Source organism: Chiloscyllium plagiosum, unplaced genomic scaffold (genome assembly GCF_037043375.1).
Source record: "Chiloscyllium plagiosum isolate Xiang-an unplaced genomic scaffold, Cpla_swu_hap1 HiC_scaffold_13, whole genome shotgun sequence".
NCBI classification, from domain to species: Eukaryota; Metazoa; Chordata; class Chondrichthyes; order Orectolobiformes; family Hemiscylliidae; genus Chiloscyllium; species Chiloscyllium plagiosum.
In genome coordinates, this window is record NW_028270151.1 from 77,371,863 (window position 1) to 77,588,315 (window position 216,453).

Below are 216,453 nucleotides of genomic sequence, written 5' to 3' on the forward strand. Positions count from 1 at the left end.
GGGGAGGGAAAACTATTTCTGGTGGTGGGGTCTGTTTGTCGGTGGCAGAAATGGCGGAGGATGTTGCAATGTATACGGAGGTTGGTGGGGTGGAAGGTGAGGACCAGGGGTCTTCTGTCTTTGTTGCGGCTGTAGAGGTGGAGTTCGAGGGTAGAGGTGTAGGAAGTGGATGAGCCACACTGGAGGGCATCATCGATCACATGGATGGGAAATTGTTGTCTTTGAAGAAGAAGGCCATCTGGTGTGTTCTGTGGTGGAACTCGTCCTCCTGGGAGCAGATACAGTGGAGGTGGAGGAATTGGGATTAAGGGATAGTGTTTTTACAGGAGGCAGGTGGGAGGAGGTGTAGTCCAGGTAGCTGTGGGAGTCAATGGGTTGTAGAAGATGTCCATGTTGAGTCGGTCACCGTTGATGGAGACAGAGGTCCAGGAGGGAGGAGGGTATCCTGAGTGGTCCAGGTGACAACCTCATGGGAGCACGAGATGGCGCCCAATACAGTCATCAATGTAGCAGAGGAAACGGTGGGGGAGTGGTGTCGGTGTATCTCCGGAAGATGGACTGTTCCACGTAATCGAAAAAAGAGGCAGGCATAGCTGGAGCCCATGTGGGTGCCCATGGGCTCCCCTTTGGTCTGGAGGAAGTGGGAGGATTTCAAATTATCAAGGGTAAGGACCAGTTCAGCCCAGCCTGATGATTTTGGTCCTTCTAGCCTCCCCAAGTTGCAAATGGCCTGTATGTGAATGCTAGCATATTCAAAAGATAGTGAGGACTGCAGATGCTAGAAAGTCAGAATCGATAAAATGTGGAGCTGGAAGAATGCATGACAGAGGAGCAGGAGATTTCAAACCCCAGCCTAATGAGTTTTGTCTTTCTAGCCTTGTCTCTTTCTTTGTACAAATATCTGTCGAATCTCCCCTAAAAAAGGTACAACTTTCTTTTCCCTCAACTACTCCCAGTGACAACATTCCATGACTTCCAACAAACCACTGTCTGGCAATTTCTCTCATCTTCCCTCTTGCTCTTATTTTGAAAATCTCTGATGAGCTTTAGTCAATAATTCCCAAGGAAATAATACAATCTCCCATGTTAATGATACCTTTTATCTTCCACAACTCAAATGGGAATATTATTAGTTTTCATCACAACTCCTCAGTATTTTGGTTCATGCCTACAATCATCCTGATGAATCCACAGTGCAAATTTAATACACTTGCTACAACGTGGTGCTCCATTCAGTCTTTTAAGTAAGGTCAAACATTTCTCCTAAATTTTCCCACCGAGATGTTACACACTTGGAATTTTTCATTGGTGATTACCAGCTTGTCCCGAAGACCATGGACGAATGGGAATAAATTATCAATCGCAGAGGAAATGTCTGCTTATAGTTGCAAAGCTTCTGCCTGAGTTCTTCATCAGTAAAAAAAGCCAAGGAAGACATACTGTAGGAGAAGATAATGAACATATTCCTCAATTGGCATCACAGTATATATCATACCAGCAAAAAATTCTTTGAATTGGGCAATATAATTGTATTTATACATCATTCAAATGTGTATCAAGGGAGAAAAAGATAGTGGAGTTTAACTTTTAAGAAAAAAAGACAGACTTATTGGCAATGATTTTAGGCCTTGTCTGGGAAGTCCTCAGAATCGGAATTCCGATTACAGATGTAAATCACAGCTGAAAATTCAACATTTGATTCCCAGATTTTGCATCCGATCTGCCATGCATCAGAAGTAAAGCAAAAGCAACACTAGATCCAGGCAAACGTTTATTTATCCAACGTGACTGAGTCATTAAATGGTGATATTTAATGGTGATTAATAAAACAAATTCAAGGTCAGAGCCGGCTTGCAGGCCACAAATGTGAGATCCAACAACAATAAGAGTAAGCAGCACACTCTACCTAGTGATAACTCGGCATAAAGACATCAAACCTGTCACCATTAAAGAACAAGGATGGACGCCTTAAGATAACTCAGCATTTACGTTCATGTACCCAGGAGAAAGAAGGCAATTAAGTTAGAGGGAGGTGCTCCCTGAATAGACATACTGTATTTCTATCTTTAGTTGCAGTCTGGTCAGATTGTAGAGCTTGCATCTGATGGAGGTAGGTTCCTAACCTATCTCCAAGGAAGGCAAAGAGAAGGGGTTGACTCTAAAGGAACAAGATACTGGCTCCTGGTCCTGTGTTCTGAGCATCTTGTTGCTTGGTTTGGAATGGATGACTTGTAGCGATTAAGATGGGCAACTCAACAATTTCCATCTCCAATGCTTGTGGTGCGTTCTCAGCATCTCCAGGAAGGGCAAGAGCGTGAACTCAACAGCCCTCCCATAAGCAAATTGCTTCTGCCCTGCTCCCTTGACTTTGACTTAACCTATCCATCGGCCTTCCCACCCATCTGCTCCATCCTTCCCACTGATCAATATCAATCACCTCCTATCTGCATCCACCTATTGCCATCTCTACCCTTCCCACAGCCTTTACTCTTCCCTCTATTTATTTATCAGCCCTCTTCCCCTCCCCAGTTCTAAATGAAGGGTCCTGCCCAAAACATTGACTCTCCTGCTCCTCTGGTGCTGCTTGACCTGTTATGTTTCTTCCAGCTCCACATTTTATCTACTCTGACTCTCCAGCATCGGTAGTCCTCACTATCTCTTGAGTATGCTAGCATTCACATACATGCCATTTACAAGCATAGTGCATATAGTGGTGTAGCCAGAAGCAGAAAACAAGGAGGATGCCCAAATCCCTGCATTACAAGTGATTGGAAGCACGACATTGAAGGTCATAATCGTTAAGTTTTATCCTGGGAGATAATAGTCACTTACAGAGGGAAATGCTGACATCGCCTGTGGCTGCTGCTGCTTAGCAACAGGTGTCAACACTGAAAACAATACTTGACAATCAGGTTGCCTGCTGCATTCAGAACAAAACATGCCTCTTACAGATTTAAAAATCACAACACCAGGTTATAGTCCAACTCGTTTCTTTGGAAGCACAAGCTTTCAGAGCACTGCTCCTTCATCAGGTGGTTGTGGACTTTAACAATTGGTGTCATGTTCAGCCAAGTTAATGCATTTAAGGTGTGAGGTGCCCTGTGTGAGACTATCTATGCCACAATGTTCAGACTGATTCAAATGGATTGACAGAATCTTACATGGATTTATGCAGTTTTTAAGCAAAATAAAATGTAATTCTGCAAGTAAAAATTCAACCCACAAACTTAGGTGTGTTTGTGCATGTGGGAGGGGTTATGAGTGAGAGAGTGGAAAGGGGTAGAAGTGTGTGTGAGAGAGAGAGAGAGAGAGAGAGAGAGAGAGAGAGAGAGAGAGAGAGAGAGAGAGAGAGAGAGAGAGAGAGAGAGAGAGAGAGAGAGAGAGAGAGAGAGAGAGAGAGAGAGAGAGAGAGAGAGACACCGAGCAGAGGCTACAGCAACAGATGAATGGACACATCACGACAATCAACAGACAGGAGTCTTCCCTCCCAGTCGATGAACACTTCAACGGTCTGGGACATCGACCTTGGACCTTAGGGTGACCGTCCTCCAAGGGGTCTTCGGGACAGGCAACAATGCAAAGAGGCCGAGCAGAGGCTGATAGCCAAGTTCGGTACCTATGGGGATGGCCTCAACCAGGACCTTGGATCTATATCACACTGCAGGAGGTCCCACTTCGTTATACACACACACCTCTCTCTCATACACTCCCACGCGCACCCTCTCACAGACATATACCCCTTTACACTCACATTCTCTTCACCACACACGCACACACACAAACAGTCACATGCATATATACACATAAACGTTTGTGGGGTGAATTTGTATTTGCAGAATTATGTTTTATTTTGCTCAAAAACGTCATAAATCCACGTAAGATTCTGTAAATCTGTTTTTAGATTAGAATCAGTCTGAACATCATGGCACAGATAGTCTCACACAGGGCACCTCACACCTTAAATGCATTATCTGGGCTGACATGACATCAATTGTTAAAGTTCACTTGAGAATGTAACTTTAAAAATGTTTGCAATTTACATATGAAAGAACTGAAACCAACATGTTCATTCTAAAAGATAAGAGACTTAACAAACAATCCAGGTCTTTTCCAATATATAATTTCAGTTACATCATATTTTATCTTACAATCTTAAACTCCAGAACCACCTGATGAAGAAGCAGCGCTCCGATAGCTAGTGCTTCCAAGGAAACCTGTTGGACTATAACCTGGTGTTGTGTAATTTTTAAATTTGTTCCCCGGGGGATTCAAGATGGCGGCGACCCAGTAGGTCTGGGTCTGCTGAGCTCTGCCCATGACCCAGACAAAGTGGGGTACCTACCCTCCCCTCGCTTTTAAACTATTAAAAAAGCTTTATCCAGCTGCTATAGTCATTTTGCACCAAACTTTAGCAGTTTGGTATATTCTAAAATGACTAAAGGTACAGGATCATGGAGTTTACAATAGGCAGGGACCCCACACCCTCGTCAGCAACAGATGTGTCCGCGGCCGCCCCGGAGGACTTACCTGCAGAGGCGAGGCTGATTTTGGAGTTTGTCAAGCTCCAAGAGTAGATTGACGCTTCGATTGAGGTGACTCAGACCAGATGGGAGTCGATCTCGGTCATGCTGCAGAAGCATGTCTGGGGGAATCGAGAAATTTGGGCAGCGTGTTGAAGGGGCGGAGCAACGAGCTGCGGCCTCCGAGACCACTGCTGAGTCATCCATGGGTCAGGTCCGGGCTCTGGAACGCCGAGTTCAGGCCTTACAAGAGTAGGTTGGCGACTTCGAAAATCAAGGTTGGTCGGAAGAATATTTGGTTGCTGGGCCTTCCTGAACAGGGAGGAGGAAGGCCAGCTTGTTGACATCTTGGAGCAATGGCTCCCACAACTGCTGAAGCTGGAGTCTGAATTAGGCCGGGTGCGGGTTGAGCGGGCCCACCGGGTTGCTGTGTGGACAAGCACCCCCACCCGATCCTAGTGCAATTCCAGCACGACAGGGATAAGCAAATGCTGCTGGAGGCCTCAGAGCTTTGAGGAAGAATCCCCAAGCTATAGTATACAAGGGATCCAAAATAATGCTGTTCCAGGATTACTCTTTGGTTGTGGTACACAAGAGGAAGGCGTTTGACGAGATAAAGGAGCTTCTGAAGGACTTCAATATTTAGTACTCCATGAGATACCCGGCAACATTGCACCTCCGTCATGGAGGGTCTGTGTATAACTTCGGATCGCCGGAAAAAGCAAAAGAATTCTTGGATGCTCTCAAATAGACTGAAGGACTTGAACTATGTGGGCAATTATTTTATTTGACCCCTTTTTTCCTCCTCCTCCTCCTCCTCCTCTCCCCTTTCTATTTTTCATCCTTCCTTGAGGAGGGGGGGTTCTTTCTTTTAACTCTTATTTATTATTTGCCTGGTTTATCTGGTTTTTGGGGAATGTTTTCTGAGTTTCCTTTAATATTTGCTGGGATTGTAATTTTATATGTTTTATTTCATGTTGCTGCCTTGTTAAATATGCCGAGGGTAGTAATATGGAGGGGGCGGCGGGTTGGTGGCCCACTTTTCATTTCTGCATTGTAACACATTGGTAGTTGTTTATCTTACTTTGCGATGTCTGGGCCGAGGGCATGGCTCTAGCTGGAAGGTGTTATGGCAGGATTATTGGATGGTTGGAGAGCCCCTGTAGACAATGGGGAAAGTCGCCTTTTAGTTATGTCTTATGTTATTATTTCCGAGGAGTAGTTCTTCGTAGTTTTGATCTAGTTGTTTCAAAGGTTGCATTTTTAAATTTGTGAATTGTTTACGGTCTCTACTCAATTGAGTGGAACTTTTTGAGTGGGGTTCTTCCTCCTGGGCAGGGGGGGGGGGTTCTCTTGAACTTTCTTGAACGATCATGGCTAGCCATTCGTTTAAATGGTGTACCTGGAATGTTAATGGGAGCCACTCGCCAATTAAAAAGAAAAAGATACTATCAAGTTTTAAAAAAAGACAGGGTTGATGTTGCCCTTTTGCAGGAGACTCATGTAATTGATAGACAGCATTTGAAGGTGCAGCAGGGAGGATTTGGCCATGTGTTCTTTTCCTCTTTCAATTTGAAAAGTAGGGGAGTGGCCATTCTTATCCGGAAGAATCTTCTGTTCCAAATGTTAAGCCAGATAAAAGATGAGTAGGGACGGTTTATAATACTTAAAGCTCTAATATATGGAGGGGAGTACTGGATTTTGAATGCATATTGCTCCCCCAACCCCCAGCACATCCTTTTAAATTCATAACAGATGTGCTCTCCAACTTGATGGCCCTTGGGGTGCATCACATAATTATAGGGGGAAATTTTAATTGTATCATCAAACCCGAGGTGGACAGGATACCTAGGAGCTCTGTGGGTATATCTTTGAGATATAGGCAGTTAGCCTTGAGATATAGGCAAGTACCATACCAGAATCGATATATGTTTTTTGTTCCTTCAACCTTTCTGAATTGGATATTGTCTAGTAAAATAGGGAATATAGCTATTTCTGATCACGCAGCAGTGTATATGGAGGTCAAGGCTAGTCGTGACAAGACAGGCTCCCTGCACTGGCGTATGGACCCTTTCCTATTGAAGGATAGTAAGTTCATAGAATACTTCTCGCAGGGATTTAAAGCTTTCTGGGACATTAACTCAGGTATGGCCAGTAACCCATCGGTGATGTGGGAGACTGCTAAGGCATATGCACGCGGCTTGATTATCTCATATTCTGCAACCCGGAAAAGACAAAAGGGAGATCAACATCGTCTGCTCGAGGCTCGCCTGAAGGCGGCTGAGACAGCATATGTTGATGGGCCGTCCATTACTAAATTACAGCGGATTACAGCCCTTAGGGCTACTTTGAATACCACACTTACTCAAACAGCAAAGAGGGACATGAAATTTGTGAAGCAGAGACTATTTGAGAACGGCAATAAGCCAGGCAAGTATCTAGCATACTTTGTCAGAAAGAAAAATGCTCCCCAATCCATTACATCTACTAGAGAAGGTGCTGGTACTTTGACTTGTGATTCTAAAAAGATCAATGTAGCTTTTAGAAAGTTCTACTTTGAGCTGTATCAGTCAGAGGGCTGTGAGGATAGAGCGAGGAAGATGGAGTCATTTTTTAAGAATCTGATCCTTCCGGGCATAACCTCGGAGCAGGTGTCTCTTTTGAATGCCCCCCCTGACAAATTCAGGAAGTGCAGGAGGCAGTGAGGCAGCTCCAGAGTGGTAAAGTACCCGGGCCAGATGGATTTCAGGTTGAGTTCTATAAAGAGATCATAGACGAATTGGTAGGACCACTTATAGATATGTATAACTATTCATTTAGTCAGGGTAGTCTCCCGCCCTCTCTGAGAGAAGGAAATATCTCTCTCATTCTTAAGAAAGGAAAATTCCCAGCTGACTCTACTTCGTACAGACCTATATCCTTATTGAATGCGGACTTTAAAATCCTCTCAAAAATGCTGGCATTAAGACTGGAGAGGGTTTTACCATTTATTATAAAAGACGATCAGACAGGGTTTATCAAGGGTGGCAGATCTATTAATAATATCAGATGAGTGTTAAATATGGTACAAGTCTGTCAGCAAAGAGCGATACCGGGATTAGTCGTCTCCCTAGATGCAGAGACTAGGTGGGATGGCCGTACCTTTTTTATACTATGGAGCAGTTTGGCATTGGAGAGGTTTTTAGCAAATGGTTCACAGTGTTACATAACGACCCAAAAGTAGCGGTGATTACCAACGGTATAAGATCAGATAGTGTTCACTTTTGCAGAGGTTGTCATCAAGGATGGTGATGGCCTCTCTCGTAAACTAGTGAACCGCTGGCAGGAGTTATCCGAACTGACCCTAATATAACGGCCCCAGAGGTAGGGTCGGGCAAGCATAAAATTACTCTTTTTGTGGGTGATGTCCTTCTTTTCTTAATGATCCATCGACATCTGTGCCCCGTTTAATTCAAGGGGTTAATTAATTTGGTATGTTCTCAGTGTACAAAATTAATTTTACGAAATCAGAGGCCATGTCGCTAGGAGGTCTTATCAGCATATCCAATTTTGCAGATGGATCCCGCTTCCCCTTTCATTGGTCCCTGGGAGGTTTTCTCTACTTAAGTATTTTTATTACCCCCGTATTTGGTCAGTTATATAAAAGGTAATTATATGTATTTATTAGAGAAAATAAGGCAGGACCTCCAACAATGAAAATATCTCCTAATATCCTGGTTAGGAAGAATAGCTTTGGTCAAGGTGAATATTCTCCTCGCCGATTATACCCCATGAGAATGCTTCCTTTGATGTTGCCAAGACAGACGCTATGTAAGCTTTATGGTTGGCTCAGCTCCTTTATTTGGAAACATACACGGCCCCTTATTAAATTTGATAAGTTACAGCTCCCACAAGTAAGGGGAGGTCCAGATTTTCCGGATTTTAGGAAGTACCAACTGAGTACCCTGCTATCATATGTGGCTGATTGTGGATCACAAGAGACCCAGTCAATTTGGCTGGACATTGAGGCTTCCCAAGCAAAATGTCCCCATTTCAATCTATTATTTATGAATAAGATGAGAATTATCAAGGATCATTGTAAAAACCCGATTGTACTAAATATAATCAAAGTTTGGAGAATGATGCGACAGGGTGAGGGTAATTTACAAAAAACTTCCCTTTTACCCCTATAGTGGGAACGTTGGGATTTCAGCCAGGCTTGACAGATGCTGGATTTAAAACTTGGGAGTCCAGAGGCATCTCCTGCTTGGGAGATCTGTTCGATGGGGAGGTCATGATGTCCTTCGAAAGTTGTGTCAGGAGTTCGGGTTGCCTAGCAAGGACCTCTGGATATTTTCAAGTACGAGACTACATACAAAAAAAAAACCACATTGATGACAAATCCTTACAAATCAGGTTTGGAAAGGAGAGTGCTTCGGCCGATGGGTGCACCCTCGTTCAGTACTCTCTACCCCTCGCTAGGTAATTAGGTATCAAAGGGCACGGAACGACTCAAGAATTAGGGATGGAAATCTCCTTAGAGATGTGGGAGGATATCTGGGAAAATGCCAGGAAGATCTCTATCTGTGTTAGGACTCAAGCTATTCAATTGAAGATACTTCATTGGGCTCATTTAGCACTAGAGCAGCTTGTCAAGTTTAAGGCAGGAGTGTCCCCAATGTGCCCTAAATGTAAAATAGAAGGTGGTACTCTCACTCATTGTTTGTGGACATGCCATAAGATTCGTAGACACTGGGACAGTGTAGCGAATGCCTTGGCAAAGATTTTGGGAACGGAGATTGGGTTGGACCCGGTGTCTCTTCTTTTGGGCTTTCCAAATCTTCCTGCTCTAGATGCATACGGGAAAAAACTGTTTACTATCCTCTCCTTTTGAGCGAGGAAAAACATTTTAGCAAGCTGGGTATTGGAAAGGCCCCCAGGACATTCGCATAGGCATAAAATAGTTATGGAACATATTCCCCTGGACTTCCTTATGAACATGGTGCACCAAAAAACAGAATTGGGTTATAGAACATGGCGGACCTTCTTGAACTACCGATGCAGCTGTATCGGCCATACTGCCTCGGGCTTTTGTTTAGCCGTGAGGAAGATGTTTGTCAGTTCAGGGGCCCTAGGAGGAAGAATTCGTATAAATACGGGTTTTGTTATGATTTCAAATAATTTTATTTTGAATGCTTATTTATTTACCTTTTTTGTTGTTAGTTATGTACTATATTGTAGTTTTTTTTTAAATATAAATATAGTCTTTTTTATATCTTACTTTAAGTTTTGGTAGTCTGTAGAGTAGATTAGTAACTAGTCTTCTTAATTCATATCAATGCTGTTATTATTTTGTCAAGTGGTTACACTATTTTGTATTAGTTTTGTAATTTTTGAAAAACAAACCCAAAACCCTTTCTTTTCAATAAAAATATTTCCAAAAAAAAACTGTACACCCTAGCCCAACGCCGGGATCTCCAAATGACTCTTACAGATTGGTCTCTTCAGTCATCAGCACACTCTGTCCCATTCCCAATGGATTTGCTGCAATACTATCATCATATGCAGATGGATTAATGTGAAGATAAGGAGAAGGAAGGGACTGCTTCCCCCGAGTTGATAAATATTCTGGCCAATTCAACATCCACGACAGACCACCACACTCCCCACCATAACACCAAGCTGCCATCCAGCTTTGTGTAGGAACAAGTGAATTCACAGCTGCACCAATCCCCCGTCTAACCTCCCAGACTGGCAAGCTGCTACCAAGGATCTGTGCCCACAGCTCACCAGTGGGGTGTAAATAACCAAATTTCATTCCAATCTCAGAGCAGTGGCTCACTTGGGTTTGGGCAATTTGTATCCCGCAGATATTTTCTCTCGTTTTAGTTCTTGACGTTTTCTGCTCCAGAGGAAGTAGTTGGAGTTTCTCTGCTAAAAAATGTTTTACTTCAACACTGTGCAGTCACAAACGTTCTCTATGTAAAGCACACCATTCTCTCAGAGTGACCAAACGATTACAGCATTGGACAAAATATTATGAAGGGACAGGCAGGGCGTGTGTGGTGGTTCATTTGACTGAAAGAAAAGTTATCAACCAGAAACAGATGTGGAAGATACCCATAGTGCACTGTGGCCAGGTTAGCTCAAAGGCTAGTGGCCTTGCACACCCGCCACCCATTGCAGGGAGCTCCTACAATCCTGGCCATGCCTGAGCTCTGCAGATCAGCTCACAAAAGATGCTCAATGGATTCCGGAGTGGGATGATTTTGAGGGGGATACTTTAGGCAGGATGGGATGTTGAGGGTGAGGATTGCGGTGGCTGTTGGATTTTGCAGTACAGGCAGGAAGGAAAGGGTTACCATCATCTGATGGGCAATGGGTACCCACCTGTAGACAGTGACACACTCCTTCTCCTCAGTTTTAACACTCTCCCCAAAAAAGCCCATGCTATCAGGCAGTGTAACACTGGACATGTCACTTACATGTTTCTGTTGTTTCCAGCCCCTACCTTCCCTCTGTACTTGAAGGATGAGTCCACAACATGATCACCCAACTCCATTACGGTGGCTCAGTGGTTAGCACTGCTGCCTCACAGTGCTAGGGACCCTCATTTCCCCTTCCCCCACCTCATCCTAGTTTCTAACCTCCAGCAACACAATCCCCTTGACTTGTCCGGACTTGTCCGACCTGCCCAGCTTCTTTTCCACCTATCCACTCCACCCTCTCCTCCCTGACCTATCACCTTCATCTCCTCCCCCACTGACCTATTGTACTCTATGCTACTCTATCCCCACCCCCACCCTCCTCTAGCTTATCTCTCCACGCTTCAGGCTCTCTGCCTTTATTCCTGATGAAGGGCTTTTGCCCGAAACGTCGATTTTGCCTGTCCTCGGATGCTGCCTGAATTGCTGTGCTCTTCCAGCACCACTGATCCAGAATCTGGTTTCCAGCATCTGCAGTCATTGTTTTTACTACCCTGGTTCGATTCCAGCCTCAGGCAACTGTCTGTGTAGAGTCTGCACGTTCTCCCCTTGTCTGCATGGGTTTCCTCCCACAATTGAAGGATGTGTAGGTTAGGTGGATTGGCCATGCTAAATTGCCCATAGTGTTAGGCACATTAGTCAGGGAAATACAGAGAAATAAGGGAATGGGTCTGGGTGGATACTCTTCGGCGAGTTGCTGTGGACTTGCTAGGCCAAAAGGCCTGTTTCCACACTGTAGGGATTCTAAGTACTCAATGCTCTGGCCAATAAAGGAAAGCATACCAAATGCCTTCTTCACTATCCTATCTACCTGTGACTCTACTTTCAAGGAACTATGAACCTGCACTCCAAGGACTCTTTGTTCAGCAGCACTCCCCAGACCTCACCATTAAGCATATATTAAGTGAGTTGCCTTTCTAAAATGCAGCACCTCACATTTATCTAAATTAAACTCCATCTGCCACTCCTCAGCCCATTGGCCCATCTGATCAAGATCCTGTTATACTCTGAGGTAACCTTCTTCACTGTCCACTCCATTTCCAAAGTTAAAAATCACACAACACCAGGTTATAGTCCATCAGGTTTACAGCGGATAATTGGAAGTACTAGCTTTCGGAGCACTGCTCCTTCATCAGTTGGTTGTGGAAAATAAGATTGTAAGACACAGAATTTATAGCAAAATGTTTACAGCGTGATGTAACTGAAATTATATATTGAAAAAGACCTGGATTGTTTGTTAAGTCCCTCAACGTTTATAATGAACATGTTGGTTTCAGTCTTCATATGTAAATTGCAAAACCTTTTTAAAAAGTTACATTCTCCAATTCTGGTGTCATATGTAAACTTGCAAACTATACGTCCTTTGTTCACATCCAAATCATTTACAGTATATAAAAGGCGAAATGTAGTGGACCCAGCACCGATCCTTGTGGCACACGACTGGCCATAGGCCTCCAGTCTGAAAAGCAACCCTCTACCACCACCAAGTTGCCTCTCAAGAACCAGTCATACTGAACCTTTGCTTCAGTATTCGGTGTAACTTTGGACCACTATTTCTTTAGCCCTGCGTTACCCAGTATCAGATTACAACGGGAAGGACGCTGTAGAAATGAGACCTCCGTCTGCTCTTCAGAACTGCGAACAGGCTGAGGCAGACGTGACACCTACCTTGTGTATCAATGTCTCTGTAGATCAGTGATACATGGGATTTGAAGACAGAAACCACATTTGAAGCTTTACTGTGTGAAGTCAGAAGATTCTGGTATTTGAACTGCCTGGTTTCGATTGAAGGGGCGTAGTCAGCACACAGTTGCGGAAGTCATTTGCAAAGGGAGCGTCTCTAAAGTTCTGACCGTTGCTTCACAGGCTCAAAACCAGAAAGGCATCCTTTTTCTACTTGCCCTGAAAGAAAAATCACAGTACCCTAGCAAACCTCCCCCAGCCCCGTCCCAAACCAGTATTCCTTTTAGCAGGGACTGTTTTTTTTTATCATTACCAACACTCTGCATTTGGGAGTATTTGACAGGGCACTGTAACCAAGCTGGCAATATTTCATAGAGCAGAGTGGGCTTCATTTTGTTTTCTCAACCCGTGCTGAATCAGTCAGGGAATAAGCTGTATTATCCCAAATATTTCGACATCGAGGTAAGCTCGCTCTAAGAATGTTTGATGGGCGGGTAGAGAGGTTGCTTTAATCTATATTTAATCTACACTGAATACAATCTGAAACGCATGAGAGGTGAGTGGAGGTGGCACTTTACTCGGTATTTATCTCAAAATGTACTCAGATTGGGAATCCTTTATTGGGGCAACACACAATGACCCAGCTGCTTTACTTTATGAGGACTGTGCATTCAAATTTGCAATCAAACCGTTTCTTATTTTTCAAATATAATAAACAGTTTTAAAATCTAGATTTTTTTTCCCATTAAGACGCTTTTAGATATGGGTGATGTACTCGACATTCGCAGTGTTGTTTGTGTGGAAGGAATTTCGTCCTAGAGACAGCATAGCGTTGGTCGGAGCACGACCCTTTACATGAACCTCATCCTGATCCTGACCTGGGAATATTCAGTAGGATTAAACTATTCAAAGCTATTCCTCGCCTGGGATATTTGAAGCTGACAGAAGGAGCATGGCCTTTCCAAAGTCTGGCTCATCCCTGTGTTCAGAAACAAGTATAATTTAATCAGAGCCCTCTACACTGGATATCATTGCAGGCTTTTGTGGTGATCCCTAATGACAGTCTGGACTGAAAATACAGTTGGAGCATTGGCGGAGTGCCGAGTGTGATATATCCCAAACATTGGGCTTTCGGGCACATAGCCCGCTAAAAATATTTCACTTCAGTCATGCAGAAAAGTGCTTTTGTTTGTAAATTTAAACCTGATGATTTCTAAATAATCCCTTCAAACTGATCAGTGCTGAAGGAAATTCAGTTTTTACCACATCCGAAATGGAACACTTTGCTTCAGTGAAGCAAAACAAATCACGTTCGCGTCGAGTCTGGCCAACACTAATCTATTTAAAATATTGGAAACTTGATCCAATGTAAACTAAGAGAGCATAAAGTTGCTGCATGCAAACCTTCTGTCACCAGACTTATTATTACGGAGGTACGCTGATTAGGTTCACTTTGTCCTTCCCTCAGGGACCTTTTTTGGTTAGTCTCTCTCAGTTTGTCTCACTCCTGGAGACGTGTATGAATTAAGCAGTGTTCCCCTTCCCCATGGAGAAACCGTAGAGCAATGCTTTAATGTTCACGTTAATTGGACTGTGAAGCACTGAGCCACAGAAACGAGAGGAAGGAGTTTCCATTTGGCCCCTCGAGATGCTCTGCCATTCAATGTGATCATGCCTGATCCTTTATCTCATTCCCATATTCCTGCTTTGTCTCCATACCCTTGATGCCTTTAAAATATAAAAATGAATGGGCAAGGTTCAATTAAAGAAGGCAGAAGGCAGTCTTATACAGACTAAGTTAAAAATTGCACAACACCAGGTTATAGTCCAATAGGTTTATTTAGAAGTACTAGATTTTGGAGCCCTGCTCCTTAGTCAGGTAGCCAGTGGGGTAGGATTATAAGATACAGAATTTATAGCACGAGATCATAGTGTCATGCAACTGATACGATATATTGAACAAAATGACATCTCGGCTCAGACAATGCATTAAAGGTGTGAGGTTAGAGTCTGTCGGCATTCCAATCTTGAGTCAGACTATTTCCAAAGTAGGAATTTATAAAATGTCACATGGACCTTTAATGCATTGTCTGAGCTGAGATGTCACGTTTTTTATAAAACTGGAAGTTATCTCAGGAATGTGACTAGAAAGAGGTTCTGGGATTTACATATTAATGAATCAAAACGTGCAATCCATTTTAAAAGATAAATACTTAACAGCAATCTAGGGTTGTTCAGTATATTATAACAGTTGCATACCACTGTGATCTGCTATAAAATCTATGTCTTATGATCCTGCCTCACTAGCTACCCAATGAAGGAACAGCACTCCAAAAGCTAGCACTTCCAGATAAACATGTTGGACTATAACGTGGTGTTGTGTGATTTTTAACTTTGTCCACTCGAGTCCAACACCTGCACCTCCTCATTATACAGACTATTGCAAGCAGTGCAGCTACCAATTATTTAAAATGGACTAATTAGTGAAAATGTCATTGTTGGCACACTTGATAAAGTTCTGGATGTAGGTTTGCACATCTAGAACCTCAACCTGTGCTACAAATCTTCTCAAGTCTTGCTAACTTGGTAAAGTGATATAAAACTTAAAGTTATAGAGTCACAGACATGTACAGCACAGAAACAGACCCTTCAGTCCAACTCGTCCATGCCGACCAGATGTCTCAACCTAATCTAGTCCCATTTGCTAGCACCCCGCCCATATCGCTCTAAACCCTTCCTATTCATATATCCATCCAGATGCCTTTTAACTGCTGTAAGTGTACCAGCCTCCACCACTTCCTCCACGCACACCACCCTCTGGCTGAAAAAGTTGCCCCTTATGTCCCTTTTATATCTTTCCCCTCTCACCCTAAACCTATGTCCTCTAATTGTGGACTCCACCACCCCAGGAAAAAGACCTTGACTATTTATCCTATCCATACCCCTCATAGAGTCATAGAGATGTACAGCATGGAAACAGATCCTTTGGTCCAACCCATCCATGCCGACCAGATATCCCAACCCAATCTAGTTCCACCTGCCAGCACCCGGCCCATATCCTTCCAAACCCTTCCTATTCATATACCTATCCAAATGCCTCTTAAATGTTGCAATTGTACCAGCCTCCACCACATCCTCTGGCAGCTCATTCCATACACGTACCACCCTCTGCGTGAAAATGTTGCCCCTTAGGTCTCTTTTATATCTTTCCCCTCTCACCCTAAACCTATGTCCTCTGGTCTGGACTCCCCGACTCCAGGGAAAAGACTTTGCCTATTTATCCTATCCATGCCGCTCATAATTTTTGTAAACCTCTATAAGGTCACCCCTCAGCCTCCGACGCTCCAGGGAAAACAGCCCCAGCCTGTTCAGCCTCTCCCTGTAGCTCAAATCCTCCAACCCTGGCAACATTCTTGTAAATCTTTTCTGAACCCTTTCAAGTTTCACAACATCTTTCCAATAGGAAGGAGACCAGAATTGCATGCAATATTCCAACAGTGGTCTAACCAATGTCCTGTACAGCCGCAACATGATCTCCCAACTCCTGTACTCAATACTCTGATCAATAAAGTAAAGCATACCAAACGCCTTCTTCACTATCCTATCTACCTGTGACTCCACTTTCAAGGAGCTATGAACCTGCATTCCAAGATCTCTGTTCAGCAACACTCCATTGGACCTTACCATTAAGTGTATAAGTCCTGCTAAGATTTGCTTTCCCAAAATGTAGCACCTCGCATTTATCTGAATTAAACTCCATCTGCCACTTCTCAGTCCATTGGTCCATCTGGTCCAGATCTTGTTGTAATCTGAGGTAACCCTTTTCGCTGTCCACTACACCTCCAATTTTGGTGTAATCTGCAAACTTACTAACTGTACCTCTTATGCTCGCATCCAAATCATTTATGTAAATGACAAAAAGTAGAGGGCCCAGCACCGATCCTTGTGGCACTCCACTGGTCACAGGCCTCCAGTCTGAAAAACAACCCTCTACCACCACCCTCTGTCTTCTACCTTTGAGCCAGTTCTGTATCCAAATGGCTAGTTCTCCCTGTATTCCATGAGATCTAACCTTGCTAATCAGTCTCCCATGGGGAACCTTTGATTTTATCAACCTCTATATGGTCACTCCTCAGCCTCCAATGCTCCAGGGAAAACAGCCCCAGCCTCTCCCTATAGCTCAAATCCTCCAATCCAGGAAACATCCTTATCGATCTTTTCTGAACCCTTTCAAGTTTCAAACATCCTTCCAATAGGAGGGAGACCAGATTTACATGCAATATTCCAAATTTGGCCAAACCAATGTCCTGTACAGCTGCAACATGACCTCCCAACTCCTAAACTCAATGCTCTGTGCAATAAAGGAAAGAATACCAAGCACCTTCTTCACTATCCTATCTAACTTAAGAACATTTAAGTTTTGAACTAACTGTTCAGTATGGGAAGCAATGTGAGGTGCAGAAGAAAATGTAAAATTAAAGTATATGGGATTGGGGTTAGTGTACTAACATGGGTGGAGAACTGTTGGCAGGCAGGAAACAAAGAGTAGGAATAAACTGGTCATTTTCCAATTGGCAACCAGTGACCAGCAGGGTACTGCAGGGATCAATACTTGAACCTCAGCTATTCACAATATATATCAATGATTTGGCTGAGGAAACTAACTACAATATCTCCAGATTTGCAGATGACACAAAATTGGGTGGAAGGGTGAACTGAGAGGCGGAAGCCGAGGTGCTTCAATGTGATTGAATGGGTAAATGCATAGCAGATGAAGTTTAATGTGAATAAATATGGGGTTATCCATTTTGGTAGCAAAAACAGGAAGGCTGTTTTTGCTGAATGCTGATTGATTGGAAAACGGGGCGGAGTAATGAGACCTGGGAGTTATTGTACACCAGTCACTGAAAGTGAGCTTGGAGGTGCAGCAAGTGATGCAGAAGGCAAATGGTATGCCGGCCTTCATATCAAGAGGATATGATGACAGGAACTGGGATTTCTGCTGCAATTGAACACGGCCTTCAACCTGAGATCTTCAAGCTCAAAATGTCCAACATCCTTGAAGGCAGAGATCAAGCCATTTGACATACGGAGGATAAGACATTTTTGGTTAAGGAGAGCACTTCAATGGAAAAGGAGGATGTCTCAGAGGGTTCAAAGATGGAATGGATTTGATTACAGTTAAAGAACAAATAAAAATATGCAATTAGTTTGCTTGATGTAATCTACAGATCACCCATTGATGGAAGGATACAGAGGAACAAATCCACAAGGAAATTACAGATAGGCACGACTATTATAGAATAGAATAGCTATTATAGCGGACTTTAATTACCCAAATATATACTGGGACAGTAATAGTGTAAAGAGCAGCAAGTGGCAAGCATTCCTAGATTTTGTGTCCATGAGAATTTCCCATAGCAGTATCAACAAGATCCAATAAGAAAGCAGGCACTGCCAGACCTGGTTCTTAGGGAGTGAGGTAGGCCAAGTGGATCGAGTGATAGTGTGGGAATGTTTATATCATTATGTAGGGGCAAATTACTGCTGTAATCTGGACTGAAAACAAAAAATGCTGGACATCACAGTGGATCAGGCAGCATCCAATGTTTCGAGTCTGGATGACTCTTCATCAGCACTGGTGTGGTGTGGAGAGGGCAGCATTTATGCAATGGTGGGGGTTGGAGTGCTGGGGGAGAAAGGGTGTAAATAGTGCAAATTAAGTGCTCGGGATATGAGAATGGCAGTTTAGAGTGGATGAGAGGAACAGAGAATTTGAGATGTCACGCTGACATTTTTACCTTTCTTCGATCTCTTAATTGAAATCTCTTCATTGTTGGCATAACATTGGTCATCTAAATTTCCCTGCTCCTCTCACCCACTCTAATCTGTCCCCTTCTGAAATTTCCACACTTTGCTGTCTCAGGTCCAACTCTAATTGTGTCATCAAACCCACTGACAAGGGTGGTGCTGTTGTAGTCTGGCACACTGATCTTTACCTTGCAAGAATACAATGTCAACTCTCAGGCACTTGTTCCTACCTTCCCCATATCTGAGCATCAACCCATTGTTGTCAGGACTGCCACTGATGACATTCCTGCCAGAGATCTTCCCCCCACTGCCTTCAACTCCCAAGCTTCCACAGCCTGCTTCTACCTCTTTCCCAAAATCCACAAGCCAGATTGCCCTAGTAGGCCCATCGTATCAGCCTGTCCTGAGTGCATTTCCTCCTACTTTGACTCCATCCTCTCTCCACTTGTTCAGACCCTGCCCACCTACATCTGCGATTCTTCTGATGCCCTCTACCATATCGACAATTTCCAGCTCCCTGGCCCTAACTGTCATGAATGCCCAAGCCCTCTATATCTACATTCCCCACCAGGATGGTCTGAGAGCTCTCGGCTTCTTCCTTCAACAGAGGCCTGAACAGCCCCCATTCACCACCACTCTCCTCTGCCTGGCTGAACTTGTTCTCTCATTGAAAAATTTCTCCTTGAATTCATCTCACCTCTGCCAAGTCAAAGGAGTGATGATTGGCATCTGCCTGGGTCCCGGTTATGCCTCCCTCTTTATGGTGAATGCGGAACAATCCTTATTCCAGTCCCACAACTCTTTTCTTGGTACATCGATGACTGTTTTGGTGCCACTTCATGCTCCTGAATGGACCTTGCAAAATTTGTTCACCTTGCCTCCAATTTTCACCCCTCTATAACTTTTACATCACCCATTCCTGACACTTCCCTTCCTTTCCTTGGCCTCTTCGTCTCCATTTCAGGGAATAAACTGTCTGCTGCCATTCACTACAAAGTCACTGACTCCCATAGCTACCTTCATACCCCATGTCCTGCAAGGACTCCATCCCATTCTCCCAGTCCCTTCACCCACAACGCATCTGGTCAAATGATGCCATCTTCCAAACCAGCACTGCTTTCTTCTTCCATACAACTCACTGTGGTTGACAGGGCCCTCAACCGTCCAACCTATCGCCCATGCTTCTGCCCTTGCCCCATTGCATCATTCACAACAGAGTGATCAGCTTCCCCTTGTCCTCACTTTTCATCCCCCAGCTTCCATATTCAAAGTATTATTCTCCACTATTTCAGACAACTTTAGCAGAGCGCCACCACCAAACACATCTCCCCCTGTCTGTATTTCGCAGTGTTCCTTCCCTTTGGGGCATGCTAGTCTATTCCTCAACCACAACGCCATCCACCCCATCCCATGGGGGCTTCCCATGTAACCGCACAAGGTGCAACACCTGCTCCTTCATCTCCCATTCAGGTGCCTAAACGTCTTTCCAGGTGAAGCAGCATTTCACCTGCACCCCTTTCCAATCCGGTGTACTGAATTCACTGCACCCAGTGAGGCCTACTCTACACTGAAGAAACCAAACACAGCCTGGGTGACCACTTTGCAGAACTCTCCGGCATGACCCCAACCCCCATGGAGCCACTCATTGTAAAACAGCGTCCTGCTCGCATACCCACTTGTCTGTCCTCAGCACTCTGCCGTTTTCCAGTGAATCACAGTGCAAACTGGAGGAGCAACATCTCACCTTCAAACGAGGCAGTTTACAGCCTTCTGGACTTAATATTGTATTCAACCCCCTTCAGATTGTGTACTCATGCCCATTCCTTCCCTTTCTTTTAGCTTCACTTGTTACATTCTCTGGCACCATGTCCTCTCTCTCCTCCCCCTCCTGCCAACTACTCCAGGGGACTGTCTGTTCTTTCCAGTCTGGCAGGTAGACACACCATTGTTCTTCCAGTCCCACAGTTTGATCACTTAATCTGAATTATCAACATCCTTTCTCCCCCTGCACTCTCTCCCCTGCCAACCACAGCATAAATGCTGCCTCCTCCACATTTCACACCAGCTCTGATAAAGAGTCATCCACACTCGAAATGTTAGCTTGCTTTCTGTCGCGGATGCTGCCTGACCCACTGTGATTTCCAGCATTTTTTGTTTTCAGTCATCATGTCATGATACTTAGGATGATAGTGAAAAATGACATTGGACCATCCAGAGTACAAACTGACACCTGGCGGAGAATTGACTTCAATGAGGGTTTGATAGGTTCGAAAAAAAGAACATTGCTTTGGATTTAATCCATGCTGTGTCTGCCCCTAAGTGCACACAAGTAAAATGAATTTTATTGTGTTGAATTTGAGCTGTAGACCATCATTACCACCAGATGTCGCTGTGACTACATTTTGGTTCAATAATCAGACTCAGGGTAAGAATTCAGTGATGGAGTTTCCAACAGTGTGAAAAGGAGTTCAATTTGATTTGGAGATAGGGGAGAGTATTACGGATGTATGTACCACATTGGTTACCTCTCCCCCTAACGATATGAGTTAACATATTAGCAACAGACAATATTCAGAACCCAGAGTAGCTTGGTCTCTCTGAGCTCTGCTGTGAAAAACTGATCTGTAATCAATACAAAAAATCCTTTGGGGGAGAAATATGTTTACCCATTTAATAGACACTGTGGCAAAAATAATTTCATTTTCAAATGGGGTGCTCAATGTGGGAAAGGAAATCTCAGTAATTTGGTGGGGTTCCAATTAAAACAGATATCAGTCATAGAGATGTACAGCATGGAAACAGACCCTTCGGTCCAACCTGTCCGTGCCGACCAGATATCCCAACCCAATCTAGTCCCACCTGCCAGCACCTGGCCCATATCCCTCCAAACCCTTCCTAGTCATATACCCATCCAAATGCCTCTTAAATGTTGCAATTGTACCAGCCTCCACCACATCCTCTGGCAGCTCATTTCATACACATACCACCTTCTGCGTGAAAATGTTGCCCCTTAGGTCTCTTTTATATCTTTCCCCTCTCACCCTAAACCTATGCCCTCTAGTTCTGGACTCCCCGACCCCAGGGAAAAGACTTTGTCTATTTATCCTATCCATGCCCCTCATAATTTTGTAAACCTCTATAAGGTCACCCCTCAGCCTCCGATGCTCCAGGGAAAACAGCCCCAGCCTGTTCAGCCTCTCCCTGTAGCTCAATTCCTCCAACCCTGGCAACATTCTTGTAAATCTTTTCTGAACCCTTTCAAGTTTCACAACATCTTTCCGATAGGAAGGAGACCAGAATTGCATGCAATATTCCAACAGTGGCCTAACCAATGTCCTGTACAGCCGCAACATAACCTCCCAACTCCTTTACTCAATACTCTGACCAATAAGGTAAAGCATACCAAACGCCTTCTACACTATCCTATCTACCTGCGACTCCACTTTCAAGGAGCTATGAACCTGTACTCCAAGGTCTCTTTGTTCAGGAACATTCCCTATGACATTACCATTAAGTGTATAAGTCCTGCTAAGATTTTCTTTCCCAAAATGTAGCACCTCGCATTTATCTGAATTAAACTCCATCTGCCACTTCTCAGCCCATTGGCCCATCTGGTCCAGATCCTGTTGTAATCTGAGGTAACCCTCTTCGCTGTCCACTACACCTCCAATTTTGGTGTAATCTGCAAACTTACTAACTGTACCTCTTATGCTCGCATCCAAATCATTTATGTAAATGACAAAAAGTAGAGGACCCAGCACCGATCCTTGTGACACTCCACTGGTCACAGGCCTCCAGTCTGAAAAACAACCCGCTACCACCACCCTCTGTCTTCTACATTTGAGCCAGTTCTGTATCTTGTTTAAATATTTTCCATTGCTGCCAGTCCTGCCCATCCCTGAGCCATGTTTCTGTAATTGCTATGATATCCCAGTCCCATGTTCCTAACCATCCCTGAGTTCATCTGCCTTCCCTGTTAGGCCCCTTGCATTGAAATAAATGCAGTTTAATTTATTAGTCCTACCTTGTCCCTGCCTGCCCTGACTGTTTGACTCACTTCTGTTCTCAGCTGTACCAGTCTCAGATCGATCTCTTTCCTCACTATCTCCCTGGGTCCCCCCCCTTCCCCACCCCCACCTTACTAGTTTAAATCCTCCCAAGCAGTTCTAGCAAATTTCCCTGTCAGTATATTAGTCCCCTTCCAATTTAGGTGCAATCTGTCCTTCTTGTACATGTCTCTTCTACCCCAAAAGAGATTCCAATGATCCAAAAATGTGAATCCTTCTCCCATACACCAGCTCCTCAGCCATGCATTCATCTGCTCTATCCTCCTATTCCTGCTCTCACTAGCTCGTAGCACTGGGAGTAATCCAGATATTACTACCCTTGAGGACCTCCTTTTTAAATTTCTGCCTAACTCTCTGTAATCTCCCTTCAGAATCTCAATCTTTTCCCTTCCTATGTTGTTGGCTCCAATGTGGACAATGACCTCCTGCTGGCCCCTCTCCCCTGTGAGAACATTCTGCCCCCTCTCTGAGACATCCTTGATCCTGGCACCAGGGAAACAACGCACCATTCTGCTTTTTCTCTGCTGGCCACAGAAATGTCTGTCTGTACCTCGGAGTACAGAATCCCCTAACACAATTGATCTCTTGGATACCGACGTACCCCTCATTGCATTAGAGCCAGTCTCAATACCAGAAACTTGGCTGTTTGTGCTACGTTCCCCTAAGAATCCATCAACCCCAACATTTTCCAAAACAGCATACCTGTTTGAAATGGGTATATCCACAATAGACTTCTGCCCTAGGTGCCGACCTCTCTCACCCTTCCTGGGATTAACCCATCTATGTGACTGTATCTGAGACTTCCCCCCTTCCTATAACTGCCATCTATCACATACTGTTGCTGTTGCAAATTCCTCATCGCTTCTATCTGTCTCTCCAACTGATCCATTCGATCTGATAAGATTCACATCCAACAGCATTTATGGCAGATATAATCCGCAGTAACCTTTAAACTCTCTTTAAACTCCCACATCTGACAAGAAGTACATATCACTGCAAAGGCCATTTTTGCTCCTTCACAATCTACAGACCCAGAAAATAACACCGTCTTATTCCTCTACAAACACTGCAACAGGTTTAATTCATAGCCAAGGCTTACATTTTAAGCTTAATCAAGAGACTTATCTCCAAAAACATATCATCAAGAAAGAACCCACTGTACTCACTAATACAGCCTTTCTCTTGGACAGACTTAAAACAACAATTAACTTATCTGATTCTGTGTTGTGAACTTCGCCCAACAGTTCCTCCAAGATTAGTTGTGAATTTCATTGTTTGTTAATTTTCCCAGATGCACTCCGATGTCCAGCGATACACGAATTCAAACAGCAAAGGCAGTTTGATGCTGTGAGATAGGGTAGTTTTGACCAATGGGGAGGGGCTGGGTGTCTGACGGTGGGTGGCTGAGGAATCAGGGAGGTTACAGATTGACGTGGTTGCCTTTTGCTTGTAGGGCTTCACAGAATCACAAATCTATTACAAAGCAGAAGGAGACCATTCAACACATTGTTTAGAGGCAAAAACGCTGCAGATGCTGGAATCCAAAGTAGACAGGCAGGAGGTTGGAAGAACACAGCAAGCCAGACAGCAATAGGAGGTGGAGAAGTCAATATTTCGGGTATAACCCTTCTCCAGGACTTCAACCCATCGTATCTGCACTGACTCTCGGACTGAACATTTCACTTTGTGCAATTGACCCGTCTTCTCCCTGTAACTCTGCACATTATTTCCTTTCAAATAACAAGATGATGCTCTTTCAAATGCTTCAATTGAAACCACCTCCATTACACCTTCAGGCAGTACATTCCAGACCCTAACCACTTGCTGTACGAAAAATTGCATATTGCATATTTTTTATTTTGTCTGTTACTTTAAATCTGCATCTCTTTATTCTTGATCCTTTCAGAAATGATTGTTTCTCCCTATCTTGGTCCAGATACCTCATGATCCTGACAGTTTCTGGTATCTAAGCTATGTTGGCAAAGTCAACACATGTTGCTTCTCCTCAATTGTCTTGAGATGGTCTGGAAATTGGGATTATGTCAGTGCAGACTCTATGGGCCCAAGGGCTTTTTCTGTGCTGTATGAATCTATGAATTTATTTAAAGGTTGTGGTGAATCACCTTCTGAACCACTGAAATTTATGTGGTTCGAGGGATAGAGTTGCAGGATTTTGACACTCAGGAGGTGAAGGAATGGTGGCGTGATGGCTCAGTGGTTAGCACTGCTGCCTCACAGCACCAGGGACCCGGGTTCGACTCCCGTTTTGGGCGACTGCCTGTGTGGAGTTTGCACGTTCTCCCCGTGTCTGCGTGGGTTTCCTCCCACAGTCCAAAGATGTGCAAGTTAGGTGAATTGGCCATGCTAAATCGCCCATAGTGTTCAGGGATGCCTAGGCTAGGTGCATTAGTCAGGGGAAATGTAGAGTAATAGGGCTAGGTCTGGGTGGGATACTCTTTGGAAGGTCGGTGTGGACTTGTTGGGCCAAATGGCCTGTTTCCACACTGTAGGGATTCTATGATGAGGAATGGCAATAGTTCCAAATCAGGATGGTTTGTGGCTTGAAGGGGAAATTGCATATGATGATGTTTCCATATGTCTGCTAGCCTGATCCTTTAGGTGGCTAGAGGTCCCAGGCTTGAAAGGTACTCACCTTGGTGAGTTACTGCAGGGAACCTTGTAGATTGTACACACTAGTGATTCCCTAGTTTAAGGAGTAAATGTAAGATGGTGCTGGAAAAATATCGACTCCTTGCAAGCTCCTGTGCGCAGATCTAAATTTCCTATTTCCTACAATCATTCTATACTCTTTAAACCTAATAGCATACTTTTAAAATTACTAATTACTATGTTTTATCTAAGCTCACAGGTTTGAAGATCTGTGTTTTGGTTTTGCTGCTGTACACCCATTATTTACTAATCTACTCTATTTACTATGTGACCTGCCTGTAATACTCGCAATACTCGCTTTTCACCGTGCCTCGGTATACGTGACAATAAATTCAATTCAATTCAATTCAAATCAAATGTTATTGATGATGAATGGGGGTGCAATCACCGTGTGTGGCATCACTGAATATTTTCAGGAGGAGCTAGAAAGATGTTTCTTAGACAAGGGGCTCAAAGATTATCAGGGTTTGTTGGAAATGTGAAGTTCAACACACAAGCATATTACTGAATGGTGGCGCAGGCTCGATGGATCAAATGGCCTACCTCTGCCCCTCATTCTTGTGTTCATAAAAAATATGTCACATTGTTTAAATGACCAACTCACTGCCTCCAGTAAGATTGGTTGCCTATCCCTCATCCTAGCTGATTAACAATGGAAATGGATGGTTTTGAGGTGAATAGGATTCCGGCTTCAGATTTTTGATTTTCAATTATGACAGATCGCAATTCATCCATTCTTGGAAGCTTGGATTCATTTCAGCTGGTCACCAAGCTTATAATGGGGAACTAAATTTATACCAATTACATCGACAAGCCACATACACATTTATAATCCATAATCATAACATAGACAATCCATACCCATTACATCTATAATCCATGACATTTATATCTTTTCTGAAGTGTGATGCTCAGAACTATCCACAATATTCCAGTTGACAACAAGTAGTTTCAGCAGAATACAGTTTTGTAATTGATTCTGTTTATAAACTCAAGCAGCCCAAAAGCTTTTTTCACCATGATATCAACCTTCCATGTTATCTTTAAGCATTTATGCATAGGGATACTAAGGTTCTGATGCTCATGTACTCTATACTTTTCAAAACGGTGTCATTTAAAGTCTGTTGGCTTTTTGCATTAGTCCACCCAAAGCACATGTGACATAAAAAGGCCATAGAGGCAAGCTTCAAACAGAGTCAATTTTCCAACAGCAACTTCTCTCATACTAATAATTGTTATTTCCTTTTGAGATTTGGTATTCTTGCAATTATATCCTAATGATTGACAATATCGTCAACAATATGGTTTTTTTTCCAGCAATACTCAAAGCTCTGCACTACCAAATGATTATTATTGTTTCGCACTTCACAGAAAATTCCTTTCATATAATTTTCTAGCCTTCTTAATATTCTCTGTTCTTCCATCTAATTCTTGTTACCTCCTTACTACATTTTAAACTATTGAAAGACAGAAGTATACTGCACAGGAAACCACCTAGCCCACGACCTTTGATCTGGCTTCATATTAGGCAACCCATAAATTGATCATGCTTGTTTTGCCATTAGCCCTGAGTCATCAAATATTCAAATATTCATCCACTTTTCCCATGAAATTTGCACTCATTTCTGCTGGAGCCACTCAATCTTTTCTCCAAAAAATATGATACTAGACATTAGATTCTTAGATTTGAAGAGTCCTCTGTGAATGTTTGGGATCTTGTGTTTCCGATATTGATTGAACAGCTAATATTTGGCAAGACACCTAGGATACTTCTGGATCAGTGGTGCTGGAAGAGCACAGCAATTCAGGCAGCATCCGAGGACAGGCAAAATCGACGTTTCGGGCAAAAGCCCTTCATCAGGAATAAAGGCAGAGAGCCTGAAGCGTGGAGAGATAAGCTAGAGGAGGGTGGGGGTGGGGAGAGAGTAGCATAGAGTACAATAGGTCAGTGGGGAAGGAGATGAAGGTCAGGGAGGAGAGGGTGGAGTGGATAGGTGGAAAAGGAGCTGGGCAGGTCGGACAAGTCCGGACAAGTCAGGGGATCGAGTTGCTGGAGGTTAGAAACTAGGATGAGGTGGGGGAAGGGGAAATGAGGAAACTGTTGAAATCCACATTGATGCCCTGGGGTTGAAGTGTTCCGAGGCGGAAGATGAGGCGTTCTTCCTCCAGGCGTCTGGTGGTGAGGGAGCAGCGGTGGAGGAGGCCCAGCACCTCCATATCCTCGGCAGAGTGGGAGGGGGAGTTGAAATGTTGAGCCACGGGGCGATTTGGTTGATTGGTGCGGGTGTCTCAGAGATGTTCCCTAAAGCGCTCTGCTAGGAGGCGCCCAGTCTCCCCAATGTAGAGGAGACCGCATCGGGACATCTCGAACATTCCAGAAGATTCCCCTGGCCTCGGAAATGCCATTAGCCACGCTGATTGATGATGTCACTTCTGCCCCCATCATGGCCACTCCCACAGCCACTTCCAGCCCTCACATCATTGCTGATGCCATACGCTCAGTGACTTCCGCCACCCCTACTGCCGTGTCTGCCACCACTTCCGTCCCCACCAACGCCACTCACCTGCATTCTGCTGACACGCCCCCCACAGACCCCACTGTCACTATCCCCACCCCCCAGAACCCCGAGGGGAACACTACCCCTGCTCATGACTCTACCCCCATTCCCCCCACCATCACACCCACTCCAGGTATTGGCTCCGACCCCACTCCCAGCTCTACACCCACACCAGCTCCCAGCTCCCAGCCCTGCCGAGTTTTCACCATCCCCAGACCTCCCCCTCACTGAGGACGAACGATCAGTCCTCAGCAAAGGACTCACCTTTGTCCCCCTCCGTCCATGCATCAATGAATTTAATACACGCCGTGACATCGAACAATTCTTCCGTCGCCTCCGCCTCCGAGCTTACTTTCACAATCAGGACTCCCGCCCACCTTCCGAGGACCCCTTCGCCCACCTCCAACACAATGCATCCACCTGGACACCCTGCGCTGGCCTATTACCTGCCCTCGACCTCTTCATTTCCAACTGCCGCCGGGACATTAACCGCCTCAACCTGTCGACCCCCCTCCCCCACTCCAACCTCTCACCCTCACAACGCGCAGCCCTCCAATCCCTCTGCTCCAATCCTGACCTCACCATCAAGCCAGCGGACAAAGGGGGCACAGTGGTAGTCTGGCGCACTGACCTCTACATCGCTGAAGCCAAACGCCAACTCGAGGACACCTCTTCCTACCGCCCCCTTGACCATGACCCCACCCCCCATCACCAAACCATCATCTCCCAGACCATACAGAACCTCATCACCTCAGGAGATCTCCCACCCACAGCTTCCAACCTCATAGTCCGGGAACCCCGCACTGCCCGGTTCTACCTCCTTCCCAAGATCCACATGCCTGACCACCCTGACCGACCCATTGTCTCAGCATGCTCCTGTCCCACCGAACTCATCTCTACCTACCTCGACACTGTCCTATCCCCCCTAGTCCAGGAACTCCCCACATACGTTCGAGACACCACCCACGCCCTCCACTTCCTCCAAGACTTCCGTTTCCCCGGCCCCCAACGCCTCATCTTCACCATGGATATCCAATCCCTCTACACCTCCATCCGCCATGACCAGGGCCTCCAAGCCCTCCGTTTTTTCCTCTCCAGACGTTCCCAACAGTACCCCTCCACCGACACTCTCATTCGTTTGGCCGAACTGGTCCTCACCCTTAACAATTTCTCCTTTGAATCCTCCCACTTCCTCCAGACCAAAGGGGTAGCCATGGGCACACGTATGGGCCCCAGCTATGCCTGTCTCTTTGTTGGCTACGTAGAGCAGTTGATCTTCCGTAATTACACCAGCACCACTCCCCACCTCTTCCTCCGCTACATTGATGACTGCATTGGCGCCACCTCGTGCTCCCGCGAGGAGGTTGAGCAATTCATCAACTTCACCAACACATTCCACCCTGACCTTAAATTTACCTGGACCATCTCTGACACCTCCCTCCCCTTCCTGGACCTCTCCATTTCCATCAGTGACGACCGACTTGACACTGACATTTTCTACAAACCCACCGACTCCCACAGCTACCTGGATTACACCTCTTCCCACCCTACCTCTTGCAAAAATGCCATCCCGTATTCCCAATTCCTCCACCTCCGCCGGATCTGTTCCCAGGAGGACCAGTTCCACCATAGAACACACCAGATGGCCTCCTTCTTTAAGACCGCAATTTCCCTTCCCACGTGGTTAAAGATGCCCTCCAATCCATCTCATCCACATCCCGCACCTCCGCCCTCAGACCCAACCCCTCCAACCGCAACAAGGACAGAACGCCCCTGGTGCTCACCTTCCACCCTATCAACCTTCGCATAAACCAAATCATCCGCCGACATTTCCGCCACCTCCAAACAGACCCCACCACCAGGGATATATTTCCCTCCCCACCCCTCTCCGCCTTCCGCAAAGACCGTTCCCTCCGTGACTACCTGGTCAGGTCCACGCCCCCCTACGACCCACCCTCCCATCCTGGCACTTTCCCCTGCCACCGCAGGAACTGTAACACTTGTGCCCGCACCTCCTCCCTCACCTCCATCCAAGGCCCTAAAGGAGCCTTCCACATCCATCAAAGTTTTACCTGCACATCCACTAATATCATCTATTGTATCCGTTGCTCCCGATGCGGTCTCCTCTACATTGGGGAGACTGGGCACCTTCTAGCAGAGCGCTTTAGGGAACATCTCCGAGACACCCGCACCAATCAACCAAATCGCCCTGTGGCTCAACATTTCAACTCCCCCTCCCACTCTGCCGAGGATATGGAGGTGCTGGGCCTCCTCCACCGCCGCTCCCTCACCACCAGATGCCTGGAGGAAGAACGCCTCATCTTCCGCCTCGGAACACTTCAACCCCAGGGCATCAATGTGGATTTCAACAGTTTCCTCATTTCCCCTTCCCCCACCTCATCCTAGTTTCTAACCTCCAGCAACTCGATCCCCTGACTTGTCCGGACTTGTCCGACCTGCCCAGCTCCTTTTCCACCTATCCACTCCACCCTCTCCTCCCTGACCTATCACCTTCATCTCCTTCCCCACTGACCTATTGTACTCTATGCTACTCTCTCCCCACCCCCACCCTCCTCTAGCTTATCTCTCCATGCTTCAGGCTCACTGCCTTTATTCCTGATGAAGGGCTTTTGCCCGAAACGTTGATTTTGCCTGTCCTCGGATGCTGCCTGAATTGCTGTGCTCTTCCAGCACCACTGATCCAGAATCTGGTTTCCAGCATCTGCAGTCATTGTTTTTACCTAGGATACTTCCCCTATCCTTCTTTGAAATAGTGCCAAGGAGATCCTAATCATCCATCAGGTTAGGCTGATGAGGTGTCAGTTTAATGCTTCATCTCGAAGATATCATGTCACAGTGCAGTACACTATGAGTATCACACAGGAACACTAGCTTTGAGTTCTGGGCTCAAGTCCTTGAGTGGGTCTTGAACCCAGAATACTATAACTTGGAAACAAGAGGGCTACAATTGAGCTACAGCTAACATTCAGAAGGCAGCTTAAAGCTGTACATCCACTTTCTTTGGGTGGTTCTGTCGACAACTTCAATGCAAGTGTTGGAAAATGAGTGTAAATGAGGGATGATGGTTCCTTTACTCAAAGAGCTCTGGAAGTCATGTTAGAAGGAGACAATGGATATGAGTGACAAGCCCCTCACCAACACGGAGTGAGGACTGCACAGCAAGAATGGTGAGGGTGGATTAATGCAGTGTCTGAAGCTCATTGGACATATGAGGAAGAAAAACGTACAAGATGTCGCTAGCGTGAATGAGACTTTGCACCTTACTAGTTTTTGGTGTCATGTTGGTAACACACAGATGTTTTAACCTTCATCAGCTACAAATTCACTTGGAAATGCTTCATCTTGCAATTAAGCCCTGGTGGTCTCCTTCACTGATAATTCCCAACATTCACTCACTTGCCTTTCATACGCGATCTGTTCAGCAGGACCTCTTTAGCACAGAACAAGTTGCTCAGTTCTGACAGGTTTCAGCTCATTCATGCCTGACCCCCCACTGCCTCTAAGGGAGCATTCTACAGAGAAAATCTAAAACTGAAGATTTCAGCCCAGATTTGCAGGTGGTGAAGCACCTTCATATGGCTAACATTGCTGATGGGTCATCCAAAAACATGAATGAGGCTACCATCATTTGCAAGAGCCCCAGCTCTCAGCAATGGACAGGCTGAATACGCTGGGGCTGTTTTCCCTGGAGCATCGGAGGCTGAGGGGTGACCTTGTAGAGGTTTATAAAATCATGAGGGGCATGGATAGGGTAATTAGACAAGGTCTTTTCCCTGGGGTGTGGGTGGGGGGTCCAGAACTAGAGGGCATAGGTTTAGGGTGATGGGAGGAAAAAGTTTAAAAGAGACCCAAGAGCAACTTTTTAACACAAAGGATGGTGCATGTATGGAATGAGCTGCCAGAGGAAGTGGTGGAGGCTGGTACAATTACAACATTTAAAAGGCATCTGGATAGGTATATGAATAGGAAGGGTTTACAGGGATATAGGTCAAGTGCTGGCAGGTGGAAATAGATTAATTTAGGATATCTGGTTGGCATGGACAAGTTGGACCGAAGGATCTGTTTCTGCACTGTACATCTCTATGACTCTGTAACTCTCTCTCATTTTCTGCTCAAATAGGGTAGCACTAAAAAAAAACACTAGATTAGGTAGCAGGAGACCTACATTATTTATTAGTCACCAGGGGAAGCAGCAGGGAAAATAGCACAATAGAAATGCAAGCACAGTTCTAAGGATTGTGGCATTTGTATTTCTTTGCAGGAGCGCTTCAGCGGTACACATGTGAATGCCCAGCAATGGTTACTGTGATTCCTTTGATTACACGTATCTCAGGGCTCAAGTCTCACTCCACAGTTCAAGCTGATACTCCAGTGCAGGGCAGAGAAGTACTGCCTGTTGAAGGTGCAGTCTTTTGATGAGATGTTAACCCAACACACCGCCTTCTCTCCTGGTTAGATGTAAAAGATTCACAACATTCTTTCGAAGAAGAATAAAAGAGTTCTCCTTGTTGCCCTGCCCAATTTTTATCCCTCAATCAGCATCATAAATCCAATGATCTGATCATTATAAGGTTGCTATTTGTGAGAGTGTGCTGTGTACGTTATTCACTACAATTCCTACATCACAGCAGTGATCACACTTCAAATGGCTGTCATTGATTCTAAAAGGCTTTGCAACGCAATGGTCAGAAAGTGCTGTTTATATTCAAGTCTTTCCTTTGCTATTTATTTTTTCTGATTAAGATTATATAGTGCAATGGCATTTCTTCCACATAACAGAGCCATGTTTTATTCACTCGTATATGGACATTTATATGTATGCCCCTCCCTGGTTGCCCATGGGAAAGTGATGGTGAGCTGCCTACTTAACTCCATTTGCAGTAGGTAGACCCACAAAGCCATTACAGAGGGAGTTCCAGATTCTGCTAAGTCTTCTCAAAGTAGAGAAAGAGTGGGAAGCAAAGCATCAAAATTAGCCTGTACCTGTGTTTTTGTTTTTGCCACTGTTTACTTATTATTTACATATCTATGCTACTTAATTATGTGATTTGCCTGTAATGCTCGCAAGACAAAGCTTTTCACTGTATCTTGGTACACGTGACAATAAATTCAATTCAATTCAATTTAATAGAGGAAGTGGCTGTGGGAGTGTCAGAAGAAGTGCAAACATATACTGTACTCCCTCCACCAGCATCATTCAGTAGCGGCAGTGTTTGTCATCTACAAGATGCACTGTAGAAATTCACCAAATATCCTTTGTGAGTACCTTCCAAACACACAACCACTTCTATTCAGCAGGAGAAGGGTAACAGATACCTGGGAACACTGCCACCTGCAAGTTCCACTCCAAGCCACTTGCCATCCTGACTCGGAAATATTTCACTGTTCCTTCACCGTTGCTGGGTCAAAATCTTGGAATTCCCTCCCAGAGGACATTATGGGTCAACCTACAGCAGGTGGACTGCAGCGGTTCATGAGGCAGCTCATCCACCACCTTCTCGAGGGCAACTCGGGACAGGCAATAAATGCCAGCGATGCCCACATCTCATGAGTTAAGAAAATAATGCAGAGTTTGTTACTAAGCCATAGAAGGAGATATTAGGATAAATGGCTAAAGGCTTATCCAAAGAGGTAGGTTTGAAGGAGTATTTTAAAGGTGGAGAGAGTTATCAGTTTTCAGCAACAGATGAACTGAGACGTAGTCGGGGAATGGTGATGTTATGGGACTAGAAATAGGAGGTTTTAGCGTTGGCACAGAGATATCTCCAGATCAATTATAGCACCAACACTACGAGCAGTCTGATTCAGCCTTGGGCATTGGAGATAATGAAGTCAATAGTTAAGCGTCTAGGGACTGAAGACAACAGCTGACTATCTGTCCTTTCTCCCCTACCTTGATGGTAACACTAAGGCAGCACAATCTGGAGGAATTTCTCAACCAGCTGGCCTGCATTCCACAGATCAAATCCTCTAATGTCGCGATTTTGAGCTTTGAACAATGCGTGTTGCTGACGATCACTTTCAGGCAGTTAGAACTAGATTTATCTGCACTTTTATCTGCTAGTTAAGCTCGCATCGAGTTGGATTTTTGTGGCAGTTTGTGCAGCACTGCTACTGAATCACAGCAGAGGAATTTCTTTTTAATCTGGCTTGCATCTGACCTGTGTTACTGCAGACACAGACACTTCTCAACCATAACCCAATGTGCTGCAGGCGTGCTAATAGCACAAAACTGGCACAATAATCTCATTACGAATGGTAAAATCAATATATAGAAAGTAGTCAGGCATTCGAGACACCCTGCAGCCTTGCAAATTCTAAAGGAGGAGCAGAATAGCTAAATTCAGATACTCTCACTGATTTGAACAGCTACAAAGAGGCAGGAGGAGTCAGCCCTTCTGTTTGCTATCGCTTGATCTATGAATGGACAGGGAAGACATTGGATGGTATGATGGCTCAGTGGGCAGCACTGCTGCTTCACAGGACTAGGGACCCGGGTTCAATCCCAGTTTTGGATGGTTGTGTGAAGTTGGGGGAGGGGACAAGCTGGATGTTTGAAAAGGAAATTGAAGGGAAAGTTAGAACAAGAGAAGTCAAGAAAGACAACTGTATTAATGAGGCAGAAAACTCGGAAAGGCATCATGCTGTAAGGTTGAGTGAAATAAGGGCTGATGGGAAGGGTGAGAGCAGTAACAAATTAAAAATACTATACATGAATGCACAAAGCATTAGACATAAGATGGATGAGCTTGAGGCCCTTTTGGAAATTGGCAGATACAATATTGTGGGGATAACTGAGACGTGGCTTCAAGTGGACAGGGCCTGGGAAATGAATATTCAAGGCTACACGTGCTATCGTAAGGACAGACTGACGGGCAGAGGGGGTGGGGTGGCCTTGTTAGTAAGGGATGATATTCAGTCCCTTGCGCGGGGGGACCTAGAGTCAGGAGATGTAGAGTCAGTGTGGATAGAGCTTCGAAATACCAAGGGTAAAAAGACCCTCTTGGGAGTCATCTACAGGCCCCCAAACAGTAGTCTGGATGTCGGATGTAAGTTAAATCAGGAGCTGAAATTGGCCTGTCGCAAAGATGTCACTACAGTTGTTATGGGGGATTTTAACATGCAGGTAGACTGGGAGAATCAGGATGGTATTGGGCCACAAGAAAGAGACTTTGTGGAGTGCCTCAGAGATGGATTCTTAGAGCAGCTGGTGCTGGAGCCGACCAGGGAGAAGGCAATTCTGGATCTGGTATTGTGTAACGAACCAGAATTGGTCAGAGACCTCGAAGTGAAGGAGCCATTGGGAAGTAGTGACCATAATACAATAAGCTTCAATCTGCAATTTGAGAGGGAGAGGGTACAGTCGGAAACGACAGTACGTCTGTTGAATAAAGGGAATTATGGAGCTGTGAGGGAGGAGCTGGCCAAAGTTCAATGGTGCAATACCTTAGCAGGGATGACCGTGGAGGAACAATGGCGGATATTTCTGTGTATAATGCAGAAGTTGCAGGATCAGTTCATTCCTAAAAGAAAGAAAGATCCCAGGAGGAGGCATGGGCGGCCGTGGCTGACGAGGGAAGTAAAGAAACATATAAAGTTAAAAGATAAAAAGTATAACATAGCTAAGTGGGAAAACTGAGGACAGAGAAGCTTTTAAAGAGCAACAGAGGATTACTAAGAAGGAAATACGCAGAGGAAAAATGAGGTATGAAGGTAAACTGGCCAAGAATATTAAGGAGGATAGTAAAAGCTTTTTTAGGTATGTGCAAGGCAAAAAAATGGTTAGGACAAAAATTGGGCCCTTGAAGACAGAAACAGGGGCATATATTACTAGGAACAAAGAAATGGCAGAGGAATTAAATGGGTACTTCAGATCTGTGTTCACTTGGGAAGACACAAGCAATCTCCCTGAGGTAACAGTGGCTGAAGGACCTGAACTTAAGGGAATTTATATTTGCCAGGATTTGGTGTTGGAGAAGCTGTTAGGTCTGAAGGTTGATAAGTCTCCGGGGCCTGATGGTCTGCATCCCAGGGTACTGAAGGAGGTGGCTCGGGAAATCGTGGATGCGTTGGTGATTATTTTCCAGAGTTCAATAGATTCGGGGTCGGTTCCTGAGGATTGGAAGGTGGCTAATGTTATACCACTTTTTAAGAGAGAAAGCAGGTAATTATAGACCAGTTAGTCTGACCTCAGTGGTGGGAAAGTTGCTGGAGTCTATTATAAAGGATGAAATTACTGCACATCGGGATAGTAGTAACAGGATAGGACAGAGTCAGCATGGATTTATGAAGGTGAAATCATGCTTGACTAATCTTCTTGAATTTTTTGAGGATGTAACTATGAAGTTGGATGAGGGAAATCCAGTAGATGTAGTGTACCTGGACTTTCAGAAAGCTTTTGATAAAGTCCCACACAGGAGGTTAGTGAGTAAAATTAGGGTGCATGGTATTGGGGGCAAAGTACTAGATTGGATTGAAAATTGGTTGGCTAATAGGAAACAAAGGGTAGTGATAAACGGCTCCATTTCGGAATGGCAGGCAGTGACCAGTGGGGTACCGTGCTGGGACCACAGCTTTTTACAATATATGTTAATGATATAGAAGATGGTATCAGCAATAACATTAGCAAATTTGCTGATGATACAAAGCTGGGTGGCAGGGTGAAAAGTGATGAGGATGTTAGGAGATTACAGGGTGACCTGGACAAGTTAGGTGAGTGGGCAGATGCATGGCAGATGCAGTTTAATGTGGATAAATGTATGGTTATCCGCTTTGGTAGCAAGAACAGGAAGGCAGACTACTACCTCAATGGAATCAATTTATGTAAAGGGGCAGTACAGAGAGATCTGGGTGTTCTTGTACACCAGTCAATGAAGGCAAGCATGCAGGTACAGCAGGTAGTGAAGAAGGCTAATAGCATGCTGGCCTTCATAACAAGAGGAATTGAGTATAGAAGCAAAGAGGTGCTTCTGCAGCTGTACAGGGCCCTGGTGAGACCACACCTGGAGTACTGTGTGCAGTTCTGGTCTCCAAATTTGAGAAAAGACATTCTGGCTATTAAGGGAGTGCAGCGTAGGTTCACGAGGTCAATTCCTGGAATGGCAGGATTACCTTACACTGAAAGACTGAAGCAACTGGGCTTGTATACCCTTGAGTTTCGAAGATTAAGAGGGGATCTGATTGAGACGTATAAGATTATGAAAGGATTGGACACTCTGGCAGTAGGAAACATATTTCCACTGATGGGTGAGTGCCGAACCAGAGGACACAGCTTAAAAATACGGGGTAGACCATTTAGGACAGAGCTCAGGAGAAACTTCTTCACCCAGAGAGTGGTGGCTGTGTGGAATGCTCTGCCACAGGGGGCAGTGGAGGCCCACACTCTGGATTCATTTAAGAAGGAGTTGGATAGAGCTCTCAAAGATAGTGGAATCAAGGGTTATGGAGATAAGGCAGGAACAGGATACTGATTAGGAATGATCAGCCATGATTATATTGAATGGCGGTGCAGGCTCGAAGGGCTGAATGGCCTACTCCTGCATCTATTGTCTATTGTCTATTTACATGTCTTCCTGTGTCCCTGTGAGCTTTCTCTGGTTTCCTCCCATAGTCTAAAGATGCACAGGTTAACATAGTAGCTTATCACAATGTCTTAGAATACATTTGATCATGTCCTGGGGATACATGTGCTTTGAGCTCTCTTCTGTAATGTAGACTGTCTCCAAAAAGTGCTGTTTATTTCCCAGAGTGTTTTAGTCTTTCTCCACAGTAAGTTCTCAACATGAAATATTTGTTTAGGATCTCACTTATCTCCTGTGACTCCACACATCGATGGCCGTGTTGATTTTGAAGGGGCCCTATTCTCTCCCTGGTTACTCTTCTGCCCTTAATATATTTGTAGAAACTCTTATCTCCCAAAGCATGCCCATTTTTGCCATCCTGATTTCCTTGTTGAGTCTATTCCGACACCCCCATTGCTCCTTAAGGGATTCACTTGACCCTGCTGTGCCACATTTTTCTTGGCCAACGCTTCAACATCATCAGTCAGCCAGTGTTTCCTGTTTCTGTCAGCACTGTCCTTCACACTATCAGGACCCTACTGGCCCTGAACTCTCATTTTATCCCACCTTTGAAAGCTTCACACTAGCCAGACATTCATTTACCTACAAATAGCCTCCACAAATCAATTTTTGAATGTTTCTGTCTCATACCATCAAAATTTGTCTTGCCCCAATTTATAACTTTAACTTGTGGACCAGGCCTATCCTTTTCCATAACTATTTTCAAACTAATAGCATTGTGGTCACTTTGCCAAAGTGCTCCCCATTAACACCTCAGTGCCTTGCCCTACCTTGTTTCCCAACAGGAGGTCATATTTTGCCCCCTCTTCTGTCGGGCCATTTACATATTGATTGAGAAAGGTTTTTTGAACACGCTAACAAATTCTTCCCAGCCAAGCACTTAATACCATGTTAGTCCCAGTCTAGGTTTGGAAAGATTAAACTCCCCTACCATTACAACCTGATATTCCTTCAGATATCTGAGATTTCCCTACATATTTGTTCCTCAATTTCCCACTGACTGTAGTACAATCTGCACATGGGTAATGCAAGGTTGGGTGGATCTGGGTGCAAACTTGATGGGCTCAACGGCCTGCTTCCACATTGTAGGGACTCTATGATTCTGATGGGACCAGCGAACAGGCTTGCACATGGGCTTTGTCCAAAAGGCACTGAGTTCACGAACAAGACAGTGTGCTACAATTCAGCAATTCAAGGAAAACCCTAACTTGAAAGCTCCTGGTGTCTGCATCCTTCTTTATTTCCCCATTTTCTGCCAGCCAAAAACTCTCTCCTTTTTTTGTTGGAAACATATCATCTTTTCTTCTTCATCACTGAGTAACCTATCCTAGGACTCCCTGCTGTGCTGGGGGTGCAGTGTTACCACAGGGACTTCACAGGTACAAGTTTAAGGCTCACTAATGCTACCTCATGGCAATGTGAAACAAAAACAGAAATTGCTGGAGAAACTCAGCATCTGTGGAGAGAAAGCAGAGTTAATGTTTTTGGCCCAGTGACTCTTCCTCAGACCCTGATTCTTCAGCATCAGGTTTCAGATCATTAATATGTAAATCCCAGAACTTTTTTCCAGTCACATTCTCGAGATAACTTAAGATTTTATTACAAAAAGTGACATCTCAGCTCAAGCAATGCAGTAAAGGTGTGAGGTTAGAGTCTGTCTGTATCCCAATCTTGAATCAGATTGGTTAAATTTCCAAAGTGACAGCTTGTATTGACTGCCTGCAGATTGTGCGCTTTTTGGGCTCACACACACTCATAATTCTGTGGAGTGAATTTACATTTGCAGAATTATTTTGCAGATACATTCTGTTTTGCCCAAAGAGTGCACACTCTGCAGGCAGTCAATCCATGTAATACTTTATAATTCCACTTTGGAAATAGAACCAGTCTGACTCAACACTGAGGTACAGACAGACTGTAACTTCACATCTTTAATGCATTGTCTGAGCTGAGATGTCACTTTTTTTTTATAAAACCTTAAGTTATCTCAATAATGTTTAGATTAGATTACTTACAGTGTGGAAACAGGCCCTTCGGCCCAACAAGTCCACATCGCCCCGGCGAAGCGCAACCCACCCATACCCCTACATTTACCCCTTACCTAACACTACGGGCAATTTAGCATGGCCAATTCACCTGACCCTGCACATCTTTAGACTGTGGGAGGAAACCGGAGCACCCGGAGGAAACCCACGCAGACACGGGGAGAAAGTGCACAGTCAGTTGCCTGAGGCAGGAATTGAACCCAGATCTCAGGCACTGCGAGGCAGCAGTGCTAACCACTGTGCCACCGTGCCGCCCACAATGTGACTTAAAAGTAGTTCTGGGATTTACATATTAATGAACCGAAACCTGCAACCCATTCTAAAAGATGGAAGACTTAATAGCAATCTGGGTTTGTCCCATATATTGTATCAGTTGCATTACACTGTGATCTTTTGCTATAAAATTTGTATCTTATGATCCTGCTCCACAGCTACTTGATGAAGGAATAGTGCTCCGAAAGCAAGTGCTTCCAAATAAATGTAATGGACTATAACCTGGTGTTGTGTGATTTTTAACTTGTCCACCCCTATCCAACACTGGCTCTTCCACATCACTTCTCCACACTGCCAGTGGCTATACTTGTCATTTCTGCTACCTCAGATTCACTCTATCCCTGCTCGCTCACCCACCTCGCATCAAGGCTTCTGCCCTGCCACTCTCACTGCTGCATGGAACACTTTTCCTCACTCACCCTCACCCAGCCCTGCCCCAAGCCCTGCCTGAACCTCCCACAGCAATAATCCTGCTTGACCTCTGTTCTCATCTGGGACCCTACACCACCTCACCACCACCGGCACTCCTGCACCTTAAAACTATGCCAACCACATTCATCTCAGTCAACACTTCCCATTTCAGGTGAAGACAGCCCCACAACAGGGCAGAAAGGGCTCAGATGGGCAGAAGGCTGCCCAACATCCAGCCCCTCATCCTGTCCCTCACAGAAGAAGACTGCGGGGATACCAAGCTGTCCAAGACCAGTTGACCATGATAATGCCTTTCTTCCTTTCACAGCACCTCTCAGAGTCATCTTGCTGTCAGCCTCATTCATTGCACACCACTTCTAAGCTTTGGCTGTGATGTCTTCTCTCTCTTGGGTCTTGCAGGTAGTAGTGGCAGACCTACAGCTCCTGTAGAGAAACAGCTAGCTCCTCAACCTCTCAAGAAAAAGAGTTTAGAGGCCTAGCCAATGGTCCTCAGGACTGAAGGTATGGTGAAAGGGGTATGGGGATGCCAGTGCGTGCTCCGGGTGCCCTTTCCTCCAAGGAGGCACTGCCGAGCCAGCAGGCATTCAACTGGAGGAAGACTCACACACAGAACTTGTAGAAATTTCTCCTAGAGGACACTGCAGAGGAAGCCAGGCCCTCTCCCGCCAGCCTGCCTGCTCCACTCCAACCCTTGGAAGTTCAAGTTGAGGAGGGTCCAATGCTTCTGGCAAAAAGCCCCTCAGCAGGTCTGGGTCATCCAGGCACAAAGGCTGCCAGAGTCGCTCAGCTCAACCTCAAAGGCCAACAGGCTCCACAGTTGAGCAGGACACTGTCCAGCCCAGCCACAGAACCAGGGGCTACACCCACACTGATTGGGAGGGAAAGGAAGAAAAATACCATTTGATAGCACTCTGTTGGCACAGTTGACATAACACTGGATGTTAAAACGCGCTTGGATGAATGTGATTGGATTTGCACTACATCTATGAGAGACTTTGCATAGCCCTGAATATAACTGATTTCTAACTTCATGTCCACACAGGATGAGTATTTTGCATCAGTATTTACTGTGGAAAAGGATATGGAAGATATAGACAGTAGCGAAATAGACAGTGACACTTTGCAAAATGTCATATTACAGAGGAGGAAGTGCTGGATGTCCTGAAATGCATAAAGGTGGATAAGTTTGTGATAAGATTTGTAGCTCAGGTGCTTGCTGTTGTGGTTCTGTTCGCCGAGCTGGGAATTTGTGTTGCAGACGTTTTGTCCCCTGTCTAGGTGACACCCTCAGTGCTTGGGAGTCTCCTGTGAAGCGCTTCTGTGATCTTTCCTCCGGCATTTGTAGTGGTTTGAATCTGCCGCTTCCAGTTGTCAGTTCCAGCTGTCCGCTGCAGTGGTCGGTATATTGGGTCCAGGTCGATGTGCTTATTGATTGAATCTGTGGATGAGTGCCATGCCTCTAGGAATTCTCTGACTGTTCTCTGTTTGGCTTGTCCTATAATAGTCATGTTGTCCCAGTCGAATTCATGTTGCTTGTCATCTGCATGTGTGGCTACTAAGAACAGCTGGTCGTGTCGTTCTGTGGCTAGTTTCGTGACCAACCAGCCACAAAATGACAATAACTTGTCCACTCCCGATGCGAGCATAAGAGGTACAGTTAATAAGTTTGCAGATGACACCAACATTGGAGGTGTAGTGGACAGTGAAGAGGGTTACCTCAGATTACAACATGATCTGGACCAGATGGGCCAATGGGCTGAGAAGTGGCAGATGGAGTTTAATTCAGATAAATGTGAGGTGCTACATTTTGGAAAAGCAAATCTTAGCAGGATTTATACACTTAATGGTAAGGTCCTAGGGAGTGTTGCTGAACAAAGAGACCTTGGAGTGGAAGTTCAAAGCTCCTTGAAAGGGGAGTTGCAGGTAGATAGGATAGTGAAGAAGGTGTTTGGTATGCTTTCTTTTATTGGTCAGAGTATTAAGTACAGGAGTTGGGACGTCATGTTGCGGCTGTACATTGGTTAGACCACTGTTGGAATATTGCGTGCAATTCTGATCTCCTTCCAATCGAAAGGATGTTCTGAAACTTGAAAGGGTTCAAAAAAGATTTACAAGGATGTTGCCAGGGTTGGAGGATTTGAGCTATAGGGAGAGGCTGAACAGGCTGGGGCTGTTTTCCCCAGAGCTTCGGAGGCTGAGGGGTGACCTTATAGAGGTTTACAAAAATTATGAGGGGCAAGGATGGGATAAATAGACAAAGTCTTTTCCCTGTGGTCAGGGAGTCCAGAACTAGAGGGCATAGGTTTAGACAACTTTTTCACACAGAGGGTGGTATGTGTATGGAATGAGCTGCCAGAGTGGTAGACGCTGGTACAATAACAACATTTAAAAGGCATTTGGATGGGTATATAAATAGGAAGGGTTTGGAGGGATATTGGCCAGGTGCTAGATTGGGTTGGGATAACTGGTCGGCATGGACGCCTTGGACCGAAGGGTCTGTTTCCATGCTGTACATCTCTATGACTCATGACAGGATGAACCATGGATGTAGCATGGACCAGTGCCTGTGTTGAGAGTTTGCTGTAGCATGTGGAAGCAAGAGGGACAAAGTGTATATGGAGCAATGGGTTTTTATGATGTTATAGAGTCATATGGCACAGAAACAGGCCTTTTGGCCCAATTCATCCATGCCGAACAAGTTTCCCAAACTGAACTAGCCTCATTTACCCATGTTTGGCCCATATTCCTCTAAATATTTCCTATTCATGTACTTGTCCAAATGTTCTTTAAATGTTGTAATTGGGCACACCTCTACCACTTCCTCTGGCAGCTCATTCCAGATACACACCAACCTCTATGTGAAACACTGTCCTTGAGGTCCCTTTTAAACTTTTCCCCTCTACCTTAAACCTGCTGTCTAGTTTTGGACACCCCTACCCTGGGAACTGACCTTGGCTATTCACTTCATTTGGAGGTGTAGGATTTGGTATGATGTGACAAGTGATGTTTACCCCCTTGTTACTATAAACTCACAAAGCCTTATTCGTCTCCTTATTGTCTGAGCTTCAGGTGATTTGCCACTTGGTCAGTGGAGAGAAAACTCCACAGTAATGTGCAGCTTGTTTGTGAGTCTCCATAAGCGCAGAAAGGGCTTGTTTTGATGTCTCTGCAATGGACGTTGACTATGTTGAAGGTCCTGGCCTGTTATCACCCTGCTTAGCAAGAACCACTCTCATTGCGGTAATTCAAATTTCAAATCAAAGCCATACAGCAGATAGGGTGTGTCACCGGGAACTTGTCAGTGATTTTCCGTTCCCTACTCCTTGAAGCTGTCGTATTGAGCTCCAGTTTACAAAGCACGGTTATTGTGTTACATTGCTGTCACCAATCCTCCCTTCCACCATTTTATTCTGTTGATACCATTACTCTTCACGGTGAAACATCCCTATTCTTTCCCTGCCTTGTGTGTGCAAAGTTGTTGGTGGGAATGAAGTCGTCAGTTATATGTGGGGCAGGGAGTTGATGCTGTGAGCATCCACTTATGAACTTAGTTGCCACTGTCTGTGGACAAGGGTTGCTTGTGGCTGCTGTACCCTGGATCATGCCCTGAGATGTTGGTACCAATGTAGAGGTACTTTGGCACCGGGGAGAGCTGAATTATCCACTCTGACTTCAATGTTTTGTTCTGGAGGGTAGAAAGCTATACATTAATGAGGCAAGATGTGCAGTCAATCATGTCCTTAACGTACAATAATTCCCTCAATAGGCAATTTGCTACCCACTAGTGAGAATATCACTTCAACACCTGGAATTTAGGTAAAAGATGCAGTGAGGTGCTCCCCACATTGAGACATGACTCATTGGACTTCTTGTGTGATTCTGCCACTTCTCTTGCCCTAGTTCATGTTTCCCAGGCCCCTATAAAATTCCACCCATGGTTCATTTAGATAGTAAAACTCTAAGGCCAGCTACATGGTGAGTTAAGTGTAGAATAAAGCTTCCTTTTTACTGTCCCATCAAACAATTCCAAATGCTGTAAGGAGGGAAAAATGCTCTCCCCGTTCTAAGCTCACCTTATGTATCATTCTTCATAACACACATTTGAAGCTATCACAGTTTGGTGGCCACGCATGAAATTCTCTAAACTTGTTGTAGATTAAATTCTTGCTGCCCGGGGGGTGGGGGGAGGAGAGAGAGGGAGGAGGGGTGTCATCCCGTTAGATTGATTCGGATTTAAAGAAAGAGAGATTTGAAGCAGAAGCCATTCAGTTCGACAACCTCGTGCCAGTCTCCTACCTTTACCCCATGTCCCTGCACATCATTTCCAGCCAAGCACGCTCCAGAATGTTTCGATTATCTTGTCTCTGCTACATCTCCAGATTGTGCATTCATAAATATTCACTGTGTGAGCAATTTATTTCTTACATCACACCTGCTTCATTTGCCCATCGCTTTAAATTCATGTCCTCACTTTTTGTTTTCTTTTATGAGCAGGATCAGCTTCTCCTTATCTATACTATTCAGCCGATTCATGAATTTGAAAATCTCAGAAAAACGATTGGAAGTAAATCGTCAATGTGATTCCAGTGAATTCAAATTCAAAGTAAGCAAAGTTAGTGGCAATCTGGATCCAAACTAGTTGACATGACATAAAACCAGGATACTTTTCTTTAGAGTGGGGAGAGTTTGTTAACTGCTCATTGTACAGTTCCTTCCACTCACCAGTCAGACAGGTGCTCTTTGGATATGTATAATGCTCGGACAATTAATAGCTGCTGTCTGTTTTTGCTTAAACTTAAATAAAGGCATAAACAAATGTAATAATTTGATTAACCAGACATTAACAATTAAACATGATGAGGAAGTTCCTGTCCTCGGCACTGCCTAACTTTCCCACAGACTCTGTAAGCCTGGCTTCATTGTAAATGTTCCTATTAAGTCTCCTGCCCGAGTGCACTCATTGTTCTTAATATGGCAACTTTGCTACTGCCGACTCTGGGATCTCAATCTAGAGTTAAAGGCAATGTTAAAATCACAATTCCGCAATCAAAATATGGACTGTAGATGTAGTAGAGGGATCTGTTGTTGATAACGTTTTGCTGTTCATAAAACTCAGAAACTCTCCTGGCCTCACCTGTCTGCTCCTGAATTCTGTTCATTGTTCAATAACATTTTTCAAATTCCTGACGCTGGAATGAGTTTGTGGAATTAAAGCACAGGACATTTTTTTTAAAGAAAGAAACCTGTTTTTCTAATCAGCCTGTTCAGAGATATTATTACACACCTCCGGAGCAGGTGTGATTTGAACCCATGCCTGTCTGGTCCAGGGCAAGGGCACTATCACTGCACCACAATAGGGGCCTTATGCAAGAGGACAGTGCTTCAGTAACAGTGCCACCAACTGCAGTGAGTTAAGCCACTTGTTATTCTGTGAGGCTGCAGTGGTGCTGGCCTGGTTGCAGTCCCACATAATTACAGCTGTGGTGGTGCTCCTTTCAAGTTCTTGCCATCCATTTTCAAGGAACAGATTTGTACAGGACTGCATTTTCATACGATCAGAACATCAACATCAAGTGCAAGTGGTTGCCATACCAAGGTATTGTCTGATTGTGTAAAAAATCATATCATATCATATCATATGAGTGGAATTTCCTGCACACAAAGTTGCCATTCTTTACATGCCAGAAAAAATAGTTGCATTGTCTCTCGCTGCTGCTGGCTTCTTTCCAGGGAGTATCAGGTTTACCAACTTATACCACATTGCACAACCAAACCAGACTCATTCTGTACCCATGCACACCTTGAATCTATTTACTGAGTCATAGGAGTGTGGAGATATCAGGACTGCATTCTGTGATATTTCTCTCTATTCTTTTTCTATATGTCCTAACCTTACATTCAGAAAGGTAACATTTTAAAAAAATTATCATTTTCTTCCATGGCCATCGCATAGTCTATCTCTGTGAGTCATACGCTGCAGCACAGAGGCCATGTAGCCCATGGACCCCACCCCTCCAACAGCAACAAAGATAGAACCCACTGTGTCCTCATCTTCCACCCCACCAGTTTCCAGATACAATGCATCATCCTCCACCATTTCCGCCACTTACTGTCAGACTCCACCACCAGAGACATATATTCTTTGCCCACCGCTATAAGCATTCCGCAGAGACCATTCCCTCTGCGGCACCCTCATTAATTCCACCACCCCCCAGCCCCTCACCAACCCACCCTCCACCCCCATCACTTTCGGTTGCCACCGGAAGAGGTGTAAATTGTGCACCCACAACTCCTTCCTCACCTCTATCTGAAACCCCAAAGGACCCTTCCACATCCAGCAGAGATTTTCCTGCACACTCAAACATCTCATCTACTGTGTCTGTTGCTCTTGATGTTGTCTCATCTACACTGGGGAAGCAGGATGCCAACTTGTGGAACATTTCAGGGAACATCTCTGGCACACATGCACCAAATGACCCCACTGCCCTGTGGCCGACCAATTCAACTCCTCCTCCCACTCCGCCAAGGACATGCAAGTCCTGGGCCTCCTCCACCACCAAATTGAAGCCACCCGACGCCTGGAGAAAAAATGCCTCATCTTCCACCTTGGGATCCTCCAACCATATAGCATCAACATCAACTTCACCAGTTTCCTTCTCTCTGCTCCCCCCATCTCATCCCAGATCCAACCCTCCAACTCGGCACCGCCCTCTTGAACTGTCCTACCTGTCAATCTTCCTTCCCACCTATCTGCTCCACTCTCCCCTCCAACCTATCACCTTCATTCTCCCACCTGCATCTACATATCGCCTTCCCAGCTACCTTGCCCCCTGCCAAACTCCACCCTCCTATTTATTTCTCAGTCCCCTTCCACAACTCACAATCCTGATGAAGGGCCCAAAACATCACTTCTCCTGCTCCTTAAATGCTGCCTGATCTGCTATGCTTTTCCAGTGCCACACTTTTCAATTTAGCACATAGTGTCCATGTCTTTAAAAAGCTATCCAATTATCTCATTGTCCTGTTGTCTCCCCATAAGCCCACACCATTTTCCTTTTCAACTGTGTATCCAATTCCCTTTTGATTTCACTTGAACTGAATCTGCTTCCACCACTAATTAAGACACCCTCAGTTTGCAAACTGTAAACCACTGAGAGAAGTCTCAAAACAGTTCAGATTAAACATTTTAAATTTTAAAATGGTGGACTGAGAATAGTGTGGATCTTGCAGCTCCTGAGATTCAGGCTTATTTCTAGATTTATTACAGTTATTTAAAGACATTTAGATAAGTACATGAATAAGAAATGCTTGGAGGGATATGGGCCACTTGCAGGTGTGTGTGTGTGTGTGTGGGGGGGGGGGGGGGGGGGGGGGTAGTCAAGTACAGGCAGGGGGGACTACTTCAGTTTGGGTTGGCATAGACTGGTTGGACCGAAGGGTCTGTTTCTGTGCTGCATGGCTCTATGACTCTAGATGCTCAGCCTTCAATTCCTTTCCCCTTTTTATCAGGCACATGAAAGTGACATTACTCCCATCAGTCTGGGTAGGCAATAGGTTACTTTTCCAAGGTAAAAAGTCAAGGCTGTTCTTCCCTTCGCTAATTTAAAGATTTTCCCTGGCTGTCTCTCCTCCTTGTTTCTTGTGTCAGCCCCTTTTCTTCCCAGAAGAAAAAAAAATTGGCTGGCCCTCACTTACAGGTATTACGGTGTTCCATCTGAGCTGTGGCACTCCCAAATCCCGCCCAAAGCTGCTAAAAAGTCCTCAAGTTTTTGTTAACTTTACACTTTTACACACCTCGGGCTGCTCGTAGGAGGACGAGAGACACTCAGAAAGGGCCACAGGTATTCTTCAGGACACTGCCAGCATGTGGTCTTCAAATAGTGACAGGCTGGGCTGGTACCAAAGATACTTGTCAGGGATAAAAGCCTACCACGACATAAAGGTCATTGATATACAGAAATGTGAAGACATACTCTTCACGATTCTCGACAGGGTCCAGCAGCAGGACTATAGGTTCCAGGTGGACTACTCAAGAGCGCATGCTTGCTTTGACTACACCATCAGAACACAGTTTGATGAGCTGGATATGGAGGTGTGTCTGTGGTTCAACGATTTGTCCTTGCGAGTTGAAGAGAGCTGCGACACCCCTTATATTGCAGATGGAATCAGCCATCAAGCCGTCCCGAAGAAAGGGGTGGCTTACCTGACTGTCCCTAAGGAGAGTGAAAGCAAATGGACTGGGAGTGACATTTTCCATCCACTTCCAGAGTCGTCCCAGTGCTGTGGGCACATCATCCCTGGCAGAGTCATAAACATCCTGAAGGAGCTTCTTAAAGGAGCCATTGTTTACTGTCAACAGAACAATTTTATTAACCCAGGTAAGAAGCAGATGTGAGAGCTCTCGGCCTCTCTAACTAAGTAACTGGCATAAAATTACCAACTCTATGGTGAACACATGGCCTGAAACATTACAAAGTTAAGGACTCATGGGTCAGTATAATACAAACTTGTGCTCCACTCAGAGATCAGATAGACTATATAATGAGGGAATAACAACCAGTCGTATTATGTAGTGCACTGAACTATTGAGCTCCTGAATAGTGTATATGGAGAGTAATGAATACCGTCAGTACACTATTGAGCATCGATCCATTGAAATGCTCATTGGTGAAGGTGAACCCTAAGTATGCAGATATTTGTGTTGTGGAGGTGCTGGTGTAGAAAAAAGTAAAATAAAATCACATGACACCAGGCTATAGTCCAACAGGTTTATTTGAAAACATAGGCTTTCTGAGCTCCACTGTTTATTCAGGTGCTAACAGAGCACCCAATGTAGAGTCTGTCTATCATTTATTTTATTTATGTTATCCTTCTCTATCAGCTGTTTACAGGTATATTGACAGTTGATTGAACTGCAATAGGTGTTTCCTTCATCTCTGTTATCATTGTTCATACAGTTGAACTGTAACACCTCTGGTGCAATGGATCTACATAAATGTAGGGTGGCATTCTGTTCCATCACCTAAAATAAATCTACCTCAAAATAAGCTGTCAGACTTGTCCCTTATCTCTTTTTTTTTTGCTGTCAATCAAACCACAATCCATTGTTGCCAGTCACAAGGCTGGACAAGTGCTGCTTGTGACCCCACAGCGTATCAAACTATTGTAGGAATGCCTCATGCAGTTAGCCCTCTCTTTCAGTGACCAGCTAATGCCAACAGTAAAACAGAAATCCTTAGCTCTGGAATTACCTCCCTCTTGGCACAATGGGTCAACCTACACCCATGGACTGCAATAGTTCAAGATGACTTACTGCTACATTCACAAGGGCAGTTAGGGATGGGCAATAGATGCTGCCCTTGCAAGTAACACCCACAATCCATGAACAAATACTTTTTTTTCTGCATAAAACTTAGTAAGAGAAAAGAATTGCCATCAAAATGGCTCCAGGCCAGATTGAGAACCATTAGGCTCATTTGTCAGTGCTCTCTCTTTGCTACAACAATGCAGAACTCATCCTATTGTCCTTTACTTCAAAACTCTTTTAAAAGTTGTAACGATATTTACTTGAAAAACAAGTGAAGAAGATTATCCCATACTTGATCAGAAAATACATTTCTCTTCAGTGACGATTTTATATTTGGCAACTTCATGTTATCAACTCCTGATTCATGCAATCAAAAGCATGTAGAACTGGAATATCATCTGCCAATTATCCTTTTCGCCTTCTGTACACCAATGTAAGAATCTAAAGTCTCTCATTATAGCTATAATTTAATACAGAACTAGAATCCATACAGTGTGGAAACAGGCCCTTCAGCCTATCAAGCTCACATCATATCCATCCGAAGAGTAACCCATCCCCCTACCATATATTTATTTCTGAGTAATGCATCTAACCTACACATCCATGAATACTTTGGGGAATTTAGCATGGCCACCTCACATAACCTGTATATCTTTGGACTGTGGGAGGAAGCCCATGCAGACACAGGGAGAATGTGCAACATTAAGCTAAGGATTACTGTTTTACTGTTGGCATTAGCTGATCACTGAAAGAGAGGGCTAACTGCATGAGGCATTCCTACAGTAGTTTGATACACTGTGGGGTCACAAGCAGCACTTGTCCAGCCTTTGTATTTACAAACGAGAGGGACCGTATTGTTGAAGAGGAGAATGTGAAACGGACTGGTAAGCTAGAAGAGATACTTGTTAGGAAGGAAGATGTGTTGGACATTTTGAACAACTTGAGGATAGACAAGTTCCCCGGGCCTGATGGGATATATCCTAGGATTATGTGGGAAGCAAGAGAGGAAATTGCAGAACTGTTGGCAATGATCTTTTTGTCTTCACTGTCAACGGAGGTGGTACCAGGGGACTGGAGAGTGGCGAATGTTGTGCCCCTGTTCAAAAAAGGGAATAGGGATAACCCTGGGAATTACAGGCCAGTTAGTCTTACTTTGGTGGTAGGCAAAGTAATGGAAAGGGTACTGAGGGATAAGATTTATGAGTATCTGGAAAGGCACTGCTTGATTAGGGACAGCCAGCACGGATTTGTGAAGGGTAGGTCTTGCCTTACAAGTCTTATTGAATTCTTTGAGGAGGTGACCAAGCATGTGGATGAGGGTAGAGCAGTGGATGTAGTGTACATGGACTTTAGTAAGGCATTTGATAAGGTTCCCCATGGTAGGCTTATGCGGAAAGTCAGGAGGCATGGAATAGAGGGAAATTTGGCCAGTTGGATAGAAAACTGGCTAACCGGTCGAAGTCAGAGAGTGGTGGTAGATGGTAAATATTCAGCCTGGAGCCCAGTTACAAGTGGAGTTCTGTAGGGATCAGTTCTGGGTCCTCTGCTGTTTGTAATTTTTATTAATGACTTGGAAGAGGGAGTCTAAGGGTGGGTCAGTAAATTTGCAGATGATACGAAGTTTGGTGGAGTTGTGGATAGTGAGGAGGGCTGTTGTCGGCTGCAAAGGGACTTGGATATGATGCAGAGCTGGGCTGAGGAGTGGCAGATGGGGTTCAACCCTGTCAAGTGTGAGGTTGTCCATTTTGGAAGGACAAATAAGAATGCGGAATACAGGGTTAATGGTAGGGTTCTTAGTAAGGTGGAGGAGCAGAGGGATCTTGGGGTCTATGTTCATAGGTCTTTGAAAGTTGCCACTCAGGTGGATAGAGCTTGTAAGAAGGCCTATGGTGTATTAGCGTTCATTAGCAGAGGGATTGAATTCAAGAGTCGTGAAGTGATGTTGCAGCTTTACAGGACCATGGTTAGGCCACATTTGGAGTACTGTGTGCAGTTCTGGTCGCCTCACTTTAGGAAAGATGTGGAAGCTTTGGAGAGGGTGCAGAGAAGATTTACCAGGATGTTGCCTGGAATGGAGAATAGGTCGTACGAGGATAGGTTGAGAGTGCTAGGCCTTTTCTCATTGGAACGGCGAAGGATGAGGGGTGAATTGATAGAGGTTTATAAGATGATCAGAGGAATAGATAGAGTAGACAGTCAGAAACTTTTTCCCCGGGTACAACAGAGTGTTACAAGGGGACATAAATTTAAGGTGAAGGGTGGAAGGTATAGGGGGGATGTCAGGGGTAGGTTATTTACCCAGAGAGTGATGGGGGCATGGAATGTGCTGCCTGTGGGAGTGGCAGAGTCAGAATCATTGGCGACCTTTAAGCGGCAATTGGATAGGTACATGGATGGGTGCTTAAGCTAGGACAAATGTTCGGCACAACATCATGGGCCGAAGGGCCTGTTCTGTGCTGTATTGTTCTATGTTCTATGTTCTATGTTCCACACAGACAGTCACCCACTGCTGGAATCGAACTTGGGTCCCTCGTGCTATGAGGCAGCAGTGCTAATCACTGAGCCATTGGAGCCATTCTAATGAATCTACATTGTCTATTCCCTCTGGTATTAATATGTGTATTATACTGAAGTAATCAGTCTTCTAGTTATGATTAAATCATTGCCCTCCATGACTTTTTAAAAATCTTTTTCCTCTTGTGGCTTATACAACTGTTTTTGAAACCTTGAAAGCCTTTACTTAATGCTTAATCAACCTGCACTCTCACTTTCTGAATATTAAATATTTGAAACTGTAATTGCTTTGTTGTTTACTCTCAAAATTGTTATTCCACAGAAACTACATGTTCTAACCCGCCTGCTTCATCCCTCTGGATCCTTCCCACTGTGTGCTGATCATCCCAATTTTGTGCAATTTGAGAATGTCTTTGCCATGCTGAAATATATTTGTGTGGTTGTGCTTATATACTTTTATGACCTACCAGTAACCTCTAATTTACATCACTTTCAATTCCTATCTAATTGGAACAACACCCTTGTCATTCCCTGCCCATCAATCAATTTACCATTCATCCTCCCTTTAACTTTATGTCATATAATTGAATTCTTGGTAACATCAACTTAGTACAACCACATCGAAGCAAATTATCTAATAACATTCAACTCCTAGCCACAGGACAATGCATCAGTCAATAATTTAAGCAGTGAAGTAGGTTTTAGAGAGCAACTTCAAAGGAGGAGAGACAGAAAGGTGGAAGAGTGGAGGGAGGGAACTGCAGAACTTAGAATATAGGCAGTTGCAACCACCAGTGTTAGAGTTATTTAAAAACAAGGATCTGCAAGAGACCAGAATCGGAGGAATGCACAGATCTTGAAGGATTGTAGAACACGAAGGTTATATACAAAGACAAGCCCTTGGAGGGTTTATTGCAACAAAGATGAGAATTTTAAAGTTAAGGCTTGTCAACTGGAAATCAATAGATGTCAAGCTTCAAGTCAGGTAATCTTTAAAATGATGCTTATAAATAAAAGCAGCATGCATTAAATGCCTTTGGAATGCAATCACTGCTCAATCAGATTATATCTGCATAGTTACTGCAACCACGCAACTCGAGAAGGTGCAACCAAGTGGTGACAAAAATGAGAAATTATAGCTATTAAGTGAAATGAAAGCAATTTGGCTTTTTTCAACAAAAAAATTAAAAATGTCTAATAGGGATTTTAAAATGACAAACATTTTGACAAACAAATACAGTTCTTCCATTCATTGACAAGTGATAACAGCAGATTGAAGAGGGGGTTGTTTTACACAGTGGTGTATTGGAATGCAGAATGTATCAGCACAGAAGGCCATCTAAGGAAGAGGTTACAGCCTAATAGAAAGGTGCATTGGGTTAGTATTTGAAAAGGATGAATGTATGTGTGAACATGAGTAGATAGCTGAAACAGATAGAAGCAACACTAGGTATGAGAGGCTAAATGACTGCCTATTGTATTGCAAGTTCCATGATACTATGCTTCTTGGACACTGATTTCTCAACTATTCTCCTGGGTTAATGTGTTGATTAGTTTCAATTTTGGGTTAACTTTTTAAAAATGGAATGAAGGAAAACTCTCTGTATTCGTAGCTGCTGTGTAAACGTTCCTTTCCCGCCTCCAAAGTCCCTAAACGAAGTTAATGCTTAGCTTTCTTTTCAAGAATTCCAGAAACAGGTTGGGCCAGACAGTTTGCAAAGAAACTTTGTAAAACTGGTTTATCTGCTGGGAGATGACATCACAGCACGGCGAGTGGGAGTTTTATCTCATTCAGTATTGTGTTACTTGAGTACTCACCTGATCATAATGTACATTACACCTAAAACGTTTAAAAACTGAATCACTTTCAACTAATTTGAGAACAGTTCATTTGCATCTGTCTTTCAATGACCTCTCAGTGTTGAAATAATTCAGTTTTAATAATGAAGCTCATTAAGCTTGAGAAACAGCACCTCGTTTTTGTCAACTTGCAGCCTTCTGAAAACAGCAGCTTTAGATTTTAACCATCATTCACATTCCTGTTGATGTTCTGTAACCATTTTCAATGCCCCTGGACCTTATTTTACTTCCACATTTGTTCCACCATCTTCCTTTGCTTAGTACACCACCATAGTTTCATTTTCTCTTCTTCCTCCCTCTCACAGATGTTTCTTCATCTATTGTCCCATACTATTGCTAATGTACTGATCTTGCTACAAAATTTATGAGTTCGCAATTAGTCTTTTTTCCTCCCCCTTGCTACCTGACCTGTTGAGTGTTTTCCGAATTTTCTGTTTTTATTGCACAATTGAAGTTGAGATTTACTAATTCATCCAGTGACTAATTCAGCTCTTGTCAACTATCCCAGTTTCGGCATATGACTAAATGCAATTAAAGATGAGAATCTGAATTTTTCTTTAATTACATAGTGCTTTGACTAATTATCATTCTGACAAAACAGGAGAATGAATGTCTTCCAATTTTAGTCTGAAGAACGAGAGGTCAAACTGGGTGAAGCACGGTACTTCAGGTGTTAACTTGGCAGTGTGTTGGTGTGGTTGTAATTAATTCATAAATGCCAATAATTCAACCTATCCTGTCTTCCCAGCCCAACCCAAATAGAAATAATGTTACGTTGTCTGAGTGCAGGTTCCTAAAGTGTTCCTATCAGCAACTTGGAAATGGAGGTTTGGAAATGGTGTGCCTTCCCCAAATTCTGCACTGGGAGGTGTACGTGTTGCATTATAACTTGGGGATGGCACGGTGGCTCAGTGTTTAGCACTGCTGCCTCACAGCATTAGGGCCCTGGGTTCAATCCCACCCTTGGGCAATTGTTGAGTTGGCATGCTCTCCCCATGTCTGTGTGGATTTCCTCCCACGGTCGAAAGATGTGTAGTTTAGGTGGATTGGCCATGCTAAATTTCTCATAGAATCTCCGGATATGGTGGGTTGGTGTGGACTTGATGGGCAGAATGGTCTGCTTCTACAGTGTAGAGATTCTCTGAAATGTCATTTCCCAGTAGCTGTCTAAATTAAAACAGATTATTAGCTACCTTGTCACTACAATGAGTATCTACCCTTATATTCACAGTGCGACCATTTGCATCTACCGCTTACATTGTCTGACCTCACCCCTCTCACAGCTCATCTGCTGTTGAAACTCCATCATATGAGCATGTGAAAATAACCACAGCCAGTAGGTGGCTAGCCAGATAGACACCACCATCCTCCTTTTCTGACTGGATCTGCCAGCTTGTTTGGTCTATAGCAGTTAGAGGAAATCTATTATATAGTCTAATCAGAATAGGCTGTCACCATAAGCAAAATGCGCTTTATTGCATGATAGCAATCAGGTACAAGTTACATTAGTGAGTTGCTAAAACTGTTTGGAGACCTAGGATAACAGATCTATCCCCTCTGAGTTCCTAAGTTATTCTGCCTTTCTTCAATCAAGTCCTTTAACATTATCAGAATGGTTGGCGCTTAATACAGTCTTCAGCATTAACCCATTCAGAACATTTTACAGTATTTAAAGTTTGTGCGAAGATTTGTAGCTCGGGTGCTCGTTGTTGAGGTTCTGTTCGCCAAGCTGGAAGTTTATGTTGCAAACGTTTCGTCCCCTGGCTAGGCGACATCATCAGTGCTTGGGAGCCTCCTGCGAAGTGCTTCTTTGATGTTTCCTCCGGTGTTTATAGTGGTCTGTCCCTGCCGCTTCCGGTTGTCAGTTCCAGCTGTCCGCTGTAGTGGTTGGTATACCACTGACAACCGGAAGCGGCAGGGACAGACCACTATAAACACCGGAGGAAACATCAAAGAAGCGCTTCGCAGGAGGCTCCCAAGCACTGATGATGTCGCCTAGCCAGGGGACGAAACGTTTGCAACAAAAACTTCCAGCTCGGCGAACAGAACCACAACAATTTTACAGTATTGTTTTAACTAAAATTAACATTCATGTATATAATTACATTTATCCACTATTCCAACAAAAGTCACCCAGGACTGTTTGTTTTGACAAATTCAGACAGTTTGTTGGTTTCATAATTCTTTCAGAATACATACTTTTCAGACTTGGAGGATCAGTGGGTCTTTGGCCTGAGGATTGTTGAATTTGATTCTGTTCTGGATCCCATGAGGTTTGTTAAGTGGTGAGTGACATTTTATCTCTTGGACGTCCTTTGTGGAAAATGTCATTTCTGCTGAACCAGTCTGAAATAACTGCACAGAGGATGGTATCCTAGCACCAAGTCACCCTTTATTTACTTGTGCACAGTACACTGGCTGTAGCCAGTCAGCTTGAAGTCAGCCAAATGGACTGAGGCAATTCTAAATCCCTAATTAATATTGATCAGCTGGTGCCTTTTGATTGGGGTTGTTAACCTGACCCAATCAAGGATCTCATAGTCAATGATGTCTACCCGGTCTTAATCACTACACAGACATTTGGTCCTTTATAAAAACAGAAAATGCTGGAGAAACTCAACAGTGTCCAAAGAGAGAGAAGCAGAGTTAACATTTCGAGTCAAACTGTTTCAAGCCAGAGCTGCTGTGAAGAGGAGTCATACTGTAAACAAAATAATATATTTTTCATTTAATAAATTGGCATGTTTCCTTACTCCAAGGCATTGAGACTGACTCTTAGTAACTGCACATCTGGCTGATGGTCTGTATTGCTTTATCATGTGCATCTTTCAGGCTTTTATACATGGAAGAACTCAATGGATTCTGTTGCTTTCCTGTGATCGGTTTGTCCTTCTCCACTGAGGACTGATCTGTGCTGCTTTTGGAATTTTGCTTCACTTACCATTAAAATGGCTTTCTCCAAAGCTAAATCTTCTTTGGAATGGAATAAATTTGACAAAGACTCATTAGTATTTTCAACAACAATTCTATCTCTTTAAAGTTTCATAGTCACAATTTTCCACTCATCTGTCGAGGTCATTAATGAAATTATTTATCAATTCTCCTGCATGTCAAATTCTTCAATTAAAATTCTTCAAGGAGTAAAGTTTCTAAGATTAAAGTAACGATCAAAAGCTTATAAAACTTAATCAAATGTACCTATGTATTTTCTTATGCCTTGGCAAGCTGCAGTGGCATCAGCTGCAGTCTCAAATTAATACAAAATGTTTGTTTACCAGTTCATCATTTAATTTAGTATCTAGTTTGAAAGCAATTCTATGTGTCAAAATTTGTTTTCTCCAATTCTGTGTTCTTTTTGACCCATCTCTGAAAATAAATCTTCCCAACAATATTATTTATGCTACTATTTCTTCATATTGTAGTCTACTCTGCTTACTTTAAAGCTTTTCAGTTCTCCAGTGATTCAGTGCTACTTCACTCTCATTGCTCTGAAGGATTTTCATTCTTCAGTATATCAGTACTGCTTTATTCTCTTTGTCCAAAAGGGTTTTAAATCTGCTGACATCAATGATGTTTCACATTCCTTGTCTTAAAGGCTTTTAATAGTGTAGCAGAGTGATGTTGTTTCCTATAGTGCTTATAGTTGGGAAGGGGTGCATAATTTTTCAGCCATAATAGAGAGTTTGTGGCTAGCATTGACAATCTTTCGTGCTTGCTCCAAGGGTTAATATAACAATCAAAGGAAGGCAGTAACATACGTAGGGCTGGGGAAGTTATAGGCAAGTTGCTGCAGTCAATTCAACAGCTTGTTGATCCAGCTTCCATCAAGGGACAAAAGATACATAAGGTCTTTTGGAACAGTGGTTTACTTCTGCTCTGTGGCAATACATACAAGAAAGTGTTACAGATCAACTCCCTTTGAAGTGATAAGTAAGGAAGAATGTGAAAGGGTCATAGCTCAGCTCCTACTCAGGGGTTTAATACCTCTCCACCTCGCTACCACTCCCTCCTCCAGCAAGACCCAAACTCAGACCCAGTTTTTCTGACCTTCCCCAATACTTCCTTCCATGGCTTGGTGTCAAATTTTGTTTGATAATATTGCTGACATAGATTATTGATATGAAGTGTTTCTATGATGTCCATTCATATCCAGACAATAGGAAACCCTGATGACAATGTTACTTGATGTCAAGAGTCTTATAAAAACTCTACTTCAATACACGTTTAATCCAATATCTCACTTTGTTTTGTGGGATCGCATTCAAATGATGACTGAAATCAGTGAGTGGCAAAAGTAGCTTCTTTATTCAACAACTGCAGTAGCACAACATCGAGGCAGCAATAGAATACCAAAATACAGCTCTTACAATAGCCTCTTTAGTTCTTAGAAATATTAGAATTCCATTACTATGGTGTTACATTGTTGTATCTTATGGGTTTTTACAAATACATTTAAGGACAAAAGAATAACTAGGGGGAGAATAGGGCCCCTCAAAGATCAGCAATGCAGCCTTTGTGTGGAGCTGCAGGAGATGGGAGAGATACTAAACAAGTATTTTGCATCAGTATTTACTGTGGAAAAGGACATGGAAGATATAGAATGTAGGGAAATAGATGGTGACATCTTGAATAATTACAGAGCAGGAAGTACTGGATGTCTTGAAACACATAAAAGTGGATAAATCACCAGGATCTGATCAGGTGTATTCTAGAACTCTGTGGGAAGCTAGAGAAGTGATTGCTGGGCCCCTTGCTGAGATATTTTTATCATAGATAGTCACAAGTGAGCTGGAAGACAGGAGGTTGGCTAACGTATTGCCACTATTTAATATTGGTAGTAAGGACAAGCCAAGAAATTATAGACCAGTGAGCCTGAGGTCGGTGGTGGGCAAGTTGTTGGAGGGAATCCTGAGGGATAGGATGTATATGTATTTGGAAAGGCAAGGACTGATTAGGGATAGTCAACATGGCTTTATGCGTGGGAAATCATGTCTCATAACCTTGATTGAGTTTTTTGAAGAAGTAACAAAGAGGATTGATGACGGCAGAACAGTAGACGTGATTAGTATGGACTTCAGTAAGGCGTTCGACAAGATTCCCCATGGGACATTGGTGAGCAATACAGGGTGAACTCGCCATTTGGATATAGAACTGGCTCAAAGGTAGAAGACAGAGGGTGATGGTGGAGGGTTCTTTTTCAGACTGGAGGCCTGTGACCAGTGGCGTGCCACAAGGATCGGTGCTGGGCCCTCTACTTTTTGTCATTTACATAAATGATTTGGATGCGAGCATAAGAGGTACAGTTAGTAAGTTTGCAGATGACACCAAAATTGTCAGTGTCGTGGACAGCGAAGAGGGTTACCTCAGATTACAACAGGATCTGGACCAGATGGGCCAATGGGCTGAGAAGTGGCAGATGAAGTTTAATTCAGATAAATGTGAGATGCTGCATTTTGGGAAAGCAAATCTTTGCAGGGCATTTACATTTAATGATAAGGTCCCAAGGGGTGTTGCTGAACAGAGACCTTGGAGTGTGTGTTCGTAGCTCCTTGAAAATGGAGTCACTATGGTAGATAGGATAATGAAGAAGGCATTTGGTATGCTTTTCTTTATTGGTCAGAGTATTGAGTACAGGAGTTGGGAGGTTATGTTGCGGCTGTGCAGGATGTTGGTTAGGCCACTATTGGGATATTGCGTTCAGTTCTGGTCTCCTTCCTATCGGAAGGATATTGTGAAACATGAAAGGGTTCAGAGGAGATTTACAAGGATGTTGCCAGGGTTGGAGGATTTGAGCTACAGGGAGAGGCTGAACAGGCTGGGGCTGTTTTCCCTGGAGTGTTGGAGGCTGAGGGGTGACCTTATATAGATTTTTAAAATTCTGAGGGGCGTGGATAGGATAAATAGACAAAGTGGGAACTCTAGAACTAGATGACATAGGTTTAGGGTGAGAGAGGAAAGATATAAAAGTGACCTAAGGGACATGGAATGAGCTGCCAGAAGAAGTGGTGGAGGCTAATACAATTGCGACATTTGGATGGGTATATGAATAAGAAGGATTTGGAGGAATGTGGGACTAGATTAGGTTGGGATATCTGGTCAGCTTGGATGAGATGGACTGAAGGGTCTGTTTCTGTGCTGTACATCTCTACGACTCTACGACTTTACATGCTGACTGCTACTTCTGATAGGATTAAGAGTGTCTGTCTGCTCTGCTTGCCTAATTAAGAGAGGGTAGTCCTTTTGTCTTTTAAGTTAATAAATGTTAGTAAAACATACTATGCTTATATGCTCTAAATAAATTAGAAATTGTACTTGTACTTAATGAAAGAGTAAATGATATTAAACTGATTCCCGCAGCGAGGTTGTGAGATTTGTCTACTATTTTCCTGTGTGAGTCAAAGAGTGTGGTGCTGGGAAAGCACAGCAGGTCAGGCAGCATCCGAAGAGCAGGAGAATCAATGTTTCAGGCATACGGTCTTCATCAGGAATGAGGCTTGTGGACCAAGGGGGCTGAAAGACAAATGGGAGGAGGGTGGGGCTGGGAGAAGGTAGCTGGGAAAGTAATAGGTAGATGAAGGTGGGGCTGAAAGTTATAGGCAGGAGAGGAGGGTGGACAGGTAGGACCATTGGGACTGGGATAATTTGGGGGAGGGGAAATGGGGAAACTGGTGAAATCCACATTGATCCTGTGTGGTTGGAGGGTACCAAGGCAGAAGATGAGGCGTTTTTCCTCCAGGTGATTAGGGTTTGGCGATGGAGGAGGCCCAGGACTTGCATGTCCTTGGTGGAGTGGGAGGGGCAGTTGAGTGTTTAGCCGCAGGGTGGTGTGGTTGGGTAGTTTGGGTGTCCCAGAGATGTTCCCTGAAATGATCTGTAAATTGGCATCCTATCTCCCCAGTGTTAGGTTTTGCTGTGTGCATTTCATCCATTTATGCAATTTCACATATACGCTGTTTTGATAATAGGTTTCTTAAAGGGATCGTGGTCCAGTTAGTACATACAAATTGGGGAAAATGTTTGGTGTTCTGTAATTTATTCAGGTCTGTGTTTGATAAGGGCTGATTAGTATAATAATCTTTTGTGGAGACATGATGGTGGGGTTGGTATTGTTTTGAATATGTTACACTTATTCAGAGGTAAATAAGCCGAAACACTGCTTGTAGCAAGGGCTGATAAGAATTGAAGATGTGAAAAGGCAGTAATGGTTGAAAGGGTTGTTTTAATTTGGTCTACCTTATAATAAGACCATAAGACCATAAGACATAGGAGTGGAAGTAAGGCCATTCGGCCCATCGAGTCCACTCCGCCATTCAATCATGGCTGATGCGCATTTCAGCTCCACTTACCAGCGTTCTCCCCGTAGCCCTTAATTCCTCTAGACAACAAGAATCTATCAATCTCGGCCTTGAAGACATTTAGCGTCCCGGCTTCCACTGCACTCCGTGGCAATGAATTCCACAGGCCCACCACTCTCTGGCTGAAGAAATGTCTCCGCATTTCTGTTCTGAAATGACCCCCTCTAATTCTAAGGCTGTGTCCACAGGTCCTAGTCTCCTCATCTAACGGAAACAATTTCCTAGCATCCACCTTTTCCAAGCCATGTATTATTTTGTACGTCTCTATTAAGTCTCCCCTTAATCTTCTAAACTCCAACGAATACAATCCCAGTATTCTCAGCCGTTCCTCATATGTTAGACCTGTCATTCCAGGGATCATCAGTGTGAATCTCCGCTGGACACGTTCCAGTGCCAGTATGTCCTTCCTGAGGTGTGGGGACTAAAACTGGACACAGTACTCCAAATGGGGCCTAACCAGAGCTTTATAAAGTCTTAGTAGTACATCTCTGCTTTTATATTCCAACCCTCTTGAGATAAGAGACAACATTGCATTCGCTTTCTTAATCACGGACTCAACCTGCATGTTTACCTTTAGAGAATCCTCGACTAGCACTCCCAGATCCCTTTGTGCTTTGGCTTTATTAATTTTCTCACCATTTAGAAAGTAGTCTATGCTTTTATTCTTTTTGCCAAAGTGCAAGACCTCGCACTTGCTCACGTTAAATTCCATCAGCCATTTCCTGGACCACTCTCCCAACCTGTCTAGATCCTTCTGTAGCCTCCCCACTTCCTCAGTACTACCTGCCTGTCCACCTAACTTCGTATCATCGGCAAACTTCGCTAGAATGCCCCCGGTTCCCTCATCCAAATCATTAATATATAATGCGAACAGCTGTGGCCCCAGCACCGAACCCTGCGGGACACCGCTCGTCACCGGCTGCCATTCTGAAAAAGAACCTTTTATCCCAACTCTCTGCCTTCTGTTAGACAGCTAATCCTCAATCCATCCCAGCAGCTCACCTCGAACACCATGGGCCCTCATCTTGCTCAGCAGCCTCCCGTGTGGCACCTTATCAAAGGCCTTTTGAAAGTCTAGATAGACCACATCCACTGGGTTTCCCTGGTCTAACCTACTTGTTATCTCTTCAAAAAATTCCAACAGGTTTGTCAGGCATGACCTCCCTTTACTAAATCCATGTTGACTTGTTCTAATCAGACTCTGCTCTTCCAAGAATTTAGAAACCTCATTCTTAATGATGGATTCTAGAATTTTACCAACAACTGAGGTTAAGCTGATTGGCCTATAATTTTCCATCTTTTGCCTTGATCCTTTCTTGAACAAGGGGGTTACAACAGCCATCTTCCAATCATCCGGGATCTTTCCTGACTCCAGTGACTCTTGAAAGATCTCAACCAATGCCTCTGCTATTTCCTCAGCCACCTCTCTCAGAACTCTAGGGTGTATCCCATCGGGGCCAGGAGATTTATCAATTTTAAGACTTTTTAACTTTTCTAGCACTATCTCTTTCGTAATGGCAACCATACTCAACTCAGCCCCGTGACACCCTTTAATTTTTGGGATATTACTCATGTCTTCCACTGTGAAAACTGACGCAAAGTACTTGTTAAGTTCTCCTGCTATTTCCTTATCTCCCATCACTAGGCTTCCTGCATCAGTTTGAAGTGGCCCAATGTCTACTTTTGCCTGTCATTTGTTTCTTATGTACTGAAAGAAACTTTTACTATTATTTCTAATATTACTGGCTAGCCTACCTTTATATTTGATCCTCTCATTTCTTATTACACTCTTTGTTATCCTCTGTTTGCTTTTGTATCCTTCCCAATCTTCTTATTTCCCACTGTTCTTAGCCACTTTATAGGATCTCTCTTTTTCTTTAATACATTTCCTGACTTCCTTTGTCAGCCAAGGTTGTCTAGTCCCTCCCCGGTTAATCTTTCTTTTCTTGGGGATGAACCTCTGTACAGTGTCCTCAATTATACCTACAAACTCCTGCCATTTTTGCTCTACTGTCTTCCCGGTTAGCCTCTGCTTCCAGTCTATTTTAGTCAGTTCCTCTCTCATGCCCTCATAATTACCTTTATTCAACTGTATCACCATTACATCCGATTTTGCCTTCTCCCTTTCAAACTCCAGACTGAACTCTACCATATTATGGTCGCTACTTCCTAAGGGTTCCCTTACTTTAAGATCTTTTATAGAGTCTGGTTCATTGCAAAGCACTAGGTCCAGAATAGCCTGCTCTCTTGTGGGCTCCATGACAAGCTGTTCCAAAAAGCCATCCTGTAAGCATTCCATGAATTCCCTTTCTTTAGATCCACTAGCAACATTATTTACCCAGTCCACCTGCATATTGAAGTCTCCCATGATCAATGTAACCTTGCCTTTCTGACATGCCTTCTCTATTTCCCGGTACATGTTGCGTCCCTGGTCCTGACCACTGTTAGGAGGTCTATACACAACTCCAATTATGTTTTTTTTGCCTTTGTGGTTCCTCAATTCCACCCACACAGACTCCACATCATCCGACGCTATGTCATTCAATACCATAGATTTAATTTTGTTCTTAACTAACAAGGCAACCCCACCCCCTCTGCCCACCTCTCTGTCTTTTCGATAAGTTGAAAAACCATGGAGGTTTAACTGCCAGTCCTGACCCCCCGTAACCAAGTCTCTGTGATGCCTACTACATCATAATCATTCACATAATAGTAACATATACTACAGAATCACAGTTTTATGAATGAAACCATGTTATAATAAATAACGGGATAGAAAAGGGTTATGAATGAACGAACAGGGACCCGGTATTAATGAATATTGTGAACTAGTGAGTGAGTTAATAAAGGTAACCTATAACACAACATCTCACGGTTTATTTAATCTCTCACTGTAGTATATTTCCTGTTCTCCACAGGAGATGTAAATGCTTTCTTGTTAAATTTCGATGGCCCTCGGTTAACACTGGTTCTCAGAAATGTGACAAAGCCCTTACGAGTTAACATCATTCCAGTACTTCGGAGAGCCACAGCAAAGTTACTTGAAAATGGATTTCAGAATGGGCACAGCTTTCCAGAGACAACTAGCCAAACAACCCCCGAGAACCTTGACATCAGCAATGGAACTTATTACCGATGGAGGTATTGTATTGGGCTAGAATGAATGATACTGCAAGTTGAGCTACTTTATTTAAAATTGTCACATTTTTTGCCAGTGTTTTGGGGCATCTAATTCTGGGATTCTTTTCATGTTCCCCTGAAATTAAACTTTTTTTGCCATTTATGATGCAGATAAAACTTTGAAAATAAATTGATGCTTATATTTCAATTCCATCAACTCAGCATGGTTTGGATTTGAAGTAATGTGCTAGAAATGAAATTATGTTAATCAATTACGACAGTATTAACCTTTCAAGGGATCTTGCCCTATGCCAAAGTCAAGTTTGGCTTTTGACCTTGTTTGTTTTCACTGACATTTGTGTTTGTCTTCAGTGACAGGAAGCTCAGTTTTGAACAATTTGAACTTCTTGGTTGGTTGCATCAATATAAGGAATACACTATTTAAAGTAATTATTAACTGTGTTAATGGACAAAGTGTGGGTTGTCCAATTTGGTAGATATCCATCTCTCAGAAATCATGGGGGTTGTTTCTGAGATGTTGAGGCCAACACAGCTTGAGTGACTTCCTGTGCTAGCACACATTGAATCCAGTGAAGGTCTCAACATATTTCCAATTCAGGATGTTGCATTGCTTGGAGAGGAACTTGTAGGTGGTAGTACTCCATGTCTGCTGCCCTTGTCCTTTGAAATGGAAGGAGTTGTAATTTGGAAGGTGCCATCTAAGGATTTAACTTATGCATATGTAAAGCTACCCTGAAGAAATGATTTCCCATCACCCCCCATCTCCACAGCAATAACAAATCACCCTCAGATATAATATCTGGATGCTGCTGAATGTCAATACTTATTAATCACAAATTCTGCTATCAAGGACACTTCCTACCTCATGTCTGCTTTTTAAAATTTTGTTCATGGGATCTGAGCATCATGCATTTATCATGCATTCCTAATTGACCACAAGGTAGTTAAGATTCAACTACATTTCTGTCAGTCAGGAGTCACATGTAGGCCAGACTGGGTAAGGCCAGCAGTATCATCTCATAGAACCATACAGTACTGAATAGGCCCTTCAGCCCATCATATCAGTACTGCCAAAAACTACATGACTACCTACACTGGTCCCATTTGTCCAACCTTGGTCCATAGACTTGAATGTTATGACATTTCATGTGCAGTACTTACAGTCATAGTCATAGAGATGTACAGCACAAAAAACAGACCCTTTGGTCTAACTCGCCAACTAAGTCGTCCCATTTCCCCCCTCAGTCGAAGCAAAACGCTCAGAGAGACAGTGTAGTTTTACCTCCTTCACCTTTTCTCCGGGCCCTGGAGGGAGAGAGAACAATCACCCATGCGCACAGGGACATGAGTTATTGGTCTTCTCTCTGGAATAGCAGTTTCTTAATGAATTATATCATAATTTTACAGGGATGAGTATCCAGATAAGGCAACATACATATTGATAGGGTGACCATTACAATCAGCGAGTGTCAGTAGGAAAAATTAAGCCATCTGCTGTTACACAACTGGTTTCACATAATTAATACTTTTCATCTGGTTAACTGACTTTACATACTGAATGCTTCTAATATTGTTAAATAGTTCTACATAGTGAATGCTTTTCCACCGAATTAACCCATTACCCTTGCCTCCAGCACACCATTGTTAACTGCAAATTCTTATCTGATCTGAATCATGCTCAGCAGAACCTCAAAACTTAACTCTTTCCCTACCTGCTCACACCCTGTACACATCCTCAACTAGATATCTTAAATTAGATAGTCCCATTTGCCAGCATCTGGCCCATATCCCTCTAAACCCTTGCTATTTATATACACATCCAGTTGCCTTTTAAATGTTGTAATTGTACGAGCTTCCACCACTTCCTCTGGCTGCTCATTCCATACGCACACCACCTAAGCGTGTAAAAGTTGTTCCCTTTTAAATCTTTCTCTTCTCACCTTAAACCTATGCCCTCTAGTTCTGGACACCCCCACCCTAGGGAAAATTCCTTGTCTATTTATCCTATCCATGCCCCTCATGATTTTATAAATATCTATAAGGTCACCCCTCAGAGGTTACCCATCCCAACTACCCCTTTAAGCATTGCATCCCAGACCCTCACCATCTTCTGGGTGAACATGCTTTTTCCTCAAATCCCCTCTAAACCTCTTCTCTTTCACTGTAAAGTTGTGCCCCTTCTTACTGACCCTTCAACTAAGGGGAATAGTTGCTTTCTACTCAGTCTTATAACCTCTATCAGGTACCTTCGCAAAATTCTCTAGTCCGAGTAATCTAACCTAAGTTTATCCAGCCTCTTTTCAAAGCTAAACTGTTCCACCCCAGGCAACATCCTCTGGAGACTTCCCTCGGCACTTCCTCCAGCGCAACGACATCCTTCCTAAAGTGCAGGCACCAGAATTGCACACACTACTTCAGCTGTGACTTAACTAAAGTTCTGTACAGCTCCAACATAATCCCCCTGCTTTTATAATCTATGCCATGACTGATAAAGGGCAAGTGCCCTTTTTACCTTTCAAATAACCTATTTGCCTGTGCTGTCACCTTAAGGGATCTGTGGACAAGAATTCCAAGATCCCTCTGTTCCTCTGAGCTTCCTAGTCTCCTGCCATTCATTAAGTAATCTCTTGTGTTGCTACTTCTTCCAAACTGCATCACTTCACCTTTATCAGGTTTAAATTCCATTCACTACTGATTTGTCCATCTGACCAATCCGCTTATATTCTCCTCACTGTCAATCTTCCCTAAAGGACATTGGTGAACTTGATCGTTTTTTTTCCTGACAACCGATAATGATTTCATGATCATCATTAGATAATCATTCCAGATCTTTATTGAATTCAAATTCCACCATCAGCCATGGCAAGCTTTGGACCCAGGTCCCTCAAACATAACCTGGATCTCTCATGAATAGTCTGGTGATAATACATCTCAGCCATTGCTTGCCCTTTGCTAAGGAAGAACTAAGCAACTTCACTGAGGGTGATCCATGTTGTATGTTGCAAGCAGGTTTTGTTTTGAACGACCGATGTGGAAGTTGCTGGAGAAAGCAGATGCAGATGGGGGCCATCGCCTGGACAGCCTGTGCCTCCTGGACAGAATTAAAACTGACCACTGGCTTCCGGGGGAACACAAGCGGGGACTCACATTTAACATGCTTAAGGTGAGCGAACTCTTTTTCTGTAAGCTCTGTACAGGCATCTGTAAAGACTGTCCTTCACCTTTAGATCCCGGTGAGGAGACAGAAGGAATTCTTACCCTAATGAGTGAAGTCATTTGGATTTTTAATTCTCCTCTTTTCTAAGCATCCAATCAGTGAGTTTTGCATGTCTACTAGTCAGGTAGGAGAAAGTGAGGACTGCAGATGCTGGAGATCAGAGCTGAAAAATGTGTTGCTGGAAAAGCGCAGCAGGTCAGGCTGCATCCAAGGAGCAGGAGAATCGACGTTTCGGGCATAAGCCCTTCCTGAAGAAGGGCTTATGCCTGAAACGTCGATTCTCCTGCTCCTTGGATGCTGCCTGACCTGCTGTGCTTTTCCAGCAACACATTTTTCATGTCTACTAGTCACTCAATTATAACACTAACACCAGGCAATACAATTTCAATCTATCCCCTTGCTTCCTCAGCTGGGTAGACTGGTTGATGGGTTTAAATAAGTCATGACTCGGATGGCAGCTGGATGCTCTACACAGATCCCCGAGATCTGGAATGAAATGTCACTGCATTTACTCAGAATGATACCCCAAGAATCTTCAGGGTTCTGTCAATTTGAATTACTTTACAGCCACTGTGTGCACAGTCTGCTAATACTATGGAGGCATGATCAGGAATGGCTAACTAACAAGGACAGGAATGTAACAGAATTGATGGATCGGCCTTGTTTCACATTGTAAATTGAGCAATACAGAAGCTACTCTACGTTCACAGAAAGACTGATCCCCAGTGGGAAAAAGCCAGAACATAATGAGCAGACTTTTACATTTACTTGCGGACAGGTTGTGGGGGAGTGTGGTGGTGAGCACCATGGGGTGTGGTGCCATGTCCCCATGGGTGTTTTATCTATGGCAAAGATGGCTTGCCATTATCCAAATGTAATTATCCAGTGAAACCTTGCAGCACCGTGACTGGGCTGGATGAGTGTGCCCTCTGTTGGTCACACTGCTCCCATTGGAGGGTCCACTCTTCTCCTCACACAAGGTATATCCCCTCCCATGTTTATTCTCACCCTGCCTGTCCCAGAACCCACATTTCAGATGTCCTTGTCAGGGCCTGTCAGCTCCCAGTCCATAGGTCTTGGGGACAACATGCAGTGCCAGGAGTGACGACCACCCCTGGTGGTAGAATCATAGAATCCCTACAGTGTGGAAACAGGCCCCTCAGCCCAACGAGTGCACACTGACTCTCCAAATAGTAACCCACCCAGACCCATTCCCCCAACCTATTACCCCACATTTACCTCTGACTAATGCACCTAATCTACACATCTCTGAACACTACGGGTAATTTAGCATGGCCAATTCACCTAACCTGCACATCTTTGGATTGTGAGAGGAACCCATGCAGACATTGGGAGAATTTGCAAGCTCCACACAGACTTTTGCACGAGGCTGGAATCGAACCCAGGTCCCGAGTGTTTTGAGACAGTAGTGCTAACTCTGAGCCACCGTGCCGCCCCACACGGGGAGAATGAGGTGGTGCTGCTGAGACAACAGTGTCGCTACCATTCTATTGGCTTGCAGATCATGGAAGCAGGCTTTCCTCTCCAGTTGAAGGGAGAGTTTCCCCTCAAGCCAAATCAAGGCTTGACGATTATAAATGGTCACAGTGTGAGGCTGCCAAACAAGGCAGGCATATCCTATTACTGTATCAGGGAAAGGGGGTGTCCGATCTGCCCATTGGTCCTGTTGGCTGTCATGTATCACAAATGATAGGGTCAGAGGACAAGCACATCCATTGTTGGAAAAGCCCAGCAAGGTGAATTACATACTGAAAATCCACTACATAAACGTCAGGACCATCAATGGGGGGGGAGCTACTGAACTCACTTTCCATATCTAACTTCCAACCATCTGAACAAGAGAGAGTGGGAGATAGAGACAGAAACAGATGGATAGACAGACGGACAGACAGATAAACTGATGGATGGCTAGATAGGCAGATGAATAGACAGACACAAACACTATTAAGGGAAGGATACCTGGGATAATCTTATCTCCAAGATTGTTTCTACACTGTACCTCACCATGACCTGAAAGTATATTGCCATTCTTTCATTGTCACTGGGGTCAAACACCTGGAACCCCCTCTCTAAAAGTACCCACACCGTGTGGACAGCTGTGATTTAAGACAGCAGCTCGCCACCACTTTCTCAAGGGCAGTTAAGTATTAGACAATCCTTATAGCCATAAATGAATAGAGAGGGGGAAAATGTACCACCCGAGCTTGTGTATTATTTGCAAAAATCTATTAAATATCAATTTTGGCATAGTCCTTACATTAGACTTATTCTAAATTTTCTAATTTTCAATAATTTCTCTTTTGCTAAATTTTATCAGATGGTATTACTGTGGGCCATGAAGTTTTTCCCAGCTCCGGAAGACTGGATCGACCTGGAATCATCGGTTTATCGGGTGGTAGTGGTGCTGCTCCGGTGTCTTGCCCTCCAGAATCTGCCCAACTACTTCATGCACGAGATCAACCTGTTCCAGGAAGATTTTCAGGCCCAGTTTGACTTCCAAGCCATTTACGAGAAGGTGGAACAATTTGCTGACACTCCTGAGAAATTCCTGCAGATACACCTGACCCACCTCCTGCCTGCCCCCCGCCAGCACATTGACAGCTACCTGAAGATGCTTCTGCAAATCCAGGACAATGAGGGCCTCTACTGGAACACAGCCTACTTTGACATCATCTTGAACAAGGTAAACCTGTGGGCCTTGTTGTGGAGGGGATCGCGCAGTGAGTAAGGTAGACTGATGAACAAATCAACGCCTCTATTTAATCAAAAGTCCCAGGTCAGAGACATTATGGGCGTTTAATAGAGGACACTCTTATCACTTGCTGCCAGGGGAGCACAACAGAGCTCTCCCAACACTCTCTCAAACACAGGCTTTGTCGCCAGTTTGATACCCAATTTCTTCCATGGTCTCTTGAAAAAAACAGGAAATGCTATGTTCGCTGCAGCAATTGTATTTGGCACCTCACTTTCCATATAAACATTTCTTGGGATTGCACTTCAGAGATGGGGAAAGCCATCCACAGCCCTCAGGATTATGTTAATGATGTGTCCGGTATGGTCAGAACCTGTTGTTTGTCAGTGGAATGTCACTTTCTTTCTTAAACTGATGGTAACATGATTAAATCACTCCCAATTTACAAACCTAGCCCCATTTCCCAGCACTTGGCCCATATCCCTCCAAACCCTTCCTATTCACATACCCATCCAGATACCTTTTAAGTGCTATAATTGTAACAGTCTCCACCACTTCCTCTGGCAACTCATTCCAAAAAAACACCACCCTTTGTGGAAAAAGGTTACCCCTTAGGTCCCTTTTAAATATCCCCCATCTCATCTTAAACCTATGCCCTCTAGTTTTGGACCCCTGATGAAGGGCGTTTTGGGTAAACGCCCCTCCTGCTCCTGGGGTGCCACCTGACCTGCTGTGCTTTTCCAGCATCACACTCTCGACTGGGAAAAAGACCTTGTCTATTTATCCTATCCATGCCCCTCATGATTTTATAAACTTCTATAAGGTCACCCGTCAGCCTCCAACGCTCCAGGGAAAATAGCCCCAGCCTATTCAGCCTCTCCCACTTAGTAAAATGCAAGCTGATTAAAGAGACAGGTCATGTTGAACAAACCTAGTTGGATTTCTGAGAAATTGCTGAAAATAGGTAGATCAACATCTACGGACATCACATGGACTTTCAGACTTCCTTTCACCTGGAAGATTGCCATCGAAAATTAAAGCTTATAGACTCTAGGTAAATTATTAACCCATCAATCCATAGGAGATGATGTAGGAATTATTGGTATGTGTACAACTTGGAAAGTGACTAGTATTGTCCAACAAATGTGGGGCCTCAGCTTTTCATAATATTGATTAATATGTTAGTTAACACAGTGTAGAATTATATATTAAACTTGTCAATGATGCAACGGTTGGTGATCTAGTAAGTCACATAGATGGGAGCACAATCCATCAGTATCTCTTGTAATTGTAAGTGAATGGATATAGCTGTGGCAAATGAATTTTAACAAGCAAGTGTGCAGTTAGCCTTTTTGGATCAAAACTGACTAAATCTAATACTGAACTAAGGAACAGTGGATGTTCCAAGTGCACATCACAGAGTAAAAAATGTAAAAGTCAGGTTTTGAATAAGATCAAAAAGCTGACCAGAATATTAGCTGTAGAGGGCTGGGATACAAGGGGAGCTTGCTATGACAGCAATACAAAGCCCTAGATAAACTCCATCTGCAGTAGAATGAATAGACCTGGGCTTGGAAGGAAGACCCAAGAATCAGATTATGAGGAAGAATTACCATAAACTAAACTTGTATTCTCTGGAATATTGAAGGTTAAAAAGGTTTTGATTGAAGTATTAAGGAATGTGAAGGAAATTTTAGGGTAGATAGAGGGCAACATTTTTCTGCTGTGATGGTCACGTGTGACAAGAATCATAACCTTAAAATCAAAGCCAGGCCATTCTGTAGACAAATTAGGAGACAAATTGATAGATGCTTGTTTAAATTAGTTGCGGGAGGGGCGGGGGGGGGGGGGTTACCCAGTGTTGTAACAGTTTGGAGGCTTGTCCGGGATTTGAACCCAGGACTTGCACCTCAGTCAAACTCATAAGCAATTAATTACCAGATCTCATATTTATATAATCATTCAAAGCCAATTAACTCTTAGTTAATATATGTACCACCTAGTCATTCATTCCTTGAAGTCTCAGGCATTCCTTCAAGGCTATATTAAATGAAAACACTCCATCTGTCAGATTTTATGACAACTCATTAAACTTGTCTATATCTTTCAGCAAAACCCTCCAGTTTTATTTACAACATATGTTCCTACCTATCTTTTTAATCAAGCAATGCTCCATGCCCTTGCTCCACTTAGAATAATAGAACCCCTACAGTGTGAAAGCAGCCGTTCAGCTATCCACACCGGCCTTCCAAAGCGCATCTCTATCATATCCCTGTAACTCTGCATTTCCCATGGCTAATCCTCCTCACCAGTACATCCCAGAATTCTACAGGACAATTTGGCCAATCCACTTAACCTGCACATCTTTGGACAGTGGGTGGAAACCGGAACACCGAGAGGTAATCCATGTAGACAGGGAGAGAATGTGCAAACTCCACACAGACATCTGAGGATGGAATCAAACCCAGGTCCCAGGTGCTGTGAGGCAACAGTGCTAACCACTCAGCCACTATGCCATCCATCTAAATCAAAATCATGATGAAAATTGTGAAAGGGTTGACGCCTCAGAAGAGACTCCACAAAGACTCTACTTGTCACATCCTGCCAATCAGACTAAGACCATTTATGCATTCTGTTTTCTGCTAACCAGCCACTCCTCTATCCATGTCAATACACTAGCCCCTATCCCATGAGATTTAATTTCTGCAATAACCTATGTGAAACCTTATCGATTTCTAAGCCTTGGGAGTCCTACGAAATCACCAGCTTCCAGACCCATAAGAGAACAAATGAATTAATTAATGTTTATTGACTCCCACAAACTCAGGTCGAATAAAAACAGAGAGAGCTAGCTGAAGGTTATGAATCTGGCAGCACCTCTGGTTGATGTTTCGCATCTAATTACTTTGGAACTGAAGAGGGGTGCAAAAGTCAGGGTTTTATGCTATTAGAAAGGGTGAAGGGGCAAATGGAACAGCAGAGTGGGCTAGGAAAAGGTGAAGGAAGATTTCCTCAAGAGGTTATAGAGAGACAAGGCTTTGATCCAGCATAGATACTAATTACAGAATCAAAATGAGCTATGACTGAAGGCAAACTCTGACAACCATTAGCAACATTCTGGGGAGGTGGTGGTGGAATGGTGGATGAAGTAATATTAAAGCAGTAGACTGATACATTATCAACATCCACAAGATTACCTAAAGTGCTTGATAACCAAAGTACTTTTTGTACTGTGATTACTGTTAAAATGTAGAAAACACAGCAGCTAAGTTGTGCACAGAAATTCCCATTAACAGGAATTACAAATGGTCAACCAGTCTGGCTTAGTGATGTTGATTGAGGGATAAATATTGGCTGGAACACCAGGGAGAACCACCTTGCTCATTTCAGAATAGTGCCTTGAGATTGTGTCATGCGTTGATCACCATCAGAACCTTTATTGTTCTTCCACCTTTGCAGCAACAGCCTGCTTCATCACATCTGCTGTGGAAACCTTCATTTATTCCTTTGCCATCTCTGGAGTAATAATTTCTATTAAACTTGCATTTGCCCATGGTCTTGCACTTGCCTTTTGCTAATGCCCTGCAGCAGGACTATTTGCTCAGATTTTGTCCACATCCCCCCCTCCCTTCATCTCACCACCTTTAACCACCGAGGCCCTCTCTTTAGACACACCTTTAACGTCAATGATTTGATTAGCTTTTAATCAAGCATTGCTCCTAAAATCTTCCATTTCCTTTAGTTTTTTTTGAGTGCTAGGGTAAATATAGATTGTTGCTGAAAATGTGTTGCTGGAAAAGCTCAGCAGGTCAGGCAGCATCCAAGGAACAGGAGAATCGACGTTTCGGGCATAAGCCCTTCTTCAGGATTCCTCGAAACGTCGATTCTCATGTTCCTTGGATGCTGCCTGACCTGCTGCGCTTTTCCAGCAACACATTTTCAGCTCTGATCTCGAGCATCTGCAGCCCTCACTTTCTCCTTAAATATAGATTGTTGCCAAGAATATAAAATCTATACATTAAGTATTAGTGTCAAAAGAAGATTGAGTATATTCAACAACTCACAGTGTCGCAGCTACACTGGCACCACTCCCCACCTTTTTCTCCGCTACATCGATGATTGTATTGGCGCTACCTCGTACTCCCACGAGAAGTTGAACAGTTCATCCACTTTACTAACACCTTCCACTCTGACCTCAAATTTACCTGGACAGTCTCAGACTCCTTCCTCCCCTTCCTAGACCTCTCCATTTCTATCTCAGGCGACCGACTCAACACAGACATTTACTACAAACCGACCGACTTCCACAGCTACCTAGACTACACCTCCTCCGACCCTGCCCCCTGTAAAAACGCCATCCCATATTCCCAATTTCTTCGCCTCTGCCGTATCTGCTCCCAGGAAGACCAATTCCAATACCGTACAACCCAGATGGCCTCCTTCTTCAAAGACCGCAATTTCCCCTCCGACGTGGTCGACGATGCTCTCCACCGCATCTCTTCCACTTCCCGTCCCTCCAATCGCCACCTTGACAGAACCCCACTGATCCTCACCTTCCACCCCACCAACCTCCAGATACATCGTATCATCCTCTGTCATTTCCGCCACCTCCAAACAGACCCCACTACCAAGGATATATTTCCCTCCCCTCCCCTATCAGCATTCCGGAGAGACCACTCCCTCCGCGACTCCCTCGTCAGGTCCACACCCCCCACCAACCCAACCTCCACTCCCGGCACCTTCCCCTGCAACCGCAAGAAGTGCAAAACTTGCGCCCACACCTCCCCCCTCACTCCTCTCCAAGGCCCCAATGGATCCTTCCATATCCGTCGCAAATTCACCTGCACCTCCACACACATAATTTACTGTATCCGCTGCACCCGATGTGGTCTCCTCTACATTGGGAGACAGGCCGCCTACTTGCTGAACGTTTCAGGGAACACTTCTGAGACACCCGCACCAACCAACCCAACCATCCCGTGGCAGAACACTTTAACTCCCCCTCCCACTCCGCCAAGGACATGCAGGTCCTTGGCCTCCTTCATCGCCAGACCCTGACTGCATGATGCCTGGAGGAAGAGCGCCTCATCTTCCGCCTAGGAACCCTCCAACCACACGGGATGAATGTAGATTTCTCCAGCTTCCTCATTTCCCCTCCCACCACCTTATCTCAGTCCCAACCCCCAGATTCAGCACCGCCCTCTTGACCTGCAATCTTCTTCCTGAACTCTCCGCCCCCACCCCCTCTCTGGCCTATCACCCTCACCCTCACCTCCTTCCACCTATCGTATTCCCAACGCCCTTCCCCCAAATCCCCTCCCCTCTACCTTTTATCTCAGCCCGCTTGGCACACCAGCCTCATTCCTGAAGAAGGGCTTATGCCCGAAACGTCGATTCTCCTGCTCCTCGGATGCTGCCTATTCTGCTGTGTTTTTCCAGCACCACATTTTTCAACTAAACTTAACAGCCGTAAATATCAGTTGCATGTGACAATCTGGATGAACTGTAAATGTATTGACAATTGAATATTCATTTTCCTGCACTGTCTCTAGTTTCAGGTTTATCACGTCCCAGATGCTGATAGAATTGGAGCCATGCAACTTGCCTGGGCCAAGACTACCAAACTAGTGACTGATGAAGGATGCTCATCATAAACCAGAATGAAAGGCAACACATACCTACACCACCTGCAGATTAGACCAAAGACTCTTCTCCACATCAACTGTAGACTCGATCACAATATCACATTCACACTAGCTATGGACTGGATCACCACTTTGTGTTCACACCAATTACAGACTGGATCACAATGTCATGTCCACCTCAACTGCAGTCTGGATCACAATCCTGTGTCCACATTAATGTAGATTGGACCACAACTTCATGTTCACTTCAATTGTAGAACTGCATCATAACCCTGTGTCCACATCAAGTGCAGACTGGATCACAACCTCATGTCCACACTACCTATAGGTTGGATCTCTAAAAAACGGTCTTTCAATTCCAAGGAAAAGAGTAAAGAGACCGGGGATACAACGAGACAACACAAATTAACCAGCTAATTCTAGACAAACTTCCTGTTGATGAAAATTGTTCTTTTATTTTATACTTCCGTGGTTTGCAATTGTGAAATGTTTTGTAGCAACAATCTATGTCGCTGCATTCAACTAACTTGACAAAAGATTTCCAAGTACTCATTACAAGTCTTTTATCTGAGCAAGTCCATTGTCTCATCCTAGTGCCAGTGTCAACAGGCTCATGGCTCTCTGGGAAGCAACAGGCTCTGTGGTTTAATATGACTACCACAGAGGGGTATGACTGGGTTGTGTGCTGTTGAAGAGTCTGACGGCAGACTAGGGAAATGGTTCTTCATATGACGTTTGATTATAGAGTTTGGCTAAGTGAAGCTTCAGTTAGAGGAAGGGGGAGCGGGGTTTGTATTGATCAAATACCCCATCTGATTATTATTATGAACCGTGATTTTGGGAATGGAGGCTGCAGAGGGAAGGAGAGTATGGGTGGGGACAGGAGTGGGCACAGCAGTTTCAGCTTTGGAAGGAACAGCAGCAAAGTGGTGAGTGGGAGGAGCACTGACAAACCAGTTAAAGGAGTCAGCAAAATGTGAAGACTTTACTGATGGGAAATATTGAAGAATTATCTCTGCTATTGGGTGATGCTGTATAAAGTAATGATACTGAAAGGGTCCATGGTGAAAACTCCAATAAGCTCCACCCAATCTGATGCTGGCAAGGGACTCAGTTGGGCAAAGGCAGAATATCTTAGGATCTCAAAAAGGATAGACCTGTTATCCTCAGTCTCTTCATAGTCTTAGGTACACAATTTATCTTATAGATGTAACTTGTGTCTGATTGCTATCATGCAATAAACTGCACCATGTTTAAGACAAGATCCTTTTCTCATCAAGTGCCTAGTGGTTTTCCCTACCACTTTAGACTAAGTTAATCCTGTACACCCAGTCAGCAAATGAGAACGGTAGCAGCAATCTACCCAATGTATGTTGGTATTGCACACTCATACACCAGGCGAGTACAGAATTAAAGAAGAGAAACCAAGCATTACCACTGGGAAAATCACAGAGGCATATTTCTTGAACACGGGACTATTAATCATCTGTGGTTTTGAAATAGAAAAGGGATAAGCATTTGAAAAGGAAGAATCTAAAAGGATCTCACAGACCTGATCCAAGTTCCCTCCCCTCTCGAAAGTCTTTGAACACATTGTCACTTTTCAAAATAAAAACCGAAAGAACTGTGGTAAATCAGAAACAAAAACAAATTGTTGGAAAAAGCTCGGTAGGTCTTGTAGCATCTGTGAAGAGAAGTCAGAGTTAATGTTTTGGGTCTGGTGACCCTTCCTCAGAACTCAGATAGGGTCACCAGACCTGAAACGTTAACTCCAATTTCTCTTCACAGATGCTGACAGACCTGCTAAGCTTTTCCAACAATTTCAGTTTTTGTCACTTTTCAAATTCCTTTCCATTTTTCCAACAACTACATTGCTGAATCCCCCAGTCAAGTTTCCAATCCTGCCACTGTCCTGAAATAGCTCTTATTAACAATACAGATGATATCCTCTGGGAATGTGGCCATGCAAAACTATCCCTCCTTTATCCCAGAATGTCTACAGTGTTTGACATGGTTCACCATTGTCCTCCATCATCTCAATTCCATGGTAGAGCTAGATGGGACCATACTCACCTGGTTCAACTCTAATGTATTCGGTCTCAGCTGGAGAATCAGTTGAAATGACTTCCCTCTGCCCTCTCACAGTTTTATCTTTGTTAACCCTAAGTGGCCATCCTTGGGTTTGCGTACCTGCCTGTTTCTCACCTACATACTGCCCCTCATCTGAAAACACAACATTCACATATATACTCATGATGCCCAGGTCTACCTCACCACCTACCTCTCATCATTCTCTCCACTGTCACTAACTTGAATTAGACTGCTTGTCCACCATCTTATACTGCATCAGCAGAAACGTCCTCCAGCTGAACATTGGGAAAATGAAAGCTGATTCGGCCGCAGTTTGCCAGCAAGAAGAATGGGGTAACAGATGGAGTCATGTTTGGCATCAAGACGAGTTTCCAACTGCATAACAGTGCAACCATCATCAAAAAGGCCTACTTGCACCTCCATTACATTACTGTACCCCACTCTAACCTTCGTGAACCTAGTGCTGAAATGCTCATCAGTCTGAGAATCCCTCTTCTTTGTTATCTTTAGTTTTGACAAGACCAATATCATGGTGGTTGGCATGATGGTGAAGCTTCCATGCTTCATAATCCTGAGCTTACCTAAAACCCAGTTGGCCATATCAAACTTGTGTTACTTCACATACATACATCACCCCTGTGTTCACCAACCAATATTGATCTATGGATGACAACTCAATTTTAAAATTCTATTCATCACAATCAGTTCCTTCCACAACTTCACTCCTTTATAACCTCCTACAGTTCTTGCCTCTGGGGTCCTCTATGCCTACCTTAACTAATTTCTTGACAGTAGCGACACATTCTGCTTCTTAGGCCTTCAACTCTGGAATTCACTCCTTAAATCTTGCTGTGTCTCTTCCCTCCTTTAAGGCCCTCCTTAAATGTAGTGATTTGACAACTGTTCAAATACTTAAACATCAGTCTTCAGTTTGTGTTCTGCCATTCAGCTCCAGACTTCATTACACTCTTACATGGAGAAAAGAGTTGAACTGCTATCATGAGGGGAAAACTATTCTGACACTAAGGCAGCAGTTGATCAAATAAGTCATAGCAAAATTAAGGCCAATGGGAATTAAGGGGAATTTATGCACTAAGAAGGCACAAAACAAGATGGTTGTGTTTTTTGGAGGTTAATTATCTCAGGCAAGGAGCATTGTTGCAAGAGTTCTTCAGGGCAATCATCTCACCCCCAACCAGTTTCAGCTGCTTCATCAATGACCTTCCCTCATGAAATAACTCTGCAGAGGCCGTTATCCCATCATCAAGAAACACTTTATTTATTAATGCACAGTACACTGGCTGTGACCAACCAGCTCAGAGTCAATCCTCAACTGAGGAGATTCTTACCTCCTGGTTATATTCTAATCTTCAAGGCTTTCCTGGTTGGCCCAGGTTAACTACCCCAATCATGAACCTTGTAGTCATGAAGTCCACCAGGATCCAATCACTACACTTCATAAGGTCACCATGGAAACAACACCACCACCTGCAATTTGCCCACTAAGCTACTCATCATCCTGAACTTGGAAATACATTAATGTTCCTTTACTGTCACTGAGTCAACTTCCTGGAACTACCTTCCTAACAGCACTGTATCTCCAGCCCAAAGATGGTAGCGGTTAAAGATGGCAGCTCACCACCACTTTCTGCACAGCATGTAGAAATGGATAACAAATGTTGACCTTGCCAATGATGTTCATGTCTTGTGAGCAGAGAAAAACATTCTTTATGCGGCTCGCTGTCAAATTTTCTTTGGATAACATTCCTAGGACATATCTTGAGATATTTTACAGCATTAAAGATGCCATAAAAATGCAATTTGCCTTTACAAGAGAACGTCAGCCAAATGTCCAACACGTTGTAAATACTGTAGTTCTTATTGATGCTGAGTGACAAACTGGTTTATAATTGTTGATGCTGAACTGAGCTTAGAACAGGGTGCTATCTGAAAAGAGTTAAGCCTAGAGTTAACATGTACCACACCTAACGTTGGATTATACCTACCCGCATAGCTGCGGTTAGCACCCAGCAGTGCAGACAGACTTCGTTTAAGTTCACCAACATGGGCTGATTAACACAAGTTTCACGGTCAATCCATTTATTAGATTTAAGGTGCACCAGTGAGGAGACTGCAACTTTGGGCTAACATTCAACATTGGAGGTCGCTGCAATCTTCATTTAATAACATCACTGGATGGACCTGCAGTTTGGTTTACTTTCCATCGTCACCTTCAAGTTTACTAAGGAACTGTACCACCCACAGAGGAATGCTGGAGTGTCAGTCTGTATGATAAACCTTTATTACTGTGGAATTTGAACCTGTACGATTCTAAGCTGGCACCAAGCAAGGCTTCTCCTGGTGTTGATTCTCCTCCCAATGGATAGGAATTTGTGAAATTATGAATAGTGTATTATAGGTGTAAAAAGGGCTTGGAGGGAGGGAAGGTAAAGAAATTCTACCTGCTTAAAGCATAAGGTGGGAGAATTTTTGGAAAAGAAATCCACATGGTTGGATAATTTGGCATCTTCAATGCTGTAGTTAATACTGTCAATATTCCTCCATCAAAATATATTTCAGTAATCTTTCTGAGTTTGTCTCACACTGCATTGAAATCTATTTTGCTTTCTCCTTCCTCAGTCTCAGTCTATCTGGCTTGTATTTTCTCTCCATGTCCCACTAATTCTTGTCATTTTCTCTCTAACCCTTGTTCAAGCCTTTTAACCCACAAGTGAACTTATTCAAAAATAAAACCAGCCTTTATTTTTACTTGGTTTGGAAAATGTCAAACAATTGGATCAGTTTGAGACTGTCAGACTTGAATCAATTTGCGGAGTTATTCATTTTAAATGGGCTCACGTCTATTGAAGTTACGAGCACAGGAATGCCACATAGTGAATTCAAGTGTCTGCTCTTATCTCTATAGTCATTTCTAGATGTTTGCAGTTTCAGTTTCAAAAGCTGGAAATGTTTAAAACTTACAACGGGGCTGAATTGAATTATCAAATTGGGTGTGACGTGGAGCAGACTCCATTCTGCAAGTTTGTTGCATTGTTACTAATCTCACCTGGTTTAAAAGGAAAAGTCTCCTGTTTAAAATAGTGAAAAAAAACCTCAATTTCAATTCTGGCAAAACCTCCTCTGCCCCATGGGACACTATAGTTGTGAGCCAATTCTATCTGGCTCAGGTCAAGTGGAGCACCAGTTGAGATTACTGTAGCTGCATTCCTTTGAAAAGGCTTTGCTTCACCAATTAAGACAACAATGTATCAGAGCTGAAAATGTGTTGCTGGAACAGCGCAGCAGGTCAGACAGCATCCAGGGAACAGGAGATTCGACGTTTCGGGCATAAGCCCTTTTTCAGCCCGAAACGTTGATTCTCCTGTTCCCTGGATGCTGTCTGACCTGCTGCGCTCTTCCAGCAACACATTTTCAGCTCTGATCTCCAGCATCTGCAGACCTCACTTTCTCCTCAACAATGTATCATACTAATTTGTGAATAGTGTCTGATTTCCAAAAGAAGAAACAGGATTCTTAAAATTTACTGCAGTCCTTACAACGACTTCAATGCTCAAATTGTAGTATTTGGAAGCTTTGAAACAAAATCTCACCTTTGAATATCTCCCAAATGCTGTCCAAAATGTAAATAATAAAGAGAGTGCAGTTCTTTGGGAGGTGGAGTGGAGGGCTGTTTCCTGCTCATCCACCTTACTTCATTAAAAGAACAATGAAGTCTCAGAAACATCTTGCTTTAAAATGGCTGACCCCTTATTCTGAGATGATGCCCTTTGGTCCTGAACTCTCCCACGAGGGGAAACAACTTTTCTGCAGATCGTTTCTCATTGTTCCAGATTTCAATGAGTACGGACCCAATCAACTGAACATCTCTACATAAAACAGTCCCTCTATAGCTGGTATCTGCCCAGTGAACTTTCTGTGGACTGCTTCCAATTCCAATATATCTTCCCTCGATAAGAGGCACAAAACGGTTCACAATATTCCAGCTGTGGTCTGACTGGTGCCTTGTATAGTTTATAGCAAATCCTCCCTACTTTTACACTACATTCTCTTTGAAATAATGACCAACCTTCCGTTTGACTTCCCTAATATCTGTGAACTTGGATGCTAGCTTTCTGCAGGGACTTCCAAGTCCCTCTGTTCCATAGCATTCACAGTCTTTCTCCATTTAAATAATAGTCAGCCCCTCTATTCTTCCTGAGTGTCTAACTTTATATTTTCCCACATTACATTCCACCTATCAAGTTTTTGCTCACTTGCTTAACCTGTTTATATCCCTTTGCTCACTCATTCTGTCATCCTCACAACTTGTTTCCCCATCTATTTTTATATTATCTGCAAAGTTTTCTCCAGTTCATCCACTTTTCTCTTCCAAGTCATTATTATACATTGCAAATAATTGTGGCCCCAGCACTGCTTCCTGTGCCACTCCACTAGTTACAGGTTGCCATTATGAAAATGCCTCCCTTCACCTAACTCTCTGTCGTATAATAGTTAACTAATTCTTATTCAAGCTAATACACTATCTCCAACAACATGGGCACTTATTAAGTTGTGTAATATGTGGTACTTTTATCTGAAAATCCAAATATATTAGATCTACTAGCTCACTTTTATCTATTCTCAAGGAATTCTAGTAAATTGTCAGACATGATTTCCCTTTCATGAAGCCATGTTGGCTCTGCTTGGTCATAAATATATTCCGAAATGTTTTGCTATTACATCCTTTATTAACAGACTGTACCAATAACAGACATTAAGCTAACTGGCCTATAGTTCCCTGTCTTTTGCCTCCTTTCATTCCTCTTCACTTGAAAGCTTAACGATCTGGGGTATTCATCTGGAATCATGATAAATTGGGAGATATCGCTTACAGATATGTGAAATGTTTATATCTGTCTTGATGCTAAACTAGCCCTAACATTTCTTGGTTACCTCACTTTTCCCTAACTGTAAACCCAACATTTAGCTTAGAATATCTCAGATGTAACTGGATAAATAGTAACTGGCAGAGCAGTATTGTTACGAGACCAGTATTTCAGAGCCCAAGGCAAATGGCCAAGGGACAATGTGTTCAAATAACCCTATTCCAGATGGGGGAAACTAAATGCAATCAATTAAGAAATCTGGATTATCATTTACTGGAAAACTTATAGTTCTCCTAATGTCCTCTAGAGAAGGAAATCGGCCATCCTTAGCTTGCCTGACCGACCTGGGACTCTGATCCCACAGCAGTGTGACTCTTAACTGCCCTCAAAAGTGGCCTAGCAAGCTACACAGTTCAAGGTCAATTAGGATGGGGAATAAATGTTGGCCTTGCCAATGATGCCCACATTAAAATTAAACTTATCACCAACCTGATGGTAGCATTCTAATACTAATAGTAATGAATGACTGTGTCTTCCAGCTCAGAATGCCAGAGTGGCGCTTTTTATAATTTTCTCTGTTTCATGAATTTTTTTTTAGACAAGTTCCTTGTCTTCTACCCTCCATGTGCAACATGTGATGTGGGTAGACTAAATATGGGGAGTAGGGTTGGGAAGGGCTTTTGTACAAAAGAATGCAGCTGTGTGTCACTATAGAGGTCTTGAGGTGAGAGAGGTATATGTACAAGGTAATGCCTGAATCAGTCTCCCAATGGGAAGGTTGAAGTAATGGTGCTGGAAAAGCACAGCGGGTCAGGCAGCATCCGAGGAGCAGGAAAATTGATGATTTGGGCAAAAGCCCTTCATCAAGAATGTTGATTTTCCTGCTCCTCGGATGCTGCCTGACCTGCTATGCATTTCTAGCACCACACTCTTGACTCTAATCTCCAGCATCTGCAGTACTCACTTTCGCCAGGTTGAATGAATGGTCTAAAGTCTTGCCATTGTGCTAAATCCTACACTATCTGGCTGCATCAACACTGGGTTTGTGAAAATACACAGGGGAGTGCCATTGCCCTGCGTCTTGGATTCACGTTGTGTATTTACAGTCCATCGGAAAACAATGCCAGTCTTACAGGTTCTGTTCTGTACAAACATTTCAAATTGTTTAAACACTTTAGTTGTCAAGTATGGATCATGAGGCTGCAAATTTATTCGGCAGACTTTGACCTCTGACCAGGCTGTGGATATACAAATTTTAATCTTATCATTATTGTTGGGTAATAGTCAGCAATTTTACAATAAAAAGTTGATTAAATATGTGGGAATGCTCTCTTAATTATTAACGTGTGGAATGAGATCATTCTCACTACCTGCAATGAACAGCCCAAACATTCACTTTATGGTGTTGTGAGGGAGGAACTGGTGTACATAATAAAAAAAAATTCACTGCTGATTCTCTCTGTATCTACTTGATAGAAAATGAGGACTGCAGATGCTGGAGATCAGAGTCGAGACTATGGTGCTGGAAAAGCACAGCAGGTCAGGCAGCATCTGAAGAGCAGGAGAATTGACTTTTCGGGCATTAGCCCTTCATCGGGAAGCCCTTCATCATCCATTTCTGATGAAGGGCTTACGGCCAAAATGTCGATTCTCCTGCTATCAGATGCTACCTGATCTGCTGTGCTTTTCCAGAAGCACACTCTTGTCCCTGTATCTACTTGGTGATCATTATAAAAAATGAACACACTTGCCCAATATAGTGGGTCAGACATTGTCCTCCCATAGCTACCTGCACTATACATCCTCAGACCGTTTCCTGTAAAAGACTCCATTCCCTTCTCCCAGTTCCTCCATCTCCATTGCATATGTCCCGATGAGGCCAACTTCAACAAAGGAGCCTCCTAAACCTTCTTCCTCAACCAAGGATTCCCCAGTACCATTGTTGACAGAGCCCTCAGCCAAGTACAACCCATCTCCCACACGTCCGCCCTCACCCTCTTGCATTACAACAGGGTTCCCCTTGTCCTTACCTACCATCCCACCAGCATCCACATCCAGAAGATCATCAGGCACCATTTCTGCCATGTCCAGCAGGATGCCACTGCCAAACACTTATTCCCCTCCCCTCCCTTGTCAGCCTTCTGCAGGGACCATTCCCTCTGGGACACCCTAGTCTACTCTTCCTTCCTGCGTTCTGCTTGTAAAAATGACCGTAAGCTTCCCATTGCCTGCCAGTTTAACACACTACCTGTTCCCTGACCAACATCTCTGTCACAGACTTGCTGCAGTGCTCCAGCGAAGCTCAGCGCAAGCTGGAAGAACAACATCTCATTTTCCACTTGGGAACCCTGCAGCCCTCTGGACTCAATATCGAGTTCAATAATTTTAGGGCCCGAACTCTCCCATGTCCAAGCACCGAATCCCACACACCAGGCCTTATTATCAGTTAGTCTGCTATTATACACTACCTATTTTTAGCCACTAACAGTCTCCATTAACAGCTATTCCCTCTCCTCGCCAGATTGTTATCGACTCCTTTGCCTGTCCAATCCCCGCTTAACGATTACTCCTTACTCCCTCACTTAGCTTCTGTGTTCTGCACATAAAAAAACATTTTCCTACCTAACATCAGTTCTGAGGAAGGGTCACTGGACGTGAATGCTAACTTTGATTTCTCTTCACAGATGCTACCAGACCTGCTGAGTTTTTCCAGCAATTTCTGTTTTTGTTTCTGTCTTACAGCATCCGTAGTTCCTTTGGCTTTTATCGTCCTTTCACACTCTGGGACTGACTGGAACAGTGGGTCAGACACTGTCCTTTCACACTCTGGGACTGGCTGGGACAGTGGGTCAGACACTGTCCTTTCATACTCTGGGACTGGCTGGGACAGTGGGTCAGACACTGTCCTTTCACACTCTGGGACTGGCTGGGACAGTGGGTCAGACACTGTCCTTTCACACTCTGCGACTGGCTGGGACAGTGGGTCAGACACTGTCCTTTCACACTCTGAGTCAGACATTGTCCTTTCACACTCTGGGACTGACTGGGACACTGGCTCAGACACTGTCCTTTCACACTCTGGGACTGACTGGGACACTGGGTCAGACACTGTCCTTTCACACTCTGGGACTGGCTGGGACAATGGGTCAGACACTGTCCTTTCACACTCTGGGACTGGCTGGGACAATGGGTCAGACACTGTCCTTTCACACTCTGGGACTGACTGGGACAGTGGGTCAGACACTGTCTTTGCAGATGCTCAGACCACGAGTCAAATGCAGTTTTAATTGATAGATGACAATCAGTTCTTCAAGCAGTCAGTCCAGTTTCTGGTAGAAATGGGTCCACATTAAAAACGATTGCCTCTAAGCTAGCATCAACAATTTCAGACAACGTATTTGACAAATGGAAAATCTCATGTTGGTGTTCCATGGAGTTGCTAAAGGGACAGTGTAGAGGATCTTCTCTTTATATCTAGCTGGTGTTGTACTTGGCTTGGTGCGAGATGATGAAATTTGTTCTTGTCTTTGGAATCAAATGTCAGCATTTCTCCTGAGACCTGGTTTTGCCTGTGTGGAAACACTCACCAAGATTGGTGGGTTCTTAGCTGTCTCCAATAATCTTGCTGCTTTCTGCAACCGTGATGTAAAAATGACTGAGACCAGCCATGATCATTCCAGCCCATTATTTGGTCCAGACTGTATCAGATGTTAGGCTGCATGAACCTCTCCATCCTTTCTCCAGCTTTATCAGTGTAAAGATAAAGCTGAAGAAATTGGAACTATTTCAGGTAACACATCTCGACCTCTTCCTGTGATCTCTAGCATCACAGATGTCAGTTTTCAGCCATTTTGTTTTACTCCCTGTGACATCAAGAAATGGCTGAAGGTATTCAATATAGAAAAAGCTATGGGGCTGGACAACATCCTGACTGTAATACTAAAGATATGTACTCCAGAAGTAGTTGCACCCCTTAGCCGAGAAGCTCTGACATAGTTACAACACTGGCACCTACCTCACAATGTGGAAAATTGCCCAGGTAAGTCCGATAACCACAACCCCCAGGTCCCTGGTCCTTACTCTCTCGACCCACTGTCTGTCCAATCCTCCTCACACTCTGTTCTTCCCTCTCTCACACTCTCCCCTGACCCAGTCCTTGACCCTCAGTCTCTGGTTCCTGGACCTCACTCTCTTCACTCCACCCCACCTAGAACCATGTTTCAAAATTGCACTTCTTCTTTGTGCACGGCATCAATGACATTTTACTTGTTAACACCTGGAACTGCATGCATGCATAATTCCCGCAGTTGCAGCCAACGCTATAAAGATAACGAGGGGTTGATGAACCCTGCAACCTCCTGTGAATATTTTTTTCTCGCTCTTATATGTATCAGTCTGAGTTCACTGTGAGGATCACAGTGGAAGAACTACCCTCGAGTCACCCCTCTGTTACAGGAAAAGGAAGATCCTCTGACTCCGAGTGCTGAAAAGTAGACAAAAGGAAACATGACAACTAAAGGACACTCTCACCCTGAACGCTGGGATTCAATTATGTTCCAAAGGAATCCAAACGACAGAATCTCAACCAATCTGCAAAACTAAGGATCATGAAACTGACTCTTCAGCTTCCACTCTCCATGCTACCTATAACGTCCACTGCAACGGCAGCACTATTTAACTATTCATTCTTTGCAAATAATTCAAACATTAATCTGTATTTCTTAAACTTTTATCCTTTGGAATACTGTGTCCAGTTCTGGAGAGAGTTCAGAAGAGATTTACCAAAATGCTGATGTGATTGGAGGGTTTTGGTCATAAGGAGAGGCTGGATAGGCTGGGACTTCTTTCAATGGAGCATAGAGGGTTGAGGGATGACCTTATGGAGGTTTATAAAATCATGAGGGGTATAAATAAGGTTTAAAAGCAGGTGTCTTTTTGCTAGGGTGAGGGTTTCCAAGACCAGACGGCATATTTTTAAGATTAGAGGAGAAAGATTCTAAAAAGACATGAGGGGCAATTTTTAAATGCAGACTGTGGTTCATGCATGGAATGATCCTCCAGAGGAAGTGGTGGATGTGTTAAAATGTTTAAAAGGCATTTAGATGAGTATATGAATGAAAAATGTGTGGAGGGATATGGGCCAAGCGCAGGCAGGTGCGACTAGTTTAGTTTGGGATTATGGATTGATTGGACCGAAGGGGCTGTTTCCGTGCTGCATGATTCTATGACTTTAGGCTTAATATTTAATAAACTCACTCTTTGTCAGCTCAAGAAGGCCTGGTTAAATTGGGTCATAGAGTCATTGAGTCATAGAGATGTACAGCATGGAAACAGACCCTTCGGTGCAACCTGTCCATGTCAACCAGATATCCCAACCCAACCTAGTCCCACCTGCCAGCACCCGGCCCATATCCCTCCAAACTCTTCCTATTCATATACCCATCCAAATGCCTCTTAAATGTTGCAATTGTACCAGCCTCCACCACATCCTCTGGCAGCTGATTCCATACACGTACCACCCTCTGAGTGAAAAAATTGCCCCTTAGGTCTCTTTTATATCTTTCCCCTCTCACCCTAAACTATGCCTTCTAGTAGTGGACTCCCTGAGCCCAGGGAAAAGACTTTGTCTATTTAACCTATCCATGCCCCTCATAATTTTGTAAACCTCTATAAGGTCACCCCTCAGCCTCCGACGCTCCAGGGAAAACAGCCCCAGCCTGTTCAGCCTCTCCCTGTAGCTCAAATCCACCAACCCTGGCAACATCCTTGTAAATCTTTTCTGATCCTTTTCAAGTTTCACAACATCTTTCCGATAGGAAGGAGACCAGAATTGCACGCAATATTCCAACAGTGGCCTAACCAATGTCCTGTACAGCCGCAACATGACCTCCCAACTCCTGTACTCAATACTCTGACCAATAAAGCAAAGCATACCAAACGCCTTCTTCACTATCCTATCTACCTGTGACTCCACTTTCAAGGAGCTATGAACCTGCATTCCAAGGTCTCTTTGTTCAGCAACACTCCCTAGGACTTTACCATTAAGTGTATAAGTCCTGCTAAGATTTGCTTTCCCAAAATGTAGCACCTCGCATTTATCTGAATTAAATTCCATCTGCCACTTCTCAGCCCATTGGCCCATCTGGTCCAGATCCTGTTATAATCTGAGGTAACCCTCTTCACTGTCCACTAAACCTCCAATTTTGGTGTCATCTGCAAACTTACTAACTGTACCTCTTATGCTCGCATCCAAATCATTTATGTAAATGACAAAATGTGGAGGGCCCAGCACCGATCCTTGTGGCACTCCACTGGTCACAGGCCTCCAATCTGAAAAACAACCCTCCACCACCACCCTCTGTCTTCTACCTTTGAGCCAGTTCTGTATCCAAATGGCTAGTTCTCCCTGTATTCCATGAGATCTAACCTTCCTAATCAGTCTCCCACGGGGAACCTTGTCGAACGCCTTACTGAAATCCATATAAATCACATGTACTGCTCTGCCCTCATCAATCTTCTTTGTTACTTCATCAGAAAACTCAATCAAGTTTGTGAGACATGATTTCCCACACACAAAGCCATGTTGACTATCCCTAATCAGTCCTTGCCTTTCCAAATACATGTACATCCTGTCCCTCAGGATTCCCTCCAACAACTTGCCCACCACCGATGTCAGGCTCACTGGTCTATAGCTCCCTGGCTTGTCCTTACCACCCTTCTTAAACAGTGGCACCACGTTTACCAACCTCCAGTCTTCTGGCACCTCACCTGTGACTATCGATGATACAAATATCTCAGCAAGAGGCCCAGCAATCACTTCTCTAGCTTCCCATAGAGTTCCCGATTACACCTGATCAAGTCCTGGGGATGTATCCACCTTTAACCGTTTCAACACATCCAGCACTTCCTCCTCTGTAATCTGGACATTTTGCAAGATGTCACCATCTATTTCCCTACAGTCTATATCTTCCATATCCTTTTCCATAGTAAATACTGATGCAAAATACTCATTTAGTATCTCCCCAATTTTCTGCGGTTCCACACAAAGGCCGCCTTGCTGATCTTTGAGCGGCCCTATTCTCTCCCTAGTTACCCTTTTGTCCTTAATGTATTTGTAAAGACTCTTTGGATTCTCCTTAATTCTATTTGCCAAAGCTATCTCATGTCCCCTTTTTGCCCTCCTGATTTCCCTCTTAAGTATACTCCTACTTCCTTTATACTCTTCTAAGGATTCACTCAATCTATCCTGCCTATACCTGACATATGCTTCCTTCTTTTTCTTAACCAAACCCTCGATTTCTTTAGCCATCCAGCATTCCCTGTACCTACCAGCCTTTCCTTTCACCCTGACAGGAATATACTTTCTCTGGATTCTTGTTATCTCATTTCTGAAGGCTTCCCATTTTCCAGCCGTCCCTTTACCTGTGAACATCTGCCTCCAATCAGCTTTCGAAAGTTCTTGCCTAATACCATCAAAATTGGCCTTTCTCCAATTTAGAACTTCAACTTTTAGATCAGGTCTATCCTTTTCCATCATTATTTTGAAACGAATATAATTATGGTCTCTGGCCCCAAAGTGCACCCCCACTGACACCTCAGTCACCTGCCCTGCCTTATTTCCCAAGAGTAGATCAAGTTTTTCACCTTCTCTAGTAAGTACATACTGAATCAGGAAATTGTCTTGTATGCACTTAAGAAATTCCTCTCCATCTAAACCCTTAACACTATGGCAGTCCCAGTCGACGTTTGGAAAGTTCAAATCCCCTACCATAACTAACCTATTATTCTTACAGATAGCTGAGATCTCCTTACAAGATTGTTTCTCAATTTCCCTCTGGCTATTAGTGGGTCAACAATACAATCCCAATAATGGGATCATCTCTTTCTTATTTCTCAGTTCCACCCAAATAACATCCCTGGATGTATTTCAGGGAATATCCTCCCTCAGCACAGCTGTAATGCTATCGCTTATCAAAAATGCCACTCCCCCTCCTCTCTTGCCTCCCTTTCTATCCTTCCTGTAACACTTGTATCCTGGAACATTAAGCTGCCAGTCCTGCCCATCCCTGAGCCATGTTTCTGTAATTGCTATGATACCCCAGTCCCATGTTCCTAACCATCCCCTGAGTTCATCTACCTTCCCTGTAAGACCTATTGCATTGAAATAAATGCAGTTTAATTTATTAGTCCTACCTTGTCCCTGCCTGCCCTGACTGACTCCTACTGTTCTCAACTGTACCACTCTCAGATTGATCTGTCTCCTCACTATCTCCCTGGATCCCCCGTTTCCGCCCCCCCCCCCCACCACCACCACCACCTTACTACTTTAAATCCTCCCAAGCAGTTCTAGCAAATTTCCCTGCCAGTATATTAGTCCCCTTCCAATTTAGGTTCAATCCGTCCTTCTTGTACAGGTCACTTCTACCCCAAAAGAGATTCCAATGATCCAAAATTGTGAATCTTTCTCCCATACACCAGCTCCTCAGCCATGCAGTCATCTGCTCTATCCTCCTATTCCTGCCCTCACTCGCTTGCAGCACTGGGAGTTATCCAGATATTACTACCCTTGAGGACCTCCTTTTTAAATTTCTGCCTAACTCTCTGTAATCTCCCTCCTGCTGGCCCCTCTCCCCCGTGAGAACATTCTGCACCCTCTCTGAGACATCCTTGATCCTGGCACCAGGAAAACAACGCACCATTCTGCTTTTTCTCTGCTGGCCACAGAAATGTCTGTCTGTACCTCGGACTACAGAATCCCCTAACACAATTGATCCTTTAAAATGCAGGTTTATTTGGGTTTAGGAGGAAGGTTTCCAAAGGAAAGGGATCCATTTTTAAATTCATCTTGTGATCAACTGAGAAGATGGGTGAATAAAGACAGGGAGGAGGTCATCCCTCCACACCTGGGGTATCCTCTCTCAAAATGGGAAGCATCATCGGGATTTGGTGTTAAACATGAATTAAAAAACGAATTGCAATTTCTCAGATACTGTTCAGGTCATGTCCATATGTAGCGAAGTCCTAGGAAATATTCAGACTAGAGCTGATAGGCAGAAAGTAACATTTTCGTCACACAAATACCAGGCAGTGACCATCTTCAACAAAAGAGAATCTAGGCATTTGCCTCTGACAAGGTTGGGGCTGTTTTCCCTGGAGCGTCGGAGGCTAAGGGGTGGCCTTATAGAGATTTACAAAATCATGAGGCGCATGGATAGGATAAATAGACAAAGTCTTTCCCCTGGGGTGGGGGAGTCCAGAACTAGAGGGCATAGGTTTAGGGTGAGAGGGGAAAATATAAAAGAGACCTAAGGGGCAATGTTTTCATGCAGAGGGTGGTGCATGTATGAATTGAGCTGCCAGAGGAAGTGGTGGAGGCTGGTACAATTGCAACATTTAAGAGGCATTTGGATGGGTATACGAATAGGAAGGGTTTGGAGGGATAGGGACCAGGTGCTGGCAGGTGGGACTAGATTGGGTTGGGATATCTGGTTGGCATGGATGGGTTAGACTGCAGGGTCTGTTTCCATGCTGTACATCTCTATGACTCTATGATTCAATAGCATTACCATTATTAGACACCCTACTGTCAACATCCTGGGGGTTACCTTTGATCAGAAATTGAATTGCACCAAATATAGGTTGGGATATCTGGTCATCATGGACAAGTTGGACCGAAGGGTCTGTTTCCGTGCTGTACATCTCTGTGACTCTATATAAATGCTGTGGCCTCAAGGGGAGGTCAGAGTCTAGGAATTCAGCAGTGTGTAACTCACCTCATGGCTCCCTTAACCTTGTCAACTCTCTACAAGACAGTAATTAGGAGTGTGATGGAATACTCTTCACTTGGCTGTATGAGTGTAGCACCCTGCAACAATGTTCAGGAAGCTTGAAACCATCCAGGACAAAGTAGCCCATTTGATTTTTCCACATGAATAAACGTTCATTCCCTCCATTACTGATGAATAGTGTCCAGCAGCTGCAAGATGCATTACAGAAACTCACCAAGGCTCCTTAGACAGCACCTTCTAAACCCACAACCTCTGCCAACTGTGTGGACAAGGGCAGCAGAGACATGGCAATGCCACCTCTCGCAAGTCCCTCTCCAAGCCACTCAGCACCATGACCTATATCACTGTTTATTCAGCACTACTGGGTCAACATACAGAGACTCCCCTCCCCTGTAGTGTAAGTGTACCCATACCACAGATTGTAACAGTTCAAGTAGGCAGCTCACCAGCACCTTCTGCAGGGTAATTCACAGAGAGTGATAAAGACTGGCCCAGCCAGCGATGACAACAAACCACTGTATATGTATTTTTTAAAGATGCAGATGCTCTGGCACCCCGTCCCCATATTCCACCGTCAAATAAAAGCAAAATACTGTGGGTGGTGGAATTCTGAAAGATCAAAAGAAATCCAGCAAGCTATTTCAGACTGGAAACGTTAACTCTATTTCTCTCTCTCTCTCTCTCTCACTCACACACAGATGCTGCCATACCTACTGAGTTTCTGCAACATTCTCTGTGTTTGCCCTTGACTTTAATAGCTGGCTTATAGAACCAGCATTGAGGGGCATCATTCCCTCTTGTTCAGCCTGCACTCAGAGTGACAGGTCAGCAGCCTGTCAGAGAGACAGAGAGGGAGGAGGGAACATCAAGGTGATATCACAGAGGCAAGCCAGAAAATGGATCCATTGGAGAAGGCGAACGATGAGCTTTGAGTTGGTCAGGAAGGCTGACGTTTATTCACAAGGGCAGAGGTTAGGCACATTGTTAATGTCATGCGTTTTACAGCGAGTTGAGTGAACATTGCACTTTAACCTGAGTACTTGACAGCAGCCGAGCCAGTCACGGAAACAGCCAGTGTCCGTGCTCTGACAGAAGCAGCTCCTCAGTACGTGAGGGGACCAGGGAGCCGGCACAAGGACAAATGCTTCATGTTGCTCCCCCAGCCATGGTTTCTCAGCGCTGCCTGCTTGCTGCGAAGGATGGTGACCTGGAGACTCTGAAGAGCCTGGAAGCCAGTGGCAAGCTGACCGAGAGCATCGAGGATCAGCTGGGGGCTAGCCCGGTCCATCACGCCGCCAGGGCGGGCAGGTTGGACTGTCTGAAGTTCCTGGTCACCCAGGCGAAGCTACCGGCGAACAAGCGAGCGAAAAACGGAGCGACTCCCGGCCACGATGCCGCGGCCACCGGGAACATCGAGGCGCTGCAGTGGCTGACCCGGGTCGCTGGCTGTGACATCAATGTAGGTGACCCCAGACACCGCGAGTAAACACTGCAACAGTTAGTTACTTCCAGCCAGGCTGGTACTCCCAGCAAGTTGGACTTACGGTCAGTAAGTGACAGGCAGAGAGGGTCAGAGACAGTAAACAGGGAATGGACCGTCCTGTTATAGGACTCTCTGCAGGAACTAGACCCTCAGGAGCTGCACCCAATATGTGGGAACGTTTATTACTGGTGTAGGATACGTACAGGAATTGTAAATTATACTATATATAAGATCTAGACCCTCGGGAGCTGTATCCAATGTATGGGAACGTTTATTACCAGGGTAGGAAATGTTCAGGAATGGTAAATAATACTATATATAGGATCTAGACCCTCGGGAGCTGTATCCAATGTATGGGAACGTTTATTACCAGGGTAGGAAATGTTCAGGAATTGTAAATTAGTGTATACATAAGAACTAAAACCACTGGAGCTGTACCTTATGTATGGGAACGTTTATCACTGATATAGGAAATATATGGAAATTGTAAATTATATTTCAGAACTAAAGCTGCAGGAGCTGCACCTTATATAACAGAACAGCTATCACTGATATAGGGGATATACAGGAATTGTTAATTATATTTCAGAACTAGACTTACAGGAGCTGCCACCCTATGTAAGTAAACAGTCCAGTCCCGCTGATGCAGCTGTTTAGGGATTTAATATGGGTCAGACATTGCATTTACGTTTTAATAGGATATAAACATAAGAACGCTGTGGAAACCCTGCAGGTCTGAAAACATTTGTGGAGAGAGAAAAAACGTGTTAAGTTCGGAGTCTTGGGAATTTGCATGTTATTGGGATATGTTCAAGCAATGGCAACAAATAAAAAGCTTATTTAAGGAAGGACATGTTCAGAAATGGGCCTGTAGATTTGAGAGAAAGTGTGACAGTAATCAAAGGGAAGACCTTGGGAATGAGGAAGCTGGCTGAGGAAGCTGGTCAGGACTTACATTGGCTGGTGTTCTGAAGGACTGGGGTAATAGAGAGGAATGGGGCCTAAGAGATAGAACCCAATCTGATTTTACAGCAGGGGACACACTCTGAAGTTTCTGGTGGGGGTTTAACCAACCTTAAACACCTTTACACACAGGGGAACTCACCTGAAGCTTTGGATATCAGCAAACACTTTGCTCTAGACTGGGGACACATAGCATCAGTGGATGTGAAGGGCCATCAGGAATCAGGGCGGTCTTAATATCTCCAAATTCAAGACAGAATCATAGCCAGTCTATAGACCGTTCATCAAACTGAGAGGGATGAACTGGGAGACAGTGAGGACAGCAGATGCTGGAAGCCAGAGTCAATAGATGTGAAGCTGGAAAAACGCAGCAGGTCAGACAGCATCAGAGGAGCAGGAAAACCAACGTCTTGGGACAAAACCCTTGGTCAGGTGTGGGGAAGGGGAGGGAGCCCAAAAATACATTGAGTGTGGGGCGGGGGTAAGGGTAGGTGGGATGGTGTTAGATGGATGCAGATGGGGGGCTATTATGATTGGTCAGTGGGAAGGTTGGAGCGGATAGATGAGTAGGAAGATGGACGGGTGAGGTCAGGAAGGGAGGTGAAGAGGAGAAGGGGTGTGGCTAGACATGGGATAAGGGTGGGGGAGGGGGTTTTGAAGGTGGTGGGATAAGGGTGTGGGAGGAGGGTTTTGAAGGTGGTGGGATAAGGGTGCGGGAGGAGGTTTTGAAGCTGCTGGGATAAGGGTGTGGGAGGAGAGTTTTGAAGGTGGTGGGATAAGGGTGGGGGAGGAGATTTTTGAAGGTGGTGGGATAAGGGTCGGGGAGGAGGTTTTGAAGGTGGTGGGATAAGGGTGGGGGAGGGGGTTTTTGGAGGTGGTGGGATAAGGGTGGGGGAGGAGGTTTTGAAGGTGGTGGGATAAGGGTGGGGGAGGAGGGTTTTGAAGGTGGTGGGATAAGGGTGGGGGAGGAGGTTTTGAAGGTGGTGGGATAAGGGTGGGGGAGGAGGGTTTTGAAGGTGGTGGGATAAGGGTGGGGGAAGGGGTTTTGAAGATGGTGGGATAAGGGTGGGGGAGGAGGTTTTTGAAGGTGGTGGGATAAGGGTGTGGGAGGAGGGTTTTGAAGGTAGTGGGATAAGGGTGGGGGAGGGGGTTTGAAGGTGGTGGGATAAGGGTGTGGGAGGAGGGTTTGAAGGTAGTGGGATAAGGGTGGGGGAGGGGGTTTTGAAGGTGGTGGGATAAGGGTGTGGGAGGAGGGTTTTGAAGGTGCTGGGATAAGGGTGGGGGAGGAGGTTTTGAAGGTAGTGGGATAAGGGTGGGGGAGGGGGTTTTGAAGGTGGTGGGATAAGGGTGGGGGAAGGGGTTTTGAAGGTGGTGGGATAAGGGTCGGGGAGGGGGGTTTTGAAGCTGGTGGGATAAGACAATACACAATGGACAATAGGTGCAGGAGTAGGCCACTCTGCCCTTCGAGCCTGCATCACCATTCATTATGATCTTGGTTGATCATCCTCAATCAGTATCCTGTTCCTGCCTTATCTCCATAACCCTTGATTGCACTATCCTTGAGAGCTCTATCCAACTCTTTCTTAAACGAATCCAGAGACTGGGCCTCCACTGCCCTCTGGGGCAGAGCATTCCACACAGCCACCACTCTCTGGGTGAAGAAGTTTCTCCACATCTCTGTCCTAAATGGCCTATTCCTTATTTTTAAGCTGTCTCCTCTGGTTTGGGACTCACCCATCAGCGGAAACATGTTTCATGTGTCCAATCCTTTAATAATCTTATACGTCTCAATCAGATCCCCTCTCAGTCTTCTAAACTCAAGGGTATACAAGCCCAGTCGCTCCAATCTTTCAACATAAGATAGTCCCACCTTTCCAGGAATTGACTTCGTGAACCTACGCTGCACTCCCTCAATAGCCAGAATGTCTTTCCTCAAATTTGGAGACCAGAACTGCACACAATATTCCAGATACGGTCTCACCAGGGCCCTGTACAGCTGCAGAAGAACCTCTTTGCTTCTATACTCAATCCCTCTTGTTATGAAGGCCAGCATGCTATTAGCCTTCTTCACTACCTGCTGTACCTGCATGCTTGCCTTCATTGACTGGTGTACAAGAACACCCAGATCTCTTTGTACTGCCCCTGTACCTAACTTGACTCCATTTAGGTAGTAATCTGCCTTCCTGTTCTTGCCACCAAAGTGGATAACCATACATTATCCACATAAAACTGCATCTGCCATGCATCTGTCCACTCACCTAACCTGTCCAGGTCACCCTGTAATCTCCTAACATCCTCCTCACATTTCACCCTGCCACCCAGCTTTGTATCATCAGCAAATTTGCTAATGTTATTATTAATACCATCTTCTATATCATTAATATATATTGTAAAAAGATGCGGTCCCAGCACTGATCCCTGCGGTACCCCACTGGTCACTGCCTGCCATTCCGAAAGGAAGCCGTTTATCACTACTCTTTGTTTCCTGTCAGCCAACCAATTTTCAATCCAAGTCAGTACTTTGCCCCCAATACCATGTGCCCTAATTTTGCTCACTAACCTCCTACGTGGGATTTTATCAAAGGCTTTCTGAAAGTCCAGGTACACTACATCCACTGGATCTCCCTTGTCTATCTTCAGAGTTACATCCTCAAAAAATTCCAGAAGATTAGTCAGGCATGATTTCCCCTTCATAAATCCATGCTGACTCTGACCTATCCTGTTACTGCTATCCAGATGTGCCGTAATGTCATCCTTTATAATTGACTCCAGCATCTTTCCCACCACTGAGGTCAGACTAACTGGTCTATAATTTCCTGCTTTCTCTCCCGCTGAAAAGTGGTACAATATTAGCTACCCTCCAATCCGCAGGAACTGATCCTGAATCTATCAAACTCTGGAAAATAATCACCAACGCATCCACGATTTCTAGAGCCACCTCCTTCAGTACCCTGGGATGTAGACCATCAGGCCCCGGGGACTTATCAGCCTTCAGACCTAACAGTCTCTCCAACACCAATTCCTGGCAAATATAAATTCCCTTTAGTTCAGGTCCTTCAGCCACTGTTAACTCTGGGAGATTGCTTGTGTCTTCCCCAGTGAACACAGATCTGAAGTACCAATTCAACTCTTCTGCCATTTCTTTGTTCCCCGTAATATATTCCCCAGTTTCTGTCTTCAAGGGCCCAATTTTAGTCTTAACCATTTTTTTCCCTTTCACATACCTAAAAAAGCTTTTACTATCCTCCTTTATATTTTTGGCCAGTTTACCTTGGTACCTCATTTTTTTCTCTGCATATATGGGTGGCATAGTGGCACAGTGGTTAGCACTGCTGCCTCACAGTGCCAGAGACCAGGGTTCAATTCCTGCCTCAGGCAACTGTCTGTGTGGAGTTTGCACCTTCTCCCCGTATCTGCGTGGGTCTCCTCCAGGTACTCCAGTTTCCTCCCACAGTCCAAAAATGTGCAGGTTAGGTGAATTGGCCATGTTAAATTGCCCGTAGTGTTAGGTGTAGTGGAATCGGTCTGGGTGGGTTGCTCTTCGGAGGGTCAGTGTGGACTTGTTGGGCCAAAGGGCCTGTTTCCACAATGTAGGTAATCTAATCTAATTTCCTTCTTAGTAATCCTCTGTTGTTCTTTAAAAGCTTCCCAGTCTTCCGTTTTCCCACTTATCTTTGCTATGTTATACTTTTTCTCTTTTGACTTTGTATGTTTCTTAACTCCCCTTGTCAGCCATGGCCACCCCTGCCTCCTCATAGGATCTTTCTTCCTTTTTGGAATGAACTGATCCTGCATCTTCTGCATTATACCCAGAAATATCTGCCATTGTTCCTCCACTGTCATCCCTGCTAAGGTATTGCACCATTGAACTTTGGCCAGCTCCTCCCTCATAGCTCCATAGTTCCCTTTATTCAACTGAAATATTGTCACTACCGATTGTACCCTATCCCTTTCAAATTGCAGATTGAAGCTTATTGTATTACCGTCACTACCTCCCAATGGCTCCTTCACTTCGAGGTCCCTGATCAATTCTGGTTCGTTGCACAATACCAGATCCAGAATTGCCTTCTCCCTGGTAGGCTCCAGCACCAGGGTGGGGGAGGGGGTTTTGAAGGTGGTGAGATAAGGGTGGAGGGGGTTTTGAAGGTGGTGGGATAAGGGTGGGGGAGGATTTTGAAGCTGGTGAGATAAGGGTGGGGAAGGATTTTGAAGCTGGTGAGATAAGGATGGGGGAAAAGGGTTTTGAAGGTGATGGGAGAAGGGTGGGGGAGGAGAGTTTTGAAGGTGGTGAGATAAGGGTGGGGGGAGGGGTGGTTTGAAGGTGGTGAAGTTGATATTGAGGCCACTGGGCTGTGAGCTTCCCAGGCAAAATACAAGGTGTTGTTCCTCCAGTTTCGGTATGGCTTCACTCTGACAGAGGAGGAGGCCAAGGATGGACATGTCGCTGACGGAGTGGGAGGTGTATTAAAATGGATGGCAATCTGAAGGTTGGGTTTGTTAATGCTTGCAGAGATTAGATGCTCTGTGAACTGGTGCCCACGAATCTGCATTCGGTTTCCCTAGTTACCGTCCATTTCAATTCCCCCTCCCACTCACCTGGCGACATGCCCATCCTTAGGTTCCTCCACTGTCAGAGTGAGACCAAATGGAAACTGGAGAAACAGCACCTCATACTTCGCCTGGGAAGGAATGGACCAGGAACAAAAATGGTGTTGGCAAGCTGCACTGATCGATGACAAATTGTTCTGTTTTCTTTGAAGATTGAGATTGTGCAAACTGACCTCTCTAGAAGTCACAGGAAGAGTTTGGAGACATTGGCTGCTAATCCCTACCACAGCAAGATTAGGCTAAACTAAATAGTTTCAAGTGGTTCAGTCTCAGAGACAGGACAATGTATAGTTCTGGTCCCGATGTAGTGAAAGAGGATCCACTGAAGAATAGCACTACGTTAAACACTGACCTTTAAGAAGGGGAACAGAAGCTGGGAATATTTACACTCAAACACTCAATGGCTGTTGTGTGTTGCAGTGCTTATGTCCCTAAAGGAGGCCAGGGTTCAACTCCAGCGATGTATCATAACACACCTGAAGAATTGGATTTGAAACTAACAACACTGCAACACTCAATGCTGATTGGAGTACTCAACAGCCTAAAGACTTGCAGAAATTCCTCGTGCTCATAATGGCTGTCCCTGTACCACAGCAGCTCACCACAACTACAAATGGAAAATATATGCCATCGATAGCTAGTACAGGAATGTAGTTGCAGGGTGACCAGGACTGAGCAATTTTAAAGGGTATTTAACTTGCCCCAAAAGTCAGCAAAAAGGAGGTGGAGCAGCTTCATTAATAAAGGAAGGTTGCAGTGTTGCTGTGATTAGTGATCTGGGGCAAAATGTTCTGGTGTGGAATCAGTTCTGGAGTCATACAGCATGAAAGCAGACCCTTTGGTCCAACCAGTCCATGCAAACCATAATCTCAAACTAAACTTGTCCCACCTGCCTGCGGCTTGGCCCATATCCCTCAGTAATGCTTTGCCAACTGATTCTTAAACCTCTAATAGTGCTGATTCTGTTCTGGTCCCTCAGTTTCCCCATGTAAATGGCTGTTTGTGTTGGAGATTGCAGAAAATCATCCTGATCTGAAGATGCTCAGGTTAGGTTTGGGGTCAGACTAAGAGAAATTATTAAAACGGTAATGAACTAACACTCAATTAGAAGCAATATGGAGCTGCAGTTCAACATGTTCCCAGAACTGGATTCAAACTGAGCACATTTCCCACTAGAATCAGCAGAGGTAGTATATTAGCCTGCATAGGAAGAGCTGGGAACTCTGGTGGGGTCTCGTGAAGCATGCTGACCAACACGTTTCCTCTCTAGGCCCGCGATGACTATGGCGCGTCTACCCTCCACCTGGCAGCTCGGTTTGGCCGACCAGACACAGTCCAGTGGTTGCTACAGGAGGGCTGTGACGCCACGATGGAGACGGACAATGGTGCAGTGCCAGCGCATTACGCAGCAGCAAAGGGAGACTCGTCATGTTTGAAACTCCTCGTTGCCCACTCCCCAAGGTAAGAGCGGTGTCCAAAGCAAAAATCCATTCGTTCAGGTTTTGCACCTGGCAGTATTTAACGTTGAATGAGTGCAGGTTCATTCCACACCCCTGCTTTGGAAGTGGCGCATTCCAGGATTCCTGCTCCTGATCTCTGCCCATTGACTTTTAACCTGAGGCACTGTTCACCGTCTCAGGGTAGTAAAGATAAATATTTCATGGCACTGTTCCAAAGAAGAAGAGGAACGTTCTTTTTGGCATCCGGGACAAAATTAATCATTAAATCAATTTGAAGATTAGCCAACTGCAAATTATATTGTAATTGTCATAATAATGTTTATGGGAGTTTAATGAGTGATAATCAGTTTTCATGTTTCCTAAGTTACAAAAACTATACTTGAAATGAAATTGAATACAGCTGAAAAAAGACACATTTTGTGGAAGACGTTCAAATTGCACTCTTCAGGACAATTCACGAGAACTAACATTATAAAAGGAAAGCAGTATCTATACTGCATGAGAGGATGTTGGTTGGCAACTGGATTCTGATAAATTAAAGCATTGCCATGGAATGTGCAACAGCTAATGATGAATGACAGTTAACTACCAAGTTTGGTTTCCATTTTAAACCAGGCAAATTGTCTCTGATTGGTCAAAGATTGACCTGTTGGAAAAACACAGCAGGCCAGGCAGCATCCGAGGAGCAGGAGAATCGACGTTTCGGGCATAAGCCCTTCTTCAGGAAGAAGGGCTTATGCCCAAAAGGTTGATTCTCCTGCTCCTCGGATGCTGCCTGGCCTGCTGTGTTTTTCCAGCACCACATTTTTCAATTCTGGTCTCCAGCATCTGCAGTCCTCACTTTTCTCCAAAGGTTGACCTGATAAATTAACCCAAGAATGGCCGCCACATATTTTGTTGAATCGAACGAGATGCAGTCTAAGTAAATGCAAATAAAATCAAAATAGTGCAACTGCTTATAAGTTGAAATACAGACAGTGATGGAGAAACTCAGCAAGTCTGGCAGCATTTGTGAAGAAAGAAAGAGCTAATATTTCAAATCTAATATGACTCTTCTTACAAGCTGAAAGGAGCTGGAAAATGGTGATTCATATTTTTAAAGGCAGAGAGGGAAGCAAAGCCCAGAGGAAAAGACAATAATGATGGTAAAGGAGTGATAGAGATGTAAACTAGGTGTAAATGCTGGCTATAAAGAAGGAGAAAACAAGTCTGCTGTGTTGAAAGCAAAGCCAACAGGAAACAAACAAGACACAGCTGGAAGAAGATGGGAAATGTAAGAAAAGTGGAGGAAAAATGTTTTACTGTGAAGTTGCAGAACAAAATAGTCAGTTCTAGAGGGCGTTGTATGTATATCACAATAGGCACAATATTAATTCAAGCTTGTTTTCATTTAAGTGTGTGCGGGGGATGCTCAGGTATGATACTTCTTTTCCAGTATGATTTGAATGTGTCAGCTTTGGACTGGAGTGTACAAAGTTAAAGATCACACAACACCAGGTCATAGTCCAACAGGTTTATTTGGAAGCAGTAGCTTTCGGAGCACTGCTCCTTCATCAGGTGGTCATCCTGATGAAGAGGCAGTGATCCGAAAGCTAGTGCTTCCAAATAAACCTGTTGGACTATGACCTGGTGCTGTGTGACTTTTAACGCTTTTCCAGTATGTTGTGGATCACAACTGTTGTCCCATGTTTATCACCTCTCCCCTCACCCTGACACTCCCAAAACCCCCCAGCAGTGAGAGACTGATGGTAATCTGGATCTCCTTGTAGCTGATGGTTGAGGGGTAGTAACTGGCTCAGCAGAACCCTTCAGCAGTTCTGTCTGCTGGAAAATATTGCTGTCAAAGGAGCTCTGTGTGGATACTCATGAGCTTAGGGAGTGCAAGGGTTTCGGTGATGAATGTTCTATGGTACTTGGTCACCATGCAGGGAGAAAGAGGCACTTGAATGTTGAACAGGGAGGGAACTGCAAGTTCTGATCCATCACTGTGCTCCATTGATATAGCACAGTGGGATCAATTCCCCTTTCCCTGCAGCTTGACTCTGTGGAAGGCAGCAGCTTTGTCTCTGAGCCAACAACTCTTGGGTTCGAGTCCTACTCTGGGACATGGTGGTCGTAGGAGTCTTCATAACATGTTCGTTGTGGGGCTCATAAGCAGGGTGCTAATCATTCCAGCACTTCCTCACCTACACCTTCCCCCATCCCTTCCAAAGAGATTCCTTATTATTCAAGAAGAATTGAGGGAAAAGCCAAGGCCTTTTCCCCAAGGGTGGGGGAGTTCAAAACTAGGAGGTGTACGTTTAAGGTGAGAGCAGAAAATTTTAAAATGGACCTGAGGGGCAACGTTTTCACGCAGAGGGTGGTGCGTGTATGGAATGAGCTGCCAGAGGATGTGGTGGAGGCTGGTACAATTACAGCATTTAAAAGGCATCTGAATGTGTACATGAGTAGGAAGGATTTAAAAGGATATGAGCCAAGTGCTGGCAAATGGGACGAGATTAGGTTAGGATATCTGATGGGCATGGATGAGATGGACAGAAGGGTCTGTTTCCCTGCTGTACATCTCTATGACTCTAAGGAGGGAAAAAAGTGCATGTAAAAGATACAGGAGAAACAAACTGACTTAAATTCAGTTCAATTGGTCACTGTGAAGAAATTGTGAAGCAAATGATTTTGGTAAGGAAATGTGAAAAGCTTTCTTTTTGACAGACTGATCTCCGATAGCTGCAGGACATCTGCTAAGTGGCTCCCTTGCTTGCTGTCTTTGTCTTGTCATTGTAACATGTTACTCATCAGCTGTGTAGCTGACTAATGATGCGTGGGACAGCTGTAGCCTCTCACAGATCTGATGCCCCATTCTCGGGTGCTGTCTGTTCAGGGATCAATCAATGCTTCATATCTAATGCAGGCTTTTCCCTTTCAGCCACTTGCTGATCTATTTCAGCGGCTCCTTGTGCTTTAGAATGTGGAGCAGCACAACTCAAAGACATGGAAACATTGCTATTCTGCCACAAATACTTCATGGCTTGCCTTTGAACTATCTCTGGTAGGCAGGCAGGAGGCTGGAAGAACACAGCAAGCCAGGCAGCAACAGGAGGTGGAGAAGTCAATGTTTCGGGTGTAACCCTTCTTCTGGACTTTGATCACTCTTTGAGCACTCTGGTCTTAAACAAAGTGCTTCAGTAGGGTTGAGAGAATGCTCACAGTTTCCCTGAGGCTCACACTACCTTATCTGCACCTTATTGCTTCTGTGAACCCCTGTCCAGTGAGCCCGAAGTGTGGCAGACCCAGGACATGCTCCTTTTGCCCTTGTTGGAATTACATTTCTTGCAGTGTGGTATTGGTGGAGGTTTCATCGGTCTTTATGTCCCTAACCAAGAAATGATCTAACTAATGAACAGAAGCAAGCAGCCCAATGTCTGATTTCTGTAAGTACCTGCATTGGCCAAAATATTGTGCCTGATGAATTTAGAGGCGGCCAGAACATGCCTGTCAATTGGCCACAGAGTTAACCCACTGCCAGTGTGTCAGCTTTGTGCCCCACCTCATTTCCATACAATTCTACTGCAGGGAATGTGGATAAACTAATAAGCAGTGGGGAATATTGTGGCTGAAATTCATCGAGTCCTTGCTCATTGTTCATAAGAAGCATTCAGTTGTTTTATATTCTTCCCACTTCCTCTTAAGTCAAACTCTATGTCCCTCCCCTCTTTCCTGGGACATTTATACATCCACATGGATCGGGAGTGGGAACTGAAGTTCCCTCGACAGATCCAGATGAGATGAAACTTTTCAGGTTTCTGACCTGAGGTAGGTCCAAAGATTTTCCTGTTTAATGGGTCCACTTTGAGACTGGTTCCACTTCAACAGGCTCATGCTTCTCACAGACTTTAAGTAACAACATGGTGATTTCCACACTGCCTCTCAGTGTATAGCTTTCTCCTTTTTTTTATTTTAACAGTCGTTTACACACTTATGCTCTCTGATAAATCTATTAGACCGAATCACAGAATGGTACTGCCAGCTGCTTGAATTAACTCTTCAATCATTCCCTTTCCTTTGTTCTGTCTCCGTAATCCTGTAAATATTCCCTTTCCAAGAAAGTGTTTAATTCCCTTTTGAAATACCTACCATTCTTTCAGGCTTTACACACCAAGTCAGAATAACTTGCCATGCAAAACAGTACAGCAACTTTTTTAGCTAATCTGGTCTTCTCCTGCCACTTGGAGCTGTTCCTCCCCATGCAGCAGCCTATATTATTTGAACACTTTTACTAAGTCACTCTGAGCCCCCTCTGCTTCAAGGGAAACAGTCCTCGCTTGTCTCCAGCTCAGTAAATGTTCTCATTTCAGGTATAATTCCAGTAAAATCTCCCTGCAGCATTTCTAAGATATGTGGAATCACACATAGACCTTTTAAAGTTGTATGAAACAAGCTTTGCATTTATACATTGCCTCTTGTGACTTCAGGACACCCCAAAATGCTTTACAGGCAATTAAGTACTTTCAAAATGTAATCACTGTTGTAACACAGGGAGCTGAATTCAACCGTAAACACCCTGCCCATTCTCAACAGGTACTCAGTTTGTGTCCTGAACATTCAACACTTGCACAAACAATTGCACATGAAATGTTGATTTTTTTTGAGGTTCTAACCAGTGTGGATAGGAAATTGTGGTGCGCTTAGCACACATGGAACCCCAAGCCATCCCCACCCCCTCAAAAGGATAGGGCAAATTGGAGTGGTGTCAGGGGCCACTCTGGTGGGAACATAGATCACCTGCCAGGGTGAGGGATGACCTTTCAGTAGGTGGGAATGACACAATGTGGCTTTTTCCTGTGTGTGTGTGTGTGTGTGTACATGCTTCTGAGAAACTAGGTGACCTTCTCGTCTTACTGTTACCCCGATGAATCAACAGGAACTTGGACCAGTTAGACTTATCCTCATGCTATTGATCAAATAACTACACAGCTCCTTGCTGAGGTTGACTGGCGCCCATGTGAGCAATTATCCAAAATGTCCGCACGTTTTGGGTCGAGACAATTTCCAAGCACTGTCAGGCGCCACTATCTCCCTGTCATACACTAGGAAGTAGATCTCATTCCAAATCACTCTGTCTATGTGGCCAGCTAGCTCAGTTGGCTGGATGGCTGGTTTGCAGTATGTTGCCAACAACGTGGGTTTGGTCCCTAGCTGACATCACCATAAAGGTCCTGTCTTCTCAGTATCACCCTTCACCTGGGATGTGGTGACCCTTGGTTTAAACCAGCCACTAAATTGTAACTCTTTCTAAACAGAGAGCAGCTGTGGTCCTTTGGGACTACGGTGACTTCCACTCCCATCATCTTCTGTGTCTTGGCACAGACAGTTTCCTGAATCCTCCCTCTATTTCTACCTTGATGGTCTGACCATTTGACTGTGAGGTGCCTCACAGCTTGTTTCCAACCCTCCTCACCTGACACCCACAGGGAAATAAATTTCCCAGCAAGAGTCCCTAGAAAGTGCCCGGGAGCCAGGATCCTATGGTTGATGTCCATATTCTCCATGTCTTTCCCCCTGACTCGACCGACCAGCCAGCTCAGCATGGAGCAGGGTCTGCACAGAAGTAGGGTCTCCAGAAGGCACTGGTCTACCATTAACACGGATTCGAGAGAGAGAGAAACACCTTCAAAATAACAAGGATTTCCCTAAAGTATGCTTTCACCAGAAGTGCAACACATGGTTATACTGAGAAAGTTTTCCATAGTTTCTGAACACACTGGCAATAAAGGTCTCAGCTTCAACTGCCGATAACTGCCACTGGGCTGCAAGGTGACAAATGGTGAGCATTGCCTTCTCTTAAAGAACCTGGTACATTTGCAAATCACCTTTAACATATGGAAATGACCGGCAGACATAGAGCAACTAGTCCATCAAACCTGCCAGCCTGGTAACTCTTTGAGGGAATCGATAAAAGAGAGAACACCAGGGGGCAATAATGCAAATTCCTCTCCAACTGCCACACCACCTTCCTCCCCTCTTCCTGGAGATGATCAAAATCAGTCCAGAACATTATTTGCATCAGATAATGCCCAGGATTCCCAGACGGGAAATCCGTAGCAGAGTCCTCTTCAGCAATAAGTTTCACCATTAGGCTAGATTTTAAAAAAAAAATTGATATATTGCTATTCCTGACACACCCTTAGGCTGCTATCCATCTCAAAGTGTGGAGTTGATGTTCCTATTCATGTAAAATATCCGAAGCACTTTGTTGAATCAAGATCAGACAAAAGCTGACGCTGGAACAAAGGGGGCAATATCAGGAAGGTTGGACAAATGCTTGGCTTTCGGGAGGAGGGCGGTGAGGTTTAAACAAGGTGGGGCAGTCAAAACCCAATCCAGGCTCACACAAGCCCTTTCTTTACCCAGCTTACTGTGATACAATGCACTCGCGGCTGGGTTGAGTTCCCAGTGCAGTTGCAGTAATTTAAGGAGCTCAGCATGTGGCCTGGTTCAACAAGACTCTCAGGGAATATGAGATGCCACTATCAAGTCAATTAACTCTCAAGCTGCCATGCTCCAACTTCTGAGGGAATGAATCGGTCCAGGGATTTGAGCTTTTCTCCTTTTACTTGCCAGTGTGGTTTCGAGCAATTTACTTTTGAACCTTACACATTGTTTGCAGTTGTGCTATCATCATTAACAACCCCCAGCCACCCCATTCCTCCCCCTTTCACCACTCAGGATGTTCCAGTCTGAGTGCTGTGACAGGATCGCGAGGGCAGTGCTCAGCTCCAACCAACTGTAGCAGATCTCTATGTGCTGGCACCCAGTGAGTTGTCAATCTTCCCAGGGCTCTTTGTAGGTCATGCTATTCTTTATGTAAATCTATATGTGCTTTCAGGAACTATACACTGTAACTTGAGTTGCATGAAACTGTTGGAGTTTAATAGGGCATTCGCATTGCATGCAGCGGTCTGTGTTATATATTTGGTCATGTTTTTATTTGTTTGTGGGTGTTATTAACTGCTCCTAATGTCCCTCAGCAAGGCGATGTTTAAGCACCTTCTTCAACCACTTTGGATCAATGTGGTTGACTTACACCCACAGTGCTGTTAGGGAGGGAACTCCAGGACTCTAACCCAGTGAAAGGCAGGCAATATATCTCCAAGTCAGAATGTTTTACTGCTCAGAGATAGCCTCTCTTGTGTCTGCCACCCTCGTCCTTTTAAATGGGTAATGATCAGGGGTTTGGTAGATACATCCTGTACACAATATACACCATAGTCCACCTTCACCAGTGGCAGAGGGAGGGACCACTTGTCTAAAAAGCGTAGCTGTTACACTCAACTGTTTGTGAAAACTACTTCCAACACTGAATGTGAACTCATCCATGACAGAGTGATGGTGAGGGATGGAGGTCTCCTCTACTTTGGAGAAATGAAGCGTAGACTGTTTTGCAGAACACTTACTTTCCGCCCGCAAAAAAGACCCTGAGCTTCCAGTTGCCTGTCACTTCAACACCCCATCATGTTCCTTGGTCAATATCTCTGTCTCAGGTTTGCTGCAGTGCTCCAACAAAGCTCAGTGCAAGCTGGAAGAACAGCTCTCATTTTCTGTTTGGAAACCTAGCAGCCTTCTAGACTCAGTATTGAGTTCAATAATTTTACGACTAAGGCACCTTCTCCCATGTCCTTACCCAACTCCCCCACACATCAGGCCTTGTTATCACATGGTCTGCTATTACACACACACTATTGTTAACCACTAATAGTGCCCATTAAGAGCCATTCATTCTCCTAGCCTGATCATTATCCACTCCCTTGTCTGTCCAATTCACCCTCTCTCTTTAGGCTCTATTTCTGCCTATAGTTTACTCCTTCCCCGCTTCCTCCACCCTATTTTCTGCATAAAAACTGACATTTTCCCTAGTTCTGAGGAAGGGTGAGTGGGCGAAATGTTAACTCTGCGTTCTCCACAGATGCTGCCAGGTCTGCTGAGCTTTTCCAGCAATTTCTGGTTTTGTTTCTGATTTTCAGCATCCGCAGTTCTTTTGGTTTTGAATTGCTAGCAAGGGAAGTTGTGGAATGTGCCTGTGTATTTGACAGAGCCTGGCATTGCTGCAAACATTTCCAGGTGAGGTGGTTAATGCATATGAGCATTGAAAAATGCAAGTGGGGGGTGACTGGGGGAGTGCAAGTAACTATTAATCATTATTATATACTGGAGGGTGTCAGTTTTTGAGCTAAAGTGTTTAATGTTTCTTTGTGGTTTTGGGGTTTTAAGATAGCGTCTTACTCAGGAATACTGCACTGTGAGCTGGAGCCTGGGATTCCGTCCATACTGTGATGTAGAGGTGCTGGTGTCGGACTGGGGTGTACAAAGTCAAAAATAACACAACACCAGGTTATAGTCCAACTGCTCCTTCATCAGGTGGTTGTGAGCTTAGTTCAGCTTCTGTGGACAGTTGCTGGATGTTCCCTACACTCAAAAACAAATTGCTGAATTTTTGACAGGAAGGAAAATAGCTTGAATTTTTTGTAACGTCTTTTTGCAAGCTCAGTATGTCCCAGGAAACGTGGTGTTGGCCTAATGCAGCTACATTTTGTACAGTAACCTGATAATTACTAGACAGTTTGTTTTAATGATGTCAGTTAGCAGAGAAGCAATGGCCTAAACCCCATTGATAATTCCTTTGAAATAATGCAATGGGACCTTTTATATATGCCTGAGAAGGATGGTCGAGCCTTTTAATATCACATTTAAAAAGAGGGCATCTCTGACAGCACGGAGCTGATGAGCTGAAGTCTGAGATCCGATCACCATGGATACATCACGGAGGGGAAAGTGATGGTCACGTCCTTTGTTATGTACCTCAGGGACGGGAGGGTGTGATGGAGAGGATACAGAAGGTAAATGGCGAGCAATTGTCTGACAGCTTTGAAGATTGTGCACTTTGAATCAAGAAATACAGAAGCTGCAAGGAGGATTAACAATCTGACCACTCAGCTTTGTGGTGCTTGAGACCATTCAGCTCGGGGCGGTGATGGGGAATAAATAGGAATATTGTTGTAGCATGGACCGTATGGTGAGGGAGGGGCTGGGGAATAGAAACTGTAATTGGGAGGGTGAGTCCCGAAGGCTGTGTTGCCTGTCCCATGCCTAGGGTTAAAGACATCTCCTTGAAGCTGGAGGGGACCGAGAGAGAGGGAATGCATCCAGTTTTAATGGCACCAGTGGCATTTGTAAGGCTAACAGAAAGGTTTTGCTGACTGAATGTGAACACCTAGGAACTAAGAAAGCAGAACCGCAGAGGGAATGATTTCTGGTTCAGAGAGTTGAATATGTGGTGGGGGAGGACTGGGATTTGGTTCTTGGGGAACTGGGCTAGGTTGCTGGGATAGTGTAGGCTTGAACTATACTGGGACTAGAGTCCTCGAGAATTATAACAAGGACTGAATAGACTTAGCAACGTTTTCCATCCAGAAGGACAAGGGAGCAAATACATGGCAACATCACCATCAGCAAATTCCCCACCAAGCCACACACAATCTTGACTTGGAAATATATCAAACACCCTGGAACTCCCTCTCTAACTGTACTATGGGTGCCCCTACACAATATGGGCAGCAGAGATTTAAGAAAGCAGCTCACTAACACTTCTCAAGGGCAAGAATGGGCAGGGCAATAAATACTGACCCAGCCAACAACACCCACATACCATGAATGAAGAAACAAATCTGTAGATGCATCTACGAGAAAGCTAGAGAAACTCATGAAGGTAAAGGAATACAACATTATACTAATGAGAGGAGATTGACTCAGAGCAGACGCATCTGCAAAGATTGTGCTTTTTTTGCTCTCCATGTTTACTGTAAAAAGTCTAAGTTTTGCAGGTCACAACCAGGCATTTTTTGCCTGGTGTTTACTGCCACCTAGTGTCAGTAGCAATGTTTGCATCCACTCCCATTTCCTGGTGTTGTTTCAAATTTAAGATTTCCTCATATATTGCTGTCTATTGGCCTCAATCTTCTGTCTCCGGATTGTTGGCGATGGGGCATACATTGGGAGATTTGGTCCAGAAACTGTGGAACCCCTTACAAGAAACACACGTGGAGGATTCCTAGGGAGTTTAATCGCACAGCAAGCTGATTCTCCACTGGAACTCTCCCCAATGGGCAACGACAATTACCTCAGAGTGGAGACCCGCCATAGACACATTTGGATACACCAATGTGAAATGTCACACAGTTTACTGACAGATCTAATGGCCAGCTCACTCAATGTCGCACCACAGCTGGCCCCGAGGACCTACTCCACCGTCCGCGCATGCCTCAACCCAAACTATTCACCCCGAACAGATCCAACAAAACAATGCCCTCCCCCAAAGTCACCCCTACCCAAACACAGACCTGACTATCACACACCCCAAACACAGACCTGACTATCACACACACACACAAACACAGACCTGACTATCACACCCTCCCAAACACAGACCTGACTATCACACACCCCAAACACAGACCTGACGATCACACACACACACAAACACAGACCTGACTATCACACATACCCCAAACACAGACCTGACTATCACACCCCCCAAACACAGACCTGACTATCACACACACACCCCAAACACAGACATGATTATCACACCCCCCAAACACAGCCCTGACTATCACACCCCCCAAACACAGACCTGACTATCACATATACTCAAACACAGACCTGATTATCACACACACCCCAAACACAGACCTGATTATCACACACCCCCCAAACACAGATCTAACGATCATACACACACCCCAAGCACAGACCTGGCTATCACAACCCCCAAACACAGACCTGACTATCACACACGCACCCCAAACACAGACCTGACTATCAGACACACTCACTGCAAACACAGACCTGACGATCACCCCCCAAACACAGACCTGACTATCACACCTACCCAAACACAGACCTGACGATCACCCCCCCAAACACAGACCTGACTATCACACACACCCCAAACACAGATCTAACGATCATACACACACCCCAAGCACAGACCTGGCTATCACAACCCCCAAACACAGACCTGACTATCACACACGCACCCCAAACATAGACCTGACTATCAGACATACTCACTGCAAACACAGACCTGACGATCACCCTCCAAACACAGACCTGACTATCACACATCCCCAAACACAGACCTGACTATCACACCCAGCCCCCAAACACAGACCTGACTATCACACACCCTCAAACACAGACCTGACTATCACACACCCTGAAACACAGACCTGACTATCACACACACCCCATACACAGTCCTGACTATCACACACCCTCAAGCACAGACCTGACTATCACACACCCTGAAACACAGACCTGACTATCACACACACCCCATACACAGACCTGACTATCACACACCCCCAAACACAGACCTGACTATCACACACACACCCCAAACACAGACCTGACGATCACATACACACCCAAATACAGACCTGACTATCACATCCCCCTAAAACACAGACCTGACTATCACACACACACACCCCAAACACAGACCTGACGATCACACACACACACCCCAAACACAGACCTGACTATCACACACACACACCCCAAACACAGACCTGACTATCAGATATACTCACTGCAAACACAGACCTGACGACCACCCTCCAAACACAGACCTGACTATCACACATCCCCAAACACAGACCTGACTATCACACCCAGCCCCCACACAGACCTGACTATCACACACCCTCAAACACAGACCTGACTATCACACACCCTGAAACACAGACCTGACTATCACACACACCCCATACACAGACCTGACTATCAACCCCTTAAACACAAACCTGACTATCACACACACCACAAACACAGACCTATCTATCACACACACACCCCAAACACAGACCTGATGATCACATACACACCCAAATACAGACCTGACTATCACATCCCCCTAAAACACAGACCTGACTATCACACACACACACACCCCAAACACAGACCTGACGATCACACACACACCCCCCAAACACAGGCCTGACTATCACACACACACACCCCAAACACAGACCTGACTATCACATACACCCCCAAACACAGACCTGACTATCACACACGCACCCCAAACACAGATCTGACTATCACACAACCCAAACACAGATCTGACTATCACACACACACCCCAAACACAGACCTGACTATCACACACACACACCAAACACAGACCTGATTATCACACACACATCCAAACAAAAACCTATCACCCACCCCCAAACACAGACCTGACAATCACACACACCCCAAGCACAGACTTTACTATCACACTCCCTAAACACAGACCTGGCTGTCACACACTCCCCAAACACAGACCTATCACACACACACCCAAAGACCTGACTATCACACACTCACTCCCAACACAGACCTGACAACACCCCCCCAAACACAGACCTGACTATCACACACAGACCCAAACACAGACCTGACAATTGCACACCCCCCGAAACACAAACCTGATGATCACACACACACACCCAAACACAGACCTGATTTTCACACCCTCCCAAAACACAGACCTGACTATCACACACACAGGAGCTGAAAATGTGTTGCTTGAAAAGCGCAGCAGGTCAGGCAGCATCCAAGGAACAGGAGAATCAACGTTTCGGGCATAAGCCCTTCACACACACACAAAACTCAGACCTGACTATCACACACACATCCCAACACAGACCTGAAAATAACACACAGCCCCCAAACACAGACCTGACTATCACACACACACCCCAAACACTACCCTGACTATCATACACCCCCCTAACACAGACCTGACTATCACACACCCCCCAAACACAGACCTGACGATCACACACACCCCAAACAACGACTTGACTATCACACACCCCAAACACAGACCAGACTATCACACACCCCCCAAACACAGATCTATCATTCACCCCAAACATAGACCTGACAATCACCCCCAACACAGACCTGACTATCACACCCCCCCCAAAAACAGACCTGACTATCACACGCCCCCAAACACAGACTTGACTATCACACACCCCCCAAACACAGACCTGACTATCACACATGCACCCCAAACACAGACCTGACTATCACAACCCCCAAACACAGACCTGACGATCACACTTATACACCCAAACACAGACCTGACTATCACACACATACCCAAACACAGACCTGACTATCACACCCCCCCAAACACAGACCTGACTATCACACCCCTCAAACACAGACCTGACTATCAAACCCCCCCAAAACACAGACCTGACTATCACACACACACCCCAAACAATGACTTGACTATCACACACCCAAAACACAGACCAGACTATCACACACACCACAAACACAGACCTATCACACACCCCAAACATAGACCTGACAATCACGCCCCAACACAGACCTGACTATCACACACACCCCCAAACACAGACGTGACTATCACATGCCCCAAACACAGTCCTGACTATCACACCCCCCCCAAACACAGACCTGACAACCACACACACACCCCCAAACACAGACCTGACTATCACACCCCCCCAAACACAGACCTGATAATCACACCCCCAACACAGACCTGACAATCACACACACCCCCAACACAGACCTGACAATCACACACACCCCCAAACACAGACCTGACTATCACACACACACCCCCAACAGAGACTTGATTATCACCCCCTCAAACACAGGCCTGACTATCGCACACACACCCAAACACAGACCTGACTATCTCACACATACCCCAAACACAGACCTGACGATCGCACACACACCCAAACATAGACCTGACTATCACACACCCCAAACACAGACCTGACAATCACATACACACACACCCAAACACAGACCTGACTATCACACACACACACACACACCCAAACACAGACCTGAAAATCACCCCCCAAACAAAGACCTGACGATCACACACAGCCCCCAAACACAGACTTGACTATCACCCCCCCCCCCCCAACGCAGACCTGACTATCACACATGCACCCCAAACACAGACCGGACTATCACACCCCCCAAACACAGACCTGACGATCACACACATACCCAAACACAAACCTGACTATCACACACCCCCAAACACAGATCTAACTATCACACCCCCCAAACACAGACCTAACTATCACACACCCCCCAAACAAAGACCTGACTATCACACACCCCCCAAACACAGACCTGACTATCACACACACACCCCAAACACAGATCTATCATTCACCCCAAACACAGACCTGACAATCACCCCAACACAGACCTGACTATCACACCCCCCCAAAAACAGACCTGACTATCACACGCCCCAAACACAGACCTGACTATCACCCCCCCCCAAACACATACCTGACAACCACAAACACACCCCCAAACACAGACCTGACTATCACACACACCCCCCAAACACAGACCTGACTATCACACATCCCAAACACAGACCTGACTATCGCACCCTCCAAACACAGACATGACTATCACCCCCCCCAAACACAGACCTGACTATCACACCCCCCCAAACACAGACCTGACTATCACACACACACACACCCAAACACTGACCTGACTATCACACACAACCCCAAACACAGATCTGACAATCACACACACCCAAACACAGACCTGACTATCACACACAACCCCCAAACACAGATCTGAAAATCACCCCCCCAAACATAAATCTGACGATCACACACAGGCCCCAAACACAGACTTGACTATCACACTCCCCCCAAACACAGACCTGACTATCACACATGCACCCCAAACACAGACCTGACTATCACACCCCCCAAACACAGACCTGATGATCACACACATACACCCAAAAACAGACCTGACTATCACACACATACCCAAACACAGACCTGACAATCACACCCCCAAACAGAGACCTGACTATCACACCCCCCCAAAACACAGACCTGACTATCACACACACCCCCCAAACAACGACTTGACTATCACACACCCCAAACACAGACCAGACTATCACACACACCCCAAACATAGACCTGACAATCACGCCCCAACACAGACCTGACTATCACACACACCCCCAAACACAGACCTGACTATCACACCCCCCAAACACAGACCTGACTATCACATCCCCAACACAGACCTGACAATCACACACACCCCCAAACACAGACCTGACTATCACACACACACACCCCAAACGACTTGACTATCACACACCCCAAACACAGACCCGACTATCACCCCCCACCCAAACACAGACCTATCACACACCCCAAACATAGACCTGACAATCACCCCCCAACACAGACCTGACTATCACACGCCCCAAACACAGTCCTGACTATCACATCCCCCCATACACAGACCTGAAAACCACACACACACCCCCAACACAGACCTGACTATCACCCCCCCAAACACAGACCTGATAACCACACCCCCAACACAGACCTGACAATCACACACACCCCCAAACACAGACCTGACTATCACACAAACCCCAAACACAGAGCTGACTATCACACACACACCCCCAACACAGACCTGACGATCACACACATACACCCAAACACAGACCTGACTATCACACACATACCCAAACACAAACCTGACAATCACACACACCCCAGTCACAAACCTGACTATCCCACACACCCCCAAACACAGACCTGACAATCACACCCCCCAACACAGACCTGACTATCACACCCCCCCAAACACACACCTGATTATAACACACACCCCCAATTACAAACCTGACTATCACACACACCTCCAAACACAGACCTGACAATCACACCCCCCAACACAGACATGACTATCACACACAAACCCCAAACACAGATCTGATTATGACACACTCCCAAACACAGACCCAATTGTCATGTTCTGAAAGCCTTTGATACTTCCATAAATAAAATTATTGAATGAATAAGATTTTTTAGAAGAGTTTGGTATCCAGTTCAATCCGTTGTTTCCTTAATTAATGATCTCTGCTGGTTAATGGAAATATATGACCGTAGAGTTTTAAAATCGGAATTCATTACAGATGGAAGTTTGTTGGAATTGGTCATGAATCTTTGTCAGATGCATCGTCCCAAACAGAGCAAACCATTCAGGTACTGAGTGAGGTTGAAACTTTATTGCTGGAACAGCACAGCAGGTCAGGCAGCATCCAGGGAACAGGAGATTTGACGTTTCGGGCACAGGCCCTTCTTCAGGAATGAGCAGAGAGTGTTCAGCAGGAGAAGATAAAAGGTAGGGAGGAGGGACTTGGAGGAGGGGCGTTGGAAATGTGATAGGTGGAAAGAGGTCAAGGTGAGGGTGATAGGTCGGAGTAGGATGGAGGCGGAGAGGTCAAGAAGAAGACTGCAGGTCAGGAAGGCGGTGCCGGGCTGGAGGGATCCGGCTGAGACAAGGTGGGGGGAGGGGGGATGAAGAAACTGGTGAAGTCCAAGTTCATCCCCTGCGGTTGGAGGGTTCCCAGTCGGAAGATAAGACGCTCCTCCTCCGACCGTCGGGTTGTTGTGGTTTGGCGGTGGATGAGTCCAATGACCTGCATATCCTCGGTGGAGTGGGAGGGGGAGTTGAAATGCTGTGCTACAGGTTGGTTGGGTTGGTTCGTCCGGGTGGCCCAGAGGTGCTCTCTGAATCGCTCCGCAAGTAGGCGGCCTGTCTCCCCAATATAGAGGAGGCCACACCGGCTGCAGCGGATGCAGTAGATGATGTGGGTGGAGGTGCAGGTGAATCTGTGGCGGATATGGAAGTTTCCTTTGGGGCCTTGGAGAGAAGTGAGGGGGGAGGTGTGGGCGCAAGTGTTGCACCTCCTGCGGTTGCAAGGGAAGGTGCTGGGAGTGGAGGTTGGGTCGGTGGGGGGTGTGGATCTGACAAGGGAGTCGCGGAGGGAGTGGTCTCTACGGAAAACTGATAGGGGAGGGGAGGGAAATATATCCTTGGTGCTGGGGTCTGTTTGGAGGTGGCGGAAGTGACGGCGGATGATGCGCTGTACGTGGAGATTGGTGGGGTGGTAGGTGAGGACCAGTGGGGTTCTGTCCTGGTGGCGGTTGGAGGGGCGGGGCTCAAGGGCGGAGGAGCGGGAAGTGGAGGAGATGCGGTGGAGGGCACCGTCGACCACGTCGGGGGGGAAATTGTGGTCCTTGAAGAAGGAGGCCATCTGTGTTGTACGTATTTTGAACTGGTCCTCCTGGGAGCAGATGCGGCGGAGACCAAGGAATTGGGAGAATGGGATGGCGTTTTTACAGGGGGCAGGATGGGAGGAGGTGTAGTCCAGGTAGCTGTGGGAGTCGGTTGGTTTGTAGTAGATGTCCGTGTTGATTCGGTCGCCTGAGATAGAAACAGAAAGGTCTAGGAAGGGGAGGGAGGAGTCCGAGACTGTCCAGGTGAATTTGAGGTTGGGGTGGAAGGTGTTAGTGTAGTGGATGAACTGTTCAACCTCCTCGTGGGAGCACGAGGTACTGAGTGACGCAAGGTCTGGGAGCAGCTTCTCACTCTATAGAAGAAACACATGCCCTCAACATTCTTCTACAGATCAAAATGGTTAGACAGCAAACAACACATAGCTTGTTTGAACAGCAATATTCTACATTATTGCATGGATTAAGGATGCTCAGTACTGAGTGCAGCATCAGATGAAAGACTGATTCTAAGCCACAATGTCTCTATACACCCAGGATCCTTTAATGGAAGAAGTTACGAAACAACTTGAAGAATAAGTATCATTTCCCCTGTAATAAAGCCATTTGCATTGTGTTTGAGCCTGCTTCTTGTCTCCAAACCCAATGGGTTCCTCTGACTTTGACGATCCCACAAAACTCAACAAGATAGTGAAGAGGAAGATCCACCACATGCTTACAGCCAAATCACTTAAAAGTAGAGCTTTCAGGAAATGCGATGCACACTCTGCATTCCGGTAGATGCCATTAGATGAATGATCACGACTGCCCACCACATCTTGAATCACATTTTGGAAGTTTTGCTCCACCTAATGGCATCACTTCAGCCCTAGAGGTTTCCAATGGCCTGTCTCCAATATTCTGTCAGATCTGTAAGGTGCCGTATACCTGGCTGACACGTTGGTGCACAGTGAAGCAGCAGAGAAGCAGGACCAGAGACTGCAAGCAATGTTTAAAATGGCTACCAGCTGAAGGGCTCGCCCTTCATGACCAGTGTGAATTCTGCAAGGAATTGATTTGCTTCGTGGGACACAATGGTGACAGTGATAGAATAATGATAGATCCACAGAAAACAAAGGCTGCTAATCAGTTGGTAACTTAAAAAAACACTTCAGGGATAATAAACTACTCGCAGAAACACCCACTTCATTTGGCAACCATGATGAAACCCTTGAGGTACCTCTAGAAGAAGATGCAGAACTGCAGTTGGCAAGTTGGGATACATCATTAGTGATGCATGCTGGTGTGAGACATTGAGTCATAGAGATGTACAGCAAGGAAACAGACCCTTCAACCCAAATCGTCCATGCTGACCAGATATCCTAACCTAATCTAGTCCCATTTGCCAGCATTTGGCCCATATCCCTTTGAACCTTTCCTATGCATATACCCATCCAGAAGCCTTTTAAATGATGTAATTGTACCAGCCTCCACCACTTCGTCTGACAGCTCATTCCATACATACACCACCCTCTGCATGATAAAGTTGCCCCTTATGTCCCTTTTATATCTTTCCCCTCTCACCCAGAATCTATGCCCTCTAGTTCTGAACTCCCCCACCCCAGGGAAAAGACCTCAAACAGCAAAAGCAGTAACTGTGCAGATTCACTGCGGTGTCAGTTAGCAGGTTTCTTTCTCTCTCTCTCTCTCCCTCCTGACCATGTGCTTGCTTTCTTTGTCTGCCTTTCTTCCTTTTAAAAGTGTCGTCGTTTTGACTTCTTTTTTCTGCAAAGATCTAAAACAGTGCAACAGCATATAAAACAGTAATTTATATGAGGAAATCACCTCCAACACCTAAAATACCTCAAAAAAGGAGCAGGTCTTACAGCTACAACTTTTCCCGTCCTCCACCTTGGATTACCAAGAATCCACCAAGGATTTAGTTGCAATGATCTAGGAAGGCTCTCTCCCACCGACTCATGTCTATGGTATAAGTAGTGAAGAAAAGTTCATGTTCATCATTATGAGCACAGACTAGTCTCTCTCTGCAGGCCTAAGACTGAAAAGCCTTAGTCTGCACTATCACAATTCTGTAATTCCCTCTTCAACCTCACAACAGGTTTACACAGTATTTTCCGTAACAGAAATCTATTCAATGTCCCAAAACCAATGCTCTCCTGGCTACAGAATTTCAAACACTAGCTATCCTACAGTAGAAGAAATTCCTCCCACCCTCCTTTATTTCTAAATAATTTATCTTTGTTCGACATTCATATGCAAGGGGAAACAGCCTCTCAGCATTGATTCCACTGAAACTCTGGAGAGCTATCCTGGAGTGCCTAGATTGTAGTGCTTTGTCATTGTTCCAAGGTATAACTTGAAGCTTGCTGTAGGATTTGTGTTAAGGGCTGTCTTTACTCTTTCTCCATAGGGCTCTGAATAAACAGACTCAGAATGGTGCCACCCCTCTCTACCTGGCCTGTCAGGCAGGCCACCTTCACATCGTTGAGTACCTGGTGAAGGAGTGCAAAGCCAACTTGGACCTCCGGGCCCATGATGGTATGACAGCTCTCCATGCAGCTGCCCAGATGGGGCATTGTGCACTGGTGGTCTGGCTGGTAAGTTGATACCATCCCTGTGACTTTGCTCCACCACCTTATTGTCGCTGCTCCCTGTGACAATATCCCTCGCTGGGACTGGGGGATTATCTCCCTGTGACAATATCCCTCACTGGGACTGGGGGAACTCTCTCACTGAGACTGGGGGAATGTCTCCCTGGGACTGGGGGCTCTCTCTCACTGGAATTGGGTGGATCTCTCCCTGGACCAGGGGGTGCATCTCTATCCCTGGACCTGAGGGTGCATCTCTATCCCTGGGAGTGGGGGGGCGTGGTTTCTCTCACTGGGACTGGGGGGCATGGTTTCTCTCACTGGGACTGGGGGACTCTCTCTCGCTGGGACTGGGGGACTCTCTCTCGCTGGGCCTGGGGTGGGTGTGCAAGAGTGTATGTGTGTGCGTGTGTGTGCGTATGAGGGTGTGCATCTGCATATGTGTGATTTTGTGTGTGTGTGGATGTGTGTATTTATGTGTGTGTGAATCTGTGTGAGAGAGTGTGTATATGAGATATTATGTTATAGGTTATCTTTATTAACTCACTCACCAGCTCACTATATTCATTAATACTGAGTTCCCAGTCATTCATAACCCTTTACTAACCTGTTATTTATAATAAGTTTTATTCATCCATTCATAAAACCGCCGTACTGTAGTTTCCAAATTTAAATACAACCCTTTCAAACCCATTACTGCATTTCCACACCTTATCAGCCCTTGCTACTAGCAGTGTTTACCTCTGAATAAGTGTAGTTTACAGAACAATACCATCCCCAACAAGTCTCCACGAAACATTATAATATTAATCAGTCCTTACAAACCATCTCCTGAACCTGAGTAGATTAAGTTCCAGTTAAATACCTTTTAACTGGGCCATTATCTCTTTAAGAAACTAACTGCCATGAAATTGCATGAATGATTGAAACTCATACCCACAAATAGTAAATAAATCTCACAACCCAGCTGCAGTAATCAGTTTAATCTCTTCTAGTCTTTTGTTACATTTTTTAACTTATTTTGAGCATACAGACTTAGTATTTCTTTTACTAAATTAACTAATTTAAAAGACAAAAGAACTAACACCATTTGGCTATGCAAATAGACCTGACCAAACCAAACACCCTCAGTTACATCAGGAGTAACAGCCAGCACTTTGCACATGTTTGTGCTATCCCATCTCCTGCACACCGAACACATCCCCTGCCCACCGAACACATCTCCTGTCCACCGAACCCATCTCCCACCCACCGAACCCATCTCCTGCCCACCGAACCCATCTCCTGCCCACCGAACCCATCTCCTGCCCACCGAACCCATCTCCCGTCCACCTAAGCCATCTCCGGTCCACCTAAGCCATCTCCCGTCCACCAAACCATCTCCCATCCACCGAACACATCTCCCATCCACCTAACACATCTCGCGTCCACCCAACCCATCTCCCGCCCACCGAACCCATCTCCCACCCACCGAACCCATCTCCCATCCACCAAACCCATCTCCAGCCCAGCCAACCCATTTCTCGTCCACCCAACCCATCTCCCATCCACCTAACCCATCTCCTGCCCACCGAACCCATCTCTCGTCCACCGAACCCATCTCCCATCCACCCAAACCATCTCCTGTCCACCGAACCCATCTCCCATCTACCGAACCCATCTCCTGCCCACCGAACCCATCTCCCATACACCGAACGCATCTCCCGTCCACTGAACCCATCTCCTGCCCACCGAACCCATCTCCTGCCCACCGAACCCATCTCCTGTCCACCAAACCCATCTCCCGCCCACCGAACCCATCTCCTACCCACCGAACCCTCTCCTGTCTACTGAACCCATCTCCCGCCCACCGAACCCATCTCCTGCCCACCGTACCCATCTCCCGTCCACTGAACCCATCTCCTGCCCACCGAACCCATCTCCTGCCCACCGAACCCATCTCCTGTCCACCGAACTCATCTCCCGCCCACCGAACCCATCTCCCGCCCACCGAACCCAACTCCCGCCCACCGAACCCATCTCCTGCCCACCGAACCCATCTCCTGTCCACCGAACGCATCTCCCGCCCACCGAACCCATCTCCTGCCCACCGAAACCATCTCCCGTCCACCGAACCCATCTCCCGTCCATTGAACCCATCTCCCACCCACCAAACCCATCTCCCGTCCACCGAACCCATCTCCCACCCACCGAACCCATCTCCCGTCCACCAAACCCATCTCCTGCCCACTGAACCCATCTCCTGCCCACCGAACGCATCTCCCGTCCACCAAACCCATCTCCTGCCCACCGAACCCATCTCCCGCCCACTGAACCCATCTCCCACCCACCGAACCCATCTCCCGTCCACCAAACCCATCTCCTGCCCACTGAACCCATCTCCTGCCCACCGAACGCATCTCCCGTCCACCGAACCCATCTCCTGCCCACCGAACCCATCTCCCGCCCACTGAACCCATCTCCCACCCACCGAACCCATCTCCCATCCACCTAAGCCATCTCCCGCCCACCGAACCCATCTACCGTCCACCGAACCCATCTCCCGTCCACCAAACCCATCTCCTGCCCACTGAACCCATCTCCAGCCCACTGAACCCATCTCCCGTCCACCGAACCCATCTCCCATCTACCTAACCCATCTCCTGCCCACCAAACCCATCTCCCGTCCACCTAAGCCAACTCCCGTCCACCTAAGCAATCTCTCGTCCACCGAACCCATCTCCCGTCCACCCAACCCATCTCCCATCCACCAAACCCATCTCCAGCCCAGCCAACCCATTTCTCGTCCACCCAACCCATCTCCCATCCACCTAACCCATCTCCTGCCCACCGAACCCATCTCTCGTCCACCGAACCCATCTCCCATCCACCCAAACCATCTCCTGTCCACCGAACCCATCTCCCATCTACCGAACCCATCTCCTGCCCACCGAACCCATCTCCCATACACCGAACGCATCTCCCGTCCACTGAACCCATCTCCTGCCCACCGAACCCATCTCCTGCCCACCGAACCCATCTCCTGTCCACCAAACCCATCTCCCGCCCACCGAACCCATCTCCTGCCCACCGAACCCTCTCCTGTCTACTGAACCCATCTCCCGCCCACCGAACCCATCTCCTGCCCACCGTACCCATCTCCCGTCCACTGAACCCATCTCCTGCCCACCGAACCCATCTCCTGCCCACCGAACCCATCTCCTGTCCACCGAACTCATCTCCCGCCCACCGAACCCATCTCCCGCCCACCGAACCCAACTCCCGCCCACCGAACCCATCTCCTGCCCACCGAACCCATCTCCTGTCCACCGAACGCATCTCCCGCCCACCGAACCCATCTCCTGCCCACCGAAACCATCTCCCGTCCACCGAACCCATCTCCCGTCCATTGAACCCATCTCCCACCCACCAAACCCATCTCCCGTCCACCGAACCCATCTCCCACCCACCGAACCCATCTCCCGTCCACCAAACCCATCTCCTGCCCACTGAACCCATCTCCTGCCCACCGAACGCATCTCCCGTCCACCAAACCCATCTCCTGCCCACCGAACCCATCTCCCGCCCACTGAACCCATCTCCCACCCACCGAACCCATCTCCCGTCCACCAAACCCATCTCCTGCCCACTGAACCCATCTCCTGCCCACCGAACGCATCTCCCGTCCACCGAACCCATCTCCTGCCCACCGAACCCATCTCCCGCCCACTGAACCCATCTCCCACCCACCGAACCCATCTCCCATCCACCTAAGCCATCTCCCGCCCACCGAACCCATCTACCGTCCACCGAACCCATCTCCCGTCCACCAAACCCATCTCCTGCCCACTGAACCCATCTCCAGCCCACTGAACCCATCTCCCGTCCACCGAACCCATCTCCCATCTACCTAACCCATCTCCTGCCCACCAAACCCATCTCCCGTCCACCTAAGCCAACTCCCGTCCACCTAAGCAATCTCTCGTCCACCGAACCCATCTCCCGTCCACCCAACCCATCTCCTGTCCACCGAACCCATCTCCCATCTACCTAATCCATCTCCTGCCCACCGAACCCATCACTCGTCCACCGAACCCATCTCCCGTCCACCCAACCCATCTCCTGTCCACCGAACCATCTCCCATCCACCAAACCCATCTCCCGTCCACCTAATCCACCTCCCATCCACCGAACCCATCTCCCATCCACCGAACCCATCTCCTGTCCACCGAACCCATCTCCCGTCCACCGAACCCATCTCCCGCCCACTGAACCCATCTCCCACCCACCGAACCCATCTCCCGTCCACCGAACCCATCTCCCATCCACCGAACCCATCTCCTGCCCACCGAACCCATCTCCCGTCCACCGAACCCATCTCCCGTCCACCGAACCCATCTCCCACCCACCGAACCCATCTCCTGTCCACCTAAGCCATCTCCCGTCCACCTAAGCCATCTCCCGTCCACCGAACCCATCTCCTGCCCATCGAACCCATCTCCCGTCCACCGTACCCATCTCCTGCCCACCTAACCCATCTTCCGTCCACCTAACCCATTTCCTGTCTTCCAGGACAGAAGTCCTTCCAACCTTTGTGTACTATGGATGAAAAATGTAACACCATAGTAATGAGATTTTAATATATGTAAGAACTGTGTATAAAGGGGCTCTTGTAAGAACTGTATTTCGGGATACTGTTGCCGCCTCGAACTTGTGCTGTGATTGCTGAATAAAAGAGACTATTTTCACCACTCACTGATTTCGATCATTATTTGAACACGATCCCACAAGTGTGCATGTGAGTGTGTGTGTGTGCGTGTATGCGCAAATGTGTGTCTGTGTATGTTGCTCCCCTGCTCCCCACCCTCTCTCTGATTGACTTTATGAATCCTGACATTAACCCAGCTCCATCTCACAATGTATCTCGTTACATAAAAATAATAAACCACATCAAATCCAAAATAAGGTGACCATGCATTCCCAACCTCCTGAAACTCCACACAACTCCCTCCAGTAAAATGTTTTCAGCAGTTGGATACCTCTTTGGGTGGCTCAGGGCAAACCTCATCTGGTTACGCCCCTTTAAATGCTTTGAAAATTTATTTTTATTTAAAAGCTGTATTGTAATCAATCTTCCTCCAGCGTGATCTTTCCTTGTTTTGTTGCCTGTATGATGCAGAAATCCTTCACAGATGCAGATCTATCTGCACAGGACAATGAGGGAGCGACTGCAATGCACTTTGCTGCCAGCGGAGGGCATGTTGGGACGTTGGACCGATTAATAAGGATGGGGGCAAGGATCCTGAGGGACCATTGGGGTGGGACACCCCTACATGATGCTGCTGAGAATGGACAACTGGAGGTGGTTATTAACTCACAATTATTTTAACCAGAAACATCACTGTGCATGGTCACATAACTCCTCAGTGGTTGTAAGAGATGTCTTTCGTGTGAAACTGCTTTCGTGGTCATAGCTGTTGTCCCCGGGAAAGCTGAGAAAATAAGTTATTCTCAAAGGGCTATTGGAAGCTTTAACATCGAGAAATAATCTCAATATTACACACCTCTAAAGTGGAATTTGTTTTCCAAATAGCTATACTGACAAAATTATAGGAAGGAAATCAGAAATCAATGATAGTTCAGTTATGTCTTACTTAAAGTTTTTTGTCTGTTAATATATAGATTCAATATATTTAAATTTTTAGTTAAGCAAATTATAAATTCTACCCGAGATAGTTGGTATTTTGTCCAGTATTTGGAACTGAAATGCTGGTTTTTTTTATCGTGTGGTTCCCAATCACTTGTTATTTTAGGCAACTTTCTTTTCCAGAATGGCCTGTACAGGTAAAAGGAAAGCTGGTTATTGAGATGGGTATATAAAAGGTTGTTGCACATACAGTTTTTGATGTTTGAAATGGTGTAGAAATATTGTTTGTTCAGAGTGTGAATTCTTCTTAGTATATAGTACAGAAGGGGTCCTGTGTAGTTCTGAGAGAGTGTGGCCCTCAGTTGAGGCACAGCTGACTGTAGAGAGGTTAGGTGGCAGCGCATGGCTGCGAGCGTGGGAGCAGAGGATCCAGGAGGAGAACCGTTGCTGGTGGTTTTGAATTTGTCGTCTGTACTGGTTGTCCTGTTCAGATCCAAACTGTGCTGGTCTGAATGTAGTCCGGAGTCCATGTGGGATCAGTTGGTTGGGAACGCAGTCACTGAGGAAGCCAATGTGGCTATGCTAGCGAGTCTGTTTCAGGACATGGTTGAATAGCTTCAGGGCAGAGGAGATGACTTGGGGGTTGCAGTGAGAGAGAGAGAGAGAGATACTCACTGACATCTTTGTAGAGAGGTGAGGAGAACTTCTTCAAGGTAGGCATCCTTGCAAGAGGATTTTTTTTCGAGGAGCGCTGGTTATTGAGGTGGGTATATAAAACTTTCCTGATGATGGGCTCCTGTCCGAAATGTCGGTTTTCCAGCTCGTTGGATGCTGCCTGACCTGCTGTGCTTTTCCAGCACTATTCTAATCTTGACTCTAATCTCCAGCACCTGCAGTCCTCACTTTCGCCCAGGTAAAAGGAAAGGTCACTGATGCCAATCCTGCTGCCACTACAGAAGGAATTTCTGAGTTCATCAGGATCTGTTATTTGGACATTGTCAGCTATGGAAAATGTGATGTGTTTCTTTCAAATTATTTTTATGCATGGAGGTTTCCCATTAACTTATGCGACGAAGAGGGGAAAACAGAATAGTCAGGTTTTGTGGTTCCCTGCTTTAGAATGATTTCAATGATGCCCGATTCAGCCAATGACAGAGCCTCAGTATGGTCTTAATAATACCTTAATACTGATAGATGTGGGGAAAGCGAGGAGCAACAGCCATGCATATCCTACAATGTTGTTTCTCAAAGGTTTAGAGTTGGCTTGCCAACCATATTCAGTTGGGAACGGATCCTACAAATTTCAATGGGGTTTCTCTCTTGCGTTTTTCAGTGGAGAGAGGCAGTTTTCTTGGGAATGGAAGGATAGATAGAACAGTAGAGAGTGAGACGGGTGTGCGAATGCTGAGGCCCATTTCTGAGGATGGATTGGCTACCCTGAGCCTATCAGTTGAGTCAAGAACAAAAGCTCGAAGTAAAAATAAAGTCACCGCAATCAACAAACAACATGGCTGCTGTCTCATTAGCGGGAGACGACTAGTGCTAGTTTAACCTGAGGGTCACTGTGCCTTGGGTGAGGGGTGAGGTTGAGAAAGGCGGACCGTCATGGTGGCTGGTATGGGAATTGAACCCACGCTGCATTGTGTACTAGCTGGCCAGCCAAGTGAAGAACAGGAACCTGTGAATAAGGTAGATTTGGTTGCTGCTCAGACATCATGGTGTTCCTGTATCCACTGGTCACTCTTTTTGAATTGCAGTGTTGCCAGATCCTCATCATGAATCAAGTGGACCCCACCATTCGAGATGATGATGGCTACACTGCCGCAGAGCTGGCAGATTACAATGGGAATGTGGACTGTGCCAATTACTTGAAGCAAGTTGAGATAATGGTAAGGAACATGGGGATATTTGATCAAGTGGGATTTTGTGTAGACTGTATTTCAAGTAGCCGTCAACATTGAAGCATCTGTCCTTCCTGGGCTGAAACTATTGGAGCTAATTCCTATCCTAATGACACAGGTCAGAGTTGCACACCTTTCACTTCTTGGGGTGAGGGTTCAGAAATTGGCCACGGGTTGGTCTTCAATGAAAACCATCAGGTTTCTATTGCTGATCACTGCCCAGTGACTCTGTTGGGTTTGAAGAAAGGCAGTGGGTGCTGTGAGGACAGTGGAGTTGGTCATTGGGAAAGGATGGGAGGGACTAAGGTCAATATTGTAGCTGAAATACTTTGTGATACCATTGTTGCTTCTTGGGATTGGACAGTTGGAGCATGTGCAGTGCTCAGGGCCCTTGGCACTGCTGACATTTATGTCTTTTGAAAAACTCAAGTGAAGTGTTGCAGATGCATTACAACCGCAAGGTGCACTTATATAGCACCTTTAAAACATCTCAAGTCACATAGCCAGACCCCAGTATCAGAAAAACCTTGACACTAAGCCACACAAATGCAGGATTCTAAAAGGGGACACTGTGCATTTAGAATGCAGATGGTTAGTGTAAAGCAGATAACTAGTTACATTGAAAAGTCCTCAGACTTTATCATGTCTCTTTCATAGAGTTGTGCACCTTAAACATCACTAAGGTACCACCTGACAACAACAGAGTGATCAGGAGACTGGTCAAAAAGATAGGCTTTATGGAGAACCATAAAATAAGGACAAAGAATTGGAGCAATGGTTAGGATTACAGATGAAACACTCAATCTTCAGATCTAGTCAATTGAAGGCATGGCCACCTGTGACGTAGCAGAAGGAGAGGGAGATGCACAAGAGACCAGGATTGAAGGATCGCAGAGTTCTTGGACAATCAAAGGCATTTATAAGTTCATAAGTTCGAAAGTTCATAGCATATATGAGCAGAATTAGGCCATTTGGCCCATCTAGTCTCCGCTGTCATTCGATCATGGCTGATATGCTCCTCAGCCCCATTTTCCTGCCTTTTCTCCATATCCCTTCAACCCATTACCAATTAAAAATCTGTCTAACTCCTCCTTAGATTTACTCACTGTCCCAGCATCCACCACACTTTGGGGTAGGGAATTCCACAGATTCACAACCCTCTGGGAGAAATAGTTTCTCCTCAAGTCTGTTTTAAAATTGCTGCCCTTTATCCTTAGAGAATGACCTCTCATCCTAGAATGCCTCGCAAGAGGAAGCATCCTTTTATCATATTGAATACTGCAATTTGATCTGCCCTCATTCTTCTAAATTCCAGAGAGTATAGACCTAAATTGTTCAATCTCCCTTCATACAGCAATCCCCTCATTTCTGGGATCAATCTAGTGAAGCTCCTCTGACCTTAAGGAAATAATAGGAGAAAAGATGAGATAAAGCACAAGGTAACGAGTGAGGGGAAAAGATGGGCTGTCACTTCACAAATTAGCATTTTACATGAGCATTTTATGGTTGGGAACAAGAATGGCCGGTCCAGGATATCAGATTCTGAATAAATTTGCATGGCAGAAGCATACTTTAGCCCAGACTAATAGAGATGTAGTTGCATGGTGACCTCTCTCCAAATAAACATACTCCAATTAATTAATCATGGAAGGAAACAGATGAGGTTTTAACAGTGACAAGCCATGGAAGAACAACCACATTTCATTTTCCTCTTACAATATTCACAGCTCAGGGGAATATCGTGTTCAATCAGCATTGTTCAGGGTCTCGACTACACGCCATTCTTTGGTCTGTGTTCTCCTTGTTAGTATTTGATCAACAACACCTTTGGTAAATATGTTTCCCGTTGGCGTGTTGAGCAGGAAGATTATTGTCATCTTCCATTTTATTTATTGGCCAGTTGGCCTGCTGATGGCAGGAAGAAAAGGCCCAGGCTTCCTCTGGGATTATGCTGCCTCCCTTTCCTAACTGGTGGGATGGGAAAATATATTGGGCGGGAACCCATTCCACTGGCTCCCTGACTCCTGCCTCCACTTCCAGGATTTCCTGGTATAAATAACACCGTGTGCTAAGTATCTGTGGCTGAAGACAGGTAGCTATAGTGTGCATAGGAAGAGGAGGCCATTCAATACATCAATCCTTGTTTTGCCATTGAGTTTGATCACATATTTAAACTCCATCTACTGGCCTGGGGTCCCATATTCCCCAACATCTTTACCTCATAAAAAACCAGGAATCCTAGTTTGTACTCTGTCGATTGATTTTCAGCACCAACAGCTTTTTGGAAGACAATTATAAATTCCCGCTAGATTTTGTAAAGAAGAATTGCTTCTGATGCCCCCTTGTAAAGCCAGAGTCCTGAATTCTCCTACCAAAACAAATAGTTTATTCATCAATTTTATTCAATTCTTGAATAATTGTGAACGATTCAGTGAGATTACCGTTCACTCTTCTTTATTCTGAGGTACACCAACCTAGTCCGCAGCTGACAAATTATTAATATCTTTACAATTCCTTACTGGAGGCTGAATTTATTTCTTTTGCCTTGTTAGTCGAAGATCCAGTAATTTAGCTATTTCAATGCTCGAAACCTAAGACTAATGACTAGAATTTGCTACCTTCCAAGTTTCTTGTCTCATAGCCTCTGACACGCTTTTATAACCACAGTATTTATATGGCTAGTCCAATTCAGTTCCTGGTCAGTGCAAGTCCCCAAAATGTTGATAATGGGATATTCAGTGATGGTCATGCCATCAAAAACAGTTTGGAAGTAGAACTGAGTCTGCTTCTGGAGCAGTGCTGCTGGTGAGAGAGGTCATAGCCAGGGGCAATGATGGCATTTCCTGGAATGTTAAGTGCAACGTCCGATTACATGCTTATGAGACTGTCAGTGTAATAACTCAGGAAGCCCGGCTGGAAAGGAACGACATTTACTGTTGGACATCAAAACAGAGCCATTACTTGTGCTATTCATAGGCTAGGCCCAACCCAGGACATACAATTTTGCAGGCCCATCCCTGTATCTACTTAATAAAGGGCTCAGATGATGAGTTCCAAGCGGGTAAGCCATTGCCTGTTACCCAAGGAACTCATACTCAGTGAACTACACAAGGAGATTAGTTAGTGACTCCCCATGGATCTTGTAGGAGTGATCACATTCCTCCACCACCCAGTCCAAGAATTCCCCCTCGCTCCTGTTATTTTGGGACCCTTAAAGGTAACTCCTGGGTTCCCTGGAGAATCATCACCAAAGTTCCTTACGTGGACCATATGTCCCCCTAATGATTTTTGAGTTGTAGGAAAAACTCCAACTTTGATGTTCCTTGGAGTCATAGCCCCTTTTTATGGCTTTTCACCTTCTCTTGGATGAGGAGTAATCCATTCCTGTCAACTCTGAACCTGAGGTACTTTGCTTCACTTACCTAGAATCCACATTTTGTAGCTGGATGCCAGCTTCAGACAAACAGCATAAGACCTCTTCCACACTCTCCACATGTTCCTTTGCAGCGACTCCTGTCATGCAGACAAGCTGCCACTCTGGGCGTCGCTAGGAGAATATTCATTACCATTGAAAGATAGCACAGGCCAAAGACACCCCAAAGCACAAGTGAGTGTACTCACACAGTCCTTTGTGAGTATTTATAGTGACATATTCCCTGGATGCCCCGTCAAACTTCAGTTGGTGGTAGGCATGGCTGGCTCATATTCAGTTTAGAAAATATTCGACCCCCAGACACCTTTGCATGCAAGTCTTCTATGCGTGGCGTAGGATATCTGTCTAAGATCTGCTGACCGTCAATTTATAATCCCCACAGAGACTGTCTGAGTTGTCAGGCTTTACAACTGAAACTACTGGCGCAATCCACTCAGCAAATTGTACTGAGCATAAAATGCCAAGTTTATCCTGACGTTTCAATTCAGCCTATACTTTGGCACATCAGACCATGGGCCTATCATGGGTCTCTTGCCCTACAGAGATCTTATTTCCTGGAGGCTTTTATCCTCCCGAGGCCCTCTTGTAACACTTTGGGATACTTCCCAATGATGTCATATGGATCGCCAGAAGCCATTTGAAAGACCTGTTACCAATCTAGGTGGAGTTTATATAGTCAGTCTCTTTCCAAAGGATTGGGGCCTGGCCCTTGCACTATCATTAAAGACAGTCAGAATGGTGAAATTGAGTGATATTAAACAATATTGGGACAGGCAGGGAATTAATATTAGAGGAGGCGGCTCAAATACAAAGTTAACACTAGCACGCAGACAATGACTAACCTTCTGCAATCTCTATCATTCTATGATAACTGCTGAGATTATTGCTCAGGCTTGGGAGATAATGGTTAGGTGCAAAGTGCTGGCCAGTTCTGAAGAAGGGTCACTGAACCTGAAATATTGACTGTGCTTTCTCTCCTCAGATGCTGCTAGATCTGCTGCGTTTCTCCAAAAATTTTTGTTTTTGTTTCAGATTTCCAGCACCTGCAGTTCTTTGTGTTTTGACTGGCCTGAATTGTATAGGATTCTGTATTAAATGAAGTCAGAGTCTTGAGGGAGATGTGGTGGGAAGAATTCATCTTAAATATGTATAGTCTACATAATCCATGATGTAAGATCATATGACAACAGTCCACCAAGTGATGGTTCGATGTGAAGTCGTGTGTCCAGTCTTGTTCTGTATATCCTGGTAGACAATGTTTAATGAAAGGCAAAGTGTACTGACAGCCTAGCCTCGTCTATCAATTCTAACCAACCAAAACTCAAACCCATAAAACAATAACAGATGTTTGCAATACCTCATGAAGTAATCCAGGCATGGTGAGATGTTAATCTCTGTCATCAAGATCAGTTCTTTAATTCAGGGTGATATAGAGAAAATAAAATGCTACGAAGAAAGGTTTTGTTTACAAATGTGTGATCGTTGTGAATCAAAGAATCTATCTATTGTACAGCGTGCTATCATGCTGGCTATCCACTTACCCTTCAGTCATTCCATGTTCCATGATCTGTGTTTTCAATTGCTGTAAGATCACCAGGTTCAGTTTTCAGGCCCGAGGGCAGTTCAGTTCAATAGATCTTTGCTTTATTGTCCTTGTCAGGAAGGGAATCGGTGGTGTAAAATTGTTTGAGTTGGTTCAATATCAATGACACCTGACACAAAGAGTTAGCTGGACACTTACTCACCGCCTTTGTGTGAAAAAGAGCCAGGGTAACACAGTCCTAGTGACAAGAGACAATGAGGAAAGATATTAGCTCACACAAAGTGAAGGGGTGCAGGCATGCAAGCAGATACTAAGGCACATGGGAACCGTACAGTAAACAGATAGAACAAATCATTCCTTTACCTGCTATGACTGAGATAGAAAAGCTGTGTAGCCCCAGACTAAGTGAACCCCCTTCAGTCCAGGATGTCCCATTGGATCTGACACTGAGCTGAAAGGAAAGTTAAAGGTGAATTGTAGCTGCTATGTTTTTTTTTAAATTGATTGTGTCTGTCTTGTGCTTCAATGTGTGGCCCAGGCAATTCTCTGTTGAATCGCAGAAAATGTACAGGACAAATACCTACATTACAAATGGAGCTCAGTGGGAAGGCTAGTGGGAAGAGAAAATCAGCTCTATGCTGTGACCTATGCTGCAACATGTTTAAGTCTAGATGTTAATTGGTGTCAGAGTAAGGTACTGCCTCCACACTTGATGGCTGAGAGATTGAGCCAAGACCCTGTCTGACCTCTCAGGTAGACGATAAACATCCTGTGACATAATTCAAAGATGAGCACGAGTATTCTCTCCAGTGTTCTGCCCAATATTTATCCCTCGATCAACATCACTAAAAACAGAATAGACACAGCCAAATGACATCTTTATCCTTAAAGGCAGCAACTACAGTACTTTGTATCTTTGGGGCAGGGCCAATAACTGCAGGCATCCTCTCTCTCCCCTTTTTTACCTGTCCTCCTGCTCACTTACAACCTCGCTAGCTCACAGTTAATATTGGAGTCTGAATGCTGGCCAAATTTTTTTTATTATTATTGAATCCCTACAGTGTGGAAACAGTCCCTTTATTCCATAGAAAGAAAACGTTGTAATTATATTGCACGTCCCACAACCTCAAACCAATGAAGTACTTTTGAAGTAGTCACTGTCGTAACGTAGGAACGCAGGAGTTAAATTGCAGACAGAAGGATCCCACAATGGGTGATGTGCAATGACCAGATTTTAATGTTGTTTATAGAATAGATGTTAGCATTTGGGGTAAACTTGCCTTTTCTTTGAAATAGTGCCAGTGGTTCTTTTGCAACCCTCTAAAAGGACTGAGGGGCTGACATCTCATCTACAAGATGGAAGCTCCAACAATACAGCACTCCCACAATACTGTGCTGGTGTGTCAGCCTTGTTTGCTGATGACAGCCCTCCATTCCTGATGAAGGGCTTTTGTCGATTTTCCTGCTCCTCAGATGCTGCTTGACCTGCTGTGCTTTTCTAGCACCACTCTGATCTCTACTCTGGTTTCCAGCATTTGCAGTCCTCACTTTTGCCCAGCCTTGTTTACTGTCCTGGATTGGAAATGGACCCTTATGGCCTTTTGACTCAGAGGGTGAGTGAACTGTCTCTGACCAATGCTGGTAGCTAGAGAGGCTACTGTTTCAACTCAATTGAAGAGGTGGTTTGCCTTTATGCATCTGTTCCTTGTGGGCAATTGAATGTTTTTGGATACAATCTGCATTGAAGGAAGTGGCAGAATATACCACAGTTTTCATGGCAAATATTATTGCACTCCTTTAAGCTCTGTATTTACTGAATAGCTACACAAGCAAACAGGATGTAACAAGCAGATCACATTCCTCATTAAACATGGAATACCTATAGGATTACAGTGCTCAGACAGAGTGACCACAGAAACAATCACTGCCAGTTGCTGGATTCAATCCTTTTAACCACTGCATTGAGACTATTTCATTGTAAATAACTGGAATTAAAGATTGGATTTTCCATTGATCCGCCACTGTTTCATTTTCTGTTTGAAAGGAGGAGAAATGGCAGGCTTTGCATCATGCCAATTTGGAACTAGTGAACTGGAGACACAGGGGAATGACAGGCTGGAGTGATACCAAATGTGCAAGCACTGCAGCTGCCTTGACCTGCTTTCCCTGATCCTGTGCTGACGTCCTTTGTGAATTGCTCAGTGCCTTTATGAACTGGGTCCCCCTTGAGTGTGAATGGGCCGCCGCACGGTAAAGTGACACATGGAAAAATCAGCTAAAACAACATGACTGGAACTTGATTAGTAATTTATGCAGGCAGGTTCAAATCGCTTGGATTCTCGGAACGAGGCGCATGCAGTCCTGGTTAGTGCCGTATATGAAAGTTAAAGGCATCCAAAAGTCGCTTCATGACTGAATCATTTACCATTGGAAAGTTCTGCATTTGATGCCCGCTTGAACCCCGAGTGAACTCTTGTAAGCTGGACCGTGAGTGCAGGACTCCAACACTCCAAGGCTTCATTCTAAAAGGTGGCCCTTGCTACACTGTGTAGATAACTGTGCTCATGAAGACAGCATTGGGGTCAGTTGGCATGAAAGCATCTCGCCAGTCCCCACAGTAAGGTGGAAAACCCCAGCCACTGCACACAGGAGTGAAAATATTTATTCCAGTCTTGCATATAACCCACAGGAATCTCAGGCCCATTTTTCAGGTACAACAATATTTGTGTGTTGCTGTCACTGTAGCCGGCTAGCCCAAAGAGTTCTCTCAGGAAAATGCTTGAACAAATTTGACATAGTCGTATAAGGAGACATTGGGACATGTACACAACATCTTGGACGAAGAGAAGTTTCATGAAATATTTTGAATGAGAGTTCACAAGGCAAAGAGGTTTAAGAGAAGCTAAAGGTTGAATCGCCAAGAGTAGAGAAATTCATATCTGGGTGATGCAAGAGGTGTGAACTGGAGGAGAGCGATGTGGGCTGGAGGAGCTTACAAGCAAAAGAAGGGCTGAGACTGTGGAGAGATCTGTAAACAAGGATCAGAATTTAAAAACTGAAACATTGCCAATGTACTTCAGCAAGGTCTGGGGTGTTGAGTGACTGGAACTGCTCTCCAAAAGGCTTTATTTATATTCCCTCTTTCACAACCTCAAGAGATCTCAAATCAGTGTAGTCCTAATTAATTTCTTTCGAAATGTGATCACAAATGCTATATAGGAAACATGAGAATCAATCTACATACAACAGAGGTTTGCTGACCAAATTAAGTTTTTAGAGACATTTTAGATCCAGGGTAGACAAGGATCAGATCGCGAGAACCGTCCTGTTCTTTTATAACTAGTGCCATGGGATCCTCAAGCTGAGAGTGAAGATAAGTCCTAAAATTAACATCTCACCTGAAAGTGCAACACCACCTGAAAGCTGGACAGGTCTGTCTGCCTGGATAATATGTTCAAATTTCTGCTGTAGGGTTGGAGCCCACCTCTATATGACTGAACTACAACAACAATAACTATTTATAAATAGCACTGAATGTAATGGCCTGTCACAAAGTGTTGCGCAAGGGTGTTACAATCACAATTGGACACTGAGCCACATAGGAAGAGATTGGGATATATGGCAAAGACTTAGTCAAGGATGTATGCTTCAGATTTGTTTTCAGGAGGCAAATAAGGTGGAGAGGCTTCAAGGTGGAATTCCACAAGAATCAGCCAATAGTGAACAGAACGCATGACTGCTGTTGGTGTAGACACCCAGATCTTCCCGTCTCCAGAGGGTTAAAACCAGACCAAACTGCACTATGGAACTCCTCAGAATTCCTGATGCAATGACTCCATTGGAATTGTCTGGGAATTTAAACCTCTGACAGGAAATTTCCCAGTTCCCCAGAACATTGTGCTAATGTCCTGGGTTATTCCATGCTGAATTGCACACCTTGCCCCCTCCAACACCCACTCTGCTCCCCCCCCCCCCCCCCCCCCCCCCCCCCCCCCCCCCCCCCCCCCCATCTAATTGGTCTCTGACCTGACAACCCTTCCTGATTCAACCTGTAACCCACCTACCCACTCATCCACTTACCACTTCACCCAGGTAAGGTCCTGGTGTTGTTTCTTGGCTCTGCCTCCAGATTACAATGTCATGGGTACAGCAGGATCCTACAGCACCAGACCCTGGTTATTGGGCCCTGATATACCTCTATTCCAGGCCCGACCTCACCCATTTGCCATCCTCCCTACTTCTCCCCTTTATCTCATTCATCCAATCCACTTAACTCCCCAGCTTTCCCACTGAGCCAGTCTCCATTACCTATCTTCACACTGGACATTTAAACATAACAGACAGCAGCTACAACTGTAAAAAACGGAATATGCTGATTCTCTCTACATCTCTCTGTGCTGAGGAGGTTTTTATGCATTGTGGTTTGGAAGTTTGGACCATTCAATTTGGGGATAAACAAGAGACCAGAATTGGAGAGGTGCAGAAGTATCAGATATTGGAAAGCGAACTGGGATTGCTGGATTGAATTTGATTGTTTTTGCTGATTAATATCTATCTTCCATGAAGTTAGCGGCTTCGGCCATGTTCTGTGATACCATACTGTAAGAGAGTTTTAAAATCCAATATGGACAATTGTGATCTGATTGGTCAGGCCTTCATATCACTGCCATTTCTAGAGAAGGCTGTGGCAGGAGCACTTGCAATGTTGGGTTTGTATTTGGGTTGTTTTTTAATTTAACCTATTTTTCTAATCAACTGGTCCAGAGATGTTATTACACACCTCTAGTGGGACTTGAACCCAGGCCAACCAGGTTCATGGAGTGGGAACACTACCACAGTGTTGCAAGAGAGCCACATGGGCAGAATGTTGCTTTTATGGATATTTCTGATCAACCTGTTATGACCCACATCTGGAGCCGATGGACCTTGAACCCTGGCCTCCTGGCCTAGGGGTCAGGATGCTACCAGTGTGCTACAAGAGTCCCTGTATTGTTTTTGGTTGTTTGGTCACGTAGATGGGAGTCAATCGGCACCTGGCTTGATTATTGGGGGGTAACAGGGACCATCACTTAAGTGGGAAGCAATCTAGTTTATTTAAAATCCCTTGCATTGTCTCAGAGTGACACAAGAGAAGAGGAGAGCAGTGATGCAGAGCAGGGAGATGGCAGCCCAGCACAATAGCTTTAATAAATTGCTCCTAACTGACTTACGGTTGATGATCTAATTCGTCACTTGAACCGACCTTAAATAATTGAGTGACTACTAATTGCAGCTTCATAAACTAGCATTGCAACCCTCATAGCTGAGATGACTCCAAAACACAGGGGATGTGGGAATGCAAACAGCCGCTGTAGCATATGGAGTAATACACCAAGAGGTTGCTCACTTAGAAAGCATTCAGCTTTTATTCAGTCAGTTTAACATTTCATATCAGCGAGTCGAACGATGCTGACTTCATCCGAGAGTTCAACAGTTGTCAAAGTAAGGGCCTTAAATGGTGCACAGCTGAAGAACGTGAGTATTGCAACTGAAATTGGGTCAGACTGTTGGCAGCTCTGTGGCAGGGATGTACATCAGTGCCACCTCAGGTAATGTGGGCAACCTGTCTGCAAATCCTGGGAGCCTTCCCTCTAACTGCCATCAGGGACAAGTACATGGTGAGAAGATTCACACCAGTGAATGGTTGGTTCCAGAAATAATCTATCACATGCTCGTTCATCTGCTTTGTAGATGAGAACCAAGTGGGTGATGAGCACTGTCTACCTGACAAGCATTGTGTGGTTCAGGAATACTGTGAACAGGCAAGTCTATAATATTGGCTCGGCCAGCACTAATTGACCATCCCTAATATTGCTATTGAGAAAATCCTGGGGAGCTGCTTTCTTGAGTCACTACAGTCCATTGGGTAGACACAACCAAGAAGGGATTTCCATCCTTTTGAACCAGCGATAGAGAAGAAATGAGGCAGAGTTCCAACTCAGGATAGTGAGTGACTTGAACTTACAGTTGGTAGTGCTCCGATGTATCTGCTGCCTTTGCCCTTCATGGTACTAGAGATTAGAGTATTTTTCCAGATGATCATCTCTGATACAGGTAGAGGTGACAAATACATCAAATATGTGAAATTAAGGATTTTTTGAGGTTGTTCTGAAACCCTTTGTCTTGGGTAAATCAAGTAACCAGTGGTTGAGGGTACACCTCTGTAGGGTGTCTTCAAAAGAGACAATGTTCTTAGAAAACAAGAGTCACTGCATGATAGCAATATGTACAACCACTGTTAGCTGGGCCTTATTACTGGGACTTTAGGAAGCTGGTACAGACACATCAGTTCCCTCCAAAAGCTAGAGTAGATCTCTTTAACTCCACCTAAGACTGTATGTGACAGAAGTGGACAGAGACCTCTAAAACAATTACCTGATACAACAGAGCTTGTGGATTTGGAAGGTGCTGTCAAAGTTGGATATGGTGAGTTCCTGCATTGTATCTTTTTGATAGTACACACTGCTGCCACAGGGGTGATCAAAGGGGAGGTGGCAATCAAATGGACCTCTTTGCCCTCGTATCAAGCTTCTTGAGTGCTATTGGAGCTGCATTCATGATATAAGAGAGTATTCCATTACACTCCTGATTTCTGTCTTGTCGACATTGGTCCAGCTTTGGGGAATCAGGAGGGGAGTTACTTGTTGCAGGATTCCTTGCTTCTAACCAGTCTTACAACCACAGTATTTGTGTGGCTAATCCAATTCAGTTGCTGGTCAATGGTAGCCCCCATGATGTTGATTGTGGAGTATTCCGTGATGGTAACACCATTGATGTCAAAGGAAGATGATTAGATTCTCTTTGGTTCGAGATGGTCATGGCTTGATACTTGCCTGCTGCAAATGTTACTTGCCACTTGCCTAAATCTGAATATTGTTCAGCTGTTGTTGCATTTAGACATGGAGTCTTTCCGTATCAGTGAATGGTGCTGAATTCTGTACAGTCATCAGCAAACATCCCCACTTGTAACCTTATTATGGAGGGAACATCATTGATGAAGCAACTGCAGTTGGTTGAGCCTAGGGCACTAACCTGAGGAATGCATACAGAGATGTCCTGGATCTAAAATGTTAACTTCCAATAACCCCAACCATAGATATTTTATTAAAATTATATTTTTGCGAAAGGGTGACTCTCGTCTTTCATTGTTATTATTCAATTACATGTAATTCTTTTAACAATGTACTCAAAATGTATTTCCATATGGACCATAAAATGAAGTTGAATTGGAGTTTCCTTTATGCTAATTATTACTTCAAACATCAGAGGATTTTCACCCAAGATCCATTCACTTCAGGCCCCTCAAACCTGCTCTACCATTCTGTGTAATAATTAATGATCTTTCACTTGAACTTTACTTTCTTGCCCTCTCCTCCATCACTTGATTTACTGAGAGACCAAAGAAAATTCTCAATCTCAGCCTTACAGCGATTAATGATGGAACATCTGCAATCCTCTGAGTTAGACAAACCCCAAAGGAATTCCTTCTCTCAGAGGGGTAGAAAATTGGTGGAATTCTTAACACAGAGAGCTGTTGAGGTTGGGTCATTCAGTAAAGTCAAGGCTGATTTTTAATCAGAAAGGGAATCACAGGTGAGAAAAAACAAGAAAGTGGTGTTGAGGATTATCAGGTCAGCCATGTTCTGATTGAAAGGTGGAGCAGGCTCGATGGGATTATGTCTGTTCCTATATCTTATGGTCAAAGATTCAAATGTTTAATCTCCTTTCTAATGCAACTACAATAAAATGTAAAGTGTTGGTGGTGTACACGGGTGACGTGATCACGTGGAGAAAGCATTTCATTGTACCATCTATTGATAACACAGTTATAGATGGAGGCCCCTGGTCAAACAAAGGAGCTCTGATCACAAACACAACTTGCCTGCCCAAACCCATTGCCATTAATCTAAGACTTTAAAACACAAAGATGATACCAGTGTGACTCAAAATTAAATTTCACTTGGAATTATTTCAACAATGCATTGTTTTCAGTTTATTCATATGTGTGTCAGCATTATTTGTTGAGAAAGCTGAGTCAGGGAACTAAATGTATTGGTTCTCCTCATGGTTAACACATATTAATTGTTATAGGGGAGCTAGGCATATTTCCTTAATCGTGGGAGAAATAATGTCATGCTTTTTGTTCATATTTTATTGGATGTCCATGCTAGTGGCCAGTTTGTTTGTAGCTTCAGCTAGCCTTTCCTTCTGTCCAAGGTAAAGGACATAGTCTGACATTATGAGAAAGTGTGGACTGCAGATGCTGAAGATCAGAGTCAAAGAGTGTGGTGCTGGAAAAGCACAGCCTGTCAGGCAGCATCCGAGAAGCAGGAGAGTTGACATTTCGAGCATAAGCTCTTCATTAGGAATGGGGAATGGCCCAAGTGGGCTGAGAGATAAATGGGAGGGGTCTGGGTCTGGGGGAAAGGTAGCCAGGAATGTGATAGGTAAATGAAGGTGAGGGTGAAGGTGATAGATCGGAGAGGAGGGTGGAGTGGATAGGTGGGAAGGAAGGTGGACAGGTAGGACAGTTCAAGAGGGCGGTGCCGAGTTGGAGGGTTGGATCGTGGATGAGATGGGGGAGGGGAAATGGGGAAACTGGTGAATCCACAATTTCAGCCTGTGGATTGCGATGTTGGCTTCATCTCAACATTGCAATCCACAAGCTGAAAATCAAGGTTTCTCATCATGTCTAATTTAAAAAAGAATAACTTATTACTAATGAATACTAATTGTTAATTACTCACAATTCCCACCACGGGCTCCATAACATCACCCCTTCCCCCAGGTACCCCAAGTTTAATTGAAATCTACAATAAAAAGTTAGTGTCGTGCCTAGTACAGGTATGTCCTATTATGAATTTTTATTCAACACGTAAAAATTAGATACAGCAAGCCATTAAAATAGCTGCCACAAATCATGTGACTTTTGATTATGGTCTATACTCTAGTGATTGTCTAATTAAAAATAGACATCAGCAAGGGCACCTCCCAGCTATCTGGTGAAATCCAGATGCATCATTATTTAAGGATGGATCAACACTTAAAGACAGTAGAGCTTCCAGACTACCTGTTTCCATATTTCATACCGGCCAAAAGGAAAGGTCAAAATGTAATGATACTAGCAACTTCCCACTGCTTCGTGAAGGTTTCTCCCATCCAAAATAGATAATGTGCGCCATAGACACGTTAACCTAGTAGTCATGTGATCAAAACAGTTTTGGGGACAGTACCCTATCTCCATAGCACCGAATAGACTTGTCAGAGTCTTCAGTCATCACCCAGTCAGAGAACCAGACACTGAAACAAGCTGTAAGTCATCAAGCAGCCAGAGTATGTAAACTATTCCCGTTTGAAACTTTACTAGAAAGGGAACCTCCAAGGTACTTCATGATACGAATCCTCCTACTTTGCTTTACACATCGTCATTTGAACTTTAAAGCATTCAATCTATTCAAGAAACCATTGGGCTGCCACATGGGAGACTGGAGTTGAGAGTGTGTTGCTGGAAAAGCACAGCAAGTCAGGCAGCATCCGAGGAGCAGGAAAATCGGCGTTTCGGGCTGGAGCCCTTCATCAGAAATGAGGCTGGAGGTCATTTATCAAAGATTGAAGTTACTGAAAGTGAATTGTCATTAGTCGATAGATGTAAAGCTGGAAGAACACGGCAGGTCAGTCAGCATCCGAGGATCAGGAAAGTCAATGTTTCGGGCTGAAACCTTTTGTCCCCGCATGGCATAGAGCGTGGAGCTCAGAATCCTCAGGGAGAATTGCACTGTCATTATCTGTATCCCATCTTTGTGGGTGTAAGTGTGTGTGAGACTGAGTATGTGACAGTACACTGATTTGATGTAAATGAGTGAGCGTGGGTGTACATAAACACACACATACACGCACATATATGTTTGTGGGGTGAATTTGTACTTGCAGTGTTACATTGTACTTTGCTCAAAAACTGCATGAATCAATGTAAGACTCTGTTAACTCACATTTTAGATTAGAATCAGTCTGAACATTATGGCACAGACAGGGAACATAGGGGTGCTAACACCTTCAACATCGCAACATCTTATCTGCGCTGACACCAATTGTTACAGTTAACCTGAGAATTTAACTTTTAAACAAAAGTTTTGTGATTTACTTATGAAAGAAGTGAAACTAACATGATCATTCTAACAGATGAGAGACTTAACAAACAATCAAGGTATTTTTCAATGAATAATTGCAGTTACATCACACTGTAAACTTTTGCTACAAATTCTGTGTCTTACAATTGCGTACTTCACAGCCATCTGATGAAAGAACAGCACTCTGAAAGCTAGTGCTTCCAATTAAATCTGGACCATAATCTGGTGTTGTGTGATTTTTAACTTTGTACATTCCATTTAGAGTGGCAAAGTGGCTCAGTGGTTAGCACTGCTGTCTTTAACAGTTGTATGAGCAATGATGACCATGAAACGACAGCAAGTGTACCCTAATATTGATTGGGTAAGGAAGTCTGTCAGACTAACCAAGTCTCCAAGTTCACAACAATATAGTTGACTCTTGACTGTCCTGCAACTTAGCCTAGCAAGCCTCTCAGCTGTAATCAAGAGGGAACGCACTGTCTAAAATGGTGATAGAACTAATTAGATGAACACGTGATACACTACAGCGTACATGGCTGGATTGGAATAGGTGGATGTTTAATGAACAGCAAGACCATGATGGGCCAAAGGGCCTCTTTCCATACTTTAAAACCTCTGATTTGAAGGCAGCTCACAACCATCTTCTCAAAGGCAATTAGGGATTGGCAATGCAATAGGTCTTGCCAGAAGGTGTCCACTTCATATGCATAAATAAAAACTTCACTAAAGCAATACATTGGGTGCCAGAAACAAAGTCAGCGGTACGTCCAAAGGCTGTGAAGAAGGTAAAATCATATACAGGAGAAAGGGGGGAAAGAGAGAAGAATATCTTTGGCTTCAATGAAGCACCTTTTTCAATGTTATGAGCACATTAAAAATGGCTGTCATGGTTGTGTACCACCCTCCTGTACTGGTTAATATTGCTGTTAATTACTATTAGATTTTTAGCTGATGGTTTGGCTGCAGGTTAATGTTGAGCTCTGGCTTCTCCTTCAATTCCAGCCAGTACCAGATGACCCTCCAGCTTCTGTTCAGAGACACGAATCGTTCCGGAAAACAAAGAGCATTGTGAGGCAGCAGAGCGACAGTGACTACTACAGATCCATCAACGAGGGCCGCAGGGAGTCACGTGACTTTCAGAAAGGAATGGAGAATGGCAAGGTAGGAAGGGGGCTTCCAGCTGGATCTTTAAAAGGTCAACTCTGTAACCAGACTTCCACAGTGTCCTCATGATAGATGGTCAGGAGTATTCAGGAATGTAGAGGAGATGTTAAAATCAGAGCAACCATGACCATATTGAATGGTGGATCAGTATTGAAGACTATTCATGTTTCTTGTTCATATGTTTATATTTACTGACCTCTTCTAATCAGGAGATACCTTGTGTTGATTGCGTTCCCTGGGCTTAGACAAAGCGGGTTTAAGTTCAAGTCTGTGAGGGTGCAGGGGGCAGACAAGTCAGTATGCATGTGTATATGTGTCTGTACAATGTGTCTGTGTGTACGTATGTGTGAGTATCTGTATATGTGTGTCTGTATATGTGTGTCTGTGTGTATGTGTACATGTGTGTGTGTCTGTATCTGTATATATGTCTGTTTGTCTGTATATATGTGTCTGTGTGTATGTGTATGTGTATCTGTATATATGTGTGTGTGTGTGTGTGTGTAAATGCAGTCAGCATTCATTGCCAATTTAATGTTTTCAAACTGTTTATAGTAGCCAGTGCTGTCATTGAATGAACTTAATGGATGGATTCGTTCACACAGAGATTTACAGATAGTCTTGTCGCTTACAGATCTTGTCCTGTCAAGGGTTGTGCTGTCATAACAAGTGTACTGTCTCATTCTGCATCTGATTTCATTTCAGAATACAATTCTGGTGAAACCCACTCAAATATCTCCACAGCAGCTGCCAGCAGCCCCACCACTATCACCCCTTAAACCAGCAGCCCCTGAGTTACCAAGGCAGAACCATCCAAACCCAAGTGGTGAGTAGGATCAGTGCTCAACTCCCTTTGTCTCTGTCTGACTCAGATTCTTCCTCTGCTCAGCTAAGGGAAAGGGAAAGATAATGTCGCCGTAGTCCCAGAGGACCATGGTGTTGCTCTCTTTTTGGAGAGAGATAACTGGTGATGGTTTAACCTGCGGGTCACCGTGCCTCAGGCTAGAGATAAGGTTGAGTAAGCAGAACCTTCATGGTGACTTCAGCTGAGTGCGTGAATTGAACTGCACTGTTGGTGTCACTGCATCACAAAACAACTGGGCAGCTAACTGAGCGCACACTAAGCTGCAATGCAACGCACTGTCGGTCTCAGTTAGCCTGCCATTATCACTCACCATTGAATGCTTGTAGCTTCCTTGCCTGAGTCTAAGCTGAATACACTTGCAGATGTAAAACAGATTTGACTTGTCCTGCCCTATGACTTAAAGAAGGATTAAGCTTGAGATTGTCAGTTTGGCACACATGTCACCAGGCTGCTATCAACACAGCCAACCCACTCTCACCAACATATGATCCCCATCAACAGCTTTTCTTTCTCCCTGGCATACTATCATCCATCTCTTTATCCTGTTGTTCTCTCTCTTTCTCAGAGCCACACCTCCCCCTATCCAGTCACTTCTCTCCTGCCTCCCCACCCACCCCAACCAAACACCACCCATCTGTCTTCAACATTCATGCCACCTTGTCCAAGCTACCATCAGTTCTGAAGAAGGGTCACTGTACTCGAAACGTAAACCCTGCCATCTTTCCATAGTCTAGGGCCAGACCGGCTGAGTTTCTCCAGTAATTTCTGTTGTTGTTTCAGGTTTCCAGCATCCATAGTTATTTGTTTTTATTTAATTCATTGGATCAAGTTGTGGCAAAATCCACTTGCGAATGCCACTGACAGCTAACAACAAATGGGAGAGCTCTGGTGCATTGGTACATAATTTGAAAACAAAACCTCTGTATCCTTTGTTTTGCCATGGGTAGTCCATGTCTTTGAATTCCTCCTGTGATTACCTTTGGTGTGAGGTGTTCTGTGGTCAGACTGATGTGAAGCTGCCCACAGTGAGGCTAATGGCAGCTCTCCTAGAACCAGGCTGATGTGAGGCCTCCTGAACCCAGCCTAAGCTGCAACTACTTGTGGCCAGGCTAATGGGAGGCCTCATGAGTCGCCAGGTTGAGACTGTGTTCCTACTTCAGCTCCAGACCTCTTCTGTTTTCTCTCTCTGCAGGTGGGAAGTCATTCGACACAGGATATCTCAAAGAAAACAATTATGCAGCCCTCATTGCGGAGCTCAAGTCAGGCAAGACACTAAAGTCTACAGGTTTTGGTGGGACTGTGGCTCAGACAGTAAGTCATTTAAAGAAAGATTCTTTCAACTTCTGCAAAACCGTGATATACTACAATATATGCACAGAGGCTCATACACACACAAAGACCCACACAGACAAATACACACACACACCCGCGCAAGCACAGACTAAGTACTGCAGCACATGTACATTAAGTTGTGAGTGAATGTATGCGAGCCTGTAGTTGATGTCTTGCAAAGTTATTTCACTTGTTCCAGACTGACCAAAGGAACAAATGCTTAGGAATTAGCTGGAGGGAGAACTGCACTTTTTTTAATCTTACGAAAACTGCAGAAAGCTGCAACACAAAGGGACTTGGGGGCACTTGTGCACGAAGCACAGAAAGCTAGCACACAGGAGCAGCAGGTAATCAGGAAGGTGAATGGAATGGTAGCCCTTATTTCAAGGGGGTTGCAGTATAAGAGGAAGGAAGCCTTACGCAACTGTACAAGCTGCTGGTGAGACCACATCTGGAGCACTGTGAGCAATTTTAATTCCTTCATTTAAGAAAAGATATCATTTCATTGAGGCATGCAAGAGAAGGTTTACGATGATGATCCCTTGTATGAAGGGATTGTCTTATGAGCAAAGGTTAAACAAGTTGGGACTCTACTCACTGGAACTTAGAAGAATGAGAGGTCATCTTTTGAAACATATAAGATTCTTAAAAGGCTTGACACGCTAAGAACTGAGAGGATGTTTTTCCTCATGGGAGAGCCTAGGATCAGAGGGCATAGTCTCAGAATAAAGCGGCACCAATTTATAGAGCCATAGAGTCATACTTCATAGATACAGATCCTTCGGTCCAACTCGTCCATGGTGACCAAGTTTTCCACAAGTAGTCCCATTTGCCTGCGATTGGCCATATCCTTCACTGTTTTCCTATTCATGTGCCTTTCCAAATGTTGTAACTGTACCTGCATCTACCACTTCCTCTGGGCGTTCATTCCAGACACCAAACTCCCTTTGTATGAAAAGGTTGTCCCTCAGGTCCCCTTTAAATCTTTCTCCTCTCACATTAAAAATATGCCTCCTAGTTTTGAACTCAACCCCCTCCCCAAGGGAAAACACCTTTGCTATTCAGCTTATCTATGCCCCTCATGATTTTATAAACCCCTATAAGGTCACCCCTCAATCTCCTAAGCTCCAGTGAAAAATACCCCAGCTATCCAATGTATCCACATAGCTCAACCCCTCCATTGCCAGCAACGGCCTGGTGCATCTTTTCTGAACCCTCTCCAATTTAATAATATCCTTCCTCTGGCAAGGTGACCAAAACTGTACATAGGACTCCAAAGGTGGCCTCACCAACATCCTGTACAACCTCAGCGTGACATCCCAACTCCTATATTTAATCGTCTGAACATTGAAAGCAAGTGTGCTAAACACCTCCTTGACCATCCTGTCTGCCTGTGATGCAATTTTCAATACATTTTATACCTGAACCCCTAGGTCAACCCCTAGACAACACTATGCAGGACACTACCTTTAAGTGTATTAGTCCTGCCCTTGTCTGTTTTAACAAAATACAATACTTCAACATTTATCAAAATTGAACTCTATCTGCCACTCATCAGTCCATTGATCCAATTGATCAAGGTTCCTTTATAAGCTCAGAGAACCTTCTTCACTGTTGACTATACCACGAATTTTGGTGCCATCCACAAACTGACTAACCATGCCTCCTACATTCCCATACAAATCGTTTATATCAATTACAAGCGAAAGTGGACCCACCACTGCTGGTCACAGGTTTCCAGTCCAAAAACAACCCTCCACCTCCACCCTCTGTCTCCATCCGTCAAGCCAATTTTGTATCCAATTGGCCAGCTCACACTGAATCCCATGTGATATAACATGTGGAACCTTGTCATTGGCTCACTAAAGTCCATGTTGAAAACATCTACCGCTCTGCCCTCAATCATTTTGTTTATATCTTCAAAAAACTCAATCAAGTTTGTGAGACATAATTTCCCATGCAGAAAGCCATGCTGACTACTCCAATCAGTCCTTGCCTCTCCAAATATATGTAAATCCTGTCTCTCAGAATCCCCTCCAACAACTTATCCACCTCCTATGTCAAACTCACAGGTCTATGAGTTTAAGACTGAGGTGACGAGGAATTTTTCTCTCAAGAGTGTTGAGAGTCTTTGGAATTCCTTGCCATGGAGAGAAGGTTGGCTGCAGAGACCTTGTGTCTACTTAAGGCCGAGATTCTTGATCAGTAGGGGAATCAAGGGTTGGGGGAAAATGCAGGAAAATGGATATGAGGAATGTTGGGTAAGCAATAATTCTATTGAATGGTGGAGAAGGCTAATGGGATTGAACAGCCTACTCCTGTTCCTATTTCTTATGGTCTTACGAGACTGACATTTCAGCAGTTGCAGAAGAGATGGCAAAGGAGGAGACTAGAGGGGAGCAACTGGGGAGAAATGCCAGTGAGGCTGGATGATACAAGCGTACCTATGGCCAAAATATCATGTAGGCCAGTTGTCTTTTTTTCCCTTTTCATTATCACCTGATTTGATTTTAATCCTGCTCATTCTTCAGTGGTCCAGCTTTTAACCTCATTCTCCTTTTTTTCACTCTTGCTGGTTGAATATTTACTCAAAAAAAGAGGGTCTACAATTTAACATGTGTGTGAAGTTTCATAGTTAATCCATTGTGTGCTGTGCTTTGGGGAATTGTAAGAGATGGAATAAGGTGCTACATAAATGCAATTGTTCCTTATAGTGTAGTGCTTCTCATATGACAGAAGGTGAGAAGAAAGGCCAGAATTACTGAGTGATGGAAATCAATCTAATCCCCCTCTTTCTCTCTCCCCCAGTCCTAAACTTCTTAAAGCATTTTGTTGTACCCTCCTCTTTCACAGAGCCAAAGTCAAACATCCGAAGAGCAGTCAAAAGAGAACAGAATTGTGTCACTCCCTGTGGATGAGGTCACCACGACCGATGTTGATTTGCTGGTGCCCACTCATGATGAGAGGGGAGATCCCATCCCGGAGTGGAAACGTCAAGTGATGGTGCGAAAACTACAGGCACGACTCAAGGATGAAGAAAGGCAACGGAAGATGGTAAGGGGAAGGCTTGACTGAGGAGCGTGGTGTGTCTGTGTGTGTGTGAGACTGCCATTTCAATCTGAATGAAATACTCAGTGAAAAAGACTGAACCTCTGTGAACTGGCGAAACTAATCCAAGTAAATTGTTTTTCTGTGGTGAGCGGCTCAAACCACAGGAACAAATATTTTCCACAAGGAACCCTATCATCTAAAAGCTGATCGAGCTGTGAAATAAGTTACATAGGAAGGACAATCAAACAGTCAATGAAAATCGTCAAAAAGCAACTATTGGGTTAGATGGGTTAGGGCTGAGGGAATAGAGAAAGAGTGGGTAGGTGTAGTTGGTCTTTATAAATGGAAATGGCTTGTTGTTGGGCATTGCTTTATTTTGAAGTTCTGCTGCCCAATGTGTATTTTATCAAATGTTTATCATTCCATACTTAAAGGTAAGATCTCAGACAATGCAGCCTGACCTTTATGAACAGAATAATCAAGCAGTGTGGGTATCATTCAGGGGCATCATGCCTGTGTCAGATTCCTCACTACAATGATATTATGCAAGACATACACTTGCATCACAGTTGCTAAAGTAGTTGACAAAAGATTTCCCAATAAACCTTCCTTGATTTCAAAGGGAGGCTATCTGCATTCCAAAAGAATGCTGGAATCATCGCTATGAACAAGCATACTGGAAATTTGGTGCTTTTCTCCTATTTTTCAGTTGAGCCCCTCAAACAGCAATGTGCCAAAGATCAATGAAAACCTAGGGGCAAAGGTTCTGCATAAAGCTCAGCTGACTTGATATCAAGAGTAGAGTGGGATTAAGGAGAGAGTAGACGGTGGGTCCATGGGGGAATAGAGACAGGAAGTGGGGATAATACAACAGTCGGCCTGAATAGTCCCAAGGGAAAATGTCTGTGGGGGTAATCATGCAGTGAATGGAGGCACAGTAAAAGTGACAAGTCAGTAGGACAGCAGGATAGTGGGAAGACAAAGGCTTGAAAGTACGGCTGAGGTGACATAAGTAATGGTTGACAATGAGATGGAACCTGCTGAAGACCACAACTTTCCTGCAGCTCCCTGGAAAATGCTGCCTGCAATTGTTAGTTTCTTTTTAAAGGTATTCTTTCCTGGGGATATGGGCATCAATGGCAAGGCCAGCATTCATTATGCTGCCCCCAATTGCAGAGGTAAAAACAATGTTGAACTTAGTGGCTCACCACTGTTTCAAAGGGCAGTTGAACAGTCAACCGCAATGTTGTGGACTTAGAGTCACACACAGGCAGGTACTGGGTAACGAGGGCAGATTTCCTTCCCTGAATAACATTAGGGTTTTACAACTTTCAATGACAGTTTCACAGCGATTGCCATTGAGACTAGCTTTCAATCGAATTGAATTGAATCGGTGGAATTTGATCTTGTCTCCCAGGGCATGGACCCCCACCCCATATTACTTGTTCCATGACATTACCACTCAGATACCATGTCCCTTCCCAGCAGCTCCATTCTGTATCTTGACAACTACAGTACAATGCTGAAAGGAAAGAGGAAAAATAAAAGACATGATGGGACTGTAAGAGTGCTGAGGAGAAACAGGAAGAAAAGAAAGAGAGAAATGAAAACAAAAAAAGTATCAGAGAAAATCATCATCATAAAAACAACAGAAATGCATTGGAAGGTGATCACATTCTCAAACTTACCATCCACTGATCACTAAATTCATTTGATAGTCAGGGCCTGTAATAAGTTCTGTTAGTTAAACAAAATCTCAGATTTAATGTATATTTTCTGAATTTTTTCTGCATATACTATTAAAGCTTATTTCGTTTTCAGAGCCAGTGATGATCAATGAGTGCCTAATATTTGTTTATTAGCTGTGGGCAATATTTGATAGTGCATGGATACTTAAACGTTTAGGCTTGAGTTTGCGGATGTGCTGGCTTAAATGTGCACGGCCTGTGTGAGAACTTCAGATTGTCCCATGCTCCACACACCTTAGCAGGACCACCAGTGATGATGACAGCTCTTTGGGTCATAGAGACTTAAAACTCACACATGAAAGTTAATGATAGTTGCCTTTTCCCTACGATGGGGGATTTCAAAACTAGGGGGTACATTTTAAAGATGACAGGAGAGAGATTTAAAAATTTAGGAAATATTTTACACAGAGCAGTTCGCATGGGGGATGAACTTCCTGAGGAAGTGGTGGATGTGGGTACAATTACAATGTTTAAAAGAGGTTTAGATAAGTACATGAATAAGAAGGGTTTTAAAGGATGTGGGCTGGGAGCAAACAGGTGAGACGAGTTTAGTTTGGGCTTAGTTTTGGGTTTTGCACTTAGGAATGGAATATTAGCCCTGGCAGGGTGCTTCTTGCTGAAATTACTGGGGAAGCTATGTTAAACCTGTCTCAAACCGGTCTCAATTGATTAGACTTCAATTACAGTACCATGTACTGTTCTGGTTGTCATAAAAAGATCAAGAGGATCTGGGGAGTGTGCAGAGATGATTGACAACCATGAGAGCAGCAATGTGTAGGTATACATATAGAGTCATAGTCATAGAGATGTACAGCATGGAAACAGACCCTTCGGTCCAACTCGTCCATGCCGACCTGATATCCCAACCCAATCTAGTCCCACCTGCCAGCACCTGGCCATATCCCTCCAAACCCTTCCAATCATGCACCTATCCAAATGCCTCTTAAATGTTGCAATTGTACCAGCCTCCACCATTTCCTCTGGCAGCTCATTCCATACATGTACCTGTGTGAAAACGTTGCCCCTTAGGTCTCTTTTATGTCTTTCCCCTCTCACCCTAAACCTATGCCCTCTAGTTCTGGACTTCCCAATCCCAGAGAAAAGACTTTGTCTATTTATCCTATTCATGCCCCTCATAATTTTGTAAACCTCTATAAGGTCACCCCTCAGCCTCTGATGCTCCAGGGAAAACAGCCCCAGCCTATTCAACCTCTCCCTATAGCTCAAATCCTCTAAACCTAGCAACATCCTTGTAAATCTTTTCTGAACCCTTTCAAGTTTCACAAAATCTTTCCAATAGGAAGGAGACCAGAATTGCACGCAATATTCCAACAGTGGCCTAACCAATGTCCTGTATAGCCGCAACATGACCTCCCAACTCCTGTACTCAATACTCTGACCAATAAAGGAAAGCATACCAAACGCCTTCTTCACTATCCTATCTACCTGCGACTCCACTTTCAAGGAGCTATGAACCTGCACTCCAAGGTCTCTTTGTTCAGCAACACTCCCGAGGACCTTACCATTAAATGTATAAGTCCTGCTAAGATTTGCTTTCCCAAAATGCAGCACCTTGCATTTACCTGAATTAAACTCCATCTCCCGCTTCTCAGCCCATTGGTCCATCTGATCCTGTTGTAATCTGAGGTAACCTTCTTCGCTGGCCACTACACCTCCAATTTTGGTGTCATCTGCAAACTTACTAACTGTACCTCTTATGCTCGCATCCAAATCATTTATGTAAATGACAAAAAGTAGAGGACCCAGCACTGATCTTTGTGGCACTCCACTGGTCACAGGCCTCCAGTCTGAAAAACAACCCTTCACCACCACTGTCTGTCTTCTACCTTTGAGCCAGTTCTGTATCCAAATGGCTAGTTCTCCCTGTATTCCATGAGATCTAACCTTGCTAATCAGTCTCCAATGGGGAACCTTGTCGAACACCTTACTGAAGCCTGTATAGATCACATCTACCGCTCTGCCCTCATCAATCCTCTTTGTTACTTCTTCAAAAAACTCAATCAAGTTTGTAAGACATGATTTCCCACGCACAAAGCCATGTTGACATTCCCTAATCAGTCCTTGCCTTTTCAAATACATGTACATCCTGTCCCTCAGGATTCCTTCCAACAACTTGCCCAGCACCGATGTCAGGGTCACTGGTCTATAGTTCCCTGGCTTGTCCTTACCACCCTCCTTAAACAGTGGCACCATGTTAGCCAACCTCTAGTCTTCCGGCACCTCACCTGTGACTATCGATGATGCAAATATCTCAGCAAGAGGCCCAGCAATCACTTCTCTAGCTTTCCACAGAGTTCTAGGGTACACCTTTATGTGTTTCAAGACATCCAGCACTTCCTCCTCTGTAATATGGACATTTTTCAAGGTGTCACCATCTATTTCCCTACATTCTATATCTTCCATTTCCTTTTCCAAAGTAAATATTGATGCAAAATAAATGTTTAGTATCTCCCCCATTTTCTGTGGCTCCACACAAAGGCAGCCTTTCTGAGAGGAGCCCTATTCTCTCCCTAGTTACCCTTTTGTCCTTAATGTATTTGTAAAAACCCTTTCGATTCTCCTTAATTCTATTTGCCAAAGCTATCTCATGTCCCCTTTTTGCCCTCCTGAATTCCCTCTTAAGTATACTCCTACTTCCTTTATACTTTTCTAAGGATTCACTCGATCTATCTTGTCTATACCTGACAAATGCTTCCTTTTTTTTAACCAAACCCTCAATTTCTTTAGTCATCCAGCATTCCCTATACCTACCAGCCTTTCCTTTCATTCTGACAGGAATATACTTTCTCTAGATTCTCGTTATCTTATTTCTGAACGCTTCCCATTTTCCAGCCATCCCTTTACCTGTGAACATCTGTGCCCAATCAGCTTTTGAAAGTTCTTGCCTAATACCATCAAAATGGCCTTTCTCCAATTTAGAACTTCAACTTTTAGATCTGGTCTATCCTTTTCCATCACTATTTTCAATCTAATAGAATTATGGTCACTGGCCCCAAAGTGCTCCCCCACTGACACCTCAGTCACCTGCCCTGCCTTATTTCCCAAGAATAGGTCAAGTTTTGCACCTTCTCAAGTAGGTACATCCACATACTAAATCAGAAAAATTTCTTGTACGCACTTAACAAATTCCTCTCCATCTAAACCCTTAACACTATGGCAGTCCCAGTCTATGTTTGGAAAGTTACCATAACCACCCTATTATTCTTACAGATAACTGAGATCTCCTCACAAGTTTGTTTCTCAATTTCCCTCTGACTATTAGGGGGTCTCTAATACAATCCCAATAAGGTGATCATCCCTTTCTTATTTCTCAGTTCCACCCAAATAACTTCCCTGGATGTATTTCCAGGGTATCGAGAAAGGATTCAGAGGTTGGATCTTTTTTCTTTTCAAATAAGAAACCTCATAGTGGTCTCAAAGATTATGCAAGGTTTTGGCTGCTCACAATCTGATCAGGGAGTGGAGAAGCTGATGGCCACTCGGCCCAACTAATGTGCTCCACCAATCCATCAATCCAATTCAATTTGATTGAAAGCTAGTCTCAATAACAATGGCCATGAAATTTTCACTGAAAGTTGTAAAGAGAGAATCTTTCCTCTTGTGGGGAATCGAGATGAGAAAACCTGAGATCAGCAGCAATCTTATCAAATGGCATAGCAGCCTTGAGGGGCCAAATGGTCTACTCGTGCTCCTAATTATTGCATTCTTGGGGGAAGATTGTAACTCAAGGCTGTTGATATAAGATAGTCATCAAGGAATCAATGGGGAATTTGCAAGTCACGCCTTTACCCAAAGAGCAGGAAGAATGTGGAACCTATTCCCACGTAGAGAGTTTGAAATGAATAGTATAGACTCATTTAAGGGGAAATAAGTCATTTGCGGGAGAAAGGAATGGGGTGACAATGGTAGATTTAGCTGAGCAAAGATGGCGGCCGACTGGAGTGGAGCGTAATCACTAGCAAGGACCCATTGAGCTGAATGGACTGTTACTGTGCCATCTTTCTTTCCACTGGCTGTCTTTTCTCCTGTTTTCATATCCAAGGGTTGAGCCATAGACTTCCCTTGGGTTGGTTCACACTGATGGACGAAGTCCTGAAGGATTTATAAGCTCAAAGATAATCTATCTGGCCAGCTCACCATCAGATCTGCCAAGGCCGATAAGTCCTGGCACAGGACTCAATCTAGAGCTTCAGGCTCAGAGGTAGGGATTCTATCACAGTACCACAATACCTTTGATATCTTAGGTAGCAATACCAAGGCTTGGAGATTTAAAGTAGAAGGGCAGGTTACACTTACTTTGTACTCTCTTTTGCTTTTGAATTTCGGTATAAATTTATTAAGGCCCTTAAAATAATGGTATGATTCAGTGGGGTAAGATTTAAATAAACTATGCCCTCCACAAAGGAATAAAGAACAAACAGACATAATCTTAAAGTTGAAGCTTGGCCATTTAGGATTGAAATTGGGAATACTTTGTCCACAAAAGGTAAGTAATGAACTGGAATTTGCTTTGTAAAGATCTGTGAATACTGCGATAGTTGCAGTTTTCGAGATTGAAATTGATAGCTTTATTGTTAGATATGGTTATCAAGGGACATGAAGCAGGGGTGGGTGAATAGAATTGAAATGTGGGTCAAATGAAATTTAAACATAAGCAAGACCAAAGTGAAGAACAGCCATATTGGGATGTGTGGTGATATGTCCTGCACACCTCTGTTGTACATAATGTAAATTCTGTATCTATAGTCAATGCTTTGTGTTTTGTACACCTGAAATATGAATTGCTGTGCATTTACAAACTTGCACATCCCATATACATAACTTTGTATTTACAAAGCTGTACATCTCATGTACATAGCTGTGTATTTACAAAGCTGCACATCCCATATACTTAACTGGGTATTTACAAAGCTGCAGTCTTTCTGTGTACTGAAAACCTGCAGTCTTGGAATATGTTGCTGTGTGTTTCTATGCATTGTGCATACCTGCTGTTAGGTTTGGATTTCCTCACATTGTGCACTTGTGTGGTTTGCCAACCTGATGTTTCATTGGGGATTTGTCTACATCATGTAGATATGCATCTCTGCACGCATGTAAAATACACAAAACACACCCAGTTACAGTGTGCATTATGCAGATCTGCAGCTGGAGTGTGTTCCTGCATGTTTTACTGACTTGGAATTTCAGTTTGAATTGAGATTGCATTTTGGTGTATTTTCTTTAACTCTTGCTTTGTATTTGTGCATCACTTTTAAGGATAAGGCTAATCTTGCAAAACAAAACATTGGATTCTACACGATACAAGAACAGGATGTATATACATTGCACTTTCAAGGGATGGTATTGGGTGGGGAGATGTCAGTATAGATACACAATCCTTTATCCAAAATCCTTGAGGCCAGTTGTTTTTCAGATTTTGGAATCTTTCGGATTTCAGAATAAGGTGACATTTTCACAGTGAAATTTAAAAAATTACCAAAGAGCAGACCCACGTGTGACTAATACGAACGCGGAGACACAATTGATGCCTTCCAGTGCTGAGCCACACTGCTACGTCACATCTAAGTGATGTGGGTCGAGTGGGTGCGGGGTTGGGTCACCTGTTCGCACAAACAACCTTGTTATGCAAAAAAAAAATCACAAAAACATCTTCGGATTTCGGAGCTTTTGGATTTCGGAATTTGGGATAAAGGATTGTGTACCTGTACTGGGAAAGAGAACTTTTCCACTTGTGCTTTCACTTTCAATGCCAAAAGTATGCAAGCTACACATGCAAAGATCAGAGGAAAAGATCTTTTCAATGCTGTCCATTTGAGCTTTTACAGAGTGAATGCAGTGTCGATTAGTTAAAGTTCCACCATATTGTTATAATTTGACCATATCTAAATTCTCAAAATAACTGAATTAGATTGACCCAAGGGTTAGAGTGTGTGAAAAGTTAAAATGAGTTTAAATAACTAAGTCTTAATCTGTTAGATTAGCTTGATCTGGCAGTTAGACTGGGGCAGAGACTAAAGTGTCTTTTTGGTTAGAATGAACCTTGACTCAGAATGGCTTGGTGTTATAGAATAACCCAGAGCATGCATTGAGTAACCCTGGGACAGTAGAGTTACTCAACAGTTAGTGACTTGGGGATGCAACAGTAAATTTGAAAGTGACAGCAAACCATCAATTAGAACATTTTTGGGTTAGAGTGACTTGGGAAAGATGGTCCAGTGTGTTCCTTAAGTTAGAATGATGAATGGGTTGAGCGCTCTGACATTTTGCAATTTTGAAAGTAAAAGTATTAACATTGAACACATCTTTTCTGGGATATGACATGAGTAAGCTGGAGAAAGTGACAATGTAAAGCTGGAAACTGTAAAAACTGAGAGAAACATGACTCGTGACCTTTAAATGTTTTTAAAAAATCCAAATTAAAATTGAAATGCCCCAGCTAGATGCAGGATATCAAGAGACTTCCTCTGTAAACTCTAATTTCATTTAAGAGTATTCAGTCACGTTTGATTTGGAAGATTGTCTTATCCTTAATCATGGATTGTGATGTTGTTTGAGGGTCCATTCAAATCTTCTTTGCTCCATCAAGCACAACGGCAATGGTTATCTACAGACGGAGATATGGAGGTACTCCCAGGAACACAACGCCATACTGGGTCCATTTGGAGAGCTTCTGACTGAGGAAGATCTTATCTACCTGGAGAAGCAGATCGAGACAGTCCAAGTCATGAAAAGGTGCCAGGGATACGAGGGGGAGTTGAATCAGTTGGCGGTGCAGCTGCGGACCATTCTCCCTGCTCCCATAGTCAACCTAACAGTCAGTATTCAGCCTTTGCGTCAGGATTCAGGCAAGGATAAACACTCATCTTTGCCCGTGTGGTGCAGCAGGATATCTGGCATTGTGAGGACTATGTCACTGCTTCTGTCAAATTTGAATGAGAAAGACTGCGCAGAGCAACACAACAGCAAGGAAATCACCAGAATGCCAAATGTGGAATTAGCAGCTATCCCCTTCTCATCCAAGCCCAACCAAACGTCCTCCCGAAACAAAGTGGAGAAAGAGATTCAGCAGTTCGGTGTCTCCGTACGCACACTCAAAGCAAACTTTGAAAAGCAATGTGTGAGCAAAGAAAAAGCTTTGGCGTGCTCTGACACACAGGGAAACCAGAAAGGTATAGGCAAAGAGGATGACAGCAATGGTGGCTCTTACTCCAAGTCTTCTGAATGTGGAGATGGGAGTCAAAGTGTAGAAGCTACTCATGATGAGGATGAATCTCTCCATGAGGTTATTACCAGGGGTCAGCAGAGTGAATCATGTGAAGAACAATTGCCTGATCCTGAGCAGTCAGGCAGGATGGAGGACAGAAGTGAGTCAAGAATCGCTTCACAGGCTAACATAGCTGAAGACAGCACTGTACATTCACCTGTGACTGAGTCGACTAGTCTGAGAAAAGAAAGAATTGTTGTATTATTCCTGGGTCACTGGAAAAAGTCAACTTACGCCATGTCTTTGGGAACGAAAGTCAGAAACCTGCATAAAGTTGCCAGTGTTGAAGATAGCAGTGAACTACCAGATAATGGCAAGATGGCTGAAACAGGGGAGAGTAAACAAACACCAGAGTTGGAAAGACAACTGGAGCCCCAATCTAAACAATCCATACAAAATGGAAAATTTAGGCACCTGTTCCTACAGCAAAGGACTATCACCAAACTCATTAGTAATTGGAGAAATATCATATCCCATGTTCCATCCAGACAGATTAGAAGACTGAACAGGCAAAGGATCACCTATTCCCCTGAACAGTTTCTCCCACGTGTCAATGGCGTTCCTGTTGATCACAACAGCCTGACCCTTGATCTTTTTATGCTGGGGTACTTTCACATCCTCGAGCTAGACCTGCCCCCAGATGAAAGGAAAATGAGGCATCTTCTGTGTTTCGAGGTGTTTGACCACTTGGGGAAGTTCAGTTGGGACTTGGTCCGTGCGTTCCACAAGGCTGTCATTGAGGAGATTGATGCTGGCAAAAGGGAATGGAAAGATGGGTTTGACGACATTAAGCAGAGGTTCTTCAGCAACCCTGAAAACATGGTGGCTGCAATGAACACGCCCTCACAGCCCAAGACAGCTGTAAGAGCAGTGCCTAAAGTTGTCGTGCAAAGTGCCACACCTGAAGAGGATGAAATGTCCATAGGGCAAGGCTATTCTTCTGACCTTGGAGGTTTCAGCAATGATGAGATTTGCAAGTACATTGACAGAAGCTTTACTTTCTGGAAGGACAAGGAAGCTGAAATTTTTGATTTTGAGAAGTAGCTTCAGGATTACTGTCCATCTGATGATGTGGTTCGATTTCCTACAGCTCATGGGAGAATAGTTGGGTTAGTTCTCTGGCCCAAATGGACTTAGGTTTCATAAATTGAGCCTTTGTGACCAAGATAAAAAGGGGACACGTTTTTTGGTGCTAGTATAGTCTGTTACTGACTGCATTATATTGAGTCTTGACTAGTGTCCCCTTAACTACAATGGAAGTGTTAACAAACCCCAACTAATCAGCAGAATCCTGTGATCCACTCTTCGTAATGAACAGAAACCATTTCTCTCCTCTCCATAATGACTCTTCCATACAATAACCTTGAATCTTACGTGCACTCTATCCATGTATCTAGCTAAAATAATTGTGTAATTCCTGATGATAGACATCCAGTTGCTCAAGACATCCACGAGTATGGTTTATTTTTGTAAGAATGGGCCAATTAAACTAAACACCAATGGAATAGCATGTAATACCAAAACTATTCTTTTTTACAAATGTTAGTGGTCCAAAAGATTTAGTGCACTAAGTAGAATGACCTGTTAATACAGCGCTACCAAACTCATAAATCACAATATAACCTGCCTTCCTTCACTGCAAGCTTGGTGCAATAAGATGCATTATTATTATAATGTAACCTATCATGGAAACCAAGCAATCACATACTTAGTTCTGGCTTCACCCGTTAAAATATATATGTAATACAATATAAATGCATTGGTCCCTTAGTGTATTGAGTTAATAGATTACTTTGGTTTAATACTGTTCAAGGCCTGAAATAATATTACTCTAGATTAAGCACAACACCAGACATGTATCTCGGATTCCAGCTATGAAAAGAATCCATGTTGCTACATACGAAAGAGATATGCATCTATATTGCATCTTACCACCTCATTCAGAAGCATATTATACTCGGGAATTTTTTTTTGCAGTGCAGTAAGTATAATTTTGGCAAACGTTGCAGATGATTTGCACACAGCAAGATACTATAAAAATAAATGGAATTAATGTCTAGTTAATCCATTTAGTTTCCTCAAATAATTCCACACGAATATTGTTTAGGACAGCAGGTAAATCTCTTCATTGACAGACTGTATCTCTGATTAGTGTGTTATTGGAAACCTTTAACTAAAACAAGGCTTGAAGCATAATCTTCCTACTTGGGTGGGAATGATGCCAATTGAACCAAAGTTGAGCTAACACTTTTTCTTATAAATAATGGTAGCTTCAAAATCATCAGCAAAATGAATGACCATTCATATGCCACCACTGGTAGAAGTTGAACAACTTTAACTTTATACCAGAAAAAAACTAATTTAGTTGAAGCTCTAAATATAGTCATGCCTAAAGTGCATCGAACACAGAAACCCTCCTTCACTTTTCTAAGTCATTCAACTCCACTTGGTACATAGGGTCATAGAGTCATAGAGATATACAGCATGGAAACAGACCCTTCGGTCCAACCCGTCCATGCCAACCAGATATCCCAACCCAATCTAGTCCCACCTGCCAGCATCCGGCCCATATCCCTCCAAACCCTTCCTATTCATATACCCATCCAAATGCCTCTTAAATGTTGCAATTGTACCAGCCTCCACCACATCCTCTGGCAGTTCATTCCATACGTGTACCACCCTCTGCGTGAAAAAGTTGCCCCGAGGTCTCTTTTATATCTTTCCCCTCTCACCCTAAACCTATGTCCTATATTTCTGGACTCCCCGACCCCAGGGAAAAGACTTTGTCTATTTATCCTATCCATGCCCCTCATAATTTTGTAAACCTCTATAAGGTCATCCCTCAGCCTCCGACGCTCCAGGGAAAACAGCCCCAGCCTGTTCAGCCTCTCCCTGTAGCTCAAATCCACCAACCCTGGCAACATCCCTGTAAATCTTTTCTGAACCCTTTCAAGTTTCACAACAACTTTCCGATAGGAAGGAGACCAGAATTGCATGCAATATTCCAACAGTGGCCTAACCAATGTCCTGTACAGCCGCAACATGACCTCCCAACTCCTGTACTCAACACTCTGACCAATAAAGGAAAGCATACCAAACGCCTTCTTCACTATCCTACCTACCTGTGACTCCACTTTCAAGGAGCTATGAACCTGCACTCCAAGGTCTCTTTGTTCAGCAACACTCCTTGGGACCTTACCATTAAGTGTATAAGTCCTGCTCAATACTACAATTAATAAGTAAGAGAAAAAGTATTAATTGAGAAAAAAAATCAAAATAAATTTCAACTTATTTGATTAGAAGGTGGAGTAACCTTTTGATTTGTTTGTCTGTGGTTCACTACCTCTGCATGTATGAGTTTGCCTAGACACAGATAAGAAGAGAGAAGGATCTGAAAGAACTTTTATTAACTAGCACCTTTTTGACCCAAACACATTCTGAAGAACTCTACAGCCAGTAAAGTACTTCTGAAGGACAGTCACTGTTGCAATATAGGAAATGCAGTTGTAAATGTCAACTCTCCAATCAGAGGGATCCCTAACTACCACTGAGAGAAATGACCAGATGATCTCTTATTGGGGCATTAATTCAGACCACTAATGGACCAGGCCATTTACTGATTCAAAGTTATGTAGGCACGTCCTGTTTCATGGCAATTATCAGGAATATTGTCCACTTTATTCAATAATTTAACCTGACAACACAAGCATTCTAAAACGTTATTGCCTTTTAGGGTCATTATGAAGAGGTTGGATTGGTTCCAGGAAAGATTTTGCTGAGGCAGTGGTGTCAGTTCATGCAAAATGCGGATCTTCTTGTTTTGTGTGTCAGTTTTTGATTGCTGAATAATTAAAAATTAGTAAATGATTCTAAAATACTTCTCATGATTTGAATGAAAAGTTGTTGCTTGTGAATGGAATTTATCAGCTCTTACAGTGGTATGGTTTGAAATTCAGCCGGGGTACAGCATGTGTTTGAGGTCGGTTGACCCTTGGTTAACTTGGTAGCCATCAAAAATGTGTAACAAACTGAGTAATATTACAATCTGTGGCCCATTAAAAGCTTTCATTGCATAACCAAGCCTTGAATGTACCAAAACATCATGAACTCTCTGGTTTTAGGACATTTGCATGTGTCCTTCATAGGAGAGAGCGAGGGAGGGCTCATTTGGTTTCTGACAAATAAAAACCCTACCAAGGTGAAGTTCTGCGGGAGGTTGGAGACTCTTAAACAAGGGGCTACATCTTTGACCGCGGCAGTAATCAGATGACCAAGATTAATAATCTATGCAATTTAATTTTTGTGATTCTTCTACCTATCCAACACTCCTGCCACGTCTGCAATGACCAAGATGTTGATGGTAAGAATTTTCCATGTTGTGAGAATCTGATTTAACTTCAAGGGTTCTTAAGTCTGTCAAATCATATGGTTAGAGCGTCAGATTAATTTGTGACAATTCAGGAACATTAAGTAAAAATTCATAAAGCAAGCAAGCTTTACTGGCTGCGACAAGTATTAGTTAACCTTGGGTGTGGAGCAGGTTACTCAGCGTGACCCTTGCTGCCTTTTCCTGTCTATGTCTTGCTGTGAGGCTGCTTTGTTCTCTGGGTTCTAATAGGATGTCTTTATATTCTTGGTGGTTATTGTGCTTTTTTAAATTCTGTGACCTGAAGCTAGGTTTTTGTCTGTGCTCTTTTTATCCTGTGTTGAATGTAAAGGTTATCACATGAATAATCCATGTCAACCCGATAATTGGTTCTGGATACACCCTCTGAGATTGGGGTCCAAGTCACACAAAGTCACACAACACCAGGTTATAGTCCAACAGGCTTATTTGGAAGCACTAGCTTTCAGAGCGCTGCTCCTTTCTCAGATTTTTCAATCATGAAAAATCTTGAGCTGCCTTCTTGAATCAATGCTTCAGTATGAAGCCCATATCATGACTCAGTAATGCAAGGTGAAAATTGCTGCAAAAGTACTTCAGCGACTGAAAATATGGCCAAGCCAATGCTTTGCTAATATGACAAAAAAAAGGATGGTTGCATCCCAGAAGAAGGCCATTCAGCCCTTTCTGACTGCACTAGCCATCCAAGGAATGATAAACCTTGTGCCACTTACCCACTTCTCCCAGTAATCCTGTATATTCTTCCTTATCAGACAATAATTCAATTGACCATTGAATGCCTTGATTGAACCTGCCTGCACTGTACTCTCAGGCAGAGAATTTCAGACGCTGACCTCTTGCTGTGGGGCAAAACTTTTCCCACGTGTTGCCATTGCTTCTTTGACCAATATCTTAAGTTGTGTAATGGTGAATTCATTGTCAAAGTATTAATCATTTCAAATTCAGCTCATTTCCACCAGATCTCTGTGAACTTGAAGGTCTGTGTTAAAAGACATAAGTACAGGGAGTCCTCATTTTAAATCTCTGCTATTAATCCATTTTATGTTTTAACCTTCTTTTTAATGTCTATATCACCTCATTTAAAGTACCATTGCTCCTTTGAACAAGTCTCATTTCCGAGTCACATCTTGCAATATTGTGCTATCTAGGTCATTGTACTTCATTGATCATCATGTGGCTTGTATCACTGCATCATCAAATGTCTCTTATTGTGCTTCTAGAGTTGGCATAATTGTGACTGTACACTGCAGTCTAAGATCATTGTTTTTTTAAACATCTCTCTCTTCATGTATTGAAATAAGCTTAATTTAAATCATTTTTCAAAATTTCTCCTCTGTATCTACAGTAATCAAGGAACTGCTGTGGTCTTTTCATTTTAGAAGACTTCTTTGCTGTATAGTACTCTATACTACTTTAGCTGAACAGCTACAATAGTGGAGGGACTTGTACTATACCCATTATGGATTGAACATTTCTTTAAAGACTTCTCTGTAAGCAAGAAGTCTGCTTTCTTTATTGAAGCTTGTCTTGTTTAGTTTTGCAAGTTATTCCAACTTGGAATGCACAGCGCTGCACGTGTATGACACAATATTTCAACACTTGCATTGGCTTTTCTGGGAAAAAATTGACCTCAGGAATCTAAGCCTGGCTTTAACATTGATTCCTGTGGGAAATCATGCTTTACTTAAGATTGTTTCATGGAAAATCGCAATTTTAAGGAACACAACCCCAACATTTAAATGAAGACATCCTGTGTGTGCACCATTAAATCTTTAGAGCTCAGGTTTCCATGCCTGTCACACAGATGCCTACCTCCTAACAGTCCAGAGATTCCAATGTTGAAACAGATATATAGTGGTCACCGCAGTTACAAAGATGAAATGATGACATGATTAAATAGTAAATATAGTGGAATATGCTTCCATTTCGATGCTAAGTCAATCGAAACAATTGAATATCAAATATAATTCTCTTTGTATGCTTTTATATGTTGGGCAGAACATCATGCTCTGTATCTCAGAAAGTATAAAGAATCATCACATTAATATCTCGATAATTCTCTCACTGCCATAAACTCCTGTCTTGTCTCATTCCCTTTTTCTTATTCTATTGCTTCTGTCAGTTTACCTGCTCTAGGTAAGCCTATTACCCTCAGTTATGTGTCAGGCAACTTTGACTTAGGAGGCAATGTAAAGTTGGAGATATTGGATCTGTGAAAATAAAATCATATGACAAAAAAAACCGAATGCTGGGAAAATGGGAGAGGAGTTGGGAAGGATCAGGAATGTAGGAGAGGAGATGGGAAGGACTGGGAATGTGAGAGAGAAGATGGGAAAGACCAGGAAAGTGAGTGAGGAGTTAGGAAGTACTGGGAATTGAAGAGAGGAGATTCACAGGATATTGGGCAAATGGCAAGGAGGAAGTTTGAAAAGATTATAAAGCCTCAGATTTGGCCTCAAATTTTGAAAATAAAGAGTTTGGAGATTACAAACAAATTATGGGTGGCACAATATCCCAGTGGTTAGTACTGCTGCCTCACAGCACCAGGGACCCATGTTTAATTCCATCCTTGGGCACCTGTCTTTGTGAAGCTTGCACATTCTCCCTGTGTCTGTGTGGGTTTCCTCTGGGTACTCCAGTTTCTTCTCACAGTCCAAAGATGTGCAGATTAGGTGAATTGGCCATGCTAAATTGCCCATAGTATCCAGGGATGTGCAAGCTAGATAGATTAATTATGGGAAATGCAGGGTTACAGGGGGTGAGCTGCTCTTCAGAGGGTCAGTGTGGACTCGATAGACCAAATAGTCTGCTTTCACACTGTGAGGATTCTATGAAATGTTCTCCTGGACCAAAGAGATCCCATAGTTTTCAGTTTGGTTGAGTCTGGGAGTCTAGTTTGTGCTGGAGCCTAGGGATCAGGCAATTCTGGATTTGGTTATGTGTATTGAGGATGACCTGATGAAGGAGCTTAAAGTGAAGGAGTCCCTGAGGTGACAGTCACCAGGATGTGATAAAATTACATTGAACTTCGAGAGGGAGAAGCTGGAATCAGATGTAATGATTTTACAATTGAAAATAGGTAGCTAGAAACACATGAGGGAGGAGCCAGCCAGAGTTGATTGTAAGCGGAGCCTAGCAGAGAAGATGCTGGAGCAGCAAAGCAATGGCAGGAGTTTCTAGGGATAACTTAGGAGGCACAGCAGAGATTCATCCCAAGGAAGAAGAAACATAGTAAGGGAGGACACGACAACTATGACTGACAAAGGAAGTCAGGAACAGCATTAAGCAAAAGAAAAAGCACATGATATGGAGAAGATTGGTGGGAAGTCAGAGGATTGGGAAGACTTTAAAAACCAAAGGTCAACTAAAAAAGCAAGAAGATGGTCGAAGGATAGCTGGCGGGGGGTAGTCGGTGGGAGAAGATGAAATATAAGGATGAGCTATGAGTAATATAAAAGAAGATTCCAATTTTTTCATTAGATATATCAATGAAACAAGAGAGGCTAGCGTAGACATTGGACTGCTGGAAAATGAGGTTGGAAATGTAGTAATGGGGAACAAAGAAATGGTGGAGGTAGTGAATAGGTACTTTGCAGCTGTAACATACCAAAACTTCAAAGGAGTCAAGGGACAAAGGTGAGTGTAATGGTCATCACTAAGAAGAAGGTATTGGGGAAGCTGAAAGATTTAGGCACAAAGGGACTTAGGAGTCTTTGTTCAAGATTCTCTTCAGGTTAATATGCTGGTTCAGGTGGCAGTTAGGAAGGCATGTGCAATGTTAGCATTCATTTCAAAGGGACTAGAATTAAAGAGCAGGAATGTACTGCTGAGGCTGTATAAGGCTCTGGAATATCATGAGCAATTGTGAGCTCTATATTTGAGGAAGGATGTACTGGCCTTGGAGGAGGTCCAGTGGAGATTTACAAAAATGATCCTGGGAATTAAGGGCTTATCATATGATGAGCAGTTGAGGGCTCTGGGTTTGTATTTAATGGAATTTAGAAGGATAGGATGATCTGATTGAAACTTACAGAATACGACGAGGCCTGGATAGAGTGGATATGGAGAAGATGTTTCCGGTATTGGGAGAGACTGGGACCTGACAGCACAGCCTCAGAGAAAAGGGACAACCCTTTAGAACCCAGATGAGGAGGAATTTCTCCATCCAGAGGGTGGTGAATCTATGGAACTCATTCCCAGAGAAGGCTGCAGAGGCCACATCATTGATTGTCTTGAATACAGAGATAGATAGGCTCTTGTTTAGTAAGGGGATCAAAGGTTATGGGGAGAAGGGAATAGGGTTGAGAAACATATCAGCCATGATCAAATGGCTCAGCAGACTCGATGGGCTGAATGGCCTAATACTGCTCCTATACCTTATGGTCTAATTAGATATACATCACAGACTGCTCAATGGTGAAATGGTTTCTTCGGTGTGGACAAAAACTTAAATCATTGATTTTATTTCATCTCCATAGCAAAAAGAAGAAACACTGCTCTTCAGTGGTCTACCTCCATGGAGACAAGAAATGATGATGCAAAAAGTGAACAGAGAGAAGTACGTATTGATAGTAGCTGAGTCAGAAGCTGCTAGTGGTGGAGCAGCATCAAAGTTCAGTTATTACAAGGAGTATCTGCAGCTTAAAACTGGGTGGAAATGCCTATCTTCACCCAAGGAATGAGTATGCCTTTTGTATCGGTAGAGGAATTTACTGGGACCTACTATTGTGACATTCATTTGTGTGAACCCATATCGACCTTCACCTAGAGGAATTTAATATTAGGATATCCTCCACCCAGATTGGCTAACATCCTTAGAATAAGTTATTGCCTCAGTGACTTAAACAGAGGGCTTATTCCTGTAGTCACTCACATTCCGATGGACCTACAGCAATGGTTCTGCCCAGTTGGTGTACATCTCATTGTTGAGGTATTTGTGTGAATGAACTTGTCAAACTAGGCCTGGGAGTGTGATGCATGGTGTTAGTAGCAGCCCCAGATGAGGTTCTTCCATTAATTACAGTTCCAAATGGGATACCCCAAATTGTTAAGCTCCTGGGTGAGGAGGGATGAATTGCTTCCCCTACTTTATACACCTACTCCTTCAATTGGTCACAACAAGGTTAATGTTTAAATAATGTCTCTTCTCCTGTGGGTACCTCTCTCCCAGATCAATGATTTTGTGTTTTAAAAGGAGTCAGTTTAACCAGGCTTTCCCAAGTCAACAAAATAGTGAGTCTATTAGTTACTAAACATGAGAAGAAACAATAACACAACACACTACACACAGCTTCGGAATAAGAAATAAATCCAAAAAAATTAAAAATTAAAGGTCAGTTTCTAATTTGTTCGTGGAGGGTAGCAAGTACAACATTGCAACTGTTACAAGGGATGTTATCTGTAGTGTTGACATTAGTAGTTGAATAGTCCATTTCTAGATTCTTGTATTTGCAGGTTGATTGAAATTCTTTTGTTCTGGTTCCTTTCAATAGTGGCTGGCAGCACTCAAAGAGAGAGTGTCTCTTTCTTTACCTGCATTGCACGTGTGTTTAATGGATTTTTCTCAAGCTGTGAACTCCAAGCACACTAGTCTGCACATTCAGGTCAACAACATACACAGACTTGTAAGCCCTGTGTTTCTTTTTGTATATCCCTAGATGGGTAGAACAAAGGCATCTCTGCAGGAGGTCGGATTCTCTTGTGAGGTGTTGGGTATCCAGCCTCTCTTTGTCTTTCTTCGTCTTTCCATTTGAAGTTGCCTTGATTTTGCACAAGTGTGATAGTTCATGGGTCCACGCAGACAGTCACTAAATTTACATCTGCAGTCCCTTTTTGGTCATAGTGTTTCTCTCTGGAAAAGGGTACATTGGAATTAACAGTTTGATATGTCCATAGTTATGCTGGGATTATGATAACCATTGGACCGTGGATCTGAGTCTGATACCTTCCAACCCTGCCATTCCTGCATGTCCTCAATGGTAGCAATGCCACTTTCTTTCCCCTCTTTATAGCCTTTTTTTTTCTGCTGTGGTACCACTGGCCATCTCCTTCAGACTTCACCCTAGTGACCATTTTACATGTTGACTGGTTAATCAACCAATGGCTATATTGCAACCAGACCCAATCTTGCCCTCATCTGGTTTACACTGATTTCTAACTGGATCCCTGGAAAGTGATCAACAGCAGGAAAACTGACAGCTTGTTGCCTCACCCTAACCCAGGAACATTAAGTGAATGCAAGCATCCTGACATGTATCAGTTAAATCACAATGAAACCAGTGACTGGAGCTAGAACTTCTGCACAATGTAACCACTTACTTTTTAAATGTGACTACCTACCTTTATCACATGACCATCTACTTTTAATATATGACTACCCACCTTTAACATGGTGTATCTTAAAGTGATCACCTACCATTAACACGTGATGGTATATTTTAATATGTGATCAGCTACCATTAACACATGATGGTATATTTAACATGTAAAAGGTAAAAACAATGACTGCAGATGCTGGAAACCAGATTTTGAATTAGTGGTGCTGGAAGAGCACAGCAGTTCAGGCAGCATCCGAGGAGCAGCAAAATCGATGTTTCGGGCAAAAGCCCTTCATCAGGAATAAAGGCAGAGAGCCTGAAGCGTGGAGAGATAAGCTAGAGGAGGGTGGGGGTGGGGAGAAAGTAGCATGGAAGAGCTTCAGGGCAGAGGAAATGACCTGGGAGTTGCAGTGGGAGAGGGACTCCTTGAGATTCTTGTAGAGAGAGGAGAAAAACTTCTTCAAGGCAGGCATCCTTGCAAGAGAATTGGCAGTAGGTAATTCAACTAGGTAAAAACAATGACTGCAGATGCTGGAAACATGTGACTATTTTAACATGTGACTACCTACCTTTAACCACATTCCTAAGTGAACAGAGGATTGCGGTCATAGATCTGTCTGTACCTTTCCACATTCAATTATTTTTTTCCTGGCGCAAGTCCCTTAAACATGTCCCACTAGACCGCACCCTTTCACTCACTTTTCTCAAAGATATTTTTAGCTAATTCCTCAACTTATTTTTAATGTGTTCTCTTATCTTTGTTCTCAACAGGAAGAAGCAAAGGTGAGTGTTGGCCCTGGAGTTGAATTCGATTTGAGTCTGTTCTTACAAGTATTCAAGCTCCCCCAGGTATATTACTGACAGGTTAATTCAGAAGAAGCACAGTGAAGGAACTGCTTCATCAAAGGCCAGTCAGTTTCACTGTGAAGGCAATGACTCAGTTATCATCAAGGCCAAGAGGGGAGGATGAAACACAATGATATATTGTCCAGAGGAGCATTACCTACCAAATACAACAATAGAATAAAAATTCTGCACCACTCCCATCATGGACAAGCAACCATGTCACTCAGTCTAACCTTCTCCTCCTTACATGTTCACTTGAGCCTCCTCTGCCTTGCCCATATACTCTTGCTTCTTTTTCATCCCATTCCAACACCCTCATCCTCACTTAAACCTCCCTCTCCACAGCCCGGTCACTTGAACAACCCTCCTCCACACACTCACTCCAACATCCCCTTCCCTGTGTACTCACTCCAACCTCACACACGCACTCCAACCTAACTCACACTTTCACACTTACCTCCCCTCCTTACCAGCATTCCCCTAATTCTTGTTTCTTTTGCACGAACTCATCAGCAATCAGGAAGCCTCAGTGATATTTCAGTGGCAAATACGCCACTGCGATAGTTTCGAACTCAATTTGCAGCTGCATGTTGCTTCAACAACAACTTACTTTTAGAAAGTACTTTTACACTCCTTGGGGTATTTCATGATGTTAATCAGAAAGAAGGAGTCATTAAGACAGGTGACCAAAAGCTGGATCAACGAAATAGACCTTAAGGGGAATTATAAAGAAAGGAGAGGTTTAGAGCTAGGAATTCAGAGACAATAGGGAGATCAGGGATCCATAAAAGGCCAGAGTTGGAGAAATACAGATTTCACAAAGGGCTTTGAAACTTAAGGATGTTATAGAGAGGGTCAAAGGGAAGGGGCGAGGCCAGAGTGAGACACTTGAATGGTCAATTTATTCAGCATAGGCAGAACATGGCAATGTTCATCTCAAACTTCTGTTGATCTGATGTCCCCACACAGGCATCTCCAGCAGATTTCAAAGAAGAATTTCTTAGAATCCCTATGATGCAGAATGCGGCCAATCAGCCCTTTGAGTCTGTACTGACCCTCCGAAGAGCATAGCCTCTACCCTAGCTGCGTAATCTCACATTTCCCATGGCTAATCCACCTGGTCTGCACATCCCTGGGCCCCATGGGCAATTTAGCATGGCCAATCCACCTAACCTGCACATCTTTAGACTGTGGGAGGAAATTGGAGCACTGGAGGAAACCCATGCAGACATGGGGAGAACATGAAAACTCCACACAGACTCCGAGGGTGGAATTGAGGCTGGGTCCCTGGCGCTTTGAGGCACTGGTGCTAACACTGAGCCAGTCTGGGAGCTCATTGCCACATTTGGCAGTGCATTTACCCGCTGAGCCACCTACCCCCAAATTTAACACCAGTTTTCCACTAGACTCTATCATGATACCCAAGGCAGGTGGAGGGAACGATTTCCCTGTGGAAGGGTTCTGTGATGGCCATCCATTTTGTCAGATTACAGTCAATGACAACGTAGTTGAAAAGTCCCCTTTGTTCCACAGGTTAGAGGAAGAGAAAAGGAAGGAGGCAGAAAACCAAGAGAAGCTTCAACAGGCTTCCATCTTCAAGCAGCTCGGATATGATGAAAACCAACTGCTACCATGGCAACGGCATGCCATCCTCATCAACCACAATGGAATAAAATTCTAGCAACAATCACCTCCTGGGAACAAAAAACAGAGACCGCAGAGAATCAATCAATCACTTCCACAGATGCATTTCATTTGGGGAAAGGTGAATCTACAGGCCCTTTCCAACTTGTGTGTCATCGTCCATCACTGATTCCTTTCAAGTGATTGTGAGAAATTGAAAGGCCAATCCAGAAGCCAGTCCTCATCTTTGCATATTCTTCTCTGTGCTTGCTTATGGCATTCTTCTCATTACCATGGCTCAGTCCACCACGCAAATCAGCCTTCCTTCTATTGACTCCATCTATACTTCTCACTGCCTTGGAAAAGCAACTAACATCATCATAGACCTCTCCCACCTTGAGTACACTCTCTTCCACCCTCTTCCATCTAGTAGAAGATATAAATGTTTGTACATTCATAGTAATAGTTTTAAGAACTGCTACCTCCCCACTGTTATCTGATTCTTGAACAAACTTCTCAAATGTTAATTCTGATCTTTCTCTCTCTCTGTCTCTGCACCTATTTTGTGGCTGTAACATTGTATTCTACACTATGTTCTATTACCCTGATGCACTTTGTAAGGTATGATCTACCTGTATAGCACTCAAAACAACACTTTTTAATTTATTTCAGTGCATGTGACAACAATAAATCAACCAATCATTAGGATAAAAATAGAAAATGCTGGAAATGTTTGGAATTCTTTTGTGGAGAGAGAATTTGCAGTAATGTTTCTGGTAAACAGCCACTCAGTGGAGCTGGAAACAGTTAAGGGATGTAACAGGGGGACGGATAGAAACTATCTGGGCAAGAAGCAGAGAGCCCTCAGATTGTCAGGTGAGGGCTGGGGAGGGGAGATTGTGTTAAACAGAAAGGATGAGATTAGGGCTGAGAAACTGCCACTTGCCATTGTAGAGAGGGTCAGATAAGACCATAAGACATAGGAGCGGAAGTAAGGCCATTCGGCCCATCGAGTCCACTCTGCCATTCAATCATGGGCATTTCAACTCCACTTACCCGCATTCTCCCTGTAGCCCTTAATTCCTTGTGACATCAAGAATTTATCAATTTCTGCCTTGAAGACATTTAGCGTCCCAGCCTCCACTGCACTCTGTGGCAATGAATGAGTCCTTGATGAGCGTAAGAAAAGATTGGATGAAGGGAGAGTGCATAGTGTTGAGACAGAAAGAAATCAGCCGGGGGAAGAACAGGGTCAACTGGTTTATCAGAGAGTAACTTGGTCTTGTTGAGACTCTTAGCCTTGTGTTGACATTCTGACACACTTACTTTCTAGTACAGGGTCTTCTTCGTATTCAATGTTATACCATACCTTTCTCACAAACATAGAATCACTGAAGGAGGCTGTTTATTTCCATGCCAGTTCTTTCAGAATGTGTCCAATGAATCCCACTCCTTTTGCAATAGCTCTGTACATTCTTTTCTCCTAAGTTTTCACAACAGCCTTTCCTGAAGGCCTTGTCTGTCTCTATGGTGATGATGGTGTCTCCTCCCACAGTGCCTTCCTAGCAGCATCCTCAAACCCGGCTTTCCTTTAACAGGGTTTCCGCACGCTCACATCCTGGCAGAGCCTAGACCTGACAATCAGCCTCCATCGCACTTGTACATCTGGCAATATTTCAAGCAAGAGCAGGGGAAGATATTCTCATTGGCCTGGTTAATATTCATCTCTCAATCAACATCAAAAAGCTGATTATCAGTCATTAGCTCTCTGTGAGAGCTTGCTGTGTGTAAATTAGTTGCTTTATTTCAGGCATTACGACTCAGATTAAATTTCAAAAATAAGAATTAGAATTCCTACAGTGTGGAAGCAGGCTCTTCGGCCCAACAAATCCACACCGACCCTCTGTAGAGTAACCCATTCAGATCCATTCCCCCTCCCTATCCTCACACTAGGATTCCCTTAGATAAAATCTTCATGCTCACATACATATGCTCACATTCATAGTGCCATGAAGCCCTCTTTTTACCAACCCTGTAAACACATGCATATTCTCAGCCCAGGCCTTCCTCTCACTCAGTCCAACAGACTGAATTTAAGTAAACAGGATATTCGTTCTCTTTCATTCTCTCTCATAACCTCTTCTCTGGTTCTGAGGGAAGCCTGAAATCTTTTTGAGGAGTGATTTACTGAAAAATTACTGTGGCCCTAAGTCAACACAACAAACTAAGGATTGCAGCAGCTGAACTGAACATAAATGAATGTTTGCTGATGAAAGTTCAGTCTAATTAATAATTATCGTATTGTAATGCTCTACTATTCATGCAAATAAATTATTTTTGTGAAAGCTGATTTTGTAGAAAATGTGTTCCATGGCAGTTGCCATTACCCTGAGTAATTCCTACTTCTTCCTATCATCAAGTCCACAAAAAGCTCCATCATTCATCCTTCAGTTGTCAAGTGACTATTTTGGTTCATCTGGAGTAAGATTTTCAATTCTGTTATGATCCCTGTGGGGAAATGGCCAATTGTACTGATTGATCCCCAAATGAAAAATAACCAACAAGATTCCACTTCCTCTGGCAGCTCATTCCATACACCACTCTCTGTGCGAAAATGTAGCCCCAGGCACCTTTTAAATCTTTTCCCTCTCACCTTAAACCCATATTCTCCCCTACCTCAGGAAAAGACCTTGGCTATTCACCTTAACTATGCCCCTCATGATTTTATAAAACTCTAAATGATTTAACCTCCAAACCTCAGCCTCCTAAGATTAATCTCAACCTCCTAAGCTCCAGGGAGAAAAGTCCCAAACTATCCAGCCTCTTCTATAACTCAAAACCTCCACACTCAGTTACATCTTAGTAAATCTGTTTTTGCACCCTTTATAGTTTAATACCATCTTTCCTATAGCAGGACAACCAGAATTGGATGTAGTACTCCAAATACTGTCTTACCAATCTCATGGGCATGACATCCCAATTCCTGTACTCAATGCACTAACCAATAAAGGCAAGCATGCCGAATGCCTTCTTCACTAACCTGTGATGCCACTTTCAAGGAACTGTGTACCTGTACTTCTACACCTCTCTGTTCACCAAAACTCCCCAGGGCCCTACCATTAGCCATGTAAGTCCTACCAGGACTAATTTTGGTAACACAAACAAAATGTAACACCTCACATTTATCTGAATTAAACTCCATCTGCCACTTCTCAGCCCACTGGGCCAGTTGATCAAGATCCCATTGTATTTTTAGATGGCCACCTTCACTGTTCACTATATCACCAATTTCAGTGTCATCTGCAAACTTACTCACCATGCCTCCCATATTCTCATCCAAGTTGTTTATATAAATAACGAACTAGCACCAATCCTTGCAGTACACTGCTGGTCACAGGCTTCCAGTCTCAACCACAAGCTTCTGCCACTACTTTCTGTCTCTTACCTTCGAGCCAATTTTGCATCCAATTAGCTAACTCTCCTTGGATCCCAGGTGATCTCACCTTGCTAACCGTGTGGAACCTTGTCAAAGGCCTTGCTAAAATCCATGCAGATAACATCTACCACTTTACCTTCATGGTCATCTCTTCAAAAACTCAATCAAAATGGTGAGACACAATTTCCCACACACAAAGCCATGCTGACGATCCTTAATCAGTCCTTGCCTTTCCAAATGCATGTAGATCCGGTCTCTCAGAATTCCCTCCAATAACTTACCTACTAATGATGTTAGGCTCACTGGTCTGTAGTTCTTAGCTTTTCTTTGCAGTCTTTCTTAAATAGTGGCACAACATGAGCCACCCTCTAGTCTTCCAGCACTACACCTGTGGTTGTTGATGATAGAAATATTTCTGCTAGGGCCCACAATTTCTTCCCTAGCTTTCCACAATGTCCTGGGATACACTTGATCAGATATCACAAATTTATCTTCCTTCAGTTTACTATCTTCTCTAGACCGAAGGAATATTTGCTTCCAATTCTGTGTTTATTCACCAAATGGATCAAGTATTTGCCAGTGACATAGCTGAAACTAATTCCATGCTATAAAACAGCTGTATATTTGATTGATGGTGTTTGCCATTTACAACAGAATCTGATAGAGCTTCTCATTTTACTGAAAACACAACTGAGAATGTATGAAACCCGCTGGGAATACGGAAGAAGCTGCACTTGTCATAGGTTACCTAGAGTCTTTGGGATGAGCACATGAGCCTGTAATAAGCAGCCTAAAGAAATACTGCTCAGCATGTAGCTAAGATAGGGATGCTAAATGCACACTGATCTATTCGGCTATTCAACAAACTTTGAATCAAGCTACTGCACATTCTCAATCTCTTTTTAAATGATAATACCCTGTACATTGCTGTTTCAAATTTAAGATATACATTTAGCAAGTAGGAGCATGTCTCTCAGCATGTAGCAAATTAAAAAATAATGCCTGCAAGATTAATTTGCTTTTGACCTGAAATGCTGATCAAACAGGCACAAAAACATAGTGTGATAAAAAATGTCAATCGTAACAAGATAGAAAAAGAGGGAGAAAGAGTACTTTACTTCAATTATGGTAAAGGTAATCCAAAACTAAAATATTTTGACCAAGTTGGGCATTCGTTACACGTAAGGTATCAATGTTAACTTGCCTAATCTAAATCTAGGCAGGGCGGAGGTTCAAGTACAAATGTAAATCTATTAAAATCTAATCATTTTCAGAGAAAGGTTCAGGGGACTGGCTCAGAGAGGATGTGAATGAAAACCTGGTCTTGTAAATGTTTGCACGATTTTGATGGTGAACATTGGTGAAATATACTCCTATGTCAATTAACCTTTCCTTTACTTCCACCATGCAAGACCTACTCATATGATGTGTTAACTTTAGAATACAAAGATGGATGTTGTCCTTTGCAAGGAAATATGTAGTCAACACTTAATGACACTAAATTGACTCCAGCCAATACCTGAGACAAAAAGGACTCTCAAAAAGATCACTTGAACACTTGCTGATTTAACTGGGCCATGATTTGCAAAACACCACACAGCAGAGGATTGAATATTATAGCAACAAGTCTGGAGAAACAATTTGAACACCAAGTTAAGTTAAATTAAGGGTACACAGAAATCGAATATCATTCAACGTTGGATAGTATTTGATGAAACCTATTCTTGACAAATTCCAGTCCCAGAAATATGTTTCTTGGTTAGAAAGAACTTTTGAAAATAAGATGCTTTAGAGCAAAAAGAGACACAGCTTCACAATTATTGCCCCATTATCATCCTTTGCTTCCTCTTAGGGTTTTCTGAACTGGAATCTTCTTGGATCCTTACTACCAGTCTTCCCAACGAGCTTCAGACAATGAGTATAAGACTAGTTATGGAATTCATGAAAGTCAAGCATTTTACATGTCCACAATGGACTCCATCATTTTAGCAATTCTAATTTGAGCTTAAACCCATAATATTTTCAGAACTCTTGGATCAATTTTCATGTCGATATCTAATGAATGACTATTTTCCTCATTAAGCCATGGTTTGTGAAAGAGGTTTCTTTATGAAGTACAGTCCACCAAGTTAAAAATGAAACTAAATTACATGGAAATAAAAGCTAATTTTGCAAATTAAAGGTATTGCTGGAGGTGGCGAGGTGGGAGGAAGGCAGGGTATTTAATTAATGGAATGGTGGAATACCCAGTTCTAGCTCCACCATGAAGTGAGTCTTTTAAATGGCCAACAGAAGATGATTTAAGGGTCTCATCTGCGGCTGGTGGGATCAACTTAGCTTCAGGTTGCTATCTGGCCTTTCCAAATCAAACAGAGTGCAGGCTGCTTGTTGGTTAGGTGGAAGAGGATGGGGTTGGAAACACTCAATCGAATGTCTGATCAAGGGCATGAACATTAGGCAGCACCACTGACAGCAACGTTTACAAAGGACCTTCAACATTCTTTCAAATATAGCACCAAGATAACAACTGAAATACTTCACAATCCAAAGATTGTGCAGAGGGAAGGACTGGAGAAGAGTTGGGTGGGGGGTGGGTGTTGGGGGGGTGTTGGGGTGGAACACAGTGATTGCAAGCCTTTCCCAGAGCACAGTCACTTTAAAGGAGCCAGCGAGATTTCTGTCAGTCAGCACATCCTTCTGTGGATACATGACCAGCAAAGAAAGATCAAAATATAGTTGATTCAAGATGTGTCACATGGAGTGAATGGTGGGTTTCTTGGTTGATTACTTCACAAAAGGCAAGAATCTGATTATTTTCCCAGCTTGACTCGAATTACTGCTGCACTGGAGTCAGGTACCAATCTACAATGGCTCAAGTCTGGGAACTCTTGTGTCTGATTGGACACAGTGATTGGACTGGAAACACCCCCTGTGGATGAATGTGTGAATGGGTGAGTACCGAGTTAAGTGCATCAGCTTCCTAAAGTCTCCGACTCTAATTTGTGGACTTTTTTTGCAGCGTTGCCCATTGGAAGGTTAACCTCCCCAAGCAACTCTCATGGTGTCAGTGTGTTGACATTTCCAATGGGTTCTGACGCACATCTTGGTTCATATTACCGGTTTCTGATGATCCAGAAATTAGAAGATTTGGCCCACTCCGACAGTCACATGGAGAGCAGCAAGAAATACACTCAATGAAGCTCCCAGCTTTTGAATCTAAAAGTACAATTCTTTTAACCTGTTTGTTTTATTTCAAAAATATTCTTTGTTCATAAAAATTATCTTTGTATACACACATAGTCACAAAATGCAGTTCGCTCCTGTGCAGTATCATATCAAGGAAACAAACAGATACTGGAGTTTGACTCTATCCAAACAAACCAAAGACCTCTCTTCACATACAAGACTATGGTTATATGCACTTGAAGCACTAGGAGGGTCTTGAACTGACCCCCATTTAACCTTAGACAGTGGTCTTTCCCCACAGTGCCTTTGGAGCAGCTATCCCAAGCTTTAGTGAGTCCCTCAGAAAGTGGTCCTGGACTTGGAACATGCCAGTCTGCAACACTTGGTTGAGGTCATCCCCTTGCTCTGGAAGACCAACAAGTCTCGGGCAGACCAAAGAATGTCTTTCACCAAGTTGATGGTCCTCCAGATGCAGTGTGATGTTTGACTCGGAATGCATCCTGGGGAACACACCGTAGAGCACAAAGTCCTGCATCACGGAGCTGCTCAGAATGAACCTTGACATTTTTCTGAAGTCAGGGAACTGAACAACATACTACTTACACCGAGCCGCTGGGTGAATGGAAGTGGAAAGGTCTTGGTCATTGCTATGCTCCACTGGCAATGTAATCACAGGAAGCAGGCCCGCCAGATACTTTCACATTATCTTTGTGTCCAAGCACTGGAAATAATCACCTGTTATGGTCCTTTGTCCTGTTACAAGGTAAGATCGTTAAGGGCTGAATTAGATTTGTTTAATATGCTAATCATATCAGGAAATGATGCAATGTCACAAGACCCTTTAATCCCATACTGGTTTCCCAACATCAACCCTCAGGAAAATTCAGCGCAGTCTAGACTCTGGTGTATATTGGTTTCTCACCATGCCCATTGTTCCAATTTAAAATTCTCAGCCTCATGTTTAATTCTCTTTCCTATTCTGTAAACTGTGCTAGCAACTCCTGCCCTAACCTGCCATCTCCCTGTGTCTCTGACTCTTTGTGAAGCCCCCAATTCCCCTTCAGCTGATTATATCTGGAGCTTCTGAGGCTTACACATCTTATTGAAGAGCTGACTTTTTGACTCAGCCTCTGATCACCCTGCCTAATTTGTCCTCATGAGTTGGTATTCCATATTTCTGATTATATGAAGTGGCGAGCAGATGCAAATTCCTAACAACCGGAACAGAAATTGCTGGAGAAACTCAGCAAGTCTGGCAGCATCTTTATTTTTATTCATTTGCAGGCTGATGGTGTCACTGACTAGGCCAGTGTTCATTGCTCATCCTGAAATGCCCTAGAGGGCAGTTAAGAGTCAACCAATTTGTTGGAGTCACATGTAGGCCAGACCAGGTAAGGATGGCAGTTTCCTTCCCTAAAGGTCATTAATGAACCAGATGGGTTTTTCCAACAACCAATTCATAGTCATCATCAGACTCTTAGTTGCAGATTTCATTTCTTTATATTGAATTCAAGTTCCATCACCTACCGAGGCAGGATTCGAACCCGGCTCCTTGTAACATTCCTGGGTTAACATCCAGTGATAATACCAGTGGCAGATCACCTTCCTTTCTTTGTGGAGAGAACACAGAATCATCGTTTTGGGTCCAGGGACCCTTCTGGACATTCCGAAAATCCCTGTTTGTTGTCCAGAACTAGTTGGTTTTCCAGGACTCCTGTGCCGCATTGACATCCAGGGATGTGTGGGGGATGTGTGGATGTGTTCAATAACAAAATTAAAGCTGACTGCCCCTGAAAATTGAGTGGAATGAATCATGGTCACCAGCATATAAGGTCAAGAGCCTCATTTGTTAAAGTGAAAGCATATTTGCTTCTATTATATGTTGAAATAAGTGGCTTGCTGGTGTTACATGATATTGTCTGACTGAAGTGTTGCTTTAAGAACAGGTGGCCGGGTGGGAGGGCAGATAGCCAGCGCAGTGCTGTGTGCCTGGAGAGGATAAATATAGCTCAACACAGCAGGAACATGACAGCCTGCGTGAAGACACAATAACCCACACTCGCCTCCTGAGCCCAGCTCCGTTCCTGTGCAAACCTTCTGTGTTACTCTGAATCAAACCTTCACTTGGTGAGGAAATCCAATTGGGTGTGTCTCTAATATTTCCAAGAAGAGCTTGGGTAAGTTTCACCTTTTGAGTTCAAGGGGAGACAAGAGCAATTGGTAAAGGTTAAATAGTCATGCTGCACTGTTTGTGTGAGAGATCTCAAAATATAACTGCTCACTCAGAGAGCAGAATATTTTGGAGGTTTTGTTAGCCGTCATTATCATTTGAGCAGATGCCGAGAGTTAACAGTAACTCAGGCCCAAGTGTTGGAGTGGTGTTTTCCCTCCTCCTGCTGATCACGATTTTGTTCCTGTTGACTCAATTTCTTCTCTGTTTAATCTGCCTTGAATCTTAATGCTTCCCTGAAACTGACTGCAGACCAACTAGTAGGGCGCAATGTGAGGCAGGGTGTACTCAGGAGATTTTGTTGCAGATTTTCTTAGACAGGACGTTGTCTGTGACAGGACACTCTCTCACAACCTGTGATAGGGTGATCTCTGTATGACAGGACTCTATGTGACAGGCTTACCCAGTTATCATTGTTGTATAAGTGACAAATTATGGAACAATGCCTTGAAACATGACCGTTTTACTGGTCACTGTGGCACCATCTGCCCTCTTGGGCATTATGTAGAGGCCTAATTTTCAGATGTGATCTCTCCCTTGGTAGTTATTTAACCGCATGAAGCATCACAACTGAGCCTGGCCTCATACAGCATGCGTTGTGAAGTGGGTCAGCTGGACACATAGCAGGGGCAGCCATTGGATCCAGAATCTGGGATCTTTGAGTTCAAATATAAGAGAAAAATTGCATTGATGTAATGCCTTTCATAACCACATTGCTTCACAGTCAGTGAAGTCTTTTTGGAGGGTTGTCTGAGAAGTGGCAGATGGAGTTTAATTCAGATAAATGCGAGGTGCTGCATTTTGGGAAAGAAAATCTTAACAGGACTTATACACTTAATGGTAAGGTCCTAGGGAGTGGTGCTGAACAAAGAGACCTTGGAGTGCAGGTTCACAGCTCCCTGAAAGTGGAGTCACAGGTAGATAGGATTGGTGAAGAAGGCGTTTGGTATGCTTTCCTTTATTGGTCAGAGTATTGAGTACAGGAATTGGGAGGTCATGTTGCAGTTGTACAGGACATTGGTTAGGGCACTGTTGGAATATTGCGTGCAATTCTGGTCTCCATCCTATCGGAAAGATTTTGTGAAACTTGAAAGGGCTCAGAAAAGATTTACAAGGACGTTGCCAGGGTTGGAGGATTTGAGCTATAGGGAGAGGCTGAACAGGCTGGGGCTGATTTCCCTGAAGCCTCAGAGGCTGAGGAGTAACCTTATAGAGATTTACAAAATTATGAGGGGCATGGATAGGGTAAATAGTCGAAAGTCCAGAACTAGAGGGCATAGGTTTAGGGTGAGAGGGGAAAGATATAAAAGAGACCTAAGGGGCAACCTTTTCACACAGAGGGTGGGACGTGTATGGAATGAGCTGCCAGAGGAAGTGGTGGAGGCTGGTACAATTGCAACATTTAAACGACGTCTGGATGGGTATATGAATAGGAAGAGTTTGGAGGGATATGGGCCGGATGCTGGCAGGTGGGGCTAGATTGGGTTGGGATATCTGGTTGGCATGGACAGGTTGACCGAAGGGTCTGTTTCCATGCTATACATCTCTATGACTCTGTGACTCTATATTGTAACAATACCACTGAAACAGTTCACAGCAAGCTCCCGGAAAACATAGATATGGTAATAAGCAGACTATCTGTTCAAACGATTGCTATCTTGGGGTATATTTTTGTTACTATGGGGCATCCCCTTGCGCTTAATCTATATGGTGCCTTACAACACTCTCCACCACCTGATTGCTAACATTGTCAATCTTGCAATTATCATTGAATCATACATTACAGGTGGGCCCACTGAGGCTGTGTTGCCAATACCGCCACTAGTCCCTCTGTGCAATCCCTCAGGCACACTGCACTAGCAGCCTGCAGTGGTGCCTCAGCAGAAACCAGCTCAACTGAGTTTGCACGTTCTCCCCGTGTCTGCGTGGCTTTCCTCCAGGTGCTCCGGTTTCCACCCACAGTCCAAAGTTGTGCAGGTCAGGTGGATTGGCCATGGGAATTGCAGGGTTACAGGGACAGGGTGAGGTTGTGGGTCTAGGTGGGATGCTTTTCAGAGTGTGACTCCATGGGCCAAATGGTCTGCTTCCACACCGTAGACTTTTTATAGTTCTATGGCGGAGACTGGGGCCTCCAAAAGTGGGGCAAGCCAATATAAGGGATATTGATAAGATAGGTGGCCAAAGATGTGCAGGTCAGGTGGATTGGCCACGGGAAACCTGGAGTTACGGGATAGGGTGGGATGCTCTTCGGAGGGTTGTTGTGAATGAGATGGGCCAAATAGTCCGCTTCTGCACTTTAGGGATTCTATGAGTCTATGAATATCCTTGGACTGTAACTGAAACATACATATCTCTGCCCCAGGATCACACCTTATCTGCAAACACCGTGTCCGTGGTCCAGTGGAGTGGGAATGGTGCGGAACGTGGATGACCTGGATTTCTGCCTGGCCTCGCACCCGCAGAGCGTGTTGGAGGGGCTGCGGGCGCTGCGCTCCAATCCCAAGCTCTCAGATGTCACCCTCCTGGTGGGCGGCCGAGAGTTCCCGTGCCACCGCAGCGTGCTGGCCCTCTGCAGCGTCTACTTCCATGCCATGTTCAGCGGGGAGTTTGTCGAGAGCATCTCAGCGAGAGTGGAGCTGAAGGAATTGGAGCCTGCTGCCGTAGAGAGCCTGATCGAATTCGCCTACACAGGCAAGTTGACCATCAACCAGCAGAACGTGGAATCCCTGACCCAGACCGCCAACCTGCTGCAGTTCAGCAGTGTCCAGAAAGTGTGCAGCCGCTATCTCCAGCACCAGATCGACCCTACCAACTGCCTGGGAATCTATGAGCTCGGTGAGCTGTATGGCTGTCCGGAGGTCATTGCCAAAGCCCGCTCCTTCCTCCTGGAAAACTTTGAGGCAGTGTCCCAAAGTGAGGAGTTCCTCCTGCTGGGCAGCGAGAGGCTGCTGGGCTACCTCGGTGCAGAGTTGCTACAGATCCAAGAGGAGCAGTCCCTGGTGCAGGCTCTCCTCCGCTGGATCCGACACGACGAGGCGCAGAGGAGTCGCCTGCTTCCCGAACTCTTCGAGCTGGTCCACCTGCCCCTGCTCTCCGTGGAATATCTGAGAGACCAGCTTCTGCCTGACAAGCTCATCCAGGAGTGCGAGCCCTGCAGGAGGCAGATAGAGGGCTTTCGCAGCAAGGTATGTGCCTCTCAGTGGTGGCTGGCTGTGATTCAACTGGGAAAACAGAAACAGCTCAGTGGGGAATGGTCAAAACATTGAATAATGGGCTATCCCAATATGTGGCTGGTTGCAAATCCATTTTCTGCCCTTCATAAATCTGAGCTCATCCAAAGTCCTGCCTGTTTGCTCATTCATACTAAGTGCCGTTAACCCCGTTATACAAAAAAACTATGTTCTAGTTGACCTGTTCAGTGATATTATTGCACTCTTCTGGAATAGGTGGGACTTAGAACCCAGTCCTCCTGGTCCAGAGGTACAGTACTATCACTACATTCATTGTTGTACATTGGCTCCCTGTTTGGCATCATTTCAATTTTTATAAATGTCACCTTTGATCCTGTATCCCTCCTTGGCCTGGTCTCTCCCTATCTCTGATAGATTCCTGAAGTTTTACAACCACCAGGGCATCCACGTATTTCCCATTCTGATCCCTTAAATTTGAAGATCCCCAATGCCCTCACTAACCCCTTCCCTCCCACCTTTGTCCTTTTTAATGCTCATTAGTCATCCGCCCTTTAATCTCCTCGTGTCACTTTGTATCAAATTTTGTTTATGTCATGTTCCCATTAAGAACCTTGGAATGTCTTCCTGTTTTTGCTGCATGAAGATAGGTTCTTGTTGGCTGGTTTGGGGTGACAAACTAAAATTTTATTGAAGAGTTCAAGTGTTCTTTTTATCAAATTGTAATGAATACCTAACAGTGAGCTATAGGCTGTGTCATCAAACTTACTCATCTGAATGGTTTATATGTGACTGGTGGATATTTGAGAATGAATTAAAGGGTAAAGTCTGGGTGGTTTATGTGTAAAGAATTGATACCTAATGTTTACTTAGAGGTCGGAATCTAATCAAGTTACTTTTACAATGATTCTCAGTCACTGGAGTTTTGTTCTGATAGGTTTTGGTGATCCCTAAATAATTCTTCCTGCAATTACATTTTATTTTGCTATATCTGGTTTTAGCAGATGAGTAACTTTTTAGATTGTTTTGGATAGATCGTGTCAGATGAGAGGGAGGAATGAACAGTTTGTGCTATTAAATTACAATAAATGTTGTGTAATGTGCTGGAAGTATCTTGAAATTATATACTTGTGCCTAGCACATGACTGGCCAGATATTTACTTGCAAAAATCATTAGACTAGCCTGCAGGGAATACAAATTCAGCCAGCAGCTAGAAGAGGCTTGCAATGACAGAACTGTGCTTCCATGTAAGTTAGAGTTTCATCCTCAATCCAATTTTGGATAGGCTATCAGAGGGCAAGAGATGAGAGATTGTGTGATTCTAGTCACAACAATCTCAAAATCTCCCCGCCCCCGTGGCCCTTCCCCAACTCCTGCTGGGACCACCTACCTGCTAGATGCAAATGACTGTGGAGGATGGCAGAGAGGGGTTGGAATATAGGTTACTGCCACATTTCTCACTTGTCTGACACTGGTTTCTTGTCCTCGGGACTATCAGGTGAACTGTGGCCTTATGGGAAGAGTTACACTCATGTCAACGGGATAGCGAGGGTGCCGTGACAGCCTGCTTCTCCTTTGATTGCTTGCCTTCATGAAGCCTCAGCCTTGGTTCCAGCCTCATCCATTAATCCTGGAAAAGCCTTTTGGAGCCTTTTTGTGGTCTTTTTGATGCTGCTTTTCATTTCTTCAAGTGGTAGAGTCCTACAATGGTCTAGAATCTGGGAACCTGGGTAAGGTCATGGCTGAATCAGGGACATGGCAGAAATAGGAAGGACCAACGCTGATTGTCAGACAGAAGTCCCACTTATCAGAATCTAATGAAATTAGATTCATCTCTGTTCATCTAACCCCTCCAATATATCTTTCTATTCCTTCCTTCCTCATAAAGTCATATTGTCACACAGCACAGAAACAGACCCTTCCATCCAACCAGTCCATGTCAGATGTAATCCCAAACTAAACAGTCCTATCTGCCTGCTCCTGGCCCATATCCCTCCAAACCTTTCCTTTTCATGTTTCTGTCCGAATGTCTTTTAAACATTGTAATTGTACCCCCATCCACCACTTCCTCAGGAAGTTCATTCCACACACGAACCACCATCTATGTAAAAAAGCTGCCTCTTATGTCTTTGTTAAATTTCCCTCCTCTCACCTTCAAAATGTGCCCCCTTGTCTTGAATACCCCATCCTAGGGAAAAGACAACTACCACTAACTCTATCTATACCTCTTATTATTTTGTAAACTTCTATCAGATCGCCTCTCAACCTCTTATGTTCTAATGAAAAAAGTCCCGGCCTATCCAGCATTTCTTTATAACACTGGGCAACTTCATGGTAAACCTCTTCTGAACCCTCTCCAGCTCGAAAATATCCTATAGTTGGACGAGCAGAACCGGACACAGTATTCCAGAAGAGACCTCATTAATGCTCTATATAACCTCAACATGTCTTCCCAACTCCTATACATAAAGGATGTGCTTATAAAAGTTTCCTTGAATGCGCCTATTGAATGTATGTCAGTCACTCCAGTCATAGTGAGTACCACATTCTAACCATTCTCTTGTTCACAGAATTCCATGTTCTATCTTATATTGATGGTACTTAGGTCAGGTCTTGCCTTCTCTACTTGTACTTTATCAAATCCTTTCATCATCATGAAGACTTTTATCAGGGCACCCCCTCACAGTTTTTGTTTCAATGGAAAAAAGCTGTATTCTCTACAATTCTGCTTGAGTGATAGAATCTCTTCACACTAGTATTCTCTTTGGAAATTTTATTTACATCTTCCTGGGTACCTCTATAATCACTTTATTTTATGGAGAGCAGAATTGTTCAGAGTATTTCAAGTTCGATCTGACCCATATTCTTTACAACTTTAACATAAGCTCCCTTTCTATTTTTCTAGAAATTATTCCCAGTGGTTTGTTTGCTCTTTTACAAGTCTTCTAAATCTGTGTTGTGACTTGTAATAATGAGTTTACCTACATCTCCAGGTCCCTTCATCCGTCTGGCACATTGAGACACCAATGTCCTCATTCATCCTACCACTACCTTACACTTAGCTATATTGAAGTCATTGCCAAGGAAGTCCATTTCTCAATTACATGTTTATTAATGTCCTTCTGTGTTTATGATGAGCACATATTTTCTAACATTAATCATTGGACATCAATGGAAGCATCAACCCTGGGTGACATTTTATTCCTGGCTCCCTGTCCTAAAGATACTAGCTACAGATTATACTGTCATGATTCTTTTCCACAACCCACTAGTGGTGAAGGTATTACTATTGCTAATCTGTTGTGAAAGTCAAAGTTTTCTCACTGATGTTTCTATAATCATTTGCACATTTGCCATGTGCTTTCAATCTGAAGCTCATTTTACCTTCTTCCAATTTTAAATAGAAGTTAAGCAGAAAGGTAATGTGCCGTTGGGAAACTGTCTAACTAAGTTACTGAGGTTAATCAGGAGAATCCCTGAGGGAATACCTGCTACCTGACTCTCGGGGAGTTTTGGTCAGTATATTAGAAACTGACTTGCAACTGCTCTGCTGGAATTCCCTTGTGTAACTCCCACCCCCTCTGCAGTATCTTTGTTAGATTGTCTTTAGAGGCCCTGCACTGTGTGAAGCCCTCCTGTCCTTTCTACTCTATTTAAAGTGCTCCTTAACACCCGCCTCTGTGACCACATTTTTTCATGGTCACATATTGCCCTCTCTGGCTCTGTGTTTTAATATATTTCTGTGAAACATCTTGTTTTTTTTTTTAAATAGTGCCATATAAATGCATATTATTGTTGTTCTGAAGAGGACTAAGAGATCAAGTATCTGGAACATAGGATCATCATGCAAGCATTGTGAAGCACATAACCGTTTCGACCTGAAATTGAGAGAATATGGTCCTCAAGTTAAAGGAAGAGAAAATTGATTACACTAAGACATAGCCTGATGGAATAAACGTTCCAGAATAACTTGATAATTACCAATTTGAAAAGCAAACAATGCGTGAGAAATCTTGTTAGTTGTGTCCAAGTAGACAGTGGAGCTTTCGGAGATTGTAGGGGATAGAAATGTCCTTAGTTGTGAATAAAATTAAATATCAGAAGAGTCTAGGGTAGAAACAAGTCTAAAAAACAATTTGATTGAGTATTATAAATAAAGAGCCAGGAATCTCTTGGAAATGATCCCTGCCTTCCAGTAAAAGTATAACAGTGTCCCACGTTTGGTGAAGTCATGGTGGAAATGTGGGAGCAACTGAAAGGATTTTACTCAGGGAAGTGTATTTGTGAGCATCAAGACCATGGTATTTTTGGAGAACAAGGATGGGAGGAGGAGAGATTGCATGTGGGAGAGAGATCCTGGACCGGAGAGGTCAGACACTAACGACAGTATCTCTATTATTTTCAACGCTCCCATCTCCCATACAGTCAGATTAGAAGTGGAATTGTTAGTATGCAAAAAAACTGCATTTGGAACTGTCTTAATTATGGCATCTAGGAGAAAATGGGTCTAATGGGAGAAGCAGGGAGGAGTGTGGATTTAGGATGGAGGGGTGGTGCAGGAAGTTAACCCTGACAGTAGATTTTCAAGACCAGTGATCTTGTTTTACTTGATCCACAAACAGTGCCTTGGAAATAATGTACCTGCTGAATTTGACTGTTTGAGACACTCAGTTGCTGGGTTGCCTGCACACCCTGGAAACTCTATACCGAAGACATTAACTTGAAAGTATCAGTGAAAGGTCTGGATTCAAGTGTCAAATATCATATACAGATTCACTCTCCAAGACAAATAGTGGAACGTCCCAATATCTGACAGAATTAAAATGGAAACAGACACACTCATTGCCTTTGAGATTAGATTTTATGATTTTAATTTGACCTTTCCTTCCCTGCCCTCCACAACTATTTCCAATTCTCTGTTAAAACTCTCCTCCCCCCATAGTGTTAGGACAGACTTAGTAAAGCTGACCTCTGATAGAGAGATGTGAAAAATGAAAAGAAAGTTATCTATTTACTTCATCACTGACAGTGTCTGGGTAATATGAAGTAGCAATTGAAATTCTAATAAATTAATAGGTTCTGTAAAGACATTTGTGGATTGTACATCTTCAGAGACTGTGCTAAAGCTTTCGTGTACTACAGTCTCACATGAAACTCAATATAACACACATCAGTCTCAGATGCCAAAATATTTATCGCCACCTGAGAAGGAATTAGAATATTGCTGCCTGAGCCAAATTCCCTCAAAAGCCTCCATTACATGATTGAGCTTATAAGAAGCAACTTCACATTGATTGCATAATCTATTATTTTGGTTGAACTCTAAGCTAGCCAGTCACCAATTAAGTGCAAGTGTTTTGTGTGATATAGTTGCATTTGAAAACCTCACAGTGTCAATGAATGAATATTTATGTTGGAGAATAGCTCTGTAGATGTCAGTGGTTCTTTGAGAACTCATTCCAAGGAGGCAGGGAAACAACTATAACATGAGAGTGTAAAAAAAAGGTTTGATCCTGTTTTCTCTTGAAGATGTATACTTTCATCATCAGTCACATTACATTATTGTGAATACAGGTTTGGCACCTTCGAAAGGACCATCCTATTATGTGTTTACAAGGTACGGTCCCTGTAGACTGCCCTATAGTTGGCCTCAAAGTACACTGTTCGCCTAAGATGTATTCAATTTGTATTACCAACTGATAGTCAGCTTAAATGGTGTTACTCTTTGTCTTCGACGGTTGTGAGTTCAAGTCACACACCAGGTCTTGAGTTTGTCAGTAGGCTAATGACTCATTGGAGATATCGTCTTTTGGATGAGCTGCCAAATTAAGGCTCAGATGGATGTAAATAGGGAGGCAATTGCCTAGTGTTATTATTACTAGGTCATTAATCCAGAGGCCTAGGTAATGTTCTGGGGACCTGGGTTCGAATCCTGTATTTACAGATAGTAGAATTAGAGTTCAATAAAAATCTGGAGCTAAAAGTCTAATAATGATCATAAAACAGTTGTTGATTGTTAGAAACAAAATACATGGCTCACCAATGTCCTTTAGGGAAGGAAACTGCCATCCTTACCTGGTCTGGCTTCGCACATGGCTCCAGACCCACAGCAATGTGGCTCACTGTTTACTGCCCTCTGGGCAATTAGGAATGGGCAATAAATATTAAAGAAAAGACCCGTGGTTCTATTTCAGGAACATGAGGGAGCTATGCTAGAGTCAACATTCCACGTGCAGCAAATACAGATTTACTGGTTATTTGTCATATTGTCATATAACACAGATTGTACTCTTGAATGATGATCTGTGCAAGTCCTTCTTACCCTTCCATATAGAAGTTGTACAGAAATTGGAGAGGACGTGGCAATCAAAGTTGAAACAAAAAAACCCTCTTTCAAAGATGACTTCACTGATGTACTTTGATATTTAAAAAGTTTCATTTGTTTCATTAATCTTTTGTGTGGGTGTGAGCCAGTAATTATTTTTTATTCTTTCATGAGGTGCAAGTGTTGCTGGCAAGGCCTGTATTTTTAACCAGCCCGAATCCTGAATAACTGAGTGGCTTGCTCGGCCTTGTCAGAGGGCAGTTTATATTGTTGTGGTATGGAGTTACAGTGTAAATTAAACCTTGGTAAGAATGGCACGTTTCCCTCCCATTAAAGAACCAGATGGGTTTTTACAACAATCAATGATAACCTCATGGTCACCATTACTAAGACTAAGTTAAATTCTACAAGCTGCAATGATGGAATTTTAATTCATATCCCTATGAAGAATGCCAAGAGTATTAGTTAGGGCTAATAGTTTGCTAGTCCAGTAACATTACTCACTAGGCCACCATCTACTCTTGAATATCCCTAATTGCCATTGAGAAGGTAGTGCCAAGTCACCTTTTCGAACTGCTGCAGTCTAAGTGGACTAAGCCCTTGGTACTCCATAACAGACCTGTCTGTTGTGCATCTCCGTGGTGATCAGCATGAGAGAGATTGTACCACAATTTTCAAATATACACAGATTTGATGATTAGTTGAGTTTTCATGTAACCAGTGGTTTGAATTTGTGGGATCAGGTAGGCTAGACTTGGGATTTCTGAGTAACTGTTCAGCAAGATATTAGGAAACTATCTTCTTTAACTAGAAATGTTCAGGAAATCTCTTGAAGAATAGTTAGCTTTTCAGAAATACCAGAAGACATGTTTTGTGAATCTTGAAAATTCAAGAATTTTGGATTCATTTGAATTAAAAGTCAATTATTTTTTTAAAAAAGGTGCATTCACAAAGTTGAATTTTTTATTACTGCATCCTGCAACAAAAAAATACATTCCAATACCTCCACTGTCTCTCTGCATGATCTATACTGTATCTATACTATTAAATCATTCTTGGCTTCTTTATTTATTGAATACATTTCAATTTTTAAAATTTGATATAAAGTTTCATGTAATCCACTTTGTGAGATTTTGGAAGAGTGGAGTAACATCTTATGAAAGTAGCAGATAGTTTTGCAACTGCATTGATGCTAACCTGAGTGTACTGTTCATGTGCCTGGGTACATTCCTCGAAGCTTGTTTCTCGATGTAAGGATAAACAATGTTGCAGAGCTCAGTAACTGGGGTTCAGCCATTAGAGTAATTCAAAATATGACAACAAAAAAAAACACCTAGAAGTAAAAAAGACCATCAAACTTTGAGTGAGCACAATTGTCTTTGTTTATAATCCCTGGCTTTTCTTGTGTTCTGCTGTTAGACTGAAAAAGAGGGATCTGCTTGGCAAAGACATGACCCTGGCCTCAAAAAGCTGCAGGAGGTCCTGGTGGTGGTTGGAGGACGGGCAATGGATGATTTTGATGATGAAGATGAAGATAACCAGATGCTGTCACAAAATTGTGCTTTTTACAACATCAGGATGAGTGAGTTACACTTTGAGCTTGAATTGTGTGGTGTATGCTAGGCAATGGGCTTCTGTAGTGCGGTGTGTTTGTGACTGTGACTGCTTTAGTCTGTTAGATATAGGAATTATGGTGAATGATGCTGGATTCAAATAATGGGACCAGTTAATGTATTGTGTGCTTGGCGTTGGGACTAAGTTGTGTTTTAGACACTGGGATGTCACTTTTTATGATGCAATATTTTAGATATTGATGAGGGCGTTGTTTTCCAGCTATTCATAGAATCTCACAGAAGCATATAAAATCCTGATAGGACTGGACAGGCTAGAGGTGGGACAAATGTTCCTGATGTTGGGGAAGTCAAGAACTGGGGATCACAGTCTGAGAATAAGGGGTAAGGCATTCAGGACTGAGATGAGGAAGAACGTCTTTATTCAGAGAGTTGTGGACCTGTGGAATTCTCTTCCACAGGAAGCTGTTGGGGCCAGTTCATTAAATACATTCAGTAAGGTGTTCCACAAGGTTTCTCATGGTAAACTGGTCAGCAAGAGTAGATCACATGGAATATAGGGGGAATTAGCCATTTGGATTCAGAAATCATGGGGAAAGTCAAGAAATAACTGACTTTTAATTCAAAGCCTTCTACCTGGCTTGAAGATAGAAAACAGAGAGTGTTGGTAGAGGGTTGATTGTCAGACTGGAGGCCTGTGCCAAAAGGATTGGTGCTGGGTTCACTGATGTTCATCATTTATATAAATGACTTGGATGTGAACAAAGGAGGAAGGGTTAGTAGGTTTGTAGATGACACCAAAATTGGAGGTGTAGTGGACAGCGAAGAAGGTTACCTCAGAATGGAACGGGATCTTGATCAGATAGGCCAATGGGCCGAGAAGTGGCTGATGGAGATTTATTTGGATAAATGTGAGGCGCTGTATTTTGGAAAGGCAAGTCAGAGCAGGACTTATACACTTAATGATATAGTCCTGGGTAGTGTTGCTGAACAAAGAGACCTTGGAGTGCAGGTTCATCGTTCCTTGAAAGTGGAGTCTTGGTAGGTAGGACAGTAAAGAAAGCATTTGGTAGGCTTGCCTTTACTTGTTAGAGCACTGAGCATAGGAGTTGGGAGGTCATGTTGCGGCTGGATAGGATATTGGTTAGGCCACTTTTGGAATACTGTGTTCAATTCTGGTCTCCCTGCTATAGGAAGGGTGTTGTGAAACTTGAAAGAGTTCAGAAAACATTTACAAGGATGTTGCCAGTTTGGCAGGTTTAAGCTATGGAGCTGATTAGGCTGGGGCTATTTTCCCTGGAGTGTCAGAGGCTGAAGTGTGACCCTTATAGAAGTTCATAAAATGATGAGGGACTTGCAGCTACCGGTGGGGTGAAATAAACTACCATTCTTCAAGCTTGACTGAAGAGAAAAAAAACAGCTCCTTCCCTTTCATGGATCCAATGGCTTCTCCTTCAAACCCTCTTACCCTAAGCAACAGTGTAAAAACAAATCAAAATGAGTTCTGGTAACTTGCTTTTAAAAGTTCAGCAACTTCTTCCATTGTCTTTGGTTTAAAACAGTGCTTTATCCGTTTTAGTCCACAATTCAAAATAAAACGAAAGATGCATGGTCTTGACATTATTTTCTATTGAAGGACAAATTCAATTTCACTTTGGAAAGTTACTACTAAATCTGCTTCCATCGTTCTTTCAGTAAAATGCATTCCAGATAAACAACTCACCGTGTAAAAAGATTGCTCCTCACTAGAAGCCCAAACCAGGTATCAGGTTTTAAGTGAAATGTCAACTGATGGTTGTGTCAGCTTGCTAAATGTAGAAGTGTTTCCTTATAACTAAGAAGTGGCTCATCAAACCTTGTTATTCACAGGCAAACCTCGAATATGTCGAACAGTAAATCTGAGCTCCTGACTCAGAGAAATTCTTTGAAACAGTTTTGAGAAACCCATTGAGGGAACACTTCCAAAAGTGTCCCAAGACAAGACAGCAGGGCATTAGGATTCCAAACAAGTAACCAGGAAATAGTGCTCATGTTTCAGGTTGCAGCTTTTCTGGGCAGTTAGGAAAGGAACCTGTGATCTGACTAAGAGGAAAGCACTCAAGGATCTGAGTCTTCAAATTCCCAACTGCCCAGAGCTGCTCATTGTGCCACCTCTTCCATTCAATTTTCAAACAGTTTCTCAACTGCTCCAGGAGATATAATGTAGAATTTTTTTTAAAACGGCCAAATGATTGTTCATTGATACCACTCTGATGGAAGGAATGTGCTGATAATTAATCACCACCAGTCCGTAAACTATACCATTATCGTAAATGCTTTGATTTAATCACCAAATGGTCAAATTGGTTTCCTTTTAATAATGTTATCCAGAATTAGTCATTCACCACGTTTCTTTAACAAACTCAAAATTAACTTATTTATGAAAAACAAAAATATATTCTTTACAGAAGTAGACAAACTGGTTGACAGCACTGAAGAAAGCACCCTATCTGGATGCAGTATGGTATGGTTTAGCAATTGCTCTTCCCAAGACTGAAATAAACTACAGAGAGTTGTGAACAGAGCCTAGTTCATCACTCAAACCAGCCATGCATCCATTGACTTCATCTATATTTCCCTTGCATTGGGAAAGCAACAAACATAATCAAAAACGCCTTCCACGCCAATTATATTCTCTTCCACTCTGCTTCTGGGCAGAAGATATAAAAGTTTGTATACATATATGATCAGATTCAGAGAAGTGTTTTCTGGGAAAGGCTAATACAACAAGGGAATACACAATAAATAAGATATTGAAACGCTAGAGCAGCTGGAGATACTTAGGAGTGTATGTGCACAGATTACTGAACATAGCTGGACAATGTAGACCAAGTGATCAAGCAAACCTACGGGGTACGTAACTACATTGCCTAAGGCACAGATCACAGGATTTTAGACTTAGATATAGATTTAGGTTTTATGGTCAGGTGTACTCAAGTCTAGGGGTACAGGAGTCAGTGAAAAATGTACAATGTCGCTATTCCTGGCACCATCTTAAGCACAAAGGTACCAAGGTACAAAATCTTAAGGGCTGAAAATGTGTTGCTGGAAAAGCACAGCAGGTCAGGCAGCATCCAAGGAACAAGAGAATCGATGTTTCAGGCATAAGCCCTTCTTCAGGAACCTGAAGAACCTGAAGAAGGGCTTATGCCTGAAACGTCGATTCTCCTGCTCCTTGGCTGCTGCCTGACCTGCTGCGCTTTTCCAGCAACACATTTTCAGCTCCAGCATCTGCAGTCCTCACTTTCTCCACAAAATCTTAAGGAACAAAAATAGAAGGTAAAAGGAATAAGTTAAAAAGGTCATCACTACAATTCTTTTTAGTATAAAGTAGAAAAAGACATAAAGCTAGAAGTTAAACATTATAGTCCTTTCCTCAGCCACAGGCCTGCAGTCCCTCCACACTGGGTTATCCCCATAAGGGCACGGTCTCACCCCGCTGGGCATACTCTCACCTGCACTGGGCATGATCTCACCTGGACTGGGCATGGTCTCACCTGCACTGGGCAGGCTCTCACACACGCTGGGCATGGTCTCACCCGCACTGGGCATGCTCTTACCAGCATTGGGTATGCTCTCCCCCGCATTGGACACACTCTCCCCCTTGCTGGGTACATTCTCACCCGCAGTGGGCACACTCTCACCTGGACTGGGCACAATCTCACCTGCAGTGGGCATCGTCTCACCCAGACCTGGCACACTCTCACCTGGACTTGGCACACTCTCATCTGGGCTGGGCACACTCTCATCCACAGTGAGCATCGTCTCACCCATGCTGGGCAAAGTCCTACCTGGGCTTGCCAGGCACTACACTGCCGACTGCCAGTTTGCTGGGAGGTTAAGCTGGAATGATATAAACACCAGGCTAGCCCATAACTGTGAAACCATTTGCAGCTACCGTACTATAGGAAGGATATGATTCCATGAGAGAGAGTACAGAAGAAATTCATGAGGATGTTGCCTGGACTAGATTAGATTCTCTACAGTGTGGAAACAGGCCCTTCGGCCCAACAAGTCCACACCACCCCTCCAAAGAGAAACCCACCCAAACCCATTCCCCTACCCCATATTTACCCCTGACTAACACACCTAACACTGAGGGCAATTTAGCATGGCCAATTCACCTGATCTGCACATCTTTGGACTGTGGGAGGAAACCAGAGCACCCAGAGGAAACCACAGGGAGAATGTGCAAACTCCACACAGACAGGCGGGAATCGAACCCAGGACCCTGGTGCTGTGAGGCAGCAGTGCTAACCACTGAGCCACCGTGCCGCCCCACTAGAGACCCTCAGTTATGATAAAAGACTGGAATAGGTGAGAGTTGCTTTCTTTGGAAGAGAGAGGGTTCAGCGGAGACCTAATTAAGTGTAAAACATTGTGAGGGCTCTCTGTGATAGGACAACCTTCTTCCTCTTGATTGAGGAATTCATAACCAAGGGCCTTAGATATAGTGACAGAGGTTGAGGTGGGATTTGAGGCAGAACCTTTTAACCCAGCAGGTAGAAAGGATCTGGAACTCTGCCTGAACAGATGCTAGAGGCAGATGCTTTCATACCATCAAAAATAAAGTACTTGGATAAGGACTTGAAGTGCCATAACCTAAAAAGCTATAGGACAAGAGCTGAAAAGTGGAATCAGGTCAGATTGCTGTTCGTACATAAAAAAAACCAAACTGCTTCTTTCCGTGCTCTGGTCTGATTAACGTGCAGGGATGTGAGTGAAGAATCTCCTGCAGCCTCCTGGTTGTGAGGATGGTGATGCTGATAACCCGGTACCTTGTGCCCACAGAGCGCTGGTCTGTCCTTCCTGACTTCCCGGATCACTACAAATGGGGATTCTCCGTCACAGCCTTGAACAATGACATCTACGTTACTGGTGAGATATCTGTCTAAAGAAATGCTCGGGGAAACTTGGGAAAGAAAGAAATAATTTGCACTTGTATATCACCACTTACATCCACAGGATGCCCCGCATTGTTTCACAGCAAATAAGTTACCTTTAAGTGAGGCCACTGCAGCAGCCAGTTAATGCCAGATGGACCCACAAACATCAATTGGATGAATAATTAATAATTTATTTTTTGGTGATATCAGTTAAAAGGTGCTTTGGATATTGGTGGTACTTCTGAGTGAACAAATAGCACCATACAAACCTGAAAGGAACACATCCCAGCGTGATGTCAGAATGCTAAGAAACATTTACAGATTTCAAGAGGGGAGTTTGTAACATCAAATGGTGGGAGGGTACTCCAGTAGGAAAAATGGCCCAGTATTCACTGAGTTGGAAATACGGTTGTGATTACCCTTTGGATTTCTGGGCAAACTCTCAGGAAATGAAACGTGGCCCTGACCCTAATATTAAATCTGAGCTTTACCATGATAGGAATATTTGATCTGTTCTGTGGAGCATCCACTTACTGTAAAGGATTGGTTTGTTGCTTTATCTGCTGTCTTATGAGATAGAAGGAGCTGGATGTTCAATTCTGAGAATATTGGATAAGTAATTCTTGCCAATGTAGGCAGATCAGGGCATGAACTGGGGATCTCAGGGAGACAAAGTGCAAGAGTCTCTGGGTGACTGGAAGCTGTGAAGTATGAATCATTTAAAAGGGAAAGATTTGGGCCCATACACACAGCCTGATATGGGTCCTGTGTTATCCTATCAGTAAACAGAACTGAGCAGGATGTGGAAACAGTGGGAATCTCAGATAGGTTAATGGTTGGATCTTCCAATTGGCTTCTTGAAATTTGTGATGGGATCATCATCGTTAGGTTATCAATCTCTGTCTTAGGTACCTTCTCTCCCAGGGAATATATGGAATACTGTCAATAAAAGGCTAATGTTTTTAAAAAACATTGTTGAAATGTTTGTCACAATTACTTGGTAAATATTCAGCTATTGTCTTTCCAGGAGGTTCCAGAGGCAGCAAGACTGACACATGGTCAACAACCCAAGCTTGGAAATTTCATTCCAAAGAAGGCAGCTGGAAACCCATTGCTCCAATGTTGAAGTCCAGAACCAACCACGCCACAGCAGCTTTAAATGGAGAACTCTATGCTGTTGGAGGTAGCAGGCCAGCGATTGCATCTAGTGTAACGTTATGGGATAAAGTGAACACTCAAATGAAACATTGCGAACACAGTGTTTTATTTCATATTGATGTACTCATTAGGGCATCCCAGAACATAAATAAATTTCCAAGTCTATTTCTTCTGGTAGTGAAATGCTGATGTACAAGTTCAGAAAGGCATAGGAAATAGCAGCAGGAGGAGGTCATTCAGACCATTGAGCCATTCAGTAAGAGCATGGCTGATCTGGTTATGGCCTTAACTCCACTTTCCCTTCCATTGCCCCCCCCCCATCTCATGTTTACCCTTGGCTGTCTTGACTCCCTGTCTAGCTCAGCCTTGAATGTGACATTGAATAGTCAGTGACCCAGCCTCTGCTGGTTGCTGGAGAAGAAAATTCCAAGCACTAATGTCCTTCTGAAAGAAGGAATTCCTCCTCACCTCCAAGTTAAGTGGGAGACTCCTTATTTTAAAACTGTTCTAGATTTCCCTCAAATGCGAAATGGTCAAGTGATAGTATCCCCTTCAGAAATCCTTTACAACCTTGAGCCTAGGTTGGCCACTCAAGCTTTTTCCGCTACCTATAATAACTCAAACTGACAGAATTGAAGAAATATTTTTGACTTTCTAGGGGTTGTGTAACTGTGAGAGGTTAGGCATGATCAAGCTCCATGTTCACAAACAGTTGGAAGTACTCTGCACTATGTGGGAGTAGTTCAGTGTACATTGTAAAAAGTGGTTCTGGGAAACAAGAGGAAGAATAAGGCAGAAGGTGAGGATGGTTGATCATTTCCCAGTTGATAGAAAGAGGGCGACAGAGGACAGACACCAGAGAACACTTCAGGATTCTGGGTGTTGTTATGGACCAGCCAAACCCCCTCGATGGGGGCATTGTTTGATGGCTTTTGCGGGCGGACAGGGAGGCGGTGTTAGACAGGGTCGGGGGCGGGCGGTGTTGGATGGGATTGGGGGTTAGGTGGGGGCAGACGTGGGGGGGCACGGTTTTGGACAGGGTTGGGGGCGGACGGTGTCTGCCAGGGTTGGGGGTCATTGTTGGATGGGGTTGAGGGTGGTGGTGTTGGACGGGGTTGGGAGTCAGGTGGGGGCAGTGTTGGATGGGGTTGGGGGGTGGGCAGGAGGGCGGTGTTGGATGAGGTTGGAGGGGGTGGGTGGGTGTTGTTGGATGGGACTGGGGGCGGGCAGGGGGGAAGTATTGAATGGGGTCGGGGGTGGGCAGGAGGGCAGTATTGGACGGGGTTGGGGGCGGGCATGGGGCAGTATTGGACAGGATTGGGGCGGGCATGGGGCAGTATTGGACGGGGTTGGGGCGGGCAGGGGGCGGTATTGGACTGGGTTGGGGGTGGGCATAGGGCGGTATTGAATGGGGTTGGGGCAGGCAAGGGGCGGTATTGGTTGGGGTTGGGGCGGGCAGGGGGCTGGTATTGGATGGGGTTGGGGGCGGGTAGGGGTCGGTATTGGATGGGGTTGGGGTGGGCATGGGGGTGGTATTGGATGGGGTTGTGGGTGGGCAGGGGGTGGTATTGGACGGGGTTGGGGGGCAGGGGATGGTGATGGACAGGATTGGGGAACGGTTGGTGGGCGTTGTTGGTTGGGGTTGGGGGCGGGCGTGGGGGACCAGTGTTGGATGGGGTGGGGGGTTGCGGGGTGGTGTTTGATGGGGTTGGGGGGCAGTGTTGGACGGGATTGGTGTATGGTTGGGGGGCCAGTGTTGGAGGGGCAGTGTTGGACAAGGTTGGTGGGGGGGCGAGTGGGGGTCAATGTTGAACACAATTGGCAGGGTGAGTGGGGGTATGATGTTGGATGGGATTGGGGGGGGCGGGTGGGGGGGGGATGATGTTGGACGGGATTGGGGGGTAGATGGGGGTGTTGGGGGGAGAGGGGGCTACTGCCTCATCTCCTGAATGGGGAGCGGACTTACCAGAAAGCTCTGAGCCCCAGAGGAGAGACATTGAATCAATTAACCGAATAATCAATTATTCGCACGAAATAGTGCCCACCCATCTCGTTCAGATAATCCAGGTTCCTCTGTAAATACCATAGGTGGAATCAGGGCATGAATCCTGTTGTAACGTCTGGTACTTTCTGAATTGCAGGTACGACACTAGATGTGGTGGAAGTGGAACGATATGACCCGTACAATGATAGCTGGGCCCTGATTGACCCCATGGTGAAGTATGTCACTAACTTCACTGTCACAGGCTGCATGGGAAAACTCTATGTGATTGGTTCATGCGCAGCCAAGTACAATGTTCTCACCCTGCAGTGTTATAATCCTGTCACAGGTAGGTGCTATTCAAGACTCCGGAAAGAAAGGACAACTGTAAATGTGCAATGTTGATTTGATTGTTTTCAATTGATATTCCTTTAAATGACATGCAGCTCCTTGTAATCTTACATATCCTATCAGCATAGTAGTGTACTTCATCATTTCATTGCCTTTTCCCATTCCCATTCTATTCTCTTTGTTATTCCCTTCCTTGCTTTATTCCCCACTCTTCTTCTTGCTGTAGAACAGACCTTGGATGAGGAATCAATTGGAAGAAGTGATTAATATTGCCTTGTCTCTCTTAGAAACCAAGAAGCAGAGAGGCGGGGTCCATTCAGGAATCATCATTGCCCCACATTGTTCAAGTGTCTGATACACAACATGAAACACTGAAGATTGGGACAGTAAATCGCACACAAATATGCTGGGAAACAGGGATTTATTCTAAAGTTACGGTTTTCAATTTAGGGCAAAGTTTCATCAAGCATGTTAGGAATCTGTTGTCACACAACACACCCAAGACACCCACAATACTGATAGTGCAGCAACTCTGATCATAAAGCAAGCTGTAAAATTAGTTACAACTCAACCCTATTCTCTTGTTCAGAACCCAACATCAGATTGTCTGATAACAAAGGTGTGTTGCTATTCTGCTCCTATAAATTCCTCAGATGTATGTCTTTCAGTTGCTAAAATATTGAGTTATCACCTAAACTGACAGCAATAGTTTCAACTTCCTCAGAAATATCAGACGTTACCTTGGACACAGCAAACCATCAACACGGAGTAATTAATCTGAAACATCTCCATGTTGCCAAGAGAATCACAACTTGCTTCCCTTCCTTCCAAGAAAATGTTCTTTCTATCACAATATTTCAAACTTATACAGTTAAAGTGATCAGGATTTCTCTACAGATCCCCCTTCACATTTTTGCTTTGTCTCTGCAGATAACTGGAGTGTTGTTGCCTCTCCATTCATTCCCAAGTACCTCTCGGCTCCCCGGTGTGTCGCTGTAGATGCTATGGTTTATTTAATCGGAGACAACACGAAGAAAGTCTATGCATACGATTCCGAGGCCAACATGTGGCAGAAGGTAGGAATGGAGGGAGGAGCTGGGGCTGATGTTACTTTTAATTACCACACTGCACTGTCTCTTTCGCTTAGCGGTGACTCAATGTTAACTCGTAACATCAATCATAAGTGTTGATAACGCAGAGGAAGGTTTTCCCAGGTCTTTAAAACGATGAACCAATACAAACCCATGTTCTCTCCTCATGGCCATTCAGCGTCAGTAATTCACCAGCTCTTCCTTTGAAATGTAGGATTGTTTCTTGTGAATCACTCCACGTACTAAACATTTCCAAATTGAACAACTGACCTTGTGAAGAAACTCTTAATCTCTTTCAGTGATGATTGTAACTTGATTAGGGAGAAAGGTGGGATGAGATTTTATTGATCTTGCTGGAAATTCCAATCACCTAGAGGAAATTAAGATTAGATTAGATTACTTTAGATTACTTACAGTGTGGAAACAGGCCCTTCGGCCCAACAAGTCCACACCGACCCTCCGAAGAGCAACCCACCCAGACCCATTTCCCTACATTTACCCCTTCACCTAACACTACAGGCAATTTAGCATGGCCAGTTCACCTGACCTGCACATTTTTGGACTGTGGGAGGAAACCGGAGCACCTGGAGGAAACCCACATAGATGCGGGGAGAACGTGCAAACTCCACACCGACAGTTGCCTGAGGCGGGAATTGAACCCAGGTCTCTGGTGCTGTGAGGCAGCAGTGCTAACCACTGTGTCACCGCGCTGCCCATGTACTGTTTTTATTTATTCGTGGGACATGGGTGTCACTAGCTGGGCCAGCATTTATTGCCTGTCCCTAGTTGCCCTTGAGAAAGTGGTGGTGAGTCACCTTCTTGAACTGCCGCAGTCCATGTGCTATAGGTAGACCCAGAATGCCCTGAACGAGGCAATTCCAAGATTTTGATCCAGCAACAGTGAAGGAATGGCATTACGTTTCCAAGTTAGGATGATGAGTGATTTGGGGATGTAGTGTTCCAATGTATCTGCTGCCCTTGTCCTGCTATATGGAAGATTCTGTCTAAGGAGACTTGTTCGATGTCTGCAGTACATCTTGTAGATAGTACACACTGCTACTACTGAGCATCATTGTGAAGGACATGGATGTTTGTGGTGCCAATTAAGTGCTTGTCAAGCTTCTTGAGTTTTGCTGGAGCTGCAGCCATCCAGGCAAATGGGGAGTATCCCATCAGATTCCTGATCTGTGCCTTGTAGATGGTGGACAGGCTGTGGGGAGTCAGGAGGTGATTTACTCACCTCAAACCTGCTGTATGGACCACTGTATCAAAGATTTACCTGTCTTTTATGATTTACTCATGTAAGTATGAAGAAAGTAACTATTCCCCTGCCCATCTTACATAAATATCATCACCAGCCTATGGATGTTCACCTATTCCCACCTCACCACTCTGCACCTGCCACTCCCTTTATCCATAGCTCGCCATACACCCATCCCCAGTCCTGAAGAAGGGTTACATTTGAAATGTTGACTTCTCCATCTTCTGATGCTGCCTGGCTTGCTGTGTTCTTCCAGCCTCCTGCTTGTCTATCTATGGGCATTTTTGACAAAAGCCAAATGGTACCCACATGAGGGCAAACTGCTATGGAATATTGCAGCAAGATTCCATCACTGATGATGCACTCTAGCCATAAACATTTTACTGAACACATTGCTCCCTTATCGGTACCTTTTGCGTTTAGTGGCTCAGTCACAATAACATGTACATTTTTTTTCAAGCATCTTCAGTGTCCTAAAACATTCCGAAGTGTACAAGTGAGTGTAATCTGAAAGATCTTGGCACCAAACCACCAAAGATATTAGCATAAGAGAATATTCAAACAAGACACATTCCTCTCCATTTATCTTTCATGGGGTATGGGCACCATTGGCCCACCCCTAATCACCCTTTCAGTGAGTCATTTGCTCAGGTTGTTCTAACAGTTAGTCAAGGGCCAACTGTGTGGCTAAGCGTCTGGAGAGACTTGTAGGCCCATTAGGTAAGAAGGGCAAATTTCCTTCCTTAAAGGGCATTAGTGAACCAGGTATGTTTTTACGACATGTCGTGGTGATTTCATACCCCTGAGGCGAGCTTTTCAATTCCAGATTTTATCAGTTGAATTTAAATTCTACAGGCTGCTGTTGTTGTTGAATTTGAGCCTGTGTCCCCTGAGTATGAGCTTGGGCCTCTGTTCTAGTGACAGTACCGCTACACCACTATCCCCCCTGTAATGGAGAAATTGTTCCAAGCAACCACTGTGAGCTAAGAACCCTCACTGGAGATGTTTTTGATTAGTGCTGGCAGGTTCTTCACCAACGGCATGGATGTTTTTGCTGTGACATCTAATGTTAACCTGCTTCCTCCAAACTTTTACTGCAGCAGTTTGAACTTAACTTGCTTGCAAATTATTACAAGAGATTCACCTTGCCCCACTTGTACATTCAGCATTAAGCAATCCTTGCTACTATGCTCTTGATCTCCACTTTCAAAACAGGACCAAGTTTTATTTGTTGGTAAAAGGGTTTGCAATGGCCAAAACCATTTTCAGGACATGTTCTCCAATAAATCAAGAGCTGAGATTTGACAGTTGGCAAAGTTTCTTTTTATAATTTGCTTTTGGGATGAGTGCATCACCGAAACATCAACATTAATTGCCCTTGAGAGGTTGGTGGTCAGCTGCCTTCTTTAATCACTGCAGTCTATGTGGTGTAGGGCTGCTCACAGTGCTGTTCATGGGGGGCTCCCAGGATTTTAACCCAACAACAGTGAAGGAATGGGATTTAGTTGAAGTTAGGATGGCATGTGGCTAGGAAGGGATCTTGCAAGTGGTTGTGTTCCCACGTATCTCTTGGCCTGGATCCTTCTAAGTTGCATTTTCTTTGACAATGTACCAAAACGTAAGTGCTCCACAGCCAAAATATATACTCATGGGTCGTCTTTGTAATCTGATTGCATGAATAATGCTCTTTAATGATGGAGAATCACACCACTGCTGATAAGCTCGTGAAGTTGGTAAAATAATCCTGGTACACCATGATTCAACCTCATGGATGGATGTCAGGGATCTCATTCTTTGAACTGGCATCCCATCATTCATTTTACTGCAACTGATATCCCATGATTCATTGTACTGATGTCCCATAATCCAATGGGTTTGACATGTCATGATGTATAATTGTCCTGCTGTCCTCTTTCAGGTCCAGTTGCTCCATAAGCTCCATGAGAATGGCGGCATGGTGGTTGTTGCTGGTAAGATTTATGTTACTGGCGGTCACTGGAAGGGGATGGAAGGAGACTACAGTGTGGAATTAGAGGTGTACGATTGTGCCAAGGACATGTGGACTGTCGAGGGCTCCCTGCCGCGTCCCTGGCTTTATCACGGGTCTTGTTCCATTTTTGTTGACACATCAAGATGGACTGAAGTATTTCCGGACATCAACACCTAGAGAAACCCACTTGTAACTCTTCTTTGTCCATGCACCCAACTGAGGAGACTGCCTGCACAACACAGCACAGCTCACACAATGACCAGTTAGTGGAAAAAAGGGGAATATAACCCGCCGTCCAAAATGGGCTGCACTTGCTCTTTATTAGCAGCTTCACCTCCGATAGTCTGAGAGGTTTGTTTTCTAGAAAGCCTCCCCTGGAGGCCAGGTATTCAATGAAGCAAATGGACTGCGTTGCAGGATCAAGCTCAAAACTCAAAATGTCTGGCATCCAACATGATCAAGCTTATTCACAAGTTGTACTTATTGGATTGGGTGTCAGCATTCAGTTATGGCATGTGAAAGAAATCAATTATTCAATATAAGTGGTCCGTTGGCAACCCACAAACAATGATGTAATCTGACAATGGGCTCCAGACCAGGCTCTCGACATTTATTTTGAGCTGTCATTCAGTGACATCACACCTCTTCAGATCAGATTAGTGCAGATGACATCAAAAATACTCATTACCACAATCACCTTAACCTTGAAGAGTGAAGCTGAGCAAATAATTGGTAGCAATATTCTTTTTGATAATATGCACATTATGTTATTTTATCTGCAGTAATATAACCTTATCCGCTTAGTGCCAACACGTGAAACTGTAAGGACCCTCCCAGTCACTTTAACAGCTGTTCTAGTTCAAGGATCTACCTAGAAATGGAAATGACCTTCAAAGCCCATCATAAAATAATGGAAAACAAAACAGTGGGTGAACATTGCGTGGAGTGGTGAGCTTTGCCTCCAGTATAGTATCTTAATCTGATGTGGCCAGGTTTATATTATCCCTCATACCATATTGAGCAGGTATTGAAGGATCCAATAAATATAGATTATTACAGCTGGCTATTATATGCAAACTCTACATTCACAGATGTGGAAGTGCCAGTGTTAGACTGGGATGGAGAAAATCAGAAGTCACAGGACACCAGGTTATAGTCCAACAGATTTTTAAAAATCATAAGCTTCACCTGACGAAGGAGCAGTGCTCCGAAAGCTTGTGATTTCAAATAAAGTTGTTGGACTATAACCTGGTATTGTGTGACTTCCGACTATATTCACAGATGCCTCAGTGTCTAGATTAGTAATAAGTGATAGAAACAGCATGTTTCCATTAGCTATTATATAGAATTATTGAATTCACAGATGTACCTGAGCAACTATTAAGTTGAGCAACAAGCTTTTATTAATATGTCATGCTTTGTGATCTTAGTTAAGACTGAGTATGCAATCTTTATACTCTTAGATCACAAGTGATGATACCATGACCGTGTCTCTTAAAGGTATTCTGACATACTGACCATGAAATACAGCACAACATTAAGGGGGTACAACCCAACAGAGTAATGTCTTTCCAAGGGGAGAGTGAAATAGGGTCATTGAGTCATAAGCATACCCTTTGGTCCATACTGACCAGACATCCCAATCTGACCAAGTGCCATTTGTCAGCATTTGGCCCATATTCAATTCATATACTCATCCAGATGTCTTTTAAATGTTATAATTGTACCAACATCCTCCACTTACTCTGGCAGGTCGTTCCATAAACATACCACCTTCTGTATGAAAATATTGCCCCTTAAGTCCCTTTTAATTTTTTTCCCCCCTCACCTTAAACCTATACCCTCTAGTTTTGGACTCCCCTACCTTGGGAAAAAAGACCTTGGGTTTTCACCATACACATGTCTCTCATGATATTACAAACCTCAATAAGGTCAAAACTGCTTACCCACATTTAATTAAGGTTAAGATTAAAGAAAGAAAACTTTATTCTGGCCCTCAAAGCATTACTGTTCTCTCCATTTATGTTAGCAACATCAAGCTGTTACCCTTTATTTTAAATTGATCTTCATTTTTGTTGCCATCGTTACGAGATATTGACAAGTATCACCATCTCCTGGTCAAACTCGGAATCACACGAACTAAAAAAAAAGTCTCAATGTTTTGATAAGGCGCAACACTGTGGATACAATATTCAGCTCAACAATTGCAGACTGTTAGACATGGAATCACAGAATAGCTACAGAACAAAAAGAGATTGTTTGGCCTATTATGCCTGTGCTTGCTTTCTCCAAGACCAACTCACTGAGTGCTACTCTCCTGCCTTTCATACAGCTGTGCAGATGGTTCCTCTTCAGATTACAATCCAGTGGTCCCATATTGGACATAAACCATTGGAATGCTCTGCCCCAGAGGGCAGTGGAGGCCCACTCTCTGGATTCATTTAAGAAAGAGTTGGATAGAGCTCTCAAAGATAGTGGAATCAAGGGTTATGGAGATAAGGCATGAACCGGATACTGATTAGGAATGATCAGCCATGATTATATTGAATGGCGGTGCAGGCTCGAAGGGCTGAATGGCCTACTCCTGCACCTATTGTCTATTGTCTATTGATAATGATGTTGCTGCTCTCGCTACACCTGGCCCGTATTTGGTTTCTTTAGTTGTCCTTTTGCCATCTTCTTCTGCCTGGCAGCATCTTTTTTTCTCTAATTTAATCTCCCTGCTTTTCCACTTGTTGGGGAACTTCCTCTTTTATTCTTTCCTCCCCTTCATCCTTTCTCTGTATATTCTTAAAATCAGCTTGCTTTCTAACAGGAAGTTCTTAACCCGAAACATTAACTCAGTTTCTTTCTTCACTGATGCTGAGTGTCGCATATGGGTCTGACAGAGTTAATATTGAAGCACGCTGTAAGCATTACCCACACTGATGAAGTCATGTAGGTTCTGCCATCTGGTTGACCTCAAAGTCGGTAACTATGTCTACCATATCAATTTAACCTGTAACAAGTGGCTAAGATGCAATAATGTATCTCTTCAGGAAGTGGTTTCTCTCTATCATGCTAGATTATGCAGGCCTTTAGCTTCCTGCACCATAATGGTAGCAATAACCTTCAATACGACTAGCATCTGATATAGTGTGGAGAGACAGCTCTGCCCTCATAAAACTGAGTGTTTCCAACATTGTTTCTATTTCAAATTGCTAGCAATGAATGTACTTTGCGTTTAGATAATGGATCTAAAAATATTCCATTATTGGAATGGGGAAGATTAACTGGACGATATATGCACTTTTCCTGTTTTTCTTCCTGTATCTGTGATTGTAGTCGCTCTCCGTGTCCCAGATTTCCCTGATCTCTTTTTTTCCCCAATGCTTTTTCATCTTAATTCCCAAGCAATCAATCACCATTGATACCCATTGCCAGGGATCTTTCAGAACAATGAACACTAACCCCTGGTCAGGATATAAATCTCCTGTGAAGTGCAGCTCCATCTCAGGTACCTCAGGTTCACAGGTTTCAGGATAGGTCCGGTCATCCTTCACATAAGGCAAGCAACTGAAATGAAACCCCAACAGGACAGAAGCAACTTGAAGGAAATGTATTGATGCCCTGATACACTGAACAGCACCTCCTCAGCACAGAATAAAAGCAGATAATTTGAGGAATGAACGCAGGCCTGGTGACATTTGTGGAGAGAAAATGGCAAAGTAAACATTTCAGGTGGATGTCCTCCCAATCAAAACTGGGAAAAAGTCAGATTATAAATAAATATTGAGGTAGGAGGATAGAGAGTGGGCAAATGAATGGAAAGGACTTAGGCGGGAGAACAGAAATATGAAAAGATGAGGAGATGGTAATGGATAGAAATAAACAATGCATTCAGAGGAGGTGTAAATGGTTACGGATAATAGAAGGGCAGAGGGGAGTTTAGGAAATTTGACCAAGGGGACAAAACTAGATTGATCTGATCAAGGCATGGTTTTGAAGCATTGGTCTAGACAATTTGTTACAACTGGAAAGACTGACTTTACATAATATAAATTAAATGTAAGCAGATGTTTTAAGGTATGTGATTTTCTGCTCTTTTGTTTCAAACCTTGAGCTATGTAGAATTGAATAAATTAGTGAATCAAAATCTTGCTTAACTTTCTGCAGTAAGTAAGAATGTCTGTTGAATATATTGATGAAATCTCTGCAACATTGAAATGACTCCGTCATACTGGAATAGTTGGGGCCTCAGTTTCCTCCCTCACATGTCCCTCATCAGCCCTTGCCTTCATCCTTCTTCCTCAATTTTCACTTCGGAATCCTTCCAAGTGGCAGAATTGCAAAGAGCTCCCATACTCTTGTCATTTCACATGGGAAAAGAGATGGTTAATCTACTAGCGTGAGAGCCCAGAACCCATTTGAAGCTCAGTCGTTAAGGGTTTACAGAACCTCTGGCAGCTGTCCATCAGTTGAAGAATTTGGTTGCAAGTTAGTAAGGAGCATGTGGCAATCCTATTGCATGGTCCCTTTTGAATTGATGATTGATAGGAGATGCCTGTGCCTCTGACTGGATTGGGGCTGATTGCAGATGGTTGTCCAGCATGTCCTTTCCTGCCAAATTAAATTCCACAGAAAGTTTTTTTTCTCATGAGGATATTACTCTGTGAGTTTGTGACTCTAACTGTGGGACTTCTCATTCCTCAGACATGGAACATGCTCAATTCCAAGGTCAGAGGAAAGGAAATAAGTGGGTGGGAACAGATTGCGCCGGGTCTTTTCCACAACAGCACTGGTTGAGGACTTCTAGAACTATCCGCGGTACAGGGCTTGTGGATGCATTCAGGTAGGGGTTAATTCCTGGGCTTTCTACCACAGTTTTCTCAGTCAGGAAGGGCATCTGAAGACACCCAGTGTGAGGGCTTACACCAGGATCCACATGGATTCTAATGATTTCAAAGGCAAATTCAGTTCTGGAACTGTCAACCTTCTCAAGCTGGAGAAGCTTGGTACTGGAAACCCAGAGGCTTTTCACAGGCCTTCAGTTAGGCTCCTGTTTCCACCCTCCAGCCCCAGCACATGGTCCTTCCAATGATTAAATTTGTTCCAAGATGGTTAATTGACCTGAAATGGGAAACTTTGATCGGACTCCACCCCTCATCCATCTGGAACACCAAAGGGAAAAAATCGACCCTTGTGATACTGAGAAGTCTTGCAGGATTCTATAAAACCAAGGGGCCTGACTCTCATACTCACTGCCTGACTGCCGTGTGTGGCAGCAGCATATGGGATATATCACACATCCAAGGAAGTGGAAAAGTCAGGGTACGGGAGGAGCCATTGAAAGAGAGGAAAGAGATGACTGCACGACCACAAAGAAAAGCTGTTTGTAGAAGAGGCTTGGAAATTAGGTGCGACAGGATAGGGACTGCTCACACCTTCAAATAAGACATTCAAATCTACCCAGCGTGGTTAGGTTTGTATAGTTTATTAGATCACTGAAAAGTCCCTTCAACATAAGGAGCATCTTTAATATGAGTTCATACCTTTAAGACAAACAGTTTTTCACTTTTTTGATCAAGGTATTTCGAGTAGAAACAGAGTTTCACAGCATGGACAAAAATCATTGGATTATCGGGCTTGTTGACCGTCTGAAATAACTATCGCCCTTTTTCCCTGCCTCTGTCCATTGCTTAATTTTACTTATCCTTTTATAATCCTTGTGTGATTCTCTTCTAAGTGACGATATAAGATAAAGTGATCTTGATGGGGAATTTAAGTGAGGACCATAATACCATAAGACATAAGAGCAGAAATTAGGCCATTCAGCCCATCGAGTCGGTTCCATTCAGTCATGGCTGATACGTTTCTCAACCCCATTCTCCCGCTTTTTTCCTGCAACCGTCAATCCCCTTGATACTCAAGAACCTGTCTATCTCAGTCTTAAATATACTCAATGACCTGGCCTCCACAGCCTTCTGTGGCAATGGGTTCCATAGATTCCCCACTCTCTGGCTGAAAAAGTTTCTCCTTAGTTCTAAAAGGTCTTCCCTTTACTCTAAGGCTGTGCCCTCGGGTCCTAGTCTCTCCTGCCATTGGAAACATCTTCCCAAAATCCACTCTGTCCAGGCCATTCAGTGTTCTGTAAGTTTCAATGAGAATCCCCCTCATCCTTCTAAACTCCAACAAGTATAAACCTAGAGTCCTCAAACGTTCCTCATATGTTGAGCTTTTCATTCCTGGGACCATTCTTGTGAACCTCCTCTGAACACACTCCAGGGCCAGAACATCCTTCCTAAAATATGGAGCCCAAAACTGTGCACACTACTCCAAATGTGGTCTGACCAGAGCCTTATAGAGTCTCAGAGGTACATCCCTGCTTTTATATTCAAGTCCTCTTCCCTGCCCCTCCTTTTCTGCAGTGTGCCATCCAGCACAATCTTTCATGAGGTGGCCAATTAAGAGGTTGCCTCCATGTTTGTTGTCAATTAGTCGGGTGGCTATTTGAGGCAGGAGGCCTATTCAGAGGGCCCATACCATTGGATGGTTGACACCCCATTAGTAAAGGTGAACACGGCTGAGACAGATAGGGGAGCAAGCCATCTCCTCAATGTGGAGGCACGCTGGAATGCTTGCAGAAAACTTTAGAATAAAGGAGGGACAGAGATCAGGAGGGGCAAGGTGATTGGAGGGATTTAAGAACAAGAATGAGACTTTTAAAATCGAGTCACTGTTTATCCAGTCCACAGTGCAGGCTAGTAAGCACTGAAGTGATGGGCAGAACAAATAAAAGTTAGGCCACAGGCAACAGAGTTTCGAATGACCCCAGGTTTACAAAGGATGGAATGTGGGAAAGCAGCCAGAGATTTGGGGCTAACAAGAGTGTTGGTGAGGATTTTGACAGTACAAGAGCTCAGGCAGAGATTGAGTGGGATGATATTGCACAGCTGGAATCCTGATGGTGCAACTAATGAAATCGACAGTGAGGGAGCAGAGTTTGTGATGAAAGCCAAAGGCAATGGCTTCAATCTTCCTGATATTTAGGTGGAAGGATTGTCTGCTCTTCCAGCTGATGTCTGACTGGCAGTCTGGCAATTTCAAGACAATAGAGGAATCAAGTGTTGTTGCTGAGGTCAGTCTGCAGTGTTCCACATGTTCCCTTCCATCAGGGAATATGTGGAAGCTGATGTGTCCTGAGATAATGCCATCAAGGGGTAGCATGTTGATAAGAAATCAGAGAGAGTTAGGGGTAAATCCACGGAGGAGAGATATTGGTGAGGCAAGTGGTAAAGCAGACATTAATGGTGATGAAGTGGCTACAATTAGTAAGAATGGAATCAGATGAAAGCAATCCCAACCAATTGGACAAGGATGGTGTGGTCAACTGTGTCAAAGGCTCCAGTCATGGCAAGAATGATAAGGAGGTGTCATTTCTCTTTGCCACAGTCACATAGGATGTCATTGTGGTCACGATAGGAACTGTTGTGGTCTGAGGTCGAGGGCAGAGTTTCTTTGGAGACATTCAAACAGGGAGTTCTGAATAGGGAGGCAACAAATTGGAAAGAAAAGTGAAGTTGGAGATGGAACAGTGCAAAGATAGAGAGGTCAAGGGTTGCTTTCTTAAGGAATGAGGGGACAATGGAAGATTTGAAGGTGAAAGGGACAGAACCCAAGAAGGAAGAGGAACATTAATGATACCACAAGGAGCAGGAGGGAAAGCTGGACAGTCAGTAGATTAATGGGATCAGAGTCTTGGGAGGTGGGTGTGGGTCTACTGGATATTAAGTTCAGGGAGGGCACAAGGAGAGTAAGGAGGGGAACTAGTGAAAAATACAAATCAGAGCTAGGGAAGGAAAAACCTTACCTGTGGTCTAACCAGCTGGACTAGGAGACAGAGTGAAAGGGTGAAAACAGCTACTGGGATAACCTCAATTTGCTGACAACTATTAATGAGCTCTTGGTACTTCTTTTTGGAATGGGGTTTAAGAAGACCTTTACAAGTAGAGATATGAAACCAGGGGTTATTTTTGCATTCTAGGGTGAGCGAGCAATTTGGGGAAACAATAGCAGTACCTGATCAGACTTTGTGTGTGATTCAGCCAGATCCGGCTAAACCAGTTGTCTCCCATATCCTTCAAAATCAGTGTCCCTTGGATTTACAGAAGCAAGATGAAGGCTGAGTCAGGGAAGGTGGCAAGCTGAGAGAGCATAACGGTCTCCACGGAAACGGGGGTATCAAAGGTGGCGGTGAGTGTCCAGTTGAGCAGATTGCTAGTTGCAGAAATGTTGTGATGAATGGAAAAAGCCAGACAGTTAGGATTTTGAGAATGCAGTTGTCAGTAAATTGGCGGAGGGATTTCTCCAGGGGCAGACATGGGAGGAAGTAGTGTTTGGGCAAAAACAAGATGTGGCTGGAGAGGAAAACAAGGAAGTAATCAAAAATAGCCTTACCTGTAATCGTTAGTGGTTACGAGGTCATAAGGGATGGTTTTGGGAGAGTGAGATTGAGGGAAGGTTGTTGGGGGAGGTGGGGAATTGCTGCATTAAGGGTGGTGGGTGGGTGGCAGTGAACTGAGGGAATAGATAGCATGATGAATTGATATGAATCTTGGTATCACCTAAGGTGAGATATTCCTTAATAGAGGCTATGGGAGGAGCACAGTGTTAACAGTTCGCAGAGTGTTTGGGTGTTACAAGATCTGAACAGTTTGTATTCTTACTCTCATTATTAGGAAGGTGTAAATACATTAAGTTCGATAATGGCTGCCTGCAGTTAAGCATTTGTCGGTCTTACACAGTGTAATATAGAATATACACTTCTGTCGCAACACTACAGCTTTCTTACAGAAACTCAGCACCCACGGACCAGTTGAACCGGGAACATTCCTCATCATAATGGATGTTTCAGCACACTACACCAGCATCCACCACAATGATGTCATCGTGGCAACAGCTTCAGTACTCAACACCAACAACCGCCAATCTCCCAGCACCGTCCTACAACTCATCTGCTTTATCCTCAATTCACCTTTGATAACCAGTTCTTCATCCAGACACACAGAACAGCCATGGAGACCAAATCTGCACCCCAATATGCCAACATTTTCATGCACAAGACTTCTTTGCTGCACAGGACCTCCAACCAGCACTCTCCACCAGATATATTGACAACATTTTCTTCCTCTGGACACATGGTGAGGTGTCACTGAAACAACTACACAGTAATATTAACAAGTTGTGGTTCTGTTCGCTGAGCTGGGAATTTGTGTTGCAGACGTTTCGTTCCCTGTCTAGGTGACATCCTCAGTGCTTAGGAGTCTCCTGTGAAGCGCTTCTGTGATGTTTCCTCCGGCATTTATAGTGGTTTGTATCTGCCGCTTCCGGTTGTCAGTTCCAGCTGTCCGCTGCAGTGGCCGGTATATAGAGACCACTCGGACTCATAACAGCACACAAACCAACAGCCACTCTCAGACAACAACTCACCAGAATGAAGGACCCGATACCCAGCATGAGCAAAACCAATGTAGTGTACAAAATCCCATGCAAGGACTGTACAAAACATTATATAGGACAAACAGGAAGACAGCTAACGATCCGCATCCATGAACACCAACTAGCCATGAAACGACATGACCAGCTATCATTAGTAGCCACACACTCAGATGACAAGCAACATGAGTTCAACTGGGACAACACTACTATTATAGGACAAGCCAAACAGAGAACAGCCAGGGAATTCCTAGAGGCATGGCACTCATCCACAGATTCAATCAATTAGCACATCGACCTGGACCCAATATACCGACCACTGCAGTGGACAGCTGGAACTGACAACCGGAAGCGGCAGATTCAAACCACTACAAATGCCGGAGGAAAGATCACAGAAGCGCTTCACAGGAGGCTCCCAAGCACTGAGGATGTCACCTAGACAGGGGACGAAACGTCTGCAACACAAATTCCCAGCTCGGCAAACAGAACCACGAGTATCTGAGCTATAAATCTTCTCCCAAAATATTAACAAGTTTCAGCCCGCTATCAAACTCAGAATCTGTCTCATTCTTGGACACATGCATCTCCATCAAGGACTAATACCTCAGTACCTCATTCTACCACAAACGCACAGATAATCTCATGATGCTAAACTTCTCCAGCTTCCACCCTAAACATATTAAACCAGCCACCCTCCATGGACAAGTCCTATGCATACACAGAATCTATCCAGATGAGGAGGAACATGATGGACACCTGAAGGTGCTGAAGGATGCCCTCATTAGATCAGGGTGCAATGCTCAAATAATCAATTGCCAGTTCCAATGTGCCACAGTGAGAAACCGTAATGACCCCCTCAGAAGACAGACATAGGATGCAACCGATAGGTTACCCTTTGTTGTCCCAGTGCACCCCAGGAGCGGAGAAACTACGCCATGTTCTTCGCAGCCTGCAACATATTATCAATGAGGATGAGCACCTCGCCAAGACCTTCCCTACGCCTCCAATTCTCACCTTGACACATCTGCCAAACCTTAAACAGACCATTGTTCGCAGCAAACTGCCCAACATACAGGACGACATTGACCACAACACTGTACAACTCTGCCAACATGGATACCACCATTACATGTGGGGACACGCAGGTACTCATGTGATTTAGCCAACTCGGTTATCTATCTCATACATTGCAGGCAAGGATGCCCCGAGGCATAGTACATTGACAAGACCAAGCAGACACCATGACAACGGATGAATGGACACCTTGCAACAACCGTCAGACAGGAGTGTTCCCTCCCAGTCAGTGAACACTTCAGCAGTCCAGGACATTCAACCTCGGACCTTTGGGTGACCCTCCTCCAAGGTGGACTTCGGGATGCGCAACAATGCAGAGTGGCCGAACAGAGGCTGATAGCCAAGTTTGGTACCCATTAGGATGGCCTCAACAGGGACCTTGGGTTCATGTCACACTACAGGTGCCTGCACTACACTACACACACACATACAAACACACACTCATGCAGACACTATCTCATACACACACACATACACGCACATACCCTCCTACAGGCTTATACTCTATCACACTCAGGCAAGCACTCTAACAAGCATGCACACACGCAAATACACACTCTCTCACACACACACTCACACGCACACACTCACATGCACACACACACACTCTCTCTCATGCTAGCACACAAGTAAGTCTACAGGGTGAATTTGCATTTGCAGAATTGTATTTGCATAGTCATTCTAAATTGCTCAAAAAGCACACAATCTGCAGGCAATCAATGCAGGTAGTCAATCCATCTAACATTTTATAAATTCCTACTTTGATAATAGAACAGTCTGACTCAAGATTGGGATACAGACAGACTCTAACCTCACACCTTTAATGCATTGTCTGAGCTGAGATGTCAGCTTTTTTTTACAAAACCTTAAGTGATCTCAAGAATATGACTTAAAAGTAGTTCTGGGACTTATATATTAATGAACTGACACCTGCAACCTATTCTAAAAGATGGAAGACTTAACAGCAATCTAA

At 44.1% G+C, this 216,453-nt stretch overlaps 4 protein-coding genes across 4 annotated transcripts in view; 3 read left to right on the forward strand and 1 right to left on the reverse strand.

Moving 5' to 3' along the window:
* Positions 1–1,438, reverse strand: part of LOC122555770 (nuclear body protein SP140-like protein) — a 40,284-nt gene extending 38,846 nt beyond the window's left edge. Inside the window, 2 exon segments of the mRNA XM_043701886.2 lie at positions 1,293–1,378; positions 1,381–1,438. Coding sequence (XP_043557821.2) covers positions 1,293–1,378; positions 1,381–1,438 — 144 coding nt within the window.
* Positions 1,439–47,910: 46,472 nt separating this feature from the next.
* LOC122556276 (protein mab-21-like 4) lies at positions 47,911–77,141 on the forward strand. Its single transcript, XM_043702903.2, has 5 exons — positions 47,911–48,503; positions 64,080–64,302; positions 67,312–67,465; positions 69,858–70,223; positions 75,785–77,141. The coding sequence occupies exons 1-5, from the start codon at positions 47,990–47,992 to the stop codon at positions 75,884–75,886; spliced, it is 1,359 nt and encodes a 452-aa protein (XP_043558838.1). The 5' UTR covers positions 47,911–47,989; the 3' UTR covers positions 75,887–77,141.
* A 16,429-nt stretch (positions 77,142–93,570) lies between these two features.
* LOC122555768 (espin-like protein) lies at positions 93,571–164,400 on the forward strand. Its single transcript, XM_043701884.2, has 10 exons — positions 93,571–94,101; positions 100,967–101,157; positions 120,759–120,945; positions 126,095–126,277; positions 128,320–128,451; positions 144,608–144,766; positions 145,472–145,592; positions 146,824–146,942; positions 149,817–150,017; positions 158,370–164,400. The coding sequence occupies exons 1-10, from the start codon at positions 93,784–93,786 to the stop codon at positions 160,089–160,091; spliced, it is 3,333 nt and encodes a 1,110-aa protein (XP_043557819.1). The 5' UTR covers positions 93,571–93,783; the 3' UTR covers positions 160,092–164,400.
* Positions 164,401–180,892: 16,492 nt separating this feature from the next.
* klhl30 (kelch-like family member 30) lies at positions 180,893–209,072 on the forward strand. The gene is made up of 8 exons (XM_043701885.2): positions 180,893–181,037; positions 183,453–184,275; positions 192,024–192,186; positions 197,006–197,092; positions 198,128–198,283; positions 200,400–200,588; positions 201,521–201,666; positions 204,861–209,072. The coding sequence occupies exons 2-8, from the start codon at positions 183,502–183,504 to the stop codon at positions 205,107–205,109; spliced, it is 1,764 nt and encodes a 587-aa protein (XP_043557820.2). The 5' UTR covers positions 180,893–181,037; positions 183,453–183,501; the 3' UTR covers positions 205,110–209,072.
* The last annotated feature ends 7,381 nt before the right edge of the window (positions 209,073–216,453 follow it).

Bases quoted from the DNA above. Each gene is read 5' to 3' on its own strand.
- LOC122555768 (XM_043701884.2), top strand. From the start codon at position 93,784: ATGCTTCATGTTGCTCCCCCAGCCATGGTTTCTCAGCGCTGCCTGCTT. The intron at 146,943-149,816 runs GTAAGTCATTTA...CCTCTTTCACAG, and splicing joins GTGGGACTGTGGCTCAGACA to AGCCAAAGTCAAACATCCGA. The intron at 150,018-158,369 runs GTAAGGGGAAGG...TGCTCCATCAAG, and splicing joins AAGAAAGGCAACGGAAGATG to CACAACGGCAATGGTTATCT.
- LOC122556276 (XM_043702903.2), top strand. From the start codon at position 47,990: ATGTGGTCTTCAAATAGTGACAGGCTGGGCTGGTACCAAAGATACTTG. The intron at 48,504-64,079 runs GTAAGAAGCAGA...TGTTCTCCACAG, and splicing joins GAACAATTTTATTAACCCAG to GAGATGTAAATGCTTTCTTG. The intron at 64,303-67,311 runs GTATTGTATTGG...TGTTGCAAGCAG, and splicing joins GGAACTTATTACCGATGGAG to GTTTTGTTTTGAACGACCGA.
- klhl30 (XM_043701885.2), top strand. From the start codon at position 183,502: ATGGTGCGGAACGTGGATGACCTGGATTTCTGCCTGGCCTCGCACCCG. The intron at 197,093-198,127 runs GTGAGATATCTG...TTGTCTTTCCAG, and splicing joins CAATGACATCTACGTTACTG to GAGGTTCCAGAGGCAGCAAG. The intron at 201,667-204,860 runs GTAGGAATGGAG...GTCCTCTTTCAG, and splicing joins AGGCCAACATGTGGCAGAAG to GTCCAGTTGCTCCATAAGCT.